This window comes from Alosa alosa, chromosome 11 (assembly GCF_017589495.1).
Source record: "Alosa alosa isolate M-15738 ecotype Scorff River chromosome 11, AALO_Geno_1.1, whole genome shotgun sequence".
Classification (NCBI taxonomy): Eukaryota; Metazoa; Chordata; class Actinopteri; order Clupeiformes; family Clupeidae; genus Alosa; species Alosa alosa.
This window is the reverse complement of record NC_063199.1, coordinates 15,975,196-16,263,553: the sequence shown is the minus strand read 5'-3', so window position 1 is coordinate 16,263,553 and position 288,358 is coordinate 15,975,196. Positions and strand designations below refer to the sequence as shown.

General features: G+C 41.2%; 14 protein-coding genes and 2 long non-coding RNA genes across 26 annotated transcripts; 9 read left to right on the top strand and 7 right to left on the bottom strand.

The window, feature by feature from the left end:
- Positions 1–82,709: 82,709 nt before the first annotated feature.
- Positions 82,710–84,631, top strand: avpr1aa (arginine vasopressin receptor 1Aa). The gene is made up of 2 exons (XM_048258055.1): positions 82,710–83,775; positions 84,165–84,631. Exons 1-2 carry the CDS (start codon positions 82,902–82,904, stop codon positions 84,461–84,463), a joined length of 1,173 nt encoding a protein of 390 aa, XP_048114012.1. The 5' UTR covers positions 82,710–82,901; the 3' UTR covers positions 84,464–84,631.
- A 20,422-nt stretch (positions 84,632–105,053) lies between these two features.
- Positions 105,054–110,542, top strand: LOC125303860 (G/T mismatch-specific thymine DNA glycosylase-like). 2 transcript variants are annotated; one of them, XM_048257808.1, is made up of 11 exons: positions 105,058–105,201; positions 105,845–105,900; positions 106,628–106,782; positions 106,946–107,241; positions 107,522–107,591; positions 107,708–107,843; positions 107,943–108,025; positions 108,137–108,231; positions 108,343–108,514; positions 108,616–108,777; positions 108,871–110,542. In XM_048257808.1, the coding sequence occupies exons 2-11, from the start codon at positions 105,845–105,847 to the stop codon at positions 108,975–108,977; spliced, it is 1,332 nt and encodes a 443-aa protein (XP_048113765.1). In that variant the 5' UTR covers positions 105,058–105,201; the 3' UTR covers positions 108,978–110,542. The 2 variants fall into 2 exon arrangements, with proteins under 2 accessions (XP_048113766.1, XP_048113765.1); XM_048257809.1 differs by lacking the exon at positions 105,845–105,900 and having other exon boundaries at positions 105,054–105,201.
- Positions 110,543–110,764: 222 nt separating this feature from the next.
- LOC125303859 (patatin-like phospholipase domain-containing protein 2) lies at positions 110,765–118,020 on the bottom strand. 3 transcript variants are annotated; one of them, XM_048257804.1, is made up of 9 exons: positions 117,294–118,020; positions 113,286–113,518; positions 112,992–113,057; positions 112,476–112,685; positions 112,026–112,086; positions 111,740–111,949; positions 111,510–111,642; positions 111,240–111,341; positions 110,765–111,132 (listed from the first exon to the last, which is right to left on the bottom strand). In XM_048257804.1, the coding sequence occupies exons 1-9, from the start codon at positions 117,493–117,495 to the stop codon at positions 111,012–111,014; spliced, it is 1,338 nt and encodes a 445-aa protein (XP_048113761.1). In that variant the 5' UTR covers positions 117,496–118,020; the 3' UTR covers positions 110,765–111,011. The 3 variants fall into 3 exon arrangements, with proteins under 3 accessions (XP_048113761.1, XP_048113762.1, XP_048113764.1); XM_048257805.1 differs by having other exon boundaries at positions 111,240–111,338; XM_048257807.1 differs by lacking the exon at positions 112,026–112,086 and having other exon boundaries at positions 111,740–111,968.
- Positions 118,021–118,248: 228 nt separating this feature from the next.
- Positions 118,249–129,000, top strand: efcab6 (EF-hand calcium binding domain 6). 2 transcript variants are annotated; one of them, XM_048257375.1, is made up of 30 exons: positions 118,249–118,341; positions 118,792–118,955; positions 119,186–119,406; positions 119,490–119,569; positions 119,653–119,722; positions 119,846–119,982; positions 120,466–120,584; positions 120,724–120,845; positions 120,948–121,096; positions 121,193–121,276; positions 121,368–121,479; positions 121,581–121,760; positions 121,870–121,995; positions 122,099–122,259; positions 122,502–122,624; positions 122,881–123,055; positions 123,148–123,262; positions 123,680–123,804; positions 123,994–124,223; positions 124,568–124,700; positions 124,809–124,927; positions 125,059–125,247; positions 125,883–125,985; positions 126,118–126,315; positions 126,473–126,700; positions 126,806–127,015; positions 127,200–127,389; positions 128,084–128,268; positions 128,426–128,575; positions 128,702–129,000. In XM_048257375.1, exons 2-30 carry the CDS (start codon positions 118,811–118,813, stop codon positions 128,822–128,824), a joined length of 4,302 nt encoding a protein of 1,433 aa, XP_048113332.1. In that variant the 5' UTR covers positions 118,249–118,341; positions 118,792–118,810; the 3' UTR covers positions 128,825–129,000. The 2 variants fall into 2 exon arrangements, with proteins under 2 accessions (XP_048113332.1, XP_048113333.1); XM_048257376.1 differs by lacking the exon at positions 118,249–118,341 and adding an exon at positions 118,351–118,497.
- Positions 129,001–129,747: 747 nt separating this feature from the next.
- Positions 129,748–136,120, top strand: LOC125303357 (sorting and assembly machinery component 50 homolog A). Its single transcript, XM_048257071.1, has 15 exons — positions 129,748–129,921; positions 130,414–130,524; positions 130,612–130,713; positions 130,797–130,884; positions 130,961–131,067; positions 131,222–131,352; positions 131,813–131,900; positions 132,915–133,043; positions 133,196–133,267; positions 133,428–133,514; positions 133,697–133,767; positions 134,747–134,814; positions 135,097–135,243; positions 135,416–135,557; positions 135,753–136,120. The coding sequence occupies exons 1-15, from the start codon at positions 129,901–129,903 to the stop codon at positions 135,796–135,798; spliced, it is 1,410 nt and encodes a 469-aa protein (XP_048113028.1). The 5' UTR covers positions 129,748–129,900; the 3' UTR covers positions 135,799–136,120.
- Positions 136,121–137,522: 1,402 nt separating this feature from the next.
- si:dkey-10o6.2 (uncharacterized protein LOC100124608 homolog) lies at positions 137,523–141,820 on the top strand. The gene is made up of 7 exons (XM_048257570.1): positions 137,523–137,773; positions 139,579–139,703; positions 139,801–139,867; positions 139,978–140,131; positions 140,521–140,666; positions 141,127–141,237; positions 141,372–141,820. Exons 1-7 carry the CDS (start codon positions 137,621–137,623, stop codon positions 141,567–141,569), a joined length of 954 nt encoding a protein of 317 aa, XP_048113527.1. The 5' UTR covers positions 137,523–137,620; the 3' UTR covers positions 141,570–141,820.
- Positions 141,821–142,191: 371 nt separating this feature from the next.
- Positions 142,192–186,302, top strand: cacna2d4b (calcium channel, voltage-dependent, alpha 2/delta subunit 4b). 5 transcript variants are annotated; one of them, XM_048257464.1, is made up of 41 exons: positions 142,192–142,584; positions 144,354–144,773; positions 148,392–148,473; positions 149,444–149,560; positions 149,951–150,010; positions 150,132–150,294; positions 150,626–150,757; positions 150,919–150,979; positions 151,709–151,859; positions 152,364–152,438; positions 157,274–157,363; positions 157,919–158,032; positions 162,243–162,321; positions 162,439–162,572; positions 162,743–162,760; positions 163,049–163,126; positions 163,217–163,297; positions 163,487–163,561; positions 163,729–163,818; positions 164,640–164,711; positions 165,369–165,430; positions 165,572–165,639; positions 166,286–166,331; positions 166,658–166,755; positions 166,988–167,081; positions 167,174–167,266; positions 168,430–168,560; positions 168,661–168,729; positions 175,132–175,193; positions 175,384–175,398; positions 175,642–175,686; positions 176,016–176,078; positions 177,732–177,802; positions 178,038–178,113; positions 178,289–178,341; positions 178,961–179,016; positions 179,353–179,373; positions 179,657–179,774; positions 180,200–180,315; positions 184,193–184,275; positions 184,491–186,302. In XM_048257464.1, exons 2-41 carry the CDS (start codon positions 144,667–144,669, stop codon positions 184,581–184,583), a joined length of 3,312 nt encoding a protein of 1,103 aa, XP_048113421.1. In that variant the 5' UTR covers positions 142,192–142,584; positions 144,354–144,666; the 3' UTR covers positions 184,584–186,302. The 5 variants fall into 5 exon arrangements, with proteins under 5 accessions (XP_048113421.1, XP_048113423.1, XP_048113424.1 ...); XM_048257466.1 differs by lacking the exon at positions 162,743–162,760; XM_048257467.1 differs by lacking the exon at positions 179,353–179,373.
- Positions 169,698–174,590, bottom strand: LOC125303622 (leucine-rich repeat and transmembrane domain-containing protein 2-like). Its single transcript, XM_048257469.1, has 4 exons — positions 174,370–174,590; positions 172,242–172,522; positions 171,355–172,032; positions 169,698–170,928 (listed from the first exon to the last, which is right to left on the bottom strand). The coding sequence occupies exons 2-4, from the start codon at positions 172,252–172,254 to the stop codon at positions 170,450–170,452; spliced, it is 1,170 nt and encodes a 389-aa protein (XP_048113426.1). The 5' UTR covers positions 172,255–172,522; positions 174,370–174,590; the 3' UTR covers positions 169,698–170,449.
- Positions 186,303–187,993: 1,691 nt separating the features above from the next.
- On the bottom strand, positions 187,994–192,779 carry si:dkeyp-73b11.8 (BPTI/Kunitz domain-containing protein). The gene is made up of 6 exons (XM_048256286.1): positions 192,680–192,779; positions 190,418–190,621; positions 189,792–189,968; positions 189,375–189,419; positions 189,025–189,103; positions 187,994–188,812 (listed from the first exon to the last, which is right to left on the bottom strand). The coding sequence occupies exons 1-6, from the start codon at positions 192,744–192,746 to the stop codon at positions 188,731–188,733; spliced, it is 654 nt and encodes a 217-aa protein (XP_048112243.1). The 5' UTR covers positions 192,747–192,779; the 3' UTR covers positions 187,994–188,730.
- Positions 192,780–193,745: 966 nt separating this feature from the next.
- LOC125303948 lies at positions 193,746–197,377 on the bottom strand. The gene is made up of 3 exons (XR_007195146.1): positions 197,274–197,377; positions 193,962–194,096; positions 193,746–193,805 (listed from the first exon to the last, which is right to left on the bottom strand). It is a non-coding gene; the product is annotated as an uncharacterized LOC125303948 (long non-coding RNA).
- A 497-nt stretch (positions 197,378–197,874) lies between these two features.
- On the top strand, positions 197,875–233,243 carry ca12 (carbonic anhydrase XII). Of its 2 annotated transcripts, none has more exons than XM_048257747.1 (9): positions 197,875–198,358; positions 199,795–199,815; positions 218,626–218,805; positions 221,845–222,026; positions 229,638–229,733; positions 229,847–229,910; positions 230,020–230,177; positions 230,670–230,796; positions 231,656–233,243. In XM_048257747.1, the coding sequence occupies exons 1-9, from the start codon at positions 198,286–198,288 to the stop codon at positions 232,408–232,410; spliced, it is 1,656 nt and encodes a 551-aa protein (XP_048113704.1). In that variant the 5' UTR covers positions 197,875–198,285; the 3' UTR covers positions 232,411–233,243. The 2 variants fall into 2 exon arrangements, with proteins under 2 accessions (XP_048113704.1, XP_048113705.1); XM_048257748.1 differs by having other exon boundaries at positions 197,877–198,358; positions 221,884–222,026; positions 231,656–233,241.
- LOC125303818 lies at positions 203,749–207,090 on the bottom strand. Its single transcript, XR_007195115.1, has 4 exons — positions 207,003–207,090; positions 206,099–206,135; positions 204,136–204,260; positions 203,749–204,043 (listed from the first exon to the last, which is right to left on the bottom strand). It is a non-coding gene; the product is annotated as an uncharacterized LOC125303818 (long non-coding RNA).
- An 8,355-nt stretch (positions 233,244–241,598) lies between the features above and the next one.
- Positions 241,599–259,427, top strand: man2c1 (mannosidase, alpha, class 2C, member 1). Its single transcript, XM_048257916.1, has 26 exons — positions 241,599–241,824; positions 242,084–242,209; positions 242,319–242,442; positions 242,864–242,934; positions 243,103–243,280; positions 243,377–243,566; positions 244,236–244,342; positions 244,658–244,768; positions 244,980–245,072; positions 245,253–245,369; positions 247,072–247,167; positions 247,274–247,419; positions 249,162–249,285; positions 250,040–250,161; positions 252,274–252,359; positions 252,681–252,836; positions 253,024–253,106; positions 253,212–253,306; positions 253,598–253,702; positions 256,351–256,507; positions 256,922–257,065; positions 257,831–257,940; positions 258,035–258,114; positions 258,260–258,402; positions 258,599–258,702; positions 259,070–259,427. Exons 1-26 carry the CDS (start codon positions 241,724–241,726, stop codon positions 259,182–259,184), a joined length of 3,084 nt encoding a protein of 1,027 aa, XP_048113873.1. The 5' UTR covers positions 241,599–241,723; the 3' UTR covers positions 259,185–259,427.
- A 105-nt stretch (positions 259,428–259,532) lies between these two features.
- Positions 259,533–264,185, bottom strand: neil1 (nei-like DNA glycosylase 1). Its single transcript, XM_048257294.1, has 11 exons — positions 264,104–264,185; positions 262,675–263,157; positions 262,372–262,491; positions 261,927–262,020; positions 261,717–261,834; positions 261,379–261,500; positions 261,193–261,220; positions 261,019–261,086; positions 260,732–260,936; positions 260,312–260,434; positions 259,533–259,822 (listed from the first exon to the last, which is right to left on the bottom strand). Exons 2-11 carry the CDS (start codon positions 263,142–263,144, stop codon positions 259,767–259,769), a joined length of 1,404 nt encoding a protein of 467 aa, XP_048113251.1. The 5' UTR covers positions 263,145–263,157; positions 264,104–264,185; the 3' UTR covers positions 259,533–259,766.
- A 158-nt stretch (positions 264,186–264,343) lies between these two features.
- Positions 264,344–267,631, bottom strand: commd4 (COMM domain containing 4). 2 transcript variants are annotated; one of them, XM_048257635.1, is made up of 9 exons: positions 267,615–267,631; positions 267,299–267,406; positions 266,983–267,054; positions 266,782–266,847; positions 266,635–266,674; positions 266,426–266,545; positions 266,169–266,249; positions 265,566–265,742; positions 264,344–264,670 (listed from the first exon to the last, which is right to left on the bottom strand). In XM_048257635.1, the coding sequence occupies exons 2-9, from the start codon at positions 267,299–267,301 to the stop codon at positions 264,630–264,632; spliced, it is 600 nt and encodes a 199-aa protein (XP_048113592.1). In that variant the 5' UTR covers positions 267,302–267,406; positions 267,615–267,631; the 3' UTR covers positions 264,344–264,629. The 2 variants fall into 2 exon arrangements, with proteins under 2 accessions (XP_048113592.1, XP_048113593.1); XM_048257636.1 differs by lacking the exons at positions 267,299–267,406; positions 267,615–267,631 and adding an exon at positions 267,142–267,289.
- An 83-nt stretch (positions 267,632–267,714) lies between these two features.
- On the top strand, positions 267,715–286,770 carry sema7a (semaphorin 7A). The gene is made up of 14 exons (XM_048257634.1): positions 267,715–268,104; positions 269,140–269,279; positions 271,392–271,427; positions 272,050–272,145; positions 272,618–272,720; positions 273,642–273,752; positions 274,770–274,912; positions 275,820–275,998; positions 276,734–276,842; positions 278,103–278,298; positions 280,514–280,629; positions 281,330–281,475; positions 281,686–281,741; positions 285,230–286,770. Exons 1-14 carry the CDS (start codon positions 267,963–267,965, stop codon positions 285,652–285,654), a joined length of 1,998 nt encoding a protein of 665 aa, XP_048113591.1. The 5' UTR covers positions 267,715–267,962; the 3' UTR covers positions 285,655–286,770.
- Positions 286,771–288,358: the final 1,588 nt, after the last annotated feature.

Sequence of the window (288,358 nt, the reverse complement as noted above, 5' to 3'; positions counted from 1 at the left end):
CGGCAATGACTGCAACTAAAACCAAATCGCGCAATCGACTGGACATTTCAAACACACTGAGGGTTTCACTGTCTTCCATCACCCCCAGATGAAACCATTCGCCAATCCCGTTCGCCAATTCCAAAAATAATTCCATGGAAATGCATGAATTCCAGTTGCTGCTACTGGAAGAAACTGGAATCCATGCATTTCCACTGAATTATTTTGGAATCTGATCCTCGCCGCCGGGCAAACTATCGTGACTAAATTCAAGATGACTGCAAACGCTAAACCGTGGTGAAGATACTGTCTGTATAAATCGTCTTTTAAGTAAACTACCAGTGCTTTTTTTCAAAGTTCTCAATGTCTCGTTTTTAAATGTCAGGGCCCTCGAAGTCTACCAATGAAGTGTGGAGATACATTGAGCCTCGTAAATGGTGTAAAACAGTGATTTATTTGCATGGCTAGCCCGATGCCGAAGCACCACCATTGAAAAAGCTGTTGGTAGCATCGGTTAACTAGTTAACAGCCAGATTTTGGAGTGCAAGGGAAAAGCCGAGATGGGCTATGAGACATACGTTCACACTCGATATCATGTTTCGACACACTTTAGGTCAATATCACACCGGAATTCTCCTTTAAGAGTTCGTTACCTTCACTGTTCATACATAACTGGAGCTAGTTCTTTTCAAGTAGCCTAATGCATGCACAACACATATGGAACATGGAACCCCCGAACCGGTCCATGATACATAAAAGGTTGGGGACCCCTGATGTAGACCACACGCAGACATGAGCAGTATTTCAATTATATATTTAAAATACGTATTTAATTACTTTAGCGTATTTTGTAATTTGTGTTTTGCAGGATTGGAAAAACTCAAATGTAGTTTGTAACAAAATACTTTTAGGGATTGCATTTGAGTTTTTCAACTACTTAAATACTTCTCAAATAAGCCAAAATGTCATCACTCAATTAAATACTACCCGCTATAACCATGACAATAGGCAATGCTTATCATGAAGCCAAAGGCCAGAATCTTGGTGCATCTGGTTTTAAGAATAGGCTGGGTGCCTGGAGATATCCTTTGGGCAATTCCCTATATTCAACTGTAAAGTTAACCTAAACATTTCATTACCTTTTTGGAAGAAAAGCATGAAATGTTTACCCATTTTCCATTTTTCTTACTGTGTTATGCCACATTGTAACCAACTTAAAAGTGTTAGATCCAACTTTCTTCTATTGCGATCCCCTCTGAACATGTTAGAAGTTGAAAAAAATGAAAAGAAAAGTCAATTGTGGGAGCCAAAATGGTCAACTTTATCACCCTTCTGTAAGGACAACATGGTGTGTAAACCGAATTTGTTTGTTTATGTCAATTTTGTCACCCTGTAGACAACTTAAAGCCCCTTAGAACCCCTTACCAATGCATTACACACGACTTGAGTTTCCAATGATTCAGGAAGACATTCAGTTTCAATGGAATTCAGGAAGTCATTCATTTTCAATGGAAAGTTGAAAGTCTTCTCTCAGTAATGAGCTATAACGCTGTTCAGCAAAATCCGTCAGCAACCAATCGGCGAATAAAGACAACTTGAGCGTCTTGGAATCAAGCAAAAAATTGAAAGACCCAGTCAACTTTATAGTAATGAGCTATAGGACACTTGCGGTTCACTTCCCCGTTCAACAGGACCAGACAACATCCCAGGTCCGCTCAATCGAATAGAATAAAGTATTCAAAGGTCTTATCTCATCATCATGTTTTTTTTCATTAATCCTTTTGCAGTGGTGACACTTAGTATTGATGAATGCCCTGTGACTTCAGTCCTGCTGCGACTTCTCCTGTCAGTTTTGAGCACAGGGGGTAAAACAAATGCTGTCACCCTCGTCTGTTTCATGCTGTTCTGAACGTCAGCAAGACCAAAGAGTTTGGTGGGGAAGGTGCTGTGGTGGGGAGGAGCGCACCAAACTGGATTTTGCCTTTAGTCATGAATATTAATGACAAGCTAATGAATTCACCTCTGCCATCATGGCTAACAGAGGCACTATGATGCTTCCTCCAGCTGTCGTCCTCATACAACGATTCTGCCATAGTGAACACAGCTGGAAGGATATGCTTCACTCCCTCCTGAAGGATATTCAACTTTACAAAAGTGCTAAAACCTGGCTAAATCTGTTTGATCTACTGCCCTTCTGGGAAGAGTCAAAAGTGTTGACTCACAAAGCTTCATGAGCTGTAAGGATGCTGAACTCTCCCTTGGTTTAATAACATCCTGGACATTGGACCCCACAATTGCCTGTCTTTGCACACTTGAAACTGCACACTTGTCTTTACAACTTGGTGTGTTTACAACTTCATGTTTTTGATCCAATCGTCATCTTGCTTTCAACGCTGGTTTAATAGAACACTTTGTTGCTTTCAAGTAATAAACAGTTTTAAAAATGAAGACCTATTTCTTTACACAGTCAAAAGTCTTTGCAATCTTCCTAGTAGATATTTTTACTTCACAACACAGGTAAGCACCCTAAATGCAGTTCAGCCACTGACCTAGCCTGCTAATGCTATCGGAATAGATAGTTATGGTTTGAATTCCATGATACTATCATTGAATATATATATATATATAGATCTAAATGCAAACACACCTACCTAGCTATATTTTGCTGGAATTTCACCAGAATGCCTACAGAAGCAGAGAATGTGTGCTGCAAGACTTCTTAATGAGAACTATGGCTTTGATAGCCTGACATTGGCAGAGGTTAGCCTACTCAAATTGTTTTCTATCACATTATGACAGAAAAAGTAGCCTATAGGAATCTTAGTATTTGGGGACTAAATATTTGGAGTATTTGGACATACTATACGTACTATAAGTCTACTATAGAAAAACTATAGCAGTTACAGGATATTAGTAGTATTAGTTATTAGTAGTACTACTACAGTATGTCCCAATTATTCCTATAATAATTATTCCTATAAGATTACTATAATATTTTGTCCCAAATACTATAAGATTCTTATACTACTTTTTCGTAAGGGGATTGCTCACGTTTCAAAATGGGCAACACCAGTACCCCTGTTGTCTGTATGACCCTGTACCCAGGATTAGAACCAGTCTGCCTTAGCATAATGTACTCCCTTCAAAATGCACTAAACATTCAACTATGACGACTATGGCCCTCTGTGAGACAGAAGATATGAAAGGTAAGATAAACCTTTAGCTTAAAAGGGACAAAAACTGATGAAACTCCTAAAACAAATATACAAAACAGGTCAATTTTCAATAAATAACTTTATTATATTTACATACAGCAGTGGTCCGCAAGCTATCTCAAGTGTTCCACAAGTAGATGTGGTAAAATATAATAGATGAGTTGTTTGCAATATTGAACTTGTATGTAAATCCAAACAGTTGTAACCTATGCCAGTTTAAATCATATGAATCCTCTGGTTATGGAAAATGATGGTGGGTAGTTTGTTACAGTTGATTCCACTGTTGCAAAGCCTGCTTGTCAGTTAAATCATTGTTTACATTGATATGGGATGGTGATTACATTTTTTAGATCTACTTCATAGGTGCCCCAATGTACAGAATTTATAGCCCCCTGCCAGCCAATCAAAAATAGTATTTCTTGTCTCTTGGGGATACATTTTCAATAATATGCCTTGTTAGTATACCATAATAATTGTGTGGGTATTTTTGTATTTCCAAATTACTAATTACTTGTATTTTAATTAAATACATTTTCACATTAGTATTTTGTATTTTATTTTGTTACATTTCATGAGCCAGTATTTGTAATTTGTAACAAAATAGTTTTTGATGTATTTGTGCCCACCTCTGACCACACGCAGGAAACCAGACAGACAAGGACGGGGCATCAAAACAGCTAAGGCAATAATTCTCTAAACATGACTTAAACATACATGCCAAAGTTAATAAATGGAGACAACCTGAAAAGAGTGATGCAAACAAAAAGAGGGTAATGGCCAAAAGACAGTCAACAGTGAAAAAGCACCTGGAATTAAACCATAGCAGCCATAAATTCAATAACCATAGCAACCAAAGCCCTCTGGAGCATTACGTAAAAGCTAACAAGGTGGAGAGACATGAAACCGCACTACCCACAGGGAAATAGATCACAGCAGAAAGAGAGGTTGGCCTGGACCTGATCCACATCACGCATGGAAAAAAAAAAAAACTTTGACGCAGCTGTGGAGCTAAACCAATAGATTCAAAATCAGCGATTCCCTCTCCACCACAACAATTTGCAGGCATTCAACTGTCACTCATGTGGCTGTGGAGGGCCTTCTGTTTTAAGTTGATGCAGAGAACTTCCCTGCCCTTTTTTCTCACAAAATGGCCATTGCAGAGAAAGTTTCAGGACATGAGAAAATTATGCCTCATGAAGTGGGGGGAGGAAATGACTTGCATTGACATGTTGCACAACAGAACCTCCCATGACAAAAAGGAAAATACAGTTCCCAGTTGCCTTTGGCTATAAGACACATAAAGGACCTATTAGTGAAATATGTTTTACTCCTAATAGTCTAGAGACTATAATGTTCTGAATATAAACATACCGTATGTTATATGAAAACCAGTCCTATGTATGTGTTTTTGTTATTGGAAGCCTAGTGAGAGTGGCCTACATGGCTTTTTGGGTTGGATAGGACCCTGCCATTTGTTCTTCCAAGAAAATACCATGATCTCACAAGTGCTATTCCAATTGATGACAGAAAGGGTGATGACTCTGGCATGCATTAAATGCCTGTCATGCAACACGTGGAATGGCCAGGTTTGATGTTTACCTTAAGTGATGCCACCTGTGCCTGACTCAACCATAACCTGTTGGTGGATAAGAGCAGTCAAGGTAGATTCTGAACAAAAATCTGTGCACAGCATTTGAGTGCAGAAAATTAACTTAAAACTTGGGGGAACTGTAAACATTTTGTTTATATATTCAAGAGATATTTTCAAGAGAGAGTATAAAGGATTTGGGGTATGTCTGTCAGTCAGCTTGCATCATGCTTTTGTGAATATAACCTTTTAATTAATTACTGTAAATCAGAAAGAAATGTCTCTATTCAATAAAATGGAACGTGCTAAGCCTCCTTTCGGCTGTTTTAGTGAATGCTCTTGCACCCTAGCCAATAACAGCCTGAAACACTGAAACATGGCCATTGCTTCAATGCCAGCTTATAAATATTCCAAGTGATTCTGATAAAGCGAGTAAAAGTGCCATCACCTCATCAATAAAACAGAAGGGTCTAGTCTAGTGTCCAGCATTCAGTCATATTAGTTCACCTTGATTTACCTTGTAATGAAAAAACCTCCTAAACCCTACGGTTTTCGAGATATTCACAGAAAATTGTGTCCGCCCTACCCTCCTTTCGGGTGGTCCAGTCCAGCGGGGGGACTACAGATCAAAACGAAAAATATGGTTCCATGCTATCCTTGTGGGGCCATATGCCCACCAAGTTTTGTGCACCCTGGTCTTTCAGTTTCCTGGGAATCCTTGACGGAAATTTGGCCATGCGAAAAAGAAAAAAAAAATCTGACTAAACCTTCGCTGCGCGGCGGTCATAAATCAAATCATGATTTAAGATATGGGATGAGTGAATATTTAATTGTACATAAATTATGACGGAGGACATAAGACTCAACTCTGACTTAATCATGCTGCACGTTACATTGTGTGGTTAATTTCAAAACCATATCCATCTTTAGAATGAAGGTCAGAGCAGTGAGGGGACAGGAAGGGTTCACATAGAAATATCCCCTTCCACAAATTGTTTCAGCCCATACTCATTTGACCCAATGGGATGTATGGAAGGATGTACAATCTAGCCTGGACAATGTGAAATTCAAGGTCATTACTGATGTTTAGGAATGGTTCTTGAATGAGTTAGTATTTTAAGTGTTCTTCAGATGTTTTTAGAAGTAGTTTTGCGGGTTGTGATGTAGCCAGAATCTTTTTACTGCCTGAGCTAGTTCTTTTTTTTTTTTTTTATCAAAACCTATAACTCTTTTCCAGTGGCAGATGCTTTCAATCACATTCTTATTCTCTGTTGTCAAGATGATGTAAACAAACATTTTTAGGCCAGCTATTTTATTTTTTTCAGTTTATCATGCAGACTATTGGCATCTCAGGTCAGGATAAAAAAACGTTCATTCCAGTTTAGCTGACTATTCATAAAATGGATTTTTTAAATTATAATTTTAACTCCTAACTAACAAGCATGTGAGTGTGATAGCACTGGATGATTTGGGCATTGTTAAAAATAGGTTGGTTTCACTGTTGACATTAAGCGGTGCCAAGAGGAATATGTCCATTTCCACATAAACATGACCCCTGATAGCCTGGCAGAGTAGACTGCAGATGACGTTGGGGGCAGTTGAGGTGATTTACACTGCTGTTTTGTGAAGGGTTTACTTGAAGGCCAATGTCATGGATCGTTACGGAAGATGTTTTTATGTTTATGTCTTGACATTTTTTCCGGAGCCGAGTAAGAGTGGTGACAGAAGCTACAGCAGTTTTTGTGTGGAGGGTGAAAGAGTTTCCACTGTTTGCCAAATATTCTTGAATATATCACAGACAATGAGCTCAGCTTTTTAGTTTACGTCATCAGTGGTTTTTCACAAAAATGTATTTGTTTCAGGGCATGCCCTCTTTATTCCCTCACTTTCTTTCTGTATCTGTTTAAATGCGTTATGACCATTTAACATTTTTAATTTGTACTCATTATAAGCACCAGACATCAATTTATGAACATGAACATTTATTCATTTTAGTTCAATTAAATTTGACCAAGACATTACCACCTCTTAATGTATTTCAAATACATTAAAATACATTTTAGAAATATTTTAAAAAACAACTTTCACAGAACAGTGTCACTGTTTCTAATTAAGTGACTTTGATTTCTATAACACACCCTGACTTTACCCCTCCTGTGCCCTATGCTCTGTTCTGTTTATTTAATTGACTGCTGTGTTGTAGTGTGTGTCTATCTTGGTCTCTGTATTGATGGAACTTTTATTTTGCTGCCAGTCTTGGCCATGACTCCCTGACAGAAGACATATTGTATCTCAATGGGACCTTCCTGGGTAAATAAAGAATAAATAGATAGAGTTTGCATAAATTGTTTGGACAGCTTCCTTTGTGTAATATATACAAGAGCAAACACAGAAGGAAACATATCTGATGTGCCATACAGTTTTCTGAGTGATGTCAATTCATCTAGTAGTCAAGACTCTGTGTATCCTATACACAGAACTTGGCTCTGACGAGATGCATGATACTCACCCATGTAGAAAGTATTAAAAAACCTTCCCTGGCTTCCTCTCTTGATATATTGCCACTGAAACACAAAATTTACAGGATATATTCTTGGCTAGACCATGGAGGCCACACCAGAAGCCAGAGTAGGATTTGTCTTTAGACCTTCAAACTGTTTGTCTGATCCTGTCCTTGAACTGATGGGTGTCTTCCAGTTTTATTTTCACCACATGTGGGCAGATGTTGCAGTAGTTATGTCTATGGCACCTACCTATGGAAAGAGCCAGTAACCATTTTTGCTGCATATTCATCATGGACAGAAAATGAGGCTATGCGGTCTATATACACTTAGCATACAAAGGTTCAATACACTTATATACACATATATGGACAGAAAATGAGGCTATGCGGTCTATATACACTTAGCATACAAAGGTTGCACGTTTATTTTTTAAACAATGCGCCCAGGGGTGTGGCAATTAACAACCTAGGGAGGGGCCTGGTGCATTGTCTAAAAATCGCTATTGTACACCTGGTCAGAAGTCTATGGCGAGTTGTTTATATGTTATTTTAAGAGCGCATTGTCATATTGGCAGGTGCACGGCACCATCCTTCTATCATTCATGAACGCACACCAGCGCACGTCCATGCAAAACATTACAAATTGCAGATTACAATGGGAAACATAAGTAGAGGAAAGATATTACAAAATACTGTACATCTCATGATGAGTAGTTATTCACCATCATTTGCAAATTGGTAATGACGGTTAAAAGTGATTAGGGGAGAGGCGAGAGACACGTATGGAGCACAGCTGAAGACGCACTGTCAGGAGATATAAGCAACTCCTCTGCAGGATAAACGTTGTTTTGTTCAGTCATTTGAGCAATATTTGGGTAAGTGTTGCTTTTTTCAGCCTATGTTTTCGATGGTAACCCATTGTCAGTCAATAGTGAAAGTAATTGCATATAACTGTCTTGCCATTGACTGACACCTTGGTGAAGTTAGTTTCACTTTGCCAATGAGTTCAAATAATAGACGAGTGCAAATGCGTGAAGGCTATGCTAGGTTTTAGTAAAGCATGGTTTAGTGGAATGACTATTCCATACGGTCTCGCAAGCAGCCTCCTTCAAATGTGCCGTTGAATGCCAAAATACCGATGCATTTATTTGACATATCGCGCTTTGCGCCGTTAAAGGGAATGACCGATGTCATTCTCATTGGTTTAAATGATGTTATGCCCCAAACACACCCATATGACTGATTAAAAAACCTAGGAACACCTTGTTGCGACATGCGCTCGACGTTTGATAACGAAACCCCTCCCAATGTGGACTGGACCTTCTACTAAATTTGAATAAGCTTTTGACGAGTGACGATGCGCTTTAGAATGTCATGATAGGGCCCCTAATGTCTATCATATTGCACTGCCATGCTTCTTCTTTAGACCAAAATGGAGGTAGCAGAAGACTGAAACTAGAGAGGGCCTTTGACGACTACCCTCAACGTGCTTGGAAAGGGAGAGGTAAACTAGAGAAGGCCTTTGACGACTACCCTCTATGTGCTTGGGAGAGGTATTCAGTTGGTTGCAATCTGCAACCTCACTGCTAGATACCACTAAATCCTATGTATTGCACCTTTAAGGCATAAGCACGGCATAAAATCCATAAAAATATAAGTGATCACACCAAAAGAGAGAAAGCGGCGGGCAGAGTAGGGCGCAGAGTCAAAGGAGATTAAGAGAGAGCATGAATTCAGAGAGCATCATTCAGTCTCATTCTCTTCCTCTTTCTCAGTCGGGATCAAATGGCATTCTATTTATGTTCAGGATGAACATTTAGAACATCTGGTGTTCTAAATGTTCAGGAGGAACAGGAGAACATCTGCCACACCTACAGTGTCAGTGACAGACTCTTATCAGGTCAATATTCCGGCCTATACCTGTCCAGGCTGCCGCATTTTATTTGTATCATTCACTTTCAACCCCACACCTCCCATCTTATTAATGGCACAGGGGTGTACACATCGATCCTGCTTGACGCTTGCCTACGCAGTAAACACCTGCACGATCCCTCTGAAGCACTTCATCACAATGGCTAGATACCTTGCTAGAACTTTTTGCTTGCTTCTCTTGTGTGCAAATACAGAATATGAACTTGTGAAAAGGGATTTAGCAGCATGCACTGTGAATTTGTACCCGCTCCATGTTTATGAGTGTGTTTGTTTGCATGCTTGAAGGATAAATGGTTTCCAAATTCTCTCAGAGAGAGAGGACTCAGTAAAAGGTGTCACTTGTATAAGACACATGTGTCAGGTTTGTTTTAAATCAGTCTGATGTAATGTGTTGATGTGAGAATTTTGGTCTGTCACAACCATCAACATCTGGAAGGAATTCATCTCTCATCACAAAGAAAAAGTTCTTGTTGGTGAGAAAAACTTTTGGCACCATTCATCAAAGACGCCCACACTCCATTCTTCAGGGGAATAAAAATGATATAGAAAAGAACACGGTCGACATAGGCTGCACAAGACACCAACTGAATCATGCCAGTGGGGAATGAAAATGATTACAGACGTCAGTATACCACTCAGGCCTGAGGTACGAGTCTTGATGCTGTTTCTGGCAGCCTTCATAAGTAAGCTGCAGGAGGGGACGCCCTGACCACCTGCACATGCGTCCTCATTTTCCACTCAGTGGGAGGGTCATCTGGTTCAGCAATGCAGCGCAGCAAGTGAGCGTAACTCAGCTGAAGCTGATTTAAACGTTTTTTTTCAAAAGTCAATGTGAAATTCCTCCACAGGTTTGTTTAATATTTTATGAGTCTCCATTTATTGTCATTACTCATCTCATATTGGAGATTTATAGCAATAAACCTTCATGAATTCCTCATTTATGTGAGTGTAATGAACACTTGAAACATGATTTAATATTACTGATGGAAAATGATGGCAATTGTTTTGCATGATAGATAATGGATTGCATCGGACCATACTTCATAGAGACACATATGGACATATATTCTTTAATACTATTCTGTATCTGTAATAGTGCATCACTCAATGATAACTACTGATGGAGATATCTGCCAGACTACCAGGCTCTAATGAGCCTTGCAGCCAGCATGGCAAGCGGCCTAAACTATTTAGACTGCAAAGCAAACACATGCAGACTGTAATGCCTCGTATCCAGATTGTACACAGGTCTAAACAACCTGCTTTTTGCACTGCATCATTTAATTGAATGTTTCCAGGTTATGTGATTTCATGGAATATACAATGAAACCAATAAAAGTAGTCCAGCTCTCCAGGTATCATACATGGAATAACATAACAAAATCTTGAAGGGAATTCTGTTGTTCTTGTTGTTCTTTGTGTAATGTTAAACCTAAGACTGCACATTTGTATTATAATTCAAAAGCTATACTTTAGGATGAGATATTCATACAATGTTGGTAAGAGTCAGTGTGACACTGCTTAGGCATTTTAACATAATGAAATCACAGAGTAAAGTGAAAGGAAGACTGAGCAAACAGGAGGGAAAAACAGAACAGAACCCTATCTTCTTGTCCATGCCAGTATATTAGCTGCTATTATGACTCAGGGCTGAAGACATTATTGTAGCCACATGCTCCACTTAAGCACTTTCATTAAACTGTGAATATGCTAATGTCCTGTGACACAGTTTCACATAGGTTACTTAAATTGCAGTCATGTATGGAGTTGAATTCTTAATGCCAAATGGAATGCCGCATGGAATTATTTATGGTACATATCTAATGTTTGACCGAAAGGTCACTGAAATAACTAGACTAGCATCAGAAGAATGTTCAGTATAGTGGATAGACCATGGACCATGACATATTCCAGAGGTCGAGCGAGCTTCAGTGGGTAGCTACACACATGGTATCTACCTTTGACATTAGGTTGATAATGTACTGCAAATGGTTCAATGGAAGGTTCAGTCATACTGGCTCTGCACTGATTTCCACACATACATGAAATGCAGTGCTGCACAGCTGTGAGAACTGTAATGGAATGAATGGTCTTTGACCAACCTCATGGGGGCAGAATTGTGTGCAGTATATGAATCTTCATATGAATATCAGTGACACATAACACAGCAAGTGTATAATGGCTTGTGCTCGACAGTATTTATACTTTCAAGTTTTCCTGTATGGAAAATCCAGTGGCTCATACCCATTGCAAATGTGACTTATTATTTTCAAACCGCAGAACTGTTTTGGATGGTTGGCTGCTTGCTCGTCATCAACCCAGAATGGCAAACATCTCTTGGGAAGTCTCATGGAGAGGGGAATATACCGACTGGCATGTTTGTGAGGGGGCACAGGCCAAGAGTTCAGGGCCATCATGGGCCTTCGGGAGGGTGCTGGACCTCTGTCAACAGGTACTTGGTCATGCCATTACGATGCCTTCTTCATGAGGATTTCTGGATAGGCATGCCCTGAATTAAGCTACCTCAAGAATTACCATAACAGCACACACAGAAGCGAAGGTCTGCCCCTATTTTACAACTTGTTTGGGTGGTGTGCTTAGTTAATATTCAACCTAAATGTGGATGTTAGAATGGCAATGGGTCATCAGTGTCACAGGTAGGCCATACAGTTCGTCTACCAGTAGTGTTTTGCTGAGGAACAGCTGAGAGAGCAACAGAGTAGGCCTGGCAATTTGGCACGATGGGGCAAGATAGTGAGCTGCTAAAATAGATTCAAAGATGGGAGATGGGGGTTAATCACTTCCAGACCAGAAATGCAGGCAACAGAGAAACAAATGAACTACCTGTGACAAGCCTGCGGGCACTTCAGCCGTGAATAAAACACAATGTTTATAACACCCTTAATTGCCTTTAAGTGAGTGTTTGTGATTTGAACCTGTAGAACAATTTATGGGTAAATATGGAAATCACAGGTCATGACAGGATGAACACAGTGCTGAGAAAATCACAAAGGGGAACATCTTGTGTCTTCCCAGTCACCAACACACACTTTCATATGTAAATCACTGCATGCCATATTACAGAGTGACCAGGAGCCTATAGAATTCAGATGAGTCAGATTTGCAGTCTACTATAAGGCCAGTGAGGTGAATTTGAGATGTACACCGCCGAATTACCAAAAAACCCAAAGTGATCACCTAGCCATAGCAGCCAAACATGATCTCCTGCGTTGACACATAATTATCTTGGGGTTATATAACATGGCCGGGTCCAAAAAAAGCCTGTCCGTGTTATGAAGTGCTAATGGCCTGCCTTAAACCACTAATGGAGCAGGAAGATCCTAAATGTATGCCTGGGGTCATTACCTCACCCTACAAACCTGGTAGAAACCTGGTGAGACAGACTCTGAATCTCCACTCGGCAGCTGCAAATCCCAGAGGAGAAAAACTGTGTTCATGAATTAGTGAACTAATGGGAATATCTTGATATTTGACCCCAGAACAGGTGAGCAATGCATCTAGGGAGTGACTGAAAGAAATGATAAATATTCAACAGTAGCAGCCAGTATGGTAATTGTGAGTTTGTGATTAAAAAAAACAAGAGAAAATCCATTTCGCCACATTCAGGGAAAGAGTCAAGCACACAACATTGGTGTCCATGACAACCAACTCAAAGAGTGGGAAAGCTCTTCGGCAGTTTTGGAAAACTTATGCAGGCCCACACATATACAGTGAGATTATGGGTGCCAATTCAAATTAATAATAAATAACAAAGACAGGCTGGGGTAGAAGTGTCCAGAGTTAATGGAAAAAGCTTTGAGTAACTAGGAATCCAGCTGCTCCTGCCCTATACTCTATGGGAATAGTAGTCATCTGCACATCAAAGTCATTAATTTGGCAATAACTCCACCATATCCTCTGACATCTTCAGAAAATATCTGGATGAATTTCTCCCATACAGTCTCATCAGTATGAGCAAATGTGACCCGACCATATGCATTTGAAAATATTATATAAGACAAACACAGTGACACAGTGATTCTTTCTCAACACTTCAATGGCCCTTACAGGTAAGTTAGGTTAAATCTTGTAAATGTATGTGTGTATTTTAGTGCTCAAAAGCTACCCTTGGCAATCTGCTTCAAATGATAAAGATAAAAGTGGTCAAACTTTTATGAGTCCTTTGCTAATGTGTCAAATCTTTTTAGCCCTGAAGTAGACAGTGACTGTCTGTTGGATCCAATGTTCTTCACGCTCTGGCAAACAGTCTAAATCTCTCTGTGTACTTTACCAGCTCATTGAAGCAGTTAACAGCCACAACCACACACACTTACATCATCACTGTCATCACTTCACATACATACAGCACTCCCTCTACAAACTTGCTGCACACTGCCCCCCACATACACAGCACATTGTCTTCAGGATCTTCTCCAACACACATCCTCTACATACTTACAGCACACTGCCCCCACCTACCCACCTACACACTACACACACACACACACACAGTCACTGCTCCACTCCCCCCCCGCCCACACACACATCTTCACTGTCATCACTCACATACATTACATACAGTACTCTGCTTGCAATAGTAAGTCCCTGCCCCCCACATACACAGCACATTGTCTTCAGGATCTTCTCCAACACACATCCTCTACATACTTACAGCACACTGCCCCCACCTACCCACACACACACACTACACACATACACACACAGTCACTGCTCCACTCCCGCCCACACACACATCTTCACTGTCATCACTCACATACATTACATACAGTACTCTGCTTGCAATAGTAAGTCCCTGACCCCCAACACACACACACTTACATCATCACTGTCATCACTTCACATACATACAGCACACTGCTTGCTACAGTAAGCCTCCCTACATACTTGCTGCACACTGCCCCCACATACACAGCACATTGTCTTCAGGATCTTCTCCAACACACATCCTCTACATACTTACAGCACACTGCCCCCACCTACCCACCTACACACTACACACACACACACACACACACAGTCACTGCTCCACTCCCCTCCCCCCCCACACACACATCTTCACTGTCATCACTCACATACATTACATACAGTACTCTGCTTGTAATAGGTAAGTCCCTGCCCCCTACATACACACAGCACATTATTTCATCAGGAAGCTTCTCCAACACACATCCCCAACATACTTACAGCACACTGCCCCCACCTACCCACACACACACACTACACACATACACACACAGTCACTGCTCCACTCTGCCCGCCACACACACATCTTCACTGTCATCACTCACATACATTACATACAGTACTCTGCTTGCAATAGTAAGTCCCTGACTTCCAACACACACACACTTACATCATCACTGTCATCACTTCACATACATACAGCACACTGCTTGCTACAGTAAGCCTCCTCTACATACTTGCTGCACACTGCCCCCCCCCCCCCCCACACATACACAGCACATTGTCTTCAGGATCTTCTCCAACACACATCCTCTACATACTTACAGCACACTGCCCCCACCTACCCACCTACACACACACACTACACACACACACACAGTCACTGCTCCACTCCTCCCCGCCCACACACACATCTTCACTGTCATCACTCACATACATTACATACAGTACTCTGCTTGCAATAGTAAGTCCCTGCCCCCCTACATACACAGCACATTATTTCATCAGGAAGCTTCTCCAACACACATCCCCAACATACTTACAGCACACTGCCCCCCCTCCCCCCCAATACACAGCACATTGTCTCATGAGGAAGCTTCTCCAACACACATATTGCACACTGCCCTCTCCCCACATACACAGCACACTATCCCATCTCCCCTGTCATCCCCCAACACACACACACCAAGACCCCTGGTAGTTGGGTTAGGGCCCCTTGAGCCGTGGATCTGCCTAAGGTTTCTTCCTTGGTAAGGGAGTTTTTCCTTGCCCCTGTTGCTCTTGGTGTGCTCCTTGTTGGTGCCCCCACCCAATCCCAATCCTCCCCCACCTTTTTATGCAGCCCTTGCCACTTAATCTACTAAACCCCTCTTCTACTGCACTTTTACCCCCCCATTAATGCACAAATAGGCTGACACCAGACATAATTTCACTGCATTTCTTACTTCCAGTAACTATATGCATGTGACAATAAACTTCCTTGTATCCTTGTATCCATAGTGCTTTAGATGAGGTAGACTTTCAAAGGCAAGGATTTTAAAGTACAGTGATTTTTAGATGCAAACAGGTCTGAACAAAACAAAACTGGACTTGACTTTGTAGAAATCTTTTCTTTGGAAATCATACTTTCCGGTCCAGTATTTCCCTTTAGAATCAAATTCAAATTCAAAGCACTTTATTTGTCCCCAAGGGTCAATTTGCAGACAGCATTAAAGGGAACAACAACATCAACATCACAGTGAGGCAATGAATCACAATGCATCCGTGGAAAATGACTGAAAATATTTGGATGGCCCGAAATGAGTCTGCAGTAGGCCTATGACATATAAACTAGCATCCCATGATAAATGAAAGTATCTGAGGTTTAAAAGACCTGAGACCAATTTTGATAATCCTCTCACTTAAACTGTTATGGGAGTCTCTTCATGTCATTAAGTGATACACCCAGTCCCAAATTTTCCATTAGTCAAGCTTATATTGGAAATGTGTGCAACAGTTTAGGATTGTCTGAGGATCTGGATGAGAAAATGCCCAGTTAGGTTTGTATTTAGCTTGTCAAAAATCCCCTTTTTCATTTATAAATCTCTGAAGTCATCTTTTTGATCCCTCTGTGCTCAGGGGACTCCTGAATGATGGAATGCATTGATTAAAATGTTTCAGTGGACAAAGAAAGTTGACAAGAGTGGGAAAATGATGTTCTGTTTAGAGGTTTAATAATCAGCTATGGAATTGGAGTGTACATGTCATTTTTAATGCATTTATTAAAAATGCACATGATATATAAAATCAGGGCAAGAGCCTCGGTGTATCCAGTGGCAGTGTATAAATCCACTGACCATTCATACCACATCACCAAGCTTTGGGAGCTCTGATAGCAAATTAGCTGGCTTGGTAGATGGTTCATATGCCAACTATTATGAACTGTGTCACCAGAGACCTTCATATAAACACAGCACACTGAATCTATCCAGACTTAAAATAACTCTTATCTTTCAGACTTCGATTTTATTCAAGTCATTTAACCTCATCTCGTGAACACACTGCAGGGGCACTCAACAGCAGTGTGACATGTGTGACTCAGACTGAAGATCATGGGTAAATCTCACTATAGAGGACAGTGGGGTCTCACATAACCTGCTGGTGATAAACATGTGCAGCTGGATACGTCTGCCCTTGCACTGAGAGCTGCTTTACTGCTTATGACTTGTACAGCACACAGAAATGATGTCAGGAGACCAAGACTGTCCAAAGAGAGAGAGAAAAAAACAATTCTGTGGCCATGTTTAAAATAATCAAACAAGTTGGCCATTGGACACCAGCTCAGTTTCAGGGCCATTGGGACGTAAATATATAATTGCATCTAATAATTAATCTTGATAACTTTGGAAACACGTGGAGATATCAAATAGGGAGTAACATACAAACACCAGTCCTCTGTGGAATGGCCATATGGTTCAGTTACTTTATGTAGCTTAGCTTTCTATTTACAATTCCAGGAAGTACGTGTTGCTTAAAACAGAAACAGAGGAAGCAAAATTACTGTTGCTGGAACGATTTGAAATTAAAATGGTTCCCCAGGGAATGCTCCATGTCAAAACTGCTGTACATTTTTAGCCTCAGGGTGGTCATTTGGAGTCTTTTCTTTTACAGTGTTTTGTCAAACTTGATTACAACAAAGAATGTGCAGAGAATGCATTGGCCATAAAGGCTAAAGAGCTAAGAGACATTTTGTAATGGTTTCATAATTGGAATACTCAACTGATGCGGGGAAAAAAGGTGGAAGGAGTCTGAGACGGGGAAATGAGACATTCCTGGAGTCCGTCTGCACTATATCTTCGAGACATTCACTCTCAGACAAGTCTGTAAAATATAGCATCTCTTTGACAGCGCTCCATTGGCACAGAAGTGTCTCCAGTGTGAATGGCTCATGCGGAGATGGTAGGGCTTATTATCAATGGTGACCCATAAAAAAACACATGCACAGACAGACAGATAGATTTACAAAAGTAAGGATGGATTGCAATAGTCCACTTGGATGTTTTAGATGTTCTGTCGCCGCTCTGCTCATATTTGTGCTGTGAAATATTTGATTGGACATCAGATTTGGCAGAATGTGAGCTAGATAGAATCAACAGCAAGTTAGCAGAGATCTGAAACTCCCAAGCCACCACTGACCCTGTAAATTTTTTTTTAGTTTTGACGAACACTGAGTTTCTAAGCTTTGTTTCCTTTTGCTTTTAAATGTTTGACAAACAAGACCATCTGAGGACAATTCAATATCTCTGCTAAATGTGTCATTACTGACATTTTAAATTAGGTCAATTGAGCCCAAAATATGCTTAACAATAGCAGTGTTGTGTCTTTTATAGAAGATGCATACATTTGCTCCTCTGGTCTAAAGCGAAACAATTATTATAGGCAATCTGTGAGGAAAAATCACCCAACCCAAAAATAATTGCAACAGAAATGATTTTTGTTGTATTCAGTTCATGAAACCTTCCCATGTCCATGAAAATCCAGGTGATGGAACATTGTCAAAATTGGAACTATTTGTGCATAGGTCAAAAACTGTACCTTTAGCAGTTTTACTGAACTTTCATAGTACGGGATATGTGGAAATTAGGTCCAATTCTTTCATTAAGGCATGAAACTTGGAGAACTTGTACAGTTGGGAGCCCTGAACATATATCACATATCAATCATATATCGATATAAAACCATAATCAAAAATTGTTCCACTATAGCTATATAAGCCTATATTTTGCATCATATCTCCTGAATCAAACATGGTATCCCAGAACAAGTGATGTCTACTGCCAGGGATGGGCAGTATGTATGATATATGTATTTAAACATTTACATATTTCAAATACAAAATAGTATTTTGTAATTTGTATTTGATAAGTTTGAAGGTGTTGAAGGTTATAGGTGTGTATTTTTGTAGTTTAAAAATATTGGCAAATATTTTTGGTAAAACCAATAGGCCTATTTTTGGTGATGTGATGACATCATAAAAGTGCAAAACAATGAATGTAGCCTCTAACTGGTGCTGACAGAATATTGAGATTCAGGAAGATAATCCAGTGCAAGATGAGTACTTACACCAACCTCAAGTTTCTTCAGAATTTTAACCATCAGTTTCTTGAGAATTTTAACCATCAGTTTTTTAAATCAGCAGAATACATGGAAACCATTATGTGGTTCCCTGCAACATTGCTCAAAAGTTCCCTCATGTATCCCCATATATAAAAAATCCCCATATTTTATATTGTATTTTATATTTTACTTGAAAATACATTTTGATGTATTTTTGCCCATCCCTGTCTACTCCTATGTTTTGATGGTCAAGGATTTCAATGACACCACAAACAAAACATCATAAACACCTCAAGAATCACCATGGCAACCTACTCTTATGTTTGCTTTGTATTGCATCGTATTAGCCCACATCCATGGACAGATTATGAGCCCCTGGGCCCCTGGGCACAGACCTGAAAAGGTGGTACACAGGTTGAGCTAAATAGGGACCTATTATAACATTGCGTAACCTGTGCTATTTGACTGATATCAGGGGTAGAGAACATAGCGTAACCTGTGCTATTTGACTGATATCAGGGGTAGAGAACATAGTAGCGATTTCCCACAGGAGGTTCAGGGCCAGTCTGAAGCTCCCTGACACCTCGGGACCCTGAGCCTGGGCCTGGTAGGCTTATTCAGTAATGCATGAACATGACCCCTCATGTGATGATCATTTTGGGGTGGGTAGGCTCATTCAGTAATGCATGAACATGACCCCTCATGTAATGATCATTTTGGGGTCGGTAGGCCCAGTAATGCATGAACATGACCCCTCATGTGATGATCATTTTGGGGTGGGTAGGCTCATTCAGTAATGCATGAACATGACCCCTCATGTAATGATCATTTTGGGGTCGGTAGGCCCAGTAATGCATGGACAATGACCCCTCATGTAATGATCATTTTGTTCTTAACAAGGCTGTCTCTTGCAAAGGTTACCTTGCCAACGTGGACAGACCTAGTCTGGATGTCACCTGCTCTGTGTTTTCAGCTTTGCCCATGTGAGAACTCTCCCGGCCAGCAAGCTGCCGCTGTTCACTGAACTACAATCACAATCAGATGTGCGTTTTACTATGCATAGTACATTGTTGGCTACAGGTTTAAAACCCAGTGCCAGCGAGCTACCAGAGTTCATTGACCCTCAGTCCTGAATGTGCTTGTCCGTATGCTTGTGCAACTGTCAGACATGTAGCAAACCACCGGTCCCTGTGTATCACCGGGTGATGATATTTCTTCTTGTCACTGTGCACCTGCCAATGTTGACTCTATTGCCATGATATTCCTACATCACTGCAGACACCAAACTCTGCTTGTACTGTACTGTTGACTCTCTACCTAAATACCCCCACTGACCCCTGAATCTGGCCAGCCGGTCACTTCAAAATGCTGAAAGAGGAAGAATATTTCACAGACACTGCCTTATATAGTCCAAAAATCACTTAAGGGAAGAGGAGAGATAGACTTCTCCGCATAGTCTGTCTGCCTCTCCACCCTCTCCATGTTTGTGTACTGTCTGTCCACTAGCCACTTTTTACCACTGTCTTACTGCTTCACTGTTTGCGTGCTATATTAGCACATATGCATAACCCCTCCCTGCCGGATTGTGGCCACACTTTATTTAATATAGTTAAATAGCTATATATAGTTATAGCTATAGAAAAACTATATAAAAAATATATATAGTTTTTCTATAGCTTTCTTATATTACCTTGCCGCATATATCCATATTTATTTTATGCTGGTCTCTAGACTTTATTTTTGCACTGTTGGACTTACTCATTTGCACCATGACACTCACTCTCACAGAGCACCTTACCTTACTATGCACAGAGAATCACAGGCTCAGTCCCTGCCTCAGTCATTGCAAGCGCCTTAATCACCCACTATGTGGATACTGTTTTAGACTTGATTTAGATTTAGTGTTATTTAGTATAATTAGTATTTTAGTATATCATTAATCTTCTACTGTCCTTATTGCTTAGTTGTGTTTTTTTATATTATATATTTTTAATTACTTTTTCTGCTGTTAGTGAATGTTGTGTGTGATGTCTGTATGCTACTGAGACCTTGAATTTCTCCTTGGGGATCAATAAAGTATCTATCTATCTATCTATCTATCTATCTATTTATCTATCTATCTATCTATCTATCTATCTATCTATCTATCTATCTATCTATCTATCTATCTAAATATTTCCCTAGACAGGTGATTGGAGATTGGTTCAGATTGATGGCATCATCAAAGATGGACTTTCCATTGGTCAATGTCTCATGTTCTTCAGTGAACCGAAGTTACAAATAATTATTTGTTTGTACAGCTTTAACATTGTGGAACACTTACATGCAAAAAAACTGTCTCTATTTAAAGACTCAACAACCATTTCCATTGATTCAAAGGGCCAAAATGTCAACAAACCAGTTTGAAAATAAGCCAAAGAAATTCACTAAGGAGAGTGTGAAGAAGTTTGAAGTTTCAAAGCGAGCATAAGACAGAACTCTTTGAAAATAAAAGAATGTTCCTCCACAATGCATGATTCTAAAATTCCATGTTAGGTTAGATGGGGTCAGATATTCTTTATATAGATTATTCTAACATTCTAATTACAGTTTTGTCAGTATTTTATTAATGCATAAAAACCCTAATTTTAACATATTTCCACTAACTGGATTTTCATAGACATTTATGGTAAAATCACCATAAAAGTCACCAATCTAAATATAAAAATGTGAAAATAAATTATGTTGCAATTAGTTTTGGGTCAGATCTGACTTTGCCTGGACGAAATTCTACCACAAGACATCTGAATGCAGTCATGAGTTATGCACTGACCAAGATATCAAAGGACATTTCTCTTTGGGAAATGCTCTCAGTGCTCTGAAGCTGAGGGCCGTGATAATCATGTTCAGCAAACATTTTGAATGGGTCACAGAAACCGTCAAACCCCATCAGTGTTGTTTAGTGATGTCGTCCTCATGATTGTGGTGTCAGACATTGGATATATTCAGTAAATTATCAGAATTATAACTAGAGCATGAAGCCAAGAGAAGTGTTACTTACTGTAAAAGAGAACAAAAATATTCGTATTACTTTTTTTCACTTTCTGAAACTGAGGCTTCACTCACTACATAGAGTATGGACGTTCAACTGATAATGATCACTTTGATTTAGGACGTTCAACTGATAATGATCACTTTGATTTAGGACATTCAACTGATAATGATCTCTTTGAATCAGGAGATTTAACTTATAATAATCTCTTTGAATCAGGACATTCAACTGATAATGATCTTTTTGATTTAGGACATTCAACTGATAATGATCTCTTTAAATCAGGAGATTTAACTGATAATGATCTCTTTGAATCAGAATATTTTCTAAAATACAACTGACAATGATCTCTTTGAATCAGATTTAACTGATAATGATCTCTTTGAATTAGGAGATTTTCTAAAATACTCAGGAATTAGCAATCCCAGATCACAGCTGGATTTGTATCAGTAGGCTATTCTATTTTATGATTGAATAAATGGAGAGATACTGTACATTTGTCCCTCTGGGTTCATAGCCACAACTTGTCAGTTCACATTCAGTACATCCTACTGCTCAAAATGCTTTAATTAAATGCAACAAAAGTTAGGCCGAGTGACTCAAGTGTCTCTCTGGATACGGTTTTCTTGCAGCTATACCCGCAGGCAAAGTTTGTATAAGAATACGTGGTGTCCAAAGCATCTGTATTCATTTGAAAAAAAGAAGAGGGAAGGAAAAGCTGAAACAGAGGAACTCCTGACATTGTTTGCCACTCAGATTCTTGAAATGCTGAAAACTAGGTCAGGAAAATCAGGTTAAGTCAATTTGACTCTTTCCTGCTTGACGCATGACTATAAATAGTCATTGTTGAAATGGTGAAACACATTGTACATGTTTTTGCAGACCATCATCCATGTCATGACATCAACTGACATCAACAATACATGACAAAGTTGATATACAATCTTATGAAGACATTGCAAACCAAAGGTAAACAATTACAATGATTTGACATCAAAGAGCAAACAACTAGAGATGAAGTTCAACCCGAGGGCTAACACCAGAGGTCTGACGTTGTGGTCCAGCTGCTTGAAATGGGAAACACACTCACAGGCATGAAAAAACAATGTCCCAGAATACACACACGCCTGCTGTGTCACAGCGAAAGTGGCCTTCTCATACCTCCTGAGAGCCCTTCACACCTTCCCTTCTGTAGCAATTTCCTGAGGAGAGGGAAAGGTCAGAGCACTGTTTTCAAAGCCCAAAGGGACTCGGCCAAAACCCAACGGATCAGCGGACGGCTGCAAAAATCACCAAGCAGCTGACTGTTTTCCTTCCCCTGGCCTCCTCTAGGTATCGTCCTGGCCCTGGTCAAAACAGCGTTGGGACTCTGCACAAGGAAAAAGATCAGTTCAGTGCTACAAAAACCAGGGTAAATGAAATGGGGAATGATGTTAAGATCAAGGAAAGTGTTTACTGAAATTATTTGTTTCCTAGTATGGCTGTTCCACTGGTGAATGTAAATCAAAGCTTATGTGAACTGTTCAACATGCTGGAAGAATTCAAGGTGTCAGGAGTGAAGCTAGATCAATAAATGTGAAAGAGAGAGATGACATTTTCAGTCTTCGGCACTGGATTAACCATGACAGAAAGTGCACAGTTTGATTACTGGGATATTGGTTTTGGAAAAGAATGGATATAAAAGGGGGAATCAATATGGCAACAGACAGGCAACAAAGGAGACGTGGCAAATGCATGGGATCTTGAGGATGACAAGTGATCCTTCGTGTTGGACCATGAATCTTTCCACCATTTTCCCCCATTCCTCTGCATCTTAATGTTTGCTTTTGCTCTTGCATTATGTTTCAGCAGCTCAATGACAGCACATCTGCGGGATCGTGGTGAAAACCTTTCAAGCCATCACTTAACAGTCCCATCACAAAGGGGGCCCGGCTAAATAAACTCACAAGAGGTCTCATATTTAAACCGCAACAAAAAAGAATGTTGCCCACTGACCGTAGGTTCTGAATATTTTCCTATCAAACATCAAAATATTCCAGGTGAAAAAGGAAAACTAATGATTTCTTCTAAGTCAACAGAGCATTAATGTAGTATGATGAAGTGGTTCTCAGAATCATTTCTGATGAAAATGAGCCAGGTGTTGGGTTGCTATTTCGAAGTGATGTGTTATTCATTCAGTGGAGACTTTGTATACTGCCAAATATCCCATCTGGTTTTTTCCTTTGCTGAGTGAATGATGATGAGCCATCTACTATCATGCCACTATGAGAGCATGGTCAGTCCAAGACTTTAGAGAAGGTCAGTTGATTAAGTTACATATTTATAAACTGTCCTTAGGAGAGGTTTCATTCAATATAATAATAATTCAATCGTAATTCTTTTCAAAACATTTTGATCAGAAAAGGCCTCTGTGAATATGACATTTAGCTGAAGACTAAAAAGGAAAAAAACAGAAATCTGCTCTTGATGGAGTTGACTCTCCCTTTACTGTCTGCTAACATTAAGGTGCCAGTTCACAGTGAGTGGCCTTCTCAAAATATCATAAATCTTTTCTCAATCAAATTTTATGTGCCGCCGAATGGACTTGCAATGTGTGTGCGGCTCAAAGAGAGGCCTTTCTGCTGCCGTCAGTTACGAAACGATGCTTTGCGATGTTCCTTCTGCACTTTCATCCTAGTTTTATGAATTCTTAAAACGATTGAGCAAAACGATCTAGGGAAAAAACAGTATAATTGTAACTGCCTGTGTGAATTATTTCAGAAGAATCATAAGGTAGACCATGTGGTGCGGAGCAAAATATATATGAACTCATCATGATTTGAGGACAGACCACAATGATCACTGCTATTAATGTATGTGTGTGTGTATATGTTTCCCCCACCTTCAACTGCAGTTTTGTGTTAAAAAACAGTGCAAGGCATCCATTCACAAATGAATGAGATGACAAAGGCCAGACATTCAAGAATGATGTTTTTGGGGTGAGAAAAATACTTCTTCTGAACAAATACATGGTAAACTTTACCTTGTTATCCAGGAACAGGCTACCCAACAGTTTTTTTGTAACATTAAGAAAAATATTCTATAGGCTTGCTCATAGTGTAAGTGGGTTATAAGTACCCAGTCAAAGGCAGTATTTAAAAAAAAAAAAACAGGAAATGGTTAACACTTCACTGGAAAATCCCAACAGACCAAAAACATAGGGCTACTGCTACAAGATTTAAGTGGATAATGAGGTGACAAGCTACCATCAGCTATAATATAACAAGGTAAATACGAAATACTAATGGATATGTTCTGATATGCCAGCAGCCTAGACCTCTCTGATGCGAAAACCAGCATTCCTCTCATGAATATTTCAACACTCAGGAACAGAGAAAAGCAGAGCTTATGTGTCAGTGCAAGTAAAGACGAGCTGTAAGAATTATATAAACAATCTGTAATTCTGGTATGCATTCATATAAGTGTGAATAGGCTATACAGACAGGTCATGGAGCATGACCTCATGGGGAAGTATGAAACTTGTGCTTACTTTTTTTAATGGGTTTTTATTTACAGAAGTAAGGAGGTAGGGGATGAGGTCCCAGCGATGAATAGGACTTTGAAACAGGGAGGCAGAAGAGATTAAATATTTTTTTTTTTTCAGTGGTCCCACAATTTCTGTGTTGCCCTTTCACACAAGACTATGTTATGATGAATCATGAGGTAGCCATGTTTTGTTGAACTTGACTATTTGGGTCAACTTTGTATTTCTGGAATCCTCCATAACCCCATTTGGTGGAGGGGTAACCATATAGAATAGAGCTTACATTTTTTTCAGACAGCCTGGGTGGGAAAGAACTTCCCCAAGCCAAACAAAGTAATTTCTGAAGAGCCTAGCTCTTATGACTTCGTTTGGGAGGCAGAATCACTTCATTCTCTGTGTTAAAAGTAGTACATGGGTTGGAACTTGACTGAAACAAGAGTGTGTCCTTGCATATGTTTTTTTTATTATTATTATTGTGATGTAGGTTGCAAAAAAGTGGCTAATAAAAAAAAAGTTCCATGCTGAGCCATCTAAACAGTAATTTTAAGGGTATTGCTAGTCATTCTTTAGCCATGGATGTATAGATATGACTGTATGTTGCTATCAACCCCATTGCATTATCATGTCATCTAACGTAAAGAAAGTTAATCCTTTCCAATGGAGGCTCACAGGGCCAGTGCTTATGTTCAGTTGCTATGGTGCTAAGCGGATGAGGTTGTAGACTCCCCCTACATGGGACACCACACCAGTCCATTAGTACCTATTTTGGGTGGACTGAGACAATGCAGATAAAACGCCTTGTCCAAGACCATGACGCACAACATCAAGCGTCCATCTTCGAAAGGGCTTCCAATTACCAAATAACCGCTTACACCACTGATCTGCGTGCAGTTATAATTACATCCATGGCACAAGGGCTTATTGTATAACTACATCCATGAAACAAGGGCTTACTTTTATGTAAAGGCACTCTTACATAAAGTGCATTTCAGGACCGATTCATTGAGTGAATTGTGTGGGGAAAAAATCTCATGCATGGCCGAAGTGAGTATTGTAGCACTGAATGATCTAAGAACAAACATTGAAGGCTCTTGAATTTTTCATTTCAATATGAAGTTTATCTGTGGGTCATGAATGTCCTTTGTCCATGAAATGAGTTTCTTTCATCCATGAGATGAAAAGTACATTCAACCCTTTGATTAAAAATGAAAGCCATTGTGATCACTTGTCAGTCAGTGCTTGATTAAAATTAGGGTAAGGCTATTTGCACCCCTGGTACAATTAGCAGTGTATGCTATTCGTACCCTGGTGCAATAAGAAGTGAATTCTATTCGTACCCCGGTGCACACAGCAATGTGTCCTATTAGTACCCCATCTGGTACAAATATCAATGTATGCTATTCGTACCCCCGTGCACACAGCAATGTGTCCTATTAGTACCCCGTCTGGTACAAATATCAGTGTATGCTATTTGCACCCCTGTGCATTTAATCTGGCATATTGATCACACAATGTAATAATATATATTTTTTTTAAAACAAGCAACATGTTTTTTCTGTTGTTACATAACAGAGTGTGAATAGCTCAGCTGTGTAATAGACACTCTGAATAAGGTATACTGTTTGCATCAATGTACAGTTAGAAGTGGATGCTATTCGTACCCTGGTGTTTATAGTACTGCATGCTATTTACACCCTGGTGCATGACCTAGCTAATTGTTGCAATCAAAACTTCCGTTTGAGAACCGATTTCTTGTTCAAATACGCGCCTTCTCTCCAGAGACGTTGGTACACATGCACACTCACTCTGCCAAAACGCATCACACGGGGATCAAATCCCGGTCTCCCGCAAGCCAGCCCTTGCCTGTGACCGCTGCACTACCTGCTTCCACAAGGAATTGAGGTTTGCAGGTAAACTTATAGTTTATAGGCCTGAACGTCATATTTACGAAATTTCTGTTAGCTAACAAACTGACGGTTGTATGTGTTCACTGAACAAAGATTATGAAAATAAAACACAACTTTTCCATCTCAAATTTAATTTGAACAGATATTAGTGCTGAAACCGTTCAGAATTCTTCACTTTCTGCTGACGAAAAAACGAATGTCGGCCATGTTTTTTGGGCACGCGAGCAACATGTTTTTGTTGTTATGTAACAGGGTGTGAATAGCCCAGTTGTGTGGCCAAGGCTATTCGTACCAGGAATAGACACTCCGTTAAAATGAACACTTACTAGCCCCAGCAGAGAAGGTGCCGACTCTGGTTTTGAGTTCTCCTTCTCCTGCTCTACTTCTTGTTTTACTTCCTGTTTTAGCAAAAGTAGCAAAAGGCAGAGGTGGAAAAAGTATGAAAATATTGTACTCAAGTAAAAGTACCAATACCTTGATGAAATATTACTCAAGTACAAGTTAAAATACCGATCTGAAAATGTACTCAAGTAAAAGTAAAAAGTAGTTCATTTAAAATGTACTTTAAGTAAAAGTTCCTTAGTTACTTTTTTTTTTTTTTTTTTTTGGGGGTACCAGAACAACCAGTTTTACCAGAGACTTTCTAATGAGGAGATACAGCACTCAAAAAATCCTCCATAGTAATGCATGGGGTTAGTTTGTAACGCCAATATGGCAGTTGTCTACACATATTACAACCCTTCCGTGGCAAAACGTTGACATGTGAATACATTGAGCCAATCATGTGGTGTGTTGTAAAATACATTGAGCCAATCATGTGGTGTGCTGTGAAGACATCGTGCCAATCATCTGTTGTGATCTCGCTGCTGGAGCAAGATTGGTGTCGTGAAGCCTTACGCACACGCATTTCTGCCGAAATAGATGCACGGTAAGTGCCCAAAAAGTGTTGCAATATGGCCGCCGAGTAGAGGTACTTGCCTGATAAGGATGTTGAGAAATGGAGATCTATGTGAAAAATCACCAGAGGTTGAGTTGCAGAGAGTTTTTTTTATATTTGGAAACGAGCAGAAGGTTCAGCAGATTAAAGGGCATCGAACTGGGGGGGAAAGTGGGAAGTATGGGGCAATGGAGGAGAGGGCCCTTGAAAAGTGGAATACAGGGGGCACAACATTTTCATCAGGCATTAGTAACAACTCAGGTAATCCACACATAAAAAATCCAAACAACTCCATAAGTAGAGTCATGTGTAATGAAGTGGAATAACACAGGGAAAAAATATTGAACACGCTAAGAAAAAGCACTAAGGCAAGGAAAGGGAAGGAACGAGTTGAAATCTGTAAGTAGTTAGAGTAGTTATCCTTTCTATCTGCACAAATTAATATAAGCTTGGTTAGTAGCCTACATATTGATGGGCTATAAAAAGTTTTTTCATTACCAAGGTATCACACAAGAAACATTTCATGATGGATAAAAGCAAAAAGCTCTCCCAAGACCTTTGCAACCATTGTTGCAAAACATATCAATGAAACTGGTTACAGATGCATTTCAAAACTTCAGAATCTTCCAGTAAGCAGCATGGGAGCCATTATCTCCATGTGGAAGAAACATCACTGCATCATCAACCGGCACAGGATCTCCTCGCAATATTTCTGACCAGGGAGTCAGAAGGATAGTCAATTCCAAGGACCAAGGATCAAGGACCACTCGGAGAAAGCTCCAGAAAGACTTGAAAGCAGCCAATTCAATTAAATTCAATTAAACAGTTCTGGAAGTAATCTGGAACTAAAGATCAGGATTCACAAGAGGGACCTCTGGAATCTGTTTAGAACAATGGACCAAAATCACACCTGATACTGCGACTAATACGTTTTGTCATACAGGAAATGTCTTGAAGCTGTCTTTACAAACAAAGGCTTTTCCACAAAGTATTGAAGAAATTTCAGTAGGCACGTTCAATACTTTTTTCCTGTGTCATTCCACTTTAATACACAAAACTCTTATGTTTGGATTTTTTATATGTGTGTTAATATAATGTGTGGTGAAAATTTCGAATAGACTCACTGGAAGTTTAGGCTAATTACTGGAAAAAAAATAAGCGTTCAATACTTATTTCCACCATATATTTATTTTACCTGAATATTTTAACTTCCAAATGAATGTCAGACGAAATGTAAAGTTTGACTGACTGGATTTTGTATACAAAACATAGTGAAAACTGTCTAAGGTCACTCTCACTCTCCCTTGCTAAAGAGCTAAATGGTTTAGTCCTCCTGCACGATTCATAAGGTAGTCTATCTTTTGTTTATTGAGCATCGCTAGTAGTGGACCGCTAATTGTTATGCTGCTGGTGCAATGTCTTTCTCCAAGAAAGCCAAGTCAGGTTACTAAAAACAAAGGCCAAAACAGGAAAAAGAGAGACATCAAAATGAGGGGAAACAACTGCTAATAAACTTCTTTCCAAAGAAAGGTGAGCACAAACGTCAAAACACGAAATCCCATGGTGTTTGCTTGAATATCTCAATCATTGGTGCTAAAAACGAACTGAGACAACCCATTGGAATAGCGGAAAATACACTTTCATAGGCTAATCTGATGCATCTCGTAATCCAGCTCCATCTCCATCACTTTCAGAAAGACTGCATGGCGCCAGCTTGATTCATGTCCTGTTGTAGGCTACATGCTGATCATTTTCACTAGGCTAGTGGTTTAGGGCGCAATTTTTTTTCTCTCCCTTTCTGTTTTCGTTAGTCTTAACTTTTTTTTTTACTCAAGTAACGGATGGGATTTTTGATGTAGCGAAGTACAATACTTCACTCAAAAAGTAATCAAGTAAAATTTAAAATACCGATTTTATAAACTACTTAAAAAATACAAAATACACAGAAAAAATACTCAATACAGTAACGTGAGTAAATGTATTTCGTTACTTTCCACCTCTGGCAAAAGGTATATCTAGACCATAAAGCTCACCACAATAAAATGTATTGATGGGTCCCAGTCCCTACACATAATCAAGTTTGTGTTTTGCTACGTATCTCACAAATCACCAAAAGAAGATAAGGATCTAGAGTTCTGGGTGAACTGTTATCTCCTGTTAGGAGTTCAGGCTCTGGGCTCTGTAAAGCACCTTGAGGCTATTTCAGTTGTTTTGGAGCTGTATAAATGCATAATGACTTGAACTGAGAGTTGAGTATAACCTTTAATGCTTGAAATTCGAAAATCGAAGATAAACCCTTTGATTTACCAATGCACCTAAGCCTTTGTTTCAGACAGACAGCTTAGCTCTGCTAGGTTTCTCCCACAATATGCATTAATAACATAATAACATTATATCATAGACCTACAGAGTATCACGTTTAAAAGGTAAATATTTTTTGCGGGGTACTCTGGCGCAACTGGCTACAGCACTTGTAGGCCTATTACATTCTGTCCACGTGCCCACAAGTACCCGGGTTTGAGTTCGACCCAGGTAATTTCCTGATCCCACCCCATCTCTCTCTCCCACTCTCTCCCCTTCCTGTCAGGCTCACTATCCTGCTGCAGAAAAAGGCAAAAAGCCCAAAAATATATACTAAAAAGGTAAACAGGTTTAACATGATCACCTGACCAAGGGCATTGTATCTTGATGTATGGTTCATTGTGAAGACTCACACAACAATCATAGCTTCCAGTATATGGTTTAACCAGCAGCGGAATAAGAGAATACTGTCTCCCCTGTTCAGTGGCTTACTCTGAACAGCCACAGAACAGTCCCTCTTAGTCACTACACTCATCACAAACACTCCATTACCTTGCTGGAGGCTGCAGCCTGCATCTGGTTTTCATGTGTGTTTCTGCTTAGCGCTATATTTCATAAATAACTTGGCTGTTAGTTTTTTTTTGTAAGATAGCAGCCTTCTTCTTCCAGAGGCCCTGAAAGGTTTGCCTTTTGTTGCCAAACACAGTGAGCAGCATCCCCGAGGAAGCAGTCTATTCAAGAGGGCAATATGCACGTGACTGTAATGGCCTTGTTGTTGTTATCTTGCTCTGTTGTTTTGTGGAGACTTCCACAAAAACCTGTCTGCCACTGGTCCTTAAGGCAAGAACAGTCTGGAGAAGAGGGTGGCTTACACAGTGAATAAAGTCCAGGTGCAGGACTCTACCACTTCTGGTCTACTGGAATAACAACCCAACAATTGCTTGCTCTGAATCTATGTTTAGTTCTGACAAGCTGTTTCATCTTGCCTGGCCCCAGTGAGTCACACAACCATTTTGACTGAATGGCTCAATATCACATGGTACGGCTGACTGCACACTGCTTCTGTGATATCTCTCTCCCTCATAATTCAGCATGATGAAGAACTTAAGGGTAATGAGAAGCAGTAAAATGACATTAATGAAGGTTATGCTCTACTTGCGTTCTGTGTAATGTGGTATGAATGCTAAAGAAATAATCAAGGTCTGAGTGGCTGAAATGGAGGACAAGTGGGTCTCTACTAACTCATACAAGGATGGTATTAAATTGGTAATGGATTGACGGGAACATGATTTAATGTCATGAAAAAACAGATGGATCATATGGACAAATCAGCAGTTCGTAGTTTCCTTTGTTAATGTATGCCCTATAGCATGAATAAGTTATTTCACTCTTGAGGTGGAAAAGCCTGGGTGGTACGCACTCCACTAAACAGTGTATGTGATTAGTGTCTTGTGATTGTATTCCTGTTTGTATTGTTTCTGTGCAGTCCATAATGGACCTGATATTTTTGTCAATTGTCATTTTTATTTTTATAGAACCATGTCTCCAGTCTCAGTGTTACGAACCTGTGTGCCCAATGGGTCTAAACTGACTAAAAGGTTTCTAAATTAGTTCCTGGGAGGGCCTAACCTTCGCAGGTGGCGTAGTCGACTATTTACACACTAACATCTACCTCCGCCCTGCTACACATGCACTTCTGCTGTAGCATTTATTTCAGTTTATTCAGCTATATTTATGATGAAGACATTGTGTTGACTCAGGCCCGTTGCACACCTTTTGAAATTTGATTTTAATTAATCAAATATGTCTTAAGCTAATAACTGCTTTATATTGTTAATATGGACTTCTGGAAAGTTATGAAATGCTAAATAATAGAATTTTAATCATGTGATAACATATGTGATTAATCGCGATTGAGTAGAAGATTTTTTAGCAATTAATCACGATTAAGAAAAAAATAATCGTTTGACAGCCCTAATATTATTACACTATACTATATTGAAGAAATAATTAAATAATTTCTCAGTGTGTAAAAGAGTAAAAATACAATTGCCTTCACTACATGGTTTTCATAAACTGGTTATCATACGTTTGGTCTTTTTGTAGATCTTTGGGCCCTGTTTCAGCGATCTGAAATGGCTGGTCAGAGACGCAAGCTTTATTTATAGCTACATTTACGGCGTGTCCGGTCCACATTCGCAAATTTAATGGTGTGATTTTGTGATCAGAAGCCGGGGGCATTGTTAAAAAGGGTTGTTTTTATGTTTCTTAATCAGTCATGGTAATGTTTTGGGCATAACATCCTTTAAACCAGTGAGAGTGACATCTGTCATTCCCTTTAAGAGCCAGCAGCGCAGTCAAACAGTGTGTCTGTGTTTTGACTAGCGCATCTGAAGGAATCTGCTTGCACGATTCCACTAATACTTGCTTTTCTAGATAGATAGATAGCTACTTTATTGATCCCCAGGGGAAATTCAAGGTCTCAGTAGCATACAGACATCACACACACATTCACTAACAGCAGAAAAAAGTAATATAATATAAAAAACACAACTAAGCAATAAGCAGTGTTGGGAAAGTTCACTTTCTACGTGAACTAGTTCAAAGTTCAGTTCACAAATCTTAAAATGAACTAGTTCAGTTCATAGTTCATAATTCAAAATTTTGAACTAAGTTCACACTTTACAAAAATGAACTAGTTCATAGTTCTTTTGTTTTCTTATGTTGCTGCAAGCTATTATTATGACCGCCGCGCAGCGAAGCGGTCATAATAATAGTAAAAGATAATAATCTTTTTGCATGCCCAAATTTCCGTCAATGATTCCCGGGACACTGAAAGACCGGGGTACACGAAACTTGGTGGGCATGTAACCCCACATGGATAGCATGGAACCATCGGTTTTCGTTGTGATCTGTAGCCCCCCCGCTGGACTGGACCCCCCGAAAGGAGGGTAGGGCAGACACAGTTTTCTGTGAATATCTCGAAAACCGTAGGGTTTAGGAGGACCATTCTTTTTTGTATGTTGATCTCAAGGGGCCATGTCAACCCATTCCATAACCACTCATTTCATGTATAGAGCCACCTAGTTAAACACAAAAAAGTAAAAATGAGGTGTTGTAATTGAAGGTATCTGTGACCTAACATAGTCAAAACTGCACGAAATTGGAGGTGTAGGATCATTATGACACCCTCTGTATGCACGCCAAGTTTTGTGGAATTCCGTTCATGGGGGGCCACACAATAAATTAATTTATGTTACAATATACACCAACTGGCCTGTAGGTGGCCGGAGACAGTTTTCTGTGAATATCTTGAGAACCGTAGGGCCTAAGAGGTCCACCTTTTTTATGTATGTTGGTCTTAAGGGGGCATGTCAACCCATCCCATTACCACTTATTTCATGTATAGCGCCACCTAGTTAAAAATTAAAAAGCAAAAAATTAGGTGTTTTCATCACAATATCTCTGGCTGACAAGGTCAAAACTGCACGAAATTAAAAGTGTAGGATCATTATGACACCTCCGAATGCATGCCAAGTTTTGTGTACTTTCGTTCATGGGGCCTTACAATAAAATAATTTATGTGTACATTTAGTGACGTATACCAACAAGGATTCGGGACACTGAAAGACCGGGTACACAAAACTTGGTGGGCATGTACCCCACATGGATAGCATGGAACCGTAATTTTTCGTTTTGATCTGTAGCCCCCCGCTGGACTGGACCCCCCGAAAGGAGGGTAGGGCAGACACAGTTCTCTGTGAATATCTTGAGAACTGTAGGGCCTAGGATGACCAATTTTTTTCCGTATGTTTGCCTCCAGGGGTCATGTTAACCCATTCCATGTGCACACATGTGCATAAACAGATACACACGCACACACATACATTTACAGTAATCATACGTATGACACATACTCACACAGTAGACATATGTACGCATGCATGCACATGCACAAACACACATACGCAGGCAAACACACAAGCACGCATACACACACACACACACACACCCACACACATAAACATAAACTTGTACACGCACACATGCACACAATTCAAGAATTTTTTCCGTCATCTACTTCCTGAATTTTTGGTCATTGATACCGGGACACGAACCACGGGGTACATGAAATTTGGTGGGTATGTAGCCCCACTAGACTTTTACGGAAAAATTTCATTTCGGTCCCCAGGGACCACGGCAGTAATTTACCGCAGCGAACATCTAATAAGGATAGGACGATGTTCACATGAAGTGTAATTCCCATTTCTTCTTGAAGCCGAAATAAATCTGAGGATGTTTATCGGACATGCTTGGTTTTTACTGCAGATGCGTTAATCTTGTAATATCAATAAGGACCTAGGTAATGTTACCGTTAGCGTTGGTTGAGTGATGGAGGCCCATTTGATTGATTGCATTTGTAGAAAACTATAAATGCGGTTATACCAAACAAATTGATAGCAGCACTGTTTGTATCTTTCGACTGTCATTTATTGCACGTGCTACAAAATCATTCTGTGCAATGGAAGATTTACCAAGGTTACACCCGGTCTGATACAGTTTTGCCTATACATGCGTGAGACTGAGGCGCCTGTTTATTTTGTTTTAAGTGCGTGCAGGGTGTGAGAGGGGAATCGATGTGCTTTGATTCCAGCTTGGTAGTTGTAGTCTGTGAAATTAAAAAGCACGCGTGTGTGAAGTATCAAACAATGACACCTTAATTTCATTATGGCTGCTTTAGCAACACACCTTAAGCTACTGTGTAGTGGGTCCCATTTAGAAGTGGCTACTTCATTCGGCTTTCCTTGACTCATGGAGCTGCGTGAATGTTATTACAACTTTTCGCCCGCGATATGGCAGTTTAAGTCCGCTTGATACTGTAAAGGCGTAAGCCATTGGTTTCAAAGGAGATTTTATTTGTGTTGCCAGCATAGCCTATTGACAATTTATGTTGTAAATAGGCCTACCTTATAATCCTACCTGTAGCTTAGGGAAGCTAACAGCTTTCTATTAGGATCTAGTTTGTTAGTTACCGTTTTGTCATAACTCCCTGATGCATTTTTGCATTTAGAATAGCCAGAGCGTGTATTTCTCAATCGGAAAATTAAACAATATCGGGTGCCTATGGGTGAACCCAGCCTGATCTGCCCGCTATTTATTTTTTGATTTCTTAAAAGATTGAGCTTGGTCTGATGAAAGCCAGACTAGCCATGGACCTCAGTTACACAATGCAAGGGAACATGAATCAGCCTATATTTGCACAATCAATAACGGACAAAAGCTCTTCAACTTTGGCCCGTTAAAATGTGTATGAACAGTCTAGCGACGCATTTCATCAAGGCCCATTTGGACATGTCAGTTATTTGCACCACTGGTTAGATGTAAAACAGCATGTCGTTTCAGACTACTGTTACTTAATTTGTGCATTAACAATAACGTTTCAGACTACTGTTACTTAATTTGTGCATTGACAATAAAGTATTACATGAAATAAAAATGACTAAAATCTTATGTAGAAGAAGAAACCCATCCATCCAAAAATGACCTTTGTTTTTGATAGCTGTTGAAAACGGCATGGAACTGACAGAGATGTTTTTGTTTATAAATACATAAAAAATAAATAAATAAATAAATAAATAACATTATGCTGATACCTTTTGCTTTTCCCAAATACAATGTAGCCTACAGGTGTAAGTGACCTTTCATCAATCCAGTTGCAATGGATGAACTGTGATGAACTGCCCTATTTGTGATTGTTTAGAGATTTTAAAGGTTTTATAACAGTGCTACATCTTCTTTGACTATTCTACAATCTATTCACCTTTTCAGCACCAGTAGGCTACTTTCTGTGCAGCCGCACACACACACTCAGGCATGCCAAACAAGCATACACAAAAGTTTCAAGAGTGGGGGATGGAGTAAAATATGGAGACAAATTGAAGTGTGATTTATTTTCACGGGACGGATGTACAGGACTGAGCGGCGGTCATATTTTGTACCGCTATGCGGTACATCTAGTTTTTAAAAATTATTGCCACAGCCCATATATAATGCAGTTAATTTGGGTTGAGGATCTGTCTTGACTGTCTTTTGATTTTTTATTGGCTTGCACATACCTTGAAAGGCTAGCCAGGTGCTTCAGTTCAATGTGCTGTTTCAGGTTTGCTGTGGATGTGACTGAAGTGCGGACAAAGTTTGCACAGAAATGTACGATTTTTCCCATCCTCACCGACCTTGTCATAAAAATTGTTTAAATGATCATATGACGCCCCTCTTGGCTGCTTTGTCGTCTACATCAGCCTTTCTCAAACTTCTTTGACCTGAGGCCCAGTCAAGGCATAGGCTACTTTGGGGTCATAGGGCCCACCTACATGAACCCACCCCCTCCTCCCACCCCCCATCAAATTATCATAATGATATCACAATTATTATTATTTTTATACTATATTGCTATACATGCACTTCAAAACAGTCAATATTTAAATTGCTAAGATTGTTCAGAAAAGTTTGTGAAAACATGCACATCAGATTACTGCTTTACTAATGTAAAATATAATTAGGCCGACAATAGTTTCATTGAATACTATTGAATTCAATTGCATACTTGAATTTCCCCTGGGGATCAATAAAGTATCTATCTATCTATCTATCTATCTATTGTTTTTGCATTGTTGCATGATTCTTGCATGAGAAATACTTCTCAAAACAACAGCAATTATATGGGTGCCATTGTTTTGGGATGTTTCCCTCATGCAAGCATCATACACTGATAGAATATTAATATGCTATTTAATTACATTTCATTTGAATGCCTGAATGTAAGGATTCAGGAAACACAATACCAGCTTTTGTGAATGGTAAACGGCGGATCAGATAGGCGTAAATCAATGATCTGGAGATCTTTAACTATCTTTAACTAAGACTAATTAATAGCTTTTGGCTGACTTTAATACTTAATGCTAGACAGTGTTTCATATAGTCTGTGCACTGTTTTTTATGGAAGTTGCATAAATCCACGTTGTTCTATTAAATGTCGTTTCATAATTAAATAGCCTTCCAATAGGTTAAAGCTTAGCTTTGCTACCAACGTTATCGAACCGCTTCTCGCACAGACTTGCACACACATACATTGAATAAACGCTCATACCTTATACGACTTAATCAGAGACTTTCTAATGAGGAAACACAGCACTCAAAAAATCTTCCATAGAAACGCATGGGGTTAGTTTGTAACGCCAATATGGCAGTTGTCTACACATATCCCACCCCTTCCTCGGCAAAACGTCGACATGTGAATACATTGAGCCAATCATATGGTGTGTTGTGAAGACATCTTCCCAATCATGTGTTGTGAACTCGCCGCTGGAGCAAGATTGGTGTCGTGAAGTAGCCTAGAAATCTAGACGCACCCTAGCGGCGGCAAATTAATTTGCTCAGCCTGTACGTCTAGTAGCAAACCATAGGGATTTCTATTGGCTGATGCTGTGGACGTCATCCAATCACAGCGCTCTATTTTGTTAGAGAGTTTTAAGGTGGGCTTAACAGGATGACGACAGTCCTGCGAAAGTGGCTATGGTGAACGAAGAGCGGTTGTTTGAATCGGCGTTGGCGTCAACTTTGGAGGAGTTGGACTTATGCTTTTCTTTGAAAGTTGAGCAACACAATGCACTTAAGTCATTCCTTTCGAAGAAGGATGTATTTGCCGTTTTGCCGACCGGATACGGTAAAAGTTTATATATCATCTTTCCTCAGTTTACTTCCCCGTTCACTGTTTTCGTCACTCTGGCCACGTCATCCTGCTCTTTGTTCTGATTGGTCGTAGCACATGCGCACGCGCATTTCTGCTGAATAGGATGCCCGATGAGTGCCCAAAAAGCGTTGCTATATGGCCGCCGAGTGGAGGGACTTGCCTAAAAGGACATTGACTTAATTCTATGCCTCTATGTTTGATGACACTAAATTAATAAGTATTTCCTAATTGCAGAAACGTTTGTTTTCTTTTTCTGTCCGTGGTTCCTTGATCAATTGCGCAGCAAATTATCAGACGATGCCCCGGGAATAATTTCACTCTGCAGACCAGCATTGTCCACGTTGCGGACCGCGGCCCATAGTTTGAGAAATGGTGACCTACATGCTGCCATATTACAGTTTTTCTCAGTCGCTTTGGTACTTTTTTCAGATCAGAATGAAAATTCTCATAACTATTAGTTCAACCTCCACAACATTTAGTCATTTGTGCACATCATAGTAGCAATTTCTCCTTCCCCTGAACAAATTGCAAATGCTTTTGGACATGTATCAGTTGCTTTCATACAATTCTCTGTTTTTTAACATTATCATTTGCTTATGTCATGTCAGTCAAAATTAACTATACTTATGGATGCTGAATAGTCGTTCCAAATAAAACTAATAGTCTTCATTTCATTGCTTGAGTCATTACATACAAAATTGTTGAACTAGTTATCAAATTCTGTCACAATGCTGTGGAATTGCAAAGAGCATACAGTAAAAATGTACATATAGTGTCTTGTACTCACTTACTCCCCTAACTACAGCAATGTGTAACTTTACTGTAGTTTTCAAATGGCTGTACAAGTACTGTATAGTGCTGTTTTGAGCATGTTCAGGTAGTCACCGAGTTCTGACCTTTTTTTTTGCATTAGAAAACACTGAGAGAACTGTCATAATGAAAACATGACAAAGCCATTTGACTATCTTGTTCATAAACGATGGTGTCAAGACTGACAGTTTCATTGACATTAATACCTGCTTTTGAGGAATGGACTATCCATTTTGAGCAAGTGACGTGCTTTTGCAGGTCATCCACTAGGTTTTGCAGTTTGCACTAATTGTTTTGAGAAATGCACTAACTGCTGTGCAAATGTTAATAGTGATGTGAGAATACAGTAGCACCAAAGCGACTGAGAAAAACTGTAAGGCCTGTTTACGGTGTGTTTTAGCCGGGTTTTCGCGTGGAAGGCTCTGTAGAAATCTGGCACCCTATTGACCGAAGTTAAACTGAGAGAGCGTGCCGTTCACAGACACCAGAATGAATGAGTTCACAGTAACATTCATCAAGCAGTAATACAGTACGTTTAGTTCACGTTCGCTCAAAATATTAGCGAGTTCATGAACTTTCATTTAATGAACACATTCAGGCACAACACTGGCAATAAGGACAGTAGAAGACAAAGAATATACTAAATATACTAAAATACAAATTATACTAAATAACACTTAATCTTAATCAATTCTAAAAACAGTATCCACATAGTGGGTGATTATTCAAGAGGCGTTTGCAATGACTGAGGCAGGGACTGAGCCTGTGATTCTCTGTGCCTAGTAAGGTAAGGTAAGGTGCTCTGTGTGAGTGAGTGTCATGGTGACAGTGCAACAGTGCAAGAATAAAGTCTAGAGACCAGCATAAAATAAATATGGACATATCAGCGAGTAGGCAAGGTAATATAAAAAAACTATAGACAAAACTATATCTATCTATATATATATATATATATATATATATATATATATATATATATATAACCCCTCCCTCCATGCCACAGCCGAATTGTGGCCACACTTATACCTTTTTCTATAAATGTGGCCACAATTTGGCTGTGGCATGGAGGGAGGGGTTATGCATATGTGCTAATATAGCACGCAAACAGTGAGGCAGTAAGACAGTGGTAAAAAGTGGCTAGTGGACAGACAGTATCCCAATATGGAGTGGGTGAAGAGGCAGACAGACTATGCGGAGAAGTCTATCTCTCCTCTTCCCTTAAGTGAAGCACTGAACAGTTCAATGGCCCTGGGGACGAATGACTTCCTTAGTCTGTCTGTTGTGCAAGGCAGTGAGCGAAGTCTCCAGCTGATCAGGCTCTTCTGCTTTACAATAGTGGAGTGGAGTGGATGACACTCATTGTCCAAGATGTTGATCAGTTTGTTCAGGGTCCTTTTGTCAGATATTGAAGTGATGCACTCCATTTCAGCTCCCACTACAGAGCCAGCTTTCCTTACCAGCCTGTCAAGTCGCCCCACATCCTTCTTCTTTGTGCTTTCTCCCCAGCATACCACTGCATAGAAGAGGACGCTGGCAACAACAGATTGGTAGAACATCCTGAGGAGCTTGCTAAACACATTGAAGGACCGCAGCCTCCTCAGGAAGTACAGCCTGCTCTGCCCTTTCTTGTAGAGTGTGTCAGTGTTGGCTGACCAGTCCAGTTTATTGTCCAGGTGGAGACCCAGATACTTAGGTGCTTACCACCTCCACATTGACCCCATCAATGGAGACTGGTAGCAGAGTGGGCTTAGACCTGCAGAAATCCACCACCATCTCCTTGGTCTTTGAAGTGTTGAGTTGAAGGTGATTGAGTTTGCACCATTGCACAAAGTCCTCTACCAGGCTCCTGTACTCCTCCTCCTGCTCGTTCCTGATACACCCCACAATTGCAGTATCGTCAGAATACCTGTGTGTGAGAGTATAGCCTACACGCATCTGCACTTGCCTATTATTGAAACTCATAGGCAAACCAAACTGAAAAAAACTTCACATGGTCTCCATCAAACTTAGCCCAATAATGTTCGAATGACTGAATAAAAATCCTAAGGATATTCATCCTGAAAATGATTTGTTGCCTGGTACTCATTGCTAAGGGCTGCTTACACCTCATGCTTTATATGCACTTTTCGCTATAGACCAGGCTTTTCTGGCCAGTGGCGTAATGATTTTTAGTGGGTGTACAGTAAGGTAGCGATGTTTGGATCATGCGCCTGACTTTTTTTTTCATTGGCACACCCGTGGGCACAATGTTCAATGGAAGTGGAGCGCATGGCAGAAAAAATCATCACTGGGTGTACGATATAAATAAATTGCGTCGCGCTTGGTGACATGTTGCGCTGGATGTAAGATAGGGCCCTTTGAGTTATTTCAGAAAAACTTGGATAGGGTGGCATTAGTCACAATGACTACACTGACTACTAACTCTCAGTGGTAGTCAATGTAGTTGACTCTCTCAGCTACACCCTGTGGTGAGTCCTAGATCATCACAGTGTATCAAAATCCTCATACTAACTTCTAACTGTTTGCCCTGCCTGGCATCTCTCCAACTCCAACTAGGTATGCTGAGCTGAGCCTAGCGCCACCATCCATGCCGGGATCAACAACTGGAGACAATGGGGCTGGCATGAGCCAGAATCCCTTTGGAACACCTCCAACACCTGGGGAGTTTCTCAGCACTCTCAGCAAAACAAGATTGCTAAACGTGTTGCACAAATGTTCTGAGAACATCCTGGAATAAGGCCCCATTTCAGGGTTTTTTCTAAGTACATTGGGCTCCGAGGACACAAGCTCTGGAGTTCTGGAGTAGGCCATTCAACTAGCCCGCTTGCTTATGAGATTCAGGCTGTGCAGTCGGCACCCGCTTCCTTATTTGGGTTTTGGGTTGCCAGGTTTTAACCCTATGACAAAACGGTTGAAATTGAAAGTAAGTGATTGTGTATGTGTAGGGTGTATTTTAATACACAATCTGGCAACCTGGGAGATGTCAGACTAAGGGACTGTTCGTTATTTATTTAAGGGGCCACCGGAGGAGTTTTGGAAGCGTTAGTCAAAAAAGACGTGACCTCCCTCGCCAGCAAGAAATTTTTCTATGACCCTCCAAAGTGACTGAGAAAAAACGCATGACCCTCCCCAACAATTTATTGATGCCTTCTGTAGCCTACTGGGTCAATTAGGGAGCTTGCATGCTACCACTCCTTCCTTGAAAAGCCTTGAAAAGGCTGTCGTTTGCACAATTTCACAAATAATCACCGGGATCGAAACATACCTGTCAACTTTTTCCGGGTTTATCACGTATTTTAACTTTTTTCCCGCTGTCTTAGGAGGAGCTGCAGGCCGTCGCGAACTTGACAGGTGTGACAGGTTGCATATGATAAGCAGATCTGGAACACGTCAGTAACACAGACTATCTTACGGAACTGGGCCAGTCTTAGCCCTTATTGGCACCAGATCCGTCAAAGACCAATTTTGGACCGATGTGCGTTTGGACGCCGGATCAGGTCCATTATGCAGATCCGTGCCAGACGTTGTGGTAGGTGTGGCCCAGTTCCGTCCCAGTGTATGTTTGCTATCTGGGAGGCTACCTCACGAAACCATAGTGTAACAAAGCACTTTAACAGGGGGAATTAATTGGACATGAATCATTGTGCTGAACGCTATTTGCCAATGAGCAGAAACACACTCGACATTCAAACTATTGATAAGATGTGCACTATGGATACTGGTCTGTAGGCTAAATAGCCTAGCTTGCAGGTATAGCCTAACGTCTTTTTGAATTCATAGAAGGGCGAGCCCACTAGTCTCTCCTGTGACATGGAGGTGTGCAAATAGTTTTTAATAGCCTGTTCAATTTCGAAAAGCTTTGTTCACCCGATGCCAGTCACTGATCGCAATTTAAAAGTTCGGGAAGGTTCATCTTTTTAGGTTTTAAGTGCAGTAGCCTATAGGCCTATCTGTCCTCTTTTGAATGATATCTCGAGCCTATTATGAGGTAGCCTACAGTGCGTTATGTCCTGGGATTTGGACGTGTTTTCAAAAGAAAAAAAACTTAGGAATAGATTTTTATACATTATGAGGAGCAATATGAGAAAGAAATTTGATGATCATTGATCGTTGTTTTGGGACGTTAAGCCTTCCATATGTGTCAGTGAAGGAGATTGAAAAAACATGCTGTCACGTCAGGTAACCTAAAGATTAGTGATTAGGAACAATATGAGAGAAATTTGGTGATCACTGATTGTTGTTTTAGGACATTAAGCCACGTTAAGCTTTTTGCTTAGGCTAGGCGTTAATGAAGAATAAACACTTAGTGTCATCTTTGGCCAGGTGCGAGGCCCATCAGACGCGAGGCCATGGGCGACGGCCCAAATATTGCTGTTTTCATAAATAGGCTACAAAAGTTGGGTGACCCTCCCTCCTAGAATAAAAAAAATAGATGACCCTCCCCTCAACAAAGAATAAAAAGACATGACCTACCCTATTGTCCTCCGGTGGTCCATTCCATAAATACCGAACGGTCCCTAATAGAAAAAATGAATGGATCAATGATTTTAAAATTAAGTTTGAAGGCCATGCAAATTACGGGAGTTTTCTGGGAGAAATAACAAAACGGGAGGGTGCCGGGAGATGACCTTGAAATACGGGAGAACCCGGGGAAAAACGGGAGTGAAAAACGGGTATGCTTGCCAGTTAGGAAGTAGGCCCTCTTGATTTCATTGTTTGATAATCACATTTACATTTAGTCATCAGCTGTCACTTTTATCCAAAGCAACTTAGAAAAAAGGGAACAATCAAAGTAGCTGTGTGACTAGGACATTTTAGCAATAAGTACGACTAGAGAATGACAGTTCAAGCAAAATAAGAAAATGTTAATGAAATCAGTTCTTTTGTCACTTTTTGGAGCTTTTGTTCTGATCACCTCAATATGCTAAGCTAGGCTAACGGTGGATATGTCAGACTGAGTTACTGCACGCACAGATAAAAGAAACGTATTATCTTATCTAACTCTGGGGGAAAATTAAATGCTAATCTCTTGAAATATTGGAGTGTTCCTTTAACTCATGGGAAAAAGAAGAGGTATAGTCAGGTTGTGGGAAGTGCTAAATTAATCATATGGTCATAATGAATTCTGGAAGCCTGAATGGCCAGATGGTTTAATCTTTAGTCTGTTATTAAACAGTGCCTCTTTAATGTCCCACATTTCGGATGTAAACAAGTATTTTATGAACAAAACAAGCCTTTTGTGTTTCTGTGAGGCCTGCCGGCTGAACATGATGACATCATTTCCTCATTCTTAAAACATCTGCCAAGTCATTTTTAGTGTTTTCAAAGCTACAATGTTTACATCCGACTAGCAAACCAGTCATCATCCCCATACAAACAGACTCGTACTCATACTGTGATGAGAATGGGGGGTGGATTTCACTTTGAAAACTGTCTATGCAGTGCATATTTTCATATGAGTGTTAATAAACCTTGGATGCCACCATAGACAGTAAAAGATGCCACACCAAATGCTAATAACAGCAAGACCCGAAGGCTACAAGCTGAGTTCAAAGGGACGAGACGTCTGTGCTCTTGTGCTCTATTGTTGCCAGGTGTTGGTTTTAAGCACACAAAAAAGATTTGACCAAACTGGGAGAGACCCTGATTATTATTATTATTCTCAGACCACTTATTGGTTGACACTACAGGCCTGACACTTTTAACCATCAAGTCTGTGTCAGGTCCACAGGAACAGAGAACCTTACATCAGACTCATTCATGAGATTAATCTTTTCCAAGCACTTAAGTTAAAACAGAAGTTCTGTCTGCCAATAGCAATAATATATCCATCCTTTGCATTGGAGGGTGGACTGCATCATATTAGTGAATAGCCTAAATGGGAGCCAGTCTGTCTGTGAGTAATGTTGTTTTTCAAAACCGTCCTGTCTGTGTCCTGTCATGAGCAGGTGAGTAAGTATGTGATATTGAAAAAAGACTAAGAGAAGAGTGGTGCATATTACTCTTTGAAGTTGGAGATTACATCTTCCAATTTTGCGATCTTTCCTGTAAAATGTGAATGAAGGTCATACCTCAGAAGGAGAAAAATATTTCCAAATTCCAAACCAGAGATATAGAAAACATAACTGTATGGTGTTGATCATGTCTTAAAAATTTTGAAAAGGACTGATGACTAGCTTTCTATAAGCAAAAAGACCTGTCTGACATCAACTAGTTAATTTCTCAAACTTAACATTAATATAAGTCTACAGAAGATCATCAGGATAGTGAGATCTGGTGAGCCCTTGCCTTTGTTACATCAGCTGACTGGTTCTCTGTTAGGACTGCTTTTAATACTGATGGCAAAAACCAACATTTCATTTGATTATAATTCATATTATGCCCGCTCTCTCTCACATCTTTCTGTCTTTCTTTCCATTCTCTGTCTCTCCGCTCTCCATATTCAACACTCTACTTTCAAACCTCCAGACTTACAGTAAATACTACATAAATATACCGGTATGCTCGGGCTCAGCTTTAAATCTGAAATCATGATTTGTAGGAAGTATCATCACTGAGAGGACATGGAAAATATTACAGACCTATGCACCTTTTACAGCAACGTTGGAGGAAAGTAATGGTGCCTGCCTGGACACTGCATGTATGATGCTAGCCAATGTAGACTGTGTAGGCCTACTGTAGACTAACTTGTGGATTGTTAAAAACTTTCCACAGAACAAATAATATTGGCACACAGAGTACAGTAGAACTTGCCATACTTGTCACAACTTTCTGACTTCCTTAAAGAGGAATCCTTCCTTCTTTAGAGAGGTGCCACAATATACCCTGTGTCAATAACAGCAGTTGTCAGCTTGAATACACAGAGGAGCTGTTGAGCCTGTTTGAGATCTGTTTGACTATTCACCTCATAGCTTACTGTAAGAGCCATTCAGCTCCAAGAACATCATACAACCTCTAAAGTCAGTAACTTTATGAAGGTTTAGAGCAACACAATGCAATTCTTTCATAAGCCTTGAAATAAAGGCTTCAAACTCATTTTGATGACTTATAATATGGAGAACTAGATCTACATACAAAATAAACTAGATGTACCGCAGAGCGGTACAAAATATGACCGCCGCCCAGTCCAGCACATGTTTTCCACAAAAATAAGTCATGCTGAAAGGCATCTGGTATCTGCTAGACAACAAGTACCAAAACATGATTAGTTCATAGATTTCACATGTAATATACATTTTATACAACCCCACCCCCATCTTGCCTTTTCATAATTCTGAGAAATTCTTGAATTGTGTGCATGTGTGCGTGTACATGTTTATGTTTATGTGTGTGTGGGTGGGTGTGTGTGCGTGCATGTGCATGTGCTTGTGTGTTTGCCTCTTTATGTGCCTGTGTGTGGACATGCGAACAAAAAAAAAAAAAAAAAAAACTGACTAAACCTATATGACCACCGCATTATGTGTGTTTGTTTTGTTTTTATGTGTGTGTCATAATAATAAATCTCTCTTCTCAATTTGTCTCCATCTCCTACTCCATCCCTTACTTTTGTGTATGTAAATGAGTGTGTGCATTATGTGTGTTTGTTTTTGTGTTTATGTGTGTGTGTGTGCATGTGCGTGCATGCATGTAGGTGTTTTTATGTGTGTGCATGCAGTGCTTGCATGTAGGACATAGCGTTAAATTTTTCGTTACTGAAACCAACAAGCACCACGATCTGTGCTATCAAAAGTTACCATTTACTGCACCATACTACACCACTGAGGGATTTGTCCTGGTGGTTTTGCAGTAGGCCTGTCAACAATATCGCAAAAGCTACAGTAGCTACAGCTTCAATTCTCCCAAAACTTGTTGGAAAGGTGTAGCACAGGCTAAGGAAACCCCATTTATTTTTGGAGCCGATCAGACTCAAAGGGAACTTTGAAGCATTTTCCATATTGTAGGCTTGCTTATTTTCTGGCAATGATAGCGAAAGTGAAATTAACTTAGTGCCCTTTTAGTTTAAATGAGGAATTTGCAGGGGCGCAGGAGGCACGGGGGACGTGGGGGATATGTCCCACGCAGTGCTGAAGAGACGGCCGTCGTCCCCCTCACTTTTGATAAGGAAAAAAAGCCTTATATACGCTAAATAAATAATAACCTATAGGGTTTGCGCTAACTATGTAAAACTCCCCATTAACAGCATCACATCACTAACCACAGCCATCTACAGTACTGTAAGACTGCACAATCTCATATTCACTCTGTTGGATATCTGAAGCCAGTTTGTCAACTAACAACCATCATTAGAGATGCTTTTCGTTTGGAGCGGCATACTGGTAGGCCATCAAAAGCATAACATTTTCGGTTTGGTTTGGGATCTAATTTACTTTTTGACTGTTTGATTATATTGCTAAATGTTGGGACTGATGGGCACTGAACTCTGGGAGATACATTTGATGGTTCACTGTTATGTTTCATGCAGTTAAAAAAGTATTGGGATTTCCACCGCTGTTTATTGCGAGACAAGGCAGCCATTCATTGAATAGGGGTTGTGCTGTAATAGAAACCTTTTTGCGTAGCCAAGTAGCCTAAATTGAGTTATTGTTTAATTATGCATGATTTAGTAGGCTACTTTTTATGAAATTCCTGGCTGGAATGCCTTGAGTCACGCAACAATTGCGTTAAATGTAGTAGCCTTCAGCCTCTGGTAATTAGCTCGAAAGGGGCGGCAAGACAATGAGCTTGAGAACGTGTGTTGGAGACCCATGGTAGGAAAACGACTTTATTAATCCAACCAACAATATAATAAAATATTAAGAAGAGGTGTTATTTCATTGACTTAAATCGAAGCAATGTCTTCTAGTGCTGGTGGACTGATGGCAATTGTTGGTATGGTATAGGCAAATATGGGAACCTGCCTTTATTTGTCCGGCTATAAATAGAATCAATCCCGGGCATAAAAAAAGTATTGGGATTTATAGTATTTATAGTATATAGGATTTATAGTAGCCTATCTCCTGCTCAACATGACATTAGCTGTTATGTTTATTGATAATAAACTCAACTAGCCTACTGATCAACTCGTTTTCACTAGCCTAACTATAAAATACAAGTAGCTATATAGGGCTACCCAAAGTTTTTGTTCTAAGACATTTATTTCAAACATAATTTCAAGACACAAATTGGATACTTCAGTTACCTTGGTGCATAAATCCCAGAGAGTAGGCTACCACACCCCAGAGTGATGGGCCTTTCTTACGCATTCAGTGTGGGGTATAAACAAGCTGAGAATTTAGTGTTGTCACGTCTGGCTGTCACAGACATTGGGAGCTCTTTGAAGCTTGGGATAATGTGGTACAGTTACTACAGTAACAGTATTTTATTTTACTTCTTATGTAATATATATTTTTTTCAATTTTATAAATGCTTTGTTTAAATGCTGTTGGAACAAATAGTAGTTGATTATAAAGGCAACTTTCTGTGTGTTCTGGACTGGTAACTTGTTAAGCCAACATGTTCTAACATTGCATAAATATTAACTGCAGACACATAGTGGAGAGTTGATTTGGTTTATACCAGACAATTTAGGTACTGTAGGCCTAACTAGGCTATTTGATCATGTAGTCTATGTTTGGATCATAGGCATGATGATTCATTCATGGCTTCATAAAATATCAACATCATGTTGCTTTTAGAGTATTCTACCATTGGCCCAAGTAGTGTAAAATAAATCTAAAAAAATAGCTTTGACAATTTTAATCAAAAAATATTTTGAAAACAATCAATGGTATTATCTTAATATTCTGGCAAGTTTAAAATATGATGGTCGAAAGTGGGCCAGAGGTGGCGATCCGATATCTGGAAATCTGATCTCACTCTGGGTTTGTGTTCACAATTTGGTCCCCCTCACTTTCAAAATATCTCCTGCGCCCCTGGGAATTTGTGCATGCCCAGGGCCGGTTCTTATCTCCCTATAGCCTACACACACGTTGCGTAGGGCCCCGCAAGTCAATAAAGGCCCCCTCCCCAGTCTCCCCTTGACTCAAGCTAGTGACAGACAGGTATACAGTTAGCGCCAGTGTCTCATACATTAAAAACATGAACATGAAACCGAATTACCATTCATGAAAAACGGGAACATCAGTCGGGAAAACTTGTGTTCGTTCATGGTTTGATGTCAACACGCATCTCCCGCACGTGTTGCTGGCCTAGCCTAGACCTACACCTAACAGAGAAGTGAATTCCCTGATCTGTCTGCGGCTTGCTTGTCAGACTTTCCCAGTCACAGTATTTCACAAAGTTGCGAAATATAATCGCATATTCCGTTTTTTGAATGCCGGCGACTGGCTACATTTTTGGAAAAATAAATAAATAAAAAATAACGGCATCTTTAAATGCGTTTAACGTGCAGCTCTGGATGAAACTAGCAGTTTTTCAGCAGAAACATGCGAGGACCCGTCGCAACTAATCGGTGATTTCACTCTTTCCATACATTTTTAAAATTATTTTACAATATTTCAGTCAAGCTTTTGGTTTAGATAGCCTACAACTGAACGTATTCAAAATGGAAAGTGCTGCATGGACAATAGATGCACATTGTAAACTAAGCCCATATGAAGAATTAAAATGATTGTTTAAAATAGTCTACGTTTGAAAAAATATTAAAAGGGAATCAGGGTCCGGTTCAGTAGCCTATGTCTTTGCAAGTACAGACACACAGGTGAAGAACAGTCAAGTAGACCTAGGGTACAGATTTCTGAGTATTAAAACCGCAGTTTTGGAGGAAATATTTGCCGTTTCTTATGCAGGGAATGCAGTATTTTGGACTCAAAAAACTGCATTGTACTACTGTAGGCTACTTTACTGCAGAAATGCAGTGTTTTGGACATGAAAGTAGCCTACTAGGCTACTGCACTGTAGCCTACTGTAGTATAACTGAACTGTAAACTTCGAAAAAACTGCAGTTATTTTTTGTAGGGGATAGCCTATGTACAACAAGCATCAAAAGCAAACAGCCCTGAACCTAAAACTGGGCATTTATAGCTGAAGGTGATTCACACACAATTATTTTTCTTTCTCCTATAGGACTATAGTCCTTTATGGGGGAAAACACTATATTTGGTAACTTCCACATTGGTGCCCAGGGATCCATATTCCATCCATGTCTAAGTCCGTCAAAAGTTTGGAATACCTTAATTGACTGACATATAATCTTCAGTGTCCCGCCGGCGGGACAGGTTACCCACCTCCCCCCAACATTCTAAATTGTATGCACCATATTGTTATGTAGCATAGTAATGTTATACCATTTCAAAGCTTTGACTCTTGGGAATCCAAAAATGACAACTTTTTGAAAGACAGCATTTGATTGTCAGTATGCATTTTGGATAACAAAAAGTCCTATGGGGAGTTTCCATAGGCATTTTACAAAACGCATGAGCATACCTTGGCAAATAATGGTCTAAAGCACTCATATTTTCATTTTATATTGATCTACTTTTGCATACAGCTTCACAATACTTGGTGCTAGGGCTCAGTTGTGTTTCTAAGTGATATCAAGTGACCTAGAGGGCTGAAATGTGGTCAGTTCAGAGATGCTTGTAATCCGGCAGAAAGAAAAAACTATATTCTAGCCTCTGTAACTCTGTGTGAGTACATCACACAGTTATTTTGACTGTTTCCTACGAAAACTACAGGTTCTCAGCTTTCTATAGAGGTCCAACATTTGATGGTAGGCCCCAAAAGAGGTGGGAACAATGCCCTTGTAAATAGGCACAGTGCAATTTCAGGCAAAAACTTGACATTTTTATTGAGATCCATGTTTAACTAATGACTTGTTTGTGATTTTTTATAATATTTTTACATGGCAGGAAATGTATTCAAATTCTGTTTGGGGTCCCCCCCAATGTTGACATCATGACTATGGCCTTGGTGTGTGTGCATGTCTGTGTGTATTTATTTTTTTGCGGAGAGAATGTGCAGGACTGGGCAGTCATATTTTGTACCACTCTGCGGTACATATAGTTATTGAAGAGTTCAATAGTTAAAGAGTAAGTGCAGATCAGGACAGACATCTAAACCGGTCCCACCAGTTAGCCTAGGTCCAGGGGTGGAAAAATGTAGCCTACTCAAATAGTATCATTACATCACTGAAATATTATTATTACTTGTAGTTGAATAAATATATATTTTCTTTCTTTTCTATTTTTCATTGTATCATGCAGAGGCGTCGTCAGACGATTGTGCCGGGGCTTCAGCCCTGAATGTTTTGAGTGTAGCCCCGAATATATTTTGCAAAGTTGACTGACATGAAACTATTATTCAGTGCATTGAAACCTTGAGATGAGATGTCCTGTATGCAGCAGATCTAACTAAATGTTACCTAACCATAAACCATAATTTGGAACATAGACTGGTTAGAGCGTGCACAAGAGAGAGAGAGAGAGAGAGCGCACCAGTTCCAGGGTTGGGCATGTCATTGTTGCATCTATGGTGAAAGTTATAAGGAAATCATAAAGGAAACAAGGACAAGGAGGTGGTGAAGTTATTGCTGTTCTCGTCATTTACAAGTTCAGGTTGGTTATCAGTCTGGATGTTTACAAATATTGAAGGGGTCTATATTCTGGGAAGTGGGAGATTTTTTTCGTCTGGCCATTTGAATCAAATGAAAGATCTGGGCATTTTACGAATGCTATCTGGCTTTTTAGTGCTGAGAAACGGAACATGGCTGCATTGTTTCTCATTGCTTGTGTGACATTCTAAAAGACAACTTGATTAATGGTCAATTTCTTAACAGATCACTGGTCACGACCCCTTAAATGCAAGATACAACACACTGGCGTGTATGAGAATAAAAGATAAACACCCAGATAGCCTAAACTAACCTTTACAGAGGAAAAGGGCAACCTTGATATGTCTGTTGTTATAAACCATTATTTATTTATCCATTTATTTCTTTATTATTGTGCAGCTCTCACATTCACAATTGTGTGGAGGAAAGTAGTAGTGCTTTTTAAGAAAAAAATTGGGTTAGTTCCTGGTGGTTAAAAGTCAAGCCCCCTGCTTGTCCCTGTCAAAATGAGTCATATTTAATGTTATCTGTTCTGACTACATTAGTATATTAGTTCTGAGATATATTCCATTCCAAATATCAGCTGTGGTGAGCTGGCTTATGGCAAATTGTTGCATAGTATCTAAAACAAATACTGTATGGTCAGCATCATTAGTATCAAGGAGTGTAAAACAATAATTAACTGGAAACTGGTTGTTTTATTTCAGAATGGATATGTCCTCAAATAGGGAGGTTGACCTCATCACTCCAGTCTGTGCTTTGGACAACCCTTCACAGCCCGAGCTGAGAGATAAAGAAAGCTATCACGTCTTCATCAGCTACAGCAGCTGTGATTCACAATGGACACAAAGACTCATCACCTGGCTGGAATCATCTCAGTGTGGTCTACTGACCTGCTACCACGAGAGAGACTTTGTCCCTGGCTGCGACATCATGGAGAACATGACAAACTGCATTCAGAAAAACTTAGAAAGTGCTCCTTGTCCTCAGTCAGGACTTTGTGAGAAGTCGCTGGTGTCTGCTGGAGGCTAACATGTCCCTATTCAGAGACTGTCTGGAGTGTAAGCCTTTAGTTCCGGTGCTACTGGAACCTGACGTCACTATCCCGCTGCACCTCTGCCACATAACATGCCTGGACGCTAAAGACCCGGACTTTCACAGTAAACTGATAAAAGTGCTCTGCACCCCAAATCACCAGCTGCGAGGTTCCAGTGTGGTGCCTTTCCAGCCTTTGTCTGTCTACAATAGCAAAGCTCTGCCGCCTCTCTCCGCTGTGAACGAGGGGGGCCTGCACAGGTGGGAGGCAGGTGTGTTCAGTGACCAGGCAGTTCCAGAGCAGCTCCGCTTAGTGGTGCAGAATGAGGAGAGGTACATCGCAGCAATCAGGATGGTTAACAGCGTCTCTCAAACTAAAGTGTGGCTCCGGTCTCTATCCTCTAGGATGCTGTGTTATTTTCTCGGAATAGCATTTCTTTTATGTTCAGCCCCTCTAATAAGTGTATGTATTGCACATTATGGTGCATCAGCAGTCATTTACTTTTTCCCTGCCCTAGCTTTTAATCTTTAGACTATGTTTGTGGCATGTACACAATGATAGATATTTAACACATGAAATGCAGAAGTGTACCGCAAGCTAATGTTGCTCTTTCTGATGAGAAGATTCTAATGGGCTGTCAGTCACGAACCAAGCTGTATCTCGTATATGTATCTTTGGATGAGTCAGCCCTTGCTGAGGAGATGTTCCAAAGGGCCTTGCTCCTCTTCTCTTCAGGGTATGCTGTTTAGCCAAAAGGCACTTCCCTTTTGACATGACCAGCTCAAATGGCAACTTGAAAGGTGGCATGTGCTTCTGTCATTATGTCACTCAACAGCTGAAGAAGGATGAGTGGTCATAGGATTCCAGCAATGCTTAATTAATTCTGTGTTATGCCGCCATTTTAGTCAATTTTGTGCTCATTTTAGTAAATTGTGTGCTCATTTTAGTACATTGTGTGCTCATTTTAGTAAATCGTGTTCTCGTTTTACTAAAATCATACTCATTTTACTAAATCGTGCACACATTTTCCCAAAGTTTTAATTTAGTAAAACAAGCGCACAATATTGTAAAATGAGCACAGTATCTAGACTCTAAGTGATGATGGGTAACGTCAGTTCTACCAGAAAGACTCAGTAGACAGAATAGAATCAGTTAACGATTTAATTAGTAAAGGAACGGCTTGGATGCAAGCATGATAGAGTCCTGAATAGGTAACAGTCTTTGGCGTAGGATCCCAGGGTCAGATGGATGCAGACGGGGGCTGAAGGAAAGTAGGCAGAAAGCTGGCAGAGGTGGCTGGAGGGGAGGTGGATTGGCTCCATGCAGAAGCATGGGACTGGGATTGAATGAATGAACAGGGCTTTTCCGAAAGTAGGCAAAGCTAAGATTGAGTCTTCCATAGTAGAACTTTCTTCCTAGTAGCTGAAGCTATCATTTCTGTTGACGTTTAAACAAAACAGAAAGCTAGCTCGTTACTTCCTCCCCCTCCCTCCCGTACAATTGAAACTCTCCTAAACGCGCATCTCGTCTGTGATTTGCTGGAACAGTTTGTTATGTTTTTATGGGCTAGGATTGCCCAGGTTGTTTTTGTTGCCGTTTTTGGAGCCTGGGCTGTTTAGTGAGATCACGTTTTTTACAGTGTACAGCGTTTTTTTACAGTACAGGACACAGGCAGCTAGCGGATGGTGAGATGATATTTGCTGTAAGTGACATAAAATGTTTTAGCCTAAAAAATGCGTGGCATCGCTTAGAGTACCTTTCGTTTGAATGTGTTTCATTGAAAACTCTGAGATTTTTTTCTGTTGCAGGTATTTGATATAAAATGATAGTTCCAGGTATCAAATATGCCTTTGCTATATTTACTCTCACCAGCCCTAATTCGCTCAGACTAATGGCTGATTGAGCCCTCGCCGGTTGTGATGCTTTTATGAGACCAGGGCTGTGATGCATTTATGATACTTTTGTATATGCATTTCACTGCATGGGAGGCCCATCAAGAAGTCATGCGAAGTTGACCTCACTTGTCACTGAAGTCAACAGGAAGACTATGTCCATAGTTTTTATTGTCCAGATCCTCCCAAGTGCGAGTCTGGAGAGAAAGTCTGGAAGCCCTTGAATTCACAGGGCCCCAGAGCTGCTGTTTGAAGAAACTGTCCACTTCCTGTTGATCTGAAAGGGATGCAAAGCACTTTTCCACCCACAGTACAATAGGTGGGAAAAAAGCTGAGTGAAAGTTTGCAATAAGTGGCACACCACCATATCTCTGGTGTTTCTCTTTCCAGAAAATACAAAGCTCATTAAAATTATTTTGAAAGAAATGTTTGAATGTCCTCTAACTCTTCACAGCAAAGGGATTCTACAAATGTTTGTTCACTTCAACAAAAAAAATAAAATAAATAAATAAATACAATATTACCGGTACTTGAATGTTCTTTTTAAAAAAGATTCAAGAGGGTTAGCCTTACCTGCAATTCTCAGTATGGTTATTTTTTCCTGGATGTCAGTTGCTCATAAATGAAATGTGTTAGATCAATGCAGCATTTCTCTTTTGGTTTATGAAATTGATTCATGCCTTTAAAACACAATGTGAGCAACTAAATTCAAATGAAATAGTTTCAATTAAGTTTACATGAGGTATACAGAAAGAAAATGTTTTCTTGATATGTTAATATATGATAAAGTCAATTGGATCTTGTAAATGTATAGTCTTCTGGAGTCCTTCAGTCACATACTCCAGTTGTGGTATATCTCGAAATTTTAGTGACATATTGCAATGCTTTCCCAGTTCCAGTCGTCCAACCAGTTTTGAGTAAGTATCTATGCAGATATTTATCACAAAAGCTCAACTTTGTTAAATAATCAATTCTATTAAAGTTACATTTAGCAGACACTTTTTGACAAAGTGACTTATTGTGTCAACTATATTTCAAGGGATTACATTGTCCAGAGCAACTTGGGGTTAAGTGCCTTGCTCAAGGGTACAACGGTGGAAGCCGGGAATTGAACAGACAACTAGCCCAGCTCCTTAACCACTACACTACCACCGCCCCGCATAATACATACATACATAATAGTTACAAGTTCGCTGAAGTAACTAAAAGCCAAACTAAACTTAGAGTGCACTACAGTGTGCTGATGCATGCCGATTCAGTGCTCTTGTACACTGCACTCTTCCTGTTGTGTGCAGTCTCAGTGGAATGACACTTCACACAGTGTCAGATGTACATTTGCTTTCTCTGCACTGCTTCTGACCCAATGAAGATATTGACTTTTCCGACCTCCTATACTTTAATTTAAATACGTGTTCTATTTTTTTGAAAACTGCTGCTCTGTGTACCATGCACTTTCAATCAATATTTCTATGTGTCTTTACAACAGCCGATAAAAAGTTTCAGGAAATGAAGCGTTGAGATTGGACACATTATCAGGAGACAGCACCATGACAACCAATCACCCCAAGCTCCAGTGGCTGTGTTCTCCCGATCTTTATATGCTGAAGTCTGAGGTGAAGTCTGGGTGACCGATTTAATGACAAGTGACATGTCTGATGAAGGATAACAGAGAACAAAATATTGCACTGTATATGACGCACACCTCTACCTGATTACGCCCCTTAAGTAATGCTATTTAAAACCTGACAAACACTAACAGTTTTGATCTCCACTCATAAAAGGATATTAAAAATGTTTTTAGAATGTAAAGTTGTCTTTAATCCTGCAAAGGTTGCATGAGAAGGAAAAACATGTCAAGTTATGTATTTTTTTTTTTATCAAAGCAAATTGAGTTTTGATAGGTGTGGAATTTGTCTGGGGGCTGAAGGTTCAGTGAAGCCAGAGGAGCAGGATTAAGTAAACTATGTGAAATCTCTCGTGTTGGAGGGCACGTCTTGAAATAGGGATTATAAAACAAAAGCTTTGAGGATGAAATAACAAACATTTTGCGTACCCTGTTCAAAGCTGCACTCCTTGGTGGCATTACTCTCTCACACACACACACACACACTCTCTCTCTCTCTCACACACACACACACACTCTCTCTCTCTCTCTCTCTCTCTCTCACACACACACACACACTCAATCTTGAGAGCCACGTGAGAGTGTCACCTTATGGGACTGCCAGTTATATCGCACGTCCCACATCAAACTCTTTGGTGGCTGGCCAGGGCCAAGGCTGTGACGCCATCCCTATCCCCGCTAGGGCCTCGGTCTACTTCAAAACTAGAGCCAATATGCCCCTCAATTCCAACACCATTACACTCTATGATCAAGGCACATCAGTGAGAGGAGCCATCTCAAGGGTCCACACACATTTCTTCTCCTCTTTTTACGTCTGACTGTGTGCCTGGGACCTGCTTTTTTTGTGTCATTGGATTTTTCCCTACCCCAAGAGCACCTATTATGGACTATATAACTCTACCTGAGCGCCGGGTGGAACCTCTTGCGGTCCACACACATCCTTCGACCAGTCAATATCTTTGCTGAAATGTCCAGATGGGAGAGGAGATTGTGTAACCTTAATCTGATCATCTGTTCTCATTCGCAAATTTATCAGAAAGGGAGTATTTAATCTGGCAGCAGGGCAGGTATTTTACATGCACCCCCATCTGAGTGTCTTGTTAGACTCTTCCTGAACAAGGAGTGAAAAGTACAGCAACTATATTGTCATAGTGCTGGGTAATCATGGACTTTTTTCATCCCCGCTCACTCTCTATGATAAGACCCCAGATAACACGTGATTAATTATTCGGAGTGTGGACGGCATTGGTACCGTTTTGCAATCCTTCTGTTAGTAAATTTTGTAGTAAGTAAATCTTGTGAAATCACATGTGAGAAGAGGGTGAAGAGTTCAATTTCTGCTCTGAAGTTTCAAAATCAACTCAAGCGTGTGTGGACATCTCTTGAACTGTAAACATGCTAGGCCAACTCAAAATCAGGCATTTGGCAAAGAAGACTGTTCTAGCTTACATGTACACAGGGTGGGAGAGATATGGGCGCAATGACGGTTTCCCAGCAGGGTGCACTTTCATGCTATTCCATGTCTCCTTCCTTGTTAAAAGTCTTAATAATGTAAATTGATGTTGTGGCAAACAAATGGCAGGCCTATGCAGTCAACAATGAACAATTTACATACAAATTAATCATTCTTTATAGTCTTTGAGTTCACTTGGAAGGTTCACCTGTGTGAATAAAATGAAGCAATAGTTATCCTTCAGTGAAACTTTGAACACTCTGTTCAGAGAAGCTGAGCACATTCTTCATTATTTGTGTTCATAATTCTCTATGGTTTCAGTTTTCAGTTGGATGATTATTTGAGTAGTTCAGCAAGTGCTCATGGATTTCCATCTAAACTTTGTTATCAGCGTAAGCCTGGGCTAAGTCCTACAAAAGAGGTGGCTTTAAATAAAGATAACACAAAGGCTCCTGATTAACGGAACAGACATAAAGGGCCTGGACTCTTGGCCACAGTATTGCAGTAAAGTATCTTTCCTCTCAGTGTCACAAGGTGAATGCCATTTTTATGGAGTGCTCCTCAAGATGGAGTTGGCTGTTTCCTGTAATTGTGCAGGTCAAACCGCTCTAGTCTTCATATTGGAGACTCTGTTGGTACATTGGTGCATGTCAAAGGATAAGAAAAGGACAAAGAACATTAATCAGATAGAGCTCTCACTAACTGCCTAAGCCTATTTAAGTTGCACAAAAATAATAGAAATGATAGAGAGTAATTCATTTCATTTAGCCTGATTGAAAAATGTAAAGTGGATAATACTGATGTCATTAACCCCAATTAGACCCATACACTTTGTATTATATATGCAACGAAAAGCTGTGACCATCATACCACTCAAACATCCTTTCAGGTCTTCTGTGGTCATTCAAGATTCAGCACAGCTTCTGTTACATCTGTTAGTCTTTACATCGTTTAAACTCCTCAAAACATGGACATCCCTGAACACCTGATGTGCTCTGCCACGGTGGAACGGCCCTCCCACTCACATCAGACTTGTGAGCTATTATCAAAAAGCACCTTTCCACACCAATAGAGCCGTGCAGCATTCCTCCCAAACACAATGACGAGAGCATGCATGATGAAGTGTCAGAGGGCAGATTGTGTGAAATACTGTACTCCCATTCCACCCACTGCTTTGAAGGATAGAGGTGCCTGATGAGGTCTTGACAGGTGGTAGATGAGAAAATATAGGACTAAGCGACTGCACACTGTAAGGCATTGGACATCATGGTGTCTTTAAAAGAGCGGCATAGGGCTGCTCACATGATATGGATAATAGTCTTTGAGGCTCAGAGAGTTAAAACGTTTTAAGTGAGGACAAGGAGATTAGTATATATTTTCTGATAGCACAGCCTGCAGTGCAGGCCTACTGAGCAATATGTCACAGGAACAGAAATGGATTGCTGATGCAGACAACAGTTGCTGTGATTGAATTACTCCCCAGAAATTCAGAAATGATAAAGCTAATGAAGCCTCACCAGGCGAATTACTGCTTGAGTCATGTTTTCACATCAAAACAAACTAGACTACAGGACTAGTTCTTTCATTTTGCCTTCAGAGAAACACCATGCCTCTCTCTGCTTTCTCTGAATAATCAGGTTAAAATGTCCAGCAAATTGATTTGGGCTCAGGCCTGTCCTTGGTGCAGATTTTCCAAGGCCAAAACTTAATAGATATATGATTTCTTCCCCTTTGCTGGTCCTTTCTAAAAGAGGCTACAATCATATTTGTAAGGTTGTTTACTTTGACCAGTACTTGCCTAGTTTAGCACCTTTGAAAATATGTCTTTACAGGCTGCTGAATTTCAAGAGATTGTCAGATGGTCAAGGACACAGACAGAAAAGTGTCCGCTTTCAGGGGCATTTGACAGTTTCAAAACAAAATGTACCCCAAGGCTTAAAGCAGTTTCCTGTATAACAGATTACACACTACACTGAAACATGAAGTCTGCTATGATCTGGGGTTGCTGCAGTTGGTCAGATCTAGGTTCAGCAACATTATGTGCCCAAAGATTGAGGTCAGCTGACTACCTGAATATACTGAATGACCAGATTATTCCATCAATGGATTTTTTCTTCCCTGATGGCACGGGCCAGAGCCGTATATACGGCTCTGACACGGGCATATTCCAAGATGAAAATGCCAGGATTCATCGGGCTCAAATTGTGAAAGAGTGGTTCAGGGAGCGTGAGACATCATTTTCACACATGGACTTGCCACCACAGAGTCCAGACCTTGCGACCTTAACCCCATTGAGAATCTCTGGGATGTGATGGAGAAGACTGCGCAGTGGTCCGAATCTCCCGTCATCAATACAAGATCTTGGCAAAAGATTAATGCAACGCTAGATGGAAATAAATGTTGTGACATTGAAGAGGCTTGTGGAAGTGATGCCACAGTGAATGTGTGCCGTAATCAAACCTAAAGGTGGTCCAACGAAATATTAGAGTGTGTAACCTTTTTTTTGGCCAGACAGTGTATATAAACTTGGACTATCTACCTATCTATCTATCTATCGATCTATCTATATAACATGTAAACTGCAAAATCTTGACTTGATGTCACATGGGACAGTCAGTTTGCAAGGGCGCGGGAAGGGGGGTGCTGAGGGTGCTGCAGCAACCCTGCTGGCAGGAGAGAGATTTTTGAAATGTATTATATATTTAAATAATTACTAATTTGCTGTCTGACATGATGAGTCAAATAGCAAAAAAGGGTTATGGATTGGTTCAAATATAGGCTACTAAAAATGAACAGTTATAGAGATCAACGTGAACGTGAGTCAGTTACTGTAAGAACCGTAGCGTGGTTTCAGCTACAGTATGTGATAGCGATCAAGTGTGTAGGCCTACAGTTGATATAGGCCTACATATTCTATGCGATTTACACGTTCAAAAAAGCATGGATAAGCTGAAAGAAACTTTAATTGTGTTGTACAGTTTTGCAAAATTAATAAATTATAGCTAGTGAAATCATTTCACTAGTCGCTAAGATAGAAATTACTAGGATACATACTTGCTGTGGAGACGACACACTTTAGGCTATTCAGGAATTATTTGCGAGATCATTGCTGCCTGATTATTAGCCTATATTTAAAGCCAAACATCTCTGGTGTGGTTTTGACGATCAGAAAAGTAATTTTCCTTAGCTATACTGAAATAGGCTAATAATGTCAAGTGCGCTTCTGTTGGGTTAGGGTGGGTGCAGTGGAGTCGGAGTGCTGTCGCGGAACATTGGAATTTGTGGCTGCCCAGGACTTTTCTAAAACTTCTCTCTATCACCCGCACACTGCACTAAAATGACGTATTTAGCAGTCAAAATCCGAAACATGTCCAGGAGGGGAGAAATCGTCGGACATCCATTATTTTTTTTATTCAGCACCCCTGGTCAAAAATAGGTTCCCGCGCGCCTGTGAGTTTGTGTGTCTAGAGCTGCCTCCTTTGTAACCTGCCTTTTGTTCTTGCTTTCTCTGCCAGTTTGCTTTAATTTTGTTAGTTAAAAAACTCCTTATTTATGACCGCCACTAGCGAAGCTAGCTAATGATTGTCAAAGTTTTTTTTTTTTTTCATCTACTTCCTGAATTTTTGGTCAACGATACCTGGGACACCGAAACACATGAAATTTGGTGGGTATGTAGCCCCACTAGACTTTACGGGAAAAATTTTGTTTAGATCCCCCCCCCCCCCCCCCCCCCCCGTGCTGGGCCCCGAACCCAAAAAAAGCAGTTTTTCCTAAATAACTACCTGAACCGTGGCACTGAGGATGAAGAATCTTTTATGGTATGTTGGTCTCAGGGCCCACATCAACCTGGCCCATAATCACTCATTTGTGATTTGCACCCCGGTTAAAAAAATGAAAATGCAATATCATTCTGCTTTAATCGCCCCTATCTTCAGTTAAGATGTTCAGAACTGCACCAAATTTTATATGTATGATTGACCTGGCATTCTCTGGGGGTATGCCAAGTTTCGTAGAATTTCATCCATGGGGGGGTCTAAAAAAATGTAGGTTATGTGTACATTTTGTGACTGTACATTCATTGGCCTGTAGATGGCGGTGCACACATATACACATGCACACACATTGGTATTAGAACGGCTGATACATAATTACAAATTCAGTAGGATTAAAAGAAAGCTTCATGGCTGCATTTCCAGTATTGGCGATAAGTAGTCGTTTGTCCACTAGATGCATATCGTTGCAGTGAGGCGTAATTTTGTTGGAAGTTAAAAGTGGGTTGGAAAAACAATGGGCGCTTCCTACAAGGACTGTAGTTTACCGCAGAGAACGTCTAATAAGGATAGGACGATGTTCACATGAAATGTAATTCCCATTTCTTCTTGAAGCCGATATAAATCTGAGAATGTTTATCGGACATGCTTGGTTTTTACTGCAGGTACGTTAATCTTATAATATCAATAAGGACCTAGGTACAATAATGTTATATATAATACTGTTAGCGTTGGTTGAGTGATGGAGGCCAATTTGACTGCATTTGTAGAAAACTATAAATGTGGTTATACCAAGCAAATTGATAGCAGCACTGTAATTGTATCTTTTGACTGTCATTTGTTGCAAGTGCTGCAAAAATCATTCTGTGCAATGGAAGATTTACCAACGTTACACCGGTCTGATACAGTTTTGCCTATACATGCGTGAGACTGAGACGCCTGTTTATTTGTTTTAAGTGCGTGCAGGGTGTGAGAGGGGAATCGATGTGCTTTGATTCCAGCTTGGCAGTTGTAGTCTGTGAGATTAAGAGGCCGTTTACACGACCGCTTTCACACCTTTAACGACTCCGGCAAGAAAAAACCTCGCGTGTACACACAGAGGTGTAACCGGCTAAATGTGCTGTAGTGCATATGCCAGACCAGTCGATGGCGCCGCTGTGCAGAAGCTTCACAATAACAAGCGTCGATGTGAGTAGAAGAAAAACATTGTTAAAACCATAGACATAATATACATAGACGCCGCATCGACCGCTACTCCTTACTAGCGCTGACGAGATTTGGAGCCGCCATCTTGGACCGGTCATCCACTCCACTCAGTGTAATCTGTTTGGCGGTGAGATGAGCTGTCAGCATTTAATTAATCATATCTCACTGAATACCCAACAGATTCTCCGCGGCGTTTTTTTGCTGCAAAGGTCATACATGTAGCTATGATACAGGACACATGATTTAGCGTATTTTAATATTCATAGTGGGTTTAACAGTAATAGAATATTCTGATATATGATATAAAGTGACCTGGCGTCCGATATCAAAACTGGGAACATAATCCATGTTTGACAGCATAGACAAAACTAGTTTGATACAAGTTTAATGAGTTAAATATAGTTCACAGTTGACAGAAAAGTTCCATCAACAGCATTATTCACAGTCCACAGAAAGGTTCCATAAACATTTAAGTGAGATCAGTGCCATTCAGACATCTGAGGGTATTCCAAGTAGGCCTATGTGGTTTAGTGACAAACTTGGGTAAATTGACTCAGAATAAGTTGTAAAACCTCCCAGTAGAAAAGCTGTATGATACAGGAAACATGGTTGTGTTTTTTAATATTCATAGTGGGCTTAACAGTAATAGAATATTCTGATATATATGATATATTATAAAGTGATGACATCCAATATAAAAACTGGGAACATAACTAATCCACGTTTGACAGCATAGACAAAAACTGGTTTGATACAAGTTTTAACTAGATGTACCGCATAGCGGTACAAAATATGACCCGCTCAGTCCTGTACATCCGTCACAAAAAAATAAATCACACTTCAATTTGTCTCCATATTTTACTCCATCCCCCACTCTTGAAACTTTTTGTGTATGCTTGTTTGGCATGCCTGAGTGTAAAAGGGCTGCACAGAAAGTACCCTACTGGTGCTGAAAAGGTGAATAGATTGTAGAATAGCCAAAGAAGATGTAGAATTGTTATAAAACCTTTAAAATCTCTAAACAATCACAAGTAGGGCAGTTCATCACAGTTCATCCATTGCAACTGGATTGATGAAAGGTCACTTACACCTGTAGGCTACATTGCATATTTGGGAAAAGCAAAAGGTATCAGCATAATGTTATTTATTTTTTTTTTTTATGTATTTATAAACAAAAATATCTCTGTCAGTTCCATGCCGTTTTCAACAGCTATCAAAAACAAAGGTCATTTTTGGATGGATGGATTTTTGTGAATGTTTCTTCTTCTACATAAGATTTTTAGTCATCTTTAGTTCATGTAATACTTTATTGTCAATGCACAAATTAAGTAACAGTAGTCTGAAACGTTATTGTTAATGCACAAATTAAGTAACAGTAGCCTAGTCTGAAACGAAATGCTGTTTTACATCTAACCAGTGGTGCAAATAACTGACATGTCCAAATGGGCCTTGATGAAATGCGTCGCTAGACTGTTCATACACATTTTAACGGGCCAAAGTTGAAGAGCTTTTGTCGTTATTGTTAGTGCAAATATAGGCTGATTCATGTTCCCTTGCATTGTTTAACTGAGGTCCATGGCTAGTCTGGCTTTCATCAGACCAAGCTCAATCTTTTAAGAAATCAAAAATAAATGGCGGGCAGATCAGGCTGGGTTCACCCAGCCTAGTCCATAGGCACCGATATTGTTTAATTTTCCGATTGAGATATACACGCTCTGGCTATTCTAAATGCAAAAATGCATCAGGGGAGTTATGACAAAACGGTAACTAACAAACTAGATCCTAATAGAAAGTTGTTAGCTTCCCTAAGCTACAGGTAGGATTATAAAGGTAGGCCTATTGACAACATAAATTGTCAATAGGCTATGCTGGCGACACAAATAAAATCTCCTTTGGAAACCAATGGCTTACGCCTTTACAGTATCAAGCGGACTTAAACTGTCATATCGTGGCGAAAAGTTGTAATAACATTCACGCAGCTCCATGAGTCAAGGAAAGCGAATGAAGTAGCCACTTCTAAATGGGACCCACTACACAGTAGCTTAAGGTGTTTTGCTAAAGCAGCCATAATGAAATGAAGGTGTCATTGTTTGGATACTTCACACACGCGTGCTTTTTTAATTTCACAGACTACAACTACCAAGCTGTAATCAAAGCACATCGATTCTCCTCTCACACCCTGCACGCACTTAAAACAAAATAAACAGGCGTCTCAGTCTCACGCGATGTATAGGCAAAACTGTATCAGACCCGGTGTAACGTTGGTAAATCTTCCATTGCACAGAATGATTTTGTAGCACGTGCAATAAATGACAGTCGAAAAGATACAAACAGTGCTGCTATACATTTGCTTGGTATAACCGCATTTATAGTTTTCTACAAATGCAATAAATCAAATGCCTCCATCACTCAACCAACGCTTAACGGTAACATTACCTAGGTCCTTATTGATATTACAAGATTAACGCATCTGCAGTAAAACCAAGCATTATTTCGCTTCAAGAAGAAATGGGAATTACACTTCATGTGAACATCGTCCTATCCTTATTAGATGTTAAGCTGTAAATTACAGTCCTTGTATGGGCGCCCATTGTTTTTTCCAACCCACTTTTTAACTTCCAACAAAATTACGCCTCACTGCAACGATGCGCCATCTAGTGGACAAACGACTACTTCTCGCCAATAATGAAAATGCAGCCATGATGATGATGATGATGATGAATATTTATTTTGGCTTTCTTTTAATCCTACTGATTTTCATTTTTTACGGGGGGGGGGCAAATCACAAATGAGTGATTATGAGCCAGGTTGATGTGGGCCCTTGAGACCAACATACCATAAAAGATTCACAGAGAACTGTGTCTGCCCTACCCTCCTTTCGGGGGGTCCAGTCCAGCGGGGGGGCTGCAGATGAAAACTAAAAAAATGACGGTTCCATGCTATCCATGTGGGGGTACATGCTCACCAAGTTTTGTGTACCCGGTCTTTCAGTGTCCGGGAATCCTTGTTGGTGTACGCGTCACTAAATGTACACATAAATTATTTTATTGTAAGGCCCCCCATGAACGAAAGTACACAAAACTTGGCATGCATTCAGAGGGTGTCATAATGATCCTACACTTTTAATTTCGTGCAGTTTTGACCTTGTCAGCCAGAGATATTGAGATGAAAACACCTAATTTTTTGCTTTTTAATTTTTAACTAGGTGGCACTATACATGAAATAAGTGGTAATGGGATGGGTTGACATGCCCCCTTAAGACCAACATACAAAAAAAAGGTGGACCTCCTAGGCCCTACGGTTCTCGAGATATTCACAGAAAACTGTGCCCGGCCCCCTACAGGCCAGTTGGTGTAATATAACAGAAATTCATTTATTGTGTGGCCCCCCATGAACAAAATTCCACGAAACTTGGCGTGCATTCAGAAGGTGTCAAAATGATCCTACACTTCCAATTTCGTGCAGTTTTGACTATGTTAGGTCACAGATACCTACAATTACAACACCTCATTTTTACTTTTTGTGTTTAACTAGGTGGCGCCATACATGAAATTAGTGGTTATGGAATGGGTTGACATGGCCCTTGAGAGAACAACATACAAAAAAGGTGGTCCTCCTAAACCACGGTTCTCGAGATATTCACAGAAAACTGTGTCTGCCCTACCCTCCTTTTGGGGGTGCAGTCCAGCGTGGGGGCTACAGATCAAAACGAAAAACGATGGTTCCATGCTATCCATATGGGGTTACATGCCCACCAAGTTTTTGTCTACCCGGTCTTTCAGTGTCCCGGGAATCATTGACGGAAATTTGGACAAAAGAAAAAAAAAAAAAAAAAAAAAAAAAAATAAATCTGACTAAACCTATATGACCGCCCGGCTGCTCTTGGCGGTCATAATGAGTTAAATTTACAGAAAAAAAATCCATTAACATTTTCAGTTCAGTGCCATCAAAAATAAAGTGATGAACAGACATTGGAGTGGCATAAAGGAAATGGAGTAACTGGGTTCAATATCAACAGCATTTGTTAGACAAGTTCCATAAATATTGTAAAGTGCAAGTTTGTAGGTTTGTTTCTGATCCTTAAAAAACAGACATTGGTTTGGCATAGTAAGTGTAACAGTTCATCAATTCAAGACAAAAAGGTGACTTGTCACTTGTTCATCAACAGGATCTGTTATTTACAGTTCACAGAAAGGTTCCAGCCCCAATGAAGAGATTAAATAAAAAGGAATTAAGAAACATTTTAGAAACTGCTAAGATCAACCCGTTCATTGCAATCAGTAAAGAATCAGGGAGTGTCTTCACAGGCTCAGTGAGACAGAGTTACCGTCATGCAGTTGGTTCTATGATTTCGACAACTGGTGCATGTCATTTTGTATGTTCCCACCTTGGGTACACTACAAAAGTGCTTCAGACAGCAGGTGGGCAAATAAGATGGCATAGTAAACTGGGTAAACTCCATAAAAGAGGACTGAGTCAACCAGACGATGGGAAAAATGGGACACAGAGTGGCGAATGCAGGTGATGAAGGTAGAGCTCATAAATCAAACATTCAGTCACAGTGTAGCAGATACCCTGCAGTACTGCAATGAAGAGCTGCACCTTCCTCAGTTCCAGGGTGTGAGGGAGACCGTTCAGTTCATTCACAGTCTTCTTGAACAAGGCAGTTGTTCTGAGAGATACAAAATAATAAATAAATGAATGAAAAGGAATTTGAGAGGCATCTTATTCTTGTTAGGGTAAATGACATGTGAATAATACAGTGTTGGGCAAGCTACTTCGAAATTGTAGTGAGCAAAACTATCAGTTACTCTGCCATGAATAAAACACTACACAAAACTACCACCCAGTCAAATGTATTAGTAGCCTAACACAAACACAGCAGTAGGCTAGTTCACTACATAGGAAGCTACTTTAAATTGTGCTAATTTCACATGACAAGAAAAGTGTAGCTTGTCTGGCTAAGCTACTTGATAAATAAAGAAGTTGAGCTATTGAAAAGTTACTTTATTCAGGAAATAGTGAGGCTACCACCAACACACTTAGGCTACAAGTAGCAGCTAGCGATTGCCCAATAGGCTTGTCTGTGCCACTTGTGTAAAATTCGCTGGCCAAATCTAGTATGACTTATTTCTACAATAGCCTTCTTGTGTCAGTTGTAATCTAAGTCAGTGTTATGGAATATGACTTATCAAGTCTCAGTTCATAGCCGGGTGAACACCGAGTGAACACCGAGTAAACATAGCCTAGCTAGATGGCTACGATTTTCATACAGTAATATCAAAGATTGCTCCTTCTCAGCTCTCTGGTAATATTCTATTCACAAAATATAACCAATAGTACGGTTATGTTAAATCTTACTTGTGAAAAAGTAAATCCCTCGTATATGGTCAACGATTTGAGAAGGAACATGCTGCACAGTGCTGTCATCTTGTGTCTTCTGCTGCATCCAAGATGGCGGCCGCATTTCTTGTTTCCAGCAGCCAATGCGGCGTCTATGTATATTATGTCTATGGTTAAAACAGTTTGTTAAGCTAGAGAATGTCTAATAAGTGCTCTGGTTAAGCTGTCGCATGAAATAAGGAGACTACAGACAATTCGGTTTTCAATTCAAATGTTAAACTAATAAAGTTCATTTTCAAGGTATGTGACTGCTATGTGACATTTCAAATGCTTAGCCTACCATTGCATTAGGTCTGAGCACCACTGGAGAAAACACTAACATGCAGTAAGCTAATGTTTAACTAAGTTAAGCTAACGTGTGCTTCTAACTTAGCCACTAAAGGCTGATAGGCTACATTGTGCACATAAATCATGACAGTGGAAAGAAAAACATTTTAATATGATAAATAAATGGTTTGGTTTGTTTTGACAAGCAACATGTCAGGTCGAGTGCCGTGGCTGAGTTGAGAGGTGGGGCTATGTCGTCATAAAGTTGCCGGCTTCGCACCTACAGGCGTCTACACAGCGAAAGTTAGCCAGCGGTTTCAAAAGTTCCCACTTCGGAAGCCGGTTTCAAAAGCTATCGGTTTCAGTCTCCTAAACTGCCGGCGTCGTGTACATGCAAGGCGTAACCGTTAACAAAACCTCACTGGTTTCACAAAAACCGGTGTCGTGTGCACGGCCCCTAAAAAGCAGTGTGTGTGAAGTGTCCAAACAATGACACCTTCATTTCATTATGGCTGCTTTAGCAACACACCTTAAGCTACTGTGTAGTGGGTCCCATTTAGAAGTGGCTTCATTCGCGCTTTCCTTGACTCATGGAGCTGCGTGAATTTTATTACAACTTTTCGCACGATATGGCAGTTTAAGTCCGCTTGATACTGTAAGGCGAAAGCCATTGGTTTCCAAAGGAGATTTTATTTGTGTCGCCAGCATAGCCTATTGACAATTTAAGTTGTAAATAGGCCTACATTATAGGTCTACCTGTAGCTTAGGGAAGCTAACAGCTTTCTATTAGGATCTAGTTTGTTAGTTACAGTTTTGTCATAACTCCCTGATGCATTTTTGCATTTAGAATAACCAACAGCTCTTCAACTTTGGCCCGTTAAAATGTGTATGAACAGTCTACTTTGGCCTCAAGTAAAATGTATGAACAGGCGCATTTCATCAAGGCCCATTTGGACATGTCAGTTATTTGCACCACTGGTTAGATGTAAAACAGCATTTCGTTTCAGACTACAGTTACTTAATTTGTGCATTGACAATAAAGTATCACATGAACTAAAGATGACTAAAATCTTATGTAGAAGAAGAAACATTCACAAAAAATCCATCCATCCAAAAATGACCTTTGTTTTTGATAGCTGTTGAAAACAGCATGGAACTGGCAGAGATGTTTTTGTTTATTAATAAATAAATAAATAAAAATATAACATTATGCTGATACCTTTTGCTTTTCCCAAATACAATGTAGCCTACAGGTGTAAGTGACCTTTCATCAATCCAGTTGCAATGGATGAACTGTGATGAACTGCCCTACTTGTGATTGTTTAGAGATTTTAAAGGTTTTATAACAATGCTACAACTTCTACAATCTATTCACATTTTCAGCTAGCCTTTAAAATGTAGGGTCTGGGCACTCACCGTTCGCAGTGCTCAGTCCGAGGGGCGGGATAATCAGTTGTCTTTCAAATTCCCTCTGCACGCAATAGGACTGCAATAGGATATGTTTCAAGTAGCAGGGAATTCAAGCCAAACCGTTGCAACTCTGCCATCAATCATTATGTTAAGCCCACCAAACGACTCTATACACGATTTCAATGCCCTGATTAAGTTTCGATTTCTGGAGCTCACAAGCCAACGGAGAGTTGCTAGACTAGCCCTGGCAGCTAGGCCCTAGGGGCGCGTCTAGATTTCTAGGCTACTTTTCAGCACCAGTAGGCTACTTTCTGTGCAGCCACACACACACACACAGGCATGCCAAACAAGCATACACAAAAGTTTCAAGAGTGGGGGATGGAGTAAAAGATGGAGACAAATTGATTAGTGTGATTTATCTTCGCAGAACGGATGTACAGGACTGAGCGGCAGTCATATTTTGTACCGCTATGCGGTACATCTAGTTTGGGGTAGACATCCACAAAATACATTACACACAGATATCTGATGGATAGTTTGTCTATGCCAGTGTTTCTCAAAGTGTAGTCGGCAAGCAATCCCAAGTGGTCCGCGAGCAGACGTGGTAAAATATAATAGGCTATAGATTAGTTGAAGTATTGAACCAACTTGTATGTAAATCCAAACAGTTCTGCAACACTGTCTATGTAAGCTACATTTCAGTTTCATATGAATCCTCTGACACAATAAGCAAGGTGCGAAGACAATAAGCAAGGTGGTTCAGTGAGTAGGCCTATTGTGTAATGTACTGTTGAAGTAGGTCTATTTTTTTTTTTTTTTAAGCTAGATGGTCTGTGATTTTTTTTTTATTGGTTAAGTGGTCTGAAGTGGTCTTGGTCTGAAAAAGTTTGACAAACATTGGTCTATGCCCATTGGTCATATCCTCTATGCCCCAACAATCACTTACACTGACCAAACATTATGTTTGCCTGGTCCTGTTGGTGCGAGAACAAGATCAATCAAAGTCGTTTTACACTTGATACATCCCACACATTCCGGCATGCAATTCTTCTGGGCTGGTGTTCTGAATCTAATGATGGAGGGTGAACACAAACATTTCTGGCCATCCGGACAGCTTTAATGCCACAAACAAATAATACCAAGTGCCACGCAAACAAATGCATGCCTCCACACTGGCATTATTTAATTATAAATTGTCAACTCAAATTTAATTAGTTAATTAAATTGTCACACCATTGAGTAAATAAATGGATTAATACTTTGGAATGTGCTGGAAGTCATGCCAATGTCAACACCACATGCATGAGTTGACTGTTGTTTAGCATCAAGAGGACGGCTCCATGCCCCCTCTCTGCCTGAAACAGGTGTATAACAGGTGTAAACATTTTTGTTTTATAAACACAGCATTTTGGGGTAATTTGGTCATTGTAGGACATCCTGCCAAGCTTTTGTTTCACCAGTGGACAACATTTGGGCCTGGGAATGGATATACTTGCTTTTTGACCAACGTGGATATGGTTGCTTTGTTACCAACATACTTGCACAACCAACGTCCCAAATGGATGCAGGATGTTGCAGCCATGATGTATAACAAGTACAAGTATAACCCAGGCCTTAGAATGCCAACTCCACCTAGTATTTCTACGAAACCAGACTAATCTTTCCCTGAAACCAGATTACATCCTGGAGGGCCCTTATAAAATGGGTTCCTGTAGGCAAATACAGTAGCAGTGGATGACTGCATATTTAACAACAAACAGCTCTCGAAGTGGATAACTGCATATTGAACAATTTTCGGGGAGAGCGCCAATGTTCTGATTATGCACACTATGTCCTCGGAGACATTATTTTCCCCCACTCCTTGTGAGCTGAAAAATAAGTAATGTCAAATAAAATAAGTTAGATAAGATTGATATGAAGCAAAACAAGCAGAACTAGAGATCTCACAAGAGTAGACCCTTGAACCTTCCCTCACAATGCGCCCCTGGGTGAGTTCTTCATGAGTCAAGGTTACACTAACACAATCCATCATTCTGACTAAGATGCTCACCAAGGCCAACACTGCTCTCATAAAAGTTGTCATTAAGCTGGATCATTATCGGTGAAATGTTGCTGAGAGAATTCCACGAGAATTAGAGGGAGGACAGGACAGAGAGGGGAAAGAGTACTAAAATGGCAGCCACCCTCTGCTCTGAGCGCAGTCATGGCACACTCCCAGATGGGTGACTGGCCAATATGAGGTGTTCTGAAAAAAAGCTTTGGCCTGGAAAAATGCCACTCTTGGTAGACGTGATGTAATACAGGCTGCTCGAGGTGAAAGTATGTCAACAAAGGAAGACAGTGTAGTGACACACTGTCTCTCTGTCATCATTACTCATGACATCAGCACTTCATCAGGCTCTGGCTTTTGGGTTTTGCTCACAATGTAGGAAGACAATTCCTTGGCCATTCCAACACACTGCTTATCACATTTTCCAGAAGAGCAACCATTTGACGATTTCAGTTACCATAGGTGTGGATCAGTTATGCCTCTCAGAGGCCATGTTAATTAATCAGTAATACACCACTGCTGGTGAATTTATGGAAATCTTTTGAAATCTGTTTTTATGGTCAGAGCAGTGGCACCTGGTAGTGTGCTATTATGTGCATGATACTGTATTTTCCCTAGTCATTCATTTAACCTCACCGATTGTTTTGTAAACATCCAGAACATGCCAGTCTAATATTAAAATTAATATTAATATGAACAAAAAAAGATTTGAAAAAGTGCTGACGTCACCTAGGTCAGAGTGGTTTGGCAGTTCATTCCTATAGTATTTAAGAATTTCACAGCTCCCTGTGAGACCTCTGACGGTTGCATGTGTGTGTGTGTGTGTGTGTGTGTGTGTGTATAATACACTCCACTCATACTGTATACTGCAGCTATGCTTCTGTGCACTCCTTCAGGAACAGTTACTTCCTTTGTTGATGTTAAGCACTTAACAACCCTTTGACAAGTGACATATAACTTACATCTCTCTTAATAAGGTAGAAAGTAGATGGAATGTGAAATACAACTCTGGCCAATACTTACTGAGGGGGAATGAAGTTGTGAAAATGTATTTTTACTATGTTGTTGCGCTAGTTCTATACTACTATAACACATTAGTGTTGCTATGTTTTCATTCAACACAAGAAGATTACGGACAGGTAAAGCTGACTCATTTGCTCATTGTGTATGGCACGGGTCAAACGGACTGTGCTCAGTGAAACGGTGGAAATTACATAATACTCCCTATTCAAATATAGCATACATACGCGCAATGCAGAAAAAATGATGCCGTGAAATTCCATGGACCATTTGTAGGCACTGGTATGGTATTTGCCCTTGTGTCCATATGCACGGAGACAAAAAGCAGTACACACAAGCAGAACTCTGCACATGCAAGGAGACTGTTCCCACATAAGCAAGCAATGAAATTTTACAAAGTATACAATGCATTAAGAGTTATTGTCATGTGTCACATGTTCAACATCAGTTGGTAGGAGAAAAACAGAGATGACGGACTGAGGAGAACAATGTCAAACATAAAAGTGGATCATGTGGGGTTAAAGCATGAGCCTAGCATGATCTCAGCCTTGCCAGACTGAGGTGCCGAGCACAAGGACTACTCCCACTCACGTTCACAGTTATCTATAGGTCGTGTGTGTTCTGTGGACAGATAAACAACTGCATCTGCTGCTCACAGGACACTGCATAACCCATCTGGACGACGGAGATTCGTGAGAAGAGAGTGGTCTCTGTTGTAGGGAATACAGGATGTAGGCTACCATCAACATCCCAGGAAGCTCAGTGCATTGTCCCTTGAGTTTCACTGGCAAATAGTTTTTTTTTTTTTTTTATCCAGCTTTGCTGTTTCACACGTGAGCTTTACTTCCTGTAAACCAAGTACAAAAACCAAAAGGGGTCAAAGCTAATAAGGCTGCCCTTAAGATCACGGCTTAGCTGCTATTAAGTCCTCAGAACGTGAGAGACTGACCGGTTAGGGGACAACAACAAGAGGAAAACACGTCCGCTGTTCCCCCGGGGCCAGCACTTGTGTCCAGACAGTCTCAGGCGGGCACGGCAGGACTCAGTCGGCGCGGGCGCTTTAGCTTAATCATCAATCTCGGACCAGCATAGCCCAGTGGAGCGTGGTGCACCAGCCAGAAGTCGCTGAGGGGAAAAGGAAGCATTTTAATTGGCTTGCGATAGGGGCAACCTGGAAAGGCCTTGTGCTCTGTTATCACAAGCGCTTTCTCCAGAAGGGCCAGGCGGAGGCTATTTCTGGGCACAGCGTGCTCGCTCCGTGTCCTCACGGGGAGGCGTCAGGAGAGGCACGGCTCGCGGAAGATGTGACACGAGAGCGATAACAGGCCAGAGAGCGGTCGTTCTCGCGGCCTCAGACAGCCGACAACCCAGATTTTCGAGGCTGATATGTGGCGCTCATAAAAACAGCTATTTATGCTTATTTTCTTTCGCGGAGGCCCAGGGCCTGTTTTTCACCACGACGGTGAGGGCTGCTCTGGGAGGCCGCAGGGCAGTGGGGGCGGCTGTCGGCCGACATAACTCAAACTCGGACTGGACACCACACATGAAAACAGAGCCCAGCGTGCGCTCACAGGATTGGCTGAGATATGGGGCCGGTGGTGGTCATCGCAGGGGGGTCGGGGGTGGTAGCCTATGTGGAACCGTGCTGTTTGCCGTTCTCCACCACTCAGCTACTACACTACAAGCTCACTCCCAGCCACATACACACACTTGTCAGAAGTCTCTCAGCTGTGCCCAGATGTGTGGACATGTGAGCGCATTTCTGAATGTATTTGTGCTCCTATGTGTGTGTGTGTTTGTGTGTGTGTGTGTGTGTGTGTGTGAATGTGAGTGTGTGTGTGAGTGTGTGTGTGTGTGTGTGTGTGTGTGTGTGTGTGTGTGTGTGTGTGAAAGAGAGAGAGAGAGAGTAGGTTGTTTGTGCCAGCAGGAATGTAAGCAATCTTGCCTTGTTTCTACCATGAAATGACTTGGCAGAAGCAGCGGACATGTGTTCCATTTGAGTGAAAAATAGGAAGGGATGAAGCTCCTCCCGTGATTGACCTAACTAGCTCCACCTGTCCCTGCTCTGCTCTGCTCTAATTATTCTGAGGGGTATTTAAAGGAGGCGGGTTACAGCCTGTCTTGGAAAAACGACTCTGACTCTTTGGGGAGGACTACTTCTTTGATCTCCAGAGCATCTTGACCTGCCTTCCGCCTCTCTTCCAGCCTAGCCCTTTGACTGTAGATTGCTGTTGTGTGTGTGTTTGATCATCCAGCTCCTGCCATTGCTGCTCGGCTATTGGGGAACAAAACCCAGCTGAAACCCCTGTAAAACCCCTTTCTAATGTTTGTGGTCCTCGTCCGGTTTGGTGTCTGACAAGAGGGGTGGAGGCGGGGACAGGGCGTGGGGAGGAGAGCAGAGCAGAGGAGAGGAGAGGAGATGTTTGACTGAGGCAAAACCCCACATGGTCACATGAGTTGCTCCACGGTGCCCCTGTCCAGACAGAAGTTCACATGACACCCACAGCCACAGGAGGATGCGTTTCCTTTGCAGGCGGCTCATTATATCATCCCCACAGAATGACGAGTAATGAAGACTCGAGCTGTGCTATTCTTGGAAGGCATTCCTTTTTGTGGCCGAATTAAGACGTGACTCACATGAAAGGGGAGTGAACTGTTGAGAAAGTGGGGTGGACGTCAGGCCAAAAAACCTTTGGGACCTTTTGGACTGGGATAAAAGATTAGAGATACAATGTCCAGACAGGGCTAGTGGAGTGACTTCCATTTGCAAGAGCATGTTATTTACACAGGGTCCCTCCCATGTGGGCTGAAATCCGAACAGTGTTTATAGGGAGCTGGAAAATCCTAAACCTTTGTTGTGCTGTGTGAACATTTTGGAAGTAACTCCTGAAATTGGACCGAACGGAGATTAAAATAAAAACAAAACAAATTTATCTCCCAGTAGTCCATAGATGGAGGGTGAGGACATAACCCTTGAATCCACATTGTCAGTACATTTGATTAATGTTTTTTTTATATTGTTATTTCATATTTACTCAGATTTGCGTTCTTGCTTTCTGGTTTTAGGAACATAAGATCACTGAATTCCTTGGTCGGTGCAGAACATGCATAACAAATTGACCCCAATTAGAATTCAATTAGGGTGAAATTGAGAGTGGTAGGAAGGCTTTTCTTGGGAGACGGGTAGAGTCATATCTAGCAGTTAAAAAGTGACTGAATGAAGGTTTGTGTAAATCAAACATAGCTGACATAGTCACGTAGACCTTAGCGATGATAAATGGCATAATTATGGCTCCCTTTAGATTGCAACAAATGACTGCTGTCATGCCGTCACATGTTCACATGCCGTCTATTTCCACAGCTATTTTTAGCTTTTTGATACAGTTCCTCTGGTGCAGACCAACATGTATCAGCTTGTGTTTATGTTTTCTGTGAGTAAAGGGAGTACTTTCTAAGAACATCAGACGAACAATATATATTTTAAAGACACATGTTCCATTCTACTCTTACATGATCAGATTTGATGAAAAACACACATTTCTGAAAATAATGACAAACAAAAACAACTTTGTAAAGTTTGTAAATGTTTAGATATTGTAGCATGTCATTTACTAGATGTTGTTACACATCACTCTTAGATAACACTGACTGAAGTGAATTTACTGCAGCTATTGATTTTTTTCCCCATCATGTCTTGAACAAGTGTGGATTGAATGAGCAATAGCACTTTAATTAAAATGCTCACAAACCCATAATGCATGCAACATGAGACTACAGGGATAGATAAATACTAGCTGGAGTATCCTGCCTGGATTGTTAAAAAATGCATTGGTCTGTGTTGTAATCAATGTCCAAGTCAGTGGCTGTATCAGCTGTCTGATATGCTCTAGTTATACAACAGCGAGTACACATACAACATGTCCTGACTAGCTGGAGCCGTGTTAGTTGGAAATCTTGGCAATACAAAGACAGACTGACAACGTCAAATAAGCCTTTCATAAAGTTCCATGATTGCAGGTTATATAAGCCCGTAACCCTACAGGTGTCTGTCGTTGACCTACAGTATAAAAAAGGGCAGTCCCTGTTTGCTGAGCTTTCTCTAGTGCACTTGTACAGAAACTAAAGCACACATATCAACACATATAAACTTACATAAGTCTTCATTTATTGCTTTTATCGATCTCCATCAGTGTCTGCTGTCCAGTTGAGTTTGGAGCAAACTCATAAAAACTGAAATTGAATTTCCTTCTTCGTCAAGAGTGGGTCATTCTGCCAAATTTCAATAAAATGCTCCACCCTTGTGATGCTATTTGTTTAACCCATAATCAAGGTGGTGGGGCAGATCCGAGGAATGTTAAATACTTAATAGGCATTTTTATCTTTAAATTATGGCCTGTTAGAATAGAAATTTTGTTGCCAAAATTTACATTTATACAACTTATTATCATGCAAAGCTACATATGACGTATGTGTATGCAGTAATTTGTGTATATTATGACGCTTGTAATTGAGCTCTGGTGCATCCTTTTTTGTGGAGTGTTGGAGTATTGTGTGTAGATTGATGAGTCTGAAACATAAAAAAATTAGGCAAAATGGAAGCACTGTGTATACAATGTATATATAACTATTATGTGCTATTATTGTTATTTCATTATTGATAGTTTCAGGTGATCCTTTTATGTGTGTGTGTGTGTGTGTGTGTGTGTGTGTGTGTGTGTGTGTGTGTGTGTGTGTGCGCGCATGTGACTATTTATACATATGTGGAGTGGTTTTATTTTAACACAAATAGTTGGGTCCCTGGCAAAGGGAACTGTGGGAAACCAACAGAAGACTGATGAGCATCACAAAAGATATCCGAGCACACTGGCCTCTGGAGCTGCTGCCTGCTGCTGAGCCAGAGTCCAACAAATAAAATAACAACACAAATAAAGCAGCAATAAAGCAATTTCCTGAGACTTGCTCATATGTAAACTAGAAGACAACTTGTGGGGGGTTATTGTAATCTTCTCCCTCCCATGCAGTCCCAAAGACTCTTCCATCATTTGCTCATGCTGTGAAACAATCATTTTCCCATTTTCACTCATTAATATGATACCTTGATTGATTAAAAAAAAAACTTAAAGCAGCTGGAACTCTGCTCACTGTCTGAGAGGCAAACACTTTTTTTTTTCTGGGGCAATCAAGACTTGATTGACTGAATTGAACACAAGATGCAACTTTTTGAAAGTTTAACTGGCAAAAACCTCATCAACTTGACCTGTTAGTGAAAAACTATATCACCAAACTTTACCTCCACATCCGTTTTATCAGCACTGTATGGCTAGTGAAGGGGAGAGCATACGGGTTAGGGAGATATTATATTTCAAAATAAAAATTCTATATGATTGACCTCAATTCAGTGGTCAGTCACTGGACAAGCTTATTATTGTAATAAAAAAAAGAACTGGCCATGTTTCCCACACACTCTAGCTGAGAGGTTCTGCAGTCTTTTATAGTATATTCCACACATAAAGCAAAAGCCTAACAGGAATGTCTACTGGCTAAAGATTGAGAAGCAAATGACATATATACTTCCTCAATTTATTAGCTGACCTTTCCCTTTAAGACCTATGAAATAGTTGGGGGGTATTATGTAAAGAACATCCACAAGTTTAAACAGGGCTTTAATCACAGAAATGTCCTGGAACAAATTTCATCTCAGTGTGAGCATTTTTCTCTTCCCAGACACACTGCTTACACGGCTGACACTGAACAGGCGATCGCTGGGAAGGAGCTTCCGTCACTAATGAAGCGCACTGAAGCAGAAAAAAGGCAGAGAGAGAGAGGGGTGGGGAAAACGGACCACTAGTGTCAACCCACACAACACAGGGCACAGGGCAAAGTCATTTTCTGCCATTGCTGAGAGCAGAGAGGTGATCATCAGGGACGAGGCGAAGAAACACACACTCTCTCTCTGACACACACATACACACACACAAACACCCTGCAGGCTGAATGGGCTATTGTCTGCACCAGTTCAGTTCTCCACTCATTTCCTCATAGGAATGTATCGTCCTCCGTTCAGTTGGGTGGTTCGACTGCGAATTGTGGCTCCACTAAGAAGAATGACTCACTCTGACACCGGTAAAATGTCACGTAAACAAATCTACAATAACTTCACTGCAATAACTCAGTTGAAATGACTTTGGCATCCCTGTGAACACGGGTTTAAGGTTACATCTGGCATTGATAAAATAATTGCTGGTAAGTCCAGAGGACATTGTGTGGGTAGGCACAAAGTTTAGGCAAGTGTCATTTTGGTAAGACATGACTGTCATTGTGTCCTAAAATGAGTGTAGTGACCTGCAGGAGGAACCACAGTGTTGCTGGAAAGGAGCTCTTAAGAGACTTCATATGCCCATCATATTGAAAGTTTGGGTAAATATTGCATGCTTCCCAAAACAAAATCCACAGAGGTTCACAATGAATCATCTCAAAAGGTTCCCCTCAATACAGTCAAATTTCTTTTTTTTTTTTTTTTTTTTTTTTTTTACTGTATGTAATGGAAAAGTCAGGAACGGTTGAACTGCAGTCAACATTGTGTTGGGTGATGAGCAGAGGTCAGAGGAATGACGGGACGGGACTGACCACAGACATATGAGACTGTCCTCTGCTATGAAACGAAGCCTGCTTCCCATGTCAGTGGGGATCTGTAGAAAATAAAGAGACGGAATTAGACAAACATGCCTTGGTGCCGCAGAGATGCTGACAGCAACAGATTAGCACAGGGTCCCATCTCTCAGCGAGGGAAACCCTTCGGCCTGAGAGGCTGGCTTAGCATTTAGAGTAATCTGGAGAGTTCACGCAAAGAGAATATTGCACAAATGTGTACACGAATCTTCCGATGACTGCATGATTAACTAGGCCTATTCAATTGATGCTGGCACTGTCTCTTGGAGAGCAGTCTCCTGCAGCCCTTTCCCTGGGAATTCATCTCATTACCAAAACATGGAATTGAACAAAACTCAAAATATTTGTTCATCTTTACTTTTCGGTCTGGGTTGCATATCTGTGTCGAAGGCTGAGTTAACTGCCACAGCTAAATCGAGCTGAGTCTCAAAGGACTACGACATATAACATACAGGCTCTGACTGGAAGTACTGGGAGACTGGGATAATTATATTTTCTGACTATATAAGTTTAAACATATATTGAGTTGAGTTCCACTCTAAAGAGTTAGTCCATCAGGTGGTTTTCTCAGAGGGTATGTCAGGGTATCAGTGATCAATACTTGATTTACTTGAAATGAGCTGGAATGCTTGAGGCTTGTGTGAAAGTCATGTGATTTGTTGTTGCGCTGAAACATTTTGGCCAAATCTCTTATTTATAATTCTGGACATTTTCCAGTTAGATTATTATCACAAATGTAATCTAAAATTATAAATAAAGATTGCAAATGTGATGAATTGTTGAGTACTCCTAACTAAAGGTTGGATATTGATAAAAAATGTTCAGCTAAACACCACACATCACTACCCATCCCAGGCTATTCTTAATAACACTATGATGAACAATCAGCCGTTTGACACTAAAGAATACCCTTTGGGTGCTTCTGGTGTTAATCATTTGAATAAATGTAGTGGTTAAGCAAGAGAACTAAAATACACTCTGCTGAACAACAGGTTAGAAGCAACTCAAGGCTGTCACGCTGAAGACCGTTTGCATTGTGTTTATCTTATCTCTTATCAGGGCTGCCTGACTTCCACATATTGTTCCTTTGTTACTGTACAATGCAGTGACATACCATGACCCAAAATGTAACGATTCTTCCAGAATCTTTGCATGCCTAGACACCGTTGCCATGGCTGCTCAGAATCCAAACTAAACAGTGCAGTGCTGACACAAAACTTTGTCTCAGTTGATTAATAGGCAAAGTTTGGGTTCAAACTGACATTTCACCACATTTCAGGAGGGGGTGTCAAATACGTAGTATTCACCTTAAAACACCAGGGAGGGGATTCATCAAAAAGAACGGGATTTAGGTGAGCTCAATGGAATTTCCTCTTCCTATTACACAACCCATGAAAGACTTCACCAAGGGGACATTTTCTCTCTCCTGTCAGGACAGTCTGTTTACTCTCACAGGCAAGAATGTCAGATACCTGAAGGATTACAACAGACTATCTTCAATATGAATAATTAAATAACATACACAAAATATTTTGATTCCTTGAATGAAAATAACATTAATTTAATATTGTATAATGACTTTTGGAGGCTTTATTATGATTATTTATCACACTTAAAAAACATGTAAATAAAAAAAACTGAAATGTAACTGAAACAAAAAAAAATGTATGTTAGGGTAGAAAGACTGCATCTCAGAAATTAGGTACTTGTGGATTGAGAGAAGATAATATGACATTTTTCCAACTCACACACATGCTATGTAAATAGTATCCTCAATGCTTTTTTTGATGAGGGAAATGCTTTATTTACACAACTTGTAGATATGGTCAAATGCTAATTAAGATCAACTACTGCGCACTCTTTTTGTTTTACACAGGATTGATTATGCTGTCAAACTCAAAATCTTAATCTGGAACTCCAGACTGCATATGCTTCCTATGTTGGGCACAGAGTGCCATTCAGTGTTTTCCTTACATTCAAAATATTATGCTGGAGAATGGGTGGGCACTCTTTATCAGGACAAGAGAGCAGTGGCCATATATGCGCCATATGACTGGTCACTGAAGTAAACATCGGTGGGTTTGGTTCATGACACAGTGCGCATGCATGCCAGGCACGTGCAGAGAAAGGGGGCTACAGGGGCTCTAGCACCTGCCCTTTTGCCCCTTTGATGTCCAAGTGCCCTTTTGACAAGACCCGTTTTTACTTTTTTAAAATTTGTAATACTTCCGCTAGTTCCAACGTGAATATTCGCTAAAATGTCTCATTAATAGTTTGTGAAATTAGAAATTTACAAAAATAAAAATTTTCTGTGTTAATTAAAATGCCTTGCGGCCACCAATCCGTGACGTCATACATTCAGTGAACTCTCAGAATGTGCACGCAGACACAGTGCTGCAGGAGACGTTTGGGAGCACGGGAAGGTCACTTGGCAGTTAGCCTATCTGAACATGCAATAGTATTCAGCTTAGAGATAGAGAATACAATGTTTAAAGTTGTCTCATGTTTTTAATTAGGTAGGTATCAAACCAGTTTTAACCATGTCATGGTCCATCCATTTCAATAACCTGGCAGCTTCGAAGGCTGAACGTTCATAACATATTCTGATTAGGTTACTATGTTATAGTAGCTTAGGTTAGTAGACCTAGTTCATAAAACAGAGTAGGCAAACCTTTTCTAAATCGTCATAAGCCGACGACATAGGCTACTGTAGTTGTTTAACTAACCCAACTCCACACGTCGTTCTCTGTTTACAGAAGGCTACATTACGCGTCATTTCACTCAGTGGCCACACGCACAGCACGTGAATCTGCAAGACACCAGCTTGCTAATGGTGGTAGTTCACTGTGATAAACATTAAAATTATAGCCTGACAAGCCAGACTAGGCAATAACATATTTGCTGCCGCTAGGGTGCGTCTAGATTTCTAGGCTATTAAAATTAGTTTTGAATTTAATCAATAAGATGTAGCCTTATAGCCTATGATTGATAATGACTGACTGACTATTATTGTGTTACATGCTTCAAATGTAAAGCACTTTGAGCTGCATTCTGTGTATGAAAGGTGCTATACAAGTAAAGCTTATTATTATTATTATTATTATTATATTATTATGATCTCCGTGTAGACAATAGCCTAATGAAAACTGAAAAGACCTATCTGTCTGTGCCCTGGCTACAGTAGGCCTACAGTACATGCACTCCTATTGAATTTTCAGAACCAAGGAGAGAAATGAAAAAAATGTGTTACAGCTCTGTCTGCTATTAACACCCATTCTCCTTGATACATAATGAATAAATGTGAAAATGTATAAAATGTGGATACAGTGTGATGGAAGATGTTTTATTTTGATATAATTTGCATGTAGCCTATGTATTCTTTATTGGGTTGTAATCAAAATTAAGTTTTAAATAAAGTTAACACGTTTTCTGAAAATTTTGTTCCATGTGCCCTTTTTTTAAATTTGAGCCCCTGCCCTTTCAAAGGTCTCTGCACGCCCCTGATGGTTGCTGGAATATGACTCCAGTTTAAAATACAAGGAGACCCAGAGCGCAGGCAGTGTGCGTTAGGAGGGCCAGTTGACGCTGTCTGAGTTTGGAGACCGTTGATACGAGAGACGCAGCCTCTACGCCACATAGCCAACCACACAGAGCGCACTGGAGACATTCTGCCATGCGTTTTTACGCAAACGCGTTTTACTTGAAATAATTTTTATTCACCTTCTACCAAAGATCATAATAAGCAACCAGGTCTGACAACGAAACACTTTTTAAAATGGAACTACAACAACTCAACGCTTCTTTTTCAAAAAACGACAGCGACCTATTTGGAAGAAATGAAGAAGTCGCTAAAATTGAAATAACCGTTTTGAGCATTACTTTTGTTGTGGCAGTCATTGGTAACATTAGTATACTGGTAGCTATGTACAATACCAAGAAAAAGACTTCCAGAATGCATCTTTTCATCAAACACCTGAGCTTAGCCGACTTAGTGGTCGCTTTTTTCCAGGTTTTGCCACAACTGTGTTGGGAGATTACATTTCGTTTTAATGGACCGGATTTTCTCTGTAGGATTGTAAAACACTTACAGGTGCTGGGAATGTTTGCTTCTACATACATGATGGTAATGATGACTGTAGACCGCTATATCGCAATCTGCCACCCGTTGAAGACTCTCCAGCAACCGACTCGCAGGTCCTACATCATGATCATCAGCACCTGGGTCGGCAGCCTGCTGCTCAGCACGCCGCAGTCCTTCATCTTCTCCCTGAGTGAAATAAAGAACGGGTCCAAGGTGTACGACTGCTGGGGGCACTTCATCGAGCCGTGGGGTTTGAAGACCTACATCACCTGGATCACAATTGGGATCTTTTTAATCCCAGTTTCTGTTCTGATGGTTTGTTACGGATTCATATGTCACAGTATTTGGAAAAACATTAAATATAAAACGAAAAAAACCACGTCCGATGCCACGCATAAAAAGGGTTTAATTGGCAAGAACTCCGTTAGCAGTATCACCACTATATCCCGTGCGAAGCTGAGGACAGTCAAAATGACTTTTGTTATTGTTCTGGCATATATTATTTGTTGGGCGCCGTTTTTTACGGTCCAGATGTGGTCGGTGTGGGATGAAAACTTCTCATGGGCCGGTATGTATTTTTATGAATATACTATGTAGATTCCGATTATCCCTTGCCATAGGTTTCTTTGTTCTGTTTTTGTTTTTGTTTGATTTTTTGTTTTTTTCTTCTTAAGGAGATCAAGAGAGTTTTCTTGTAAATAAATTGATTATTTTGAATTTGTGCACTGAAGCTCAAAACAAGTTTCACTCTGCCTTGTTATAGAAATATTATTAACTAACTTTCAGCCATTTTACGTTTTCACACTGGCAGATAAAAACTTTAACTTGAATAGACTGTATTTGTGTACCACAACAGCCTACTTTTTAAATGATAAACATCAAAATTACAGGAACTCGCAATTACCCTTCTAAGCACCTCTTAATGTTTTTTCCATTCCCGCTCTTCCTCCATGTCAGATTCTGAGAACACCGCTGTCACTCTCTCTGCACTGCTAGCCAGTCTGAACAGCTGCTGCAACCCCTGGATATATATGATCTTCAGTGGTCACCTTCTGCAGGACTTTGCATACTGCTTTCCATGTTGCCACAAAATCCACCAGAAGTTCAGGAAAGAAGACTCAGACAGCAGTATCAGGAGAACCACGCTCCTGACTAAAATAACAAACAGAAGTCCCACGTGCAGTTCAGGGACATGGAAAGATCTGGATAACTCACCGAAGTCAGACAGGTCAATTCCATTGGACCTGCAGTCTTGATTCCCTGTATCAGTGCTCCATATTTATTAACTTTTTTATTAAAATGGTGGCACGAGGTACCTCAAACTGAATGTGATCTTGCCATAGACTCTGCAGGACATGCCCTGCCACATTTAGGGCATGTCCTGTCTGAACTAAGGGGCATGTTATGTCTGACTTAAAGAGTGTTGGGGGAGGCACAATGTGGTGTGAATCGGTCTGAGCCAAGGTCTCTCGTTGGTATAGGTCTGGACCGGAGAGCCCAATCTGTCTGATTCTGTCCAGACAAAATTTGCTTATCTACATTTACCCTCCATCCCTCAATCTGCTTTCCAAATGCCAAGTCTGACCGTTTGAGATTTCATAGGGGCAGCAGGGGCACGTGCGTCAGCAGAGGTATTTGAGCAGCTCAAGAGAGGATTACTAATGGAGAGATGGCCGGTCCCTTATGAGACCAGAAAGTGACAAGCCAACTATAAAATACCAGTCCTGATTGCAGTATAGTTTTCACAGATTTGATAGCTCTCGGGGTTATTGGCCGGGAATTCACAGTGCACGAAACAGGTCAGTCGAAGGAGGTTGTGAAAGCGCTCCCTGGATCTGTCCATCACTGTATATAGACTTGAGATGTTCCATATGTGCTACTCATGAATGTAAACATGTGTGTGTGTGTGCGTGTATGTGTGTGTGTGTGTGTGTGTATGTATGAGTGTGCTTGTGCTTGAGGTGGAAGGGTATTTCTCCATTCTTCCACTATGCTGAAAACATCTTTGTGGTTGCACAATCATGCTGGGAATGAATATGTTTAAATCACTTCCATCAACTCCACACACATTGCTTTTTACTCCAGAATGTTGAAAAAAGTTCCCTTTGCTCTATTGTATTTCACAAGGCACCACGCAGTGCACGCAGTGTAAATATAAATATAAATGTCCTCTTTAGTGGTTAGTGCACAAAAGCACTAGTTGAAATCACAGCAGGGTTTTGAAGAATGTATATGAACTATGTGGGGGTGGGAGACCAATGCATAGGGGACAGGAACTGGTGGCCAAGCGACTGCAGAATTTGTTCTGCAGTTATATGGTGTGAGGAAAGGGGTTAACACATTTTTCACATTTAGGGCAATATAAAGAAAGCATGCTTTGCCATTACGGTCATATGACTCTGTCTGGGGTATAGGAATCTATAGGCTATTTTGTCAAGCAAATTCTATGTCAAGGTTCTCCACTAAAGTCCTCTTAACTGACAAAATGTAATGTTATTTATCAAGGGAGCTTGTCCCCTTCACCTCAACTAGAGATTGTGCATTCTTGTCAACACGTATAAACATTATTCATCATTTCTGAAATCATTGTCCTCAGATAATACTTGTTGTAGGCTATATGAAGAAATTGCACATCAAGTCAAAAACACAAATGATGTTACCTGTATGTAACACCTAATCATTTCAATGTTAAGTGATCTTTATGCTGTTCTGCTTGTACACTGTGTAAAGAAAATATATATTGCGTAATATAAAAGGATGCTATGCTCTGACTGCTCGTCTTTTTTTTTTTCATTCTGACTTGGACCACACAGAATTGTTTTGAGTCTTTGCAAAAATGTAAAATGTAGCAGAAGACATATCCACCTTAAGAAACACTGCTACATTTTTTTTTCGCTTGAATTACACTTCTGCATGTCCTGGAAGCAGCAATAGAGGGGTTTAGAATTCACATGGGGTTTAAAATGGCTGTGACAGGACAATCGAGTTAATTCTGTTAATGTGCTACAGTGGCAAAAGTCAGTGGGCTCTTCACTGCTAGCAGACACCTGAGGTGAAACGTCTGAGCCTTTGAAATCATCAATAATTAGGAGGAATACCTCCATGAGATGTATGAGAGGCATACTTAAATGTGACTAGATGAAGATGTTGAAGACAAATTGCTTTAATGACACAGAGAATCCAGCCTGTTTAAGTATAAACTCTGTGTGTGTGTGTGCTTGAGTACCATGCTGAGAGAGAGAAGAGGGAGGGGAGAGAGAGAGAGAGAAAGTGAAAGAAATACACTGCCAGCAGTCAGTTAGTGCCTTCCAAAAACGACAAACTCTCCTTGGCTCTAGTGATGAGCTTCACTTGCCCTGAATTAACCAGCTCCTTATCCCCAGCTGGCCATGACCGAGCCCAGCCACAGGCCAGGCCGGGCCAAGGGAAAGGGCTGGTGACCCTATAAGAGGAGGACCCCCCTCCCAGCTCCATGTGACGGAGCATTCATCATCATAGCGGCCTCCACACTGCCCTGTCCGGCACTGGCCCTCTAATACATTCCAGACCGACCTGACAAGAGGGGGCCCATCTGACAGCGCTGGCCTCCTGTCTCCTGCCCAGTATGGAAGTGGAGAGGGTAAGAGTGTGTTTGTGTGTATTAGTGTATTTGTGTGTGTATGCAGTGTTGGGAGGGTTACTTTCAAAACGTATTCAGTTACAGAATACAGAATACATGCCCAAAAATGTAATTTGTAACATATTCCGTTCCGTTACTTAATCTGAGTATTGAAACGCATTGAATTGCATTTTATAAGTGTAGGAATGCGGCCATCAAATCCTGCTTAGGCCTACTACACAGGCCTATTCTGGTGTATTCTTCTGTTCCAAATGGCTGAAGTGTTATAGGCCCACATAGGAGAATGTAAAGTCAACTAAGCAACTTTAATTACCCCCCTCCCCCAACATTCTAAATCAATTGTATGCACCATATTGCTATGTAGCATAGTAATGTTATACACCATTTCAAAGCTTTGACTGTTGGGAATCCAAAAATGACAACTTTTTTCATGTACAATCTGTATAGTGCTTTACATTCTTAGATTAATCTTATTATGTCTCAATTAAATTTGATCCAAAATGCCCCCCTCCACCCCTTCCGCTTTTGGTGCTACCCTGACTTTCTGGCTGCAGTGTAGCTGCAGCACAATAAGTAGATGCAACATATTGGGTAATGAAATATTCACAAGAATCCATAGAAATTGAATCTTCATGTTGTGTTATCCAATATTAGTTGTACAGATGTATAGTCTATCTTATACACACTCATTGAACCAACAAAGTAAATGCAAAATTAGAGACATTTTTGTAATCATTCCATATTTAGTGTAGTCATTCCATATCAGATCCCCTGAAGTATAATCCAAATACAAGCATGAAACCTCAAAGTGTTACCTTTCATTTGAGACCAGGATTATGCTTCTACACAAAGGGGTTCATGTGCAGTAAGCATTTGATTGTCAGTATGCATTTTGGATAACAAAAAGTCCTATGGGGAGTATCCATAGGCATTTTACAAAACGCATGGGCATACCTTGGCAAATAATAGTCTAAAGCACTCATATTTTCATTCTATATTGATCTACTTTTGCACACAACTTCACAAGACCTGGTGCTAGGGCTCAGTTGTGTTTCTAAGGGATATCAAAAGACCTAGAGGGCTGAAATGTGGTCAGTTCAGAGATGCTTGTAATCCGGCAGAAAGAAAAAAACTATATTCTAGCCTCTGTAACTCTTTGTGAGTACATCTCACATTTATTTTGACTGTTTCCTACGAAAACTAGAGGTTCTCAGCTTTCTATAGAGGTCCAACATTTGATGGTAGGCCCCAGAAGAGGTGGGAACAATGCCCTTGTAAATAGGCACAGTGCAATTTCAGGCAAAAACTTGAAATTCTTTTTGAGAGTTATGCTGTTAAAATAGTAAGGTGACCACTAAAACTACAGCAGGCGACTAGGCTAATTAAAACAAACAAAATAAATAGGCTACTTTAAGGGCGTAGCCAGAAATTATAATTAAGGTGTGCCTGTGAGATTTTTCGGTGGCATCAACCCAGTACAAGTGAGGGGCGGATATGACAGGTGGAATGCAAATGACCTGTAAATGTAAACACTATGCTACTGTAGACTATATCAGTGCTCTCAAAATGAACGTGATCGCGTAATGAAAATCAAAAACCGCACGTTAAAATATGCTACTAGCAAGAATAATTCTTCAGAGGCTGCACCATATAATTCATTTTAAAACGTAAATGTAAAAAAAATTATCCATAAAGCTATTTTAAGTTAGAATAAAAAACTTAGAATGCAGTGCCTATTTTAGAGATTGGTTTTATTGTAGGTCTAAATCAACACGTGAACTAGGCTTTGTTTATTGATTAGCAAACTGTGTAACCGATTGGCTGAAGTAGCCTGAGCTATTAATACTTGGGAAAATATCCTTTGAACAGACATCAGGAACCACAATCAGTGAGGAACAGGAGTTACCTCCACTTACTTTACTCCTAATTTGCTGTGCAAACAGTCATTTCAGGGTCTCGGTGCGTTTTGAGGCTAGTACAAGACTGCGAGACTTGTATTTAAACATGGAAACAATTTCATCAGATTGCTTTCAGGAGCTTCTGGGAAATGGAGTTGCCTTCATTTATTTAGAGAGTGAATAAACTTATAAAACAGAGAAGTATCGTCATGTAAATCCATTATTTTTAACAATGTAACTGTATTCTAAATACCAACTATTTAACTTGTAACTGTAATGGAATACAGTTACTCATAATTTGTATTCTGAATACGTAACGCCGGTACATGTATTCCTTTACTCCCCAACACTGTGTGTATGTATGTGCATGTGTGTGTGTGTGTTTGTAGCAGGGGAATGGGAAGGAAGGGGGGTGAGTGTGTGTATGTGTGTGTTTGTAGTGGGGTAGTGGGAAGGAAAGGGGCTGGATGTGTGAAAAAGACCCAGTCTTCAATTTGAAATATTGGTCTTTAAAATCCCTGTGAAGTTGCGGCAGCCGGTGTGTAATCAAATGAAATTATGAAATACATGCCTTTGAAATCAGAAGAAAAGGACAAATGTTTCAGATTGCATCTAGTGTTTCCTGTGACTTCGCTGTAAAAGATCAAGACTACACAGCATAAAAAAGAACACTTCTGGAACAAAGACTCGAGTGCCTTGGTGATTACACTCATGCCCTTGTTCTTGAGGTATGTGCATAGGAGCAAAATTACTGTCATATTCGTTCACTCATCTAGTCAGCAGAACAGCAGAATCTGGGTCACATGGAAAATAGTACACACTTTGATCATGAGATCATATGCCACAGCACAAGCCCAAGTCTCCTGCAAATTCATTTGTTAAGATTCAGAACATGCTCAAATGTATTGATTGTTGTTAAGTGATGTCTATTAAGAAGATCCATTTGTGGGTCAAGTGCACAGCAGCTGTCTTTGTAATAAAGGGGGATGATGCCTAAGGATTAGAATCATTTTCACAGCTGTCTAGTTGTCTAAGGATTGCTGACGACGCAATACACATAATGCTACTTGCACACTGCACGTGGCAGAACCATAATTTCAAAAGATGCAATGATTACACATGCTTTTAGGATCAAACAGCCAGAGACAGACAGACAGACAAACAGACAGACAGATAGACAGATAGATAGATAGATAGAATGCAGGCATATGAAGAAAATATTATAAATATAAAATAAGCAACTAGGTTTTAATTATAGGTACAGTAATATGCCAAAATTGTAACTGATAGTCCGAACACAAACTCAAAGTTTTCTTCTCACAGTTATACAGTTGTGTAATGCTATCATTATGGAGTCTACGACTGGGTGAGCGCCAAAGTTTACATTTCAGCGAGTGCTTACGAAATGGACTATTTCCTGAAGCCAACTGGCCTCAGGGTAAACAATACAGCATGAAAATACAGTTCATTCACTCACTCACTTTCTCACTCACGTTTCTCACTCACTGGCCTTTGCTCAGCATGGTCAGTCACTGTCATATGGACACACATTCTTTCCCTGTGTTTTTAATAAGCATTTGACTGATTCATGGCTTCAACCAGCAAAACAAATCTGATTTAGGACTTTCACTAATAGACCGATATTAGTGTCTTTTGAAGCCAGTGTCTCCTAGGTCTTATAAAAATAACCCTGACAGGACATAAGCCTTGGTTGATTATCGCACTGTTCATTTTCATAAACAGGGAATTGGGCTGTGTTCAACATGGCAAAGGGAAGGCAGTGTCCGTTATGGACCCTTTCAAGAGAGTTCCATTATCAGCATCATAGTTGGCCCCACAAGACTTCCTTTTTAACATTCCATATGTTATCTTAATGTAGAGGAAGTAGATTGGGGCCCAAATAGAACGTTCAAGCATTGTTTTTGTTTTTATTGATGAAAGGGTCTAGGTTGGGATGCAACCCCACCTAAGGCTCGCATGATGATGAAAGTGCCTGCTCCCGCATAAACGGTCCAACAACGTGTGCACTTCCAATCCCAAAACAGCACGCTTCCCCTTCCCCTGTTATTGTTCTCCCGCACTCTTTACGACAGCAGAACGGCCACCATGTACAAACGTGCGTCTGCCAGCGAGGCTCGGAGGGCTTGCCAGCGTTTCCAGTGGAGGCCAGAGAGAATAGGGGGGAAACTCTGAGCCACTCTCCACTGGAAGGGCTTTTGGACTGGCCTTGAGAGATTCCACAGGCCAGGGATCCTGCCACTGATTTCTAAGCTCTTGTGGGTAATGGATGTCGAAGGCAAACACTCCAGTCACTCTGAGCTCAGAGATATTCGGTCACAGCTCATAAGTCATTGGGGCTTCTCAGAACTGCATGCTGCGTTCTCTCCGCATGTCCATCTAGCACTGGGAACGGGGCCCGGTGCAGTAGCAAGCATGCTTAGCAGGGCTCCATCTTGATTTGGGACTATGAACACACAACTGACATGGCACGCAGTAAACAAATGTGTCTCTCCCGCCACATTAGACCATGTGTTCATCTTTTTGAACCAGACAGACTTCTGCTTGAAGTAAATAAGCAGGGGAAGGAAAGAAAGATAGAGAGAGCGAGAGAGCGAAACCAGCTGTGTGCTGTTGGTGATAGTACAAGACCCGATGAGCAAGGCCTGCTCCGATTAAAATGACAGAGAGATCCCAAGGCTCTCCTCAAGGATCTCTGAAAAAAGGGAACCTTTCATCTCCAACGTGCACTTGTGTCCCGAGGAGTGGAGGAGACTGGAAGTTGTGTTTGTTCCAAAGCGGAGAGTTTTGGGATGAAATCGACCGCAGCAGCAGAAGGGTTATTCTGAGTTTTCAGGGTCCACTATCGTTTGTGCAATGGGGCCCCCCATTCCAAAAGGTCATGACAAGCAGCTTAGAGGAAAAAGGATGAAAACAGCTATTGATTTGCCGCTGGCATCCAAATCTGCAGATGCTTTAATGCCCGTGCCATGAACACGCAATCACTCAGGTATTCAAGAGGAGACTCTCTGGGTAGCATAGTTCTGAACTGAAATGACTGTTTGGGGCTAAACATTTTATTCATGACAAGAACGTGATGTGTAAACCTTACACAGATTTAAAGAGTCGGTAACTACTTACAGGTCAGGCAGAAAATTCACAAAACTATGTTCAAAATAATGTTTCCAATATTTTTGTTTGCGAAAAAGCCATTGTCTCTTTATTGTTAAGCCCATGAAAAAACCCTAATCAGAGTTATATTGTTCTCCTGACCTAGCTCAGCTTAGCTAATGGCAAGCAGGTTGTTCTAAACACACTAACAAGCACATTTGTCACAGCACAGTGAGAGGAGCACATAACATCCTCATTAGCACTGTGACTGTATTAGGAAAAAACACGCGAGAGGTGAAATGCCACAGCAAAATGCATCTGAGTCATCCATGATTACATCCATTTAGAACAGGGGTCTCAAACTCAAATGAGCTAGGGGTCAATTCTGCCAACGTCATCTGATTGGAGGGCCAGCTATTTCTGAAAATGCAATGTTCTTTTTTTCAAATACCACACAAAACTGCAAACAGAAAGTGCAAGTGTTTTTATCTAGTTTTAGACACCTGTGCTAGCAACCTTAGCTTATAAATAAAATAATGATAAAATAAATATTAATACAAATGATAAAATAAATGAAAAACACAAAACAGGTATGTGTGTGTGTTTCACACCAAATAAAAATATTTCCTCTCATAACTTTTTTAAACCTGGCAAACTAGGCATCAGGGTTAAGAAAGCCATTGCCAACACCATTGGATTTTTATATCAAAATTTCAAAAGGCCATGGCTTGAAAGTGGTCAGAGATAAAGTCCTACTGTAAATGTAAAATCTACTTCACATGATTCATAATTATTACTATGGGTGCTTGATGACTTGATGAAAGATCTTGATTGAAGATTTTAAAATATCTTGTGGTTGACTTCAATTAATGTTGATTTTTTTTTTCATTGCACACTGCTGCCACTCTTAATGCAAGATATAAACAAGTGACACCAGCAGTGCTCAGGACACAAAGTAACTTACAACCAAATGACATATTAAACAAACTGTCATGGTGTACTTATTTATTATGGAGCTTTTAAGACCAACATGTGGAATTTAAGAACAGAATATGTTGCTGAGTGTGACCATAAATATTGATGTAAATGTAACAGCATTGTCTTTTGTAAATCGATGGCCTTGGCCTATAGACACCTAACCTTTCACTTTTCTTTTATGCATAACAGGAAGACTTTGATGCTACAACATGGGTATGTTATGTCCCTGCAGATGTAAATGCATTGTTTTACCTACCCCTAACTCAGATGGGCTTGTAACCATGGCCTTGTCCTTGTCAAGAGGAACCCATGAGGAAGAGCCATTCAAGGTGCCACTGATGAGAGCACCAACCCATCACAGACTTCAAACGACACATGAGGCAATGCCTCTGATGTTTATATTGTGTGTAAGTTCTGAGGCATCATCTTTGCTTATCTCTCCTGACATTTGCTGTCATGTGTTATTGAAAGGAAATGTCGGCTGTGGTGTTTGCGAAACCATCAAAGATCAATATTTTGCTGTCAAAAAGAAGAAGTTTGCTTCCCAGAGTTGACACACATTTTCTCCATCTATTTGCAGTAATCAGCCGCATGTTCAAAAAATGCCAGGGAATAATTTTCACCATTTGTCTTCATTAAGGAGTATTTCAGTCTGGTGCAAACTACAGAGAGAAAGTCAATCAGTGAAAGTACGACAAGTCATGTTGAAGAGGAAACCCCATCTGATATTTTGAGAGATTTTTCATTCTAAAAATGTCAGGCTCTTTGTGGTGTCCCCTGCAGGCTGCTCCCTGACCTAGTCTTTGTACTGTGGCCGACAACTGTCTGGACGATCGGGCCTCAGGGTGAACTGAGGTCTCTCAATCTGGGATCAATCAGGGATTTATTGTGTGAAAGCCCCCCCGAGGGAGCCCTGTGGTGGCATCATCGGTCTTGGTAATTTGGCGTGTCTATGAGAGAAATTATTTTTAAAACGCCAACCTCTATTGGTGCGTGCTCGGCTGACTGGGAGAAGATCATCGCAACTTGTCTGAGTCTCAAGGGACGGGACTCTGCGCAATCGATGACATCCTGCAACAAAACATCTGCCTCCGCATCCTCCTCTTGCAATTCCAATTAAATTTTCCACAGTTGATATGGGTCCAGGAGGATTAAAAGTAATAAAAATCATGATTTATGGGGTTGCGCTTGGATCAAACTCTGTGAGAGCCATGGAGCAGGACTCTATGCTCTTAATTGCATGGCCAGAGTATGCAACACCTTCCTCGGCCATAAATGCAACACACTAGTTAGAATGAAACCCTAGGATGCACTGCCCCCCTCTGGCGGACTGAGTACAGAACAAGCTTTTGTCTTTAGAGTTGACTCCTCAGTCTCCATGTAAGAAGAGATGAGTATAGTATAGTATAGTATACTCTTTTGATCCCGTGAGGGAAATTTGGTCTCTGCATTTATCCCAATCCGTGAATCAGTGAAACACACACAGCACACAGTGTACACACAGTGAGGTGAAGCACACACTAATCCCGGCGCAGTGAGCTGCCTGCATCAACAGCGGCGCTCGGGGAGCAGTGAGGGGTTAGGTGCCTTGCTCAAGGCCACTTCAGCCGTGCCTACTGGTCGGGGTTCGAAACGGCAACACTCCAGTTACAGGTCCGAAGTGCTAACCAGTAGGCTACGGCTGCCCCAATGAGGTCATGGTTCAACTGAGAAATGAAAAGATGCAGTTATTATAATAACCGTGTTTCAACAGCTAGACAGGAAAAAGTTAGATTTGTGAAATGTATGAATCAACAAATGTCTATCAATGACATTATAGATCTCCACATACCCTCTTCCCTCAGAGGGAAAAAAAACATATTTTCAGAAGAGCAAGTGTTCCCAGTTTCCTTACTTTTTTCCCCCATAAGAGTATACAAAAACCATTTTCCACGCTGGACAGGGGGTGTTTGAGCCAAGAGGCAATAAAAATAATAAACTGCTCCGAGGGCAAATCCCTGAAGTCAGCGGCAGAACATCCTAAGCTTAGCATCGCAAAGTAGCAGATGTCAGTGGAATTTGTGCATGTTGGGCCGATAAATCTCTCCATCAACACACAAGCATGGCTTGTTTTCAGCACAAACTCCCTGCACAGCTGCCGGTAAGAGTGTTTTTGGAAGGGAAACACAGTCCAAAGGAAGGACTCCCTGCTCTCACTCAGGTACAGATAATGGACTCTCCAAGTTATGAGTTGCTCCGTGAGTCCTGGAGGACCCTCCGTCAACCCTATCCTGAAACACCCTCTAAAAACACAATCTAATGCAATGTGGGTGTGAGTGTGTGTGTGCACACACTTAAGGGAATGCCACATCACCTGTGGCTGATGAAACTGACATGTTCTGCAGATTTCACTGTACTTTCATGGCTTTTCTAGAAACGTGACTGGTCATTTACATTGGACATCCAGTTCTGATCTGAGTGACTCTATTTAGGTTATAATACACAGGAGAATTGATCCATGCAGTACAACAGTGCAGGCATCTATAAATAAAATTGTAGTCTGTTCCCCATTCCCCTTGTTGACACTTGAAACTGAACTATATATCAGAATGGGCCAAGAAGAGAACATTCAATTTGAACATTTAGCTTCTTTTTGATTTAATGTATCTCTATAATTAAGCATATGCACACTCATTAAGCTTTTCAGTCTTGTAAAAATAAAATCATGTAGGCCTATCACCCTCCATGGCACTCGTTCTAGGCATAACTTTGCATAGGCGAAGACAGAGAGAGAAAAATTCCATATGGATTTGACAATTAACAGACATATCTACATGAGAGGCAGAAGCTGTTGCTTGAGGGATTTTAGACAGGAACAGGAGATGTTTCCTCCCTTCCTGATAGCAAACCTGACTCCGTAAGCAGCATATGGATAGGGCGAGGGGCAAACATTTCAACACATGCCATAACATCACACATACTCGCATACGCATACCAACACCCCCAGCTGTGATGAGGTCCATTTTGGAAAACATGTTTTGGGTATTTGACGCAAAGCTGAACTGGAATGGACCAGCAGGAACCAGAGACACGGCGAGAAACTGCAATTAAATGAATTAAATGTCATCATCTTTGGCTCCACGGATGTATGAGTTATAGCCTGGCTACAGGTGAGATTAAAAGAAGCCGGGGGAAAATGGAACACATGGTGTGTATATTGGTTCCAAGTAGACCTACATGACCTGCGGTGGACAGCAAGTCTTCAATTATTTCAGTATCTTCAGTACTCCGATTACTGCTTAATTATAGGGTGGACTGTATTAGCTGGTTGGGTAACCCACTGTGCGAGCTGGTTGGGAAGAAGCAGTCCGCCAGTTGGGCAAGCTGTGCACTGGAAACCCCATTATTTTTAACGAATCAATAAGAGAGTCTTCAAATTTAGTTTGCAGCTTCTGCGCTCTTTTACAGCCTCTGCGAGTTTATAAAAAACCTCAAGGACTGAATCAATTGACTGCTGTGCTGAGGCATATGTTAGCGTAAGCGTGAGCCATAGAGCACGTGAAGTGGACTAAGCTCTGACCTCATCCACTCCCTGGCACAGACATGCATGGAGTCCACCTTGAGAGCTCCCATTATCCCTTTCATTACGACAGGGGCTCCTCTACATAGCGCGGGAATGATGCCAAAAACCTCCCTTCCTACCAACCGGTGGATCCATCAAACAGCATGTCAAACGCCTACCAGCACGTTGATGCTTTATCATGCAACAACAAATGTGGAGCTACCTCTCCGGAGGTTTTGTTTTTGGTGCATTTTGTCTGTTTGTCTAAAATCTAAGACAGTAGAAAAATATGTTTAAAGACTTTAAACATATTTTTCTACTGTCTTAGATTTTTTCACATTTAACACTTAACATGACCAATAGGGCTACAAATTGTGGTTAAAGGAACCGTATGTAAGAAATGTATTTCAATTAATCATAAAATGGCCCTAATATGTCACTAGACATTAAGAAATCATGTTCATTTCAAATACTTATATCAGTGACAACAGTAGTCCGGCCAGGATATTTTCATTTAAAAAGTGAAGTTGCAGCTCTCAACTGATGTTGATGTTGTGTTTTGTCATGTCATTCTGTGTTTTGGCCTGTTGCGCCACCCTCCACTTATCTACTAATCACAAAGTCAGTAGTGTTTCGGCATCCGGGTTGGCAACCTTGAGTCGGGGGGAGGGGGAGGGGATACACCTCTCTACAGTAATTTGAAAGTGATTGCAGTACCAGTTTTGGCCACAATCTTACATATGGTTCCTTTAACTAGTGTCGATAGCATATTGCGAGTAGTTGTGAACCATAGGAACTTTAATCGTAGCCTATAGCCAAATTGAAATAAATGCAAATTTATGATAAGCCTGTCAGTTCGACTGGCGATCCACAGTTGGATAAGCAGGTTCCCCCGAGCAGTCTGCATTGCTACACTGAGGGCTTCTCTGTCTGCTGATGTTTTGCTCAAAGGTCCAGGCGGTCCACATATAGCCTTCATGCCATTTCAGCTGAAAACACTTTTCATTTGTTAGCCTACTTAATAAACGTATCTTTATTAGTGTCAACATTACAGTATTTAGGCTATGTTAATCTCGCCACTCTAAGAAATGGCCGTAGGCCTACTTTTACAGTACCTACAGCACAGCAAAATCTATTCAAATTGCAGTCCGAGGGATATTGTCCATAAAACGTTGTTTAACTTAGCCTATAGGCTAGGATAGGCTACATAATCACATATTTGGAGATGATTTGAAGTGGGCTCATATGCTTCTATATTGATGTAGGCCTAAGAAAGAGAACATGTGGTAATGCCAGCCTATGGCATTTATCATGGATAATTGGTAGCCTAGTACTGTTTTGCAGATGGTTATTAGGCCTACGCATAATAGTTTAAACAACAGTAATAGCTTGTCACTAATAACGACATGACTAATGAATGTTCATTTAATGAAGTTTCCTACAGTTTTACTACATGTATTCATGTTCCAACACAAGCCTACATGTATCCATCATGTTCCAACAGAATAAGTAGCCTACATGTTGCACCAATTCTGGGCACATGTTGGATACGTGTAGGTTAATGTAGGTATATGTAGGCTGCTTATAAAAAGGCAATTATTCTGATACATGTAAGTAAGGGGGGTGGTATGACGTTCGGTTGGTCGATCGGTTGGTTGATCAGATGGACGGTCGGAAGGTTTTAGGCACGATTCCCGCGCCATACCTCTGTTCCGGCAGAGGCGGAATTCCCAACAACACCTCGTCTCTATGGTAACGTCCGCCTGCGCAGGGTAGGAATTTCACGGCGGCCTCGTTGCCCCTTGCGTTGGCCGTGATGCCCCTTTGAAAATCAGAGGTTTACAGGCCACTGTGGCCTTGGTGCCCCGTTCTTTCTTTATTCTGGTTTGCGTCCGACTAATAACGTATTTTATTAGCCTATGCCCTGTCAAAATAATCTTAGCATTCACAGCGCAAATTAGGCCTAATTTAGTCTTTTATGCAGTGGAGAAATAGCCTAGAAATCTAGACGCGCCCCTAGCGGCAGCAAAGTAGGGCTAGTCTAGCAACTCTCCGTTGGCTTGTGAGCTCCAGAAATCGAAACTTAATCAGGCATTGAAATCGTGTATAGAGTAGTTTGGTGGGCTTAACATAATGATTGATGGCAGAGTTGCAACGGTTTGGCTTGAATTCCCTGCTACTTGAAAACAAATATCCTATTAAGGCCCTATTGGCGTGCAGAGGGAATTTGAAAGACAACTGATTATCCGCCCTCGGACTGAGCACTGCGAACGGTGAGTGCCCAGACCCTACATTTTAATGTGGGTCTGGCTCGCCAGGCTAGTGGAGAAAGTGACAGTGCACGGCAAGAAAAAGTGCATCCAAATTCACCCATTCTTCTCAGTTGAACTACTCCGCGAAGTAGCCTACTCATCATACAGACATCACAAGTAGGCCTATCACATCACATTTCTCAGCTTTTAAACCAGGGGTCTCAAACACCCGGCCCGCGTCCGGCCCAATTCCGGCCCGCGACGTATGTCAAAATAATAATGTAATCCGGCCCTTGAGGCTATTTTTATATTTTTAGATCCAAGTACGGTGACACATCTCATTTGTAGCCTACTCTGCTCCACTATGTCCTAGACATCCAGAGCTTGATTCAAACCCAAAATCGCTGCGCAAAGTTTTCAGGAAATACTTGTATTACACGCGAGAAACACAAAGACGTGCATTTGTAATGACGCGGAATCGATGCAGGCCATAGTTTTGCACAAATTGAAGCAGAAATAGGCCTACACCTAATGTTAAAAAACGTTCACGTGTGATGAAGTCTTTGGTAGGCTATGTTATTCACCTATTCTGATTCTGAAGGAGAATATCCTTTTGGAGATTATGATCGATCGTCTATTAACAGTGATAGTCACGGTGCGTCTGTGAATGGAGGTGCGTCTTTGCGTGGATACGACGGTGTCCACGCTTATTTCGACCCTCTGCCCAACATAGCTTGGAGGTTGCAGTGGTAATCGTGATGAAAGTGGTACAGACAGCAGGTCTAGTAGAAGGGCTCTAAAGAACTAGGGACTGATTTGACCAGAATACTTGTAATAATTGTAGGCCTTGTGGTTTAGTAGGCCTAATAGGTTCTTGTGGTTTAGTAATACATTACTAAACCATATACATCTTAGGTGTTGGTATACATCTTAGATGTTTTCCTGTTAATTTGTTATGTGGGTAATATGAAAAAAGGAAAGTAAACCTGCTCAAATATGTTCATCCAGTATTTACTGAAAGGTGCATAATTTGAGGTGCTTGCCATCCAGTGATGGGTACATTTACCCCCTTCATAAACTTTTGTTTATACTCAAAGATTTTTACATTTACAGTAGGACTACAGCAGGATCTCTGACCACTTTCAAGCCATGGCCTTTTGAAATTTTGATATAAAAATCCAATGGTGTTGCTTTCTTAACCCTGACGCCTAGTTTGCCAGGTTTAAAAAAGTTATGAGAGGAAAATATTTTTTTTGGTGTGAAACACACACGTACCTGTTTTTATGCTTTTTGTTTGTTTTATAATTTGTATTAATATTTATTTTATCATTATTTTATGTTTGCAATTTTGCTTTCTGTTTGCAGTTTTGTGTGGTATTTGAAAAAAAGAACATTGCATTTTCAGAAATAGCCGGCCCTCCAATTAGATGACATTGGCAAAAGTGTTTTTAACGATGTTAGCCGCTAATTGCTGTGGTGAACGGTTCGCGAGACAAGTATATAATATGATTAAATTGAATCATAAATTCTAGGTTCTGCGCCTATCTTCCTACCCATTCATCTCGGTGGAATACTTCACGAACCCTTTGTTCAACACATGACAAACCATATATCAAAATAAACAGCAGACCTTACCGAACACAAAAGTTAAAGCAGTCCCCTGTACAGTTTGCCGTTCCAGAGTAATCCAGTTTTGAATTTGCAGCAAATTTCGACATACATGCTCCAAATTTGGGCTTTAAGTTTCACAATGTTACATTTTTCTACGATTTCATAACAGGCCAAATACAAAATAAATGTTACAAATATCGCCTAGATATATCAGTAAATATTAAAATCAGAGGATATACAGCTGACTAAGAGTTTGTGAAAGTAGCCTTAATGATCACAAAATGCTAAGCATGCATCTATAGGCCATTTGAGTTTCTTAAAGCTGAGCTGTGCTTAAATTGTTCAATACATGATTTCATAACAGGCCACATATAAAATAAATGTTAAATATAGCCTAGATATCTGTAAATATTAGATGATCAGATGATTTACAGTTCTATGTAATATGTCATGTTTCATGTTTTTGTAATGTTTCTTACAGTGATGCAGGTCTACTGCTGTGAATAGGCTAAATACAACTTTGATCATTTTTATAGCCTACTACTGTATAGTTAACTTTGGCCTTGGTGCCCTGACATGTGGCCTTTGTGCCCCCTACCAAATATGCCCAACTGAAGGCCAAGTGGCCTTGCCCCTAAAATGGTGAAATTCCAAACCTGGTCAGCAGTCAAGACAGTATGGTCGGACAGAGCTCCACACTGACCCTGTACATGCTCCGTGCCTGTGCCCACGCAAGTGGTTATCCTTGCTGTCTGCTATGGATGTTGTGGTAGCATGAAATATGTCAGGCTCTCAAGAGTGAACTCAACACGGCCTTGGTGGTTCAGTGACCTCCCTGACAAGCTTTCTCAATCGCTTACGTAAAGAAGCTGGGAGTTCAGGCCTTTGGGATCGGGGGGAGGAATTAAAGTGTGAGAGAGTGAGCAGACACTGTGCTGCCTGCAGACACAAAAAGAAGACAGAAGAGATTTAGCGGTGCTTACTCTGGCTTGCACACATCACAGGGTATTTGTAGTCTGCTCAAATAAAGGCCCATTAAAGAGATGACTGTACAGCCCCAGACAACACAACTTCGGCTGCCAACCGAACAGCAAAGACTGGGGCCAAAGTATTTGCATGCTTGTCTGGGACAACACAAGAACAAAATGACCAGAGCCTCTGAGGCCGTCTCTTAACTTCACTCACAATCCTTACAAATATTTTTGTTTCTGAGAAAAGACAAACTTTAGAGAACGACAGTGTGACAAATGCATATTGAGGCAAAAATATTTAGTCCCTATACAAGACTGATTAGATTGTACATTTTGTTATAAATATCTCAATATTTGGATGGAAATATGTGGGCGATTTATCAAATAGCCATAATCCCTGTCAATTTATTTGTGATATTAATAATCAACTTCTTGTATTTTGGCCTTTTGATAAAAGAGGAGCACGAGGATTTTGATCAGCTATGCCATATGGCTTGGATCCATCCATAATCAGAAAACATCATGTTTCAATTGCAGTGTCTGCAGTCTCCAGTTACAGGCTCCGGGTTTACAACAACAATGAATTTCCTAATAAATTGCCTGAAACAAAACATGTTTATGAACAGTCTTAGTAGACTGTCAAACCTCTGCCGTTTGTCTGTGCTCAACAGTACTGCCTAGCCAGGGAAAGAAAGCCTGAGAAGTTTTTGAAACGGTCATAGTCTAAATCATGTAATGTGGTTCTTTATAGTATAGGCCTACTTCAGAGGGATTCAGTGTCTCCTCTAAAAATCAGACTTTGGCTTCACTCAGTGCTAGCAGATGGGATCACATTCTCAAGAACTTGTCAAGAACTCAGCTACTGTGGAGTGGAGGCCAGGAGTATTTCAAAGCCAATTGATGTCACTGGTTATCAGTGCTCATCTCATATTAGGCATCATGACCTGTGTGCCATCCATTCTGAAATAGCCTGGAGACTGGTAATGATGAGCCTACAATATATTGTAGAATCTATCGAGACAAGCGTATGGAGGTGTCTGTAATTGATGCAGAAGTGCAACAAACCCTCTTTTTTCTTCTTTTCCAGGACCCAAGGCGTGGCCAGGGAACACTGCCTGGCTCAGTGACGCTGGCCTCTACCATTTCCTGGACTTTCTGCTCTGCTCCTGCTTGATTGGCTTAGCTGACAGGCCTTCAATAGCCTGTCTGATCTCAGCTACTGCTGCAAGACCTTCAATAGCCATGATCCCAGCTAATGCAAGACCTGCTAAGGCTTGAAGTGTGAGCTCCTCTTGCCGGTCATTGCTGAACATGGGGTAGTAAGTGTAGAGCCTTAGGTCACTGCAGCCAGGCATCCCCAAACTCTTTCTCTCGCACTGGCATTTAGTGACAGGTTTATGTCTTCCATTGTCGGCAAACACTTGACTGACAAACTTCACATTCAGACCAGCCCTTGCTGACCAGCCCTTGAGCATAGCAGCCAGCTGTACTTGACTAAGGTACGTGCAGAGCTGTATGGAGAGTAACCTAGAAAACAATGGGATAAGTTCTGCATGGCACCCAGCCGATCAGAATACAGTCACACAATATCTATGACAACAACAAACAAACCTCACCTTTCTCTGCTTGTAGAAAGCTAGAGACTCTCAAACATGCTATCAAGCTGTGGTATGTCTGGATTCATTTTACTCTTTATGAGAAAGAAATACTCCAAATGTGACTTTTCTGCTGTTTTGAATGTTGAATGTTTTGCGAGTGCATTGTGTCCCTAGTTCCACAACTGCAGAGTGGCTTGCACTCTGTACATATGAAAATGTGCTATATAAATAAAAGTGACTTGACTTGACATGTGTGATACTTCTCTGGAATCATTCCACCACTAGATGGTGCCAACTGAGATATTTTCCTTAATCTCTCCATATTTTACCCAGGGGTGTCAAAGTCATAGGCAGTGGCCCATATTTGTTTGAATGAGACTTTGTGGGGGCCATCATTGTCATTATACATTTTCTGCATGCGGGATTCAGAGTGTTCTTTGATGATACTTCTTTACTATACAGTACACACTTATGAGCAAACAAGTACATATGTATGTACTGCTGTCATTTACTGCTCTTTCTCTCTTGAAATACCTACTACCATACCATGTCAGTTTTTTCGGCTCCTTTCTTCCTGAGGATGGTTTGTAGTTTGAATCATTTTGATTTAATGTGTGTGTGTGTGTGTGTGTGTATGTGTGCATGCATGTGTGCGCTTGTATGTGTCACTTGACAAACATTTTGCAGACCTAACAAAAGCAAAAAGGCCCCTTAAGAAGACACCACAGCGAGAGGCTATCCGAGAAGAACACATTGATGATTGTCGTAATGCTCATTTCTCACGAGCTACATTAACATGTAATAGAGTGACTCTTTTATGTAAAGTGTTTCTTCATTCTTTCCCAATAAATGCCACAATACCACCTCAAGCAAGCTCCTTATTATATGATTCACTTACCAGTAAGAGTAGTAGGCCTATAATCTCTGTATAATATTTAAATATTTGAAACAAGTGTAGGGCTATTTTGTGTGTCATCCTTTTGAATTTATTTATTTATTTATGTAGGCCTAAAGATTCCCTTTGATGTGTCATATGCTCCATATACTAAAAGTTGGAATTAGAAGCATATCGTAGGGTACAAATTTGATGTGTAGGCCTATGTCAACAGCACAAGTTTAGAACCTGACTTTATCCAATATTCAGTTTACTGTTTTGGAAATTTGCCAAATTATTGCTTATTCAATATTGATTCAAATCAATAATGCCTCATCGGAAAATTATATCATAACATTTCTGAAAACTTGTAATACAAAAACTAATGTCCTTTACATTACATTAGGCATACATTACATTTGGCTGACGCATTTGCGAAGACAACTGATGAAGGTTCATAATTATATCTATTTATTAAAATATTCCCCGTATTCATCTGTAGTGCCCCTCACCTAGTGTGAAGTTTAGGTCATGGTTATGGTTAGTATTTAGCAGACATTTTTGTCCAAAGGACTTTTTTTAGGCTACATTTTTTTTTACTTTTTTTTAGGTAAGCCTAAATTAAACAAAATGGTAATGGTTATAACAAAAATCAATAACAATATCAAATATCAATAATACAAATAAACAAAACCATATGTATAGGCCTACAACCATAATTCTAAGAGAATTAATTAATTAAATGTAAGCTGAAGAGATGAGTCTTTAAACCTCTCTAGAAAGTCCCAAAACTAGTGCAGGAACGCAGAATACTGGGCAACTCTTAAGAAAATGATGTGTGGAGTAAGACGCATCTGACTGCCTTAAGAACCTTTCCATAGTCATATTTTATTTCTAAATACAAAAAGCTTTGGCTTTGATGGCAAACATGACATGCTCATCTCTAAAAAAAAAATAGGCTACTATTTTGTAGATTGTATGTGGTAAAAAGGGGGCATGGGATGATGATGTAATTTTAATGACATGCTCAATTTTTGAACTAGTACCTCTTGAACATTTTCTGCAAAAAAATTGCATTCGGAACCGTCCATCACGGTTGTGGTGAGGTTCCACTTGCCTACTTAAATATGCAATAATGTAACCAATGACAAACGAGCCACGAGTTCGAACGTCTGTTTAGATCAAACCAAGATCAAAATGTGTGTGTGTGTTTTTACAGTCCGCCGGTCAAATTTAGAGGGGAAAAAAATAGATTTTGTCATTATTTCCAAATTAATATATGTTTACTATTATATCAGTAAGGATTTCATTGCCCCTATTCTTACAGCGTTATAATGCAAAAATGATCATGTTTCCGGAAATATTATACCCTGTTTTTCACTTGGTACGTCTTCGTGTCAAAGTTGATTTGCTCCTTTCAGCCTCTTTGTTGAATTGTATGGTTGTTGGTCGCTACAGGATTCCCAAAGCGAACACCATTTTAAGGAATCGTACCTTGGGTTTTTTTTGCATGTATATTAACAAGTAGTGTTGAACGCTTAACGGTATGTATAATTTTATTATTGGTGACCCCATTGAGCTATCTTGCTAGTAAGCAAAATAGCTAGCTGGCTAGCTGGTGTTAGCTAAATCATTATGGAAACCCATTCATTTCTTCAAGTAACTATGCCACTGGTGGGAAAGATAACGTACTCAGGCCCTTTAACATTTGGTAATAGAAATAACTAGGCATTAAGATATTGTATTCGTTAAGAATCGGAAACCCCTAAGTAAATTGTCCGTTTACTCACTGTTTCGTTGTCTATGCTAGGTTAGCCGAAATTAGCGAACAGCATCAATGGAGGACATGACGTTACGAGAAGTTAAAGCTAATGTCGTCTGTGACTCGCAGTGTTTAGAAAGGGCTCTTTTAAAAAGACGGAGGACTTATTTTAGGTAATTTGTTTCAATATGCGCTATATTGTTTTCAGATACGAGTTAATAGACAAGTACAACCCCATTTGCCTAAATTGCTCAGTTAAGACATAAGCAATGTAGCTTGTTGACGTAGCAACTTGATAAAACGTTAACGTTAATCAAAGCATCTTCTAGATAATAATGATCCACTCCAAGGATTAGTTTATTCCCTCTAATTTTGCAATATCACAGTGATACTTATATGAACTAATTTGACATCCCCCTTAAAAGATGGAAGAGAGGCGTTATGGATCTGTGCCTGTCCCCTCGGAATATCTTCAAAACTGGTGAGTTCACCCCTTTGTCAACCAGTGGCACAGGATCGTGCAGTTCCCTCCATTTGGCTTCCAATTCTTTGGAAAGGTCTTATGTGCACTCATAAATAGATTACATTTACCCACTTTCTGAATCTGAAAAGAGTAAAGTTGAGAAATGGGTGTTCTTGGTCGTGTTTTTTATGCAGATGTTAATGATTGTATTTGGGTTAATTGTAGTATGTTAATACATACTACCACATTCATTGGCCATATTCTTGTTGTTTTACTCCATTAGCACAGACTTTCATATCCACTTTAAGAGGATAGGAAAAAGTGTTTCAAGTAGCATATTTTGATATCACAGACGATTTTAATTTTGTCACAGACATTTCATTTATTCACATGAGTGAGTTTGTAAGGTCTCTTAGGTGCAGTTTGTATTTTTGTTGTCATCAAAAATCCCTCTAGACTTGCATTACATTTTTAATACTCAAAAGAACATTGAAAAATGTTTTCTGATGATTTTGTATGCAACCTGTCTTTAATTCCCACTCATCATTGTTGTAGTAAGGCTGTGCATACCTTTTGCTGTCAACAAATACTGCATTCTGTACTTTTTACAGGAAAACATGTGAGATTATTTCTGACATTGACATGTTTTTCACAGTGCCGGAGGAAATTTAGAAATGGCCGTTCTTAAGCAGTTGTGCTCTGTCAGTGTTGTTCATGGAAATGGTTTGTGTTCTTGTGTAAACAGGGTACAGGCTGCACAGCAGCACCTGCAGACATTACAGTCCCAGTACCCTCACTTGGCAAACGGTGCACACTACATGGACAGCACCATGGAAAATGGGGGTATGATGGAGATGCCTGGCCACCCATTGGCCATGGTCCAACAAGCTCCTCAGCCAGGTGGGCATCTTCTTGTTTTAACTGACCAGTACAAAATTATTTAGAATGTTGAGATGCCTTGAATAGTTAAGACTCATGCCTGATGCCTGAGATGCTCACAGATGTGTTATAGAGTTACATATTATTGACTTGATCATCAAAATTTGTCGTTTCCCCTCTGAAGCACCAGCCAAGGGCAAGAGAGGGCGTCAAGCTAATAAAGAGCCAAAGGCTAAACCGGAGCCAAAGCCTAAACCAGCGCCCAAAGCAAAGTCTGAACCAAAAGCCAAACCAGGCCCAAAGCCTAAAAAGGCCAAGCTGGATAAGGGTGCCACAGAGGGTGAGGGTGGTCAGGAGAAGATCGATGAGACATTCAAGAAAGTGAAGAGGAAAGTGGATCGATTCAAAGGCATGTCTGAGGAGGAGGTTATGACCAAGACACTTCCAGACATCCTCAGGGAGAATCTGGACTATGTGATTGTAAGTTGCATATGCTAACGGCTCAGTTGGCTTATATTGCAGATAGCATTTCAGTACAATCTCCTCAGGGGCAAAAACAATCTGTTATTGATGTGTACCGCATATGGATAATGATGGCATGAATTACTATTCCGGTTATGCCGGGTGGTTTGCAGCAGGTCTTCATACGAGTTCTGCAATGTGAACTTTTCCTAATAAGGACTTTTTCTGAATGTTTAGGGTTGCTGTAAATATGATCAAAATGTATTTGTGTGTGTTTGTTTCATGTAAACTACTCAAGATTGGAATAAACCCTGGACTAATGGCAGCTTACATAGGAAGATGGTTCCCTGGTCCAGGAAACCATTTCTGTAAGTTTTGTGTATTTTCGGAAGGTAACAACTTCTAGTCCTTCATGCAAATTATGGCAGTGAATTGGGAAGGTGCTGATTTTTTTTTTTTTTTTCTCTCTTCTCCCCCTTACTAGGGAAGTGCCTGTTCCTTTCCGGATTCACAGATCAGCTACTCAACCACATGGCTGATGAGACCTTACCCGAGAAATATGGAATTGGTTTCACAAACATGGTAGCCAGGGCCACCCCAGGAAGTAAAGATCTCTCAACGTGAGTGCTAAAGGAGCTTTCAAAGGAAGAATTTGCTGAAGTAGATTCCTTTGCGTTGTATATGGGTGTTTATTATTTGTTCTTTCTTCCTTTTTTTAGCAAAGAACTCAGGGAAGGAGGCAAAATTTTGGTTGAGAAACTAAAGATATTCAAGCCTCTCATAGCAGTATTCAATGGAAAATGTAAGTCTTAAGTATTGCATGCAAATTGAGGCTTGCCCTCATTTGTTTTGTTTGAAGGTGTAACTGTGTGTTTGTGTTCACATATCTCTTTCTAATATCAATCTTTTAAAGGTATCTTTGAGATGTTCTGCAGGGAGATCTTTGGGAAGAAGCCAAAGAAGCTTGACTTTGGCTTGCAGCCTCAAAAGATTCCTGACTGTGAAACGGTAAAATATCTGCCTGACAACTAAGAAAAGCTTAGGTTACTTTTATGTATTTTGATAAAAAAAAAAAAGCATCGCCTTCTATAACCATTGCCTTCTACCAACACTTTGCAGGCCTTGTACCTGATGCCTTCCTCTAGTGCGCGGTGTGCACAATTTCCACGCGCCCAGGACAAAGTGCACTTCTATATCAAGCTGAGGGAGTTACGAGATCAACTGAAGGGTCAAGCAAAGGCAAAAGAAGTGCAAGAAGTCAGTTATAGCTTCGACCTGGGATTGGCCAAAGGTAAGGATGATGTGATTGTGGATGTAGAAATTGGTGTGGTTTGTATTGTTATCTGCCATATTCTTATTGTGCGGCGTGTGCGTATGTGTGCGTGGTAACAGAGGATGCCAAGAAGATGGCTGTCAAAGAGGAGCAGTATGACCCAGGTTACGAGGCAGCCTATGGAGGCGCGTATGCGGAGCCAGGGGTCGGTAATGAAGCTGAGGCAGGACAGAGCAATGGTCACTGCACCTTCTCTAATGTACCGTCTAATGCAGAGATGGGTAAGTGCAACTCTTCAGGACCAATTTACACAGACGTTGTCAGAGTTTGCAACACATTCGTGTCTCACACTGTTTCTGCCTGACCATTTACAGACTCTGCAGAGAAGCCCTCCACTCCGCCTGCAGCAGGACTGGTCCCTGACGGCGGGTGGATGACTCAAACCTTTGATGATCAGATACCGGACATAAGCACCTCATAATCCGAAACTGAAATCGGATCGGCTCAAAACCAGACTGAATAGCGGTTTGCTTGTGAGTCGTTTCCGAGGAATAGCCAATGGTGCTCTCCTGTTGAGAATGGAGTATCTCTTGACCTGGTGGGTCCCGTTTATGTGAGCGTTCAATCAAGCTGGGTTTTCATGAAACCTGGAACTGTCTTCAAATCTATTGGACAAATAGGAGTCTCCTGGAGTCTGAATGGAGAGTGGGGTATGATGGGCCTAAATGGAGAGTGGGGTATAAGGGCCCAAGACTGAGAGAGGCTGTATCAACTCCATCTTCAACCTCTTTCCTTACTTTTGCAATGATCTGTACCTCAGTACACCAGCTGAAGACTCTTGGAAACAAATGGCCTTTTTAACAGAAATTACCTTGAAAAAAATGTATGAATTCCACAATTTGTACCTTGAATTTAAACTAGTTGGTTTTAGGAAGTAGTCTTTTTTTTCTGTTGAGTGGTGCAGACATTTTTAAACCATTGGGTTTTTGATAATGGTAAGTAAAAATTTTTTTTAAACAGCAAAAAAATATTTTCCCTTTTTTAATGAATGAAAACAATGTTTTCTCATTTTTAAACTACGGAAGTAATGTTACATTGGATTGGCATGGTACTTCAGTTGTCACCTCATACTGGTGTAGAAATTACATCTTGTTTCCTTTGTGGCTGGTTCAGCACTGCTATATTTTTAATGTTATCATAAATCAGGGAATAGTACTTGATTGTGTTGCGCTCTTTGGAAAATGTTCACTATTTAAATGACTGTTTCATGTTGAGTTTGTTTATGTGCTGGTTGCTGAAAATGTTGAAGCATAAAGGTTTATGCTGTTGAACATTTCTGTGACGCGTTACAAGTACAACACAACATCGTGTTCATATTTCTTAGTTTATGCAATTAGACAACTGTAACTGTAGTGAAATAAAATATAGATTAATTTTGTGAATTTTTGAATTGATGAAGGTGTAATCAGCCAAGGCCTCTAGGGTATTAGGAAGTCTTAAAGGAATGGTTGCCTTTTATCCCTAAAGAAATAATACATCTGCAGTCTAACACACATGGCTGGATTGGTAGTCTCTGAAGCACTGGGCTGTGTTCTGGAAGTGTAATGTGCCGTTAAGTCTGTCCAAGCCTGCTTGAGTGTGTCCAAATATTCATCAGATGTTTGATCCGGAATCTACGTCCAGACTCTTGTAGTGCATAAAAGCCAGCACTCAAAACAAGGATGGTATTCTAATTGTATCTCTTGTTAAATAAAGGTATGAAATAAAATATACAAGCACAAATAGCACATGGTGGTCTGTGTAAACTGAATGAATATTTAGATGCCCTTTTGTGGAATGGACACCTTTTAACACCACTTTACTGCTTCTGAACTAGAGCCCATGTTTACTGATAATCATTGCCAGGTACAATTTAACAAACTGTTGAAGACTGGTTTAGATTACAAGCCTTTTGTGGTGTGTATACAGTATGGGTGCTATTTTTTTATTATTATTTTCTCTTTTATTTGTATTTCATTTCTGTTCATTAAAACACTTTTGCAGTAATTGCAGTGATTATGGTGTTTTATTCAATTCATGCGGATTGTGTGAGGCAATATGTTTTTCTGTTTGCTTTTGTGGTTAAAAGAGTGCCAGGATAATTTATCTTAAAAAAGGAATTGGACTATTTTTACTACTTAAAAATGTGATTAATCAGAAGCCTCTGAGTAGTAATCTAGCTGAGAGATGTGAGCATGGCAGATTATGGTAGGAATTTAATGTGTTCAGTATAATTTACCACAATTGACACACAAATAACTGTTCTCTCCCCTGTCTTTAGTCTGTCAATCAAAATGTTTTTTTTTTTTTTTTAACAGTTACTCATAATACTGTTTTGATGCTTACAAACCATTTTAGTGCATGCTACATTTTAGAGTCATTTAATCAACACCATCAGTCCGTGGTGGAGTATGAATCAACTATTTACAAAGGCAAATACAAATAATGTGACTAGTGACAAATGTACTATTCTATACTATAGTGGTTTAGGATACAGAGGTGATACATTTGAGTCATCCCATTCAGACAGACTTTGAGAGGAAAGCGTCTGTAGATCAAGGCAAGACACATGACTGCTCTTCTGTTGGACTTCATTTCTGCAAAGAATGTGAAGAAAAACAATCTCTTTAAAATCCTCTCTGAACTAAGTAGGAAACTCATCTCAGAAAACTCATAATCATGTGTTAGATGGAAATTGTTGTACCCGTTTGTGTATCCATTGTGTATCAATTTACAAAGGTCCCAGGTTAGACTGCACATCCACTGCAAATCTGAGGTCATCTCTGGGGCCCACTCGATCAGTCTGCTATGCCAACATGTCGAGTTACAAATACTGTACAGCATTATGTGAAAATATACTAAAAATGATTGACAGCGTTACCAAGTGAGACTGCTGTTCCAACAGTCAAATAGATTTTTCAAAACACGGCAGCCCTTAAAATCACATGCCCTCTGGACAGGTTTGCCACCATACCTGTAAACAAAGGCAAAGGCAAACTCCACAGGCAGAATGCACAGCATCAGGATCTCGACCAACACCCACACAAAAACATACTCTCTTGCTGCGGCAAATGGACCATCCATCTCCTTACATGACTCAGAAATCACTAAGGAACATACACAAAGCAGCTCACATCAGACACGGTAAGCATTGTGTTTTAATGGATCAGATAATGCTCTGGAGAAGACAGCTCTCTCCTTTACCTTTTTCAATGGGAACGGGAAGTACGTTTGTAGTCTCTTCCTCTTGCCAGTGTTGCTTATGTTTAACATGACTGTTTTTCTGCTGTATGGCATTACAATTAATTTCTTTATTTTCAGAGTCTAGCAGCTGCTTCATTTCATTCCAGGTCGTGGGTGTGAAAGGGACCTCAGCAAAAGACAGTTCTGGTAGTGGGTCCATCTTCAAAAGGTCTGAGAAACATTTTTTTAGCTGATGGAAAACACCAATGATAAATAAAGCAATTATTTACATCTGGCTCACACTTACTGTTCCCATGTAGGAATTGTAGTGTATCTCTGTATCCATCTCGACACATTTGTCCCAGCACCTAAGGTAGATCATCCCTATCTTTACTTAACTGCTGTTAAAGGTGAACATTCAACAACAAATAACTTGCATTTCCTTTTTAGATTAGATTAGATTAGATTAAACTTTATTGTCATTGTGCAGAGTACAAGTACAGAGACAACAATATTCAGCTTCTAACCAGAAGTGCAAAATGCAGAAAAGTGCGCTGTAAACAGTATAAACAGGTAGTGCAGTGTAGACAGTATAGACAGTTAAGCAAGAGGCATGGTTTACAGTATGTGCAGTGTTTTAACAGTAACATTATAAGAGCAGAATAAATATGGATATACTGTATGAACAATATAGACTGTACAGTAGGTATGTGCATTGTGTTAACAGTAAAATTATACTAGTAGTAAAAATAATTACCTCAGGCTGTGGGGGCAGGAAAACACCAGCCACCCGATACATATTGTTGAGGTTCAAATGTATGCTGACATTGTTGTACTGGACCTCATGGTAGTAAAATGGACTCTCGCGTGGGCTAATGTCACTCTCACCAGAGAATGGCGAGACAGTTATAGTGCTCTTCAGCTTCCAAAAGGGCAGATTGTCACTGATTGCACCATCAATGTACCGCTGAAGAGATGTGATAAGAAAGCATTGGTGCGAGACTGCTGTCGTTAGACACAGTATCCAAACAGACTTCTCCCTCAAGTTAACTGTCTTAAAACTGTCCACTTATTTAAACACCATATCTAGGCCATTCAAACAATTAGCTGTTTCTGAAAAACAGTGTTTCGATTTTTTATCAACGCAAAGAGTAATAATGTTATGAAAACATCAAGCAGCTTTGTTTCAAAATCATAGGAAAAGCTATCATATAACTTGTTGCTATCTTTTACAGTCTGTTATCGTCCAAGCTAGAACAGCTCTCAAACTTACTCTGCCACGGAAGGAGGGAGGCATCCAGCCACAAAACGGTGGGAAAAAACAGCTACAAATGAGAGCCTAGACATACAAATCAATACACATTCAACATGATAGCAATATGCAAACAAAATATGAATACATGCAATGGTAATCAGATTAAGTAACACAGACAGTATGTACAGTATATCTCCTCAAACAAAACAAATCTGCATAGAGTGAGCATGAGTCATAAATGTGAGTCATGGGGTTATGTAACTTAATTTTAGGGTCATGTTATTTAGATCTGATTGATACATTCCCCACTACCTGCATGAAGTCTTCCTTGGAGTCAAAATGGGACACCAGCAAGTTCTTTCCATCAGACACTCTAGTCAGGGATATACAGAGTTTGCCACTGGCGAGCAGATGGGCATCATCTGGTAGCTCACGGACCATAAAGTCCTTGACAAGCTTGAGCAGGTTGAATGAAGGGTGCAAAGCACCGAGACGTCGCTTGCTGGCCTTTCTGGCCATCTCCATCATGATGGCACAGGTTTTGCCTTAAGGATAGGTTTACAGTTATCAGTGGCTGCAATCATTGTTTTATTTGATTATCAGAGCTGCCTGTTTGATTGCACATCACAAGAAATGTACCTGCCAATATGTATTTGTACTACTTCCTACATTTGTACTTTTACTAGTTCCAATTTGAAAACAATTCCTTGGCATACAAAAGCAATGTGCATAGTGTAAGGTTAAGGTAACACTAGGTTTCATGAACATTTCCTGTTGGGCAAAGAGAAATGGAACAACAATACCATTAAGTACAGGTATATGGCTGGGAAGGTAACCGCATTACCGCGGTTACGTGACCCCTACCGCGGGTCTGAGCTCATCACCGTCATTCAGGGCCCAAGGGGTCAGGGGGCCCTGAAGCCCAAGCCTTTGCATGGAATCATTGCCTCAATATCAACAAATCAGGATGGAGGCTATGAATCTGATTAAATTTAGTATTGGCCATCCCCAAAATGCACCAGAATACAGGAAATCACATCAACCCCCAACACATATACAACAATAAGTGGGGGGCCCTTAAAACATCTACGGGAACATACGGGAGCCACGTATACCCCTCAGGATGTTTTTTGCTATGTTTTTTTCACTATGATTTCCTGTTAGCCTATACCCTGGGCCATAACGAGTTGATAGGGACAACTCCCAACTCGGCCCCGTTTGGTCTCAGGGCCCAAAAAACCATCATTTAAGGAAAATCTGCAGGCGAAATTATATAGCTGTAAATATTAAGGTACTGCAACTGCAAAAATGGTCCTAGAACCCTGTAAATTTACATGGATCACCCTGTCACATAGGGGAACCAACCTGAAAAATGTTTCAGGACTTGGTGCTTTTCTTCTGTCAAATATCATCTTTAACATACCCAAAAAGCCCAAAAAATGCTTGTCCGCCTGACAAATTGTCCCTCAAATGTAAATAGAAAACTACCCAAGTTCATGAGCTTCAATTTAAGTCCAAGGTGACCTTTCTAGCTAGAGTACAACAGCTGCTATGTCCAAAGCTATTCACTGTAGCCTATCCGAAAATACTAGCCTCCTGGCCGGCATTCAGACACTTTCAGGCATTACCATTTCATATGGGATTATGAACATCAATTTCACATAAACCATATTTTTAAAGTGTTTGACCTTGACTTGAAAATGGCTATGAATGAAAGTATGAAGTGAATAGCATCAAAAATAACTAATGTTACCACCTATTGGTGGACTGTGAACAGGATGCAACACATGGTACTATCACACAAAAGGAATGTATCAAATGAGAAATGTATGTAAGGAATGGTTTGTATTGTACAGCAGTAGTGTAGAATGTGAATAAGAACTTTCAATCATCATTTAATAATCATCATTATCATCATCATCATCATCTTCCTCATCTTCATCCACATTTGTATGGATTTCATCAGTCATGTCATGTTCATCCGTGTCCTCCTCTGCCAAGACATCAATTAAAGCTTTTGGGATTACATCACCCTCAAACCATAGTGGTTCAAGCTTCCCAGTATCTGTGTTTATGTGAAACCCATGGTCAAGTGGACTTGGGATCTCTGGGTAATGCTCATGGGCCCTCTTCCAGATGCACACTTGAAAGTTTGTACGTTTGATGTGCTGTTTGAGGACCCTCTTGCATGGTGGGAAAGTTGATAGGTCAATTGAGAGACCCTGACGAATCCGAAGGTTTGACCCACACATCTTCTTTATTTTAATTTCTCTTGCTTCATCAACGCTTTTCACTCTGCAACAAAATCCATTCAAGCGGCAGGTGAACTCCTCAACACCATTGAGGAGCTGTTCATCAAGATCCCATGAGTTTCCTACTTCTGCAAAAACTTGAATGAATTTTGATGTTTGATTCAGTATTTTCATTGGTCGCACCTTTCCTTTGCCTTTGAATGCTGACGTGCAGTCAGCACCAGTGAAGGCATGTAGGGCCAGAAGAGCTGCAATGTGCTCCTGCGAATAATCTTCAGCCAGGAGGTTGATGTCAATTAGTCTATCTCCCATGTCAAAGATGATGTTGACAGTTGATGACTTGGCATAATACAGGAGAATGAAGAAAATGTCTGAGTCTTTTGCTCTGACTCTAACTGTCCTGATGTGAGGCATTTTAGTCTGGATGTAGTGCATGTAAATAATCACCCTAACATCTGTTTCTTCGTGTTTTGAGCAGATCTCCGGGAGAAGTTCCTTCGACACAACTCCAGCATTACATTCTACCCTGTAGGCGTGACCAGCCTCTATGAAAACGACAGGCCTTCGGAGGACATTTTCCATCATATCTTGGGAGCTCCAGTGATCCAGTAGTAAATGAATGAGTGCCTTCTTGTTTTCATCGTTTGTGAGAAAGGCCTTCAATCAGCGGGGTTTTTTGGGCCCTGAGACCAAACGGGGCCGAGTTGGGAGTTGTCCCTATCAACTCGTTATGGCCCAGGGTATAGGCTAACAGGAAATCATAGTGAAAAAAACATAGCAAAAAAAATCCTGAGGGGTATACGTGGCTCCCGGCCTAAACTGGCACAATCGTAACACTTTTCTATTCTCTCCGTTCAAACTCGATTTGTTAAACGTGAAAGCTGTGAAATTAGGCCAGAAAGGAGTCATACATAGTTCATGAAAGAATTACAAAATATGTTCTAGTTTGTTAAGAATTTAACTTAACAGCGACATGTAGGTCTAGGACATTTGTTAGCCTACAACCATTAAAACGTGCGGTAGCCTACTGTTGTAACATTAGCATAAGAGTCATGAATGTAACAGTTATAAAATCGTGATAGCCTTGTTGATAAACTACTTATTTCTTTCATTCATGTCTGAAGCATTTGGTCCAGTGGTCTTTGAAGTTGCTGCGGCTGTCTAAAGTTTAATTGGCTGTGGCGGCACACAATTCATAATCCATAATCCATTTTTTTTTTTTTTTTGGGGGTATACCACGGAACCGCGGTAATTTCTTGTTTAGGCTTAAAACATACCGTCCCAGCCCTATACAGGTAAATGTACATCCACGACCTAGACCACCAGCGTCAACATGGACATTTTCCTCAGGTAGAATTCTTGAGGCGGAGTGTAGGTATTTATTTGGGTGATGTAATTCTCCCACCCCTGAATCAGAATTTGGGATTTTTGGGGTTTGGCAAATACAACTGGTTTTCTATGGGCACTAGGTGAGCAATGACGACTGACCTATAGTCAATTCAAGTGATAGGCACATAGCCTACCAATGCTAATGCAATGTGTTGTTAACCTCTACCAATGTAAAGTTGTTTTCCCTTTTACATGAAGTTTTGGTTGACATAGGCTACATGTGAGAAACACTAACTGCCATTTTTAACACATCCACTTTTCAGCTTTGATACGGCTGATTGACGTTGGATTCTCAACCAGTTTGCCTGTGAGACAAAGGGATGTGTGCCGTGCAATTTTGAGGAACCAAATGTGTTTTTATACAGGCTCATAATCATATAGTAATAGAGCATGCTAAGGCTACAGAATAAATATTTTATGCAATGCAGCTTAGTCTATAGTATGTGAGCATAATAGCCTATGGCTGTTGGCTCTGCTCATGAACACTGTATAGAAAAAATATATAACATTTTACTTATAATAATGTGTGTGACATAGCCTACTTCATAATCATTAACCATAAGTCGGTCTGCCATGGCATTTTGGTTTGACCTTTACTGTGTCTTAGCCCCAAAAATGAGAACCTTTGGTCTAACATATCTTATTTCTATTCTGCTCATTCAGTGACATCGATACGTACCCATTGATATTTTACATACAATTGCCGCCCCAAACAAGGCACCCGACGAGGCTCCGCAGATCTTGGTAGCACCATCAAGTAAATAACTGGCTCTTTCCTGTAAACAGCTCCCCACGCCAATATAGTAAATGCCCATAAAACCACAACCGGCCACTGAGATATTCCATCCGTTTTTTGTTTCGAACATCTTGAATCCAGACATGTAAAACGTCTTAGAGCGAAAATATCTCTATGACCAGTCGATCACTAGAAATGTTAAGATAACAGAGTAACCTTTGAGCCATTAGGTGTAGGCTACCTGACCTTTTAACCATTTACTCAATGGACAAAAAGGATGGTAGGTAGCCTAGGCATATAGCCTGGGAAACCCAGACGAACTTCCGGCAAATTTGGAATTTGGGCCTGGTGTCAACTAGGCTAGAGTAACCTACTAGGCATATTGTTGGCTAATCAATTTTCGATCATTTTCTATCTCCATCGCTTCAAAGTCTCAAGATGTCAAAATAAACCATGTTGACAATTATGTAGCCTATTTTATGGATAGGGCAGCCACTTCATGCCACAAAATGTCTGTAAGTAGGCAAATGTTGATGTTAGGCTACTAAGTTATTAAACTACCGAAAAGCCCAAGGCCCTGTTTAAGGCATCCAACTCTACTCTTGACACCAGGAAAATCACTGTTCTTTTTTCTCCATTTCTTCAGAACCCAAGGACCCTAATACAAAAAAAAAAAAAAAAAAACGAGGCGACTAGATGTTGCTGTCTGACATTCTAGACAAGGCAACACAATGCAACAGTGTTACCAAAGATTCTGAACTTTACCAACCGTCTCTGGTGTTACTTTACAGCAAAAATCTTAGAGCGCTCTAGAATCTGTGCTTTTTAGGTGACTTAGACGAGCGCTCTAGAATCTTTGGGCGGGACTACTCTAGCTTGTCTCCATGGCAACCATTAAGCGTCCTTTCAAGTTACAATGTGTTTAGCACCATCCAGGACAAACCATTCGCTAAAACTACCGCAACCGTGCTATTTCTAGTATGATGAATAGGTAACTGGCGTAACACACGATCATTTTTGTCTCAATTATGCAATGCTTGCTCATTTGTTGAATGGGAAGAATTTTAAGTCAGAGAATTGCAGGGATCTTTGGAGGATAACACGTTTCACATGCTGAGAAATGGAGGAATGATGTCCGGCGACAAAAGTGAAGAAGCTTCACTTGTTTGATACAGTTAACAGGAGGCCTACTCAACTAAATGTTAATCGGTGAACTAGTGATAGATGCTATCAGTTTCTAAGCTATCATTATCTGTTTGAGTAAAATGTTTATCGAAATATATGACTAGTTCTAGGCCTAGAAGCTACGATAGGGGATGACGAGGGTTAACGTTACGCCTATCGTTAGATTCATTCTAATGAACATTACAGTAGGCTACCCTAATGATCATGCATATTATTCAGGTAAATCTAATGGTTGCTTTCTTGTGTGTCTGCTCAGACTTAGGTAATTGACAATCATGTATGTGGGCACCCTGAACGCTGATCTTTCGGAGTTGAGGCCTATCTCGAGGGGAATGTTGATGGCCCCTAGGATCCGGAGCTCCCAGTGCTGCCTGTCCCAGAGTAGGGATTCCAGAGCCAGTGATCTCAGATCTGACTCTGGTGAGAAGCCATTCTTTAAATTTCATCTAACACAGTGGGGGAAAACTAGGCTACTGAAAGGCAGTAGGCTACAATAATTATAGAATAACTGTACCTAATTAAATTAGTAGGCTAGGCTATCTTTAGCCGTCACTTAAGATTTCAGGACAAATAGAAGCCAACATTGTTACAGGCTTGAGCCATTGGTCCAAATGCAAAACGTTTGATTAAAGAATGTTTCTTGTCCCCAGCTACTTCAGTCCAGTCTGTTGCAGATGAAGACCTAACACTGACAGACATTGAGAGAATGTTTGTTCAGAAGGTCGAGGACAAGAAAGAGGACTTAAAGGCAGCCTTTCAAGCATTTGACACGGAAGGAAACTACACCATCACCAAAGGGGAATTCAGGCGTGTCATTGAGCATTTTCTTATCACCCTCACTCAGGCCCAGTTTGAAGTGCTGCTAACCAAGGTTTGAAGCATGATTCCTTCCTATTATACTCATATTAGACACTGTTCACGTTTATACATTGTGATTTCTTGTCCTTACTTTAGGTTCCAAAGAGAGCAAATGGCAGTGTAGCCTATATGGAATTCCTCAGAAAATACTGCAAGATTTCATCAGCTAAGCAGAGGTACTGCAGATTAAGGATCCTGACCATTATGCCTTCTCGTATTATAAAGACCACTCAATCCAGTGTTTTGCATGTTCTTACAGAATCCCCAACATTTGTGAGAATCAACAAAACCAGACCTTGGGGGAACTACAGTGCAACCTAAAAGATAAGGTACATCCTTCCAAACAGCACAAACATAGCACAATGTTTGAGGCTAACAATTTAGTTTTTAATCAAAACATAGGACTATGTATGACTTTCAATTCATAATTCATAATTTGACATTTTTAACAGATTGGAAGCAACTTGAAGAATGTTACACGAGCTTTCCGCCTATTTGACTTCAATCTTGATGGGCAGATTCAGCAGCATGAGTTCAGAAGAGTCTTGGAGGCGTACTGCTTTCCTCTCAGTGACCAGGATTTTCAGAGGTAGGTCTGGTAATAAACTATGTTGGCAGCGTGTCACACATACTGCACGCAGTAGGTGGAACAACAAATTGCATATCATGAAAAAAAAAACCTAGACATTTCATCAAAATATCGGATATTGTTTTACTCTGTGATAGGCAGTATTTTGCACTAAACTAAGGTAATTGTGTTTAAGTTTCCATGGACACCCAAACAGAGGTTATAAATGTGGTTGTGTGCTATTGTTTACGGGGCAGTGTTTGCACTCATGATGGATGGCCTCACCATGGGCACTGTGTTACTTAAAGTTTATTGTAAAACAAATAATGAGTTTACAATATTAAAGCCTATTTTTTATTACCTAGATACTGTATAATTCCATATTTATGTGATCCATTTGTCTCTTTTGATTTGCTCTGCTTTAATTTCTGTGCTTGATTTAGAAGTCTCAGATCTCAGATACTTTCTGTGATGCCTCTCAAATATGTACTTTCTCCCGAACAGACTTTGGTCTCACTATAGAACTAGCAATACAGAGACGGTATTCTACAAGGAATTTCTTGAAAGACTTGGTATTGACTGTGAAAATTATCACAAGAAAACACCAGAGTGTGTTCAGCAAGGTAGGATACTGTTGTTCTATGTCTGGTAAACCAGATGCGTTGTTTGCAGTAGTGCTTAATTAGGTTACAGTCAATATTTTGTTAAGGTTGTGAATCTAAAAGTCTTTTGGAACTTATGATAAAGGATATGTTTTTTCAGCTTTGAACTGGGATATCTGTGATCAAATGAGAAGAACAAACCGAAGTATAAAAATGGCTTGGGCTGACACAGATAGGAATGGAGATAACTTTGATGAAATCCAGACAAAATTTCTGAAAAAAGTAGGATACTGTTCTTTAATGTCAGAATTAACATAAATATTGATGTAATAAGTAGTGTTTAGAGTTGTGTTTACAGTAATTTTATGTGTATTCTTGACACAGATGAGCATGAACTACAATCTTGTTCAGAAGGCTCTTCATGCATTTGATATCACTGGAAGTGGTTTGATTTCTCCAGAGGATCTCAAATCAGTCCTCAGTAGTTTCATTTTTCCTATGAATGAGCGAATTTTCAGTGGGCTTTTAAACAGGTATAATGACATGAACACATTTTAAATAGGGATTTGATTTTATTGCATATTGGCATACTTGCAACTGAAATTGATATGCCTCCATGTGTGACTCAGGCTTGGAGTGAAAGCTACAGAGCCCATATCCTGGAGCCAGTTTCTAGCCTTATTCCAAGATAGGCAGCAGCCCTTGTCAGAAAGGTGGGCAACAGGTTGTCTCATCACCCTCATCTTAGTATAGAAGAGCATCGGCCTAAAATGCCCTTTACTTTTAATGCCCTGTTTCTTTCAGGAAGTGGACTGCGCCCATAATGCCCGGTGTTGAGGGAATCTTGCCAAAGCTCCAGCATCAAGTTCAGCAGGTTCACACTCTACTTAAACGGGGCTTTCAGATCTTTGATGAGGTATTAAAGTATATCCATGATTTCACAGCCATATGCATATGTACTGACCTACATGTTTTTAGTTTTATATAATAAATATGCATTTTTTTCTCTCTCTCCAGAATAAAACTGGAGTCCTTCCATGGGGTGAGCTGCGGAGAGTGGTTGAAGGCCTCACCTTTCGTCTGACAGATGAGCAATTCAAAGGCCTTGTTGATCTTCTAGATCCTGAATGTTCTGGAGTTATCAATTACGGCCAATTCATCGAGCTTTGTCAGAATCATACAAAATCAAGACCAATGGTATTCATTTAACGGGTTAGAAAAAAAACAATAGTGACAATACGATGATGGCACCTGTTCTCTTCCTGACAATTTAAAACAAACTGCTCACAGATATGTTTCTATGTAGACAGCAGTGCAGCGACAAGCAGTGTTTGGTCTGCAGGAAATGCACAAGCAAAGGAATTATTTGAGAGGGAGGAGTCTAACTGATCAGAGCCCAGTGTCCTCCGTTTCCATTCATACATGGAACACGGTAAGATATGACAAATTATAAGACTAATTACTAATTGAACTAATTAAAAACTAATTTAATTAAATGGGTGTCATACAGACTAAATGTATGCTGACTGACATAGGTGGAGACCATTTTGAGGGACAGACTGTCAGAACAGCTGGATGCAGTCCTGAATCTTCTTGACCAACTTGACCATACCCAAAATGGAACTGTCAATTCTGTGGAACTCAAAAGGGTTGTTCAGCAATATGGATTGCCTGTATCTGACAGTCATTTTGAAAAGTGAGACTTTGTCTTTTTCCAGATGGCTGCACTGTGTAGTTTTTAAAGTCCATTTCCACACATGTTGCCTATATTTTTTTTGCCACTTTTAACTCCCACTGTCTTAAGTTGAATGATGTGTGATATGTGCCTCTTTTGTTCCCCATGTGTGTGTGTGTATGAGGACTCTATACTGCAAACAAAATCTACCTTTGGGTACAAATAAAGTAACTTGAACTTGAACTTGAACTTTCCCTCCTCAGGCTGTGTGTAAACTTCAAAGACTCTGGAGGGATCAATTATAAGCGGTTCCTGAAGGGCTTAGGCATTCAGAATATCAGTGCTGAAGACAGAAGTACTCATGGCTCCCTGAGCCTTTTCCAGAGGTAAAATGATGTCGATTCATAGAGGAAAAAACATTTTGATGCAGCTGTGGTAGATTTAAGCAATAAGCCCCGAGAGGCTGTAGGTTACACTGATTCTACAACAGCTAAGGGGCGTTGTTAGGCACGACGCGCAAGCGGAGTAGAATGTGATGCCAATCACAATCAAGGACTGGAACTATCAGTTTTAGAAAGCACTAAACTGGCAGAATGAAATGGTTGTATGATACATTTTAAAACATGGTCAAATTTATTGCAGGACTGGAAGTGCTTATCATGCTCACCTCAAGAAACTCAAGGGACAGGCATTACAGGATGTTGTCCTTAAGAAACTCAAAAATGGCCTGGATGGTCGTGGAGTAAGCCTGCAGGACTGTCTGAAGATGTCAGGAGGAGGCCCAAAAGCAACCCTCACTCTTGCAGATTTTAGTAAGGTGAGCACAAACACAGACTTTATCAAGAACAAAATGAGATACCACAGTAGACTCTAACCAATGTATGCTCATCCTGTATGTGATGTTGATAGATTCTAGATGACTGCAGGATTATGCTGGACAAACCACAATTTCAAACTCTCACTCAAGCTCTTGGGTTTCACAACGGACAAATATCACACTTTGACTTAGTTGGCAAATTTGAAAGTAAGTCTATGCTTGAAATTTCCATTAACATGTTCTGAGATAACATTGTCCAGTAGGGGGCAGGCCTGTGCAGCACTGGACAGAGCCGTATATAGAGATATTGTATAGAGATCTCTATATAGGCTCTGGCACTGGACAGCTTGGGTGTGCTTTGCAGTGTAGCACCAAAGCAGCAGAATACCCATATTCTCAAAGAAACGGTGACATTTAATTTCAGTCTCGACTTTCATTTACTTGAAACATACTGTATGTATTCCCCACAACGGGAGCATCAAGTTTAGTCAATTTAGTCCATTTGTAAATCAAATCCTTTCCTCTTTTTTTAGGGTTGCAGCAGACTGTTTTGTGATACAACTGTGACGACTATTGATGTAGCCCATGTGCAACATGTCTAACCAGGTTGACCTGTTTTTGCAGAAAGCACAGCCAAGGAGAGAAATCACAAGATAGAAAGGGAAAATTTGGAAGGGATGCCATCCAGCCTCATTTCAGCGGAAGAATGTCTGCAGCAGCTCAAGAAGAAAATTAAAGATTTTCATGGGGTAGCTTTCAGTGAAATATTGCTATAGTCTTACTCTGGCAGTCCTTAGTCAAATATCATCATACCGTTGATTTGTGGTTGCGAGTGGCAAGGCAGTTGTGTAAAGTTTCCATATCAGTGTGCACAAGTATCTTGGTCCAGTCCAGAGATGGGAAGTAATGAAACTTCAATTCCATGTTCCTGTTCCCAGGATGCCCTCTCTGCTTTCCGTGTGATGGATAAAAACCGCGATGGTCTGGTCAGCTGGAGGGATTTCAGGCCACTGTTTGACAGTCTCCAATTTGTCATCAAGGAGAAGGAGTACCAACGGCTTTTAGACCTCATGGGATTTCAAAATGGTGCAACACTGAACTATGCAGAGTTCTTCGACATAGTCCATCGCAATAGCAAGGAGGAAGCAGCCATTTTATCAATCAAAAAGTGAGGATTCCACAGCTAGACACACCATGATCAGTCAGCAGTAGCAGAATCATGGCAGGCCCATGTGAAGTGCCCTGCACATTATAAAAAATATCACAGAATACAGTATGTTTAGATTGACATTTACAGTTCATTTACATATAAGGTTTCCACAGAGTTATTCTTCAAGTACTGTAACCTACAGTACATCTGAAACATACTTAAATAACCACAGACATTAGAATATGTTTTTGTTTAGATTTCATTGAAAAATGATTTGTACATCTTCTGAAAAATACCACATTTCTATTAGTATAGAGTTGTGCTACCAGTTGTGCTACCAGTTGTGTACATTTGTTGGCCAGATCTGGGAGTGGAGAACCTTGTGACAGTGTGGGACATCCATCTAGACCTGATTGGTTGCTTGATTTAGCATGTGAACAAGTTCATGCTCATCTGGTAGCAGACATACGTCATCGCTGGCATGAGATTTCAAAGGTTTGTGTCGCTTGTCTAGACCAGTGCAGAAATATTTAAAGGATTCAGAACAGCATTGGACATCTGAACAAAGAATAAGTAGACATGCCTCACTTTTGTTTTTTGTAGGATCTCTGCCACTTTAATGAAGATGGTGAAGCCATTATCCATAAAATAGGTTTAAGACGTCATCTCTTCAAGTACTCTTTACCAATCACGCCCAGAGACTTTGAGAAACTGTGGATGAGGTAGATGAGATATTTTACTAAATTGATACAGTACTAAATTATACAGTATTAACATCCAAAGAGACGTTATTGAATATTGTGAAATGTAATAAAGTTAGTAACATTTGATCTCTCCAAACGTCTTTGAACAGATATGATAAAGGAGGGAAGGGCTACCTGACCCAGACAGAGTTCTTTGAGATGCTACACATCGTGCCTGAGGGACAGGACCATTTGTTAGAACCTCCAATTACAGAAGGAGAGCTGGATACTCAACTGGAGCAACACGTGGACAGAGAGGCATCCCCACCCTGCAGGGATGTGATCTCACAGGACCTCAGGTCAGCCAAGGCCAGATATAATAGCCTATAACATTATTCATTATATTATGTAAAAGTTCCTATGTCTGTGCACAACCCTATATAATTTGTCTGAGATTCACAGTTTGTATTACCATAGGATGACAAATAAAACATGCTTTCAAATAATTAGCATATTTATTTTGATCAAGAAATGCAATGTAATGCTACAATACAATCAAAGATTGTTATAAGGATACAAGGAGGTTTATTTGTCACATACACATACATAGCAATACTAACATAAAGCATGTAGTGACATTTCGTTTGGTGTTCAGCTTTTTCTGTGCAAGTGTGAAGAAAGAAAGATCAAGAAATATTTTAATAAATAGCAAGAGAGAATAAAAAGTGCAGTGTGTGTACAGTCCATGTGCAAGTGTGTAATAAAAAAAACAATAATTAAAAAAATAATAATAATAATAATAATAATACAAAAATAATAATGTGCTATTAAATGACACTTACTGTTCACTATGAATTTAAGTATAATTTAAGTATAATTGTCTTCTTTGTCAACTTCGATATCAAGATAGTAAGACAGTGTTGTACCAGGACTTCCCGAATAATTTTGTCACAGGTCTTGATTAAAGTCTTTTGGCTGACTTTCCCTTTATCAGACATTCAGTCCAGTCTCCCCAGAGTGTTGAAGATCTAAGTCCAGACAGAGCCGTGCAAAGAATCAGAGAGGTTGTAACTGCTGCCCCTGATCATCTTCATAAGGTATGATACCTTCACATTATGACAACTTAGAACACTGTGCTGTACTCAGTTTGTGATGATAAATGCTTTAATGAGTGATAAATGATTTCAGCTACATAAATACCTTTACGTAATACCATAAGTGTGTCACAGGCCTTTTCAGCGTTTGATAAGACGGGACGTGGAGTTGTTTCACCACTGGAGTTTCGACGAGTCTTGGACCACTTCTGCTTTAGGCTGTCTGATCGGCAATTTAACCACTTACTGATGAAGCTGAAGGTCAGAGAGGAGGGAAATAGCATGGTGAACTGGAGACAGTTTCTTGAGACGTTTCAGTTCAACAGGGAAGAGGTGAAGAGAAGAGAAAGAAGAAAATAAGTAACATTGTAGACAAGTCATAATTAACCTGCATTATAATAGATTTGAGACAATAATGTTTAACATGAATTTATTCACACTTAAATCTATATTGGTGTGTGTGTGTGTGTGTGTGTGTGTCACTGAGTAGACAGCAGAAGAATGGCTGGAAAAATTAGAGAAGGTTCACTTCCCCAGTCAAGCCCGTCCACTGTCCATCAATGAGATCCTGGAACGAGTTAAAGACGTAGTGTCGACCCGTCTCTATGTGATCACCAAAGAGATGGTGGCCCTTGATTATGCTCACATTAACACGATCTCCAAACAAGACTTCAAGCAGATCTGTGATCGACATGTCATGAGGCTCACCAGTGAGCAGGTATACTCTCCTATATTCACCCTGGCACCTTAGACTTAACATGGCAGGTAAATGCTAGAGAAGTGCTTCGGAAGCTTTTGTTTAATTATGTTTCAATCCATTCAGTTTGAGAATTTGTGGAACATTTTGCCAGTCAACGCTTATGGTAACCTGGACTTCCATGAGTTTCTGACTAAGTTCAGTGGGAAAGAGCGTGATGATCATGTTCCTCAAGAGGGGCAAGGATCCACATCGCCAGCACCTTTATCACCTGACTCTAAAGCAAGCATCCTCAAACGTCCTAAAACTGCCTCCTGCTCCATCAGATCTAACAAGGTAAACAGTTATCTAATTCTTCACAAAGCACCTTAAAAATAATTTTTTGCTCCTCATAGAATGTATGAACTATGATATGGCTTTAAAGTGCAACCTAAATCCTGTTGGTAGCATCAGTAGTTAAAGAATGCCTCAAGATTTCTGAAGAGTCTATGACCATGCATCTTCACTTGTCTCGCCATAGGCAACGGAGGTCCCTAAACAGCATAAGCGGCCACATTCAGCGGGGGCGAAGACGGCATCTTCACTAAATGGAGAGACTGTGAACAGGAGGGTTAGATGCCAGATTCATAGCTGCTGGAAGATTATCCAGAGGAGGTGCAGGGAGGTGGACCCTGATAGACGTGGGGAGATTGAAACTGGAACCTTTTTAGGTGTGGTGGAATAGTGGATATAGATAGTTAAAGTTACCGCCCTCATGAGGGGGAAAACATGGTAGCAGCAAACAATTGAGTGAAGATTTGCTAGTAGATTCATATTCGTTTTAAAATCCACCTCTTGTGAAAATCAAGGGGTTAACCTTGTTAACATGTCTGTATATGATCTGATGTCTGCTATGGTTTACAAGACATATCATGGACAAAATAAGCAGTAGTTCCTCCGCGCTTCTGTAATTAACTAGCTGGTGCGTCAATGGGAGAGGACTAATTGTAGCGAGAGAGAGAGTTTTACCGGAGCAACACAGATGTTTAAACTTCATTTTTATTTTAATATGCCAACATAAGGGACTAACGTTTCCACGTTCTGCCACATCTTTAGTAGACTCTGATGAAGACGTGGCAGAACGTCGAAACGTTAGTCCCTTATGTTGGCACATTCAAATAAAAATCTGAAATTTAAACATCTGTGATGCTACGGTAAAATTCCTCTCTCTCGCTACAAAATAAGCCGTCTCTGTCATAATAGTGGATTTCTGCTTAGGATTTACATTTTGCCCAATCACCGCCCAGGCGTGCCAATTCAGGCATCAGTCCAGTTATTTAAGGCCCAGTGGTCAAAACAGCCAAATGTGTGCTTCGCATTGAATTGCACTGCATGGTGGTGAATGTGGTTTTATTTGTGTCTAAGGTATCATGGAGGATCTCCGTATCCAGATGACTCCACTGGAATTTGAGCAGTTGATGGCAAAATATGACCTTAAGAGTAATGGATGCATTCGTTACTCGGACTTCCTGCGTCACTTTGTCCTCCCACATAGACCTCTGGCCACCAGTTTGCTTAGCAGGAATAAACTCCAACTTCCAAAGATGCCAGTAAGATGGAAAACATAGTTTGTAAATGTGTATCTCATAGATATGTGATGTAATGACACTTGTAGTGATAAAAGCCCTGTCTGTGTAATATGTAGTTTCTGTGTAGATGTTTACAGTAGATTACCTAATATTCTTGTTCCTGTTCTTGTGTTGCCAGTTGAATTCTGGACCGCTGACCACTCAGTGTGCAGAGGCCATGCTTAGGATATATGGCCCTGTTAAACAATTTTGGAGATCCATAAGGCAGTCCTTTGTGTCTTTTGACAAAGACCGCAGTAGAAAGATTTCTCTCCAAGACTTCAGAAAAGTAATCTTTGTTTTTCAGTTTTCATTGCGAGAAGTAGCTGTGCAGTGCATTGACTTAACATGCAGTTTGGTCAATTTTATGCCATTTTGGTCATTTTTTCCCTTTCATGTCATGTCATTTCTACAGGTTCTAAGGCATTACAGTGTTAACCTAACAGAGGAAGAGTTCTTCCATGTCACTTCTTTCTTTGACAAGGACATGTCGGGGAAGATATCTTACAATGAATTTCTTAGCACTTTCCTGGGATGAAGTCAAATAACCATTTAGAGATGAATAGAGTTTATGAATTATGTCTGTGGTTTGATTAGAAAGACTAGTTCTTGGGAGTTATAAGATTTAGTTTTGTACTACTTTTGTACTTTGATGATTTTTCCAAAGCTGTTTTTAAGATCACAGTGCCTTAATAAACAGCTTGAATATTGGCTCCTGTGATTTGTTGCAGTGTGTAATGGCATTTATATAGTTTCTAGTTATATATTTTTTATTGAATTTTTTTTTAATAAATATTCACCTGAAAATTACACAGCTCATTCATTACCAGAAAATATAGGCCTATTGTATAGTCTTATGTTGCTCAGGCCTATACTTACAACCGGACCCGCGTCACACAGAGCAGGTTGTTTGCGCCATGCCCCTTTTGAGGGGAAAACATTCCCTCAGAACAAGCCAGAGTGAACCGGTAGACATGTACCAACCACACAGCTAAGAACCCCTCCCTGAGTTTCTTTTTTTTTTTTTTTGCCTACCATGTCAACAAAAAAAATCCTGACAGAAGAAAATTATGGCTACAAGCCATAAGAAGAGAAGACCGTATGACACTTCTGGTCACTGAGTGGGGTTGTTGCACCACTTCGTAGCCTACTCGGGAGACTGAAGGGACATGTTTTTATATTAATTGAATTAAGCTTTTGTAGATATCTTTCACGGTCAACGACCGGCAAAGTGGTTATGTATTGAGTGATCATATTGATTTGTGGTATTTTTTGTTATTATTTACTCCTGCGATTTCTGTACGAATTACGTTTATTGACCCTAATTTGCGTTGGAGTTAATGAGAGGGGTTGTTTGTTTTCCCCCCGAAAGGGGCGGGAACGTTTGTCACGAGTCAAGTTCCCGGATGTGCCGGTCTAACGTATCCATTTAATTTTAGAGATTAGGTTACCACTGCGTCCAAGCCATATAGCCAATCAGTCGTTAGAAGGGCGGGTCCACCGACTGTCATGGCGGCCTTTGTAAGTGGGGCTTGACTTTCCATATCGTGTCAACTGGACCTCCAACTTTTTATTGACTTTCGTTAAAGGACTTTTGCATCGAGAACTATTAACATGGGGACTGTCCACGCACGGGTAAGACTATGAGAATGATGTGAAGAAATGACCACTACATGACCTCTGATGACAGCATGTGCAGCTAGCTTAGCTCTGCTCAGTCAGTATTCAGCTAATATTAGGCCGAACCGGGTATCTTCCGAAAAAATGAATGAATCAAAGGATACAATTTCACAATTAATGTTTAACATTAACCGCATTTAGACAATGCCCTAAATCACGACGTATGTAGGAAGATGGGGATATCTGTGAATCAACTGAATTCTCTTGGCGGCATTTTTCAGAAGGTAGTCATGCTCTGTACATGGCTATTCTACGTTGCAGTGACACTAATGTAAAGCTTGCTCACCTGTGTCAAAACATTAGCTAAGGTGCGTAGAAGGCTTCCTAGGCCTACGTGGAAGAAGATAATTCTTGTCAGAAAGACTGTCTCACTTGCTGTTGAAATAATTGTTGTAATAAAATTGACAATCCTCCTGATCTTAAACCTTTGCTGTATTCTTCGTGTAGGCTCTGGACCCTATGCCGATGCATGGTCCTGAACTCGGTGTCCAGGCAGATGACATTGATTTGCCAGAGCCTGAGCAAGAAGCCAAACAAGAAGTTCTCGAAAACAAAGATGTATGTTTGTTTTTAATATGAAACAAATGATATTTAGGTAAATGTATTTTTTCTTGTGCACTAGTTTCTAACGTATTTTATTTTTAGATTGTTGTCCAAAGGGTGCATGTAGATGGTCTTGGTCGCACTAAGGAAGACCTTCTCACATATGAAATCGCAGATGTCTTTAAGGCTAGGAACTTGATTGATGTGAGTATCTCATGTGCATAATTATACCAAAACAGTTTGTCAATGGGCCCTCAATGGGTTACTTAGCATGATGATGCTTACAGGTCATGAAGAAGTCCCATGAAGCCAGACAGAAACTTCTGCGACTGGGAATATTCAGAAAGGTTGAAGTTGTTATCGACACATCTCAGGGTAAGAAGTCGGTGAGGAGACAAGGACAGAAATGTTTTCTGTGGGGAACACTTGTTTTACAACAGTATCTCTGCAGGTGTTGATGCATTGCCGAATGGGCTGGATGTGACGTTTGAAGTGAAGGAGCTGAGGCGGATGACTGGCAGCTACAACACCATGGTCGGAAACAATGAAGGAAGCATGGTAAGGGACGTCATACGGCATTCATCAATTCTTAATTTTCTTTGCTTCGCTCTTGTACTTCAAGGGTTGTGCTTGTTAGTAAAATAAATTGTTTTTCAATCACTTGAAGTTTATAGTACATTCTCATATTTTATGGTTTTTTTTCTGATCTCAGGTACTCGGTCTTAAACTTCCAAATATTTTTGGGCGGGCAGAAAAAGTCACCTTCCAGTTCTCTTATGGTACAAAAGAGACGTCTTACGGCCTGTCGTTCTTTAAGCCCCAGCCAGGACACTTTGAGCGCAAGTATGTCTGGTTTCAGAGAAAGTGAAATGAGGCTTAAAAACTTAATTTGTCTTTTAAATTGTATTCGATTTTAGCCTAGGTGAGCCCAGATGAGTCTTTTGGCAAATTTGAACTTGTTCTGCAGGTCTGTCTGGACAGAAGCCCATTGACACCCGTTTTCGAACTTGCAGTTTTACTACTTCCAGAAGTGCAGCAAACATATCTTTCTGTAAACAAAGGTTTTAAATGCAGTTGTTTACTCAATTTCAAAATACACACTCTTGGGTTTTTGGTGATTCAGAAACGGAACGTCAATGGGCTCTTTTACAGACTAACATGCAGAGCAAATTCAGATTTGCTAACCGGTTCGTCTGGGTTCACCCAAACTAATTAGATTCATCAAAAGGGCTCTGTTTTCCCCAGTGGTGTACTGTGTTGCGTGTTCAGCTTGTGAGTTCTACTGACAGTGTCTGTGTTTCAGTTTCTCCATCAATGCATATAAAGTCACTGGCCAGTTCCCGTGGAGTTCACTCAGAGAGACTGATAGAGGGATCTCTACAGAAGTCAGTGTAAGTAATCCAGCTCATTTTGTTACATTCTGTTTGCATTTTCTTTCAAAAAATTGCTTTTGGCCTGTTGTATTTGGCATCTGTCACTGTACATGTCCCACATAGTGATGAGCCATTCTGAAAATGTTTTGCCTGAAAATACTTCAAGTTGTTGCCTGTCATTAACTATGATTATATGATTATTCAGCCATGATCCAACAACCCTTTGATTATTTAAGGAAATATTGATGTTAAGTGACAGGTTAAACACTGTAAAGTCATTATGATTTTCTAAGGTTAATTACACAATCTATCCAATGTAATGGCAAATCTAGCATGATGGCAGGGTAACTTGTCAAAGAAGAGCTTTCTCTATAAAATCTTTGTGGTGTTTGCTCAAACCTTAAGGTATGTTAGGTTTTCTGTGTTGTTTGCAAACAAAGTAGCCAGGTTTCCAGACTCTCTACTTGCACTTTGTGAAGAGCCTGACCTCTCATCATTGTGAAATGTTTCCAACTCTAGCATCGTAACGGGCATAGACTTTGTGTTAACTTTGGTTAGGCTGGACCAATGATTTCAGTCACATTGATCAGGATCCTACCGTTCCTTCCTATTTCGCCTAAACTCGCTACAAACTGATAATAAACCATGTCGTCAGTCAGGAAACAATGTATTTAGGCCTACCACAGGCCTACTTTCGATTTCGAAACTATCTTCATCCCCTCACGTTGCTGATTGGCCTGGCACCTGGGTGGTGGCCGAGGGAAGCGCTAGTGTGTTGTCAGATACCAGAGCAGTATCTCAGTGAAATGAAAATAAACGGAGATACTAGGCGGGCAGGGTTAGAGCGATTGTGAAACATGTTAACACGTAGTGATTTACCAATCTAAAAATAAGTAGTTGGTAAAATGAAAAAATAAGTTGTTGATAATTAAACTTTTTAATTAAACATAAACACTTGATGTGTGCCATGGTTTGTACAATTGATGAAATGCTCTTCCTTCTGTGTGTGTCTTGTACCCATCTCCTCCCTAGTTTCCCATCTGGTGGACCAATCACACTCTGAAGTGGGAGGGAGTGTGGAGAGAACTGGGCTGTCTGGCTCGCACTGCCTCCTTTGCTGTCCGTGAAGAGAGTGGCCACTCGCTAAAATCCTCCCTCTCGGTACAACCTTTTCAGGGCTACATTTTTTTGTGTTTAGTCTAGATTGTATATGACTTTAAAGAACAATAAATAGACAAGACCTATGTGTGTGTGTGTGTGTGTGTGTGTGTGATATCAGCAATTGGTTCATTCTGTGGATTTCTTTTTTACAGCATGCCATGGTCATTGACACACGAAACTCCTCTATTCTTCCAAGAAAGGGTGCCTTACTCAAAATTAATCAGGTTAGTTTCGTCTATGTGAGGTGCACTTACACACACCTCACTTAATAGGCCTCATTGATTTCTCATTTAAATGAAGCCATTTGTCAATGGGCCCCCAAAGGGTTACTTAGCACGATGATGCTTACAGGTCATGTGATTTTGTGTGTCATGTGAACTCTAGGAGCTGGCTGGGTACACAGGTGGAGATGTGAGCTACCTTAAGGAGGACTTTGAAATCCAGCTCAACAGACGTCTCCCCTTCGATTCGGTGAGTAGCACAGAAAACACTATTAATCAGGGAGATGTTTCTGAAAAGTAAATCGTAAAAAGAGTATTGAAATGGTCTCCTCATGTCATCAGAATGCTACCTCAGTTGGCATGATTCAGCTGGAGAATTGCTGTTGATGTAGGGGAAAGCTTTCTGGAGCCATATTGTCTTATCTTTTCTAGATCCTGTCTACCTCCTTCTGGGGTGGTATGCTCCTGCCTATTGGAGAGAAGCCCACCAGCATTGCTGACAGGTTAGTACTTTAACTAGTGTGTATCACTACCACCATGACATGCACCTCATAGAGCACCTTACCACTGCATACTGAAACACAGGGTCAGTCCCTGCCCTGTCACTGCAAGTGCCTCGTGCTTATACATCCTTAGTAAAATCATGTGGATCCTTGATTTAGTATCTTTTATTTTACTGCTCTTATTAGTAATGTGGATTTGTTTTTTGTTTTTTTTATCATCCTGTGTATGTTGTAGTGTATGTTGTGTGTGATGTCTTGAGCTACAGGGACCTTGAATTTCTATCTATCTATCTATCTATCTATCTATCTATCTCTCACTCACTCACTCACTCACTCACACTCTCTCTCAGCTGTTGTGTTTCTGGGCACTGGTACAATTCTGTTGCATGGAATGTAGGATGAACATAACTATTCAAGTTATCAAGTAGTTAGGTAGTAGTTGGAATATATTTTTGTCAGCAACAAGAATTACACTACGATCATAAGTTTTAAAACATTTTCTTTTATGTGTCTTTCTTTTTCTGACTATTGAAAAAGAGTGAAAAACAGTGTACATACAAATCAATTAACATGGTAAACAAAAAGCAGCCAACAAGTGCCCAACATGTTTGGGAACTCGTGCAGGACTGTTGGAAAATCATTCACTGTCTTCAGGGTGTTGAGAGATTGCCACAAGTGTGAAATGCTGTCATCATGAAATGCTGTCATCACTCATCAAAGTCTTTTGAAGAGCCTAAAATATACAATTTTTTGCTTTGTTTACTCTTTTTTTTTGTTGTTGTTGATAACTTAACCCCCTGTTTGTTAATTGATAGTTCTGAGTTTTGTTCTACAATTTAAAAAGAATCAGGAAAAGAAAAGTTTTTGACAGGTTGTGTAAAATAAAGACAAATAATCACTGCAATGCCTTGAAAGTGTATTATCCACTGTTGTCTGTATTTCTGTAGATGTATTATTGTTTCTTTGTTTCTTGCTACAGATTCTATCTGGGTGGCCCCACAAGTGTAAGAGGTTTCAGTATGTACAGCATCGGGCCACAGAGTGAAGGTACGTGTTGTCTGCATCGTCTTCTGAAAACCTGAGAGCATCATATCTATGCTTTGTGGCATTACAAGCCTCTTCTAAAAGACCTTTTTCGAGATGTCTTCATCAAATTATATCTAGCATAATTGCTGAACAGATTATACTGATTAATTCTCTGGTGTGAGTGTAAAATATCTCCCTCACTCAAGACGAATAGCAGGTGTATTTTGCCAGTAACGCATCAAAAGACTGGATGCTGCAGTTCGTGAAATGTTTCAATACAATCCATCTCCTTTTGGTGGACAGGCGACTATCTTGGTGGAGAAGCGTATTGGGCAGGAGGGGTCCACATGTACACGCCACTCCCTTTTCGCCCGGGCAGAGGAGGCTTTGGCGACCTGTTCAGGACCCATTTCTTCCTGAATGCTGGGAATTTGTGTAACCTAAACTATGGTGAGTAGCAAGCAGAGGAAGTAACCCCCAGCATGTGGAGAGCTGGTGGGTTAGTGGCTAAGGACCAAGGCTAGCACGCAGAAAAAAGAACAAAGTTGTCGTGCCAGTGGTGCGCAGGCTGATCTTGCGGTGGTCTTGCTTGGCTAATATAACTTATTTCCTCATTGTCCAGGTGAGGGCCCACGGGCACACCTGAAGAAATTGGCTGAGTGTATCCGCTGGTCCTATGGAGCAGGTATCGTCTTGCGCCTTGGGAACATCGCTCGCCTGGAACTGAACTATTGCATTCCCATGGGTGTCCAGAGTGGAGACAGGTAACTGTTGAGCGTGTTTGTTAAACGTCATCAAATGTCCAAATGAGTCCAAATTTGACAGTACTATATTGCAGTAATTTTACATGGTGTGTAGAGTGTGCTATGTGCACTAGATTTGAGTAGCCACAGAAAAGAAATAATAGAGAAAATATCCATTAATTGACGTAGATGCTGATAAGCCTTTTCTTTCTTCAGGATATGTGACGGTGTCCAGTTCGGAGCAGGCATTCGATTCTTGTGAGGCAGGACCTGTGGTCCAGTAGTCTTGCGCATAGACATTGGAATGAAACATTTTTTTCTGATGGCTGGAAGATTCCAGAAGGATTTCATAGCACTTACAGGTTTCACAAATCGATCAAACCTGGCGTCATGGCCCAGTTAAAAAATGAAGTAGGGTGAGACTGCAGCAGTTGAGGGGGCCAGGACCTTCAGTCCAGGAGTACCGCTCTTGCTCACTGTGTTTGGAAGCTTCTGCAGGAGAGATATCAGCCATCAGTGCTCTTAAGTCAAAATATTTATTTGTAATATGAATGTAATTCAATAAATAATTTCCCAATCCCCCATCCTATTCATGTTGGCCATGATCAGTTTTCCCTGGGGGGAGAAGTTCATTTTAAGTTTCAGCAACCTATGTGTCCGGTGACAAAGACCGATAAACTACATTTTGAATGTAACAGTTTCCCAATAGTATGTTAAGTCATTGTTTAGTTTTAGTGTATATTTCTGGATCTTTCTGCCTCATAGTGAGATAAGTGGATCACTACCAGCAAAAAGGATCTGGGCTGAGAAGTAGAGCAGGTAAGGAAATGTATAATTGTTTGAGTGAAGTGGAATATTAAAGGGATCCTATGCAGTTTTGGCAATTTCTTCGCTGTTAGTAATCAAGGACCTTTGGTGAGACTTTCTGACTGAGACTGACTGAAGACCAAAGTTGCAAGGCTGGTTTTTCCGCTCACAGACACTAGGGGGAAGCGAGACGGCCATCATTCAACCTGGAAAAAGTCATATAACCATTCCAATGACTCAGAAGCTGTTAAGGTAAATGAAGTAAAAAAAAAAAAACCTGCATAGTTCTCCTTTAATGATAGTTGTGGTAGCGTATCCTCAATGGAGTCTGTATAATGAAACTGTTTAACCACATGACAAAAAAAGACAGAAAGCTACATACTTGAAGACTGTTCTTTAAGAGAGGGCAGATCAAGCAAAACACTGGCCTGGAAAAAACATACTTTAGGATGGAGATTAAAAAATTGAAAGGAAGAACTGTTAATTGGTCAGGTAAGAAGAGAAACAGTGTATGGCAATACCAACCTGGTGTCTGTGTGATTGTTGTGTGTTAGTTTTAGACATGGTATATCCTCAGTGAAGATAGGTGTGTAACAAATGTGTGCAACAAACACTCATGGTGGTTTGGTGTACATAGAAGGATGATTACTGAGAAGACCACAAATAATTATGCCTCTACAAAAAAATAAGTGGTTTCTAGAGTCACACATTACAGACCCACCATTATACTTAAGCAGCACTGCAAAAACTGCTTATCTAATACAATCTAAATAAGTTTTTCATGTCATTAAGATATATAAAAAAATATTTTGTATTGTTTTTAGTATAAAGACACTTACCTAGCGCTCTTTCATAAGATCTAGTCGTAATTTAATAAGAGTTTAACTTATTTTAAGGAGTCTTATCAAGACAAATTGCTCAGCGCACTGGCAGACATTCGCTTGTTTTAAAGACAAATTTGCTCAACGCACTGGCAGCCAAACTTGCTTGTTTTCATGATGAGACGTCTCACTGGCAGCCAAACTTGCTTGTTTTCATGATGAGACGTCTCAAAATAAGTTGTGGATATAAAGAGTTTTAGATCCTATGGATTTGACTAAACAATCGGAGGAGGGGCGGGACTGTTGAACTCTATTGACAGTTTGCACTGTACAAAGGTCCAGCACGCATCACGTTCAGTCAGATCTGTGCAGCGGTAAGCTTGTGGAAAGCCTTGCTGTGCGTAATTGTTACTGTGAAATCGCAATAGATTACAAGTAATACACTGCAAATTTATCATGAATATACCCATTGTAAACTTTGAGGACTACATGCTAGGAGAAACAAACATCTCTGCCGAAAACCTGCAGGAATTATGTGCCAGCCTGAAGACAGCGTTCATAGAAGTTGGTTTTGTTTATTTGAAGAACACTGGAATAACGCAGCAAGAGGTTAGAACAAAACAGATGTTGGATAGACTTAACTTCTTATAAACTACCTGCTAGCCAATGTAAGATCATGTTGTAAACACAGACTCGACCAAAGATTAGATAGCACATGGCTGATCTGCCTATCTGTAGTCCCTGTAGTTTTTCCGCCATTCCGCGATTTTCAAACTATATGCAAAATCACCCAACTAAGAAAATGTACCTTCTTTCCCTCACAACGCATTCTCAACGCAACCTTCTTTCCTTCACAACGCAACATCATTTCTGATTTAGCTGCATGAATTAGGCTACGCTTTTAATGGCACAAAATAAGGCTGATTGCAAAACGCTTCTTCCGGCCTCCTGGTGGTGGATATGGCAAACCCAGAGCACTAGAGCTCTGGGCAAACCAATATGAGCCAATTCTTTCACACAAACATACGGGTATTTGCGGGCGTTTAAGGGCGTTTTTGGGAGGTAACAGGTACGAGAAGCCCCTGGCTGCAGCTTGCAGATCGGGGCTGGACTTAATGTGGGGCGGAGCGCAACGTTGAGCTCAGCCCACCTTCAGCACGTCTTCTCACGCTGACAATGTCCGTAGGGCCTACCTTGTTTCCTACTGTCCAAGTTATATTTCTCAAAATAATCTCTAGGAAGAATGCTTAAAATCTATAAAAGCATTTCCTCAACTTTAAGAGAAAAAAACACGGAGGTTAGACTGTTAGGCTAACAGTAGGCTAGGCCTACTATAGCCTGTATGCGTATGGGAGAACTGGTACAATTGTAACAGTGGTACAAATGTAACAGTGTTTTATTCTCAAGATATGGTGTAGCTACGGGAAACGTAAATAGACACATGTAGGCTAATTATATGTAGAATCTTACAGCCATCCAAATATGAATGGTCTACTTAAATACGACCAGAGATAATAAGAAAAAGGTGCAAAATCGCAACTGTTTGTTTAAGTTTGCTTCGTGAAATTTGAGCAAGTGTGGACTTCAATCACGTCATTCATATCTTCAGTCCCTGTTTCAAGTTAACACCAGTGCCAATTTATATAGTCATAGCAAATGCAATTAAATGAAAATAACAGTTGTAATAATCTGCCTATGGCAAAATGAACTGATTTTATCGCTTAACACTTCTGATTATGAAGTTATATGATTTTTGTGCCGTGATCAAACCCAATTAAATGTATGTATAAACAATAGTCTATAATAGAGGCCAATATTATGTTCTCTACTCTTAGCAGACCTTGTTGACCATATAGGCCTGTTATAGGGATGCTAAAGAGGTTCATTGTTGCCAGTTCCCTTTGGGACTCGCACAGGCTACTAAACTTCTATAAAGAAAATACCGATAGGCTAGAGATAAAATGCATTGATAATGTTATTGCTATAGGCCTATGTTTATGCAGACTGGATGTAGGCTAATGATCTAAGCGTAGCTAGGCCTACTTAGATTAGGCTACCCAAGAAACGCCGATGGTGTAGCACATAGGCTATTCTAGAACGCTAGGGGGAAGTTCAAGGAGGATACGCTTTTAAAGAGTTAAGCATTCTTCCTTGAGAAAAATTGAACTCCGAGTCCGGGTAAATAGATGGACACAGAGGTCAACGGGTAATGACAAGCAGATTTTGGGCTGAGCTCAACGTTGCGCTCCGCCCCACATTGAGCCCAGCCCCGATCTGCAAGCTGCAGCCAGGGGCTGCTTTTGGAGGTGCAAACAAACGCTGTATTCCTAATTAATTAATTAATGATTGATTGAATTGACTGATTGATGAAGTCTGTGTTAGGTCAGACTTCAAGACGTTATTCTTTCTGCTAGGTAGATGAGGTGATGAACATTTCTAAGGAATTCTTTTACCTTCCTGAGGAGAAGAAACTTCCTTTCAGCAGGGGCAGTTACAACAATAACCCCAATCATGGTTGGGTCTCCCTAGAAAGAGAGAGGTATGCTACCAAGAAATTTGACCAAAGCACATATGGTGAAATTATGTGATTAAGAATGTAATTTTTGTACAACTTTTTTCAACAATTATTTATACAGGTTAAATCCAGCGAGACCTGGTGATCTAAAGGAAGCGTTCAACACCAGCTCACTACACCCTGATATAGTAATTGTCCCGCATATTGTAACACATAATATCCACACAAAAGTTACCAAATATGATCTGATACTGTATGTTTGAAAAGGATCTCTTTGGATTTCTGTCCTTTTTTTCAGAAATGGCCATCTGAAGATGTCCCTGGTTTTAGAGATAAGCAAGTTTCCTTCTTCATGCGGTGTAAAGAGCTTTCTCTCAGGGTTCTCAGACTGATGGGTCTCAGTTTAGGCCTAGATGTGGATATCTTTGTCAGTGCACACAAACAAATTGGAAGTAAGTAGCACATTGTTGTTGAAAAGATTGAGAGTTAGAGTGGACAAGCTGTCAGAGACATTTGCATCCATGATCATCAATACTGAGGACGTCACCAGATATTGCTTGTGTAACCATTATCAGTTTGGTCACTAGTGTGATCAGTTGACCTTTACCTGATTTGGACAGGTAAAGCAAAAATAAACATCAATACTATTAGATCCCTGGCGTGAAAATACGCATTGAATATGACTCTTAAAGCCACTGCTCACAAATTCCATAGGTTAATTGTACTGCAGAGGCGAAGCTTATGGAGCCCTTTAAACTTTGACCTTTGTAAGTAAATGCTAACAGTGGATAATATACAGTAAAAAGCCCACCTTGTCATATGTATGTGTTGTCTCTCACAGCTGATGAGAATGGCTCCACTCTGCGGACCCTGTACTATCCCCCGGTGGACAGTGGTCATGTGAAGGAGGGCCAGTTGCGCTGTGGGGAGCACTCCGATTACGGCAGCATCACTTTCGTCTTCCAGAGCCCAGAGGGAGGACTGCAGGTAACTGGAGAGTGAAGAAGACAATTAACCATCTATCGCAGTTCTCACTGAAATCATGAGTTGTCCAGGGCCTTGTCATGTGACATGATGAGTCACATGAAATAGTGGAAGTATGTGTATTAGGAATGAGCAACACTGAAAACCATTAGACTCTTGTCAGAAGCTCCTCACATTCTGTGCTCTGAGCCTCCAGATGTGCATGTGCATTTTGGGGCTGTTAACATTCAGTGTGATAAATTGTTTTGTATTTTGTAAATGATTGAATTAATTATTAGAAATATAACAGTGAATTATCGCTGTTGTGTTCCTGTTTGTGGAGTAAATTGATTTTGTTGCCGTCAGAACATTGCAGAGCATTGCACTGAGCTGCTGTTGTCATGTTTGTTTTGAAATCTTGTCAGCATTTTATATTGTTTATACCCTATAGGTTTTGTAATTTTATATGGTTTATACCCTATAGGTTTTGTCACGGTCAGGACAGTACATTTCAGCTCCATTTATCGCTGGGACAGTTTTACTAAATGTTGCTGATCTAATGCAGAGGTGGACCAGTGATGTTTTTATTTCTGCGGTAAGTTCAGCTTTGCAGGATCTCGTAGCCTCCTTGTGATGTTTCTCCACAGGCATTATAGGTGAATGTTTTCGTTTTCCATTCCATCGGTTCCATTCGCCTTATTTTTTAATGTATGTTTTTATCTTGGTCAGATCCATCGAGTGCTGCTACCCTCTCCTGGAGATTCAACCACACGCCAGTCTTTGGCCTATTTTGTGCAGCCTGATGATGAGGCCTTGATTACTTGCTGTGATGGCTTGAACAAGTATCCCCCTGTAAAATCAGGGTATTACCTTACGGAAAGATTTAAAGAAAGTTATGGACGTAAGTCAGGCTCCATGGAATCCTAGATTATAAAATGGTTGGAAACTTTATAATCAGAATGAATTCTAGCAGTATTATTTTGAAAAAAATAATAAGACCAAGAATAATTTAAATGGGACCAAATATTGATTTCTTCTTAAAGACTTGCTTTACTGTAGGGATATTTGTAGATTAATGTCAGATTATAATTCTAATGTCATCATTGTTTTTATAGCAATGTTTTAATATTGGAAGTTGTCTTATCAATTAAAGCAATAAAAAAAATCTCCTCTATGTTTTTTCGTGAAGCAAAGTTAAACATATAAATACCCCACGTCATGTGGTAAGTAAACAGCACAATGTGCTCCAGAGGGCAATAATCATATCATTATTGGAAATCTTAACAAATGTAGCCAAATAAAAGCACGCCATCTTAGGTACATGTGTGGAAGAAATGTTGACACTGACTAATCTTACTGGCTCAGTGGAATAATGGCACCATAAGATGGGGTATTTTGCAAAAACTACTGCATGACTTGACCAAACAATGTGGGATCTGTTGCTTCCTATAGTGCCATCGCAAGCCTGGGTTCCCATGGGCACGTGGACCCAAATGTGGTATGGGCTGTCATATCACTTGAACTATCTCTTGCCAGGATGGTCTCTAGATGATTGAACTAATCATTTCATGAAAGAATGCCTAATGGCCAAGATTGAGTTAGTTGGTGGGTTGTTGTGTTTTAGGCATGCGGAAATTGGTTGCAGAAAAAAAGAGGTCCTGTAGATTTAAACGTTTTTGAAGAGTTTTTGCTCCACTCCAATGGGCTCTCTCCAGATACTCTCAAAACAAAAATGTGCTTTTAGTGCAAGTAGTGGCATGGCTGTCATTTTGCTGCATGAATCACTTCACCCATTTCAAATCCATGGTCAAGATTTGATGCGTTGCATATGCAACTTGTGATCTTGAGCCCATACAGTTTTGGAGGAGAACAAGAAGTAGAAACGGAAGAAAGGAGGAAGAAGCACGACAAGCACACGGTTTGCTTGGACCCCATGATAATGGTAGTTATTAATATGGAGGGTGTATGGATGTAGTCGATAAAATACATAATAATTATAGCCTGTAAACACTGTACAAATTTGCTGTTGTTAGTGTAGCACTATCTTCCACCATAACAAATGAAGAGGTCAAACTAAGTGTTCCTAATGTTAGTCTGCATTCCAACTTCCTGCATGATCATGAAGAGAATTGTATAAAGCCTACACACATGCAGGGAATATAATGTTTTTTGTCCCTTGATAGGCATATCCATTTGCAGAGAAATGCCCCCCTAGGAAAAATTCTACTTTGGCCTGCTTGAACCCTGGTGATGGCTGTGTGCATATCTTCAATTCAATTCAGCTTTATTTGTATAGCATCATAACATAATACATCCCAAGGCACTTTATAGGGCCTGTCACATGGCTATACATGGATATGTCAATTCTATGAGAAAGATGTTTAATGCGTCATTTGAAAACTTTTAGTTAGTATAATTTGTTTGATTAAATAATATGGACATAATGTGATAGTTCTATGGGTCTATGGGTCATTTAGATTTGAGCGATGTCAAAGAAATCAGACATAGAAAGTTTTTATTCTGTCCCATACAAATCAACATTGATGTTGTTCTGTCCCATTCAGATCAAACATAACAGAATTTTGCTTTGGCTATAAAGAGCTTGCAGTGGCAGGAATTGAGGGAATATTGCTGAAATGGGACATTTGACACAAACAGAAGACAAAACGGATCAGCGTACCACTTGAATAGTTAGTTAACAGTGTTTACATTTCGGAGTTCAATTCACTTCTCCTATTTGGCCAGTAGATGTCAGATGTTTCAAGTATTTTAGCAGTCCACACTAGTGGACACACTAACTTAGACCAGCAAACTTTTTTTCTCACTAAATAGCACTATATAGCACAGAAAGGATTTTTTTTTTCTTCAGTGAAATTGCAGGATATCACATTTTTGAGGCATCCTCTCAGATGGACACTTGGCATCTCAGACTTGCATGCATTGTCATTTGTAGGTGTTTGTTAGCCTGGTTAGTGCTGCCCCAGCTCAGGCTGGGTGTAGATCTTTGTACTACTTTCATGCTAATGTGAAACGCATCCTTGCAGCTGATGTTTAGTGTGCGTGCTCCCTTTCTGTGAGTCGTTATTCCCAGATGTTAAGCCCTGTGCCTCTTCCTGCAGTGCCAAAGCAGTTGGCCTGACTAGATGTGTTTATGCCAAAGAGGTCTATCAGTACCACTAGATGCCCCAGTCCCATTTGAAACCAGCCTGTTGAAGGGGCTTTATTTCACTCACACTGATTGGATGGACGAATGCCCGTCTCCAGAAATCACTAATAATCCTCTTAGATAGCTCAAAATTCCAACCAATCCCAGCGGGTAGCCTCTCCTTATTATCTCCTCCCTCCCTGGCTCCCTCCTCAACTCCATCGCCCTTCCTGGTGTACCCCCTCCCATCTTGATGCCTGCCAAAGTCCAAGTGGGAGGAGAGTGTAATCCAAATGGATTACGCAGTGAATTGGGTGACAGTGGATTGGGCTCTGTGTGACTGAAGCCCATCAGTTTGGATGTCTAGGCTATTCTATGGCAGTCAGTCTCGACACAGATTTATCAACACGTGGTTCGACGCACCTGCCTGGTCATAGCTCATCCAGAGAGCCACAACATTCTCCACAGTAGACAGAAAGGCTTTCCAAGTGGATTCCAAATAAGGAGTATATCTTTTTGCCTTTTTTGATTGTCAAGCCAACTTGTGGCTTTGGATTTCATTGCAGATTTGTGTTACTGCACGTGGAAGAAGTGGATCTACGGTTGGAAATGGTGATCAGAATGAGGGAAGTGGTCTGAGGAATATCTGGCAATGGGATGAGGAGGATCCAGGGCCCAGAATGCACGATGGGTTGCTTTTGTCATGGAATACCGACCATGGCAGTTTAAGGCCACAGATGATGGTTTTTGTCATCATGAAAAGACTCCTACTAATGAACGCTGCTCTTTAATGAATCTGTTGTGATATTGTACCATGCACTTTTAAACTTACATGTACTATTGCATTCTTCACCTCGAGAAGCCTTGCTAAGGCTAGCTATGACCAGCATGCAACATCGAAGGGTCGAGGGATGGCTTTCAGTGTGGATAGTCTCAGGCTGGCTCTGCCTCCTGGTGAATGCACAGATGAAGATACCACCAGAAACGTAAGTAGGCTACTAACCTACAACCTTACACACCTGCATGTCTAGTTAGCCAGTGATGAACTAAGAGTGGATATATGAATGTCTCTGTCTTGATATGGAACATGACCCCTTTAACACCACTCTGTCCACTCTCCCAGAGGTTACCAGGGCTGTTAATAGATTCAACTCAATTAAATCATTGATTTCAAATACATAGCAAATGGGCCAACATTGGCCCTGTTTTAGGTATTTACCATGACAACGGCAAAGAAAAAACCTACGTCCATTTAGCTTTTTATGTAGTTTGCATGTGATTTGGATTTGACATAATAGCCTAATAGCACCATGTGGGGGAAATTCACTAATGAACAGAGACATTTCAAATATAAGTACAGTGTATACTTTTTCAAACACTATACACCACCATTCCACCAAATAGCCTGTCTTGTTTACCACCACTAGATACTATGCTTTGTTTTGGTGCTTAGCAGAGCTCAGTAGCATATGGAGCCATTTGAGGATAAAGAGCTCATCTCAGACTAACTGGATTCACATAGTGCCACACAGTTCTTTAATAGCGTAATGCAAAGAACATGTCCTTGTTTTGTTTCATTCACATGCTATCAAGTAATCTTTCGACTCCATTTTGGTTGTCAGGCTAGCAAACTGGTTTCCCCACAGATGTGATTTTAAGGCCTGATTACACAGTGACCCTGATTGCGAGTTCCTACCCTTTTGAAACTGAACAACATCCAACTGACACCAAAATAGACAGGATAGGAAAAAAAAAAAACAGCCACCATCAAGAGATTATTTGGGCTGGAATCTGCGTTCGCTAATAATCCATGCACATGCAGGCTATCATCTGAGCAAATTTTGGATAGGAGGCCCACAGCTTTGCTGTCTGACTGGAATCATGCCGTTCTTAAGTGAACCAGGCCACAGAAGTCGTAACCCGCTTCACTCTGTTATACTCATTTCTGTCGAATTTACAATTTTGGTGTGATGTCCACTTCAAGAACAAAGCCATTAAATAGAAGACAAATAGCATACCGCCTAAACAGTTCACATGAAAGACTAGATGATGGATCATATGTGCTGTGTGACAGATCAGACAGATGCTTTCAAAAGTGCAAAGAACACCCACATGTATACTACATTGATATGACCAGTTGTATATCTTTGCCTTGGTTTGATGCATGTTTGAATAATAATACTTTTTTTCAAGACACTCAAAGACGCTTTACAGTTTTGACATAGGTACATAACAAACAGGCAACCCATCCATTTATCATCCATTGGATGGTCTGCCCTATTCCCCCTTGCCTACATGCATTGTCAGTGCCAAAGTGCTGTGAGTGCTGTGTCTGTGCTGTTATGGTGGGACTCACAATGCATGGTTTACAGTAGGTGTTCAGGCTGTAAACATGTAGTGTTTGGCTGGATCTCATCTGTTTTTGTTTGGAGATGTATGAAGAGCCTCTTCAGAAAACCAGTCATTCTAGTGCAACATGCCTGAGCATTAAACTGGCACCAGTTCTCATGTCCCGAGCAAAACATTGGGTCCTCTGTTTCCTCAGCCTCCTGTGAAGTCACAGGAGATATGTGAAATGAACAAGTTTTTTTAGGTTATGTTAAGTGATTTTGATGTTTGAGATCCTTCTTGGGGTACTCCTGGTGGTGGTGTGACATTTGTCACCAAATTAATTTTGTTTTCAATATTAGAAAGGACTATATGGCGTATGTCTTTTAAGGATATCCCTACAGTCTAATGACTGGGAGTTTCTATTTGTGTCTCCCTGAGGGTTTCGGTAATCCCTAGGGAGATCCTGATAGTGTCATAATCCAGAATCCTGCCAAGACCTGCTGAGCTCTTCAGGGCACAGACACTAGATACCAAGTATGTTTAAGGCCAGAGACATGCCCTCATAAAGCTTGAGAAAGCGCTTAAAGCCTACTGTGTATCACTTGCAACTACCAGTGGAGAGTGAACTTGAAACTGATGGATCCTGTCCAGACATTTGTTTTTTGCAGGGGTTATAGTACTATATATAGCCTTCACAGTTTGAATCCTACTAACTAGTGGCAGTACACTTCAGATTGCTCTCTACTCACAACTCAATTTTATGTGATTTTTCTATGACAAAATAGTGACTGCACATTTGCCATAATCCCTGCTCTTTTTCAGGTGCTCTAAGCGGTGTTGGGTAACGTCACTTCTGCTGACGTTTAAACAAAACAGAGAGCTTGCTCACTACTCCCTCCCCCTTCCTCCTGTGCAACTCTCCTAAACGCGCATCTCGTCGGTGATTGGCTGGAACATTGTCTTATGTTTTTTTTGGTCCAGGCTGGACCAAGTTGTTTTTGTTGCCGTTTTTGGAGCCTGGGCTTTTATTTTTACAGGGCACAGGCAGCTAGCGGATGGTGAAGTGATGTTTGCTGAATGTGACAAAAAATGTTTTAGCTTAGAAAGCGCGTAACATCGTTTAGAGCACCTTTAACCAAGACCAAAAAGAGATCCCACATCATACTGATCTGAAAGTCTCTATTGGCCTATTATTTTTAGATTAAGGTATTTTATTGTATCAATGGTCTTGCACCCAAATACTTGCTTTTACCATATGCTCCCTCAGGGCCACTTAGATCAGCCGATTCAGGCTTTTTAGTTGTTCCAAAGGTGAGGTTAACAAATATGGGGAAGCAGCACTCAGTACGCACACCCCAGGCCGCTGTAACAGCCTGCCACAGGAGCTGAGCACGGCACAATCAGCAAATACTTTTAAAATACATTTTAAGACTTTTAAAATGTTTCAGCCTAGCCTTCCCCTGATCTTTCATTTCCGTGTATCTATTTTAGAATTTTGTACTGTATATTTATCCATGTTACAATTTTTATCGATAATATATCACGATTTTACCTTTCTCTTTAATTATTTATTTGAAAGGCTTACTGTTTTCATGAGAATCACTCTGCTGTGTCTTACTGGTTGCTTTATTTCTACCATGTGCTGTATTGATGTTTTGTTCAGCACTTTTGTATTTCAATTTTGCAAAGGAAGATGTGATTGACTGATTGATTGACACAGTTAAATGATGCCAGTTTAAGGTGAACATCACATGCATCATCTTTAAAATCCTCCTCCTCACCTATAAATCGCTCAATGCACTTGCACCCCAGTATCTTACTGATCTCCTCCACCCCTACATCCAATCATGGTCTATGTGCTCCTCTGACAAGGATCAGCTTGCCACCACCTGCGGTAGACTGTGGAACCATTGGGGACAGAGCCTTTTGTTTTGCTGCCCCCACTCTATGGAATAACCTGCCACTCCACGTAGTGCCCCTCTCTGGGCAAAAAGCACATCAAAGTACATGGTACATGGCACAAAGTACATGTGCCCAAAGTACAAGTCCTATTCACCTAACCTCCCTCCCCTATGGAGGACCACAGGTGTCACTTAAATGGCACCCATACTCCCCCACCTCATCTTTTTTGTTAAGCAACCTTCAGTACCTTGAAAGGCGCAATATAAATTATATAAAATTTAATTATTGTTATTATTATTATTATTATACATCACACAAGCACATTTTGTTAAACTCCTTGTTCATTTTTTTCTTTCTTTTTTTTTCTTCAGGGTTCAGGTGTGGGCCAATATCTTTGCTGATCAAGTAACTGCCCTTGCAGCCAAATACTCTGGAGCACCTCTCTTGCAAAAGGTAAATAGCTTTAGCCTTACGGTATGAACAAGTGCACTGAGCAAAATTCCATCATCCACCAGCTGTTATTGAAACAGGATGAAACCAGATGCCCGACCCCTCTCCTAAATATATTGAAAAGGCTTCATGTTCAGCTCCCCCCTTCTCCCCCCTATCCCCCACCCCCTCCATCCCCATCAGACACACTGAGGGATGTTTGTGATTTGTTACAAAACAGGGATTTAGATGTTCTGGTGTTCTGGACACAGAATGAAGTACATGTTGCCCTAAATATTTATGAGAATCTGTTGTGGCACCTGTGAGGTTAGAGGGAGAGTGAGTTTGATTATGTGATAGTGTAAGGGAGAATACAAACATGTACATTTTAGATTGCATCTTTAAACATTTAACTACACTGAATAGAAATTGTTGTCTTTATCCAGTGGCAACACACTCTCCTTATTTTGAAGGTATTGGTATGATTTCCCAAAGTAAAAGTATTATCTTCTTGGTTGGGAACAACATGAAGTGGACACCTTACCCTAACAGGATTAGACCAAAGCTGTGGTTAAGAATTTAGCGATCTTTACCTAATGCTAACACAGGTTTTGTGGATTAAGCTTTTTGAATGGATAATCTCGAGGCACTCTGGTTTACTGTCACTGAATGTAGGTGTAGTTAGATAAATTGCTCTTTAGTTAATTACTATTATTATTATTATGTAATGAAAACAACATCCTCCATATGTCTTTAATATCACTGAATTGTTTGCATCCTCACACTGTCAATCTTTTTTCCTTTCATTTCAAAATGATACAGCACTGCCATGTGCTTGCTTGAAAATTGTTAGGCGACCTTCACCAATGCCAGACAGGAATGTGCTGTGGATTATATTAAGGATTTGTGTGATCGTATCAGTGTGAATCATATGAATCATAAATGTGCTCAGAAAACCAAGGGGAAAAGTACCTGACATCATTTTCCACCACAGAAACTTAAAGATGTGGAGCCCATAGTCAAAATTGAAGATGTGGATGGAAGGGAACTTGTGAAGGAGTTCTCTGATGAGATTGAAAGGATGTTGGGCAGTAAAATGAAATCTGTCAAGGTAAGTTTCCCAGTAACTTTTCTCTCATTATTTCATGTGTATGGCTTTGGATGTATTCTCAATAGTACATGTAGTTACTGTTGTGTGGTTCATAGAGTGACATTCCATTTAATTATTGTGTCAAAGCTGATTCATCAGAATGTTCAGTGGGGAAAAGATACTTTTTGAACCTTTTATGACAGATATTAACTAGAATGCTGGAATTGAAATCACTTTTTGCCACAGAACTTTTTTTTTTATACTAAGTGGAATCTGAGATAACAGGGGTGTTGTGCTGTAATAGCCAATATACATACTAACTAGCACACTTCATTTTCAACATGTGTACTAACTAGCACACTTAATATTCTACATGTGTACTAACTAGAACATTAAATGATGTGTCCACAGAGGCTTGCAGATACTGCAGAAGATGCTGATTACTACCATGATTACAATGCAACATTACAGGTCTGTATTTTGTGTATTTTCATTACAAAATGTTTCTCTTGATGGTAATGTGAATAAAGTACTTATACGATGCATTCGTTCATTGGTTTTGAACAATAATTGTGACTTCCTTTACCTACAGTTTGATTACTACAATGCAATGCTTATTAACACAATGGACGATGAGGGAAACCCCATCGAACTAGGTGGCGAGTTTATAGTGGAGGAAAATGAGCATTTCAACAAACTACCTGTGAACACTTTACAGAGCGACATCCAAGTGCCCACAAATGTCTACAATAAAGGTGTGATTATGATAACCTACACTTTGTTTTATGTATCTTACACCAAGTTATTAATTAACTTAAACATAAGCCATGCACATCAAGTTATCTCAAATCATATCACCATCTTCATGGCCAAGTGGTTCATAGACATAGATAGAATACGGTTCCTGTGACATAGTTTGTCAAAGTTGTGACATTAAATTTAAAAAGATTGTTGTCTTGTTGTCTTCTTGAGAAATATAGTATGATAATCAAGGATTGCCAAGTGTAACTTGAATGTCATGGCTAGCATAGTCATAGACCAGGGTTCTGATGCTAGTTCTGCCTTTTCTTGTGTGTCGCCCCACAGAACCTAATATCCTTAATGGTGTGTACATGTCAGAGGCCCTAAACGATGTCTTCGTTAGCAATTTCCAAAAAGACCCCACGCTCACATGGCAATACTTCGGGAGTTCCACAGGATTCTTCAGACTCTATCCAGGTGCAGTGATGACTCTGCTCGAATATCCAGGCATTCATCCACAGAACTAGAGGGGATTTTCGGACTGGAGTGGACCTGTACAATCAAACTTTTTTGCGTCTGAGTCATGTTTTGTGTTAAATGTGAATATGACTTAGTCAACCATTGTATTTCCTCTGAAGGCATCCAATGGACCCCTGATCCCAACGGTGTGGTGTCTTTTGACTGCAGGAACAGGAACTGGTGAGACTAAAATCACTGCTTGTTCATTATGAAGCCTCTGTGTGACCTGAGGTCACCAGGAGTGTGGAAAGAGAACATAGTCTGATACTGGCAGGGCAGGTGCCATGTAGATAAGCTGTCCACAGCAAGTTTACATTTGGCTAAGGATAGTCTGGCAGACTATGTACACGGGTAGCACCCAATTGCCTAGTTATAGGTATAGCAGTACAGTGTTGTCATGATCCTGCAGAAAGACTTTAATCTCATCCTTAAGTGGTTAGCTGCTAAATAGCCAGGTCAGTAGGATCCACATGGGCACCATATGTAGGTGTTTGTACCTTTAAGTAATAGTCTAATCAAGTAGCCATGTGCTTGCAGTAATATTTCAAATAATATAGTAAAGCAATGATTTATCTCCATATGTGTGTTTTAAATCTGAATTGGTATAAATCAAAGAGACGCTATTTGTAGTTAGCAGAACAGACTGTGAATATATACATATATACATATGTACTCTATGTTCATGTAAATATTATATCATGAATATTATGAAAGTGCAGATACACCTCATAACCGAGAAATGGAAGTGCATGTAAACACAGTCACTCTGGTTGTCCATTTCAGAACCAAGGCATGTTTTAATGAGTCTGGTTGTCCATTTCAGAACCAAGGCATGTTTTAATGGGTCTGGTTGTCCATATCAGAACCAAGGCATGTTTTAATGAGTCTGGTTGCCACTTTCATCGGTAGGTACATTCAGGCTGCCACGTCGCCAAAGGACATCATCATTGTTGTTGATATCAGTGGAAGTATGAAAGGGCTGAAACTGACCATCGCCAAGCACACCATCAACACCATTCTGGACACACTTGGAGAAAATGACTTTGTCAATGTCATTGCTGTAAGGGCCAACACCAACAACTTAACATGCATGGACATAAATACATTTAGCCATTACATGTGAATGTAACAAAAGCAGATTGCCTTTATGCTGAGCAGACAAAAAAGACAGAGTATCACAGGAACAGAGACAGACTGAGACAGAGTATCACAGGAAGCATGTGAGATAAACCACAAAATAAAAATACTGCATTTATTTCTGATAAGATGTTTCTGATATTATGGCAAGTACATTTTGAACATGCTACAAACAAGTTCCCTGATATTCCCTGACTTGGTCTAAGAAATTATCAAATCCATTGTCTTGCCATGTGTGGAATAGACAAAAAATGTCTAACTATGATTCTACTCAGGAGGGATCTGAACCGTACACGAGTCATTTCATTAAAACTAGATGCTTTTTGTTATGAGGATGTCAAGGTTATGTAGAAATGCTCAATGGGTCCTATACATGTTATTGGCCATTAACTTTGACTCTAATGGTGGTAACTGTTTCTCTCTGCAGTACACTGACTACGTTCGGTACGTGGAGCCCTGTTTCAGAGGCACACTGGTGCAGGCCGACTTGGACAATCGCGAGGTAAGTCGATTATCTGCTTCATTTAAGCCGAGGGACCCTAAGCCAGTGAGACCAAACACCGCAGCAGGGCTCCTGCACTCTAAAAGGTGCAGCCCTGCTGCCTGGAGCACTTTCCATCCTCACCCCTCGCTGGGAACTCCCAATGTGACATACACACAGTTGTTACATACAGATGCTGCATGTAGCAGTGTAGCACTTATCCTCTCCTGGAGTCTGATGTTGAAGCTTCGTACATTGTAGTGAACATTAGTGGCTCAGCCTTCACAAGTGACTGAAGAAGGCACCAATAGGAAGGATGGGTGGAATCACCCACGCATATATGCACCAATAGGAAGGATGGGTGGAATCACCTACGCATATATGCACCAATACGAAGGATGTGTGGAATCACCTACGCATATATGTACCAATAGGAAGGATGGGTGTAATCACCCACGCATATATGCACCAATAGGAAGGATGGGTGGAATCACCTACGCATATATGCACCAATACGAAGGATGTGTGGAATCACCTACGCATATATGTACCAATAGGAAGGATGGGTGTAATCACCCATGCATATATGCACCAATAGGAAAAATGCCCACAAATGTTGTATACGTGAGTGTGTGAAAGGACCCTGCGTGGCGTGTACATATGGTCAGTATCCCAAGATGCATCAGGTGGTGTGCGCGAGTTGAAGTGTCTGTGGTCGCCATGCCTGTGAACCCTTGCGTAGGTCAGTGTGCCACTGACCGCTCAGGCTTGTGAATGAGGCTTAGTTCAGTCTCCATGGTGGAGCTGATGGATTTATCCTCAGGCAGAGCTGGTAATGATATCCTGACCTTAAGCTCAGGAGCATCTGGTCATCACAGATCCTCTAAGGAGACCTCCAGAGATTTCAGGGCACCAAGAGTCTGACTTCATCTCCCAGAAGTGCCTCTTGAATTCAGTACAAATCATACTTTTCTTCCAAGAGCCAAAGAACCACAGTGAGCCATTGGTGGCCTATATCAGTAGGGTTTCTGTGTTGGTGCCCTATGGTGGCCTACAGTATATCAGTAGGGTTTCTGTGTTGGTGCCCTATATAAGTAGGGTTTCTGTGTTGGTGCCCTATATCAGTAGGGTTTCTGTGTTGGTGCCCTATGTCAGTAGGTTTTCTGCGTCCTTTCTCTGATTTAGGCTATACCTTCTTGTTTCATCATTTTTAGAGGTGAAAATTTCACCCGGTTGCCTATAGTGGTGTGAAAAATATGGACCTTCATCTTGCATTTTTAAAAGATTAAACACTGTCCAGCTGTGTTTGTAGAAAACAGTCTTTTTTAATTTAACAAACTGTTTTAAAATGGCTGTTACACATACAACTTGCACATCTACATCGGTCTGCCTCCACACACCAAAATCCTGGACGTTTTGTAAGGCACCAGAGTGGGTGTCGCCCAATTAACCCATTACCCCACCTGCAGACAATTAGCAGTTAATAGTCCGACAGGCCATGTGCAAAAGCGCATTCAATTAAAACAGTGTCCTAAAACAGGGAAGATGTAGTCAGCATCTTCACAAGTGGCAATAGTCATGCCTTTATAGCACACAAAGGAAACAAGCTGTTCCGTTTAAAAAGAAGCCAACTTGTTCAGTTTGTTGTACAATTTTCTCTGGCCCTAACAGCCATAACATGGACAGTTAGCTTGTTTCCAGTTGCTTCCATTGTTTGCAAAGTCTACTTCCAGGCTCAGCCGTCGTCCTACTATGGTTGTTATAGTAACCATTTATAAGCATTGACATGGAACGGTGATTAAACTTTTTTTTTACCAGATCTACTTCATACGTGTTATTCAGAATTACAGTTTTTTTCAAATGCCTACACACTAAATCTTTGCTTGTCACATAATTTTCTAATCATGTCTTCCAAACATCATAACCCCACATCAAATCTGCAAAACCATACACTAATTCTCAGTGTTTGACTCAGTTTTCAATTGACTAAAACACATTTTGCAAAACACCACACACAATTTTCTATTTAACACACAAAAATCGAACAGGAAGTAACTTGATTTCATTTTTCAAACACAACCCATCAAAATGCTACACTAAATCACCAGTGCTTCACTCTCTCTCTTCACATGTGTAAACACTCATTACTTTACGGAACACCATCCAGTCATTGCCTTAGTATAGGCCTATAAATAGATACTCTATATGTATGGACCCTTTCAATCTGGCCCTAGAGGATTTCAGAACCAATGCAGATACTTTGAAAGGAATGTTCTACAAAAAGACAACTTTATGTACAGTAAAAACTTGTCTTTTTTACTGTATTTTTGTGTCTTTTTTGTGTTTTTGTGTAATTTTTCTATAGACCTATGAATACATACACAACCCCCCCCCCCCCCACACACACACACACATACAGACACAGACAACACACACACACACACACACACACATAAACACATACACACACTTTTCTTTGGAAAAAGCAAAGTAATTTGATAGTAGTCAGTCATTTCCATAGGCAAAATCAGCTTTTTCAGAACTCCATGTACATCTGGTGGTCATTGCCTCGTCTGGTGGTCTATTTTGCTTTGCTTTGTTCTTGTTGGCTGTAAAATACTGCATTCACAACAGCAAATTATTTGGAAAAAATCACTATTTTTTGGTTTCAATATTGCTTGCATTTTTACTGTGTATTTCAACTTCTCTCTGTAGATACCGTAACTTTCATTCTTGTATGGAAATACATAAAGCCTATGAAAGACAGAAGAGCGTTAGGTTTTGAGCAACGGTGTGTACATGATGTATCCAAAATGTCATATTATGAAAAAAGTGTTTGTAATGTGAGGCGAATGTTTGATTTAAAGATGTGTTTATGACATTTTGAATGTTGTGTGTCATTTTGCTGGAGATTTGAGGCATTTTGCATTTTGTGTGAGCAATTGTTGGTTTTGTGTGTGGAGTTTTGAAAAATAGACACAGAGTTTTGAAAACGTGTGTAAACAGTTATAGCCACCCCACCAGCCAAACAGAAGAGTATTTCTTCTCTCTGGGTGATAAATATCAATACCTTACAGTACCCTCCAAAATTATTGGCACTTTCGGTAAAGTTGACTAAAAACAGGTATAAAAAATAATCTTTTGGTAATTTATTGTACTCTCACAATGAAAACGAGTAAACAAGTAAAATCCACCCTTGAAGGAAAGTGAATTTATTCTGAGAAAAAGGAAAATCGAAAACACGTTGCTCCCCTAGAAACATCTTATACACAAAACCTAACAGAAGCGTTTTCCTATCTAATTTCAACTTATTTAAGTTAATCAGAGTGTCTGTGAACTTTCAGAAGTAGTTCATGACTTTCTTTTTCACTAAGCTATGACACAGAGGCCACGTATATCCATTAGTCATTTTTCAGCATTGGAAAGACAAGAGAATACACTAAATTTAAATAAAAAGAAAGTGTGTTGACATTTGTAAGTCAGGGAATTCCCATAAAAACTAGATACTTTGTTGAAAATGCCTATATTTACAGTTAAAACAATGATTGAAAGGTTCTAATCCACTGGAAATGTGACAGACATGCTTGGACAAAGACCCATGGTTATCTTGCCCCCACGCACAGTATGGAGGATGGTAAGATAGGCAAAAAAAAGTTACAGAAAAAAGTATCATCTTTGGTCCCCCAGAAAATCTTGAAAAGTGACCTTGGTGCTAATAGATTATTTAGAGGGCATGCCAGGTAAAAGCCTGTCCAGTCATTTAATTACCAATGTAAATGGCAGGAGTTACTGAATGGTACAGTGACTTTGTCTGGAAGTGTGGTCTAATTGTCAGATGAAATGAAAATTGCACTCTTTGGCTAGAAACACACTAGGTGTGTTTGACGTAAGAATGACTATACTGAAAATAACCCCATGCCTAATGAGAATTATGGTGGAAGTGCTGTGCTATGTGGGGCTGTGCACGGGATCATGAACACCAAGAAAACATTTTCAATCTCTGCCAAGACACTAAAAGGTGGTCATGATTGGATCATTCATCAGGTCAATGACCCAAAACATACGTCCAAAGATCAAAACAAATATGGTTTACTGAACTCAAAATCAATATTCGGCCATTGCCATCTCAGTCCCCTGATCTAAACTCCATAGAAAAACAGTGGGTTGAGTCGAAGAGGAGAATGCACAAGTGCGGATTTACAGTACAGTAGGAATCTGGACGATCCGGGGAGATTTTGTAAAGACGAATGGTCTTAAATCCCTTGCTTCTTCAACTTTATGGGGTGTCATAGGAGAATATTACAAGCTGTTTTATTGGCAAAGGGAGGCTTAAGAAGGTATTACAAGCAGGAATGCCAATAATTGTGAGCGACGTGTTTTTGTTAAAATATTTATTTCTTTATGAGATTTTCCTTGTTCTCGTTCCCTTCAAGGTTGAGATTACAATATATCACCAACAGATTACTTTTTATACTGGTTTTTAGTCAACTTTAGCAGATGTGCCAATAATTCAGGAGGGTACAGTACATAATATAATTCAGCAATGTTGTGTACATTATCGGTTCAAATGATTCACGTCGTATCAGCAGGTTGCCTGACTGGCGATATGATGTACTTTGTGAGTTATTTTTTAGATAGATAAAGGTGATTCCACACCAACGTCATGGATTTCTGTGCTTGATGTAGAAACTGTGACACTGAGATCAGTTCAATCACAATCTGATTTGGACAGGATTGGCCATGTTTACTGACTGCTCACTGAAGGCAGATAGTAATCAGACGGATCAAATCAAGTAGGATCCGAGATTGCGGCCAGATTGTCTAATCCCGCCCGTTATCCTCCATTCTTTTGACAGCATTTCAAACTGCTTGTGAATGAGCTGCACGTGAAGGGTGAGGGAAAAGTAAAGAAGGCCATGAAGGAGTCATTCAAAGTCCTCAATGAGGTCAGTGCCATCTTCACCAACACACACACATACACACACACACACAAACACACACGTACACACACACACAAACACACACATACGCATACACACACACCACGTACACATACGTACACACACACACACTCACACATACTCATATACACACACTCATATACACACACGTACACATAGGTACACACATACACAAACACACAAACACACACACACATCTACACACATGTACACACGTACTATACACACACACACACACACACACACACACACACACACACACACACACACACACACACATACTCATATACACACACGTATACATACTGTACGTACACAAACACGCACCTACACACACACACGCACCTACACACACACACACACACACCTACACACACACACACACACACACACACACACACACACACACACACACACACACACACACACACACACACACACACATACACACAGTTCACACAGAGACACACACAATCCCAGAGAGAGAGATTCTGCTGCCAACAAAACTATGATTCCCAGTGCGATCCTTCGTCTTCTCAGGCCTCAGCCAATGGCAAGGGCAGCCTCTGTAACCAGGCCATCATGCTGATCACAGATGGGGCCATGGAGGACTTCCAGGAGGTGTTCGAGGAGTTCAATTGGCCAGAAAAGAAGGTAAAGCTAAACCAATCATGGCCTATGGCTAATACACACTGATACTGTAAATACATACTGATTAAATGTCAATAACAATAGATTAAGAAAACCAAGCTTTCTACCCAGGGTTAAAGATCTGCAGCCTTATACTAATGTATTGAAACAAATGTATTGAAAACAAGCACTTCCTAATGCAATAATTGCTGTAATTACACCTGACATTTTAAATTGCATTAGACTGCTTTTCATTACTTGAAACTGAAGGGGCGCTTAGAGAGTGCAGACCTCAGCCTAGGCCACATGGTGTATCTTATAACGTCAGCCAAACTATAATGTGAAACTTAATGTGAAGATCCTCTTTGAATTGGTTCTTTTTTGGGGGATAGGCTACACTTTTCCAGCAATTTTCATGATTTCATTTTTGTGTAATCATACTTGCAAATAAACTGACGGACAGACAGACAAACTGCACAGAAAACATAACCTTCTTGGAGGAATGGAATTAGATTGTAATTTGAGGAAGTCATATTAGGTTTCTGCTGATTTAGATAGATAGATAAGTAAACTAAATGATATCCTCCGATCGCAGCGCACCAAACTCAGAGCTGCGGAGAGGAAATGGCACAAATCCAAAGTAACTGATGACCTCAAAAACTACCAGACACTCCTGACCTCCTTCTCAGCCAGCATCACTGCTGCTAAGACGGCTTTCTACAATGACAAAATAAACAGCGCTACAGACACTCGAAAACTTTTCTCAACCTTCAAATCGCTACTTAACCCTCAGCTGCCTCCTCCTCCATCCAGCCTTACTGCAGATACCCTCGCCTCATTTTTTACAAACAAAGTGGCGGCAATCAGCAGTCAATTCTCTACATGCCCACTCAACGCATCTGACTCAGAGACCGCTCTCCTACAACCTCTAGGGACTGCTGGAACATCTTTTTCAGCATTCACGCCTCTCTCCGAGAATGAAGTATCTAGACTCCTGACATGCAGCCGTCCTACCACATGCTCGCTGGACCCTATACCTACGAGCCTGCTTCAGTCCATCAGCCCGACCATCGTACCAGCTATCTCACATGTGATCAATGCCTCGCTAACCTCCGGCACATTTCCAACAGCGTTCAAAATGGCCCGGGTAACACCGTTACTTAAGAAAGCTTCTCTCAACCCTGCTCAAGTCGTGAACTACCGCCCTGTCTCACTCCTGCCTTTCCTATCCAAAGGCATTGAACGAGCAGTCTCCAAACAGGTCTCTGACTTCCTTACACAGAACAACCTTCTGGATCCAAATCAGTCTGGGTTCAAAAGCGGCCACTCTACCGAAACGGCTCTGCTGTCTAACAGAAGCCTTAAAAGAAGCCAGGGTGACCGCTCGGTCATCAGTACTCATTCTGCTTGACTTATCGGCTGCCTTTGACACGGTTAATCACTGCATCCTTCTCTCTATACTCGCTAACATGGGAGTCTCCGGTTCTGCTCTCTCCTGGTTTGAATCCCACCTCACAGGACGCTTTCGTTTAACGTTATCATGGCTTGGTCAGCTATCTGCACCTCACCATCTCACCACAGGGGTCCCCCAGGGCTCAGTGCTGGGCCCCCTTCTCTTTGCTATCTACACCACCTCCTTGGGACAGATTATCCGTTCACATGGCTTCTCATACCACTGCTATGCAGACGACACACAGCTCTATCTGTCCTTTCCACCTGATGACCCCTTGGTTTCAGCACGGATCTCGGATTGCCTCTCAGACATAACTACATGGATGAAGGCACACCACCTCCAGCTGAACCTCTCAAAGACTGAACTGCTGGTCCTCCCAGCTAAACCTACCATACACCACGACATCAACATCAAATTTGACTCCCTGTCTGTTTCACCTACCAGGACTGCAAGAAATCTAGGAGTTGTTCTCGACAACCAACTAAACTTCTCAGATCATGTTGCCTCAGTCGCCCGGTCATGCCGTTTCACACTCTACAACATACGGAAAATCAGGACTTACTTGACTCAAGATGCTACCCAACTTCTGGTTCAGGCAATAGTCATCTCACGACTCGACTACTGCAACGCCCTCCTGACAGGTCTCCCAGCCTGCGCAGTGAAACCACTTCAGATGATCCAGAACGCGGTGCGCCTGGTCTACAACCAACCCAAAAGGGCACATGTTACCCCGCTGCTCATCCAGCTACACTGGCTACCTATGGCGGCCCACATCAAATTCAAGGCTCTAACGCTTGCCTACAAAGTAGTCTCCGGTTCTGCTCCCACCTACTTGAATGCCCTCATACAGACATACGCTACCTCCAGACCGCTGCGCTCCTCAGACAAACGACGTCTAGCTCTACCACCGGTACGCTCAGGCCAATCCAAACTTTTCTCATCTGCTGTTCCTCATTGGTGGAACACACTGCCAGTTCTTACAAGGGCAGGGACATCCCTCTCCATTTTCAAAAAACTCCTGAAGACCCAGCTCTTTAGAGAACATCTCCTCTCATAGCAACACTTACAACAAGTCTTGCTGATCCTAGCACTCACCAGCCGTCTTAAACTGACACGTAACTGTTAAAAACAGCACTCACTGATGCACTTATTCTTACTGTAGGCCTACTCTAATGTTTTTTAAATTGTCCTAAAATTGTTGAGAATTGCTCTAAAACTTAAACTGTTTACCATGTTGTTAGTCGCTTTGGCTAAAAAAGCGTCAGCCAAATGTAATGTAATGTAGGGAATCTAATTCGGCCCCTTTGTGTATTAGCTTGACTGTATGAATATGTCTGTGAGTGAGAGTAATACGAAGCATACATCCACCAACATGTACTATGACAGATGGACTAGAGCCCCAGTAGCTCACACCTAAAGAATCTGTAGGCTTACAGTGTTGGAATCTGGCAGTTCCACAATGTCATATGAATCAATTTGTATCTTAAAGCAACACCAAAGAGTTTTTTGTACCTTAAAATAATGTTTCCAAAATCGTTTCAGTGGTTCATCAACTTGTAACAGGGTGAACGGCACTTCTGTATTCGCTTCGCAGCCCTCTATCGGCTATAACCGCACTAGGTAAGTTTGCCAGATCGGGTAGCGGATCTGTAGTTTGATGAAATGAGACATAAGAAACTACAAATTTGACTTGCATTTGATGTCGCAATACATTGTACTTTCATAAATCATGCAACATATTCTACCTCGTCTGTGGACATTGTTATTTGCAAAGCCACTGGATAAACAAACAGCGTGCGTGCGACAGAGGGAAAGTTCTTTGGTGTTGCTTTAATAAAGGCAAGGTCATACACAGTTATTATTTACTGATTAAACTAACTTCTAACCCAACCCAACTGTGCCTTTTCAATGTAGTGGGTGAGAGGATTTTGTTTCAAGTGAAGGATGGTGGACAGTTTTTCCAGACTATTTAGCCCACCCATAAGGCTCTTATTTGAAGGATGGCATTTTATCCACTGGAGACGCCTGGCAGCTTAAAAAGATTTAAGTCTTATGTTGATCTCCTGCAAATGCCACATCTTTTATGTTCAGTTCATATCTAGAATGTGCACGTACAGAGAATAAAAGGCTTATAGGTTTCTAAAGAGTGAAAGCACATATTTTTATTACAATGTCTGGCTTCGAATCAAATATATAGTGAGTGAATGGTTGACATTAGCAGTCGTTAACACTGCACTCTTCCTTTTGATGTTGGCTGGGTGCGTAGTCCTGTATGATTCTGGGTGCGTAGTCCTATTTCATTTTGATGGTGGCTAGGTGCGTAGTCCTATATGATTCTGGGTGCGTAGTCCTATTTCATTTTGATGATGGCTGGGTGCGTAGTCCTATATGATTCTGGGTGCGTAGTCCTATTTCATTTTGATGGTGGCTGGGTGCGTAGTCCTGTATGATTTCTAGGGAAGCCGCGCACTGAGGGAGGTCATGTGGCCAGGAAAATAATGTTTGTTTATTGGAGTTTGACCTTCTTTTGTGATCAGTCAGCCTAGCTCACAGTGGAACAAATATACCCTATTCTGTAGGACTGCCTTCACTACCCTCTCTTGAGCCTGAGCTTCTGTGACAAGCCCTCTATCAATGTCTTTTGGGTTTTGTCTCAACCTCTAGTACAGATTCATTCCAATTCACAGATTTACTTTGAACACACTCACATGTCAATTTAACAACATGGGACTTGTTTTCCAACAGCAGCAGAACTTTGACATTCAGCTTTTTTCATTCCAGGTCCGAGTCTTTACTTACCTTATTGGACGTGATATGACTTTTTCTAACAATGTCAAATGGATTGCTTGCAACAACAAAGGTGAAGTGATATCTGACGATGAGTTATTGATTTTATTGTTTACACAATAGAAAAGATCTCTTGTACAGTAAGATTTTGACATGTTTCTATTTATTTTTTTGCATTTTTATATTGCAGGTTACTACACCCATATCAACACACTGGCAGATGTGCAAGAGAATGTTATGGAATACTTACATGTGTTGAGTCGACCTATGGTCATAGACCATGACCATGACATCATCTGGACAGAGGCGTACATGGACACTGTGGTAAGCAGACTCACCTGTTATTATTGTTTACCTAAGTGTTATTATTGTTTTCCTAAGAAACTTGCCACACAGCCTCAGTCTCCGACTCATTTCCACATTCTGTATTTCCTTGTGAACATTTCATCTCTCACATCTGTGCTTTGTCCTGTGTCCATTTCTCATATTTACAGCTCCCTAACACAAAGGAGGTAAAGCTTATTCAGGCTCCAATAGTGATGTAGCGTCATGTAATAATATTGTGGGGTATCCGACAGCCCTGCAGGTGCAGACTGATAGAGTTGTAGTTGTGTAGTGCCCTCTAGTGTCAGATTCCTGTAAAAACAGTAGCTCTCCATAGAGGCCCTGTTGTAGAGGATCACAGCTCTCACCACTCCAGTCTCTAATTAGACTGACCTTTTAGTTGAGGTAATTTTGTTTAGCAGTTTGTTTCACAGTGTCTGGATAATATTGATGCTAACTAAATGTCTCTCTCTTAGCTATTCAACACCATGGCTCACAGTTTGCTGTTAATGACATCTGTGGCCATGCCAGTGTTCAGCAAGAAGAAGGAGACGGTCAGTATAGCTGTTATGTTGATGGGTTTGATACTGGACCCCTGGTGGGAGTTTTATTGCATCCTCATTATGGGTCTGTTTTTTCACCAGCTTTCCCATGGTATTCTTCTGGGTGTGGTGGGGACTGATGTTCCTCTAGTAGAAGTGATGAAGTTGGCACCCCGATACAAGGTCAGCTTTGTTAAACCATCCGTGTTACAGTTTGTGCATTTTGTGGACTCCAATACTCTATATATAGTAGACTAAAGGGGTGTTCAATGTGTAGTAATGTAAAATATGGTTAAAATAAAATATAAAATGATTATGGTTGTCGTGTTGCATTAGCTTCCTATTTGTATGTTGTCCTTGCTGCTGCTGTAGCTGGGAGCTCATGGCTATGCCTTCCTCATCACCAACAATGGCTACATCTTGGCACACCCAGACCTACGGCCTTTGGTGAGCATACCCCTTTAGCTTCATGTATATGTATTTTATAAGTTGTTAACACAATGTGTTCTGTGTACGTGCTGACTTAATGGCAGGATTCAATGTTGCTCTGAAAACTGTTGCTTTCTGTTCTGCCTGCATGAGTGTGTTTCTGTGGTAAACCCTCTGCCCCACAGTACAAAGATGAGAAGAAGAGGCTGAAGCCCAAGCCCAACTACAACAGTGTAGACCTGTCTGAGGCTGAGTGGGAGGACACGGAGGAGAATGTAAGACCCAACACACACACACACACACACACACACACACACACACACACACACACACACACACACACACACACACACACACACACACACACACACACACACACACACACACACACACACACACACACACACACACACACACACACACACACACACAGGGGCAGCTGTGGCTTACTGGTTAGCGCTTCGGACTTGTAACCGGAGGGTTACTGGTTCTAACCCCGACTAGTAGGAACGGCTGAAGTGCCCTTGAGCAAGGTGACCTGCCGCTGTTGAGCAGGCAGCACCTAAACCCGGGATTAGTGTGTGCTTCACCTCACTGTGTGCTGAGTGTGTTTCACTACAGTAATTCACGGATTAGGATAAATGCAGAGACCAAATTTCCCTCACGGGATCAAAAGAGTATATATACTATACTAATACACACACACACACACACACACACACACACACACACACACACACACACACACACACACACACAATCCTAGAGAGTGATTCGCGCGCACACAGTCACACACACATACAGTCACACACAACACACACACACACACACACACACAATCCCAGAGAGTGATTCGCGCGCACACAGTCACACACACATACAGTCACACACAACACACACACAGTTCACACAGAGACACACACAATCCCAGAGAGTGATTCACGCGCGCACACACACACACACACCCATTTACATGAACTCAGACATACTCACACATACAGACACATTCAGGAGCAGGGAGACACACACGCACTCAAACTGTATAAATATCCTCTCACACTTGACAATGGTTTTGTTGTGTGTGTTACCTGCACAGCTGAGAACCTCCATGGTGAAAGGAGAGACCGGTACTCTGACATTAGATGTGCGAGCGTCTGTGGACAAAGGAGTAAGTCAACCCTACTCTGAGTGTTCTAAAAAGCCATTTCCTTTTAAACCAGGGGTTCTCAAAGTTTTGATTGCTGAGGGCCAATTCAGGAACCCAACATTGAACTGAGGGCCGCCAAAGGGGTGGGGGGAGAAAAAAAAAGAAAAACCTGGAAAAAAAATCCCATTTGTATCATTTTAATGAGCAGGTTGCATCTCTACAGTTTATATTTATTGCATTAAACAGATTTAATTCATAACTGAGGCTAAACCTGGCTAAAATGCAATGCACACACAATCCCTGCGGTTCTCTACCCTCAACAGACAAATTTGGGATATAACAGTTCTAGTTGCAGTCCATTTCAAGTACAAACTCTCAGTGTGCTTTGATTCTTATCAGCATAGGCCTTATTCAGGGCCAATTCCAGCTACCAAAGCACCACAGGAAAACCTGACGGCCACGAAAAACTGCTAAACGGAGATTCATTCTTTTCAAATCACACAGTACAGTTGTACAGTTTAACAGTTTCACAAATGTTCCCCTGGGCCGCACTTTGAGAACCTATGTTTTAAACCATTCATATGGATCTAGTATACTGTATCAGAAGATCTGTTGCAATGTGAGCTAAAACACCTGCTGAGTAGCTCTATTTATCCTGATTCATTTGTCTTTCCATAGAAACGGCCCTTGTTCCTGAAAAATGATTATTTCTACACAGTCATTGATGATACTCCATTCAGGTACTATGGGACCCTGTTTTAACACATCTGTGACCAAACGCTCCATGGAAATGTAGCACTTTCCTGGTGCTGTCATGACGACTGTTTTATGTCATTTGAATATTTTAATTAAAATTCATAAAATTGTCATTGTCCTTCCAGTTTTGGAATGGTGCTCACTCGAGGCCATGGCGAGTATATATTCTTCGGGAACGTGTCCGTGGAGGAAGGTAATAGCATCTTTGCATTCAACTGCCTTACACGTATAGTTTTTAAACACATGAAGCTGCCCTGTATCGTGTTTTTTAACGCATTAAGCTGTGTTGGTTTTTAACTCTGTGCGATTCTTATTATTACCAATATTATTACTCCTCATTTTCTTTTGTCAAAATGTGTGGGGAGCTAAATCTGTAAGATGTACTGACACCAAATGTGGAAATTGGTGCCTGAGATGCCCATGCTCTGTAGTGCAATTACATCTATTGGCCACTATAGGCCGCTATAATCTGCAAATGTAGATTTTATTAATCACAAGAGACATATGGTGTAGCCAAATGCTTTTCTGTGTGATTCCTTGAGAAAACACTGGACTAATTTCCATCAATCTCTGCCAAATTCCCATTCCATTCTCCACGTTTCATAGATAGGAAGTGTAATAATAGATGGGTGTATTGGTTGGTCATAAGCGTTACAACATTCCTTGGACCCCAGTGATTGCCTCTTACAGTGATCTTTGTATTTGATTTGTTTATTCATCTGTATTTATGTTTAGTATCTGTCCTCTGGGCCTAAAACAAAGTGTGTATACAGTACAAAGTGTGTACTACAGTACATTCAGTATGGCTCAGTAAAGCTAACCGTGATGCTTTCCTTTAGGATTGCATGATCTCAACCAGCCAGACCTCAGCATCGCAGAAGACTGGTAAGTGTTCATGTTCTCATGGCAAGTGACAAGACAGCCTTTTGTTTCCTGGATCTTTGTTTCTGCTCATGTGTGTTTTCGGAGACACCTGTATGGCGCTGACTGCTCATGTGTGTTTTCGGAGACACCTGTATGGCGCTGACTGCTCTGTGTTTTCGGAGACACCTGTATGGCGCTGACTGCTCACTTGTGGTTTCGGAGACACCTGTATGGCGCTGACTGCTCATGTGTGGTTTCGGAGACACCTGTATGGCGCTGACTGCTCATGTGTGTTTTCGGAGACACCTGTATGGCGCTGACTGCTCTGTGGTTTCGGTCCTCTCCAGGACCTACTGTGAGACGGACATTGACCCTGATCATCGCAAGCTCACTCAGATGCAGGCTGTTCTCAAATATCTCACAGGGAAGGACCCTGACCTGGAGTGTAAGTATGTAAAAAATTACTGAAACTAAAAAAAAATGATAAAAATGTTGGAAAAATATATACCACACATTTGTTACACATAAGGTTCACATTTATCTGTTTCACTTGAATGTTGTGTCAGTTATCTTGATGGGCCATTATACGTTGGAGTCAAAGACATTTGTAGGAGTTCTAACAGATGGCAGATATATTTGCATACAGATGTCTTACAGACATATTTCTGCCATTTCAGGTGACGAGGTTCTGCTGCAGCAGCTGCTGTTTGATACTGTGGTGACTGCTCCGATGGAGGCCTACTGGACCGCCATGATGATGGATGCTGCCGGGTACGTGAGGATGTTTTAGGTGTCATGGCAAGTGCTCTAAACCAGTGAGACCATCCAAACCCAACCACATATCCCTTCCTCTGTCTTCCCAGAATTGATCCAGGAATTGAGACGGCCTTCCTGGGGACTCGGTCTGGACTGCTGCGAGTCACCAGATATGCAGGCAGTGAAAGGCGCGTGGCAAAGTAAGTGACAGACCTAGAACAAGTGGGAATGGACTAATGACACGTGGAAACCTTTGCAATAGTGGCTGTACGTGAGGTTTATAGACGGCATACACACTCATAGTTTGTTATCATGGCATTTACATTTAAAGCAACACTATGCACTAATGCTTTTCAGGTATGGTTTGAAATGGTAACTGGTAATACCAAAATGGTTTTATTGGTATTATTTCCAAGCTCCATTTGATGGCATATGGTCATGTGAAGCACAGATAAACACCTCACGCCCACTAGCTACCTAAAATATGCACTATAGTTCTGTGGTCTGGGTCACCCCAAAAATTTGAAACTTTTCAAATTTTAGACCAAAACTTCTTACTCCTTACAGCTTTAATGTGGCAGTTTAATTTTTATTCTAAGCGACTTACAGACCAATAGTTTCTTTAAAGAAAAATGTAGCAGCAGAATGCAATCATTTTATCGGAACTCCCCCTATTACCGTCGGTCCCAGATTTCCACCGCCTTGCGTGTATGTGTCACTTAATATCAATTTCTATACAAACCAAGATAGCAGACTCCTAAAGAAACGCGAACCACCCACACGATAGGTGTATCTAAATTAGCTATGTACCAAAAATGACATTTTACCGTGACTCAAAGAGCTGGAGACAGTGTTGTAAGGCTGCGGTACACAACCGCTTGGAGCTCCAGTGGGATTTTAATTTCACGACAGAATTCCTCGGTCTAACTGCTCATGTGCCGTTGAAACGGTTGTAAATAGGGCGACCCATCAGGCCAGCACTATAACTCCGAAGCGTGGTAAACAAAATCGATATTTCAGGCAGTAAATGCTCCCGTTAACAAACAAACCAGATTTTGTTCAAATCTTCACACCTATGGCTACTGAAAAATGTCAGGTTAATTTAGCAAATGTTATTTTGAAGTGTTGAAAACAGTTTTAGAATGAACAAAAGTGGTGATAATTGGGGGTTTACGATATATATTTAAATTTTACTTCATGGTCAGGCTCACAAGGCTTCACTTCAAGGAATCTAGATGTGCATTGGCTTCACTTCACAGGAATCTAGATGTGCATTGACCACTCTCCTCTGTAATCCCACAGGAAGTTCCTCACTACTTCAGGAATCTAGATGTGCATTGACCACTCTCCTGTAATCCCACAGGAAGTTCCTCACTGCATCAGACAAGAAGAACCTCTTCACTGTGGACCACTTCCCTGTGTGGTACCGGATGGCAGCAGAGAATCCCCCGGGGAAGTTCCTATTCTACGTGCCCACAGACGAGGACAGCAAAGGTGCACCCCCGTCACCGTAGCTGGCTGGTGTACGTCTGTGTGGTTGATTGCCATTTGGTGAAGATAGCCTAAGCTTAACTTATCCCCCTTTGCCACACAGGTGGGAAGTATGTCATTGCCGTTACGGGTGTGACGGTAACATCTGGACCACGGACAGCGCTGGCTGGAGGTAAGGACCTGCTTTTTGTAGTTCTGCTCCTCTTTGTGTAACATCTACAGTTCACCTAAATCCATTATAATTAATCTTAATGCCACATTGGCAGTTATAATTCCATTCAATGCTTCTTTAAATGGGAGACGTACAGAAAAACAGACATCTATAGCTAGCTGTGATGATTATTGTGATTGTGTTGAAAGTGTTTGGTGTATGTGGTTTGACAGTTGTTGTATGGGGTGAGACAGTTGGTGATCAGTGAAATTAATATAAGTATATATACTCTTTTGATCCCGTGAGGGAGATTTGGTCTCTGCATTTATCCCAATCCATGAATTAGTGAAACACACTCAGCACACAGTGAACACACAGTGAGGTGAAGCACACACTAATCGGGCGCAGTGAGCTGCCTGCAACAACAGCGGGCCAGGGAGCAGTGAGGGGTTAGGTGCCTTGCTCAAGGGCACTTCAGCCGTGCCTACTGGTCAGGGTTAGAACCGGCAACCCTCCGGTTACAAGTCCGAAGCGCTAACCAGTAGGCCACGGCTGCCCCAAATGTAGAGTAAATATACTGAATGTGATGCTGATTTACAAAAACTTTGCTTGCCATCATGTGAATAATGCAAAGATTAGATGACCATTTCAAAACAAGGGACTGGTTCAAAAATAGCAGAAGCCTGGATTTCTAAATATTATTTATTTATTTGTATACAATCTCAATACAAAACCGAGATTTGACCTTGAAAACTAATATCATCATGACTCATGACAACAACTCTGAGACAGAAATAGTGATGCATTCATCATTTTGATGCATTTAACAATTAAACAACTAATGCTCAATGATTTCATGTATATATGACAGTGTTTCCCACAGAATTTAATTCCATTTGTGGTGGTTGGTTTGCAGAATTAACTTGAATACAGTTTTTAACAAACAGTTTTTAACAAATTATGATGCTAACCAGATTTAAGCACAATTTAGTACAACCTGGAAAATCATTGTGTGGTGGTCAATGTTGAAATTGTGGTGGGCCGCCCCAAATAAGTCAATGTATGGGAAACACAGTATGATATTTGTAGACATATACAAACAAACAAACAGATTGTGTACTTTAAGAGACAATGAAATGTTTACACTAGTGGTTTGATAATGCAACTCAAACGGATGATAACTTAGTTTAATTAAAATCAATTCCCTTTCATATGTTTCATTTTTAAAAAGATTTCTATGTGTTTCGGCCTCCAAAGTTATAGTTGTCAACCCCTTCTATTGGAACTGAGACAGCCCATGATCTATGAAGTGACATTATCATATTGACACATTGGAATGGAAAACTGTCACTCCCCCCCATAGAGTCCCATATTAGGTTCACTTCCCACTATACGGTACCATCATACAGTTCCATAAGTCCTACACTGATTGTTCTTTTCATGAAAAGAGCATGCCATTCTCCCTTCTCTTGTACAATAATTCATAGTTTGTTATTGTAGAGTCCTAAATATATCTTCTCAGACAACAGTACTTGCATCTTATTATAATAATAATAATATGACGTATTTATTAAGCCAACTTCAGGACAATAAGATGGACGACAATAGCACAAGATACAAGAGGACATCAGGTGTAAAAACCAGACTGTCTATTTCTGTTAGAGAGGAAGGAATGGTGGGTGCAGCTCCTTCTTTTTCAGAGGGTTGGCAAAAAACAGTGACAATGATGATGTCCCACCAGTCAGACACACACCTCTCGTGACAACACTACCTCAACAGCAGGCGCGGTCACCTCTGTCTCTCGCGCCACGTCGGGCAGGAGCTCGCTCTTCTCCTCCTGCTCTGGGTCCTTCTCTTCGCCGCCATCTGACGGCGGCTTGTGCGCCTTGCCCTTCTTCTCCCTCTGGTACTTGGCGGCCAGCGAAGCGTAGACGCAGCCGTAGGTGGCCGCCACCACCATCATGACGCACACCACGCTGCACACCACGCCGGCCACCACCACTGTGGCTGCTGCCCGCCGCACGCTCACGGCCCGGTAGCGCTGGCGCACACAGTCGGCGGCCCCATCGTCGCCCCCCGGCTCCTGACCATCTGGGGCCCTGAAGCAGGGCAGTGAGCTGTCGCGGGTGCAGTGGCTGAACATCTCGGCCGGGACTGCCCGTATGTCTCGGCCCCAGAGCTCTCTGGGCAGACTGCACTCCAGAGCGTCCACCTGTCCCCCTGTTCATTCATGGAGCAAATTCTTAGTCAGCAGAGCTATTTAAAACATCTCAGTTTACAGCTAAGTAGAGACCTCACAATGACCTTCACATCCAGTGGTCTGGTCTAAATTGCTCTGCGTTGGCTACTCAGTTTAGCAACGTTTTGGAATTAGCTATGCATCCTGGGATTGGAATTAGCGATGCATCCTGGGATTGGAATTAGCTATGCATCCTGAGATTGGAATTAGCTATGCATCCTGGGATTGTATTTGGCATGTATTTGATTATATTGCACTGCTACAAAGAGCAGGTAAAATCAACATTAGACTCTTTTACACAAGTACCTACTGTATGGTCTAAATATGTATATATGTTATATGCAGTCCAGTGTGCTGTGGTCTATATATGTATATATGTTATATGCAGTCCAGTGTGCCTGACTCACCCCTGTAGAGCATCCACTCCAGCCAGTGCTTGAACTCCACCAGAGTGCAGTCGCACTCCCAGGGGTTGCCCACCAGGAGGAGGCTCTGCAGCTCTGACAGGTGCTCAAACTGGGCCCGCTGCACACTGTGCAGACTGTTGGCGGCCAGCGAGAGCCAGGTCAGCTCCTGGAGCCCTCCCAGCAGCCCCCGGGGCAGCGAGGTCAGTCTGTTGAGAGACAGATCCAGGCGCCGCAGCTGCGTCAGGCCCTGGAGGAGGTCGGTGCTGAGAGCGTACAGGCCTACGTCGCTCAGGACCAGATCGGTCAGTTTCCCCAGCTCACTGAAGATGCCCACTGGCATGCCGAGTAAGGGGTTGCCGGAGAGGTCCAGCCGCTCGAGCCGGCTCAGATTGGCAAATGCTCTCACGTGCAGCACAGAGATGTTGTTGCTGGACAGGTCAAGGCTCTGTAGGCTGGCCACACTGGAGAAGGCCCCAGGCTCCAGAGTGCTGAGGTTGTTTCTTGAAAGCTGGAGGACGGAGATGTCTTTGGGTAGCTGGTCCATCATGTAGCGTAAGGAGGCTATACCCTGGTCATTGCACACGGCATCCGTGCCCGCACAGACACATGCAGCGGGGCAGCCCCCAGCGAGTGCTAATGTCCCCAGTAGGCAACACAGAGATGCACTTGCTGCAAGGGCTAGGATGGAGAAAGAAGTATTTGAATGTCTGAAAATGAATGAAGCTCCTTAAACTAGGCATGGGAATGTTGATTAATATCTAAAAATCATTGCTTCACAAACACTCATGTCATAATATTCTACTGCTAATCTATATGAAATTGTAAGACTTTGAAAAATGTAGGATTTTTGTCAAGACCTAGAGAAAAGAACAGCAGTTAAGACTTACACAGTGGGCCCATGCTGCTCCTGGTCACCTTAGTAAGGTACCACACGTCTGATCAGTGGATCATGACCCAGCACTAAACTGTTCATCAGCCTTGTGACACGGCTCGGTTCTGATGGCCCTGTGACACGGCTAGATCCTGATGGCCCTGTGACACGGCTAGATCCTGATGGCCCTGTGACACGGCTCGGTTCTGATGGCCCTGTGACACGGCTAGATCCTGATGGCCCTGTGACACAGCTCGGTTCTGATGGCCCCAGTTGCCCCTCTATGATCTGGTGTTGCTACAGAGAATCAGATCGAACAACAGAAAACCATCAAACCAAACCACACAATAGAAAACAAAACTTGGGATTTTTATTGTCTGATGTTTTTTTTTATTATTATTATTATTATTATTATTATTATTATTATTATTGGTAATTTGACTTGGCTGTATTAACATTTTCAAGTCAGTGTGAATGCTGATGGCCTCATGCAAACAAAAATCACTATCTTATTCAAAATGAAACGGTCACATCCTTAATATAGCATAGGTGTATGGCTTTTAACACTGGAGAATCTTTAAGTATGTTTGTCAGTTTCAACAGAGATTCAACGTTATACCTTTGTTGTCTGATGGTACTCTTTGCCTCATAGTTGAACTGCGAGTATATCAGGAGATCAGGGACTGTGTGGTATTTAAAGTGAAGGGGGAAGAGAGTTGTTCTTACAACCATTTATACTTATAGTGTCAAAGCAGTATACAGTATGCTTAAAGTATTTTGTTTTTCAAATGGAAAGGATGACATGCGTTGTTGTCACTGAGAAGGTGATAATGGTACAATAAGTTTGCAATGTTCTTTAGCCTCTCAGATAATCTGGATTTTCATACTACTACATGTTTTTTTTTTCCCATTTTGTATGGGTACTATCTTGGTCATGCACCTTGGTTAGTCCTCTTAGGATGTCGGGCATTCTTGCCTCACACTGAACATGTATATCTCCCATAAAACGCGTCCCTTGGAGCAGCCACATGTGCAATGTAGCACACTGACTAAATGACTGAATGGCTTTTCAGGGCGCAAGTGAGATGGCCTCTCATGCTCTCCGGCTCTTGTAGAAAGCCATTAAGTGCTGGCCCTCAGGCTTGTCCTTTGTCATGGCAGCATGGAGCCGCAACTCTTTCTCCGAACGAAGACTTTCGTTCCCAGAGGTGCACTTAAGGACCCGATGGTCAGTCATGAGTGGCACTTCTCCGATTTTTGGTGGCAGGCACATTAATAACCGTAAGCATTACACCTAGTGAACTGTGCAGCGATGACAGCTGTTTTAAACTTCATTAGCGCATAAAGTCTAATTTGGCCTTTTTGTCAAGACCAGAATATGCCACTGCTGTAGCTTTGGCTGCTTGAGAAACATTTATTGGCCTTTTCCTGTTCCTGTTTTGTGTTTTTGTTTTTTTCTGGCCGTTATAATTATCAGTAATCTACCAGGCATACAGTAATCACTACTAGGTCTTAACTGCTTTAGATTATGTTTCATAGCTCTGTGCTATTTTTGCATCCGTCCGCGTTCTTAAGAGCGAGAGAGCAATCTGGTGGAGTTTAGGGATAACCGGCGGGCATGGTACGGGATCACCCACGTGTAAACGAACCCAGATCAGACAGCTAAAAACCCATTTGCTCACACGCCGCACCGCGCTGATGAGTCCATTGGAAGCAGCGGGGGCTTAATCAAAGTAAAAGGGTTGAGGTTCTCCATGCCAGAGCGTGGATCAAAAGGTCCCGCCGGAGCATGACATCTAAATGGTTCGGTGTGTCTGACTTTCAGATCAACTTTAATAATGCAGTGGAACTGAGCTGATCAGTGACTATGTCCAGTTGTCAGAAGCACAGAAAAGCATAATGACACCCATTAACGTGGATCTGTTATTGTCATAAACATGTATGTGCACTTTTTTTTTTACTGTAGTATTTACTGTTTATGGTTACAGTTTAATTTTTTAAAATATATACAGTGTACTATGAGTAGTTTATTTATTTACATTTATTCTAATTTAGTGATGTAAGAGTTCACATCATTAACACCAAATGTTCCGTTTCTAATTGTAGTCCAAGATTAGAAAGATTGATAAAGTGCCTGTACTCACCGCACGCTTCCCATCTATATTCCTTGTGTCTCCTCTAAAGTAAATGAAACTGAATTTTGCATTTGTTTACAAATACATTAAAATTATATTGAAAAAGTCTGTTTCGTTCTCCACATGGGTAAATGAATACTTGATGTTCATGTCCAGAAGTCCGGTTCTGAGTCCGCTTGTCTTGTGTCTCTGTGGCTGATGCTGAGACTGTGGCTTAGCCAGTGTGCATCCCTACATCTGGGAAATGCGTTCCTCTTTTAGGACATCTCCCACTCCCTTCCTCCCTCCCTGCCTCCTCCCTCTCTCCTCCCTCTCCCTCTCTTTCTCTCTCTCTCTCTCTCTCTCTCTCTCTCTCACACTTGCACCCCCACACACTGACACACAACTATATAGTCTCTCATTCTCTCTTTCGCTTTCTCTCTCTTTCTGCAAGTGTTGATATATGTGTGTGTGTGAGTGTGTGAGTTTAGCGCGGCTCATCGGAGATAAACATATATGTGTGTGTGTGTGTGTGTGTGTGTGTGTGCCACGGCTTACTGTGAAAGTGGGCATGTGGCAGAAAGAGGGGGAGGGAAAGGAGGACTGCTAAAGTGGTGGGATGTGGTGCTCGGAGGAGGACACTTTCCTCTCCAACTCAGACCTTTTTATAAAATGGCAGAGAGAAAAAAAAAAAACATCATTGCACAATGGCCACTGGCACACAGCTCACTGAATCCACAGATTAGTACTTTCCCATTTTCACGCCCCGATTTTTTCTGCTTTTTAACACAGCTATTGGAGTGCAAATGTCACTGACTTTACTGGAGTCCCGGCTGCTTTCTATTGCAGTTCAGGTAACTTACTGGTGTGGAGGGCCAACAGCTCTCTCTGTCTCTTATCACACACACACACACACACACACACACACACACACATCATAGTCACACACACACACACATCATAGACACACACACACACCTCATTGGTATTCAGCTTCACAATGCATCTCCCATTTATACTCTCTCTTTTCACCCCTTTGAGCAGCCCAATGATACAGACGTAAGTAGCCTGCTTCATTGCTTCATATATTGTATCCCTTCAAGTAGAATTCCAGTGCTTTTTGCATTCTATACACACATACTGTACATCTATACGAGATCAAAAGTTACGCATTTACGCCCTGTGCAGTTATCTCTATCCATATACAGTGTATTAAGTTATTCATTTATCCTCTAATGTTTTTCTCTATCCATATACTGTGTATGAAGTTATTCATTTATCCTTTAATGTTTTTCTCTGCAGTGCAGCAATGTGGAGGGTGTTTGTCCTCTGACTTGTGAAAGCATTGTAAGTTGTCATATCACTGTCCTCTTACTTGTGAAAGTATTGTAAGTTAGTAAGTTCTTTACCCTGCCTCTCAAATCAACTAATTCTGTCCATTATGAATCATGCTCATGTGGAGAAGCCACTGAAGAACCTTACAGTCATGTCAGATTTTCACTAGAACAATCTTGCTCGCAGTGACATTCCAGCCAGGTTAAAGGTGTGTGTGTGTGTGTGTGTGTGTGTGTGTGTGTGTGTGTGTGTGTGTGTGTGTGTGTTTGGCAAGCAAGCCCCAAATTGTACCGCACAAAGTTTAGCTTGATGTCAAGTTTTATTCTCTCCTTTACTTTTAGGACCTCAACTGCTACATCATTGATCACAATGGATTCATTGTAATCTCTAAAGAGAGAAATGACGTGAGTATTAAACTATACTTATGTGCACTCTTACATTTACATCACATTTATAATTTCCAAAGAGAGAAATGATGTGAGTATTAAACTATACTATATGAAATGACTGGAGTATTAAACTATACTTATGTGCACTTTTATATTTACATCACATTTATTCATTTTGCGGACACATTTGTCCAAAGTGACTAACAGCTATGGAATAACATTTAGGCTATCAAGATTTAAGCATGTTTAGGTTTAAGCTACTGAGCTACACTGCAGCAGTAGAAATAACATTTAAGCTATTAACATTTTAAGAGAGCATTTTAACAGCATTTTAATATTTAAGCTTTTAAACCACAGGGCTATAGCTACAGCGTTACAATAATGTTTAACTACAGGGCAGAGGAGAATATAGCCAGGAGTTATCGCTGTATCTGTCAATACTAGTGCTAGAGGATAGGAGTGCTAACATATTAAGTACTAGTGCTAGAGGATAGGAGTGCTAACATATTAAGTACTAGTGCTAGAGAATAGGAATGCCTACATTTTAAGTACTAGTGCTGGAGGATAGGAATGCCTTCATATTAAGTACTAGTGCTAGAGAATAGGAATGCCTACATATTAAGTACTAGTAGCAGTATGGAGGAGGAGAAGTGGATGGTGGTTTACTACCACTCAGTAGTGAGACAGATAGAACACTTTACAATTACAGACCATTACAATTACATTCAAAATAAGGAAGCAACAAAGAAACTTGAGAAACACAGATATCATTTGTTTTTGCCATAAACATGTGTGTATTTGCAGGTGTGTGTATGTATCATAGCATATCAGCATGAGAGACAGTGAGAGTGTGTGAGTGTACATGGGGGATGGTGTAACATATGTGCTATAAACAGTCTCCGGAGCATCTGGCGTAGCAGGACACTTATGGTGCCTAATCCTGCACAGATGCATCACGGCGGACAGAGGCCAAGGGCATCTGTATGGCAGCACATCAGAGAGCATGTGTGAGACAGTGTGTGTGCTCATGTGTTTGCGTGTATGTGACACGGTGTGTGTGTATGTGTGTGTGTGTCAGTGTGTGCAGATGTAGGATGTCCATATTCACACAATATAAACTTTCTTTACCCATCTGCAGCTGGGACAGAGCATTTTGCGGAGAGAGAGTAGCTTAGTATAGAGTGCACTGCAGAGACCTTAGCATCTGTAGACAATGGATAGGTTCTGAGATTTGGATTGCGTAATCTGAACACGGAGCTGATTGCATGTTATTGGTACTGCCTGGGATGTGCACTGTGGGAGGCCTCCCTCCCGGCCCGCCCGCTGTGCCCGCTGTGCCCGCTGTGCCCCACCTCAGCGCCAGGCTCTGCTCTCCTTCCAGCGCAGGCCCATCCAACAGCATCACAGTCAGGGACACTCAATCAAGCATGCCGTTACATCACTGTAATTTAGTCTGGCAGGCACCGGGAAACAGGAAATCAACGGGTTTAGTGTTTGTGTTTTTACTGGATATGAAGGGACAAGCACACACACGCACACACACACACACACACACACACACACACACACACACACACACACACACACACACACACACACACACACACACACACACACACACACACACAGGTACTTATGAGTGGACAAAATCTCTTCTATCCCTGTCAGGTTGGTAAATTCTTTGGGGAGGTGGACGGGTCAGTGATGGCACAGCTGCTGAAAACGGGCTTGTACAAGAGGTAAGAGAGTCATGGACCTGTGCGTCATAATGGTATTATACAATATTCACACTTGGCTCGGCTGTTATATGTTATTACTAAATGCTAAATATTACAATTATCTTTTTTATCATATTATTATATTATGTTATGTTAAATTAGGTTAACATGTTCCCACAAGCAGTCCAAATGTGTGTTCTTGTCAGTCTGTCAGTGGGATGTTTGCTGTTGTGTTTGACTCAGTTTTGTAATGCAGGGTGGTGCTGTATGACTACCAGGCTATGTGCAAGACTACGCACGGTCACTCGAGTGATGCTCGGCCACTGCTCAGTGTGAGTTTACCTATATCCCTGTCCCACCAGGGCTTGCCGCAGGCCAAGCGCTGGCACACATAGAACACCCGAGGAAGGCACCTTGACTGCCGCTCTCTCTAAACAGCACTGAGAGCACTAGGCTCAGCACACCCCATTTGTTTGCTAATGTTTTTTCCCTCATTTCTTTCGGCAGCCTTTCTATGGAGTAATGGGTGTGGTTAAGTGGTTCATGTCCAACTTCCTGATGTGAGTGCTCTTGGGGTTTCAAATAAATTACCTCAATTGGTCAATTTTGCTACATTGTTTAGATAGTTACATAATAATAAAAAATGTCCTACTTGTGATTACACTTTAGTTTAGGGAGAACATGTTAACCATACTTTACTAATGTATGTATGTATAAGTGCTCAACAAGGTCTGTATTAAGCATTATTGCACATTTATTAGGTCTTTATTGAACAGTTTCGTATTCTTACTTAATAAGCCATTTATTCTTGGTAAATTCTTAATTAGGTTACTAGTATATAGTATGGATCAAAATAAGTTTATAGACTGTCAGAATATGTGACTTATAGTGAGAGAATGGTAACATAATAAAACAATGTATTACAGTAGAAGGTTATAAAGTTTCTGTTTTGATCCATTCTATTTATCAATGACCTTAGTTCAAGGGCAGCTAGTTGGTTATCAAGGATTTACAAAGAATAAATCACCTATTCAGTAAGAATAACACACACACACACACACACACACACACTAAACTAAAGTGTTACAAAAAAGCTATTTTATGTATTGTTTTGAATCATATTTAGTCAGTAATAAAACTGTGAAAAAGATGGCTGACTTGTTTTGATCTCACTTGAAGGTTTTTGCTGGAGTTCAACATCTGTGGACTTTGGCACTCAGATTATGTGGCAGATGGTAAGTTGTGGCATTTATGTGGCTCTAACGACTTTGCTGCAAAAGATCAAAAGTTAAAGAAGCTTAAAGCCTTCAAAAATGATGGAAGATTAAAGCGTCACTTGACAGTCAATATTTGTATGTGAGAGGGGAAAAAAATCAAAGTGGATGAGCTCTTTTGCCATAAAAAAGGAGGGATTTTGTACAACTTCATGTTACCAGCTTCATAAATCCTCTGTAGACACTCATTTCATACAACCCCTCTCATTTCCTATGTCCTGGGCCTCATTATTGCTTTTCTCATCTGTGCCTCCATGATGTGCTCTCATCTGTGGCTTTCTCATTGTCCATACACAGCCAAGTCTGTGTACCATGCAGGTGAGTACACCTGTCATGCCATCACTTTGCCTCATTTTGTTTGAGTATGTGTAGAAACTAACTAGTGCTTGGGTCCAGCCTTAGTTATGGGACTGTCATAGAAAACATCAGAAAGATAGATTGTGGCTATGTATCTCTCTCTCTCTCTCTCTCTCTCTCTCTCTCTCTCTCTCTCTCTCTGTGTGTGAGTATGAGTGTGAGAGAGAAAGAATTCAGGAGAGAGAGTGTTTGAATCAGAAAAGAAATGTGGAGTTAGTGTAACTGGCGAATGCTCACTTCCCAGGCCATAAACAAAAGAAGGTGGAAATCATGCAGCCCTGTGACACTGAGTATCCCGGCTTCATGTATGACACGTCCATTACTGAGACCAACAGCATCATCAAATGTGGCCGCTGTCAGAAGTAAGTGCTTGCAAGAGATTAACCCGAAGAGACTCATCTCCTGTAAAACATCACACCGAAGACCCATCTCAGTAGCTATGCTCCTCCTGTAACAAGGGATTAGTTGCACAGGGAATCTGTCTGCAATTTTGCTTTCACATCTGTGTGGTGCTCTTGTTTGGCTCAGTCTTTGGCACTGTGTTATTATAGAGTGTAATGACTATTCTGACTAATAGAGCGCTCCAGTTGCTGTCCATGGTGCTACTCTAGAGGGGCAGTACAAATGCAGCATTTTCCAGTGTTGCCAACCCCTCACATGTTGTGTACCTGTACTAGATAAAGTCACACAACAAAAAATCACTAACAATTGCATGTAAGATTAAGCATGTAATGCCAGATTACGATAGAGGGCAGTCTTTAATCATACATACTTATTTTTGTTCCAGGATGTTTGTTTTGCAGCAGATCCGTAACACTAACTTGGTGATGGTGGTTGCACAAGCAGACTGTGACTGTTCTCGCCAATACTCACCGATCACACTGACCCCAAAGGAGGTCAAATATATCCTTTCCAGGTTATGTTGTTCCTGTGTTATCAAATTTGTGAAAGGTTCAGGCAAGTGAATCGTAACATAGTGAAAACCCTCGGTTTAAGCACACATTTAATGTAACCAAATAATATGGCTCCTCAATAATTTCTAAAGCACCCTTAATGAATTGATCCTCCTGAGTTAGTCCCTGTTGTGCAATGTGTGGGCACCTTATGTTTATCACTATTCAGCTGCCAGTTTGCCACCCATCAATCAATCAATCAATCAGATTTATTTATATAGCACGTTTAAACATGACTTGCATCAACCAAAGTGCTTTACAGAAACCAGTGGGAAGCAAACATATAACATATATCAAATAAGACAGAGGCAGGCCATACAAAAACACATCATAAAGCAGACCATACAAATACACGAAAGAGACAACAGTACAAGCAGGGCTCCGGTCAAGATGAATCAGGAAACGCTGGAGAGAAAAGGTATGTTTTGAGCTGGGATTTAAAAGAGTCAACTGAAGGGGTGAATCTGATGGAGGTAGGGATGCTGTTCCACAGTTTGGGGGCTGCGACAGCAAAGGCACGGTAGCCCCTGTGCTTGAGAATGGCCTTCAGCTCCGTCAGTAACCCCTGCATGGCCGATCTAAGGGACCTAACATTAGAGTAGGGGGAGAGGAGGTCTGAGATGTAGGGGGGGCTTTTCCATTAATGGCTTTGAAAGTAAAAAGAAGGACTTTAAAATCAATTCTGTAACAAACCGGAAGCCAGTGGAGGGAGGCTAGGACAGGGGTGATGTGGTCTCGTTTCCTTGTGCCTGTTAACAGTCTAGCGGCTGCGTTTAGGACTAGCTGCAGGCGGGACAGGGATGATTCAGTGATGCCGGTATAGAGGGAGTTGCAGTAGTCTAGTTGTGATGTGATGAGAGCATGAATTACCCTTTCAAGATCTGGGTGGTATGAAATATTTCTGAGTTGAAAAAAGCTGGCTTTCACCACTGCGTTTATCTGCCTGTCAAACCGGAGCTCTGAGTCAAAAATGACACCCAGATTCCTAGCATGGGGCCTAGTGAGGGTGGAGAGGGTGCCTAGGCTGCTGGAGATGGTACTGACTGAGTTTGGGGGACCAAAGAGGACAATCTCACACATGCTGATTCGGTGCTGTGCCCCGTCAAGTCAAGTCAAGTCATATTTATTTATATAGCACACTTAAACGCAATGTTATTGACCCAAGGTGCTCAGAAATAAAATAAACAGTAATAAAAACAAAAAATAAAGACATAAATGACAAAAAATAAAAATAAATAAATGAAAATACAAAATAATAATAATAATAAACAGATTATGATTGTAGATAAAAATAAACATATGGTTACTGAAACTACTAGGCCTAGAGAAAGATGTACAGTAAAGTTATATGCCAGTTAATATAATGCAGAAAAGAAATAGAAATAAGATCAAATAAATAAAAAATAACAACCAAACAAGGGGAGAAATTAATGGACATTATAGGCCAAAGAAAATAGATGGGTCTTTAAATTTGATTTAAAACTACTGATGGTGGGAGAGGGCTTAATTTCTATAGGGAGATTGAAGTCTAGGGGCAGCAACAGAAAAAGCTCTATCACCTTTAGTTTTAAGGGTTGCCTTTGGGACTGATAGAAGAAGTTGTGAGGAAGACCTCAGTGGCCTAGAAGGACAGTAGGGACTTAAAAGGTCACAGATATACTGTGGCGCCATTCCATTTAGGACTTTGAAAACAAAAAGTAAAACTTTAAAATGAATTCTGTAATTGACAGGTAACCAATGGAGTTGGGCCAGCACAGGACTTATGTGCATATGTTTCTTCAACATAGCAGTGATATTGAATGTTATGTTTGTTAAAAATGGAGCCATGAGGCAGCATATATAGGGAGAATAGCAGAGGGCCTAAAATGGAACCCTGAGGGACACCACATTTGATAGGTGCAATGGACGAAGAGCAATTACCTAATCTTACAGAGAATGTTCTATCATTCAGATATGATGTGAACCATTTCAATACCACCCCTTACAGACCAACTTCATCCTCCAGACGTTTTAACAGGATGCTATGGTCAATGGTATCAAAAGCAGCACTAAGGTCAAGAAGTGCTAAGAGGGCACAAGAACCATTATCTACTGAGCAAAGAATATCATTTTGCACCTTAAATAGAACAGATTTGGTGCTATGAAGTTTTCTAAAACCTGACTGAAATTTATCTAGGATGTTGAAAGCATTCAAATAAGAAGTGACCTGAGAGAGATGCATGCTTAAAACTAGAGGGGACCACTGCAGTAGATAGAGAGCTGTTGATAATGGCCAAAACAACAGGGCAAATTATGTTAAAGACTTCCTTAAACGGTTGTGAAGGTAAAACATCTGAGTGGCAAGAGGAGGATTTCATATGAGAGACCACTTCAAATAGCTGGGAGAGAGACAAAGGTTGCCACTGCTGAAGGCAGCTGGGTGAGAGTTTTATAACTGAGGGATCAGAAACTAAGGAAGGAATTTGAGATTTAATGTTATTAATCTTATCAATGAAGAAATTGAGAAACTTCTCACAGTTTTCAGTGGTGGGAGTGATAAAGAGAACAGCAGCAGGAGGATTTAAAATAGAGTTGATGGTACTAAACAATATTTTTGGTCTGTGAGCATTACTGGCAAATCAACTTAGAGTAATACTCTGTTCTAGCGGACTCAACAGAGTTTTGGTACATCTTTAGAGAATCTCTAAAGATGTCATAAAGACTTGGAGTTTGTCTTTTTTCCATTTTCGCTCATTTCTCCTACACACTTGTCTAAGAGAATGGGTAGAATCATTAAACCAGGGAGTGGAGTTGGTTTTTGACCGTTTTAGTTTTAAAGGTGCAACACAGTCTAGAGTAGCGGAACAGGAAGTGTTGAAGAGATTAACTAATTCTTCCGTATCAGAGCAGGTGGACAGGGCATCATTGATAGCAGGTGACTGAGTAAGCATAAAGGTGTTAGAGAAATGTAAAGCTGTCCTAAACCCTGACTGGAATTTATCCAGGATGTTGTTCTGTGTAAGATAGGGGGACAGTTGGGAGAGAATGACCTTTTCTTTTGACATGAATGGGAGTTTAGAAATTGGCCTGTAATTACTGAGCTGGGTGGAGTCTAGGTTCGTTTTTTTTCAGTAAGGGCTGGACCACTGCATGTTTGAAGCAGGATGGGACGGTACCAGTGGCTAGGGAGCTGTTAATGATGGAGAGGATGGTGGGACCAGTTGTGACAAGGACATCTTTCAGAAGGGGAGTGGGGACTATGTCAAGGGGGCAGGTAGTAGGTTTCATGGCAGAAACCATCTCAGAGAGGGAAGTTAAAGAGATGGGATTGAAGCAGGCCAGGGAAGAGGAGCAGTTGAGGCAGACAGTAGGGATTAGTGGGGGGGGATGTTACTTCTTATGTACTCAACTTTAGTAATCCACTAATGTAATTATCATTCTGCTGTTTAGTCTAGACTGTCTACATCAAACTACCGTATATCAAGAATTGACCCCTAGGTCAGAACTTATGAACTACAAATGTCCTTCATCTATTTTTTGGCTTGCTCTCGTTTTTATTAAAATTCAGAATGCCAGAATCACCAGCTGGTGATGGGCGGAGGCTAAAAAGAGGTGACAGAAATCAAAATATTGCATATTTCTCTACACAATAGAGTATGACCTGTAGTCGTACTTTTTTAATGTTAGATTCACACTTTACTTTAGAACATTTGACCTCAGTAGTGACCCTGAGCACTGAGGCTACAGTGAGCACAGCACAGCTCAGTTATGTAGTTTAGTTTCCAGGGCTGCAGGAGCGTTTGAGAGCAAAGCCCACTGCAAGTGTCTCACCCTTAACACCTCTGCACATAACGCCACAGTCAAGTGTAACCGCATGAAGTCCCAGAAGATCCGCCGGCGCCCGGAGTCCTGCCACGCTTACCACCCTCATGTAAGGGCCTCCCGCTCAGCAAGAGTCAGATGCATCCTTCCACTGGCATCACATCAGCCAATGAACACATTCAAATGCATTTCAAATTTCACACATCTATTTTACGAAAACCTCACAAGAATGACTTGATAATAATTCAGTGTTTTAGTATACACTATTTAAACAAAATAATTGCAATGTGTTACTTGACATTGACATGTACTCTGTGGTTGCAGGAAAATGCAAAGGATTGTGGAGGAGCTTGTGAGATCAGTATATCAGTGGCTCTGCTGTTTGTGTCCTTGGTGACTTCTCTTGCTTTGCGATGATGGGAAGATGTCCCAGAAGAAGAGTTGAGAAAATGAATTGTAACTCTGTAATTTTCCATTTAATGCTGTTTATAACATCAGAAAAATGCAAACAAATAGGCATCCAAGGTTATCCAAAACAAATGAAAACGGCTATTTTGTCAAATTAGAAAATTATGGATCATACATATTCTTCAGTCTTATTCAGAATAGAGCATAGTTGAATTCATGAACTCAGTGACTAAAGGCCAAATAACACACCACATGATCTCCAGAGAATAAGGCTTCTGTGGACAGTTCATCACAGAACACGGAGGAGCTTGAGTGCGAGGACCTCTACTGGACTTAAGGTTGCAGTGCAACCGCAAACATTTTAGAGAGATCTTTGGAATGATGGACTGATTGTACATGCTCAGAACATTGTCATAGAGTAGAGAGACTCTGTGTGAATTCTACCCTACAGTGAAAGGAAGGCAGAGGTCATCAGAACTGTCTGTCATGTAATGCTCCAAGTCAATACCTATTAAGATAACTCTATGTGTAACAGCAGTCAGCACGGATGTTCACTGGTGTGTTTCATGTAGACTTGATTTGTAGGACTTGCTAAGGCTTAAGCATGTGTAAACATGTCTACAGATTGGTGAAAACAATCAATTTAGAAAGCATTGATAGAGTTGGCAAGAGTTAAAGGAAACAAGATACTTATTCTAAACTGCACAAGTGTACCAAACACGTATTTCTTATTCCATCTGTATGTTTTTTTCAGTTATCTTTTGTTTTTCAAATAAACTTTATAAACTTGTGTTTAGGCAAACAAATGTTAGGTGTTGTAACTGGTTGTGAGCTAACATATTTCTAGCGATTTTCTCCATGGACCATGGTATCCCCTTCATCATACTCGACTAAAGTATGAGTAAACTGTGAAGCTCTATATCTGTTGCTAAAAACTGCAGAACAAGATACCTAACACTGATGCATAAAGGGCCATTTTACTAAATTCTACTCTACTCACTGTAAGATTCTGTTAATGTATGTAATCTATGTTATTGTATGTAATAATGGCATTGTTACCACAGACACAGAAGTGCTGCTTTTTCCCTCATCATGTACCTGCCTGAGCATGTGAACATGGGTCACTGAGACAAACACCTGGTAATGTGACTTCAATGAAGTAATAACAACAGAGCATACCATATGTAGTCTATGAATAATAATGTATGATAATCTCAATCATACAATTTCAAATGACATTTTAGAATGTTTTTTGTTGATTACAGCCATTTTTATTTTGTACCATAGATGTGTATTAGGGCCTATGTAATTAATACTGTTTAGACAAAGCTATTATCCAAGGCAACTGAAAGGCTTATTAGCCTATATTTTATATCATGGGAACTGAAACTATTGAGTTGAACTGAAATTATTGAGTTACAAGAGCTATAGAGTAATTCTTGACAGAATTAAGGTTAACTGAATTGTTTTATTTTTGTCACATACTTGAGATTATTTTCAGTGTTATAGATGGATAGGTGTTACTAATGGTGTTATGGACAGTATTTTAAAGGGAACCCAATGTTAAATATGTGGATCTATAAGTTGTTAGTAAATTATTATTATCATCTGACCACTCTAATATTGAAAAACTCCAGGCCTCAATGCTCAGGCACAGCAGCAGGTTCTCACACAGGGCCCACCCAGGAACATGGCCCACAATCCCTGGGCCAGCTCTCTAACTGACGCTTGAAGGCCTCCCTTCCTTTTTTTTCAAGCTCACCCCAGAATGGGCTGCCCACCCTGGGGTCCCAGTGGGAAAACAGACCGCAAAGCTCACATAAGCAGCTGGGCCAGAGGTTCAGGGAAAAGATGCAGTGGCTGAGAGAGCCACCGCAAAACATCCAGGGTGATCTGGCCTCCCTTCCTTTTTTTCCTATGGACTCTCTGTGATCAATGTCACCCCAGAATGGGCATAGATTTATCAGCACCTTGGTAGGAGTCATATTATGGCAGACTGATACATGCCTGTCCCAGTGGGAGAGATGGTCCCAGCAGCCTCCACCATTTCAGATCACAGGCTTGCGGCTTTCAGGGCATGCCCACAGCAGCTGACACAAAGCCAGAAGAGGTATACCAGTAAATACTATCATATAAGACTGAAAAAAGCTAGAAACCAGATTATGCAGTGGCTGAGTTTTCTTCAGCAGTGTAACACCTGACCAAAACATCACTGGGAATGCTCCATCATGTAGCCCATTTTAAACAATGGTACGGGCTGGTTTATCACCATCTCTGCTGTTTAAACTATGTGACTTCCTCAGATGGTGATCCAGCTGGTGCTACACCAGCAAAGAACTGATATGGGTTGCATAGATTTATCATGCTTGCTTGGTTTCTAGCTGTTTTTTTCCAGCAGGGCATCATGGCATCATGTTGAGGTGTAATGAGCTAAAGACACAACATGAAGGTCATTTGATATTATCACCAGCATACTGATATACAGATGTTCCTGTCAAATACTCACTGTCCGATGGCTGTCCTCCAAGGCAACTTGAACCAGCGCCAACATTGCTGGTGTAATGCATCAACAGCATAATCCTCAACTATTCAAAATACAGTATGTCACAGTTCTTACAGGACTCATTGGTGGCTCACCATTAGGACAAAAGGACAGACATGGCAGCACCTGCCCATGTGACCAAAACAGAGTGTGGTTATTATAAGCCACCAGAGATTAGGCCTGTAAATTCATAGGCACCTGGACCACGGATATCGACATAACTGTGTTGAATGAGTAGTGGCCAGGTGTACGCAGGCCAACAGGGGATACACAATGAGTTGTGATTGTCATTTTGCTATTGTGTTTTTTGGCTCACTGTCGTGATTTTTTATGTGTTGTTGTGTTTTGCACTTCAGGGCCACTGTAACAATATGTTCTAACCTATTTAACATTGACCTGCCACATCAGTGGCAAGGCATGGAAATGAAGATCACATTTAAGTGTCTTGTGAACTATGAGTATGATTAATCAAAATCTTGCGAACCCATCAGAAAACGCCCTATAATTTAATTTAGTCTACTTCTGATAGCCCTTACGAGAAAATAACTGCAGTACTTTAAGTGTCAAAATTATAGTTTTGGAGGAATTATTTGAAGTTAATATTCAGGAATATACATCGATTTGCCCTGACCTGGTGAGTAGACCTCCGACTTCGAGTATGAAGGAATGCACTTTTCCTTGTCAGAGGTCTGAAATTTTGGACTTTTAAGCTGTCTGGAATGCTGTGTAAGTTTGAACGCATAAAATATCAGACCAAAGGGATACCAATAAATTGGACCACATGTATGCTAATCTTTATATTAGCCTGTTTGGTGAATACAAACAGACTCAAGGACTTAAACTTAATGGTGAGTGAGTCATATAATAATGAGCTTGCTTGAGGTGGTATCGTGACATTTATTGGGAAAGAATGAGAAAGCACTTAAAAAACACATAAAAGAGACACTCTATATCACATGTTAATGAAGCCAATGCACAAAGCAACTGGTTATGGTGTTTCTCTAGTCACTTAATTAAAAAAATCCTTGCCCTTCACTGTAATGAAAAATAGTTTCTGGTTTTATTTAATAAAAAAAAACACACACATTTGTATCCAAGTAATAGAACGCTCAAAATGTTAATTTAGTTCTAAACAAAAGTGTCAAGGGCTTCACACCTGCATGATTAAAAACATCATTACACACAAAATAAGACAAGCTGAATTAAACCAAACTAACCTTTACAAAAGTAATGTTGAAATGTTAAAACAACACTTTTTAAAATGATCATGGTCCAATTTGATCACTAATCCTGAGCTCAGTTCAAATGGTAGCCTTAAAAATTTAGTTTAGTTCCGAATTAACCCTTAAAGAGTACCGTCACACCGGTGTGACGGGAATGTTGGGAAATGAACGTTCTAAAGAATATCTGGGTTCATTGAATTCAACATAGAATTTTAGAACCTTCAATTGTTGCGTAACGGAATCTTATGTTAGAATGTTCAAAAACCTACACCTTTAATTAAATGCTGTTGTTTAGGCAATGGTAGTTGTGGGACATGGGTTCAATGCAGATTCAGAAACCATTTAACCTTTTGCCCCCAATCCAGATGTTCAGTCCAGTGAGAAATGAGCATTAATGTGCTGTCTCCACGTCTTCGTCGCCCTGCATGGCCTGTCTCGCTGTGTCTTCTTTGGGGGCCTTTTTCCTTTTTTCCCTAGATCCACACACACAAAATAAATCATCATTATTCTAGTTTTTCATAATGATAAATGCATATTAATTACAAGGCTGCCCATCAAAACGTCATAACGTGCAGTAGACAAAAGGAAATACTGTGCATGTTTTGATCCGAAAGTGTACATCACAGATGAAGACAGGCAAGCAGCTCTGTGTGAAAGTAGGCAGATTTCAGCAGGATATACTCACTTTGACTTTAGAGCAAGAACTATAACGGCAACAAGAATGGCAGTTCCAACGAGACCAAAGACCACTCCCAAAATCAGTGCTGAACACAAACCAGAGCAAACAGAAAAATATATTGTGTACCTTTTTTTTTTTTTTTAAATGAATAAACATTTTAATATGTAGGCTATACTAGCATTTTTGTTTTGTATGCAAAGGTAGGCTACTATTTATTGTTACACTAAGGTCTCCTACTGCACTGCAGCTAGAATGTTATCCCTCATTGTAAGTCGTGTTAGACAAAAGCATTAGCTGAATGAATAGATCAAATGTATATGTACAACATTATGAGGAATTCCCAAGTGTTAACTCACCAACTGGTGTGTCATACTCATCTTCCTCAGGGCCCTCACCAGGATCTGTTCAGCATTGGGACAGAGAACACAGGTCACAGTTCATACTGTAGTTCATATCACAGACCAACTGTATGCATGACAGCTTCCTGCATGTGGACTTTGTTAGGAAGAGGAATTTAGAATTAAAATGATATTGATATTAACTTGCATTCTTGTTAGCTTTGTTTGTTCATTCATGTATGTTACTCTTTGTAAACTGGCCTTAAGTTTGAGAATAGTAGCTATATAAATGCAACAACAACAACATAATTGTAGCCTAGGCTATTATTATTATAATTGTTCTTATATCGTCGACTTGCAGTGTGAACTGTTTTTCTGTTCAATAGCATTCATGTGGGATTTACTGTAGCCCACATGAAGTTCACACCGACTCACCTGCGATCCCGTAACACGTTTTGTTGCAGGCTTGACTGTCCAGGAATCTGTTGCCGTTCCCGACGCAACCGGTCCAGAAGAACGTCTTGCATTTCCGATGGATGGGGTCATAATAATACCGCAGGTAATTAGACAGACATTTTCCGACTTCCTTTTTGAAGTGACATGCCTCTCTCTCTGTGAGGGGTGAGGGAATCCGATTGGTAAAATGGTACAAATAAATTATTGCTGTAGCTGTCATGTAAATTCACCTGATTCTGTTATTATGCATAGCGCTATTACACCACTAGGTGTCAGGAAATACTCAGGAAATGTTCCTTTCTTCTCTGTCTTCTCGGCTTTAAGGACTAAAGCGTGAAATTGTCTTGATAACAATCCTATAGGTAATCATCCCACTAATCTAAACCTACTTTCTGGTGAAATGACTAGTCTTGTGAGGTGTAAGGAAAGATGGAGATTATCCTCCTAGTATGTTGTGATGGGTGGGATTTTGATGATAAGCAGCAGTCTGGCAGGACATTCACTGACCTTGCTCAGTCACTTTCAATTTCAATGTTCACCATAATGCTATACCTCTCTGTGCATTGTGTGTTTTCTGTAGTGATATCCCTAAATTTGATACTTACCATCAATTGGGTACAAAGCCGTTCCACTGCTTGAGCAGTTTCTCATGCAGTACTTTTCAACATTAAAGCGGTTAGCATTGCCACCGGCTCCATAGAACATAAATGGATCACACTGGTCTGTGACGTTGTCATAGTAGTAGTAGACCATGGGTTGGATTCCCTCAGCAGCCGTTCCTTCATTTTTACGCATAGAACAGATCTCATCTAGGGAATGGACAGAAAAGATGCAATGTCTACGTCCAGTCTTTAAATCATTTTTAAATAAATGTTCCTAACAGATGACAGGTTTGCCTATAATTGCAATAGGCCTAGCCTAACTGAATAGGTTGTCAGTGGTAATGGAGTGAACTGCTCCGAGCAGTTACTTTTTAAATGAAGTATACCCTTGATGCACACCTTTATTTCTGTCTGTCTATCACACTGTTGCATCAGCAGAATTTAAGGCCTTGTAGAGCACCAAAGCTATTGATTGTTAGCCTAGCTACCAGCCATCCTGATCCCAGCTGAACTAGAGAGAAACGTGTGGTGGGCTGGGCTACTGAGTCTGACTGAAAATGGGCGGGGTCAAGCTTGTGAAGCTTGTTCTTTCTTACACTTTAGTTTGTAGAGCCGATCCCTCTGATCGCTAATGATTAACTATATGAGAGTCCCCACACCCTGGCTTTATGGCTGTTCGGCTGCAATAAAGCCATTTATGATTACGAGAGAGCCTCCACCTCTTAGACTTCATTAGGTTGTGGATTTCTTGGGCACTGAATGACCAACTGAATTCAAATGGCTGATGTTGAGATCCGAAAGGCGGCAAAAGAATAATTAATACTATTAATTAATTTATTGCTACAGAACTGCATGCCTGACAGTTATCATATGGAAAGGTCACAAAGAGGTCCATTAGCATCAATTTGCTGTTTCTTTTTTTCCGCATGGACCACCTGCTATGCCTCTGGACAGACCCCAACCGCATACAGCAGCCAAAGGCCTGGACATTACGAGCAATAGGGGCTAACCTACTGGTGGCTAACCTTCTGTTATTACAACAACAATAACAACACCCAGTTCCAATGCTGCATTCTGAACCCGTGCTTCATCTTTCCTCTATAGCGTAACCTGTCTCATGATGGTCAAACCAGTTCATAGATTAGAAGGAATCTATCTGTTATTCTGCAGTGCTATATTTTGTCTGTCGTGTGACAACCAGTCCACCAGCACTTTAGCGTATCTAAACAGGCTAATGAGGCTGAGAGTTGTTTGTGCAATGATGCTTTGACAGAAGGACTGGAGACAGGCTGCAGGGGGAGATTGATGGGGGGATGACTCAGGAACATTGGCCAGTGGAAGGACACATATGCAGCATCGGTAGCACATTAAATGCCTGTCATAATGTCAATCAAGCGTGTTCTTGTAGAGTGGCATCCTGTATCCAGTATCTGACCCTAATACCTTCCACAACTAACTGTGTATACTGTGTTAAATAATGTCATAGTGCACATAATGACCTTGGTTCAAGGTGTAGGATAACACCAGTGCTTTAAAACATGGGTACAGTAGCACAGCTGCTATAAAGGTGTTTTCACATTCATACAGTATGAGAAAAGTCTAAATTGAACAATTTGCAATCAGATTTCTCCAACTGAAGCCATTTGGATTAATCTACAACGATTCTATGCTAAGGCAATAAGGAAGGACACTCCCATGCAGAGCAGTAGTCCAGTAGTCTTTCAGTGCAGCCGTTACACTCACTTCCGGACCCCAATGACACACGAATCATAAAGGTTCAAAACTTAACCTTTGTTCCCAATGCAACAGCAATGTTTCATTCAAAATGTAAATCCATATGACACAAACGTAACTTTTGTTCCCAATGCAACAGCAATGTTTCATTCAAAATGTAAATCCATATGATGCATACGGGTTGTTTGTTAGAACTAGCAAAAAAAAACCCATATATGTTGAAATATAACTTTTTTTAAAATTATTTCTACTTCCTCAGGGCTAATCTAAATCCTCTATCACTTCAGGCCTATGTTACCCTACTCAATAGTGCTATCACATCCCTTCTGTATATATTTCAATGCATTTACCAGTCAGTGCCTGCCGAGCCACAACAAAATTTGTTTTGGTTGTGTGCATAACGGATGCTAAGGTATAGACCTAAAATGTTAAACTACGTTTGAATATTAATTCAATTATTGAATTATATGAATTCATATTCATTTTGTTAAGATCACCCAGAAAGACAAAGATATGGCTAAATTCACTTACTATTCATCTGTGCCTGGACAGAGAAAAAAGCGGAAAAAATGACCAAAAATGTCACCAGTTGCCTCATGGTGTTGTTACTCCTTCAGATGCTGCAAAGGCTAGTGAGTTATAGGCCTATCATAAAGGGCAATGTCAGTGGGCTGGACATTAACAGTGGACTTTGTACTTTCACTAGATAAGTTTCATGGGTAATGATGCACTGTGACAAAGACATCAAGTTTCACCCGATCATCACTAAACTATGTACACTCCTTAATCAGTTTGGCAAGTCACTGAAATTGAAGCATTTCTTTTTTTTCAAGCCCTAATTAAGATAGCAAATTAGTCATGAGTGGATTGGATTCATTTCACAAGACAATCAAATGCTTTGTATGATCCAAAATAAAACATAGATTTCCTCTATCCCCTTAGCCACATTGGTGGTTCAAACAGCAAACAATAAACAACCCCGCCCTAAAACTGAAGCAATGCCACCATTATCCTGGAGGTTATCTATGTATGTAAGTACCACTGTGCCCCATGGTCCTGCATAATTAGTCACCCTGTGACTGTGTGGGCCAGGGCATTCACATGAGTGATTGTCAGGCTAGCTTTTATTGGCAGATGCTAAGGTGCTGCACTTGTATTATCTGTCAGCCTTTTTCCCCATGATAACAGCGGCATATGATTGGCTCAGAGAGCTCCGGTTGGCTACGATTGGCTATGAGAGCTCCGATAACCTCGATGAGATGACAGACAGCACTCAAGTCTGGAAGCTTACATATCAGAGGTGAGCTTCCCTTAAGCAGTGGTGTGTGTGTGTCAGTGTGTGTGCATGCACAATAAACACAAATTTATTTCAATACTGAATAAGAGAGTAGCGAGTAGCTTATAATACATACGTGTCTAATAGGTAGTTCAAAGCCTAAGAGAGAGAGAGAGAGAGAAAGGGAGAGATAGGACAGTCTCTATCATTTAACATTGGTCATTGCTCAATATTTCTGGCAAATACCACCCAGAGCACCTTGGCAAGCTCCCAGAATCCCTGCTGGCAGAGATCTGTCCTCTTTAGGGGATGACTCTGTGCAGGAGCTTCCCACTTAGAGAAGGCCACGAGTGGGGATGAGGAGAAGGAGGGGAGGTGACCCTTTAAAGAGACAATAAAGGGGCGTCAGCACTGAGGAGGTGACCCTTTAAAGAGACAATAAAGGGAGGTCAGTGATGAGGAGGTGACCCTTTAAAGAGACAATAAACGGGGTCAGGGCTGAGCAAGTGTTCTAATTATAACCAAGCAAGCACATACCTCTGAGCTGGCTCTGTGGACATCTCAGTGTCCAGCCCTCGAAATGGTCATCTCGCCTTCCCATGACGGGCCACACAACATGTTTGCCATGTGGCAGCAGAGCTCGATTTCCAACCAATATGTTTGTCACTGTCACTGGTCACATACAGTACAAATAACAAATATGCACACACACACACACACACACACACACACACACACACACACAATCACAATGACATAAACACGCATATATAAAACATACATACAATCACAAATGTACATACTACATACACACAATCATAAAGACATGCACAGTGCCTATAAAAAGCATTCACCTCCTTGAATATTTTCCCTTTTATTGCTTTTATAAATGGAATATTTGTCCTTTTAATTTGGCCTTTTTTACAAGACATACTCAAAGTTATTTTCACAATGTCAAAGTGAAAACAGATTTCTACAAAGTAATGTATGTATCATGTAGAATAAGTGGTTGGATAAATTATTAATCAGTAATCCTGGCTACAATTCCATCATGAAGACAAAAGAACACTCTAACCAGCTCAGAGGTAAGGTTATTGAAAAGCATAAACGAGGGGATGCATACAAAAATGTCACTGAACATCCCCTGGAGTTCAGTGAAATCCATCATTAAGGAATTTAAAGAATATGTCAAATGTGTACATCTGCCTAGAGCAGGCCGTCACCACAAACTGAGGCCACCAAGGCACCTATGACAGCTCTGAAGGAGTTAAAAGCTACAGCAACTGAGATGGGAGAAATTATGCAAACAATAACTATTGCCTGAGTTCTTCAACAGTCAAAGCTATGTGGTCGAGAGGTAAAGCTCTTAATTCTAGACTAAAGTTCACCCAAAGACGTGGGAGACTCCAAGGTCTAATAGGACCAAAATTTAGCTTTTTGGCCATCAGACTAGATGCTGAGCCATCAGACTAAATGCACCATCCCTAATTTGAAGCATGGTGGTGGCAGCATCATGCTGTGGGGATGCTTCTCGACAGCAGGCCCTGGAACGTTTGAAAAGGTTATAGGCCAAATTAATTCAGCAAAATATATGGAAATCCTGGAGGACAATCTGATTCAGTTTACAAGAGAACTGTGACTTAGGAGAAGATTTACTCTCCAGCAAGACAATGACCCGAAGCAGACAGTAAAAACTACACAGAAATGGTTTAAAGAGAACAATGTGAATGTTCTTGTGTGCCCAAGACCTCAATCCAATAGAGAATTTGTGGCTGGACTTGAAAAGGGTTGTCTGTGCCCAATCCCTGTGCAACCTGACAAAACTTGAGGAGTTTTGCAAAGAAAAATGGAGTAAAATTGCAGACGTGCAAGCCTAATTGAGACCTATCCATGCAGACATGCTTTAATTGCGACCAAATACATCTACTAAATACTTGAAGGGGGTGAATATTTATGCAATCGTTTATTTTGCATTATATATTTTTAATTAACTAACATTACTTTGTAATATCCGTTTTCGTGCCACAGCCGGGGGTGAATACTTTTTATAGGCACTGTACAATCACCCACATATAATATACACATCACAGAGTATACAAATAATAGAACTCTCCTCACACACAAACGGACTACAGATGCCCAGATAGACAGGCCGACACACACACACACACACACACAAACTCTGCTGCACTGAGGCAGGAACCTATTGTATGAAGATGTTGGTGAAAACAGGCTACCACCAATAATGATACTAACAATACAACCCAATTTACACAAGAGCTTGCACATGTTGATACACACACACACACACACACACACACACACACACACACACGCACTCACTCACTCTCTAACTCTGAACACTGCTGTGGTCCACACATTAGTGCAGTATGAGGATGCTGATGGAAGTAGGTTATTATAACTCCACAACTAAAGGCTATCTGCTGTTAATTCTTTCTCCCTACAATTCACTCCCTATTTCTCTTGACACCAAATGTATTGATTATACGACACCTGCCACTCATCTTTGAGAAGCTCTTACCTCTATACCATAGCTGTCAACATTGAGCTTTGAAAATAAGGGAGATTTCCTGGGTTTCTCACGCAGAATACGGGAAAATGTCAACATTCGTCCCCCAACGTTGGAAGGGTTGCAGTATTAGTCCGTTTCATAATTGCAAGCTCGTGCATTGGTCAGCTAAACAATACAACAAAGTAGCCTACTTTTAATTTACGCCTAACAACAGCCTATATTAATTTGGTCAAGTTTATACAGCCCTAGCAAGGTTAAAGTTCTGTAGCCTAATCGATGGCCCTGTGCGCTGTCATTCTCTCTCCTGCGCAAACAAAATGTATGCGTTCCAAGTAGCCTATAGTGCGTAATTCTTCTTCATAAAGTTGAACAAATGCATTTGGTTATTTTAAAGAGAAAATATAAATAGCCTGTCATGCAGTTTATGGGCTACAGTGCAGAGTTGGGAAGTTATGGTAGGCCAACTTGGAGTGAACAAACAGGGGGAATTCTTTCTCTACTCGTACCTGAGTGGTAGGCCGATACACACAGCGTTCGGCCGTACACTATGCAGGTGCCACTGAATCGTGCTCTCACGACAACCACGCCATCATCTTAGTCTCACTGTCGCCTTCAAGCAAGCAAAACGATGCTTTGAAAACACCTGTTTCGTTGGAAGGGCAAGGGTGTAGCAACAGGACAACAGTACAGAGACTGACAAGTCCGATGGTAGAGCTAATGTTATGAGATTGTTAAAATACGGGATATTTACGGGAAAATATTAAAACGGGAAGACAGCGGGAAAAAAGTTATAATACGTGAGAAACCCGGTTTCCTACCATCCTCGAGGACAACAATCATATTTTACCCAAGACACACACACACACAAACAAATTCCCTTGGCATAATTAAAACATATACAAAAGCTTCAAAAGGCATATTAGTGACACCATCAATCAAACAATGCCTTCATAGGCAGCTACTAGGCATCATAACACTGGCAGTGCCACAGGTCAGCACCACGTGTGGTCGGTCATGCCCCATCTGCGCAGATGTGTGAAGCTTGCTTCTGCTGCTATTAAGCCATGGCGTGATTTTCCACAGAGGACAATGTCATATCCACAAACCCGAGGAAATATGAAAATATCCTCCAAGAATGCACGTTAAGCACCCTGTCTGGAAATTTAATCAGACAATAATGAATAGAAAGTCTCTGTAATACACTGCTAGATCGACTGTTTACCACAGCAGACCGCCACAGTTTCTAAATGAGGTATTAGTCGACACAGCATAATTAAGTGACTGAACTAATACACCGTTATACCACAGCAACTTACCAGAAATGCATTTTCAACAGGGTATCTTGGTCCAAGTCTGACAGGGTGTTTCTGCTTATCCCCTGGGCCTGACCAGACTTAACCACTGCCTTCCTGATCTGCGGACAGTCAACAGTGCTACTGTGCTCCCCAAATAATGTCAGCCAGCGTAACTGGGACAGGTGCTGACACTTGTTCACCTGTTTTCATCATAGACTGTATATCTATATATACCGTCTATGGTTTTCATGCCTCTTCTGTGGTCTCCCATGGGTAAGGCTTGGCAGGGGTCAACCCACAAAGCATCTTGGGAGTTTTTCCACGTTATCAGAGATCTCAGTCTTGTGAGATGAGATCAGACGAGAAGAGTACAAAAACGTGATGTTTAGTGGCGTGTAGGAAAAACATATTTAAAATGTAGAGGACACTAGCCTAATCTGAGTAGCCAAACATGTTTAAAAGTAATGTTTTAGTAAACAGCCACTCCAAACTTTTGTTGTGTAATTGAACACTGCACCAGTGTCGCCCACAAATGAGTGAAAAGTGACGGCAGGCTGTGTGGCTGTGGGCGTTACAAAAATGCACTCAGAAGAGCGTTATGGTGGCAAGCTGGAGCTTGGCAGTGCCAGCAGTGCCGGGTACACGTGTCCTCGGACCAAAATATAGTGGCATATATTGTTTCGGGCAAACTGCTGAGGATGCAGGACGCTGTTTCTCTCTGGTCAATCAACTTGCGTGGGCGAACTAGTGCCTAAACGGACGTGGAACTTTCCTCAATGGAACCAAACACCTAGATCTACTGTAACAAAATACAAATGATGGGCGAGTACCGTTTTTTCCACTTCTTCGTCTTTGGTCAGTTGCCCTGAGTTTTTTTTCAAGGAAGATTCGACAGGCTGGTTGTGTCATGGCTCTGACGTCACGCTTCTGAATGAACCTGACAAGCTTGGTATAAAAGCCGGGTTCGGATCCAATGTCGAGAGGACGATCTAGTGTTCAAAGTAATAATTGCCAGCACCTTGAGTGAGTGAATATGCTGCCGCCGCACCATTCTTTATCTGTTCCTGTGATAATTCTCCTCACTATTAATATTCTGGTCTCTTATGGTAAGTATTCTGTTGTTATTGCTACAAGTTTGTGTTGTAAAAATGGCGTAGGCTTCTCTCTTGAGTAACAGATTTGTACATTTGTATATAAAATTGCCAGTCATCTCACTATAGATTTTTTTTTTTTACATTTTTTTTTTAATCAGTTGACATTTTCCCACTTGCAATCTCTCTCTCTCTGGAAATACATGCATTTGTTGCTTGTTTTAGATTAAGTGCAGAATGTGCTCATGTATAACCTTAACTTATTTAAATGATTAGCAAATAATTTAAAACTAAAAACAACAAAATATGATTTATGTTTTTTATCCTGTTGAAAATGTGAAATTCTGTGTTTGCACTCTCTTGCACTGTTACAACCACACATAACAGATTGTCAGCAATTTTAGACATCCTCTGGTACAAGCTCAGATGTAGTAACCATGGAAACAGAAGCAAGGTGTGAAGTGGCACCTTAGATTTAGATAACCAGAGGCTTTAGAGTGTCTGGGCCTACAGACGACGCCTACAGACACTCTAGGGGAGTCAGGTATGTTGTAAAAAATTGGCACCCCACAAATGCCTCTTGTTTGGATGCAAAAATAGTGAGATAATGTTCAGCCCACACAAGGCTAGATGAGTCTTTCTGGTGTGTACCAGTGTACTCGTATAAATGTTTGAGTGAGGGGTCTCATACTTGAGAATTTATCCTGGAGAAAGACAAAGGGATGGAGGGAGACTGTAAACTTGTTAAATGGGGGAAAGAAGGGAAGAAAAGGAGACCTAGTGTGAGTCCTTGCTGTTAATGGGGGTATTGACCCCACAGGAATTTGTTCAGCATGTCCTTCGAACAAAAGACAGCTGATTTAAGAATCACGTAGAAGAATTTAGCTGCTATACAGTTTATTTTTGTTTTGAGAGTTGCTCAGGAGGAAAAGGCATCTACTGAGTACAGTACAGTATTTTACATTGAGAATTATATGCCTGCTTTCTGTAGTCTATCTACTGAATATAGCACTTTAAAACGATTGTCTGCCTGCACAGTGGTTCCAGTAGACATCCCACTCATTTTATTCCCTGTCTAACTTGTGGTTACTTTATTAAAACTACTTATTTAGCCTCTGTGGGGACAGTTTTATTACTACCCACCCTGCTACTGTTTGGTGCAGTTGCAGGACCTGTGTACTGGCTTAAAGACTGCAACTGATCAGGAATCAGGATGTATCAGGATGTGTCTTGTGAACTTAACCAGACATACCCCCACTGACTGGAACCAGCTGGTACCGTCCAGTATAGGGCAGGGGCCAGCCTGCATCATTATTCCTTTAGAAAGGAACACACCTTTAAAATTCCTTTAAAATGATGTCTGTTGGCTGAAGTCTTTAACCAGACACTAACTTCGGTATGGTTGGGGTTTTATAATGACCTGCTTGTTTTCTCTCTCTCTTGTGTTGCAGGAGCTAAGTGGACATATACTGGTGAGTGTTGTTTCAGGATGTCATTCCTAGAGCAATGTTTATAATCGGGTGTTTTTTTTAGTCCGCTATGGTGGTACAGATAGATGATTTTGCAGCACTTTCTCTCTCTCTCTCTCTCTCTCTCTATCTCTCTTTCTCTCTCTCTCTTATTTTCAATGTTTCTCAAGTCTCAAGCATTCAGTGTTACATCTTAGACAAACCATATTATGAGAAAGACAAACTATGGTGCTCTCAACAAACTATTTAAAGCTCATAATGTAATTATACATAGACAGACAGACAAACTGTACATGCAAACTGACTCAGTTATAAACTCACACACACACATTCATGCATGCACATTCACTCTTGCATGTGCTCACAGACTTGCCCCCATACTGTACATGTAAGCATGGACATGCTCATCCCCATAAAATGATATCTAGGATGGATGTATTACACACAGTAGAACTCCATTTTCTTGTACTGTAACTGTAGTGGACAGCCCTCCATTTAGAAAAGAGTCAGTGTTGAATCTTAATTCTTCTCTGAGCAGACAAAGCTTTCAAGATCAGTGCTGTATCTCTCAGCTTCAAGATGCAGATCATCACAAACAACACTGTAATCACAGTCAAAGGCTCGCCTTCAGTCACTGTAACCAATCACAACCCTTAGTTTGGCCCTTCTGATAGTCATAGCTATTTATGGACTCCATCTTGTACCCTGTTGTCTCTAGCATTGCCAGCATTGCCGGTATCCGAACCAGTGCAACCACTTGCATCATGTAGTACGCACTAGCAGGGTATCAAGAACAACAAATTCCCCCTGGCTGCGAAGTGTATGTGTGTGTTGGTGGGGGGGCTGCTGTTGGAAAGAAAGTGACCTCGTCCTCTAGAAAGCAACCTCGTCCTCTAGAAAGCAACCTCGTCCTGACCTCGACTGAAACCGATCTACTGTGTTAATCGTCTGCATGTGCCAAATGCCAGGCTCTGTTTGAAAAGCAGCAGCAATAACAGCAGCTCACATGTTGCTCCACAGACACCCCCTCCTGACACTCCACTCCAGATCTATTTGAAGAGGCTACTCAGGTCATTACCCACTCTTACATAAAGTTACTGAGTGTAGCACCCCTCTGCAAGCCAGATGAATTGCGTGATAAGATCTAAAGATCCAAATGCTTATTTTGTCAGAGGGCAGAGTGTATAGTCAATATTTACAGTACCCTAGGTATCTATATGCTGCTCAGTTTGAAGTCAAATACGAGTTGTTTACATGGACATTATTTGCTACTGCATGGTGACTTCTTTTTGTTTGGACTTCTGTCAGTATTGTTACAGGAACTCTTTCTTCAAACAAAGACATGACTACTGAACTGGGTGCTTGACTAGTGGGGGTGCTGTAAAAACAAACATCCTGTATCTTCATACTCCTGTAGGTTTATACATGACAAATACAATGCGTGTCATTTTATGTGAACAAGTAGGACAGTGGAATGAATACACGTCAGATGAGATCATAGTTGGATCAGGACCCAGTATGCTGCACGGTCAGGTGAATTGAATGAATATGACTATTCTATAATAGTGAAGCTCAGTAGACTCTGAAAGCTGTTCAGGCTAGACTAGGCTAGCTGACTCTCCTTGTCAGAAGAATCAGTATTGTCCATCAAAATGTTGTTATGCCAGGCTATGCAAAAACAGGGAACTGAAAAAAGTGACAATCCTGGAAGAAAGGGATCAGGGTAGTGGTCTGATGATGCTCTTGCCCTGGAAAGAACCTACAGTAGCACCAGTCGCATCATCTTCTCGCTCATCAAACCAGGAAGAGGCCTGGGGCTGTTGTTGGTGAACTCTGACCCTTGGGCCCTCTGGCATTTTCACTTGGGCTGACTAGAGCTGAGTCAAGCTCCTTCATGTCTGTTTTCCCGGATTCGGTCTCACGCAAGAGAACTCGATGTCCACAAAGATAATGTCCGCTGCTCGCAAGTACTGCGGATAAACTAAACCTCAAATGTCACTTGCTCTTTTCCCCAGGTAGCTAGCGTTATGCTGAAGTGAATGATTCGATGAGTTTGAACCCTGACTTTGCTCAGTTGCAAGGTCACTTTCAAAAGACCACTAGACAAACTTGCACAAGTCATCCTAATCTGATGTAAACGTGTCTTGATGGTTGAAACATCTTTGAGTAAGAACTTCTCTCGTTTTTCTGGCCAACCACGTCATGCTTACATTTTTCATGACGTCAAAGCGGTTTACCCCCTCCAGCTGGACAGCTTTGGTGTTCATCCACTCCCCAGAGTCCAAGACAAAAATTCCTGTCACAACTTCATGACTGAGCACCAGCAGTTCCAAGCGCCCAACTCGGGCCAAGCAACACAGACTAGGGGATTACTAGAGGCGAGCTGTGTGTGTGTGTGTGTGTGTGTGTGTGTGTGTGTGTGTGTGTGTGTGTTGCTCCAATTAAAATGGAAAATGAAGTGTGGTGTGAATAATTATGTGCAGACAGACTTGAAATGTTTTTTTTCTTTTTTTTGTTGTTGTTGTTAAGGGATGCTGCTGTCCTTATGGTCAACCTTTCTCTCCTAGTGTCCTCTCAAACAGATCTAGTGTCAGTTGGTTTATGCCTTGATGCGGTCAGTCTGTCCTGAGTTCCACACTTCCTACACTCTTTTTGGGACTCCACTGAAACATTTTTGGTAGGCTGCTATTTACGAGCGCGACAGCTGGAGCCTGTGTGTCACACTCTGAGTCTCCTAACAACCCTGTCAGCCGCAGTGCATCTTTTCTTATAGCTATGAAATGCTATGTATGCTTTCTGCGGGTTTGGTCGTAACTGTCACTATCCTCAGGCTTAGTCTTGAACATACTTGGGGGTTGTTGGATTTTACTGTCAGCTACATCACACATAAACACACATGCGCACACACATGCACACACACACAGTGGCGATTCTAGGATTTTTCTGACAGGGGCCACAAAGGGGCCACATCATACACTGAGGGGCCAAGAACCGGTCAACATCCATGCACAGAAAATCCCTTGTTCAGTATGGCAGTGGAGTAGTCTACGTGATATGCAGGACTATGCAGTATACCCACTTAAAAAGCATCACCATCTCAGTATACCCACTTAAAATAGGCGAGTATACCCACTACAGCTAACTAGACTACCCCACAGCAGTAAGGTGCATATATTTCACCAGTCTCACCTTGTTCAAATACTTTTGCTAAAAAACTAAAAAGCTGATATAAATCTTAACAAATGTCTCATTTATTTATAATGTGCATTGAAAACACAATATATAAAACTAAAATATAATAGACACTTCAGCGGAAATGCATTGATATTTTAAACAGAAATCATACATCATATTTGTTCAATCACATTCATTTTTGTTCAATTGGAGTTTTACTTCAACTCTTTCCCCTTTTGTTGATAAGAGAAACCACTTTCACTGCCAGTTTGCATACATTTAAACAAACACACATAGCATGTGAGCAACAATTACATCATATTTACACAAATGTTTTTTTTTCTTTTCGGAGTATCTATTTACACTCCTGGTACGAATAGCCTTGGCCACACAGCTGAGCTATTCACACCCTGTGACAACAACAAAAAGACGTTGCTCACGTACACAAAAAACAATGTGGACATTCGTTTTTTCGTCAGCAGAAAGTGAAGAATTCTGAAAGGTTTCGGCACTGATATCTGTTCAGATTAAGTTTTAGATTGCATACACTGATATTTGTACCAGACGGGGTATTAATAGAACACATTGCTGTGTGCACCGGGGTACGAATAGCATACATTGATATTTGTACCAGACGGGGTACTAACAGGACACATTGCTGTGTGCACCAGGGTACGATTAGAATTCACTTTTAATTGCACCAGGGTAAGAATAGCATACACTGCTAATTGTACCAGGGGTACAAATAGCCTTACCCTTTTTTTTTCAACAAATATTTTTACAATGGTCTGATTTGGAATGGTCTTTGAAGCCACCGTCTTGCTTCCAGTTAGAAAAGCCTGATTCTAAATTTGAAGACAGACGATGGGGCATTTGGAAGCGAAAAAATTACAGAAGGGGTAGCAAAACACTAAAGATGGAATACTCCAACCATTTGGTCTGGACAAGTCTTTGTATCAGAATTCATTGAGTGGCCTCTTCCTATTTCCATGTTGTATCTTGCGGAATACCTTTAAGAGAGGTTGCACAGAACCATCTGCTCTATAATGGGAAATGTCTGGAGAGAAGAACATGAAACAAGTTAACGAGTAACTTAATTGTTATTAACTTTCATAACCCACTGTCAACTTTTTACCTTTTAACACCTACCTTTAATGTCATGATTACATTATATTAGTGGTGTGTAAGTCTAGGGGCCTTTGCTTGGTGACTGGTGGTTCTGAAGATTGTGGGTTGAAGTCACCAGCTCCAATCTCAGCCTGCGCCATCCCAGTCTGTAGGTGAAACACAAATGTGTGTCACAAAATGAATACTTGTATTCAGCATGTTGTCTAGCAACTGTAAAACCAGTTATTATTATAAAAAAATAATATAAAGCTTGAGTGAATAGGGTAGAAAATGAAACCAATTTATCTGAATGAAACTCTCCTTGTCCTAACACTTTCAGACAGAATTCATGCAAAGCCCATGAATCAAATAAACTCAGAATAGTGGTTAATAACTTTGCAGTGATAGCTCACATTAACTCTACAAAAACATAGTGTTAAAGTATATAGCTAAAGTTACACCTCAATTAGGCCTGCATTCTCATGAGATTTAAGGTTAATGTTAGCAGCTGCTAAACTTGTTCCTCAAGTTGAAAATTGAACTTTACTTACATTTGGTAAGGCGCACTGGCGCATGTAATACTATTAATGTTGGACCCCAAACAAACAGGATGTCCATTTCTCTGCAGTGACATTTCAAATAACACCATTTCAAACACTTCATACATTACCTTTCCATGCATAAAATCTATCAGAATGCTAACAATGAATTCAAACCTGAACTCAAGTAACCTAACGTTAAGTACACTGTAAAAAATAATAAGTAATGGTTACTTGAAAAAAGGGTGGAAACTTGTTGCCTTAAATAAGTTAAGTAAACAAAACTTTTCTCTTCCAAGTTATGTTTACTTGATGTCTACAAGTAATGCTTACTTAGAAGTTATCCTTACTTAAGACTTTAAAGTTCTGGTTACTTACTTCCAACTAGTAAAGTTTACTTCATGCCCTCAAGTAAAGCTTACTTGAAACAAAGTTGTATTTACTACTGTTAAATGAGTTACCCTTACTTTAAGTTGTAAAGGGTACTTTATGTTGGATAGTAAAGTTTACTTGCAGAATATACACAAATAGTTGGCACTATTAGATTAGATAACTTTGTCATTTTGCAGAGTACAAGTACAAAGACAACAAAATGCAGTTTGCATCTAACTAGAAGTGCAAAAAAAGCAGAAAAATGCAATCTGATATACAAAGACAGGTGGTGCATAGACAGGATAAGAAATATGCGGTGTAAACAGTAGTATACAGTTGGTTTACAGAAGGTGGTTTAGAGTAATATAAATTAGGTATAAATATGTGCAGTGTATTAGCAGAATAAATATGGATATTCGGTATGAACCATATAGACATATGTACAGTATACAGCTATGTGCAGTGTGGTAACAGTACTGTAGTGCAGAAACAGTAACATTATAACAGTAGTAAGAATACGTGTATGTGCAGGATGAATAGTAGAAGAGCAGTAGAAAATGCCATGTATAAGTGTAATTACAGTATGTACATTTGTAAATAAATAGAACACTATGGGTGGGATAGGGTAGTGCAATTGTCCGCGGGGGTTGGGTGTCCCCCGTCAAGGTTTCCATGGTCATGGTGGACACCTCAACAGGCACAGGCAAGGAGGCATTGGGCGGGGGCTTAGTTGGTTGGTTGTCACCGGGATGCAGAGCTAGAGTTCAGTAGGCTGACAGCCGCAGGGAAGAAGTTTGCTCTGAACCTGCTGGTTTGGGTGCAGAGAGACCTGTAACGCCTTCCAGAGGGGAGTGGGGTGAACAGTCTGTGGTTTAGGTGAGAACAGTCTCTGATGATACTGCGCTTCTTTACGCCAAGCATCACTTGCCCTGGATGGCCTTGATGGAGGGGAGTGAGGAACCGGTGATGCGTTGGCCAGTTTTCACCACCCTCTGCAGTTTTTTTCGGTTGTATTCTGGTGTAACCTTCATGTTTCAATCAGTAGTGTTTGAGCAACTGACCTCTGACTTCACATCCAAACAAGCACAACTTACATGTCCAGTTCATTGCTCTGCATTTTCAGTTTTCCAACTGCAAAAAGAAAAAGAGGGCAAAATTATTATCAATATGCATCTATTGGCCATGTTTAACAGCTAATTAAGTTTATCACATTAAATGTTAATTTAAATTATTTCTCCAGAGACCTAATTAATACTGTTAAGCTAAAAATATTATGATTTGGCAACTTAATTTTCTCTATTGCTTCAGGCCTAGTACATTTATCACAATAGAATTTAAAATGTCAATCATAAGTTGGAATTATATGGATGCCATTTTGCACCTCAATAACGGCACATTCGTTCAAATTCCCACACTGCAACCTAAGTCCTCTTGCTAAATCACAACTAAAGATTTTTAGATAAAAGACCATGGCTTTCTCAGTCAGTAAGGTTATGAGTCCAATTATCCTAATTGTTTTATCAATACAGTAGGAATATCGACGTAAACCATACACAGTTTAATCTTTACACGTTTTGAATCAACTTAGCATGCTAGCAAGCGTTTCTCATGAGAAATGGCTAGCTTCTAACGTTAGAACTAAACTTCATTAAGAGAGCTCATGAAGACAACTGCTATTGGCAAATTTATACAGCCTAGTTCTAGACCCCAGAAGCCACCACTTCCTCATAACCGATAACATAAAAAATATCAAAGGGCTTGAATACCTAGAATATTTGTTTTCTGCTCTGCATGGTCTGAGGCAGTGTTAACAAAGATCTTTGGTGTTAACTCGCATAGCTGCTATCAGTTAGCTGCAAACTGTTAGCAGCTAGCGCATATATCGGCCACTTTTTTACCCCAGCTGTTAATGAAACCGAATGTACAGTTTTGCACAAATGCTGTTAGTTCAACCTATACTGTAAACATTTGACACATTAATACATACTGTAAACTTACCGGACAGAGCAAGTCACTAGTGAAGCTGCGTTACACTCCCATCCCAAAAGTCAGCCACACCGTAACACTGCCGACCGTTGACTGTGGAATCCAGAATGCTCCCTCTGCTAACTGGCGCTGTGGTACTCGCGTGAGTCCAGTTTACTCAGGTCTGAGTTGTGAAGCTTACTCGTGTATCTCCAGTTTTAGACCCCATTGTTGCAAGTTCGGCACATTACTAATGTTACTCTAGTAAGAACACTAGGTCAGCCTGTAGTAAGTAAAGTAGACTTGTGTTACTGCAGTAAGATGTAGTGTCATTTTTTACAGTGTAACAGTTCACTGACTAAGTTAACGTTAGCAGCTTGCTGCTGCTTCATAATTGACAAACCTAACAGCAACAAATAAACGTCTTCACGTTAGCTGATACCAGAGAATGTCTAGGCTCTGCTGATACTTTTCTGGTTAGCCAAATGTATTCTTTCTTTTCGTGCACAGACCTAAGCAGTTCGCTGTGTGCTTTAGCTTTCAAGCTTCAAAAGGTGCATTACTGCCACTAGTTGTTTGGGAATGGAGTTGCATCTCTGATCATCGTTCTCAACAAGTTTGACACTTATTGATGATTAACGGTACAGGGGCCATTCAGGGGCCAATGAGATTTCAGGTGGGACCAGGGCCCCTGTGGCCCCGCCCCTAGAACCGCCCCTGCACACGCATGCACACACACACACACACACACGCCGCACGCACAGAGGTGGGCACAAATACATCAAAAACTATTTTGTTACAAATTACAAATACTGGCTCATGAAATGTAACAAAATAAAAATACAAAATACTGATGTGAAAAATTTATTTAATTAAAATACAAGTAATTAGTAATTTGGAAATACAAAAATACCCACACAATAATCATGGTATACTAACAAGGCATATTATTAAAAATGTATCCCCAAGAGACAAGAAATACTATTTTTGATTAGCTGGCAGGGGGCTATTCATTCTGTACATTGGGGCACCTATGAAGTAGATCTGGTAAAAAATGTAATCACCATCCCATATCAATGTAAACAATGATTGAACTGACAAGCAGGCTTCGCAAAAGTGGAATCAACTGTAACAAAGCAAACTACCCACCATCATTTTCCGTAACCAATGGAAGTAGTACAACAAATTGAACAGGTCAGCCTCTTTTTAAACTGAACTACATTTCCCTTGTTGTGCTATAAATGCATGCCTACTGGCAACATGGGGGATAAACAGAATAACAACCTATAAGGTGTCCCAATATACGGAATGAATTAACTTGGGAGAGAATTCCACTCCGGGAGGTCTTTGTCTCCGTCTCCTCCATTATTTCAGGACACCTCAGCAGATGTTACTCCTCACATAAATCCTCATGTCAAATCCAAGTTTTAATACTGTCCTGTAGTAAGACAAAAAAACCTGCATCATTATCATCACATCATTATTCCCAAACCCCCATAAAGACAAATGTGCTATGCCATGATGTAATACCATATAATACCATTATGATAATACCATTACATGAAATAGCAGGTACCAACAACAAGGCACATTTCTCTAAATAAGTTAAGATAACATCTCATATCAAATTAATTCAACAATGCTGCAGTTATTGTCCCCTTGGGATTACATTTCAAGTACCTGTCTATCTTTATGTCTGTCTATTATTGTTGTGCAATGACAATGACAACTGCTAACGTTTTATAATGGTATTATATGGTATTACATCATGGCATGTAATACCATATGGTATTTATGGGGGTTTGGGAATAATAATGTGATGATAATGATGCAGGTTTCTTACTGGTAGGTAGTGTACAACTGGGAAACGGTTAGCAAAAGTAAGAAATAATGGTCCAGGTGTCGTTCTGGACTTTCATGGTGGAAAAATGTTTAACCCACTTTTCCCTAGCTCATTGAATGTACCGTAGTCCTACGAAAAACAAATTATTTTTCTGTATGTAGTACGTAGCTTACTCCGGTATGTGCCTTACAGCAGCTGCTAATGTTACTAGCGAAGTGAGGTTAGCTAAGTTACATACATGGATTTCCTACAATGTGTATACCATTGGATCACTTTCTACCTTTACTTATAATTTCTACATCTAACCAAGCACCAAATATAACATGCCAGTGACAGCATAAATGTATTAAGCATAATATTAAAGGGACACCAGGCAAGCCTGATGCTTTTTCTCTACGAAACCCCCCCTCGCTCAGTCTGAAGCTGTTTTCCTCTTCTTTACGTCTTCCGTCAAGGGTTTTCGCTGCTTCTTCGCCGGCTCTGCCATTATACACACGTTTGCAACAATCTCTAGCGTTTCGTTAGCCTGCCTCTGTGCTGTAAACTGATACTGCTGCTCGGGTCGGGCGGGTAGGATACACCGAACTTGCAAGTGGGATATTCTTCCTACAGGCAGTAGGGCGGCGAGAGCCTTCATTAAGCCCGTAATGAGTCATTTAACCATATACCGACTTACGAAGATGATTAATTAACACGAAAACGTTGCCTGGTGTCCCTTTAAACTCACCTTTCTGTATCCGTCGTCTTCTTCTTTCCCCACAATAACTTTTCATTTGAGACTTTTTCGTCTGACTGTTTTTTCTGACAGCGTTTTTTCTGAGACCTGATTTTCTGAGACCTGACTCCACTTTTTCTGACAAAATTTTTTCTGAGACCTGACTCCACTTTTTCTGACAAAATTTTTTCTGAGACCTGACTCCACTTTTTCTGACAGCGATTTTTTTCTGAGATCTGACCACTTTTTCTGACAGCGTTTTTTCTGAGACCTGACTCCTTAGAGATGTTTTTCTGAGGCAGTTTGGTTTGAAGCAGTTTTATCTGAGGATGACAGAGGTTTTTCTTACGCTGAGGCAGTTTTGTCTGAAGATGACAGAAGTTTTTCTGAAGCTGAGGCAGTTTTGTCTGAAGATGACAGATGTTTTTCTGAGTCTGACATCTGTGTCTGGTTTTTCTGACGCTGAGGCAGTTTTGTCTGAAGATGACCAAGTCTGACAGAGTCTGACACCTGAGTCTGAGGATGTCCTAAAATGAACACCCTATACATGTCTACTCCATGAAAGTTGAAACAGAATTTAAAAAATATATGTTATAGTTTGTCAATAATTTAACTCAACAGCGACGTGTACCTTTGTTACAACCTTGACGCAGCCATAAAAAAGTGCGGTACAGTATCAGTATAGTGTAATGAATCTAACAGCAGGCACGTGCAGAGAAGGGGGGGCTACAGGGGCTCTAGCACCTGCCCTTTTGCCCCTTTGATGTCCAAGTGCCCTTTTGACAAGACCCGTTTTTTACTTTTTAAAATTTGTAATACTTCCGCTAGTTCCAACGTGAATATTCGCTAAAATGTCTCAGTAATAGTTTGTGAAATTAGAAATGTACAAAAATAAAAATGTTCTGTGTTAATTGAAATGACTTGCGGCCACCGATCCGTGACGTCATACATTCAGTGAACTCTCAACAACTGTAGTTGTTTAACTAACCCAACTCCACACGTCGTTGTTTACAGTAGGCTATTACGCGTCATTTAACTCAGTGGCCACATGCACAGCACGTGAATCTGCAAGACACCAGCTTGCTAATGGTGGTAGTTCACTGTGATAAACATTAAAATTATAGCCTGACAAGCCAGACTAGGCAATAACATATTTGCTGCCGCTAGGGTGCGTCTAGATTTCTAGGCTATTAAAATTAGCTTTGAATTAATCAATAAGATGTAGCCTTATAGCCTATATAATGTATTAATCAATAAGATGTAGCCTTATAGCCTATGATCTCTGTGTATTCAAGAAAATGTTGTTCCATGTGCTCTTTTTTTAAATTCGAGCCCCTGCCCCTTCAAAGGTCTCTGTAAGCCCCTGTCTAACAGTGCTAAAATCGTGAATCCTATAACATATTTTAACACAAAAATATGGGTTAAACAAAGAGCATCTGTTTTCATATAAAATCAACAAAAAAGTCCAAATGTATGACTGTTACAGATAATTTATTGCATTATTGATTAGCCATTGCAGACCATATGTTACGGTGTTATGCTAGCTCACAATAACCTTTAAATATGCTTATTTTGGCCATATCCACTTGATAAAACCAGTAAATATAGTTGATAAACTACTTATTTCTTACATGTCTGAAGCAATTGGTCCAACAGTGATATTTCAAGTTGCTGTGTTAATTTTAAATCATAATCCATAATCCATCACAAAAATCATAATCCATAACTCGCAATAGAGTGGCGAAGTCCCGCCCCTTCTACTTCCGGTCCATGGGACTTATCTTTCAAAATTTTTTGGTCCAGTTTGAATTGTGCCAATTTTGATAATTTTTCACGTCAAGAAAGTACTGTTGTTCGATAGACTTCAAAAGTTATGTTGGTTTTGTGCGAATCCACTCAGTGGACTACATCTCTCGTCTCGAACGATGTAGAAGCTACGTCACCAACGTAATGAAACGATAAGAGCTGTTATGCTAGTTAACGGTTGCATCTTGCTGCCTGCTATGTCACTTAACAGTATGTAATGTACAGTCTATGGACGAATACAACTTACCTGATGTGTTAAATCCTCTGACTCATGGTATTTTCTTCGGCAAGGAAAGCCCAATTAAGACCTGTTGCTGGTATGCTTGTACAATCTAGGGTGACCAGAGTTGCATGTCCCGAGTCCCGACAAAAGCCTGTCGGGACGCTAAAATGTCCCGGTTTACACCAACCACTATTAAAGTGTCCCGGTTTTCAGTGATTACATAGCCGACGTGGTCTTATTATAACCCAATCATTAACTAAACCCATTTAGAAAGACTATTAACGTTTTTCATGTGACGTATTCTAGGTTCTATAGCTTTGTTTACATCCAGCTGGTAGGCAAGGGACAAGTTGAACCCATTGAACATCGTTGTCTGCAGCTGCCTCTCAGTAGGCTACATCTATGTATTTCAGCTATGTCAACATTTCAGGCATCAATAAAGGTGATGATGAAACGTTATCCCACTGTTCAATATTTGATAGCCTGTCACAGGAACGTTGTTTCGCTAAAATCGCCCTGATTTGGTGCATTGATCTGTATGATGACGTTATGGGAGAACCTGCATGTAGCCTAATGGTAGCCTAACTTTTTTTCTCTGTTCAAAACTCGGTTTACACGAAGACAATAGCCTTTCTTAGAAGCTGTGAAATTTGACCAGAAAGGAACATGACTTCCTTCTGAAAGCTGACACAAAATCAAACAATATTTGATCATTTAACTTCAACTGAACAGCGACAGGTCTTGGTAGGCAGTAGACTCAGCAGACGTTAAAACGGTAGCCTACTGTTATAGCCAGAGTCAGTCAGCATCATGTAACATAAATGGCGTTAGTCATGAATCCTGTAACATATTATATCATATAACAGCGATGGCTTATTCGAAGGCGATCTGCATGGATATATAACAACCCAGAAAACTCAGAATGTGAGTGATAAAGTTCATTAATTGTATGAAACTTTTTTATTAGTTATCCATTGCAGCATCGCCTATATTAGGCTGTTATGCTAGCTCAGCCTTTAAATATGTTATTTTGGTCATGTGGACTTGATTAAACAGGTAAAGATAATTCATAAACTGCTTATTTCTTACATGACTGAAGCAGTAGTCTAGGTTCAACAGTGGTGTTTGAGGTTGCTGTGTTGTTGTTGTGTGTGATCGCTAAAACAATTAGGATCAAATCAGTTTATTTTGACATAATGGAGTTAGCCTGACCTATAACGTTAGCCTATAGCACATAAGCCTATTCTGTTTTCATTTATTAGCATTTGTTGTGATTATATAATCAAATGACACTCATGATAACTTGAAATAGAAGGACAGAAGATAGGTGATTGATGTCCACAAGCACGAATTTCACGAGACAAATTAGAACAAACTGTTCGGTAAAAATAATCTTGCCATGTTTAAAATGCTGCACTTTTTCCTTCATAGCCTATCTCTGGCAATTCATTTTTTGGATGACTGTAGATAGTAGTATTTTAGCCTACGCTTCGTGAGACAGTAGGCTACACCATTAGGCTATCTTGAGAATAAAAGACTTCACAGCTGCTAACGATCATCCTCCACAACCCGAGGGATAGGTAGGCTAAACGGTCGATTCGTCGCTTTTTTGCTTCTTATTGTAAAACCAACTGTTAGGGCCTACACAAGTGGTAAGGCATCCCGGTCAATATTTGATATTAAAATTTCAATTTTGAAGCTATTTGTAACTATGTGTAGCCTATGCAACCCGACTGTTGTAGGCTTGCTTACCACTCTGCAGTGCCTTGCCTACCATTCTTGCTTACCACTCTAGCTGTAAACAAACGGTCACATGACATTATGACGTAGTTGCAAAACCTTAATAGCCTAAAGCGTTTGGCGTATGATTTCGATAATGTGTGTGTGTGTGTGTGTGTGTGCATGTCAGTCAGCAGTCTGCATAATCTGCAGCCAATGTTAAAATGTATCTCTGTAAACATTGTTGCAATGCCTCTTCATATCTGCCTCATTTAAAAGGTTAGGCTATACGCTATAGCTAGAACTACGACAGTGCTGAAGAGAATGTCATCATTCTCAAAATAACCCCTGGCTGTGAGTAAAATGTTTTCATATGTCTGGAAAACGGGGGAGGAATATGTTTAGGAGACAACAGACTTTGCACGCGTGTTTGAGGTAAAGTGCAGGACAGGCCCTATTCTCTGACTGAAAGTGCACAGAACTGTGCATTTACACAACAATATTTAATACATTTTGGGCTTAACGAAAAAATTCTGTGTCTGTCGCATGTTCACATTAATTAAACGCAGTCACGCACAAAGTGTCCCGGTTTTAGGTCCGAGAAATCTGGTCACCCTAATCTAGTATGGCTGTGAATGAGCTAATGTCACTAGCGCGACTGATGGGTTTGTAGTGGATCTTTCAATGTTGTAATTCAGTAGTTACGAAACAAACTGCAAATGTCTTTACATGAACAATCAACATAAAATTGACAAACATCATATGGGTAATTCAAGGCACAAGTCAACCGGGACCAGAAAATAATTTCTTTTTCGCCATAGACTGCCGTTCAATTTTTTTTTAAAGATAGGTCCCATGAAGGCAAACGGAAGGGGCGGGACTTGCACAATTTATTGACATTATTAAAACAGGCTATCCTAATCTCCAAAACTTTTTGAGTAGTTTTCATATACTAGTTTGATTTTCCAAGTGCCACCCCAATAAAAAGTCTGGACCCAGCTGGCCCCCCCTATAAAATAATTCTGGCTACGCCCCTGATAAAAAGGCCAAACTACCAAAATCTACATATTTTACTATCACAATTTCTATCAATAGGCCGTCCTTATTTGGTGTACTGACTAGACATTATTGAACAAACATCTGAATTTCAGTATCTACTGTAAGTAGGTTAGGTTGGGATGTCTGCTATAGGCTACATTGTTGGCATTACTGTTAAAATGCACTTCCAGTATAGTGAGGATTGGCAAAACCGATTATCACTTTTATGTTGAGGCGGTGGGGGTGTTGTCGGCAGCTGCTGAAAGTAACTAATAAAGTAACTTGTAATCTAACTTAGTTACTTTTAAAATCAAGTAATCAGTAAAGTAACTAAGTTACTCTTTTAAGGAGTAATCAGTAATCAGATTACTTTTTTCAAGGTAACTGTGGCAACACTGGCTATTAGGTACTCAAGGTCATGGGGTCAAATGCCGTGGTCCTAATATTTTCCCTCAGTATCTTATCTGTATCGTTTTCAAGCTCCTAGTTACTTTTTTTAATTTCTATCGACATGTTCTAAGGGGTTCTAAGGGGCTTTAAGTTGTCTACAGGGTGACAAAAATTGACATAAACAAATTGGGTTTACACCCCATGTTGTCCTTACAGAAGGGTGATAAAGTTGACCATTTTGGGTCCCACAATTTACTTTTCTTTTCATTTGTTTCAACTTTACAAATGTTCAGAGGGGATCGTAATAGAAGAAAGTTGGATCTAACATTTTTAAGTTGGTCACAATGTGGCATATCACAGCAAGAAAAATGGAAAATGGGTAAACATTTCATGCTTTTCTTCCAAAAAGGTAATGAAATGTTTAGGTCAACTTTACAGTTGAATATTGGGAATTGCCCAAGGTATATCTCCAGGCACCCAGCCTATTCTTAAAACCAGATTCACCAAGATTCTGGCCTTTGGCTTTATGATAAACATTGCCTATTGTCATGGTTATAGCGGGTAGTATATTTAATTGAGTGATGACATTTTGGCTTATTTGAGAAGTATTTAAGTAGTTGAAATACTCAAATACAATCCCTCAAAGTATTTTGTTACAAACTACATTTGAGTTTTTCCAATCCTGCAAAATACAAATGACAAAATACGCTAAAGTAATTAAATACGTATTGTTAAGACCGCTTGGCTCAAGGCAGACTCAACATAGGGGTGACCACACTTTAGCGTAACGTTTTAAAGGATATTTATTAACATAAAAGTACAGAACGTCAGTTTAGGTACAAAAGTAAAATGTTGTGCAATGTGTGTCTAGGGGTAGATGAATACACTAAACATAATGCGACGGAGACACAGAAGGAGGCGAGATCCCCAGAAGGGCAGCGAGTCAAGGCAGCTCCCAACAAGCTCTCCCATCAGAGCAGGCCAGAGAAATGAGAGAGAGAGCGACATGATGCCAGAGCCGGCCCTCTTATGGCCAAGACAATTAACTTCAGGAGGCGTCACCTCTGTACTCAGCAGCCTGTAGGAGACAGACAAGATAGCAGTAGCACAATAGGGGCGGAGCCACCACACAAAGACCTACCGGGTCGTAACAGTATTTTAAATACATATAATTGAAATACTGCCCATGTCTGCGCACGCATACACACACACACACACACACACACTGCAGTACATTTCATAACAGAAGACATGCCTTCTTAAAGGAGAATTCCGGTGTGATATTGACCTAAAGTGTATTGAAACATGATACCGAGTGTGAACGTATGTCTCATAGCCCATCTCGGCTTGTCCCCTGCACTCCAAAATCTGGCGCTAGTTAGCCGATGCTACCAACATAGTGGTTTTTCAATAGTGTAAATCACTGTTTTACACCCATTTATGAGGCTCAATGTATCTCCACACTTCATTGGTAGACTTCGAGGGCCCTGACATTTAAAACGAGACATTGAGAACTTTGAAAAAGCACTGGTAGTTTGGGACAGTGAAGATGTGTGTGTGGGCGGGGAGGGAGTGGGCAGTACAAGACGGATTTATACAGACAGTATCTTGCAGCAAGTATGTAGAGGAGGTTTACTGTAGCAAGCAGTGTGCTGTATGTATGTGTGATGACATCTTGAATTTGTGTTGGGGCAGGGACTTTACCAAGTACTGAAAAGCTAAACGAGATTTTGGAAGGGAATTAACAGGTATGATAAGGGGATCAGATTCAATACAAGGTCAATTCAGAATTCTCCTTTAGAAATGCATGGAACCCTGTCCCAGTTGTTTATCCAACTGGAATCCATGCATTTCCTGTGAATTATTCACTGAAAGGAATTAGAAAATGTCATAAAAGTGAAATCATGTCTGGTGTACAAAACCTCCATTTGTGCATTTTTAATGGGGGTTTTTGGTGGCAGTGGAAAGGGCTGCATAAAAAAGTGACTGGTGGTCAGTTGTCTGGGGTCACACCAACTGAAAGATTCAGCATTTAATTAAGAGTCAAACATTGGGGCAAGGCTGAGTAAAAATCATTTATACCAAGGAAGAAACCTTTCAGGGATCCATGGAATTTCTGGAATGTCATGACATTTTGGAAAGTCTATTCCAGACATGGAAAGTCAGGGAAGTTTATCAATTTTTGTGGAAAAGTCATGGAATATCATGGAATTTTAGCAGTTTAAAATTCACTTGCCAAAATACATGAATACCAATAGCATATATTTCCACACAGGATTAGTGTAGTTGTGGTTAGCCCAACTTTTTTATTCGATGCCTATTTATTCATCTCCTGACCTCCCTAAAAAAGTCAAAAAAAAGATTTTTCAACGCTACATAGCTGCTCTCAAATCTTTGGTCGATGTATTGTACCATTCATTATATAGTAGGTCATGGAAATATTTTTTTTGTCACGGAAAGTCAGGGAAAAGTCATGGAATTTTACATTTGAATTAGAGTGGGATAAATGCAGTAGAAAATAAACAAATACTGTTTGGGGTTATTTCAAACCGTTGTTTTTTTGTCATGTTATGTTTAATTATACTCTGTAAACAGAGGCATGACAGTCATTTTCACACAGCTCCAAATTAATCACATGCTCATTAAATTGGTCTTTGGATCATCTGTTTGCATGTAAAAACCAACCAACAAGCTTGTCAGTAGTGTAAAAGAAGACCTCTACTGCCCTTTTTATGTGTTCTCACAATAAAGAGATTTGTTTGGATTTGGCTGTGTTTGCCTTGTGAGGTTTCTCAGTGGTCTGCACTCTAAGAACAGTCATGAAATTCATAGGATTAGTGAAATCTCTGAAAAGCCTATTTACATCCTTCTCTGCCTCCCCCAACTGCAGTGCCCAGCTCCGCTACAGAGGACTGCAGGAAGTCCAGACATTTTGCTCTGGATGTGTGTGCCTCTGGATGTGTGTGTGTTCCAGTGCCTTTCAGCACCAGAGCGGCCTGTCAATCACGTGTTGCCAAGGCAATGATGGTGGGCGTTGACAAGCATCTGGTGTAGTGAGCGGATCCTTGCCTGCTCTCAGCGGAAGACCACCTCTTGGAGTGCGACAGAGAAATAGGTCACCCTGCACATACCAGCACTCTTTTTTTAGGTTCCACACGTTGTTGTGCAAACCTCTAATTTAGAAAGGGGCCCGGCACGGTCCCGGTCTGCCTTGGACTTGCTCTGCAAATAGCAGGCTGTTCTTCTTCAAACGCTTGAGGCCTAGTGACGCGACCGCTGAACAGGCAACGTGTGGTAGCCCCCTTGCAGCTCACTTGGCGCTTCTCTAGCCGCACACACACACACACACACACACACACACACACACACACACACACACACTCTCAGCTGTGACGCTGTGTGTGTGCAGACAGCATTGTATGCTCATGTGCTGCTCCTAAGGTGAACGTCTCCGTAGGCGCTGCCTCTCTCTCTCCCCAGAGTGTGCTGCTCTAGAAAACTACAGCTCATGATTGGTGGGTGCGCCCTTTCTCGTAACCAGCCGTATAATAGAGTAATTAAACATCTCGAAGCCTTTCTTTACTAAAGGGTACATCTGGAGCAGACAGGGCCACAGCATCACTCAAGTTCAGGGAGAGTTCAGAGTGTTTCAGAAAGACAAAGGTTCAGGTTGGTTGTCCAGAAGTAAAGCCGTTGGCAGGGCCACAATACGGACCCTACAGGAAGGGCTATCAGTAACTTCGGCTGCTCTGGAGGCTCTGTAGAGAGTAGAGGGGTGCTCAGATTATGTACAAACTGTCTTAACAACAATTCATTTTTGGGGTTGAAGGCTGGGTTTGTTGATGAATTTCAGCAAACCATCTATAAAGTCTGTAGGCAGACCGTGTACGTAAAGTGTACATACTTTCTCCATCTTGTGCAGGTCCGGATGGGGAGCATCACTGGGCCAAACACTACCCCTTCTGTGGAGGGGCGTTCCAGTCCCCCATCGATTTCCAGACTCCTCTCCTGAGGTACGAACCTAACCTGGCACCAATTGAGCTACGGAACTACAACCTCTCCCGGAATGAACAGCTTACCCTCAGCAACAACGGACACTCAGGTAAGCTGCACGGCACATGGCATACTACGTATTATGTAACAGTGAAATGAAAGGGTGACTGATATGTTGCAGATGCTTTATCTAAAGCAACTGGAAATGGCTGGTTTGGAAATTTAACTGGGGCTGACCGACTGTCAGTACACTAGTATGTGGGTGCGTGTGTGTGTGTGTGTGTATATGTGCACAAGTGCAAGTGTAAGATGCCTCACTAATCAAGTGACTCACTTTTTCTGCGACTCTTTGAAGGTTTTGATGTTCGTGTCACTTTACTTTCACAGCTGTTCTCCCAGTGGCATATCCACCATGTGTCCCGTTTGGAGCAGTAATCCCAGCGTAAAATGAAGAGAGCATAGGATATCACGCTTGTAGCTTACGTATGTTGTCTGTCTCAGGACAGACATGAAAGAGAACCATCTATGGCTGCTCAAGAGAAAGATTTATTAAGATTTATGCAAGGTGCTCTTTTGAGACTCCTTTCATCCCACCTACAGACAATGGAACACTGGCACCTGTTAAAGTCTGTAGAGGAAGACATTACCAAACGACTGACTATTTCAGTTTCACCCTGTAATTCTGGAGTTTATGATCCAAAGTATGGGCACAATCCCTTTGTAATCCTTTTTGAAGTCTGGATATAGTTTATTGTAATCACAACCCCGTGCATTGAAAATAATCCTCCTGAAGAACAAATATTTCATATTTGATGAAAATCGAAGACAATCTAGAATTAGGGTGATCTTTTAATTTCTGGGTCAACACGAAGAAAATGACAGGAGGCTCTTTTTCATCCCCCTTCTCTCCTTAACCACAGCAATTTTCTGCACTCGCCCTCTTATTATGATCGCTGCCCATGTACGCAAACAACGCAAGCGCTGTGCATGTTTGGTCTTGGAAGCATCCAGGCTGCTGCAGTCATCAGCCGTTCCCCAGGTAGCGTCACGTAGCGCACTTCACAACCAAGCTCCTCATCATGAGACTGTGGTCACTCCTCGCTGTATTCTTAGCGCTGGTGTTTGGTGAGAAGTGTATAATTAGGGCCTATTACCCTAACACAGACATAAACATGGTGTGTGTCAGTGCACACGTATGTGGAGGATCTCTGAGAAAATTTTGCCGTTGCCTGATTTATGTGTATCTCATTACAGGGCCAACGTCCAGTATGTGCCCTGGCCTTGGTGTAGTGCTGCGTATCATAATGATAGGATGGGCCGTGCTTGTCCTGTTGGATGGGTCCCTTGTTAGGAGTGACGAAGGCTGAGAGGGGGCAGCCAGCCAGCACGAACAATGCCTTCAGCCTTGAGGCATCTAGACCTCAAGCATGCAGCATGTGTAACCATTGACCATGTTGAGGTGCATAGTGTAGTTGCGTGTGGTCGTTGAACGATTGATTCCTTCCCACTCAGGAACATTCCTGTGGTAATTATTTAATTACACTTTCTCTTTTTTACAGTGACTGACGTCTTTTCATCTGCTGATTTTGTTAGAGGCTATTAACATGTTCTCAGGCGCATTGTGGGGAACGAAGCGTTTGATGGCTATTCTTGGTTGTGTGTGTGTAGCCTACTCTAGAGCGCTAGATTTTAATCTGAGCTGATTAGCGTTATGTAATTGTGCCTTTGATACCTCAACTTCAGTAAATGCAGTAAATCTCCTCAGGGTTGCATGCTACTGGTGGGTTGTCAGAGGCAGGTCAGTGGCTGCCACTGGGCTTGTTGTGGTGCTGGGGCTGGCACTAGCGCTAACGCTAACTGTTGAATGGATGCACGTGAAGAGTCTGTCTCATTGAGTCCACAGTCTAACAGAGCTGCATATTGTACCTCTGTCCAGTGGACTACAGACAGACCTCTCACCTGTCCCTCTCTTCAGCAGGTACACAGAACCACATACAGTACCAGTGCCCACAGTGGACTGCAGACAAACCTCTCACAGTATCCTCACCAAGTCTGACAGAAGCACATACGAACTACCCTGGAAATTCAGAGTTCTCGCAAAAGAGCACAATGGAATTGTTTCTGTGAGACACTCTGGCAATGAGCAATGATGCACGTTACTTTTACCCCTTGCATCCCGTGGAACCAATCAAATCGTATCTGATATAGGCGGGCCAGAGGCGAGCTAAACTGATGACGACAGTGCTGCAATGTTGGGAACATTGATCGTAGTGTTATCCAATTGCGTCGAAGTCCGGAATCATTCAGAGTAAACATTGGTCTATCCAATTGCGTGTAGTGAGATTTGAGAGAGTTGGGCCATTACATTGTTCGTGGCCAGACCCTTAATCTTTCTAGATTACCAGGGTCTGGATTTTCCAGGCTACATACCAACAGCATCAGACTACATGCACACCTCTTCTTGTACTAATTTGTCAGTTGGTACGCAGTCTGACAGAAGCACATACCTGTTCAGACAGTAGTGGACAGGACTACATAGAGACCTTTCACACCGTCTTCAGTGGTTCATGGTTGGCCGAACAGCATGCCTGTACCAGCAGCAGCAGACTACATATAAACCTCAGTCTTGCACATTATTTTCAGAACCGTATGCCTGCATCCTGAAGCTTATATTTTTTCCCCAGGTATTCCTGTCCTGTAATCTGACAGGTTTTAAAAGCTGTGCGAAAATCTTGTCATAATTCCCGACAGGGCGATGAGCTTTCAGCTTGCCCTGACTGAGAGTGAGAACACTGGATGAAGTATTTGTGGATGCTTCTCATATGCTGAAACTATTTACACACAGGAGATGCATGCAGTATTTTTACTCTATTTCGTCTTTCTGATTGGAACACCAATTAAGATTCCCTGCTGAGAAACATTTAATTATGTTGATGTAAAGTGCTGACAATGTGTGGAAATATCATTCCGGGGCATTTCCTGCCAAATGAACGATGCTTTAATTATAGCCTTTAAGGATTAACACTATTCAGTTGTATTGACTGAATTGAACTTAAGCGATCTATTGATCTGACGGTTTCTCTTTGAATTGAGATAGTTTTAGATGGTTGTGTCCTTATCTCTGTGGCATGTCCTGATCCATCTGCAGAGTGTGTATCAAGGATGGCGTGTCATTTCCTTACCACAGTGCAGCTGTCCCTGCCCTCCAGGATGTACGTCACCAGCCTGCCCAACCGCTATTCGGCCGACCAGATGCACCTCCACTGGGGCGCCCCCAGCCTGCTGCCCGGCTCTGAACACACCATCAATGGCAAGCAGTTTGCTGCAGAGGTGAGGCACTCTGCAGGGTCGCAGGCCATATTACTCTCAGGAGTACCCACACAAAAGATGACCCCACATTAGGGTGCATCAAATGCCCCTCAAATCCTTTCTGCAATTTCTATGGTGGTTTTCCATATTCCATTTCATGCACAGAGTATATCTGTGAAATCTTAGAAAGATTAAACTTTGTCTAGGGGTACCACAAATGCATTGAATTATCATGATTTTAGGCGGATTTTGGCCATTTTCGCCATTTAACTACATGTTGGTACAAGCCTTGTAGTCATGGGAGATGCAGAGTCCATGCTGAAAAGTGCAGAGCTAGGTTGCCAAATGTCATTAAGAGAGTGTTGGTATATCAAATATTGAAACTTCATGTCATGAACTAAAAAATATTGCTTTATTTATGGCAAACGTTTTACTTAAATCAAGCAGTCGAGCAACAAAGGTGAGCATTAACTTGCCGGTGCTAAGATGAATACCAAGTCAAAAACTATTGTGCCTTGGCTTGGGGATTCCCATATAACTGAAGATACTTTCATTTTGAGAGGAGCTTCCATTCAGTGTTGATGTGCTGAAGTGCATGTACAGCTTTATCAAAATTGAATGCAAAGGTAAACAATCATCAGTCAACCAAGAAGCCGCAGAGTATGTGTTTGACCAAATACTGCCATTTTACCTAAAGGCAGATAAACTGATCAAGGAATATGACAACTGTCTAAATTTTCTAAAGAATCTGTATAATAAGGCCAAGGAAATGTCAAAGATTCCAGAAGTGAGTAGAGAAACCAGTAACCAATTTAAAGAACACCAAGAGTTTCTGTCAAAGACCTGCCAGTTGTGGCACCATGAAGCAGAAAAGTTCAGAGATGAAGAAGATAGGGCTTTTCTAGAGTCCATGAAGACAGGCAAGGCATGTTGGTCAGGAGCAGATGTGCTATCTCAAGGCAAACATAAAAGGAAATATATGAGAGAAGAACAAGAAAGGAGGAGAAGGGAGAAGGAGGAGCTGAGAAAATCTCCAAAAGAAATAGTAAGCAGTGATATTGTTGAGGAGGTCGAAAATTGTCCAGTTCCAGAAACTTCTTCTCAAGTTGATCCTGACTTTCAAGGCTCAATTCAGTTATACCACATCGCAGGACAAGGAAAACTGAAGACCCAAAACTTTGTCCCATGATTTTGCTGCCCATCCTGATGTCATTTCTGTTATGAAGAGGGGCAAAATATCATCATCAATGTCATCACTATTTATGTGAAATAGTGGAGATTGGACAAGTTTTCTCTCTCATATGCCAGCCTGGACAGGTTTGATTGAAAACCATGCTTAAAAATCTCAGAAGACATTGAGGAATCCTAGAGTCCTCCCAATAACATGGCATTAGATTGGGATGAAAAACTAGGCACATTAGAGGAGCCTTACCATAAGGAGGAATGATGTGCTGTGTTGTTGTCAGGTGAACATGGCACAAAACTTTTGAGTGTGATGCCACTTCAGGAAGTTGGCAAGGGTGAGACTGGAAGAAACATTGCTGAGAACATACGGGCAGCTTTTGGCAGATTGGTAGTGTACTGATGCAATTGCTGCAATGGTGTTTGACACAACTACTAAAGACTGTATAATTATGTTCCAAATAGTTTAGTTTGTGTTGATATGTTATCATAAATTTAATTCCAACTGCAGAGTTTTTGAAAATTAGAGATGCTAAGGAAAGGAGTTAGTGCTCAATGCGGATAATGTGCTAAGGAAAATGTACAATGTTCACCAACAAATGTAAAAATTAGACATACATGTATTGAATTAAATGTTTCAAAATGCATGCAGCTGTTCTGTTTTTTGTAAACAGAAGCTAGATATGTCATTAATTGAATGTTTAAATGTAGTGTAAAGAAGATTATTGGAAAATAACCAAAATCGGCCATAAAATATGAAATATTGTCAAAATAAAGGTGCATTGTGGTACCCATAGATCATTATCAATCTTCACCAAACTTCATATTTAGTGTTTATTCATCAAATGGCATAATATTATTCACCATAGAAGAGTTTTTGAGGGAAAAAGGGGCACTTGATGCACCCTACCCCACATGGGAAACACTTATTTTACTCGAATCCTCAGTATAGACCCTTTCAACAAGGTAAACAAAAACAATGCTTGAACGTTCTATTTGGGCCCCAATCTACTTCCTCTGCATTAAGATAACATATGGAATGTTAAAACGGAAGTCTTGTGGGGCCAACTATGATGCTGATAATGGAACTCTCTTGAAAGGGTCCATACAATCCACAGACTATAAATCGTGGAAGCTGAGTATATCAAACAGGTGTTTCATCCTTCATAGATATTTACATGATGAAATGCATATACATAATTCTATTAGGGTGTATTCTCATTGCTGTTTTACGAGAGAGCCATTTTATTATCCTGCTCAGGTTTAGATGCAGTCAGATGTCTGCAGACAGTGAACCAAGCTCTTTGTTTTCATTCAAACCAAATCATTCATTACATACAGAATTCAAGAGGCCATCTTGCAAATTACATATGAGACATAAACTGTACCGGTATATTCATTAGGCATTTTCTATGTTGTCTATTTTATGTCAGTTTCACTTGAAACGTGAAGGAAAAGATGGATGATGACGTCAGAATTTAAAATGCCATCTAACTAGTCTTCTGTTTTAACATTTCTCTGCTGTCTGCCATTATGAGCTATCAGCTAGACTTTAATGGGTGTGGTGGTGAGACATTTTTGTGACAAGAATATTCCACCAGCCCTCAAACAAAGTGGAAATTTTGCCGATCTTCCCCCAGGGCGAGGGACAGAAATGTATGACACAAATTATGACTGATCTTCTGACATGCCACGTTACACTGAAGGACAGCATGCAGTACATAGTTAAGCATCACCACTGAGGGCAGGAGCCATAAGATTTATTCATTATAATGTGACTATAGTGCTTGACATTGAACACACACTCACATACAATGCATGCCTCAATGCATGTCTCTCTGCATTTGTTGCTTGTTTTAGATTAAGTGCAGAATGTGCTCATTTTTAAACCTTAACAATTTGAAAGAATTTGAATCTCTCTCCCCTCTCTCTGTCTGTCTCTCTTTCTGAGCACTAGGAAGTTGGCGAGCATGTTCTAGTATACACCCATAACGAAACGTCTTATTGTGCAATTTGACTTGGTAATTGAACTCTCGTTTGGTGTCTGGTCTTGCGGTTTGGCCCACTTTGCTACCCATCCCTATATTCCGCTGAGAAAATGGAACAGTCCCATTTTAGATTCCAAAAACATTTGCAGTTTAACGAAACAGGCACTTGATTGCCTTTTAAGACTATGGTACAGAGTCAATAAATGCTAACCTGTAAGTGTTTGATACCCTTCTGTCACAGAACTTTCCCCTAAAAGAATCATACTATTGCCCTTATGAGCAGAAAGCAGCTTTATCATATACTGTAGTTATGTAACTTTATGGTGGTATAGTTAATGATATATCGGAATGCAGAGTCCTGATGTCGCCCTAGTTTCTCTCTTGCTACTCAGGCTTATACGTGCTCCGTGCTCTAACGTTTTCTCTAACGTTTGTGTCTGTGCTCTATCTTTGTTCTGTGCAGACATACACTTTATAGTCCCACATCAAAAGTGTCAGCATTTGCATGTTGCAAAGTATGAAGGACAGTCGGCACAATTACGCTGAAGCTCCTAAACATTGTTCTAGTGAAATGCCAGCCATTATCACCCCTTATGTGGCGACCCGTTTGAGTGCGGTGCCAGTCCGAGCTCATTTAAATACCTCTGTCCCCAGTAAACGTTTTCACATAACTGGGTGGCTGCCATTCAGTTTGTGGTCAGAATGTTTGTTTTGTCACTGGTCCTTGACATTATGAGAGTTTCTGTGTTGCCCTAATTTTGCGAAAAAGCCCTTGCTGTCCTTTTCTGAGCATGCAGAGAAGCGTGGGCGAGGAATCCTCCTTTGAAAAGACCGGAGTGGCTTAATATAGCTCACTCTCTGGCCCAGTCATATGTTTCAGTTGTAAGAGGCATTCTGATTAAAAAAAAAACTGAAGCAAGTGCACTAGTAGCTATTATGTTTCAGAACACTGCCAGCTTCTGTAAACGTGATGACGGTTGTTGGTAGCTCAGAGGGTTCCTGGAATAAGGAACGAAAAATGATGAAACCTGCTACTTGGGCTCACCACCTTTTATTACAATGCCATCCAAGGGCGTCAGTTTGTTTTTAGAAGTGGTGGGGACAATAACCATAAGCTTGAGTGTGGTTTGAAAAGTGCGGGGTACCCTTATGTAAGCTATTCATCCATTCAACACTGCATTACAATATGCTCAACAGTAGTGTTGCGCCGGTTAAGGTTTTTTAACCGTACATCCGCACCCACCCGACCCGTCAGGAGAGTCAATCTGCACCCACTCGACCCTCAATATGCACTGATTAACTACTCGAACCTGTGAACCAATGAGACGTCTTTTTGCCGCAATGTGTGTCTGAAAACGAGGTGAAAATTTGCAGGCCCGCTGATCTGTTCACATGATGCGGCATTTTGGGGAGCCAGGAGGCAGCATCAGCTATTAATGTGACGTGCAACAGGGGGCGTGTAGAGTGATGGGCGTAGGCCTTATTATGCGTGGGCCCTCAGATGCAGCAGGTGTGTGATTTCCAAAACCATGGCGGGAGAACCGACTGCACTTTGGTTAGCTTGCATTTGCTTTGCTGTTGCTTAGAATGTTAGATTCTTGCGATAGATGTCTTCAGACAATAAAAAGTAATTCGGAAGGGAAATTGAAGAGAAGAGTTGCCCCCTGCGTTGGCCGTGATTCCCCTTTGAAAATCAGAGGTTCACAGGCGCCGTAATCCTGTAGCCTATGTGTGTACAATCCATTCATGAAATCATTCAATACAACAATAAAAATAGCTTGTGTACTGTCTTAATTGAAACATGCTTCACACACAAATGATAGCCTATGGCAAAGAGAATGGACATCTCAACATAAGGATACATTAGCAGTGAGATTATTAGGCATTGTATCCTGTCACTCTGTTTGGAACATCGCAGTTCGGGTTGATAAGATTCAGTTAATGCGAGTATGGGTCGTCTCAAAGTTTGGGACAACCAAACAGCAGAGTAGGCAAAGCAAATCCTACTTGTTAGGTTACCAATAGCTGTCTTTTCTCTAGGCCTGGGCCTATCAGAAATCGTGACATAAGCTCATTGGTTTCTTTTTTCTTTTCTTTCTTGTTCGCGTGTTGGGTAATGAAGCGATAATGCATTTAAATCAATGTACATCAGAGCCGATATGGCCAGCCCTGATCTGCTGCTCTGTAAAGGTATTTCTGTCCCACCAAAATTTGCTGAACTACTTGCGAAGTAGCCTATTCATCACAGACATCACATGTATCACACGAAAGAGCTTTTTCTCAGCTTTTAAACGATGTTGGTGGTTGTTGTGGTAAACGGTTCGCGAGAAAAGTAGCCTGACTTTATAATTTAATCATATTTTCTGCGCCCGTCTCCCTACCCATTCATCTTGGCTTCGCGAACTTTCCCTCAACACATGACAAACCATATATCAGAATAAATAGCAGACCTTACCGAACACAAAGGTGTAATTATAGTTTAAAGTTTTAATTAAAGTTTGAAGCACTCCCCTGTACAGTTAGCCATTCCAGAGTAATCTGGTTTTAAATTTGCAGCAATGTCTATATGCATGTCTCCAACTTTGGGGTTCACAATGTGTTTAAATTGTTCAATAGCCCTACATGATTTTATAACAGGCCAAATACAAAATAAATGTTACAAATATCGCCTAGATAGCCTATCTGTAAACATTACAATCAGAGGATATACATATAGGGCAGACCGACGCTCATAAATTCATGCTTTGTTTTATCGCTGGATTTTAGGATAGCCTACTATGGCAACCGATTGCATTCCGAGCTACAGTCAACTCAGGTATTAAATGACTGGAGGGTCGGGTGGGTGCGGATGTTAAAAAACCTTAACTGCGCAACACTCGATCCACACATATCCAGTCAGGTGTGCATGCTGTGAGGATGTCATTGTGTGCGCCTATCGCATGGTTTAGACGCGATGATTTTAGTATGTGGGGATTTTTTCGGTCGCAATTGGTTTGCACATTTTTAGAAGTGGTGGAGACAAAATTCAAATTATAAATAGTGGTGGGGACATATCCCCCCCCATCCCCCCCGTAATCTACGCGAATGATGCCATCAATCGTCCTGACCAGAGTCTGGCTGGGCGTCTGTGGCTTGACCCAAGTCCTTCAGTGGACACTTTGAGCAGAGGGCTGTCTTCCTCTGTTTGACTCCCGGCTCACATCCTAGTCTTCCTTTTGTTCCTTAAGGACTACCAAATGAGGGATGGAGTCCTGTTCAAATGAGCACCTCCCTGAAATACAGGAATTGCCCCCCTCTTTTTCCCATGGCGAAGCCGCGCCCTGCCTATAAATACTGCTGCAGTTCGTGTCTGCATCATGCCTGCCCTGATGCTCACACACACACACACACACACACACACTCTGTCTCCAGTGGGTCACTGTTTTGGCAGTCACATAGCAGCATGCCATCCTGCACAGGGGTTGGATTCAGGGTAAGGCCTGCAGCAGTGTGTGAAAATGAGGTGTTTGATGGAGGGCATTAGTACTAGCGGGATGAGAGTGACTAATCACTGACCAGTCTACCCTCTCTCTGAAGACGACAATGTGGTCGTTTGTTAGAGGTGCAGTCAAATTTGCCAAATAGAGGCAAGCGTTCAAGGCAAACACATTTTGCATAGTAACTTTGTTTGCTATTTTTGAACACACCACTGGCGTGGATTTTGTCCTTATCGGATGTGGACCCAGTCTTTGTTTGATGTGAGCCTGCTAATGGTGTGGAATAAGTCCAGGATTAATGTGGACCACATCTGGCAGACATGCACCAGCTCAGCGCCAACTGTGTTTCACAGTCTGCTTCTGTGAGAGACTTCTTCTAGATCTGTTACCCATAATGCTGTATGCAGACAGTAAGTGCTGTCTCCAGATCAGACTTAAAATTAAAGATCAGGGATGTTGGCCTACATCATACAGTCTAGACAGGACTGTAGGCTACTTGAACAATACACATATAAATCAGAGAGCAACTTCACAATAGGAACAAATTATTGCATGGCTAGAGATGTTTAATTTGATCCCTCTATTATTACATTGCTCATGTGTATTCAGCTCATGTCATGGAAGAGCATATTATACTGTGAAATAGGCATGACTAATTATAATTTTAGTTTAAGAGGACTGTCCTCAGACTCTGTAAAAAAATATCTGATATAGTCTATGTTTATTTCTTGCAATATCCCTTTAAAAATAAATAAATAAATAAAACAAACGGTGTCCTTAAATCCTTGAGGGAATACGAAAAAATGGAGCACTATTGGAGTAAAGAGGGCGTTGCTGTCCTCTCACACTTAATGAAGCGTTTGAATGACCCTTGTGTACCCCTGTGTACCCCTTCTGTCCTCTCACAGTTAATGGACCGTTTGAATGTCCCCTGTGTATGAAATGTGCTATATAAATAAACTTGCCTTGCCTTGCCTTTTGTCTAGCTGCACATTGTGCACTTCAATTCCGACAAGTACCCCAACATGTCCATGGCTGTGGATAAGTCAGATGGCCTGGCTGTCCTGGGGGTTCTGATTGAGGTCGGTGCTGTTTTCTGTATTTGTTCAGCAGGCAGAAAGAAGTTTGGGATCTTTTATAGTATTGGCACCGCTCTCTCTCTCTCTTTCCCTGATTTATTGGTCTTTTTTCCCAGGTTGGTGAATTCAACCCAGCCTTTGAACACTTTCTGAAATACATCAATGGCATTAAATACAAAGGTTGGAATTTTGCTTAGTGACCCATTGCACACATTTGGTTTCATTGTCTACGGAAGCCCTGAAATGTGCCCTTTTCATGCCTGTGAATTGTGTGTATTGATTGTTATAGATCAAAAGATTCAGGTCCCAGCCTTCAACATCAGAGACCTTCTCCCATCTCGTCTGGATCAGTACTATCGCTATGACGGCTCTCTGACCACGCCCCCGTGCTATCCCAGCGTACTTTGGACTGTGTTCCGGAACCCTGTCACCTTCTCAATCCAACAGGTGTGTCACCTAGTATAGTGTCCTACTGCTCTACTGGTACAGAATGGTACAAAGGAATACAAATTAATGAATAAATACAAAGGCTGTTTCCCCAAGGGATGTGTGTAATACAACTTCCAATAAATGTAAACCTTCTCCTATCATCTAAATGTGAGTGTGCTAAATAACTTCAGTGTAATTCAGTGTATAAATAACAATGAATGAAATTGAATTGTAATAATTTGATACACATAAACTTCAGTTGCTTTATTGTTGAGTCTAGCAATCTATTGTGATATTGTTACATCCTATTGTTTAAAAAGGATCTCAAGCTGTTCCCATAATACAGTCATTTCAATGTGGGGCATTCTAAACCATGTCAGACAGCCAGTATAATAATCAAACAAGCATCATATATTCTTAGATGTAATTAGAACCACAGAAGTTTAATATGCATTGCCAATGGCGACCGCCATTGTTTTTTAAGCATCTGTTATTGTTCTGCATCACCAGTTCCAGGCCCTGGCGTCCGCCATGTACTCCTCCAGCATACAGGAGTCTGCCCCAGTGCCTCTGAATGGAAACTACCGGAAGCCGCAGCTCACGGACAACAGAGTTGTCCTGGTGTCCTTCCAGGATGGTGAGTTGGGGTTTGGCATGCATCATGGGAACATTGGACTTAGCAAGCATGATGTATACAAGCTGGCTTACAGGCAAACTTTCGCACTATAAAGCAACTGCAAAGCACTTATATAGTATAGTATTGACCTAGCTGGTTGGGGGCAGGAAGCGTGTTGTTATTAAAAGAGGGCTCTGGTGTGCAGTATTGTGATGAGGATCGGGGCTTTCTCAGGACGAGGACAGTTGGCAAGGCGCTTCTGCATTGCCGCCTGCTAGCGGTGCTAGCGGTTTCTGGCTGAATGGGTACTTTCTCCCTTTTCTGTCCTTTTCCTCATCTGTGACACGTTCCTCCAGTGGACAGTTCCTTTTCTGGGGTCTGAAGGAGGAATCCTCCCTCCGAGACATCACAACAAATGTGATTCTCCCACTGAAAACAATACAGGGCAGACTTTGGGTCGAAATTAGAAGCTCGGCACTTTATAAATCTGTCTCCAGACTCCTGGGTTATGCCCACAGTGGTTCACCACAGGAACTTGGTCTCCTTCAGGATGACTGAGATTTGCATCCCACTCATCACTCACTCTTTCACCAACCTGTCTGCTCTTGCACTTGTGCTGGGGAAAATCTCTCTGTCTCTCTCTCTCTCAACTTTTTCTTCTGCATGGTATACATTTGCACTTGACTTGAGCTGAATGGCTTTTCAAAACATTTCCAAACTGGCAGACTAAGCCATGCCTCTTGCCCGGGTTTCAAGCTCCACTCTGTGGCTCCTTTGCTTAAGCTTCTCAGCGTGGGGACATTCTGTCCCTTCTCAGCGGGATGTTTTGCCCCTTTGTTTGCCTGGTGAGTGTCTGACCCCTCCATGTGGTGTAATGTAGGACGGGCGCTGCATGGCATCCTGAAAGCGGCCACTGCCCTGCAGCGAAGACAGGTCATCCAGAAGCTGCTGGTGGGTGACCTGGCAGACCTGGCAGACGAGGGCCTGTACCAGCTGCTGCCTGCCGCCAGCCCCAAGCCCCGGACCACTGGCAAGTGGAAAAACACCAGGAAGAGCCAGCGCACCCACGCTCCGGGCATAAACAAACAGCGCTGGCAGCAAAACAACCTGCCCAGTGACACCACCGGCAGCCGGGGCGGTAATAACGCCTACGCGCCCACCACAGCATGGCAGAAGGGCACGCACGGTTGGCAGTCCGTGGGTAAGTACAGCGTGAACGAGGCAGCACTGTGCTACGGCTCGCTGGCAGAGAGGACGGAGCGGCAGCTGAGGGGCGTCCATGACCAGGCCCAGCTGACGCAGGCGCTCCACAAGTCCGTCTTCCCCGAGCTCAACCTCCGCAGCTACCTGGCCTGCAGGTCTGAGTTGGACCTGGAGACCGTCCGGCTCCTGCTCCGCGGGCGGCCCAGCGACGAGGCCAACGAGCTCGACCACTCACTTACCGTGGCAACCATGGGTCGCAAGAAGAAGCCGGCCGTGTCGTATCGTGCATCGTCCAGAGCAACGACCAAGAAACCAATGCGGAACTCCCAGTCAACATTTGGCAAGAACAACGCCAACAACAACGCCTATAGCAATGCCTACATCAATGCCAATAGACACAACCGAATCCAGCCCTTGGAATGGGAAGATTAGAGCACTAAGATGCCACAGGAACTGAAAAGCTACTGTGAGCGTTCAGAAATGCTCTTTGGCATGGAGGACGCTCCTGTCACATTTAAAGCACAGAAAGACATGCATGAGCAGCAAAGAGGTTATGTCACACAGCCCAATAGCTAAAGATCTAGTTAATGCTTAATGCCTATATTTCTAAACGTATTTCCTCTAGCTTGCATTGGGGTGGTGCAGAATGTGTTGGACAATTCTCTTTTTTCAACAGCTAATTGAGGGCATTACATAACGGTCACTTTTCAGCATATGGGAGCTTTTCTTGACCAAGGCATTCCAGTAGAGCAGAGGTCTGTTCCAAACATCACTGGACCTTGCGTGGGTAGCATGCGTTTAAATATGTCGTGATGAACACATTTACTGGCAAGGAAATTCTGTCTAAGTTTAATGGGAAAAGTTGAGCTCTGTGTCGTGGTAATTATATATTGAAGTGGTTGAAGGGTGGTGCAAAGTGGACGATGGCAGCTGGCAGCTAACCCTAAAAAAGACAGTCCATAAGTGCTTCTACATTCCTGTATTTAAAGCATTGTTTGCTGCCGGTTTGGGTTTGATTTCCTTATTTAAGACAAACCAAATTGGGATTGACATATATTTTGTTTCAATGTGCTTGTTTTAATTGGTAAAAATAAAGCTATTACATAATAAACCCATTGAATCGTGATTATGTGATTTGTTTAACCGTAGCAGCACTTAACTGTTTGTATGTACGATGTGAGGAGACTGTTTGAGTTATATGACTGAGTGAGTGAGTGTTATATTGAAGAGATCTGGAAACTAACTATGTGCCCTCACATACAGAAACACATGCAAACACACACACTCTCTCTACCTCCTCTGTGTATCTCTATCTGTATGCTGACTCTTTTTACACACACACACACACACACACACACACACACACACACACACACACACACACACACACACACACACACACACACACACACACACTACCTCCTCTGTGTATCTCTGTGTGTGTGCTGACTCTTCTCTCCTAGTGGGATGCTGATACTGCTCTCTCCTCTCTTTTCTCACTAAGGTATCTTTCCTTCAATGAGCTTGGGTATGTTTCACTCAGCAACATTAGACTGTGTGTGTGTGTGTGTGTGTGTGTGTGTGTGCATGTGCATGTTTGTGTTTGTATGCCTATTTGAGTGTGTGTGCACTTGAAAGATTAGTTGATATGCATCTCTTTTTGTGTGTGTGTGTGTGCGTGTGCACGCATACACATGCATTGTGTCTGTATTCATGCATGTCAGTCAGCTTCTCTCTCCATCTAACTCAACAAACTCACACCCCCATCATCATAGCCTCATTCATACAGTATATAGGCAGGCCTGAGTCAGAGGCTAACGTGTGACGTACACACTCTCCGCTACGTCACTGTGGTCTGTCTGCCCCTCACCACACCACACTGCTTAACCACTGCTCTCTCTCTAATGCATGCCTATGCATCAAACATGTTCAACCCTCTGATGAAGAGATGACTAACCACGGGCCTATTTGTTTCAGGGCTGCTTGTGGGTTGTGTTTGTTTGTTTGTGTGTGTGTGTACCGTCCAGGGTTTGGCAGGCATAGGCTTTTTCTAGAACAGGTGTGCTGATTTTTGCCGTCACACTTTAAGCAGTTTCAGAGTATGGCTAATAATGTCATCATTCCCCTCTCAATTTTATCTTATAAGTACTGTATATACACTGTTGTATGGGACTGTTTTAATATTGCATTATGTTGCTAATAAACTGTAGGCTTTAAGACCTTCTGTTGAAAATAAGTAGGTTCTAGCTAGTTCCAATCTGTTTTCATTGAAAATAACAGGTGAAGTCACCAAAAGGAGGATTTATGAATGTCATCTCCGAAGTGACAGTTGTAGACAGCATGCCAACCACAATTAACATCACTGCAACAGTTCATACCAGTTCAATGTGTTTGAATTCCATTGAAATTACAGCAAGTGCTTAATGAATATTCTGTATTATTAATTATTAAAACATTAAGTAAAGACACACATACAAACTCCCATAGTCATGCGTAACAAATTTAAATATTTGTCCCCCTGTGTCACCCATAAACATACATCCCCACTCTTACACACATACACACACACACACACACACTCTCACACAGACACACACACACACACACACACGCTACAGCACTACAGATTTGCAGGTTCACTGTGCAGTGTGTTTTTTTTTCTCTGCAGGTGTGTTGATTTCCATAATAGTGGCATCAGTGCTCGGCATCATAATTATCATAACACTCTTCTGTTGCTTTCTGAGAAGAAAAGGGTACGTCTACACTCTACACACACACACACACACACACACACACACACACACCCTTTCTCTTCAAAACACACACAAATAACAGTGGGTGCTAGGAGTGTATAGTCTCAGACAGAAAGGGAATATGGAACTAGTACCATCCTGTCAGGCTCCATTTGTGGTGGCTGTCTTGTAAAATAAGATATGGTTGCATCCGCGTGGTTGAAGAGATTATGGTTTATATGCATTCACCGAATATTCATCGCTGCCAGCTCTCATTTGGTCCTGTGATTTAAACCAGTTTACTTTTTATCCACCCCCAGAATAACTTAGTGCAAGTGCTGTCTGACTTTTGCCCTGAAAGTATCCATTTTGCATTTTATAAAAAGAGACAACTTCTAAAAATCGTTCTGACAGGGCTAGAGCGACAATCTCTGATTCATCCTGGTGTGTTATATAAATCCAGTGTCTTGCTCTCAGTCAGCCATTGTTTATGAGGGTTTGTGTTCTCTGACTCAATCAAGAGAGGAGGCATTGACCTAATCTAATGGTCTGTTTTTGAGAGCATCCTTTCTCAGAGCTCCATTCTGTTCGAGTTGCTTTATCAGAGGTGATTTGTCCAGTTTGCCATGGAAGAGAAGGGGGTAGAGAAAGCAGTGTCATAACAGATTGCACATTTTGAAATCCCATTCAGCCCTAATTTGTTGTTCTTATTAAACAAGTGTTTCTTTGGTTTTAGTTTGTTCTAAGTTTGACTGGGGAGACAATCCAGAGTCACTTACCTGCAGTGTCCCTTACACAGCCTTACATTTGCATTCATATTCATAGCAGTACACAATTTACATGTGATATCCTCAGGGGTTAAAGTGGGGGGGAACGCCTCAAATAAATTAATAAATAAATATATTCTTTCATGCCATTGACATAGCGTGATGATATTGTTTAAATTAAATGGTGAGCTATTTTTTTGCGTGCATCATCAAATTGCAGCCTGCCTCTGCTTCAGGATCACGGTGTTCAACAAATCAAAATATCACCCCCCATCATAGTTCTTATATTGCCAGATTACAGATAATCCCACCTAAACAGATATGAATATATATATATTCTACTGGCATGCTTCCTAGTGACATTGATGCAAAAAATTATGAAGGGAAAACAAATCATACTTTCCCAGATGGGTAGCTCAGAATGAAAAGGAAGCTATAGCATGTAATCTATAGATGGCCATTACAATGACCAAGATAACTATCTTATTTTAGATTAACTAGCAGGTGACCACTTCTGCATAATTTCATGAACTGTCTCTGAACTGTGAAACTTAGCAAATATGCTTTGTAGTTGTGAACTTATTGTTGTAGGCTCATCATAGCTATTCCACCTGTGTGTGCAAAACAGTTTTGGCTACAGCACAAATATTTCCATCCATAGATAAAAAAAATAAGCAAATCTAATCTCTAAATTTCTTTTCACAGTGCACCAGATTGATGCATTTCAATTTTAAAATATACACAATTTTCTTTCGGGGGAGCATGCCCCCGGACCCCCCTAGGGTGCCCCAGTGCAGTCCTAGGTCTAGTGACACCCCTAAGCACAAATCAATATGGGGGCTATTTTTAATGACAGCGGTGACCAACAAGCTAGCCATTCCTGTCTAAAAAAAGTATTGCTACACCACGATACTCAATATGTTGTCCAATGTTGAGTCATTTTTCCTCATTGCACCGACACTGGATTTCAGGGTTCCCCCCCACCTGCCAAATCCCACTTTAACCACTGGATATCCTGTTATACTCAATAGCAAGTGACTAAAGAATAGATGATTAAAAAATCATACCAAATCAGATGTGACGGATCAGGAGTGATGGAGGAAGAGAAACACAGAGGCTTCAGTAAAAGCCATCCGTCCATCATGGGCGTGACGTGAGCATGTGTGTGGAGGACAGAGGTGGGCCCTGACGAATGATTAACTAACTGGCTGTATCAGACTTCGCTGCTGTGCTCTGCAGTACTGCATTGCATACCTCAGCATAATTGTGACTGACGTTGGCTCTCATGCGGTTTGTCAAGAACATGTCAAACTAATGAGTGTACAAACAACCCAAGCCTCAAGCACTCAAATGAGCCTCTGCAACTTCTGACCACCAGTGTTGAGCACTTTACTCAGTAATCAGTTATGACCGCCCCCGGGGACAAGAGGCTCTTATATGCTCCTCAAGACCTCTGCAGACGCAGCGTAATCACTGGTCACACTTGATACTGTTCTACTTGTCCTGGTCACAACCTGTATTATTTTATATATATAACATATATTCAGTTCTTCATAAGTATGTATAGTATTACATTCTATAACGCCTAACTTTAAACTTGACACTAACTCGAATGACTATGTCACTACATTTTCAATGATAAGAAGTATATTGAGCTGAATTAATGATACTTAAGTGTGGGTGAATAACGCAAAAGGATAAACAAGTGACATTTGAAAGGGTTTAAACCAATATAATAATCTGATGCTCTACTACAGTTTTGTGAGTTTCCTCTTTTGCTTGATCCCCACAGGTCAGAGATGGAGTCTGAGAAAAACACAAGTGACTCTAAGAAGTCAGGGGAGGAGAAGATCTCGAAAGTATAGCTCATCTTTAGTCCCTCAGTTTTTCTGGGCTGCAGAAACCTGAGCGATAAAAACAGGCTTCAACACCCGTGTGTGTGTTTTGTGTGTGTGTGTTAGAAGATGTGTGTATGTGCATGTATATATTTAGTCTTGAGAGGACAAAATGTGCACCAATCTTCCTGAGGTTTGGACGTCATGGGGATAACGCTCTGTGTTCAAACCACTCGGACTTCCTTTTTTGATTTGTTGTTAACAGGAGGAGGAGATATGAGACCCATCACTGCTCAGTGGGTTGGGGGTATAGTATGTGTGTGTGAAGGGCGGGTTGGGGGCAAAGTTAGTGTGTGTAGGGGGTGGGTTGGGGGCATAGTACAGTATGTGTGTGTGGGGGGTGGGTTGGGGGCATAGTATGTGTGTGTGTGTGTGGGGGTCGGGTTGTGTGTGTGGTTCAGAGCTGGGAAGGGGGTGGGTTGTTTTACACTGCGTTCAAGTCCCTGGGGGTGGGGATTGAGAGAGATGCCATCATCCTCAACACAGTGCCAACCACACAAGACAACCCCCCTCTCGTCTCCTCTCCCAACAAGCCCAATCCCCCACCACCAACCTCATGTTACCCAGCTCCCTTCCGCTCCCTGCACCCCCTCCTGCATGGTGAGCACTGTCGTGCTCTACCCCTGGCTGTTGCGTGTCGGAGGAGCCAGAGCCTTTCAAGCATGCAACTGACAGGAGCCGAAGGGGTGGCAGCGTGCAGAAGCAGACAGGGGCACGGAGGCCTGTCTGGGCCCTGCACTGGGATACTCTGGCTCTCTGTGGCCTGCGTCTGCCCAGCCCATGACATCTGCCCAGTGAAGCTGCATCCCCAGTCTGCCCCGGTCTGCGTCTGCCCACACCCGGGCCAGCCAGCCAGACGTGGTGGGAAAAACGCAACCACTGTCCAAACACCAGGGCGGCCGAGCGCCGAAGCACTGAGGGAGACCGGGGATGAGCTCAAGGACCCGTGGCCATGACCCCTGCTGCTGCTGCTGCTGCAGTGTCCGGCTCTGGCATGGGACGGTCAGAGGTTTTGGGGAGTATTGAAGTCAACCCTGTACTTTACCATTGTGCTGCATGCGGTGTGCTGCGATCTCTGTAATGAAAGAGAGCGGTGCTTTCATACAGACGACGGAACCGTGTGAAACCGCGCAGAGCGTTTCACATTCACAGAAGGAGTGCTTTGTTTCCCACGAGCTAGGCGTGGGTTGACCCCTTACCCCTTCCGAGCCTGACCAATCACGAGACACTACGCCCAAGTGCTTCCATTGATCTCTGACCTGAGTGTGCACCTACGGGTAAATATATGTGATACGATTCTGATGCTAGATCAGGGGCCTCTAAACACACTTCTGATGAGCACTATTTTTTATCCATAGCTATTATTTATTTTAGTTATGAAAAATATATTTTGATGAGGATGATGAATTGACCAGTGTACACATGTACATCCATTCCCCCAGAGTTTAATGAAAAGCTGGAATGCTTGGAATAAGATGAACTTCTTTTAGTGGTATACATTTAATATTCTGTCTAGGCCATAACACAAGGACCACTGAAGCTAGCCCTGAAGCCGACTCAAAGGAGACGACTCTTCTGGTATGTCGTTGGTTAGGTCTCCCCTGCCGCTGCTTCTCTAGCATGTTATTCAGACAAGCCTCACGCATGCTATGGGCTATACTGGCATGCTTTTCATGTCGCCGAACCTCCCCTCCCTTCTCTCCCCTCTGACACCCCCTCTGTGGTCACAGTGGTCACATGTGTCTCTGTGGCCTGACATTCTATGCATTTAGTGTGCATTGAAGAGGAATTCTGACTGCCTTCATGACATTGTGTTCATCAACATAAAAGACATTTATTTGGCTATCATATCAAGCAAGGAGACATTCCACTTCATTTAATAAAACTTCACCTATTAACATAGCAGAACAGCTCAATAAATTAGTGAAACTTGGTGTTAAATGTTGTACATTGTGTCACGGCATCATTGTTTTCAGTGGCTAGTTATCGATATGAAAGAGTGATGTTTGTGAGATGAAGACTATGAATACAGTACAATGTGAATGTGAACTGATGTTTTGTGTTTTTTGTTTGTTTATTTGTTTATGTGTTTGTTTATTTCTTAAGTAGTGATTCACTGTGTTACAATTGACTATCAGATAGTAAAGATATTTCATGAACACCAGTTGTCGTGCAGACTCTCCTTTAAAAAACACATCATATCTACATTGAATGGGTATGCAATTTCACACACATCGTTGATTTTGTGGTGACTGGGAGCAAAGTTGTCATGACTTATTTCCATCACCCTTAAGAAAGCAGTAGGCTATGTATCTCACAAACTTAAAGTTTCCATGAAGTCTACCGTGGCCTTTCAAAACCCAGAAAAAACAGTCAGTGGCCTGTGTATGCTTCTACAAACTTTGCGATTCCTAAACTAAAAGCCTACTCGCTTTTCTCCCCTCAAACGATGTGGAGAGGAATGTGTCACATCCATCCTGTGCTGCTTTCATGGGAGTTAGCAAAGATGACACAAATCCCGGGCCATCCTGTCTGTGGGGATTTGCCAGCGCGGCTCTCTCTGTGGTGTGATATCAGACCTCCAGGCAACACTGCGGACATCCAAGCACAACAAATGTGTTATTTCCAACTGATTTCCACATAGTTCTCAGCTGCTATACGCACACACACACACACAATATCAGCACAATACAAACACACTCGATGGTGTTTTAAGGTTTTGACTTCAAGGCAGCGCTGCGACCGTCGACTTCAAGGCCCCTAACCCTAATGCCTTCCATGCAGCGCATGCCTAGAAGACGACGTTGGGGGCTTAAAACAACAAACACCTACAAACATACCACACTCATACACAGACATATACACATAGGGTTACACTGACTTTGCACTAGTATTTTATTGACTGTCTATGCACAATTTCAACCAAATTTTGCTGCTCTTATTTTTTCATTATTATATGTACCCTCTTATTTACTTACTTTTTTGTTTACTTGAATGTTATGTTTGTCTGTGGACTTAAATTGGTAAAATATGTCTTGTCTTCACCGTGGGATAGTGAGAAACGTAATTTCGATCTCTTTGTATGTCTGGAACATGTGAAGAAATTGACAATAAAGCTGACTTTGACTTTGACTTTGACCCACCCACACACACACACACACACACACACACATACACCTCAAGCCAATTTTCTTCTGCTTGATTAAACTCAGCTCCCTTGACGACCTTTGTGGCATTCATTAAAATGTGATCAACTAGTACAGACACAAAAATTTCAATCTCTATTTGCCTATATCTCAAAATCTACACTGACCCAACATGTTCCAGAACCTCTCTGATTGGCTGACCCTGAGCATATAGCACCAGTGCACAATAATAATAGAGTGAATAGGAAACAGTTGGGCCTACAAACAGTTCTCATTTTGGCGTGGAAAGGACAAAGAATATTTTGTGTAGAGGTACTAATGACAAAATATTATATTACACCAATGTGCTTTGCACACGTCTAATGTCTAGATAGGTGGGTAGGGTACTTGGGAAAGTTTTTGTGTCACACGAAACACATTGACACATCAATTTCATAATACAATAAAACGTTTTTATGACATTTTCAAAGATAATTGGTGACATGAACTTTGAGCTGGAGAGAAGCGATATTTTCTGTACTGCCAAACACTAATGCATATCAGTCACAGATGGAGCCTGTGGGAGATCTAAAACTGACTAAGCCACAGAATGGCATGTAGTCTGTTTGTGTTGTCTAACATCGTTTAGGCCTACATGTTAATGGCTATAAGGACCTAAAATATAACACTGGTTGTCATAGGTCCTATAACACACAGGAATCCTATAGGATGTAATTTGAACGATGAATGAATATAGGGTTGAGCCCTGTTGACTGCAGGGAAAGCTATACTTTGCACAGTCAGATGCACAGTTTGCTATCTCTGTAAATTTTGATGAGCTCTGGTCTGGACAGTCATTCCAGGAGGTAGCCTATAGGCTAAGTCACAATGATTTGTCCATCGTGTGTCTGTAAAAATACACATTTTGATTTCTAGAACAACGTAACTGGGAAAATACAACAAGTTTCCAATAACATGAAACATAATAGAAAACAGTCACCTAATAAAACAAGTAGTTTACAACTTGTACCAGAGCCGAGATATATACGGCTCTGACTTGTACTGTACAACAGCGACATCTGTAGACCTGACAAGCAGAAAATCATTGTGTATTGTACTTCCGGGTGCACGTGAATGGAGTGTCTTTTGGACTTTAATTGGGTCCATTCATGTTGTTTTGCTTCATGAACTGATCGAATATTTAGCTTTGCAGGAATTCACTTACCATGTATCATCAACCCGTGCTAAAGAATCGGAGGACGCTCCTTGAGCGCGCAGAAAAGTTCATATCTGACATTTATTTCACGGACTGCAATCTTGGAGGAAGGTATCATGTCAATCATAGTAACTTCAACGTTATGAAGTGGTTAAGCCACAGCCTTGTGCAAGTGGGCCTACATGATACAAATTGTGATTTAAATTCGGTGTGTTGTGTGTGATATTCTAACTTACTTAGCCTTACTTAGCCTGATTTCACTAATGGTGGAGAGTTCTTTAGCCTAGGTTACAACTGATTTGTAGTAGTTTACTACTGCACTCTGATATCAGGATTTTCGTTGCATTGGCTGCTCTTTTGTTTTTGATAGGCTTTACGGAGACACCTATCCGCTAGAGTCTCTCTCTGCCTTCCTGTCTTCAAAGCGCATTCCCTTCTCAGAGGCTATCAAACAAACCTTCCAAGCACATACTGTTGGAGACAGCTTTGGACCCACGTAAGTAGACTGTAGTGATAGTAGCTTAACTAGCGTTCTTGGAATGTATTCCTATTTCCTATAGATTGTAGGCCTACGTTCCTTTAGATAAGACATCCCTTTTTGACAGGTGGTGGACATGCTGGTTCAAGGTGTCTCTGAAGATCCCCGACTCATGGAGAGGGAAGGAAGTGCACCTCAGGTGGGAGAGCGATGGAGAGGCTATGGTCTGGAGGGATGGAGAGCCAGTTCAGGTGAGATCAGACAGGAAAGGATGGATACACAACTAATGCACAGCTGATAACTTTCTCTGTCCTTTTCTGCAGTCGCATAGCATAGTTCTGTCCATAGTAGAAATCAGAGAATTTGTTTGTAAAGTAGGCTATCCCAGTGGTGTAGTCTAGTTAGCTGTAGTGGGTATAGGGCCTACTGTGATGTACTGGTAGTCTAGTTAGCTGTAGTGGGTATAGGCTACTGTGATCAATCCCAAATGTTACTTAATACCTATCCTTGCCTATTTTAAGTTGGTATACTGAGATGGTGATGCTTTTGAAGTGGCTGAACTGCGTAGTCCTGCGTATCATGTAGACTACACCGCTGGGCTATCCCTACCTGTTGTAGTTTGACTGATGCACTTTCAAACATCGCAGAAGCGTTCTGGTTTTGTTCTTGCAGGGACTGACAAAAGAGGGGGAGAAGACATCCTACATACTGTCCGAGTGTCTCCAGGACAATGAGCCCCACAGGTTTGCTGCATCATCAATAATGTGTCTGTATTCACAAGCTATACCATACACATGTTACTGTTACAAGCAATACTAATAAGAGGCCATTAAACATAAATGGATTCTGAGTTAACAGAAGAGTTTTGTGGTTTTTATACTGTAGTCTTACACCTTTGTCTGTTTCTACAGCATCACTCTCTACGTGGAGCTGGCCTGCAATGGTCTCTTTGGGGCTGGTCAGGGGTCCATGATCGCTGCTCCAGACCCCAACAGGAAGTTCTCTTTGCAGAAGGCAGAGCTAGTTGTGTTCAACCGCGATGTCAGGGAGCTCCTGACTGACTTTGAGATGCTGGTGGACATTGTTAAGGTAGGGCTGTGAGGAGCAAATGAGGCCACAGGAAGCGTGTTCGATTTCAGAGGTCTTATGGGAAGGTTCTCATTGGTCCTAATTTATCTCACTTAGTTGCTTGGTGAGGGGGATCAGCGAGGGTTCCAGGCTTTGTTCACAGCCAATGAGATGGTCAATCTCTGCGATCCAGCCAATCCCAGCACTTTTTCTGCATCCCGGAACCTGGCCCAGAAATTCTTTAAGCAGAGAAACGGGGAGAGTCAGCACATCGTCCATGCCATGGGCCACTGCCACATCGATTCAGGTGACAAAGCCCAGGGGCACACACACACACACAAACAAACTCACACACACACACACACACACACACACATGTACACACCATGCACACATATGCAGGCCTAGAGGAAACTGCGGCATGATACATTCAAGTAATTTGCTTAGGTTTTCTATCACTATTCATCATCGCAACATCATTCCAGAGGCCCTGAGGAGTAAGAGGCAGCAAACGTAGTCATACTTCAGAGTGAAACGTAGTCATACTTCAGAGTGACATGCGCTTAAGGTGTCTCCTGGTATTTGGGAAGGTTGATGCCGGTAGATGCTGTTGGTAGATACATGATCACTGTGATCCGTTTACAGCAGATCTCACTGCTTGCCCCCTCTGGTGCACTGTTGATAAATGATTATTCTGAAGGCCCTTCTAGATGCAAAGCAGTATTGGCCTCTGATGACCACTGGGTTTAGTCCGAAATAGTAGTAGCCACCATGCAATGTGGTCAAAGTTCAACGGAGTGTGCAAGAGCCCTAGCCTGCTCGTGGCTAAGCTATGTGCTTGCGCTGCGCTTTACCTAATGTTACTGTACGGTGCAAGCCATTTAAAATAATGGGTGACAGTGCAGTAGTGCTGTTGTTCTGTTGTATGTAAAAGCTGCATGGCAGTTGCATTAGAGACCTCTGCTTGTTCCTTCAGCTTGGCTATGGCCCTATGAGGAGACCATCAGGAAGTGTGGTCGCAGCTGGGTCACTGTGATTCGCCTGATGGAGAAGAACCCTGACTTTACCTTCACCTGTTCCCAGGTAGAGAGAACACTAGTTCTCCTACAACGCATGTGATCCACAGACATGGCTGAAATCTAATGAGACCACAATACCTTAAACAAACCTAAACTATTGTCTGTGTGACATGTGTGTGTGTGTGTGTGTGTGTGTGGATTGTTGAAGAGGGAGTTCAAGTGCATCATTGTCAATTAGTCAATTAATGCAAATTATGTGTGTGTGTGTGTGTGTGTGTATGGCGGAAGAGGGTAAACAGTTTAAATTAAATTAAATTACATTTGTATTAATGCCAATTAATGCAAATTAATTTGTGTGTGTGTTTATGTCTGTTTCCAGGCTCAGCAGTTTCATTGGGTGAAGGAGTGGTATCCAGGCCTGTACTCCCAGATCAAGAGCTTTGTTCAAAAGGGCCAGTTTATCCCAGTGGGCGGAACGTGGGTCGAGATGGTAAGAGCTGCTTTATGAGATCCTGGAGAACACATACAGATATACACAGAGGGAGTGGTGTTTTACGAGGCGCTTTAGCTTCCTTTTTCATACATATATATAATGCACCCTCTACTCTGGAGTATCTCAAATGTGTAATTGTGTGTGTGGTTTTGAATAGTCACAATGTATAAAGAGTAGTGTGATTGTTTTCCCTTTTATTGTGTGTCAGGATGGGAACTTGCCATCTGGTGAATCCATGGTCAGACAGTTTCTGGAAGGCCAGAACTTCTTTAAGGCAGAATTTGGAAACTACTGCAAAGAGGTATGGGGATTTCCACCCGCAAGCTCTTGTTAACGCAACCAAGAAACATTTATAGATGGGGATAAAAAGAGCTCCTGCCGACGCTTTCTGGTTATTGTTGTTTAAAGGCTGGTGTGTCATGTCTTGAATAGTGACTGATCTCTGGTCTGTGTGTGTGGCTGCATGTGTTTATAACTGCAGTTCTGGTTACCGGACACGTTTGGCTACTCCGCCCAGCTGCCCCAGATGATGCAGGGCTCTGGGATCACCCGTTTCCTGACGCAGAAGCTCAGCTGGAACCTGGTCAACACCTTTCCTGTAAGATTCACCTCCACTTGCTGGGATAGAGAGTTGGCTGGTGGGTGGACAGCCTGGTGCATTGCCCTTGATGCTTCTCACTGTTTTACAGTCATTCTGTTGCAAATGTTACCTGCAGGCTTGGAATTTCACCATTCTGGGGGCAAGGCCACTTGGCCTTCAGTTGGGCATATTTGGTGGGGGGCACAAAGGCCACATGTCAGGGCACCAAGGCCAAAGTTAACTATTAGTAGTAGGCTATAAAAATGATCAAAGTTGTATTTAGCCTATTCACTGCAGTAGACCTGCATCACTGTATGAAACATTACAAAAACATGAAATGAAAACATGACATATTACATATGTAACTGCTAAACTGTAAATCATCTGACTATCTAATATTTACAGATATCTAGGCTATATATAACATTTATTTTATATGTGGCCTGTTATGAAATCATGTATTGAACAATTTAAGCACAGCTCAGCTTTAAGAAACTCAAATAGCCTAGATGCATGCTTAGCATTTTGTGATCATTAAGGCTACTTTTACAAACTCTTAGTCAGCTGTCCTCTGATTTATCAATATATAGGCGATATTTGTAACATTTATTTTGTATTTGGCCCGTTATGAAATCATGTGGAACAATTTAAACACATTGTAAAACTTAAAGCCCAAATTTAGAGACATTCATGTATGTCGAACTTTACTGCAAATTCAAAACTGGATTACTCTGGAACGGCTAACTGTACAGGGGATTGCTTTACACCTTTGTGTTAGGTAAGGTCTCCTGTTTATTCTGATATATGGGTTGTCATGTGTTAAAAGAAGGGTTCGTAAAGTAGCCTATTACACCGAGATGAATGGGTATGGAGATCATGGGACGCAAAACCTTCAGTAGAATGTATGATTAAATTGAATTATATTATTTACTTTTCTAGCGAACCGTTCAACACAGCAATTATCGGCTAACATCGTTTAAAAGCTGAGAAAAAGCTCTTTCGTGTGATGTCTGTGTGATGAATAGGCTACTTCGCGAGTAGTTCAACTGAGAATGGGTGAATTTGGACGCACTTTCTTTCTTGCGCTGCCACTTTCTCCACTGCGTAAATGACTAAATTAATTTGCGCTGTGAATGCTAAGATTATTTTGACAGGCCACAGGCTAAAAAAAAATCGCTATTAGTAGGACGCAAAGCAGAATATTGAAAGAAGGGGGCACCAAGGCCACCGTGGCCTGTAAACCTGATTTTCAAAGGGGCCTCACGGCAACGCCGTCGTGGCCGCCGTGAAATTCCTACCCTGGTCCTGCGTTGTGTATTATACTATTGTGAGACTTAAACCCATAGATACTGTTGCTTGCACGTCGGTTTGTGAGATGTACTCAATGCACAGTACTGGCTAGCTACCATTACATTTGGAAACTATGTGTATATTGTAATGAAATGTAGTAGTGATGTCAGACATTTTACAAAAGCAGGGGAGCAAACATACTGAAGTGGTGGCAGAGATCAGGGATGATATTTCATTTGTTCTAATCGTAATAAATTTGGCCCATCATTGAGGTATTAATATTCTGCAATTATCTCTCTCTTCCTGTGCATATTTACTCTTGTTTCTTTTCCTGTGCATATTTACCCCTGTTTCTTCTTTATGCCTGTACTCATCTTTCTTTCTTTCTTTCTTTTATTTTTTGCTCTTCTTTTCTAATTTTTGCCTCCAGCACAACACCTTCTTCTGGGAGGGTATAGATGGCTCACAGGTTCTCACTCACTTCCCACCTGGGAACTCCTATGAGATGAAGGGCAAGGTGGAGGATGTGAGTCTGCTACCAATTCACTTATGCTGTCTTACATCGCCATCTATTGGGCACTGTGGTCATTGCACCCACTGCACTCATTCTGTGTCCCTCCTCTGTTTCCTAGCTGGTGAACACGTTGAAGAACAACAAGGACAAAGGGAGAGCCAATCACAGTGCAGCGCTGTTTGGTTTTGGAGACGGAGGGGGCGGTCCAACCCAACTTATGCTGGACAGATTGGAACGTGTACGAGACACAGATGGACTGCCCAAGTCAGTTCTCTGCCAGCCACACACATAATGCATGCACTCAGGCACACACTCAGACAAATGCATATAAAAACACACACGGAATGGCTTAATGATCCCAAGCAGTGACCACTCATCATCAAATTTCTCTCGGACCTCTCCAACCCACAGCTTTTCAGGCCACTGCATGATGGCCCATCTGCTTAACCAGTACACTACCACCGCTCCATTATAACGTTATCTAATGTTGTGATTTAACATCCCAAAACAACAATCAAATATCCCCACATTTCTATCAGACATCTCTTGTCATAGACATTCACCACTGTGAAAAAATCAAAACCATAAAGACCAAGTTGCTGTTAAAAATGTACGAATTATAGGCATCCATAGGAAACAGTAAATGTTAAATAAGTTAAATGTTAAATTCATACTCATAGGAGTTTGGTTTTGATTTTTTGACAGGTGTGAGAGAAATTTGGGGATCGTTGATCACTGTTCTTTCTTCCTCGCCCCAAAAGTGTAGCCTACCTTCTTCTTCATTCCCGACATATTTTCTGACTTTTTGACAGGTTAAAGTGTTTATGACAAGTCATCTCTGAGATAAATTTGGTAATGATTGGTCAGTCAGTGTTTGGGGACATTAAGCCACGTTTAAACTTTTTCATGTTAAGTGTTTTAGAATGTCCTCTATCACACATATAGACACTGCTATGGACAGATCCACACCGTCACACACACCCCTCCTAAAGCTCATTTAGTACCCACAGCTTACTCAACCCAGTCTAGACAGGAGGCTGTAAAAGAGAGGGAACATTGTTTGGCCAGAACCACACTGTATTGTTTGCTCAGTCCAGTCACTACTGCGGCTTGACGGGACATGACGAAAGACTCCTCCAGAGGTGTTTGCTGGAACCGGACAGGACTGTATAAGCTAGGCTGGGAGAATGGCAGCAGGGGACAGGATCTGAGCAAAATCCCCTTTATTTTGTACACACTGCCCATGGTTTACACAGCTGAGTTGACCACACTGACACACACACTGACCACATGCTGCTGGGTTTGGGCCTCATTCAGAGCGTTTTATGTGTCCTGCCCTGACAGCATGTACATTGCCAGAGTTGTACAGATTACTGTTATCATAAATGTTATCATGAGTTTAATTGCTCAGTTGTTTTGTTTTGGCAATTTTTTGATAGAATGTGTGTGTGTGAGAGTGTGTGTGTGCATGCATGTGTGAGTGTGTATGTGAAGAGGGGGCAGTGGAAGGCTCAGGAAATCCAAATGCTAGGTCACCTTCTGATTTATCTGTTTTAATGTGGAAGCTAAGGACAATGACGTGAGGATGGCAGCATAGAGAAGGTTGCATGCTCAAAAGTGTACAGTAGTATGAACTCTCAAGTAACTGTTGCCGCTTTGTTTTTATGAAATTAATTTGAACAACATACTGTATGTCTTACAGATGTACTTATAAAAGCTAGGAAGAGTATGGAGCAACAGTATGCGTTCTTCAACTTGCGCTGTGGCGCAACTGGTTACAGCATCCGTACCATATTTTGGGTCTGCGTGCCCATGAGTCTGACCAAGGTCATTTCCTGGTACCGCGCCATCTCCCCCGCTCGCCTCACGCTTCGTCTCACTCTCTCTACGGCCCATAAAAAAAGATGATGCTTTGATGTAAAGTAGGTGTATATAGTGGGTGGGCTTTAGTGAGCCCACATGAACCTGTCATCCCCAGCTGTCCCTCTCGGGCTCTCCTTTACCAGGGTTCAGATGTCTAGCCCAGACGGCCTCTTCTCAGCAATACGGTCTGACTCAGGACTCCTATGTACGTGGACCGGAGAGCTCTTCCTGGAACTGCACAACGGCACCTACACCACCCAGGCAAAGGTGGGGCCCACTTCCCGCAGTTCCCAGTATGGCTTACTCTGAATCAAGCTGTGGAAGTGATGTGAGCTTTGACTCAGAATCGGAAGTGATTGTTTGACATGCGTAATCTAAGCATTTCTATTGTCATCAAAGTTTTTCTCTGTTCCAGTTAAACAACAGAATAGCCTTTCATGGAAGTAACTTTGAGAGTGAGGTAATATCCTCACTATCCACTGGCCATTATCCCAACACTATTGATAATTATTAATTTAGCATTATCCCAACATTATTGATAATTATTAATTTAGCGGAAGCTTTTATCCAAAGTAACAGTATCGACCCAAGCGCCTTTTTTAGTTTTAAGTAGAGTGAGGTAGTCCCACTGCATCACCAGAGTCCTTTTACTTCCTTGTGTTTTCTTTTGTTTACTTTTGATTGTTTACAGAGAACTACCACCCCAGACCGTTTGTGCATGCAAATGTTCTCAGTTAACTTCCAGTAAACTGAGAAAGTTGAGTGCTTTTGCACACCTCCTTGGGACGGGTGCGTCGGAGAAGGACCACAGGGTCACCAAAGAAAGCTCCTGTACACTGTCTTCATCTGCAATTGTAGATTTTTATTGCAACGTTGTGTTATGTCTGAGTTTGCCATTTTATGTGTATCTGTGATTTTGTGTCTGTATTATACATGCTTTTATTATTATATGTGTGATAGTGTGTTCTGCCTGCACTTGTAGATTACAGATGTGATTGTGTGTTGTGATTTGTGTTGGCAGATCAAGCAGGGTAACCGCCAGAGTGAGGCTCTGCTCCATGATGTTGAGGTGGCCAGCTCTCTGGCCATGTGTCACAATAAGGCCTTCTCCTACCCCACAGCCAAACTACAGGAGATCTGGAGGTAACCTCGCACTGGGACAAACTCTGTGTCTATTTATAAAGGCAGTTTCCTGTGGCAGTTATAGGACCTCAGTTTGTCTGTTATGGGACCTCTTCAATTGTACAGTGCCCAGTGTTATTGCCTTTCTATTTCCGTGACCTTGTCCATTGTGTAGAGCATGTCCTTTGAGGCGCCTACAACGCAACGCACTTTCAAAAACCTCCTCCAAGTTTTTGATAGATATTTTATTGTAGACCAGAACCATTTTAAGAATGGATGTAGCCAAACATCTATAACATTACCTTGATATTGGTGATACCTTAAAAATTGTAGCTGGATTAAATTTTAGCCTTTGGCTCTAAATCCTTTTCCCATTCATTCATAGACAGTAAAAGAAAAAAAAGCTCGCTCTTCTGGTGTATCCAATGGAAGCAAAGTTCTGTGGCCATTCCGTGTTCGTCCTATACTGTACATACCGGTAATATTGATCATTTAAATATAAAAATCACATATTATTTTGGAGGATTAACCTCACAAAAAGGGGTGAGTCTGTTTGTTTCAAATGAGTAGCCCTCCATATGAATTGGGTCCTTCAGGTAGCCCTCATTCCCAAAAAGGTTGGAGAGCCCTGGTGTAGAGGTTTGTCCAGCATATGGTCAATGGTAAATGGACTACATTTATATAGCGCTCTTATCGACTCCTTCGAGCACCCAAAGCGCTTTACAGTGTCATGCCTCACATTCACCCATTCACACACACACACACACACACACACACACACACACCGATGGCGTGATGGAGCCACCTGCTTATCGGGAGCACAGGGGTTAAGTGTCTTACTCAAGGACACTTCGATAGGGCTCAAACCGGCAACCTTTCCGTTGTTGGACGACTCCTCTACCTCCTGAGCCACTGCAGCACTGTATAGGGCTTCAGGCTTGTAACCGAAGGATTGCCGGTTCGATCCCTGACCAGTAGGAAAAATGTGGGCGGGGGAAGTGATTGAGCACTGCTCTCCCATGTCCACATCCACGGCCTTGAGCAAGGCACCTAACTTACCTTACTGCTCCCTGAGCGCCACTGTAGCAAGGCAGCTCACTGCCCCGGGTTAGTGTGTGCTTCACCTCATTGTGTATTCACTGTGTGCTCTGTGTGTTCACTAATTCACGGATGGGATAAATGTAGAGACCAAATTCCTTGTATACGCAAGTATACTTGGCCTATAAACCTGATTTACATTTACATATACACTTAAGTTGCCTTCACACTGGGGTCCGTTTAACTGGACCGTACCTGAGTGTGATTATTCCCCCCTAGCCCTGACCTAGCTGGTCTCTGTTCACATTACATTTTTGTTTGCGGTCCTGAGCCTGTTTATGTCATAAACACTACCGTCTATTTGCCATTATCGCTTGGCAACATCATAATTTTCTATATTTCCTATATTTCCTGATTTTGGAACAGATAGCATTCGAACTGCAACAGAGTTCTAACAAACCGTCCCCCAGACCACTGTTCTCCAGCGGAGTAGACTTCGGTAGACTGCGTTCACATTAGCAAAAATCACCAAACCATCAGTCCAAACGAACTTGGGTCCTGGCAAACTGTCTAGTGTGAATGTGCCCTTAGAGCAGTGTTTCTCAAACTTTTTCAGACCAAGGACCACTTAACCAGTAAAAAAAAACTCATGGACACCTAGCTAATAATAGACACAATAGGCCTACTCACTGAACCACCTTGCTAATTGTCTTTGCACCTTGCTTATTGTTTTAGAGGATTCATATGATTTAAATTGGCATAGCTTACATAGGCAGTGTTGCAGAACTGTTTGGAAGTTGGTTCAATATGGCAAACAACTCATCTATATTGTTTTTTACCACGTCTGCTCGCGGACCACACTTTGAGAAACACTGCCTTAGAGAATACATACTCTACTGAATCTACTAAATGGCACAAATGACTTTTATTATTCTGTTAAAATTATTATGACTAGTATTTTTGTTATTTGGACAAAAGTGTCTGCCAAATACTATAACCATAACTCTAACCATAACCATAACTAAGAACCTTAACCATAACCATAGATACATTTAGGTCCCTTAAGCAACGATTTCTCTTTTGATGACCACATAGGCTGCTCCTTCTCAACCAGTTCCATGACGTGCTTCCTGGCAGTTGCACAGAGATGGTGGTAGATGATGCTCTTGAATATTACAAGGGTAAGATTGCATCTTTGTTGACCCGGCAGAGTCTTCCTGTGTGTATTACCAGTATTTAGTTTTAATAAACTACTATTCAGAGAAGTATTCCCTTTAATTTCTGTGGGAGAGCTTTTCCTTCCCATAAATTATGTAGAACATGTGTAGAGCAACACACAAGCATTATTAATTAACTGTTTAAAACATCAATATGACATTAATGCTGTGATATTTGAAGCATATTGAACAATAGTGGTCAGCAGACATTTGTTTTTGTCTTATTTTGTGTGTGTGTGTTCATAATGTGATTTTATGTGCTTTGGGGAATTGTGTTTTCTTCAGAGGTCCACTCTACTGGTTCCAGGCTGCTGCAGGAGGCCTGTGGGGCCCTGATTTCGGGTGACCGGGCAGGTGCCTGTACCGCAGTGTTGAACACGTTGGCTTGGGAGCGCACTGAGGTTGTGCCCCTGACAGAAAACACCACGCCATCAAAGCTAGGTGCTGTGTAAAATATAGATTTCATGATTCATGAGTGCTATCAGGCCTCTTCATAAATATTATTGAACATATTTTATTATGTAAATTAAGTATATATTGCTTTATAAGGAAATGCATTTCGCTCAAATTTGCTCAACATGAATGAATTCTGCCTCTTCACATCTTTGGCTTATTCTTCTCTCTACAGCTCTAGTTAAAGTGCCCAGTGTGGGCTTGGCTGCAGTTCAGGAGTTTGCCAAGCCTAGTTGTCCAGTAACGGTTACAGCACAGGTAAGCATCCTGAAAACGGTTAACTAAAACAAAAACTGTCAGTCACACACACACACACATATGCACACACACACACACACAGGCTCAATCTCTGTTTGGTTTTAGGCTGACGGTACAGTTCTGATGGAGAATGGTATTTTGCGTGCTGTTCTGGACCAGAAGGGCGGTTTGCTTTCTCTGAGTCTTCTGAACACAAATAGGTGAGTGAAGCTCACGCTCTGCTAGAATGTGTCTGCTTGTCACACAAAGTGCACTCTAAAATGAATGTGTTGAAAATAACACAAAGTGCACTCTTAAAATGAATGTGTTGAAAATAACACATTTTCTGTTGTTGTTTTTTTTTAACACATCTCTATGTCCAGATAGGGACAACACAGTTTGTGTTGTTTCTAACATATTCGTTTTAAGAGTGTGCCCACTCAGACAGTTAACTTTACTGCCCACTCCACTCAACCGCTTTGAATTATAGTCTCATCTAACGCCCATTTCAGGGAAGCTATTGCTGACGGTTGCCTCGGAAACCAATTTGTGGTGTTTGATGATGTGCCTCTGTACTGGGATGCCTGGGATGTGATGGACTACCACCTCCAGACCAGGTGCGAGAGACGCAGACACACACACACACACACACACAGACACAGACATACTCTCTCTCACTCTCTCAGTAAAATATCATTGTCTGATGTCATTTAGATTTAGCTGGCCTGTGGTGAAGTGACTAACATACTCTCATTTGAGACTGTCATTGATTATACACATGCCCTGCTCATATGTCTATGGTTGTTCCCTATAACTTTTCTCATACTGGAAAAAATTAAACTGGACGCATGTGTCATTTTTCTGTAGGTATCTTTGTATCGAATACCTGTAGGACGGACACACACACACACACACACACACACACACACACACACACACACACACGTCTCTCTTCCTTACCCAAATATCAATGTCTGATGCGGTTCTGTACTGGATAAGTATTTCTCCACATCTTGGCAGCCAGATTTAGCCGACACGTGGGAAAGAAACTTGCTATTAACACACACGTTTCAAACAAAGGAAAAAGGAATACAAAGGAATACTCTGAAAATAGAAAGGCATTCACTCCCAGTGATTTGAAAAGAGAATTCCGACGATTCTTCACATAGATCTCTGTTTCTCGAGGTCACCAATCAACAGCAAAACATCTAATTAAGTAAAAGAATTGAGTAAAGATGAGAATTCACAGGATGGTAAGGAGATAGCTACAACACATATAGTAAGACCAGTGCACTGAAATAGGAAGACCTGTAAATAGCAGCAGTTGAATGTAAAATAATGTGAAGAAATAGGCTTCAACATAAAATGAGTTAACTAAAAGCTCTCATATATAGGTATGTTTTCAGGTATTTTTTCAAGATTAGGTTCAGAATGTGCCTGTTTGATGTAGAGGCAGGGTGTTCCATAGCTTCGGTGCATAATAGATAAAAGCACATTCTCCACTTTGCTTGTGGAGCACTTTGGGCACAGTTAAAAGATTAGCATTGGAAGACCTAAGGTTCCTTTGTGGTTGATAAGATGTTAAAAGCTCAGAGATATATGAAGGTGCTATGCCATTTAAAGCTGTGTAAGTAATTAACAGAACCAAAAATCAATTCTATAGGAAACTGGGAGCCAGTGTAGTTCAGCTAACACAAGTCCAGCTAAGTCCAGCAGCAGAGTTCTGTATAAGTAAAAAGTGCATTGCAGTAGTCTATCTAGTCTACTAGTGATAAAGGCATGGATTCGTTTTTCTGCATCGTGTTGAGTTAAAAAGGGCCGCACTTTGGCAATGTTTCTCAGGTGGAAATAAGCTGTCTGGGTAACTTTACTGATATGGGGTTTGAAGCTTAACTCTGAATCTAAGATAACACCTAGGCTTCTTAACTTTTCCCAAGATTACTAAGAACGGTGTTTCGCTTTGATTTTGGTCCAACCAAGTGAACCTCTGTTTTGTCATTTAACTTTAAAACATTGTTGCTCATCCACTGATTAATGGAGGCAAAGCATATGATAAGGGAGCAAAGGCCATCTGGGTTAGTTGGCTCCACAGAAATATATAATTGTGTATCACCTGCATAGTTGTGGAAGTTTATATTATGCTGACTTATGATTTTTCCTAAAGGAAGCATATATAGGGAAAAAAGCAAAAGACCTAGACTGCTCCCCTTGGGCCACACTGAAAGGCAAGTCATGTTTACAGATACATGATCTCCTAGACTAACATAAAAATCTCTGCCAGTAATGTAGGTTTGAAACCAGTTTAGAACATTATCGGAGAGACCAACGGGTGAACAAGGCGAATGAGGGTAGTAGCACTGTTTGCTTGATCTAACCATGTCTCAGTTAAAGATATCTGATAAAAAATTTGGCCCCATATTTGGCCCCAGCTGTATTAACTGGCTGGGGCACCTGCAGCATCACGCCCGGCGACCGGGTTCGATTCCCGGCCCGTGGTCCTTTCCGGATCCCACCCGTGCTCTCTCTCCCATTCGCTTCCTGTCACTCTCCACTTTCACTATCATTAAAGGCATAAAAAGGCCAAAAAATATACTTAAAATTTTTTTTTTAAAGATATCTGATATTCAGAAGTGCTAGTTTTACTGTAAGTGTTGGGGTAATATGATCCGCAGGGGAATTTTGTTGCTGACAGGTAGGAGATTTGACTGGTTTACCCTGTAAGCTCGATGCCCTTGACTCTTATTACTAATCAGTACAGGAATAGATGTCATGGGTCTACTGGGTCCCGGCATGTTCTCAAAACTACTGTCAGTACCATTTCTATTGCAGGGACCCAGAATATATCAAAGAACCATATTGCAATCAAAGTCAGTGATTTGTTCCCTGCTGCTGCTGTCCGTATTTCCCCCAGCACATTCCGTGTTCCGTGCTGGCTGAGAGTATGACCAAAGATCCTTGATTACTTAAAGAAATAAAACCCTAAACGTAACCTAGTCTCAGCATCTGTGTGGTTGGCACATAATGCACCTTTTTAAAGCATCTTTTGAAATAATTTCTCATTTTATTTTCTGATTTCAATTTTCTCTATGTTGGTTTAACTGATTTAATGCACTTTGCCCTTTTGAAATCTCTAATTGTTCTGTTCTTCTATCATCTCAGTTTACCACGACTGTGTTAAGTGTGTTATGTAAGGAAACATGCCTTGAACTACGGACTCCATCTTCTTGTGTCCTTAATATGACTGGCTGATTATTGTGTTGTGCAGGAGGCCAGTGGTGGACGTGGTTAAGCCGGCCGCAGTGTTGAGCTCAGGGGGTCTGCGAGGCAGCGTCTCCTTCTCTGTGAGGGTCAGCGACCGCAGCTCCATCACTCAGGAGGTCATACTGGATGCTGAATGCCCCTACCTCAAGTTCAGCACTCAGGTAAGACACCGAGCTCAAAGACTCCCTGTCTAGAGCAGCTACAATGCATGAGACAGTGTCTGAGAAGATCATATAGGCAAATACTAAATGACTTACCATACAGGTATTCAGAGTTCTAGACAGGTTATTGTAGGCTGGATACTTGGACATGCTTGTGCATATATGAATCCTTTGCTGTCTCATTATGAGATGTGATCTGTTTATTATAGTAGAGAGCAGTGGAAGTGGGTTGCTTAGGTACAGAGATATGCATATGGCTTGAGATATCAGAGATTGTGTGAAGGCCCCTAACCGAACCACTAGCAAAAAGCTTTTAACATATTGTCCTGTGTGTGATTTTGAAATGAATACCTGTTTGTATTTATGTGTTTGTGTTCTTTAAGCTGTACTTCATATGTTTTGGTCCTGTGGTAGGTGGAGTGGGCAGAGAGCCATAAGTTTCTCAAAGTGGAATTCCCAGTGCGGGTGCGCAGCCCCAACGCCACCTATGAGATCCAGTTTGGCCACCTGCAAAGGCCCACCCACAGGAACACCTCGTGGGACTGGGCCCGCTTTGAGGTACTGGGGGTCAGGCCCCACTGTCCGCTGAAAGCCTGATCAGACTGAGAGATTGACCACTCCCTTCGAGACATGCAGTCTGGCTTTGACACATAGGCAATGGTTAACTTAATGATTGGCTGGACAGACAGGGCTATGCAACCACCTGTTTGTGGTAGTAATTACTGGCAGGATTTGACTGTCTGAATTTGTACACATTCTTCTAGAGTAATAAGTATGTACTGTATCAGGGTTCAAGTCAAATGTAAAATTCTATGACTTCCCTGACAAAAAAACTAAATCTCCATGACTTACTATATAATGAATGGTACAATATAATGACCGATGATTTCATAGCAGCTGTGTAGCGTTTTACTTTTACTTTTTTATAGCGGGAAATTAATAAATGGGCATTGAATAAAAAAGTTTGGCTACTCAAGCAAGCAGGAAAGCTAATAACCATATAGCACCAGTTCTGTGTGGAAATATTTGTATTAATGTATTTTGTCAAGTAAATTTTAAACTGCTACAACAAAATTCCGTGATATTCCATGACTTTGCCCCACAAATGATAAAATTCCCTGATTTTCCATGTCTGGAATAGACTTTCCAAAATTCCATGATATTCCAGAAATGCCATGACCCCTGGGAACCCTGTGTATGGATTATGTATGTATTGCATATGCAAATATGCAATAAGACTCTCTCCTATTTTAGTTGCTTTGGAGTCAGTAACTCCGATACATGTGGATCAGAGTAACGTGAAAATATGTTCCCCCTCCCCAGGTGTGGGGCCACAAATGGGCTGACTTGTCAGAGCATGGCTTTGGAGTCGCTGTGCTGAACGACTGCAAATACGGCTACTCCTGTGACCAGAACACGCTCACCCTGTCCTTGTGAGTGTTGGCGTTGACACATCATCAGTGCATAAACACACGGCTGACTGAGTTCCATAGCAAGTAAAAGTGATCTTCTTTCTTCTTCTCTCAGACTCCGAGCGCCCAAAGCTCCGGATCTCCACGCTGACATGGGCAGTCACACGTTCACATACGCACTCATGCCTCACATGGGTAGGTCTTTGTGCAAATGTGCATTTCAGCTGTGCACTCTCAGCAGAAAAACATAAAAAGGAATGTGGCATATAAGTTATGATGCATGTGTATGGAAATTGTGAGTCGAAAAGTGCAAATCTGTCTGCTTCTATCTGTTCTGCAGGGTGTTTTCAGGAAGCATCCGTCATTCAGTGCGCCTATAACCTCAACTCTCCCCTTGTGCTGGTGCCAAAAGCTTCTGACCTTCAACCCTGGAGCGCATTCTCAGTCAGTGGTGATGGGGTCATCCTTGAAACCATCAAACAGGTACCATCCCAGGAAGCAAAATATCCCTTATGGATGTGACCTTATTCAGCAAACCCCACACAGACAAACACACACACACACACACACACACACAGACACAGGTGGTATCGGACCTGGGAGGATGTCTGTGACCCTGTCCAGTCAAACGTTTTTTACACACACACACACCATAATCTGACCTTCCCTTCCCTGTCAGGCGGAGACCCAAAAGAACGGCTTGATTGTCCGGCTGTATGAGGCGCATGGGGGCAGTGGCTCTGTGACTCTGTCCACCTCCCTAGCCCTGCGTGAGGCTTGGCAGTAAGTATGCTTCAGCTTCTCCCTTCAATATCCCAACAGACAAGAACTTGATTTTATGAAACAAAAAGTAGAGGTTGTACAGAAACGTCAGGAATTTCTGTTTGGGCAACGAGCAAGCACCCTGTAAGTGTCCACTGATCATGTGACCTACAGTAGTATAATACATGGGAATAGATGTGAATAACAACCATTTGACTAACATATTTGAGAAGATTCAAGGTTAAGGGGTTCAATAACTACCGGTACACTGATACATATAAGTTAAGTACATTGACTTCATTCATTATATCTGTTAGGATTGTATGACTATGTGAAGTCCATGTGATTCTCCAATAAAAGATCAGTCACCTTCGTGTTCTCTTCCTAGCTGTGATCTTCTGGAGCGGACTGACCCTAAGCACAGAGTGGCCATTATGCCATCCGGAATATCTCTGGAATTCGGTCCTTTCCAGATCCGGTCCCTCCTGCTGATCCTTCAGTGAATGCTACTCTCTCTCTCTCTCTCTCTCTCTCTCCTTTAGTGAACGCTACTCTCTCTCTCTCCCTCTCTCCCTTTAGTGAACGCTACTCTCTCTCTCTCTCCTCTCTCTCTTCTATTCCTGCTGTCCAGCACACCATCTCATTTAACTTCCTCCTAATTAACGTGTTAAGCTCTCATGTGCCCATCATGATTGGCTGTGTTTGTGAAAATAGTTTTGTACAATAAAGTGCACTTTTGTAATGGATATACTGTATGCTTCTTTGGATGCAACTGTGAAATAAATTAGAATATTGTTATTTAACTTGGAGTGCACTTATTTTCACAGCTTAAATCAAACCTTGAGACTCCGTTTCAGATATTCAGTGTTAAGTACATATTTATTTTTCTTTTACAATCAAAAATTGTTACAAGCAAAAAAAATACCGTAAAAACAAACAGAAGTGACATTCATTTTTCCTTTCCCAGTAGCAAAACCCGTTTCCCAGTTTAAAAATCAAGTAAAAAGACAGAGGTGTGGGGAATGTGTGTGTGTGTGTGTGTGTGGAGTTGATCTGGTCCCCTCGTCTCTCTTACTCTTGTGTTGTCAGGTGCTCTGTCTCACACTCCCCCTGGTTGCTCTACAGCCTCTCCTCTGTGGTTCTGAAACACACACACACACACACACACACACACACACACACACAGGATAGGACTTCAGACATGATCACATTATAATAAACAATCTTTATCTGACTGCACATAAACTGACCAGAGTCTAATGGCTCAGATTTCATCTGAAAGGCCTGTGTGTGCGTCAGTGTATGTATATTGTAGGGAGATTGTTTAGTGTAAGTGTAAATATGTGTGTGCGTGTGACTGGGAGAGAGAATGAGTGGATCTGTGTGTATGAGTGGGAGACATGAGTAATGTGCATGTCTGAGCACTTGTACATAAAATAACAGTGTGTGTGTGTGTGTGTGTGTACTTGTGCATAAAATAACAGTGTGTGAATCTGCCTGTAGGAAAGTGCACTCCTGAGTGTGTGTGTGTGTGTGTGTGTATATGAGAGATGACGTGCACTGCTGAGGGGAGTGGTGTACAAATAACAGTAAGTGGTTGGGTCAGTGTGTGTGTGTGTGCGTTGCTCACCAGTAGCTGAGCTGCTCTTCCTCCTCCTCATTCCTGTGTTATTGATCTGGGGAGTGCTTGGCTCCTCTGGGGTGCTCTTGGAGCCCCTGGTCCTCTTGGCTCTGCTAGCCTGGCTCTGAGCCACTGAAAGAGGGTCCCACCTCATATTAATAATCAACTAAATCATTTGGAACTATAACATGCATAAAATATCATTATCGCCTTTGTTGTTACAGGAGTTCAGACCGATGGTTCTGTACAGTTCCTTGGGTGTTCATTGTCAATAGCACACATTTCGTTTAATTCAGGCATTTGAATTCAGACATTCAATTGAACCAAACTGCACTGAAAATAATTCATTAATTTAAAATGTGCATTATTTGATCTATCTAAGCCCTTTCTTTTGGGTGGTGTACACATTGATTTAGTTTTGGCTGTTACCGCTTGTGCTGCTCTTTCTGCGCCCTTTCGGTTTGGCATTTTCTTTGGAGTGATTGACTTGCTCCTCCTGCGTACTTTTGGGCGCCTTCGTAATGCTCCGTCTCCGAGAAACCCTTTTCTGCACCGTGGGTGTCTTTGTGCCGTTCGCTGCCTTTGACACTTTGCTCTCTTTTGTGCTGGTCTCAGTGTGTTTCTTTTTGGCTCCCTGTATAAGAACAGAGGAAGTGAAGGTAAAATGTGTACACACACACAGGACTTTTGTTTAGAACTCAAAGTCCCCCTTTTACCTTTTTTGTGTCTGTGTAGTCGTGGTCCTCTTTCTTCAACCGCTTCTTGGCTTTAGGGGATTTTGTAACTGTTATTTTTGGGCAGAAAAGACAATACATTTTACTGCCTGTGAATATAATTACCGGTATATGAACCAATTTCCTGCTGGTCATGGCCTGAATAGAGGTGTTTACCTTTTGGAGCCAAGGGGCCAGGATCTCCCTGAAAAGAACAACAGTATGTTAATAGTCATCTTGTCTTAGTCTCGTATTGAGAGAGAAAGACAAACTGCTTTCGCTATGTGTATGATGTTTTTGTTTGTAAATGGGTGTCCAAAACTTTCCAAAGACCATGAGCAATTTGGTTGTCTCAGAACCTACCGTGAACCACATGGTTCTGCCATTATGGTCTCTTATGGACTGCATGCCGTCTACATAGTAACACTGCAGCCAGGCTTTAAAGGCCGAATAATCGGCCTTCTCCGGATCATAGCCTTTACCTCCTGCAAAACACAGAGCAAGACAACAACTGTTAAAAAACAGTGCAATACTCTATGCATGTGTGATGAACATGACTACACAAGTAGGGAACATCAACTCCTCTGTGAGTGCCCCTCTGTTCTCAAACTAACAAGGGGGCTCAGTCACGTTGTCTGCACTGTACGTCACGTGTGCGTCACTTTGAATGTAATGATGTAATGAGGATAGCAACACTTTACCCATTTTCACAACTTCCAGGGGAACGGTGTGACACAGACTGAGAAGGTCAGGATCACCGTCTGTCTGAAGGTCAGGAGCACTGTCGGTCACTCCCTTCTTCCCCGACCTGGCTTCCAACTGTGGAGGAAAGGAAACAGAGCGGTCACGGAGGATGCCTGGGAGACAGAGCTTAGTGAGTAATGTATGACATTAATATCCTCTCTCTCTACCTCCCCCTTGACCGCCGTCTTTTCATCATCCTCCTTCTGTGACTTGAGAGCTTCCAGAACATTCCTTGCCTTTGTGAACGGTGGGATGTTCAGTCTAATGCCAGACGGGTGGAGGAAAGGCAAACAATAAGACTTTGTTTCGGTTCAGCAAGAACAAAGACTTTTACTGAACATCACTTCAAAGAGAGGCCCATGAACCACCATGCACTATGACTATTAAGATTGCACGATATGACATAAAGACTATAATGGTCAAACAAGGCGGTAGTTAAGTGACAGACAAGTATGATACTACAGAATTTAACTTAGGCAACCGTAATTAACATAATAGTTCCGAAACTTTACACACAACTTTGCAGGTAGATAAGTATCAGGTTAAGGGGGATGAACTGTCTGAGTAATGTCTCCCAGTAAGGGAGGGGAAACATCTTTGATTGCACGTCACCTGTAAAGTATCTCTGCTCGGAGATAGTTGCCGATTCCACTGAAGTACTTCTGGTTCAGCATCACTTCACAAATGGGTCTGTCGAAGGCCTTGTCCGCAAGGTTGGATAAAACGTTTTCCCTGCATGATGACATTGTATCGTAATAGGCCCTAGTCTAACTCATGATGTACACAGGTCTGCTTATGAGGTTTACTGTAACACTAGTAATCATGATGCTGGACAACTTAATAATACTACTAGTATGGCAAGCCACTCTGAATGAGGGTGTGAGCCATGTGCTGGTTGTGCATTCTAGGGCTCACCTGAAGCTCTCATACTCAAACATGATACATGGACCCCGGTCGGGTTGCCAGGTGCCGTTCGGTTGCCAGCTTCCAAATCTGCGTGTATCCACAAAGCTCAGCACCCGGCGAGGTTCCTCGCACGTGTAGAACCGGAGATGGGCATGCTTTGGGAGCTCGTTCTCAGGAGTGAAACGGAAGAATCCAGACATCCCGAAGCGGATCACGACGTCCATGGGCTCCTGGTTTTGCTCTGCCTTGGCCCCAGCCCTTTTGGGCGGCTTGTCGTCGCTGTTGGTCTTGATGGGCGTGAGGGTAAGGCGCACCTCCTTGCCTCTAGAGGTGGCGCTTACTCGGTACGCATCGCAGGTGAAGGGCACGTCAGGGCTTTTGCTGACCTCGGATTTCTCCACGGCGCCGGTGAACACAACGCCATTACACACCCTGTTCACAAACAGGCTGGCCAGGTGCAGCTCCGGACCCTCTGGCATGGTGCACCCTGAACTACAGACACAGTTAGGGTTTCAATTAAGTTAACCACATATGTGCATTGTGTGGGGAATAAGGGAGTGTCCATCTGTATTGAACAATGCTTTCTTTCACACATACATACAGTATTTGTGGACGTTTAAGGGCGTTTTTGGGAGGTAACCAGGTACGCCATGCTTTTGGAGGTGCAAACAAACGCTGCATTTCCACTGAGATATAATAGTAAGGACCAAAAATCCGATTGTTTGCACCTCCAAATGGGCGGTGACGTACGCATGTGACGCGAGTTTGTGTAAAAGAATTGTCTGATGCCCTAGGCCTAGGGATTTTCAACTGGTGATCTGTGAAAACTTTGCTGGATTTTATCTTTAATTTCATAAATGTTGCTTTCTTAGTCCGACTGTGGTGACAATTAGCTCAAGACCCTTGCTCTTACCCTTTGGAAGGGTGTACAGCACGCTTGTTAACAAAATACTTGCATTAGGCCTAGGGACATCATAGCAGAGTAAAGAATAGGTGGCCAACTGCTACGACATGTATACTCTAAAATAAATGGCTTGACTTCCAATCTTGGTTGACTGGGGTAAAAAAATAGAAGAGACCATTATTTCCGCAACCAATGCATGGCAACTGGCATGGATTCGATCTCAAGATTACCATGGATAACGTGTGCAATGAACTAATTTCCTAAAATGCAATGCGGGGGAAGTATTTTCATTTGGCAATTTATTTGGTAGGAAACACCGTTTACCGTAACTTTATCGACAGTGCAGTTGTGCTAGCGTTAGTAGTAGTAGTAGTAGCATGCAGCTCATTACGAGAGCTTCAGTTACAAAATCGCATAACATCAAAAGTCCGTTTTAGGCTACTGCATGCATTTTTGTATTAACTGCTGTCTGTACCGCATGTGTCTTAAACGAATGCTTATGCAGTTGCGACATTACCTCGTTTGCTTGCTTACCTGTGTTGATCTGTGCGAGTAAGATTAGGTTGGTGGTAAAAGGTAAGGTTATATCAGCTTGGTTATATCATCAAGCGTGCACGGTGTTTACAAAACGGAAACCAGAGAATCTCGGGAGTTGTAGTATTTTTTTTTGACCGCACGGCTGTACCATCCAGAACCCTTAGCATCACCTTGGAAGATTACACAATGTAGCAAGCAACAAGTATGACGGTAACAAATCAAAATATTCACAATTCGTCAAATGAATCAATTTAATACTGTACATGAAGTGAGCATTCAACATATAAAACATTATGTGCTTGAGGCAAAGATATTCATCATGGAATAGGTAATGCAATGAAAAAGGCACAGGCCCTCAAGGAATGTGAAAAAGCAAACATATAATCTATAATAGACCACAACACACACAAGGCCAAAGGTGGTATACACTTCTGTACAAAACTGCATGGCAGTGCTGTGGGGTATTCTCCGTTGATCAATGAAATACGTGAATGATACAATAGTGCTACATTCATTCAGTGGGTCACTGTAGGGCATTCATCATGGCCTGGGCTTGTTTGAGTTCTGAAAAACAGTGAAAGGGTGCATATAAAATATCATAATCATCATCATTTTCAAAGTCTGGATTATAGCTGCCTGCTATTCTCAATTTGAAATGTTTAGGGATAGTGTGTGTGGTGTTGTCAGTATGGTGGATTGACATACATCTGCCAATATTGAAACAAATTAATGATTTAGTATAAGAGTGGCATATGCTCTACCAAAGAAAATAATCAATGTGGCAATACATTCATTTTGCCTATAAGAATTTAGCAAAAACATTAAGTTAATTATTTGGGGCAGCCGTGGCCTACTGGTTAGCGCTTCGGACTTGTAACCGGAGGGTTGCCGGTTCAAACTCTGACCAGTAGGCACAGCTGAAGTGCCCTTGAGCAAGGCACCTAACCCCTCACTGCTCCCCGAGCGCTGCTGTTGTTGCAGGCAGCTCACTGCGCCAGGATTAGTGTGTGCTTCACTTCACTGTGTGCTGAGTGCGTTTCACTAATTCACAGATTGGGATAAATGCAGAGACTAAATTTCCCTCACGGGATTAAAAGAGTATATATACACTTACTTACTTATACACAGATACATTTTATCAGTGCTACTGTAATTGATGTAGAATGAACTGCTACCTACTGTATTACATTAAACATTAAGTTAATTACTTAAAGATACATTTTATCAGTGCTACTGTAATTGAGGTAGAATTAACTGCTCTCCTCTATATTATAGCTAGAATGTTATTCCTCATTTTTGTGAGTCACTTTGGATAAAACCGTCTGTTCAATGACTAAATGTAAAGTAGCATTGTTAGCTTCCTACATTACCAGATGACATGGGGCATATTATCTGTGATGCTACTTGCAAGAGAGGGACTACACGATGTGTAAAGCCCATCATGTGGCAGTGCACTGACCTGTCAGGAGTACTCTGAACTTGTCTGCTGTGATAGCCACCACGGTGGTCTGTGTGGAGCCCGACTCTGGCTCCTGGGCCTGTAGTCGGAGCTGCACCGATGGCTCGTTCACCTCTTTCAGCTCACTGGAGCTCAGCGTGTAGTCAACCCGCCAGGACACAGACTCCAGACGACCCACTGAGACACAGGGAGAAATGGATCTATCTTTAGGTTTCCATAAATGAAACATTACAAACTAAAAAAAGGACTTCATGAAAGTGAAGGTACAAGCAGTGGTGTCAAATTGAAAACACACACACACAGATAATAAATGTAGTGTTGTTGTCAAGTATTAGCTGAGTTTTAGGGAGGGAAGCCATCCCTTTGAACATGAATCTGAATTTAGAGGTTGTTTCCCAATGTACTCTGTCATCCAGAAGGGTCAGTAATCACTGGCCCCACAAAACATTAACCCTGACCTCAGACAAATTAGAGAGCTGCAGATTTAGCCACAAACTACTGTAGATCCCACTTCTCCAGAATGATGGGATTTGGTTTAGAACCAGCAGCAAGATTCTACGCTCCAAGATCTTTGTAGGTGTCATTTGTCATCTGTATACTCACGTCGCAAACTGCTTTCCCTTAGTTTATCCTGAAGGGCTGTGTGCTTGTCTTCATAGGATTTGCATAAGCCTGTGGTGTGTTCTGGGAAATTAGCATAGAAACACTGTGATATGGAAAAACCTGGACTTCTAGAATAATTAAAACAAATGGTCAATACCCAAGGTAACAATATTTGTAGAAATGTTGTGTTTAAAGATTGTAATCCAATGAACTTCCCATAGAATGCTGACACTTCGATAAAAGGACTGCAACTTTACCTTTAGGTAAGCCTAACTGCTGAAGCTCGCTTGATAGAGATTCACTATCCACGTCATGCTTTGCAGCGCTGGTGAGAATGAAACTAAGCACAGCAATACTGGCTTTGATGTCTCCCATCTCTGCAACAGATGTGAATTTAAGTTGGGGAAACTCAATGAAACAGCATTAAGGATTGCCATGAGGTCACAACTTGGGATAATCGTCTTACCAAATTTTGCATCCGTTGTCAACTTTTCAACTTTATCATACTGAAAAGAAAAATCGGTAGATCTGTATTAGGGGTCATCAAAGTCATGATGCTATTGGATGACGGAAAATGACTTCATATGATATAGACCTATTCAACATCACTTACGTCAATGCCATCCTCTAAAAGATCTTTCAACACTTGAACACAGAGCAGTTTCATCTTCACGCTGGACTACACAGGATGGAAGAGGACAGCAGCGGATGAAAAGGTAAATCAATTCAGCCAACTGAATGTAATCCATTATCATGCTATGCTCACACTGAACAATGCCAATTAACTCCGAGTAAATTAGGGGAGCTTCCTCACCAATTTAGCCAGCGTGCTTATCTCTGCAAGAACCCAGTCTGGACAGTCCAAATCACCACAGAAGCGGAATCGCTATAAGAAGACAACATCTTAACTGTGCACACCATATAATTTAGATCTCAATGAGAACAACATTTTTGTCAGCCCATTACAACTTACGTTAGCTTGTGGTTAGCACAAGCTAAATTAGCTATACAAGGGCATTTAAGTCATCATCAGATGGCGTTCTCTTGGAAAATATCTCCGGCAATAACACGATCAAACAAAGAGCTTAATATGACGTTGCCGTTTCTAAAAAAAACATATCCTGAAGTACCATTTTATTGATGTACTAATAACCACCCGTGTCAGCTGATGTGAATTTCTTCTTCTGTTTCTATCAGCCTATTTCAGCTGGTAGTGGCCTACAGCGACACCACACGGCCTGTAGTTGAAACAAGATCATTGGAACCACCGCGAGGCTATATTTTGTTTTAAAAATAATAATTATTATTGCCCAGTCATTTAGAGCCAGAGCAAAGTTCCCCAATGGTATCGCACACCGGACAGCTAGATTAGGAGCATTTGGCTGAATTTGACCAAAATAAATAGCCTAATAGAATATCAGACTTATCGAGCTCCACAAAACTCACAAATCACAAGGATGCTGGCCGGCCTCAGAGTGCAAAACTCCGAGTCCAACCACGTTATTCGCACCGTTGCTCTTTTCTTTTGGACAAACGCGTCAGCTAAATTAGACTACATGTAAATGTAGCCTAAATGGGTAGGCATAGGCTACTTTTGTATAACCTAGGCGTGGTAGCCTATATTTTTCGAGAACGAGAGTAATATCCAAGAATTTTAGTTGTCGCGTTAAATTTGAGCCTGATTTATTAATTACCTCATAAAATTGAAGTAGTGCGTGTGTAGCCTAGCCTACGGGCGGGGCCATTGAAGGTAATCCCACACCGCCCATTTAAATGCTTTAATGTTGTGAATAAATGGGAACCCATACTATATTACGTTTATCAACCAAAATGAGACCGTCTCTGTCTGAGTTCCGCTTTTGTGTATGGAGCTTCGTCGTAACATTTGTGTTTTGTGGGAACCCACGGGGTATTCCAAGACTCAATGTGCGTCAGGGTAAGTTGACAGTTTAATTTGTCACCTTGTCCCAGAGCCTATCTTAACACCCCCAATTATCACCACTTTTGTTCAGAAATTCTAAAACAACGATGTTTTTTAACACTTCAAAATAACATTTGCTAAATTAACCTGACATTTTTCAGTAGCCATAGGTGTGTAGATTTGAACAAAATCTGGTTTGTTTGTTAACGGGAGCATTTACTGCCTGAAATATCCGATTTTGTTTACCACGCTCGGAGTTATAGTGCTGGCCTGATGGGTCGCCTATTTACACCGTTTCAACGGCACATGAACGGTTAGACCGAGAATTCTCGTCGTGAAATTAAAATTCCACTGGAGCTCCAAGCGGTTGTGTACACACAACCTTACAACACTGTCTACAGCTCATTGAGTCACGGTAAAATGTCATTTTTGGTACACAGCTAATTTAGATACACCTATGGTGTGGGTGGTTGCGTTTCTTTAGGAGTGTGCTGTCTTGGTTTGTATAGAAATTGATATTAAGTGACACATACACGCAAGACGGTGGAAATACGGGACCGACGGTAATAGGGGGAGTTCCGATATATCTTTTTCACTGGGACAATAATGTGTATTATTTTACTATAGCCTACTAATAAGGGGTGGCGTTGAATGTATAATACCTAGTTATAATACCAGATATGCCTATTGGCCAGCCGTAGGTGAAGTGTTGTTGGTGTTTGTCGTAGTGTGCAATTAGTATTTGGTATATTGTAATTGATAAACTATACGTAATTTCTTGAAAATTATTCACTTCTACAGTTTTTAAATGTATCCCATTAGTGAAGGCACTGCGTTAGAAATCAAATTGTAAGCCGCTTGGAATAAGCGCATTAAGAAAAGCGGGCACGTAGATAAGCTAAATAAAGTCGCTGTCTCAATTGCATTAAACATTTTAAAGTATAGGACACACTTTCACCACTAGATACGAAACACAAATAAAAAAGCCTGCATCCTATCTCCACTGTGTTCAGGAGAGGCTAGACCGAACCCTTTTTTTCTTCTTTGCAGATGGAGTTCAAGACCGCTTTCCATACGAGAGAAATTTAAGTCACACCGTGTTTTATTATCATGGGAAATCTGACAGTCTCTTCATCGGAGGAACTAACTACGTGCTTCAGATAGATTTACAAAACGGCCATGTTTTGGAGGTAGGTTAAATGTCATCCTATATGTCCTCTCCACCACACCTGTGATTGGCATAATCTTATTATGTCTCAGCCGTTATCGCCAGTGTTTTCTACTGCCTGCACTGCTAGGCTGTGATCACACATCGATACGTGATATCCGTAGGACCGTAGCATCTTTTGTGAATCTTGTGAGTTCTTGAAGTCCCGAAATAAATGGCACCGAATGTTTCGTGTAAAAGTTCTAAACTAAGCAACAAGCGGAGCGCAGGCGCGTAGCAAGCGTGGGGGATGTGGGTGTTATAACGTACACACTTGCTGGAACACGATTCTATCCCCCACACTTTTTGTCAGATTAAATTTAAAGTAAAATATGGAAATAAACGCTCCCGTAAAGAGTTGGAACCGTATCTATAACGCACACACAGAGACAAAAATAGGTGTGTTGATTTGATTGAACGGTCATCCAGCCAATCAAGTTAATGAAGAACCAGAGCCGCTCTGATCAAATTCAAAGTGTGCGTCTTTCAAGGCTGTGCTGCTGCTTGGGTCTGCATTGAAACGTCTGCAGTGAGAGAGAATTTCAGATAGAATTGAAATTGTTACCGCATTATGCTAATTTAGTAAACCAAAATTCACTGTCTGACTGACAGTTTTTGTCACAATGCAGGGAGTCAAAGTGAAAGCGGGGTGCGTGCACCACAAGGCACCTGTTTCTGCAGGAAAACCTTTGGCTACTGTTCTCAAAGCATTATGCTTTCTCTGCCTATGATCTGCAGCTTTTCTCAAACTATGGGCCTGCTCAACAATTAACCTACTACTGCTCCACATAGCCGCGAAATTAAGTTATGCCCGGTGCTTCACACGTCTGCTCATTTGCAGCATACTTATTCATTTGGTGTCATCAACTATATAGACATAGCCCAGTCAGCACACATACAGTACGTCTCCAAGAAAAAAAAAGGAAAGGAACAGCTTAATTACATCGCGTTCCATTTAGAACGTCTTATTTTATCTGATCTTACAAACGGCGGCGTCAAAACACATTTGAGTTCTACATCGGAGATAGAACGCTTATGAGCGCTCATGCAATGTGTGCGTCCCTGCAGCAAGTTAAACTGTAGCCTAACGTGGGCTAGAAGCAACCACAGTCTAAACAAGAACGTGGCTTCCTGTAACTATCAATGGAAAAATGCATAGAAACTAGAAATAATCTTTAAATTGACATTAATTAAGCTGGCTACATGCAACACAATTTATTTATATTCCCTTTGCATATGTTTGGGTAGACTTCAAACGTTTTTGAATTTGAGCTTACATTTCCTTTACATTTATTTAATAGGTATTAGTGATGCCTCGAAATTAGGCTGCTGTCTGTTAGGCAATTTATTGTAGCCTGCTAACCCATATGCACAAAACATAATTTCTGAAATGATTTCTTGATTTATAACATGAGATGTCTCCATGTAGGGTAGTGTCAAATAGTGAAGTGATAGCAGGTAGATCATGTAGGCCTACATGTCACATGAGCCACACATATGAGGGGCGCTGCTTCTTCTGTCCCTCCCAAACTGCATTCAAATGGTGTGTTTAGCAATCAGAATTTCAATTTTTTTTTCGGGGGAGAAACTCCCGGACACCAATATAGTCCGCACCCCTCTCAGAAAATACCTACAACGTCCCTGTAGGGAGTTATTTATAATTTGGCCAGATTGTTTCCTTTTCCTATTCCACAACCCCCACACTTTTAAAAAGCTTGATACGCCTCTGGCTGAGCGCATCATGCTAACCTTGAACACCCAGTGCGCATTCATGTGCTGATTCCTATGACTTGATGATACTTTATCTGAATATATATATATATATATATATATATATATATATATATATATATATATATATATATATATATATATATATAATATAATATAATGTTCTTAACTGTTCCCCGGATCATTCTATTTTTACTGTTCTGTTTTTATTCTTTAATGGTTTTTATTTTTTATTCTTATATGTGTGTGTACAAGTCAATGAGTCAAAATTGCTTTTTTGTTTATGCAAACCTGGCCAATAAAGCTGATTCTGATTCTAAAGTGAGACGTTTTGAAAGGTGAAATTACTTGTTTCTTTTTGCAGAACTATACACTCTCATCAGACCACTCCTGCAGAGAGGTGAGCTTTTATATGTATTTTTACTTTGTATTATTTACTTGGTGTGGTTACCAAGCACAGCTTTCCACCAACAGTTGTATGTAATCAGGGTTGGGTAGTAATGGATTACATGTAATCTGGATTACTTAATCAAAATTACAAAAATCAGGTAACTATAATCAACCCAGGTTATAAAACAAAAGTGTAATCAGATTATAGTTACATTGTTGGGGATTACTTGATTACATATTATCATGCAAACAATGCAGTCGGGAAAATGCGTTCAGTACTTGGCAATATCGCAACAACTTTGAATTAAAGACAGCCTACACATTCTTATTTTCCACTATGTCGTGTGCAAGTTGTGTAAAAAAGTAATCCTACAGTAATCCAATTATGTTACATGTTTTGGTAATCCAATTGATTACATTACTGATGACCAATATTGCCATGTAATCTGTAGTCGGTAATGGATTACATTTCAAAGTAATCTGACCCAACCCTGTATGTAATCATATGATCAGAGTTGTTATATCAAATATTACATTTAACTTTTTTTGCCAGTGAAATAGTACAATGTACTGAATTTGATTAGTGTTATTCATCCATAAACAAGTCAAATGAAAGCTTGTCCTTGGTTTAGGGCCCCTGTGAGAATGTTGTCACGACTATTGAAGACTTCCTGGACGGCTTGTTCGTCTGTGGTACTGATGGAGAGCGGCGCCAATGCTGGAGGCTGGTAAGGAATTTACACACCTGCACGTGCGCAAACATATACACACACACACACACACACACACACACACACATTTATGCACATATAAACACACACATAAACAAACACGTTCGCACACACACACACACACACACACAGACTAATGGAGTGCTTACAGTGTTTCATCATGAACTAGAGAGAGACTTCAAAGCTTGGGTTGGTGTAAGGGTTACATCTAACTCTTACATCTTAATTTAGCAGTCTCTCCTGTAATCATAGTTTATGATCAAACTAAGCCATGCTGCACTGATCATTTTAGTTGAAGTTTTTTTTGAGTGCCACCTACTGGTCTATTGCCTTAATGGTCACATCCTGTGATTTAAAACTCATGCAGATGTGTCCCATGTGTCTCATTGCCAAGACAACCGCAAGTGCTGCTGTTTACCACTGGATACAATCACTGTGCGCTAAACATAATGCCTCTCTTTCTATATAGTTCCCCAAAGAGAACAATCGTTCTTGTGAGGTAGTTGGGAGCATTGAGGGGATAGGAATCGCCCCACACACATTCTCACAGAACTCCTTATCCCTCTCAGTGGGTAAGTAAATCATACCACATGCTTAATGCTACACTCTGATGCAGACTACTAGAGGCTTTCTGACTATATTTAGCTGCTATCTCTGTGGCCAGACCTCAACAGGCATGCTAGGATACCAGACTTACAGTGGGTGGGTGGTTATCTGAAAGCTGAGGATGCTTTGGCTGCATGTCTGTATCACCTCATGGATTCCATCAAGAGAAATTCCAGATTGATGAACTGACTAACCAAAAAAAGCCATTGCATTGCCACAAAGTCCTGCACTTGAAAACTGAGTTACATAACTGTATTAGGGGCAGCCGTGGCCTACTGGTTAGCGCTTCAGACTTGTAACCGGAGGGTTGCCAGTTCGAACCCCAAACAGTAGGCACGGCTGAAGTGCCCTTGAGCAAGGCACCTAACCCCTCACTGCTCCCCGAGTGCCGGATTAGTGTGTGCTTCACCTCACTGTGTGTTCACTGTGTGCTGAGTGTGTTTCACTAATGCAGAGACCAAATTTCCCTCACGGGATCAAAAGAGTATATAAACTTATACTTATACTAGTGAAAGTGAAAAAGAAATTCAAGCGTTTTCTGGCAGACAAGGTTGTCTGAGGACACATTTGATATCATATCCTCCTGGCCTCCTAAGTAAGCTCTCATTGTTTTTTCATTTGTGAGGGATCACTTGTTCCACATGTACAGACTTGATATACTGACCTCCTTGATAGCTTGATATACTGACCTGCTGTGCCGAGTAACAAGCACCAAATTTCACTAATAAGGGTTACAACAGCAACCTCTGATGTACACAATAAATGCTGTATTTCTAGCCTAGATGATTTTCATCCCACATCCAAGTTACAATTAGCTTATACAAAGTTTCCTTTCTGGTTTGGACTTCATATTTGAGATGGTTTCATTATTTTTTCGCCCTCTCCAGATGGTGATCTGTACACCGCTGCCCCTTTGTACAAGGATGGCAGCTCTTTGCAGTTCAGAAGGACCGCAGGCAAGCGCACTAACGTGTGGATGTACGACAAGTGGGTTACAGGTGAGTGCAACTGGTAGCGCAAGGTGCTAACAATATCAAGATGCTAACAATATCAAGGTGCAAACAATATCAATAAGGTTCTAACAATATCAAGGTGCTAACAATATCAATAAGGTTCTAACAATATCAGGGTGCTAACAATATCAAGGTGCTAATAATATCAAGATTATGGGTGCAACTTGTGAAAGAGATGTACGTAATGGAGGATTTGACTCACAGGATAAGATTACGAGTAGAATGTTGTGTAGTTGTGTAGAGAAATGGTGGAAATGGAATATATACATATCAATGACTGAATGATTGAAATTATACTTTATTGATAATTTTAGAGCCATAACGATCCAGACTTTTTGTTTTGTTTTTTGTTTTCCTTTTCTTGTGTGTATGTTTTGTTGTGTTTATTTGGGCTTTTGGTGATGCCAATGTATGATGCCATTGACAAATTAAAAATAAAAAGTGTTAAAAAAAAAAAAAAAAGATTATGGTTGCAATTCTCAGAGAGCACACCTAAGCCCACCTCTAAAAATGTGCGTCTGTACAGGAAGTCACTTTGGCTAAAAGCAGCTGCTAAATGAATGCAGACTTGTGTGCGCACAAACGCTGATTCCCTCACTTCCCACACTTAGTCACACCAGCTGACCATCACCAAAAATGCCAACCATGCCAGCTGTCTGCAGTGTTGGCAGACTTTTAATTGCACCCTGCCCTGCTGAAGTAGCCTTGGTCAAATTATTTTCTGCAGTGATAATGCTATCGCGCACCTAGCCCCAGTCACCACAATGCAGATTAGACTGGCTGCTTATCTCCGCTCCGCCACAACTGTGCTGTTCAGTTGCTCATTGTGGTGGCCTTGTCAGCAAAACAGTCAAGCCAGATGAATCATGATGGTCATGAATGGGGAAAAAAAAGGAAGTACTGGTAGTTATTTTAGTGTCATTGTATTTATTTATTCTCTCTCTCTCCCTGTGTGTGTGTGTGTGTGTGTGTGTGTGTTTTCTCTCCCTAAAACCCTTGTAGAACCCACCTTTATCTCAGCTTTCTCAATTCCCCGTGAGAACAACCCTGACAATGAAAAGATTTACGTCTTCGTCCGTGAGAAGAACTCTGATAGCAGTCCAGAGGCTGACCCCTGGATATCCAGAGTGGCTCGTGTGTGCAAGGTATACTCATATAGTAGCCTTTATACTTTTAAACACACACTCTCTCACACACACACACACACACACACACACACACACACTCATGCTCATACACTTTTCCAGAATACTAGATGTAATAGATCTAGTAACCAATGGCAGTGATGAAAAGTATGCTTGACACTAAAAAGCATTATAAAATATTATATATATATATATATCCACACTAATGTACAGCCTCCATCATTTCTCATTACTAAATCATTGGCCCATTGATTAGAACTGGCATGTAATGCTGCTTAAGATATCTTATTTCCGGGATGCCATTGAGTTTACATTATTCATCCGAGTCATGTTGGAAACTTCTAGAAAGGTGACTCACTGTAATGTTAGACCTCATAGCCATTAGCTCTCCTTAGAGAATGGGTTCATGAATGGGCCCTCCCGGATCTGTGAAGAGTCTCTTTATAAGTATGGGGTTAGAAATGCATTATTTGGTCAGGGATCAGCAGAGAGGTCTTTGCGCGCACATGCCATAGGCTTGTCTGTCTGTGAGAACCAGCATTGTTCTCATGATCACGCAGAACGACTGATCACCCTCTTGCTTTTGTTATTTCAGGATTTTTAAGACATGCATTGCTTTCCCGAGCAGAGGAATTCAATGTTTAATGTGGAGGTCTTGTTTGTTTGTATTGGGGGGTTTTATTGGCTCAGTCTGTTTATTGAGGATGGGGCTGACCGGTGTGCTTGGGTGGGATTTTTCTGCCTCTTCCTCAGTCTGTGAGAGCCCTATATGGGTTTAAGATGATCAAAGAATGTGTGATTGCGTGCATGCCCGCTCTGTTTGTCCAACCTCGAGTTGAGCTGAGATCAGTTGAGTTTCATGTTGTTCTATGACATTCTGCTCCTGACCACCACCTTCCCTCCGCAGGCAGATGAGGGCGGGTCCAAGAGGTTCTTCCAGAACATTTGGACCTCATTCCTGAAGGCCCGGCTGGTGTGCGGAATCCCCAGCGAGTCGCTCTACTTCAATCGTCTCCAGGACATCCACGTGCAGCATGAGGCTGATTGGAGGAGGACACGGGTCTACGCTCTCTTCTTCAGTAGCTGGTGCGCTTCGCTTCTCACCTGTTCTTCTTTTCTTGGCCCAGGGCCCTGTTGTAATGGCATTTGGATGAGGCACAAAAAAGCATTTCTTCATCAGAAAATATTTTATTTAGCAGTCTATGAGTGCCTCCGGGATAAGCACTCTTATGAACGCAACTTTCCATTTGTGTTTCTTGTTTGTCTTTGAAAGCCTTTGCTGCTCACTGCTCTGTCAGATGCACACATTCTAAAGATGTCTGCTAGGGGTACTGATTATTATTCGATTATTATTCAGATTAGTATTAGCGGGCGTGGTGGAGCAGCATCTGACCAGTGGTTGGCTTTGACTAAATTCCCAACTGTATATTGTGTTTCTGGTAAACTTTAACTTGAATTTTACAGACTGTGATTCTGGAGGAATGCTGTTAATGCTTGAACTCAACAACCAATGAAACTACAGTCTTCCTTTCTATGCTCCTGAAGCTGCATGTTGATTGGCTGAAATAGTTTAGGCCTATGTCTAGGTCCAAGCCACTTTGCTGGTTTCAAATTGGTTACAGCACTGTTTATCAAAACACACACACACACACACACACACATACACACACAGAACTGAGGACAGCCAGAGGTCTGTGAGCAGCAACTTGTTGAATTTGACAAAACGTGTGATGGATTGGAATCCATTTGTTTTGTTGTAAATGACCTTTAGCTCCGTAAACTGATCAGATCTTTCTAAAATCTCTGTCAAATGTTCCCCAGGAACTCAACTGCAGTCTGTATCTACTCCATGGAGGATATTGACAGAGTTTTTGAGAACTCTTCCTTCAAAGGCTACAATGACCCTGTCCCCAACCCCAGACCAGGAGCGGTAAGGAACCTCTGATGTTTTCTCTTCCCCTGCATTCCAACAGGGAGCAGCCGTAGGCCTACTGGTTAGCGCTTCGGACTTGTAACCGGAGGGTTGCCGGTTCTAACCCCGACCAGTAGGAACGGCTGAGGTGCCCTTGAGCAAGGCACCTAACCCCTCACTGCTCCCCGAGTGCCGCTGTAGCAGGCAGCTCACTGCGTTGGAATTAGTGTGTGCTTCACCTCACTGTGTGTTCACTGTGTGCTGAGTGCTGTGTCACAGATTGAGATAAATGCAGAGACCAAATTTTCCTCACGGGATCAAATGAGTATATATACTTAACAGCAAAAGAGTATATATACTTAACAGCTGAAATGCTGAGGTCAGCTTCTCTGCATCCCAACACATATAATGCTGAGGTCAGCTTCTCTGCAACCTCACACACATGTAGAGTCATGGTCAGGTTTCACCACTCAGCAGCTGAGTCATTACATGTCAGCTCTTTCTCCAACGCTACTCGTAACTGGGCTGCTGTCCAGATGGAGGAAAAGGCCTCAGTCTTCTAGGAGTGTAAAAAAAGTTGGACCCTGAACACCTTGAAGCATTTTTTGTGTGCTTTTTCTGCAGTCATAAGTCCACACAGAAGATAAAATTGACAGACTTGCACTTCAAAAACAAGTGTCAAACTTCCAAAACAAACTTCTTGAAAACATTTCTTGCTTGAGCACCGTTGGGCGTAGTGTTCCGTGGTCCTCAGTATTGTACTACGTGTCCTGGTATTCCCCCCGACATAACATTTTCTTTTTCCTCTTATTTAGATTCCTCCCATGTTCCCATGGAAACACAAAACACATAACATATAGATGTGGAAACACTAAATCTCAAATCGGCCTGTATGACTCAGAGCGTGTAGTGGCCCATGGGGTTCCCTATTTCTAGATGAGCACTTCTGAAATGGAACACGCATGGAACACGACTTAAATGTTTTGCCAGTAATTTGATGCCATTTGGCTTTGTTTTTGCATAGTGGTTAGTGCTTTGGTGATGGGTGTGTTGTAACCAACACACATTTGGGTGTGCATGTGTCATCTGAATTTGGATACATGATTTGTAACCTGAATGACAAAATGACTAAATGTATCTTCAGGTTGTTAAACACACATGCCACAAACAAACACAAGCACCTAAACATGGAATGTAGTTAAAGTTGTGTCATTACCTATGGCAAGCCCTTTGAACATTTATTCTGATCTTATCTCCATTGCATGTCTGTTTATTCAGTGTGTTAGAAACAGCAAGAACCTTCCTATTGCCACCATCACAGTCATCAAGGAGCATTCAGAAATGACCGACTGGATTCATCCCATCCACAGACACGCTCCTTTCTACGTCAGCAGCAACAACTACACCAAGATCGCAGTGGATCGCGTTGAGGCAGCTAACAACAACACATACAATGTGTTGCTTCTTGCCACTGGTAAGCTGTGTGGCACACTACACACACACTGGGCAACTTCCACATTGGTAAGGCCCACAAGCCACATCCTGCAGACTTGGCAGCCTGCTATTTCCTTAATTGTGTTCGGTTTCACTAGACTTGGTGGAGAGACCAAATTAGGTCCACTGCATTCTTTCATTGATTTGATACATATGTAGGTTTACAGATGCTTAAAACTATGTTAGAAAATGTTTTGCACATTCATTCCACCCTCGTAGCATAGTAAATGATGCAGTAGATGATCAGTGTGACTTTTTAAGGCTGTTGTGGTCGGTAGTTAGTGAAGTAGGGAGAGCAGGGGAGACTGAATGTTTAGTTCTGAACGGATGTTGTTGAGCATGTGTTCAGTTCTGAACAGATTTTGAGCATGCCTGCTCCAGAAACAGGTGCTGGAAGGGTGTTGATTGCCATAGCAATTCAGTGTTACCAAAAATCAAATGGTCAACCATCATATAAACACTGAATTATTCATAGCCCTTGCCTGAGCCCTTGCCTGCAGGAGTGAAAACTCATCTGAAAAGACCAGTTGACCCAAAAAACAAGATTATGTCATTGTCTCCTTGCCCTTGTGATTGTAATATGGAATGAGTTAGCCCATAGAATGTCAGTGGCCAGAAGGATGCAAACACTGTCCCACTGTTCCAGAGTATGGAAAGAAAATCCAGTCATGACATTACACAGGCTAACTTGTTCTGTACACAAACGAATAAACAAGCAAAATATGGCTTATTACTGGTAGGAGTTTGCATAGTAAATGTTTGGGTTTTTATTTTGGCAAGGATCTCCCCAAAAGGCCTTTGTGCATTGTTTTGATGGGAACATGCCCAAACCTTTGTTATTATGACCCTCGCTAGCGCTAGGCCATAGGCAGTTTTTGTGAAATAACTACCCGAACCAACCGTTGCACCCAAGATTAAGACATCTGAACACAGCAAGCGTTTGCGGTCAGAGACACGTTAGCCTGTCCATCAGCTATTTATTCTTCATAACTCAGGTTTTTAATAACCTCAGTGTGTCACTCCGCTTTTTATTTTGCTGATTGCAGTCTGCCAGCTGAAGAATATGGCATTTGCTGACAGTTGTTGGGGTGCACTTGTATATTTGGTTAACAAGAAAATTAATAAAAGTAAGAGGGCAAAAGGTTATCTGCGGATAAGTAAGAAAAGTTTCCATGACAACACCCAAAAATGCTTTGTAAGGTGGATTGATGTCGTCATATCCCTTATTGGTTTGCCAAAACGTCAGAATTTGAACGCCAAATTCTGATTGGATTTTTGCATATAGGAAATGGGAAGACATTTGACCCCTTTGTGAGGATAAAGGATGAAGCACAGCTGCTCCAGCCTCAGATTTTGCGCAGATCTTAAATTGGGTTAAATACTGTATTCTGCAGAATATACATTCACTCTGCTGCTCAGTATTGCATCGGATTAAACTTAGTCAGGCTGTGTCACTTACCAGAGTACTAATTTTGGTCTTGAATTGAATGGGTAGGTTTGTTTTTTTCCCCACCACAATAGCCACTGAGACCTACATTTCTCCATTTTCAGTGCTGCAAGACACTTAGTTGTAAATATATGTATATTTAAGGGCAATGCAAGGATTGTGTATTTAATAAGGTGTTCCCGACCGATTTGAGGGCTGCTTGGGCCAAATATGCCAGGGCCGGATATTTGTCCCAGTCCATCCCTGATTGGCACAATGTATTCACATGTCGACTTTTGCCCGTGGGCAGGATATGTGTAGACAACTGCCATATTGGCGTTTCAAACTAACCCAATGCCTTTCTATGGAGGATTTTTTGAGTGCCGTGTCTCCTCATTAGAAAGTCTCTGGTTACACCCCCAATAAGAAATGAAAATGCAAACTGCAAAATATGACTGAGTAGCGGTCATATTTTGCACTGCTATTCGGTACATGTAGTTTGTGTTGTCTTTGTCCGATTTCTTCCCTTTGATTGAAACTGCTCGTTACCAAGAATAGTTGTTTTCGAGGAACTCACACAGTATCCCAAGTATACTCCATAGAGTTGAGCAAAGTATGCTTTGTATGGTGCTGCTTCAGGATTTGTTGCTAGTCCCTGGAAATATGTAGAAGCCCCCGTCAGTGACCAGGCTGATTCCTACCCACATCAATTAATCATGAGCGTCTGTGATGAGTCATTCATGTCTGCACCGCCTTCCATGTCGTTTAGACACTGGAACCATCCACAAGATCTTGGAGAATGACCTCAGGGCTTTCATCATCTCAGAGACTCGCTTGTACAACCTCACAGTCCCCATCCAGTCCATGAAGCTCGACTCAAAGAGGGTATGACACTGACACACACACACACACACACACAATACTCCGCCCAGTCAGATGAGATCATTTGCAGTATTGTTATAATGTAATTTATTTATTCAGGGAAATTTGACCGAGCCCAGAGAGCTCTTTTACAGTGAAAATGTAAGAACAAATGGAATAGAAAAAAGAAATACATAAAAACAAATAAAAACAAGTTAGTTAAAAACAGGAGCACTGTACCGTAGCCATATCATTAAGAAAACACTTGAAATTATCAACTGATACAAATAGGCTTCAGTTTTAGACTTTGTTCATTTTGTGAAAAGTGTCAAAATGTGGGAGCAGTCCACTACCCCTCCCATGACTGGACAGGATCGTGCTCATTGGCTAATTGAAAATAAGCTTTAGTTTACTTTTTTTTTTGCACTATTGTAGTTTGATTGTGCACCATTCCATCATTCAAATTAGGCTCGTAGCATAATCTCATTATATAGTCACACACTACTGTAATGTATGTTGCTTATGGTAAACATGTACAGATAGACATGTATGTTGTACACATTGTCACACAATATCTTTGTTAATATGTGTAGTATAGTATGATGTTTGTCTGATAACTCACCCAAAGCACAGCGACTAATTCCAAATCAAATTTTGGCAAGATACATTGAAAGGTCAGCTGCAGTCATAAATCCAGAGCACTGATGCTGGTTTCCATTTGCAGAGGAAGCTAATGGTGGGATATCCAGGGCAGATGTCATACATGGACCTGCAGCGCTGTCAGAATTATAATAAGTCCTGTGAAGATTGTGTGCTGGCTCGCGACCCCTACTGCTCCTGGACATCTAGAGGATGCACTGCTGAAATGCCGTAAGTCTTAATCACAAAAATTATGCTGCTTAGAATGCTATGCTATGCATGCAGTGTGTTTTGATCTGATGTCTGCAGGTTTCAAAGCAAAATGTTTCAGGGGATTATGATTATTTATGATGCATTGGATTATGTTGTCATGTTGTTGATCATACCATGCAAGGATCATGTTGCATTGTTTCATTTCTATTTTATGTTTTTTTTTTACAGTCGGGGTATTCAGAACATTGCAGACGGCAAAACAGACGTATGCCACAATAAATCAGGTACCATCTGAACTGTTTTCCTTTTACGCCCTTCCTTTGTTTGCTGTTGCAGTGAACATTAAGTATAACTACATTTCCCCCAGATTTCCCTGAAGGCTTTAGACCAAGGAAAGATTCCAGCTGTTTCTGGTTCTGTTATGACTCAATGGCATGTTGAGGTCAGACATATGCATTATTAGTGGGTTTGATCCAGCGATCCAGCAACAAGCCTACTATTGTTCTTCTTAAGTTTTCTTGTATCTTCCTATTCACCCACTTTTTGCAAGGACTACTGCTCCTAGAGCGTTTGAGCTATCGACACGGTTCCAACTCCAATTCATGCCCGAACTGGTGTAGCTTGCTTACTTTTTTCGTGTTGCTGCAACCATTGAAATTAATGGCGGAATGTTTAGGATTTGAATTTTGATTATGACATCACAGCTCTAATTGCTGAAGCTTGCACCTGGCCTGGAGTTCTAAGCCATCTGGCAGCTGGGCTGGGCTATCTGTATCTGTAAAGGTGTGTGCATGTAACTTTTGACCCGTATGTCCGATTTTCAAAAATGAGGTACCGTTGGAATCCTCGAATGAAGCCCAGTTCAATGCCTAGCCAGCACCAGTTGTAAAGGTCATGTAAAAAAAGATGGAAGCACTGTCTCATCTTTTTTTTTTTTTTTTTTTAAAGCCAAGCCATGTCAAACAGATCTTTGTAGATCCACAGTAGACCATGTACAGTACATGACCTGTATACACATTTCTGTCTTCAACCTTAGCAACCAGCATAGCAACCGCATGATTTATCATAGCAACCACCATATGTGGGTCATACAGCACACTGCTTGCTACAGTAAGCCTCCTCTACATACTTGCTGCACACTGCCCCCCCCCCCCCCCCCACATACACAGCACATTGTCTTCAGGATCTTCTCCAACACACATCCTCTACATACTTACAGCACACTGCCCCCACCTACCCACCTACACACTACACACACACACACACACACAGTCACTGCTCCACTCCCCTCCCGCCCACACACACATCTTCACTGTCATCACTCACATACATTACATACAGTACTCTGCTTGCAATAGTAAGTCCCTGCCCCCTACATACACAGCACATTATTTCATCAGGAAGCTTCTCCAACACACATCCCCAACATACTTACAGCACACCCCCCCCCAATACACAGCACATTGTCTCATGAGGAAGCTTCTCCAACACACATATTGCACACTGCCCTCTCCCCACATACACAGCACACTATCCCATCTCCCCTGTCATCCCCCCCAACACACACACCAAGACCCCTGGCAGTTGGGTTAGCCCCTTGAGCCGATGGATCTGCCCAAGGTTTCTTCCTTGGTAAGGGAGTTTTTCCTTGCCCCTGTTGCTCTTGTGGTGCTCCTTGTTGGTGCCCCCCACCCAATCCCAATCCTCCCCCACCTTTTTATGCAGCCCTTGCCACTTAATCTACTAAACCCCTCTTCTACTGCCCCCCCATTAATGCACAAATAGGCTGACACCAGACATAATTTCACTGCATTTCTTACTTCCAGTAACTATATGCATGTGACAATAAACTTCCTTGTATCCTTGTATATGTACACTAGCAACGCCCTAGCAACCATCCTAATTAACCTAGCAATTAGTGTTAATTTCGTCAGACGAGACAAGAGGAAATATGTTCGTCAACGACCTTTTTTTTCATGACTAAGAGGAGAGATGACGAGACGGCAGTAATGTCCTGAAACACTGACTAAGACTATCTTAAGATGCATTATTGTTGACGAAAAAAGACGAGACTAAAATGTTTTGCATGAAATAAAAACTAAGATAAAATCTCCCTTCATGTTCGTCTACAAAATGAGAAGACAGAATATCTAGCTGTTATGTTTTCAAAATATTCCGAATGAGTTAATAGCAACAGCTTTCCTGTAGGCTAGTCTACGTGCTGCTGCTGTAACCCTGTGGCTGCAACACGAAACTACATGGAACAAGAACATACAAATTAACATCCCCCAGAATGTCCATACGAAAATGTTCTGCATGTAATGTCAACTATTCATCTAGTTAGACTGATGATGCAAAGTTTGCAAGCAAGTAAGCTAATATGGAAAGTTCGCTAGCAGGTTAGCTATGGCTAAGATGGAGAGTCTGTTTGGGGAATGTGTTGTGTTTTAAGATATCGCCATCTAGCTTAGGCGGAGTAAAACATTAATAGTTTGGCCTACAACAGTGTTTCTCAAACTTTTTTCAGTTTCAGGACCACTTAACTAACCCTAGCTAAAAAAAAAAAAAGATTAGACCTACTTCAACAGTAGCCTATAATTAGTCTACACAATAGGCATACTCACTGAACCACCTTGCTTATTGACTTTGCACTTTGCTTATTGTGTCAGAGGATTCATACTGTATGATTTAAATTGGCATATCTTACATAGACAGTGTTGCAGAACTGTTTGGATTTACATACAAGTTATATTGCAAACAACTCATCTATATTATATTTTACCACGTCTGCTCGCGGACCACTTGGGATAGCTTGCAGACCACCAGTGATCCCCGGACCACACAGAGAAACACTGGTCTACGAATATGACAGTGGTCCAGTCAAATCTTTTACTGTCTATGGTCAAATCCCAGCCGAGCTATAACTGTAGCTTGACTTACCTGTGCATGTAAACATACTGACTGACAAAAAAATCAGAATGAGTAATTATAACAGACGAGTAGCCCTCGTTGAGATGTGTGAAACACTATTTGACTCAAATGGTAATCAGAAATAATTTGTTATAAAAAAAGACTAAAATGTGTTGACTAAAACTGACTAAGACTAAGATACCTTTAGTTTTCTTTTGACTAAAACTACACTAAAATGACGAGACTTTTAGTCGACTAAAACTTGACTAACAAAAATGATATTTGAATGACTAAATATGACAGACTAAAAAGGACATTTCGTCACAAGACTAAGACTAAGACTAAATTAAAAATAGGTGATAAAATTAACACTACTAGCAATGCCCTAGCAACCACCTTAATTACCCTAGCAACAACCTAGCAAACACCTCTATAATGTTAACCTAGTGACCACCATAGCAACCACCATGATTACCCTAGCAACCACCATAGCAACCATGTTGTTGCATAGCAACCACCATATGTACCCTAGAAACGCCCTAGCAACCATGCTAATTACCCTAGCAATGCCCTAGCAACCACCTTAATTACCCTAGCAACAACCTAGCAACTACCACTATAATGTGACCCTGGCAACCAGCATAGCAACCAGCATGATTACCCTAGCAACCAGCATAGCAACCGCCTTATTTTTGCGTTTTGGCCTATTAGATGTTGCATTAATGCAGATAACATTTGGTCCGTGTGCCCAAACTGCACCTGATCAAACCCACTCTAGCAGTTCCTCGGAAACGCAATTCTAGTTCTGTCTCATGTTCGTTAACACCCATGTCTGACATGCTTCCCACAACCGCCTCCCCAGCGTCCAGCAGCTCCACCAGAACCAAGCGGGCCACCCTGATGTCATCACCGGACCTCCAGAGACTGGTGCACTCCGTCCCGCTGGACTTCCCCTTCTACCTGTCCTGCCCCATCGACTCGCACCATGCCACCTACACCTGGGAGCACGAGGGCCGCCACAGCAGTGCCTGCCAGCAGGCCGGCTCCAACTGCCTGCATCTCATTCCCGCCATGGGCGCCGAAAACTACGGCAACTACACGTGTGTTTCCAGGGAGCGCGACTACACCAGAGTGGTCAAGAAGTACCAGCTGCTGAAGCAGGAGCGTCCTATTCCTCCTCCTTCTCAGCCCAGGGTCATCTTTCCCAAGATCAGAGGAGACGCGGCAAAGATCACATCACACCTTACGTCAGTGATTATGGTCGTACTGATGGTGGAGCTCCTTTGAATGGCTGAAGCTTAGTTTAGACTATCTATCTTTTCTCCACTGTTTCTTCTAGCTGTTTTTTTTTTGGTCAAGAGTGGGATGAGAGAGAAGTATTTTGACCCGATAAAATTGCATGGCTGTATTTGAAATGCCCTAAAATACCCATGTAAACTCTGTGTTCCACATGGAAAGAAGGAAGTGTGTGTATGCACAGCAGGAAAGAAGCTGAAGAGAAGAAGGAGCAGTGTAGCGAACGTCTAAGTCCACATACTCCAAGCAGAGTAAGGAGTCAGAATCTGAACATCTGTCTTTCTGAGGTATCCGCAGCTGCCTGTGTCTGTGCGTGTGTCCACAAGGGAGTATAATCGAGGCCTTGCTCAGTGGAGGTTCAGCCAGTGGTCTGCTCCACAGTGTGAGATGGGCATCTTGGGAGTCCCATGAGCATGATGGGGAGAGACTGTGTGTGGCGTCATCTCAGCTGATGAAAGCGTCTTGAGTGCTTTGACGTTCCATGCTGCTGGTCAATTGGCCAGTACCAGAAGGTTGCCAGAGGATTGCTTTAGCTGGTTTGTATCGTCCTCAGTGGTTTGAGAGCCCATGTTGGTAGGCTACCCAGTAATATTTTAATTTAGTTGTATTTACAGTATAGAGCACTGTAAAAAACAGGCATCCAGGCACCTTAAAGGCGCCTTGGGAAAGAGGACCTTCATGTGCCCAGTGTGAACATGAATCTTGTCATGGACCAATGAGTCGTCAGGACCATCAGCTGCATGGTTACTGAAAGCACCCTGGTCTTCCATTGGCCTGTAGATGCCTGATAGAGACCGACTCTGGGTCAGTCTTAGTTTACCACTGGTTCAAGTAGACTTAGTAGAGTGAGTATGTGTCATTAGGGGTATGACTGGTTTAAGTAGACTTAGTAGAGATGTGTACTTAGTAGAGTGAGTACCGGTATGTGTCATGGGGGGGTATGAAAGCGATATATACTGATCAAGCCCTGTTCAGTCTGTGTACCCTGAAACAGGCTATGGAAAGGAAAAGCGTTAGCATGTTGTGGATACTGAAGTTGACACAGACATAATGCCAATGTAGTGGACGGGATGAAGGCTTTAGGTAGCTCTCAACACACAACAGAAGGGCGGGGGGTCCATATCAGAGATGGCATCAGAGGGTGTGACCGCTAAGTTCTGTGTGCGCGGGGTTAATTTGGTTGGTTGGTCACTGTGTTCCTCTGGACAGGGCGTAACGGACCAAACAGGAAGCTGTTATATAAAGTTTTCTAGAACCCATTAAAATACTTTAAATACGCATTTCTGTTGGGTGGGTTTTAACGTTTTGAATGGTGTTGTAATAAGCAAGGGATTGCTTCTAAATTGGCCTGCAAAATAACAAGTGAATGTGAGATCATGGATGAAGAATAATAATGCCTATGTCTGTCCACATGGATACAATATAGACCAGCTGACACATTTTGCATGTTTATTTATTTATAATATTTATTTGTATTATTTATGGTATATGTTATACCTAACTATGATTTTGTGCTCAACAACAATTAAATATAGAAACTTTCATGTTCATGTTGGATTAGAAATGTGGACTGGTAATTCATATTTTTCACTGTCATGTGACAGCTCTGACCTAAAAAGCTTTATTTTATTTTTCTCTTTCTTTTTTAAATAAAACATTATTTTTAGACATGTCCATTGGTGTCTGTCATTGTGAAATCAATACTGCTTGTGTCCAGAGAGGAGAGTAGACTCATGGAAAAAGCATCAGTAGTTTCAGGGAACAGCAGGCACACAACACCTTTGTTAGGCTTATTACGGCTCCTTTGTTAATATTTGACCAGGGCAGTGAAGCAGAGCAGGGTGTGCAGGGTGTAGTGTTCCATTATTCAGAGTGCTGAGAGACTCGGTAAACAGCATGATCGGGCTGCACAGGAGGCAAGGCGTGGGATGGAAAGTTGAGTTGAGACAGTAATAATGTTGGAGGTAAGACTGGGACTGGGCAGCCTGGGAGTCCCCTGAGCATGATGGTGAGCGGCTGTGTGTGGATTGATCATCCCAGCTGATTAAAGCATATTGAGGGCTTTGACGTTCCATGCTGGTAAATTGGCCTCAGTGGTTTGAGAGCCCATGTTGGTAGGCTACCCATATAATGATACGGTTCTGGGTAAGAGTAGGGGTTTACATTAGGGATGTGTTAATGACTAGGTTGTTCATGAAGCGAAATCTTCATCCTTCATCGCACAACATACGGTAGGGGCAAAGGCAGGCTCCACATTAGGACCAACTTTGATGATTGCTGTGGCACTAGGGCATAACTTTTATCAGTATATCTCACAGGAAATACTCCCAGTTTATCTGTTGTGGAACACCCTTGTGTGTGTGTGTGTGTGTTCTCCCTGTCTTGACTGTAAATGTGTTTTTTCAAGCACCACTCACCTCACTCAGAGGGTTTATGCAGTTCCACTGAGTAGGAAATAGCAGCGCCTCTTCATCTGCAAGATGATCACATGCTAGGTAACCTACAGTGAAAGGACATGTTCAGCTGGGCCACCTGTATATTTAGCATTAAGTGCTGAAGCTGTTCCAGGATACAGGATCAGGAGGAGACTCTGATTCAGGACAGAGATCAGCTCTCGTAATTAGGTCTGGCTTTGATCAGAGAGATCACATTTGGACTATTACCTTCCACAGGGACTCATGCTTGCACTTTGGTG

Coding starts and splice junctions, on each gene's coding strand:
- cacna2d4b (XM_048257464.1), top strand. CDS start 144,667: ATGACCAGCATGCAACATCGAAGGGTCGAGGGATGGCTTTCAGTGTGG. Junction 148,474..149,443: donor GAGCACCTCTCTTGCAAAAG/GTAAATAGCTTT, acceptor TTTCCACCACAG/AAACTTAAAGATGTGGAGCC. Junction 150,011..150,131: donor ATTACAATGCAACATTACAG/GTCTGTATTTTG, acceptor CTTTACCTACAG/TTTGATTACTACAATGCAAT.
- neil1 (XM_048257294.1), bottom strand. CDS start 263,144: ATGCCAGAGGGTCCGGAGCTGCACCTGGCCAGCCTGTTTGTGAACAGG. Junction 261,221..261,378: donor GCAGAACCATGTGGTTCACG/GTAGGTTCTGAG, acceptor TGTTCTTTTCAG/GGAGATCCTGGCCCCTTGGC. Junction 260,937..261,018: donor ACTACACAGACACAAAAAAG/GTAAAAGGGGGA, acceptor GTTCTTATACAG/GGAGCCAAAAAGAAACACAC.
- efcab6 (XM_048257375.1), top strand. CDS start 118,811: ATGTATGTGGGCACCCTGAACGCTGATCTTTCGGAGTTGAGGCCTATC. Junction 121,277..121,367: donor CAGCAGCCCTTGTCAGAAAG/GTGGGCAACAGG, acceptor TGTTTCTTTCAG/GAAGTGGACTGCGCCCATAA. Junction 125,986..126,117: donor CCCCTGATCATCTTCATAAG/GTATGATACCTT, acceptor AGTGTGTCACAG/GCCTTTTCAGCGTTTGATAA.
- si:dkeyp-73b11.8 (XM_048256286.1), bottom strand. CDS start 192,746: ATGAGGCAACTGGTGACATTTTTGGTCATTTTTTCCGCTTTTTTCTCT. Junction 189,104..189,374: donor TGAGTATGACACACCAGTTG/GTGAGTTAACAC, acceptor GTTTGTGTTCAG/CACTGATTTTGGGAGTGGTC. Junction 188,813..189,024: donor GTTCTTGCTCTAAAGTCAAA/GTGAGTATATCC, acceptor GTGTGGATCTAG/GGAAAAAAGGAAAAAGGCCC.
- avpr1aa (XM_048258055.1), top strand. CDS start 82,902: ATGGAACTACAACAACTCAACGCTTCTTTTTCAAAAAACGACAGCGAC. Junction 83,776..84,164: donor TGAAAACTTCTCATGGGCCG/GTATGTATTTTT, acceptor CCTCCATGTCAG/ATTCTGAGAACACCGCTGTC.
- LOC125303622 (XM_048257469.1), bottom strand. Junction 170,929..171,354: donor GGAGTGGATGCTCTACAGGG/GTGAGTCAGGCA, acceptor ATGAATGAACAG/GGGGACAGGTGGACGCTCTG.
- sema7a (XM_048257634.1), top strand. CDS start 267,963: ATGGGAACCCATACTATATTACGTTTATCAACCAAAATGAGACCGTCT. Junction 269,280..271,391: donor AAAACGGCCATGTTTTGGAG/GTAGGTTAAATG, acceptor TTCTTTTTGCAG/AACTATACACTCTCATCAGA. Junction 281,476..281,685: donor GGATGCACTGCTGAAATGCC/GTAAGTCTTAAT, acceptor TTTTTTTTACAG/TCGGGGTATTCAGAACATTG.
- commd4 (XM_048257635.1), bottom strand. Junction 266,675..266,781: donor TTTTAGAGGATGGCATTGAC/GTAAGTGATGTT, acceptor TTTTCTTTTCAG/TATGATAAAGTTGAAAAGTT. Junction 265,743..266,168: donor AAGGGAAAGCAGTTTGCGAC/GTGAGTATACAG, acceptor CCTGTGTCTCAG/TGGGTCGTCTGGAGTCTGTG.
- LOC125303357 (XM_048257071.1), top strand. CDS start 129,901: ATGGGGACTGTCCACGCACGG. Junction 131,353..131,812: donor CCAGGACACTTTGAGCGCAA/GTATGTCTGGTT, acceptor TCTGTGTTTCAG/TTTCTCCATCAATGCATATA. Junction 133,268..133,427: donor CCTTACTCAAAATTAATCAG/GTTAGTTTCGTC, acceptor TGTGAACTCTAG/GAGCTGGCTGGGTACACAGG.
- man2c1 (XM_048257916.1), top strand. CDS start 241,724: ATGTATCATCAACCCGTGCTAAAGAATCGGAGGACGCTCCTTGAGCGC. Junction 249,286..250,039: donor CCTACACCACCCAGGCAAAG/GTGGGGCCCACT, acceptor TTGTGTTGGCAG/ATCAAGCAGGGTAACCGCCA. Junction 252,360..252,680: donor TGCTCTTGAATATTACAAGG/GTAAGATTGCAT, acceptor TGTTTTCTTCAG/AGGTCCACTCTACTGGTTCC.
- si:dkey-10o6.2 (XM_048257570.1), top strand. CDS start 137,621: ATGAATATACCCATTGTAAACTTTGAGGACTACATGCTAGGAGAAACA. Junction 139,704..139,800: donor GTCTCCCTAGAAAGAGAGAG/GTATGCTACCAA, acceptor TTATTTATACAG/GTTAAATCCAGCGAGACCTG. Junction 141,238..141,371: donor GTGATGTTTTTATTTCTGCG/GTAAGTTCAGCT, acceptor TATCTTGGTCAG/ATCCATCGAGTGCTGCTACC.
- LOC125303859 (XM_048257804.1), bottom strand. CDS start 117,495: ATGTCTGGATTCAAGATGTTCGAAACAAAAAACGGATGGAATATCTCA. Junction 111,342..111,509: donor GCCTTTGCCTTTGTTTACAG/GTATGGTGGCAA, acceptor ATGTTGGCATAG/CAGACTGATCGAGTGGGCCC. Junction 111,133..111,239: donor CACAATGGATACACAAACGG/GTACAACAATTT, acceptor CATTCTTTGCAG/AAATGAAGTCCAACAGAAGA.
- ca12 (XM_048257747.1), top strand. CDS start 198,286: ATGCTGCCGCCGCACCATTCTTTATCTGTTCCTGTGATAATTCTCCTC. Junction 199,816..218,625: donor AGCTAAGTGGACATATACTG/GTGAGTGTTGTT, acceptor CATCTTGTGCAG/GTCCGGATGGGGAGCATCAC. Junction 222,027..229,637: donor GCAAGCAGTTTGCTGCAGAG/GTGAGGCACTCT, acceptor CCTTTTGTCTAG/CTGCACATTGTGCACTTCAA.
- LOC125303860 (XM_048257808.1), top strand. CDS start 105,845: ATGGAAGAGAGGCGTTATGGATCTGTGCCTGTCCCCTCGGAATATCTT. Junction 107,592..107,707: donor TGGTCCAGGAAACCATTTCT/GTAAGTTTTGTG, acceptor CCCCCTTACTAG/GGAAGTGCCTGTTCCTTTCC. Junction 108,026..108,136: donor AGCAGTATTCAATGGAAAAT/GTAAGTCTTAAG, acceptor AATCTTTTAAAG/GTATCTTTGAGATGTTCTGC.